Source organism: Malaclemys terrapin, chromosome 8 (assembly GCF_027887155.1).
Source record: "Malaclemys terrapin pileata isolate rMalTer1 chromosome 8, rMalTer1.hap1, whole genome shotgun sequence".
NCBI lineage: Eukaryota > Metazoa > Chordata > Testudines > Emydidae > Malaclemys > Malaclemys terrapin.
This window is the reverse complement of record NC_071512.1, coordinates 7,070,454-7,358,811: the sequence shown is the minus strand read 5'-3', so window position 1 is coordinate 7,358,811 and position 288,358 is coordinate 7,070,454. Positions and strand designations below refer to the sequence as shown.

The 288,358-nt window shown below is 45.1% G+C and overlaps 5 protein-coding genes across 13 annotated transcripts; 1 reads left to right on the top strand and 4 right to left on the bottom strand.

Moving 5' to 3' along the window:
* The first annotated feature begins 8,927 nt into the window (after positions 1-8,927).
* Positions 8,928-17,433, top strand: SQSTM1 (sequestosome 1). The gene is made up of 8 exons (XM_054036900.1): positions 8,928-9,197; positions 11,927-12,022; positions 13,972-14,201; positions 14,375-14,531; positions 14,789-14,872; positions 15,515-15,759; positions 16,069-16,276; positions 17,132-17,433. The coding sequence occupies exons 1-8, from the start codon at positions 9,017-9,019 to the stop codon at positions 17,287-17,289; spliced, it is 1,359 nt and encodes a 452-aa protein (XP_053892875.1). The 5' UTR covers positions 8,928-9,016; the 3' UTR covers positions 17,290-17,433.
* Positions 17,434-18,167: 734 nt separating this feature from the next.
* Positions 18,168-26,526, bottom strand: MRNIP (MRN complex interacting protein). Its single transcript, XM_054036901.1, has 7 exons — positions 26,383-26,526; positions 23,247-23,306; positions 23,052-23,149; positions 22,204-22,276; positions 21,667-21,806; positions 21,324-21,426; positions 18,168-19,497 (listed from the first exon to the last, which is right to left on the bottom strand). The coding sequence occupies exons 1-7, from the start codon at positions 26,440-26,442 to the stop codon at positions 18,853-18,855; spliced, it is 1,179 nt and encodes a 392-aa protein (XP_053892876.1). The 5' UTR covers positions 26,443-26,526; the 3' UTR covers positions 18,168-18,852.
* A 4,368-nt stretch (positions 26,527-30,894) lies between these two features.
* On the bottom strand, positions 30,895-66,495 carry TBC1D9B (TBC1 domain family member 9B). Of its 4 annotated transcripts, none has more exons than XM_054037277.1 (22): positions 66,261-66,495; positions 60,697-60,807; positions 56,429-56,547; positions 53,832-54,060; positions 52,862-53,120; positions 51,770-51,977; positions 49,398-49,610; positions 47,936-48,097; positions 46,938-47,088; positions 46,216-46,430; positions 45,291-45,408; positions 44,135-44,420; positions 42,415-42,544; positions 41,039-41,137; positions 40,072-40,140; positions 39,005-39,245; positions 38,616-38,681; positions 38,143-38,214; positions 37,676-37,726; positions 35,108-35,161; positions 33,161-33,267; positions 30,895-32,558 (listed from the first exon to the last, which is right to left on the bottom strand). In XM_054037277.1, the coding sequence occupies exons 1-22, from the start codon at positions 66,376-66,378 to the stop codon at positions 31,860-31,862; spliced, it is 3,777 nt and encodes a 1,258-aa protein (XP_053893252.1). In that variant the 5' UTR covers positions 66,379-66,495; the 3' UTR covers positions 30,895-31,859. The 4 variants fall into 4 exon arrangements, with proteins under 4 accessions (XP_053893252.1, XP_053893255.1, XP_053893254.1 ...); XM_054037280.1 differs by lacking the exon at positions 66,261-66,495 and adding an exon at positions 65,993-66,009; XM_054037279.1 differs by lacking the exon at positions 66,261-66,495 and adding an exon at positions 65,619-65,697.
* Positions 66,496-82,971: 16,476 nt separating this feature from the next.
* Positions 82,972-171,753, bottom strand: RNF130 (ring finger protein 130). 2 transcript variants are annotated; one of them, XM_054037463.1, is made up of 9 exons: positions 171,391-171,753; positions 153,470-153,664; positions 129,519-129,769; positions 117,388-117,459; positions 115,335-115,417; positions 103,519-103,615; positions 102,290-102,494; positions 100,011-100,104; positions 97,544-97,731 (listed from the first exon to the last, which is right to left on the bottom strand). In XM_054037463.1, exons 1-9 carry the CDS (start codon positions 171,650-171,652, stop codon positions 97,716-97,718), a joined length of 1,275 nt encoding a protein of 424 aa, XP_053893438.1. In that variant the 5' UTR covers positions 171,653-171,753; the 3' UTR covers positions 97,544-97,715. The 2 variants fall into 2 exon arrangements, with proteins under 2 accessions (XP_053893439.1, XP_053893438.1); XM_054037464.1 differs by lacking the exons at positions 97,544-97,731; positions 100,011-100,104 and adding an exon at positions 82,972-86,372.
* Positions 171,754-181,334: 9,581 nt separating this feature from the next.
* FLT4 (fms related receptor tyrosine kinase 4) lies at positions 181,335-278,455 on the bottom strand. 5 transcript variants are annotated; one of them, XM_054038244.1, is made up of 30 exons: positions 278,256-278,455; positions 243,018-243,114; positions 234,165-234,439; positions 225,468-225,580; positions 224,428-224,590; positions 223,303-223,442; positions 221,848-222,019; positions 220,807-220,924; positions 219,703-219,857; positions 218,247-218,409; positions 209,597-209,738; positions 206,184-206,292; positions 203,867-204,226; positions 203,412-203,558; positions 202,152-202,283; positions 201,616-201,722; positions 200,998-201,133; positions 199,069-199,173; positions 195,043-195,156; positions 194,659-194,747; positions 194,164-194,311; positions 192,895-192,989; positions 192,073-192,195; positions 191,367-191,478; positions 190,892-190,991; positions 190,347-190,452; positions 188,324-188,463; positions 187,250-187,370; positions 186,527-186,612; positions 181,335-185,301 (listed from the first exon to the last, which is right to left on the bottom strand). In XM_054038244.1, exons 1-30 carry the CDS (start codon positions 278,311-278,313, stop codon positions 185,082-185,084), a joined length of 4,146 nt encoding a protein of 1,381 aa, XP_053894219.1. In that variant the 5' UTR covers positions 278,314-278,455; the 3' UTR covers positions 181,335-185,081. The 5 variants fall into 5 exon arrangements, with proteins under 5 accessions (XP_053894219.1, XP_053894220.1, XP_053894221.1 ...); XM_054038245.1 differs by having other exon boundaries at positions 181,335-185,298; XM_054038246.1 differs by lacking the exon at positions 203,412-203,558.
* Positions 278,456-288,358: the final 9,903 nt, after the last annotated feature.

Below are 288,358 nucleotides of genomic sequence, written 5' to 3'. Positions count from 1 at the left end.
CAACCACACACCAGCAGCAGCGTTTTCACCTTCAGAAAATAGTTGAAACCTTAATCCATACCAGGTCCTGTCTCCTGTATTTAAATATACATGTTAAACCTGGTAAACAGGAAGCAATAAATATGTTTAGCTGGGGCTAAGGGGGAAAACTTGAGAAGGAAGCAGGTAAGGTCTGCTCGTGCACATATCACTTGAGATTTTGTTGCCATCTGAGAGTTCAAGAAAAATCACTTAATACTATTTAGTGCATCATATCTAATTTGTTTATTTTTACTTTTGTAAAATTTCACCTATTACCCTGTTCTGTGGGTATATATACAAACATTAGAATAACATTCATAATTTACTAATAGACAAATTAATTAGATTTCAGAGTAGCAGCCGTGTTAGTCTGTATCTGCAAAAAGAACAGGAGTACTTGTGGCACCTTTAGAGACTAACAAATTTATTAGAGCATAAGCTTTCGTGGGCTACTGCCCACTTCTTCAGATGCATAATTAATTAGGGTTTCACCCCAGGATATAGGTCTTTATCATTTCCATAATCACACTTTTCCCTCATAAAGACCTGAATAAGTGGATGGGATTTATACCATACAGTACAGCTCAACAACACTTAGCCTGTCAAAAAAACAGGGGGAGTAAAGCAGTGTTGCCAACTCTCGCAATTTTATCATCAGTCTTGCAATATTTGGTGTTTTTCTTAAAGCCCTTTCCCCTCATGCTCCTGAAGTCATGTGATTATATGAGACAATCAGCTTTCATTTTTCTTAAAAGAAAGATTCTAACTCTTGCGAATTAAGAGAAAAGCTTGAAAATATGAACTGCAAAGACTCAAACTCCTAAAGGTAAATAAAAATAATATTAAAAAAAAAACAGCATGATTTTTAAGCCAGTCTCATGATTTTTGAACACTTGGGGTTGGCAACAGAGAATAAATTTCAGACCCGAGCCTGCAACTGAAAACACCTTGTCAGCTAGGGTTGCCAGGCGTCCAGTTTTCGACCAGAACGCCCAGTCGAAAAGGGACCCTGGTGTGCACTAACCAGGCTGCTAAAACTCTGGTCGGTGGTGCAATGGGGCTAAGGCAGGCTCCCTACCCTGCCTGCCCTGGCTCTGCATGGCTCCTGGAAACAGCCAGCATGTCCGGCTCCTAGGCACAAGGGCTCTGTGCGCTGCCCTTGCCCCAAGCCAGGAACCGCGGCCAATGGGAGTTGTAAGGGCAGCACCTGTGGGGCGGGTGCAGGCAGCATGCAGAGCCCCCTGACCCGCCCCTCCGCCTAAGAGGCAGACATTCCATGAGCCATCTGAGGTAAGCGCCCAATTGGAGCCCACACCCTGAACCCCCTTCCTCATCCCAACTCCCTGCCCCAGCCCTGAACCCCCTCCCACACCTAAACTCCCTCCCAGAGCCTGCACCCCACACCCCCTCCTGAATCCCAACCTCCTGCCCCAGCCCTGAGTCTCCTCCTGCACGCCGAACCCCAGAGACCCCTCCTCCATCCCAAACCACTCATTTCTGGCCCCACCCCAGAGCCCACCTCAACCCCCTGCCCCAGCCCAGTGAAAGTGAGTGAGAATGGGGGAGAGAGCGATGGAGGGAGTGGGGATAGAGTGAGCGGCCTTGGGGCAGGGCAAGGGTGTTCAGTTTTGTGTGATTAGAAAGTTGGCAACCCTATTGTCAGCAGCCAAGAGAGGTTTAAATTTAGAGGCTGTTATAAAGGTATCATACAAATTAGGGATGGAAAAGATCTATTAAATCTAGAGATAGATTTAAGCAGCAATTTATACCCAGAGTTTAACCTCCTCAAACCTCAGAGGCTTTTGGGTCACTCCCTGGTTTTGCTTTGGCCCATCCCCCATTCCAGTTCAGGGCTGTTCCAGCCAGTTTATTTGCTGTTGTATAATTTCCACATGATAAGTGACCTCACTTCCTGTTTATTTTGCATGTCAGTGTGCTTGAGAGGCAGGTTCTACAGTCTGTTTTACCACTGTATAAAGGTTCTTGAATGATCTTTAGAAAAGCAAAAACATTATTGTAAATAAGGCACTTAAAACTAGCCACATTTGAATTCTTTAATTTAAGGAGATGGCCACAGGTAATATTTCCTAAAGAACACACTCTGGTGTATATGTAAAAAAAAAATATTTTTCTCACTCTCTGGTTCTTAAGTTCTTATATTTGTATCACACTAATTGATGCTCCAATTAAAATTGGTGTTGACTGATTAGCTGTCCCATGTAAGAATCCTGACATTTCACAGCTAACCTTCAGGATAGCTTAACCTCAATATGAAAATAAGACTGGCTGCTGCTTTCTCTCCTGCCTGTGACCTTGAGAGAGAAAGAAAATCCCTCTACATCCAGTCTTACATAGAGATTTTTCTGATTCTGGCCATTCACCTGTAGGATCCCAGAAGGCATGCAGAAGCAGGAGATCACTGCATGAGAGCTGACACTGATATGAAGAAAGCAGGAAGGAGAGCTCTGACACAATCCAACCTAACACAGCAATGAGTAAACGTTTCAGATCTAAGCTCCCTGCAATCCCAGCCTGAAATAACAACAAGGAGTCTGGTGGCACCTTAAAGACTAACAGATTTATTTGGGCATAAGTGTTCGTGAGTAAAAACCTCACTTCTTCGGATGCATAGAGTGAAAGTTACAGATGCAGGCATTATAATAATTATATTGTTAGTCTTTAAGGTGCCACCAGACTCCTTGTTGTTTTTGTAGATACAGCTACTCCCGATACTTGACAGCCTGAAATATTCTTTCAGTGACTCTCGGGTTAGGAGAAAGGACTGTCTCCTTCCTCGGGAGGAGCAGAATAATTATTTCTCATAGTCACAGGACCTGAAGAACTCTGACTCGAGCCTGGATTCTGCAGGCTGCAAATCACCCCATACTGACCTGCGCCAATGACGAAGCAAAATGTCTGTGTGTATGTCTGTGGGAGGGGAATGTTAGATCACTGATCCCAAGCATTATCTAATCCCCAGTCTACATCTCCGTCCCCAAGCTGTGGGGAGAAAGGAAAGTGATCATCACGGGACTCAGCTGAGTCACAGCCATCTGACTTAGTTCCTTTAAGTAGTCCAAGAGGGTCCATCAGGGGGGTTCCAGAGGGCCGACATCAAATTGTGGGAAGATTTTATGTGTATATATTTCAAAGTTAGGAAAACTCTAGAAGGAGCATACTGACATAAAAAAGAAAGACAGAGTGACTCAGCCTAGGTAGACCGGGAACCTCCTTTAGTTTTTGGCTTTATGCACAGTCCCTGCTGCAACTCATCTCAACTCTACTTCCAAGCTAACTGCAGTTCCCACATTTGAAGATCCCCCCCATTAAACTAATGTAGGTGGAACTGGTACCCCAAACACTAGCTCAACACCATGCAGAATACATCATGTCGTCATCCTTTTGTCCACATAAACCCTTTGGGGCAGGATTGTTTTGATACAAGAGTCCCTTCTCAGCTGAAAAAGTATTATTATTCCATGAGCATAATCATTCTGCTTAGTGCTTTGCAAAGAAGAGATAGTACCTGAGCCGAGGAGTTTATAGTTTTGTACTATGTATAGTTTGGACACACACAGTACATGGTGAATGAGCCTGTGGTATAGGAATTGCCTGGTCACTTTAAAAAGGGCTTCTGAGTAGAAGGCAGTTTTGAAGAGGGATTTGAGGGAAGAAAAGAGGAAAATTGTAGGAAAGCTGAAATGCTGAGCCCCTTCTCTCCCTTACATAGCTCCAGAATTGTAGGTTTTCATGGAATCAGACAGTGATCTTTTTCGAATGGGAAATCAGTAGTCAGAGCAGTCTTTTACAAAGGCTTCTAAACAAAACAAGTGTATCACAAAATTCTGTCCTATTAACCCCAGTCTTGTACACATACATACAGTACTTTACTCATCATCTGATTGACTGTAACCATTTAAAGACTTTTAAAAGCTCCCTCTGTCTCTTTTATTGTTTTCTGTTAGAGTTAATGCTTGTTCAAAAATGAAAACTGCAGCAATTTTCAGGGCAGGTGTCAACCATATTTAATTACACTTCCTTCCTGGGCTTCCCCACTGAAAGCTTTCATGACAGAAAAGTCAAAAATAGCATACACAAGAAAACATAAGAAAAATGATCAAAGCTCATATGAACCCCAAGATCTCCAGGCCAACTTTAGCCATGGAAACTCAAGGAAAAAATATGTAAGCTGTGAAGCCAGAAATGTAAGGCCAAGGTTAATCATAGAAGCACAGACATAAGATCTTTTCAATTTTGATCATAATTCAGTCTAGTCCCAGTGCAGGATTGTTCCCTACAAAATACCTTCTAAATTAGTTCCCATACTTCAGAGATACAATCAAAAAGTGCACAAACCTTAACATTTTCCTGTCTCTGGCCAAACATGACAAAGACCCTAGAAGGATCACTACTTTAAAAGCTCTTTGGAAGTTATTCAATTAAATAACCATATGAAGTGGACAGGCAGAACAAGACAAATGTGAGATGAAGCCCAGTTTAACTTCCAAAGAGATTTAATCTCTCTCACATCCACCTATTTTTCTGAAACACTCTTTTGTTCTCCAAAAAGATGAGAATAGTCTAGAGGGAGAGAGGACCTTCTATTATAGAGAACATGAGGATTATTCACAGTAATAAGTGAATGTGTCAAACTCAGTTTAGATTCTTAGATGTCATCTTCAGGTAGCTGCGAAGTTCTCCACACATACACTTCTGTTCCTGTGGCAACAATTAAGTGTAGGGAAAGGGGGCTTTAGCTGGATCAGATCCCCTATGAGAAGCTCTGCAGAGGAGGAGAAAGGACTGTGATATGGGACACAGTTGAATTACAGACAGATAAGATAAGCAAATAACAGTACCCTTTATGAGGCCCCAGAGTGCAAATTCCAAATACTTGCCTTTGTTGTTATTTTTCAGATAGGAAACTTCTGGAAGGAGCATGATGTCATAAACAGAAGACCTAACATGACTCAATACACACCAATCAGGACAGGCAAACTTCCTCTGGCTTTTGGCCACCTTTCATATTTGCTAACTGAGTTAAAGTTCACACTAGCCAAATATTAGATCTGCTTCTGTTTTTAATTTGGTGCAGCTCTTGCTTTTTATGGATTTATAAATTAATCTGGGAGACTGGAGCAACAGTATTTAGCACATCTGTGAGAGGGATGGAGAAATCCTTACATCCCAAAAGAACTCTATAGGACAAACATTTGTGGAGGGTGAATAGGAATGGAATACACCTCTCTTGGACTTGTTTAAATACTACCCAAATTTTTAATACCAAAAATTGTTAGTGTTTCTGTGTTTGAGGCCAGGTTAGTGCCAATAGAAAGTCAACTGATGTTCTGAGACCATTTCCTAGTAGGGACAAAGGTCCACCTTCACGAATAACACTAATTGGCACCATTGGCAGTGTCAGCACAGAGACAAAGGACAGAAAGTACATATAGGCCTACAGGTGAGCCTGCCAGGACATGACTGAGGTACACTGGCAAAGACAGCGTGGGGAGGGGCATCTTTGTATTGCTGGTGGACATACTGTTTCTATTTTGTGGATAAACAGAAGACTTCAGTCTCCTGTAATGTCAAGTCCATAACTTTCACCAACATTTTGAAATAATCCCAAATTTAAATTAGATGAAAAAAAGAGAGAGGGCTAGTGGATTATGTCTCTGTTTGACCACAAACCCTTTCATGTTTAGGATCATTAGCCCCATGTACCTGTGTTTACAAACCTAGTAAAATGTTTCATTACAGACACAGCACTATTTATCTGCTCGTGTGTTTAAACAGTTCAAGCCAGATCAATGGCCATAAAACATTATTATCAAGCAACTCAAGTGATTCTTCCTAAGGCAAAAAGAGCAATTCTGTCTACTATAAAAATAAATATACTTGAAATAAAAAACATGTCATAATTAATTTAAAATTTACTTGTGTCTTCAAACATTTAATTGATTAACTGGGAAGGCTGAATATACTGCTGAGTTTAAAATATGTCTTTTTTTAAATTTTTTTTTATTTCTTCATCCTAAAAAAGAAATAAATCTTTCTCTTAACTTGAAAGAGCATTTAATTCATGACAAGGCCACTCAAGATTTCCCATTAGGTTAAGAACTATGTGTCACTAAAAATCGCAGGCCCTTAAGGTGAAATGAAATTAACACCAACTGGGAACCTAATACTCATTGATCCATCTTTAATTATACTTGGAAGATTCAGACAGCTTCTTCTGCCAGCTGGACTCTTATCTGACCTGATTAAGGATCCTGTCAACTGTATCTGATCTGCAAATATTGCTGCCAACAAACTTGGAAAGCCCACAAACATCCTTCTTGATGTCAGCAAGCAGCTATTTTTAGGTCCCAAAAATCCAGATCCAGGACAATTACTTAGCTACACTTACTAAGAGGAGGGCAGGTATATGCTACCTTTTGAATATGAGGCAGATCTTGTTAATTAACACATTTGCCTTCTGATGATCAAAGACTATGGATTTTGGAGCCCCATTCCACCAATCACTCCGTCCTGCCTATCACTGCTCGATAACATTGTAGAAGCAAAACAACCAGTCAGGGCTAAAGGGTCTCAGATGCCATGTCTACCATAGAGAGAGGTACAGTAACACTACTGTGTCCCAGTGCTGAAGGTCCTTGGATATCATACTGTGGCATAGCAGAAGTTATGCAGTCATGTCTCCATACCAGAGGTTCTTGGATGCTGTGTTGTAAAATGACAGAAGCACCAATTTAATTTTCATTCCTCAGTGTTGTAGGTTCTTGAATGAAGCACAGATGTTGTTGTTGTATTTAACTAACCAAGTTTAAAACCACTGACAAGCCTGAGATATCAAAACCAGCTGGCAGCTGCTGGAGGGTGCTGAAGATTTGTTAAATCACTTTCAGATTAACTGAATCATATTTCCATTACACTGAGACCTGGAGACATTAAATATTATCTGTAATCACTCATTCATTTGAAGCTCTTATACAGAGCTTTAGAGTTGTATATTTTGATTAAAAGAACCCAACACCCTCTCGCTTGTCTCCTACACTTGGAACCATTCATTCTTTTGTGCTGGGAGACAGATTTCCTCAGCACATCTATTGCCAAAAGTGGACTAGTTGAAATCTGAAGGTAGCATGGAGTTAAATAGCCCTGTTAAAGCAGAGTCAAATAAAAAGAAACTGCTGGCTTTGTTGAGAAGAGGCAAAAAAGACTGGGGTCTGGAAAGAGTATAAAAGGAAGAAAGATAAGAGAAAACCAGAAAGAGGGGAACACACACGAGGTGTACAAGGATAAAAAGGCACTGGAGGAAGAATAATATGAATACAGTTCTAATGTACAGATTTCTGAATCTTGCAACTTGTCTCACTCCCTGTTGGTATTCAAAACACTTCAGGAAGGGGCAAGAGTCCAATACACAGCAGAATCTGCTGTATTATATTACTTTTTGGGGTGAGCACAGTGGATTAAATAGCAAACACAAACTGTCCATTATAACTGTCTCCTGTTTCATCAACAATAGATTTATGATGGATGGTTAGTAATTTGTACTAGTACAAGTAAAACAATAATATAACATCACAAAAGGTGAACAAATAGTGTAAAGAGTGAGGCGTACCACAGGTGTTTAAAACGCATTTCTTCAGAGCAGTACCATGTCTATATTGTATTTGTACATTACCTAGCACAATGGGGCCCCAGTCCTGACGGGGTTCTTTGAATGCTGCCAGAACACAAATAATTACGTATTAACTCTTGTTATTGATGTTGTAGATAAAAACCATACTTTTCCTAAAATATACTTTTTAATCCAATTGCATCTTTCTAAATTGTGCTTTAGACTCAATGGGCCAAATTCATCCCCAGTATATCTGTATTACCTTCAGTGGTTTTACACTAAGGATGATCTATTGGCCTTAGTGTGAACATCAGTTTAATTCAGTCCCAAGTCCTGTGGTCTTTCTGACCACCTATGGAGCCACTTGCAAGCAACACCTTCTGTGTTACCTTCTGCTCTTGGGGGGGCCTGAACCCCACCCAAAACATCAGGTGGGCGTGGGCAGCTAGTGCCAGGCAGGCCTTCCTCACCGCCATCTCCTCTGACTGGAGCAGAGGGGAAACTGCTGAGTCACGGTTGCCTATGGCTTGGACAAGGCGAGTTCCCTGTGGGCTGTCGCCACCCACTCGGGATCGGGTATCGCTACCTCCCAGTAGCGGGAGCCAAATACCTCCCTCTCCTCAAGCCCCACGCCAGGCTCTAGTCGCCTTTCCTCCCCTACCGTCCTTTCACTCTCCAGACCCCCCCCGTCTCCTCAGGCTCCAGACCCACAGCTCCTCAGTCTAGACCCCCCCGTCTCCTCAGGCTTCAGACCCACAGCTCCTCAGTCTAGACCTCCCCCCCCTCTCCTCAGGCTCCAGACCCACAGCTCCTCAGTCTAGACCCCCGTCTCCTCAGGCTCCAGACCCACAGCTCCTCAGTCTAGACCCCCGTCTCCTCAGGCTCCAGACCCACAGCTCCTCAGGCTAGACCCCCCCGTCTCCTCAGGCTCCAGACCCACAGCTCCTCAGTCTAGACCCCCCCCCCGTCTCCTCAGGCTCCAGACCCACAGCTCCTCAGTCTAGACCCCCGTCTCCTCAGGCTCCAGACCCACAGCTCCTCAGTCTAGACCCCCCCCCGTCTCCTCAGGCTCCAGACCACGCCCCCAAATCTAGATACCCCGCCCCACGGGCGGGCTCCTCAGGTTCAAGCCCTGGAGCCCCCCCCCCCGCGCCCGGGCGCTGAGAAGGTGCCCGAGTCGCGCTGGGTCCCGCCCTGCCTTCCCCCTAGCGGGGCGCCGAGGGGTGGGGACTTTCCCGGCTCAGGCCCGGCCTCCCGCCGCCGGGGTATAAGGCGGCCGGGCGGAGGGAGCTGACGGGTCCCAGCCGCGCTCTCGCCGCCGCTTCTCCAGCCGCCCGCCGCCCATTCCTGCTGCGCCACAGCCCTGCCATGGCCGCGCTGACGGTGAAGGCCTACCTGCTGGGCAAGGAGGAGGTGGTCCGCGAGATCCGCCGCTTCGCCCTCGAGCCGCCCGCCCGCTACCAGGCCGTGCGCGACAAGCTCTGCGAGCTCTTCCCGGGGCTGCTGCGGGCCGGCGCGGCGCCCGGCGCCTTCCAGCTGCATTACAAGGGTGAGCGCCCCGCGGGGCCCGGGGTCTCCGGTGCGGTGACAGGAGGCGACTGAGGGACCCCGGGAGGGTCCGCCGCTGACCGGAGCGGGCTGCTTTCCCCGCTCCAGGCTGGGCCCCCCCCGCTACCCTGACCCGCTGGGGTCACTGATGGGGGCAGAAAAGCCTTTATTCCCCCCCCCCCACCCCCGTTTGAGTTTGGTTGGCCCTTAGCGAGTGCGTGTGGTTGAACCGTTCCCTTGGGGGCCGACCTGACACCCGAAGTCACGCCGCCGAACGTCTACACTCACACAGCTGATGTTAGGCCTGGGCCGTGGGTTGTCAGGCGCTGTTCCTTTCAGCAGAGGTCACACACGCAGTCATGAAACGTCACCGGCTTCTTGATAAATAAGCGGGTTTTTTTTTAACTTCTCATCTACTTCCAATGTCTCGAAGAGGAAGGGCGGACGCCACTGTGTATCGCTAAGAGCTTGATATTTCTCTCGGATAAGAGATGCCCCAGAGCGGACCTGGCTGCTCCCCTGAAGGAAAACAGGCACAGCAAATAGCTCCTGGAACAATGCTTTGGGCCAGTCTTGCCTTAAGAGCTTAACTTCCTTACACAGGGTCCATAAGCTTTCTTTTGTACCTCTGTACATGCTTAAGGCTTGGTAGGGTGACCAGATGTCCCGATTTTGGGATCTTTTTCTTATACAGACTCCTATTCCCCCCCTGGCCTGATTTTTCACACTTGCTGTCTGGTCACCCTAAGGCTTGGTCTACACTACAAACTTAAGTCCGTATAACTACATTGCTCAGGGGTGTGGATTTTCCACCCCGAGTCACTTGGTTATACTGATCTAACACCCCATCCCTCCCCCATACGTGGACTGTTGACATAGCTACCGTCTCTCGGGGAGGTGGATTACTATGCTGATGGGAGTATAGTAGCGTCTTCACTAAAGCGCTGCAATGGCATAGCTGCACTGCTGTAGCACTGTGGGTGAAGACCAGCCTTAGAAGGAAAGTACATAAAGTGAGACTTGTCTTAGCTCAAATTACAGAAAGAAAAGCTCTCGCTGCTATTCTGCCAACCCTTCACTAACATGAACTGAAGTTCAGTTCACACAGTATCCATCTCACACTTTCTTATCAATGTCTTTAGTCTCTAGACCAGCTCTTAGCAAATGGGCAAAGCATTGAGGAGACTTGCCCACTTCTATGGGATGTATCAAACTTCCTTTAAAGTATTATTCATACAGTGCTGATCAAAGAGCAACATATTCCAGTGCCAACTACTTAGTTCTTAAATATCTTACACTCAGAAGCCTGTTTTCTTCAGATGATATTCAACTTGTTTATTGTGAAATGGCTTCCTTCTAAGACTTTTCTCAGTTCCCACCACTGCCAGTTCTTAACAAGAACATGTACAGTTCTGCAACCTAGCTTCTTCCTGGGAGTTGCTGCTGTGGCAACGTAGTACTGCAGACACAGTGAGACTTATTTAAACATAACTATTGCTGCAGCGCATGTGTCTTTAAAACTATACCAGTGCAGTGGGTGTGTAAACAGAAGATACTTCCTTATCAAACGAACTACTCTCAAATAGAGAGGCAAGGAGGGTGAGGTAATACCTTTTATTGGACTAACTTCTGTTGGTGACTGAGAGGAGCTTTTGAAAACTTGTGTCTCTCTCCAACAGAAGTTGGTCCTGATATCCTGGGACTGACTTGGCTACAACTCTGCATAATCAAGTAGGTCAAACTTTGGGTCTAAGTACAGTAAAAGCTGTTTTATTTGTCACTTGATCAACTGGAAAGCTGTATAAACCAGCATTTCTGATCTTCATTGAAAGTCTGGTTTATAGTCCGGTTGGCTCCGTACCTGGCTCGGTGTGGCGCCACAGAACCAGCGACATGTCTCTGCTGTTCCCGGACGGAGGAACGGCCACAAGGGGTTTGGAGTGCGGGAGGGAGCAGAGGCTTTGGGAGGGAGTTTGGGTGCGGGAGGGGGCTTAGGGCAAGGGGTTGGGGCATAGGAGGGGCTTTGGGGTGCTGGATCCAGGCAGCGCTCACCTCGGGCGGCTCCGTGCAAGTGGTGACATGTCCCTGCCGCTCCTAGGCGGAGGTGTGGCTAGGCAGTTCTGAGCACTGCCCCCGCCCTGAGTGCTGGCTCCACAGCGCCCATTAGCTGGGAACCATGGCCAATGAGAGCTGTGGAGGTGGCACCTGTGGGCGGAGGCAGCGCGCAGAGCCGCCTGCCGTGCCTCTGCCTAGGAGCAGCCGGAATAGGTTGCCACTTGTGGGGCGCCCAAGGTGAGTGCAGCCTGGATCCAGCACCCCAAATTCCCTCCTGCACCCCAATCCCCTGCCCCAAGCTTCCTCCTGCATCCAAACTCCCTCCCTCTTCATTAACTGGAATTTTTCATTTACCAGAACCTCCACCCCATTTCCCCCAATAGGCCAGATAACAGTTTTCACTGTAATTGGTTTTACCGTCCTCTTTTGCCTAATCTGGGTTCTGTGAGTAAGAACCAAGTGCCATTTTGAGGCGAGGGTAGATAATCAACACTTTTATTCCCTCTAACAGACAGATTCTAACATTCAAAGCAGTGAGGTGTTGCTTGATTGTTAGTCTCCATTCCTAGCAAAATACTTAAGACTACTGAGCATGTCACTGTATGAAAACAAGGACTTACTTGCATCTCTTCCTGATTCACTTCTATCCAGTTTATTAATCTCTGTCTTCTCCAGATGAAGATGGGGACATGATTGCCTTCTCCAGTGATGAAGAACTCAAGATGGCATTGCCATATGTGAAGGATGGCATTTTTCGTATTTACATCAAAGGTAACCTTTGGTCTTGACAGCCTCTGTACCACCACAAAGAGATGCATGGTTGGCCTTGTGCTTCAGTAATGAGTTACTGAGTATGGCAGAGGTAGTACTCAGAGCTCACCCTTCCTCAGGTACTCTGTATCACACACTGGCTGCTTCCGGAGCAATAGGCAAGGAACCACGCTTGCCTTCCTTTGCTACAAGGATGGCACTGTGATATGGGTCCCTTGAGGGTAGAGTGAACAAAGCATAAAAAGGGTGTTTATGGGCTTGGAGAAACCCTATTCCATTTTGCTGAGCAGGGAATAAACTAGCAAATCCACTGTCCGATTCTACTCTAATACAAAATTCACACCATTGGATAGTTACTTTAAGAAAAAAATAACATGGCTGGACCTTCACTAGTACTATTCACCAATGAGAAGGTGTGTGCAGTTTCATTCTTAATCATGACTCATTCAGTACTCCTCTCTGGTTTTACTAGCATTTTAACATGCTTCATAGTAGCACTCTGATGGTTGGAGTCAGTGCTCACATGTACCTTTTCACTCTCCTCACATAGCTTCAAAGACTGATGCATGCACAGTTTGCAGATTTACAGATCACTGCTCCTTGTCCTTCCCTTCCTATCTGTTAAATCTGCTTGTTTTCTCTTAACTTCCCTGAAAAGTTTATATTGTATTGATGTTTGCATGATGCCTGGAACAATGGGGCACGAACTTGATGGATCTTGGTACTGGCATGATACAAGTTAAGGAATGGAATAGACTGTGGAAGTTATAAGACTGATTAAGTGGGGAAAAAAGTTATCCATTCTCTGCCTTAATGAAATGTAAAAAATTTCTCAAGTGTAGGTTTGGGGGGGTGAAACTACTTCCTTAATGCACAACTTAGTTCTGACCAGTCCTCTAATGATTCTTGCACTGGAGTGATCTGAACAATGTAAAAATCTAACCTGGAAAAGCTGGTCCAAAACACTTGAGGGGCATTGCTGACTTTTGGCTCTGATTTAAAGAGCGGGACACTAGCAATTGCAATATATTCAGCAAGGCAGGCCTCTTTATTTTAGGACTCTTGTGGTGTTGTGGCTTTTTTTTTTTTTTTTTAATACCCATTCACATGAGAACTAGTTAGGAGCTATTGAATAGACTGGTCTCAATATCATACTCTGATCCATATTTATGCTGGCTTCTTCCTGTGTATGACTTTAGTCTAAATCATACAACGAACAGCGTAGTAGAGGCAGTATCTTGACTAATGAAGGAAGAGAAGAATACCAAAAAAAATTCCTCTTGCAGACTAGAGGTTGTGGTATGCAGCAAAAGTTGAGGGCAAGAGCATCTATTCTTGTCTGAGCCAAACCACTAATGCAGTAGTCTAAGATGGAGCTCTAAAAAAGATTTGCCCGACTCCAGAGGGAATCACATAACTTCCTAAAACTAGGACTACACTTAAAATTTAAAAGTGGCACTCTTGCCTGAGTGCAGATAAACTAATGGAAAGATTAAAGTAAATGGAGAACTTTCCACTGCTCTAAAAATAATGGCTTGAAGATTGATGCCTTATACCTCTGAATTAAAATAACTGGGAATGTGCCTCAAACAGATGCTCATCTTTTTCTGAAGAGGTAATCTACTAAAATCCAGTGGTTCCTTTAACCTCCAAACAGTATTGCAAGTAACATCTGTATAAACTAGTGCAGGGATTCTCAACCTATCATAGTGCAGACAGCTCCTTCCATCACCGTCCACTCATATTCCTATTCAATATGAGTCCTATGAATAGTGCATAAGTAGGCAACATGGGCACCTCTATTAGTAGGGCTTCAGTGACAAACTAGTGTGTGCATATTATGTACTACTAAATACATCTATAGAAACTTTCAATGGATCATATTCCTTTAAATACTTAAAATGGAAATCTACCTGTTTCCTTGCACTATAAAGGCATTTTCTTTTTAGAGAAAAAGGAGTGCAGACGTGAGCACCGTTCACAGTGCAACCAGGAGCGTCCCCCCAATGTGGTACACCCCAATGTGATCTGTGATGGCTGTGAAGGACCAGTGGTAGGTGCTCGATTCAAATGCACTATTTGCCCAGACTATGACCTATGCAGCACCTGTGAGGGGAAAGGCATCCACAAGGAGCACAACATGATCATGTTTCAAAGCCCGCTGCTCAATCCATTTGAGGTGAGCAAAACTAACTTCTAGCAGGGGGAAAGACTGGTCTAGAGGGGAGCCTGTAGAGGACCGCTAAATGTAGGATAAACTGTAGATAACAGGCAGCTGTATCTTGTGGCTTATACTTAAAATATTCTGTCTAAATATGTGGACTTACATAACTTTCTTCTCCCCGCCCTCAGTGGTTTCCCAGAGGTCGCTGGCTTCGTAAGATGAGACATGGGGTTCCACCCTTTGCATGGATACATGGCTGGGGGCACCCTGGCCGTGCCCCTCCATGTGAAAACTCTGAGCAGCCACAAGCCAGTGCTGCACCCCAAAATCCAGACCCTGAGCAAGGTAAGGATGGAATGACTTGGTCAATGAAGTATTCAAGGTAAAATAACTGATCACTTTTGCAGAGTAGTAGGGAGTCTTTGGATTAAGTATTTTTAAATGAGATTTGCTGGAATTTAATGATTGAAGGTGTGTGTGAGAGTGAGAGGGATTGGATTGGATTGTCTGGTAGAATTACCAAAACCCCTCTTTGAACTTTGTACTCTTAATTTCTGTTAACATGCAGTAGCTAAATTTTTTTTATTTTTTTATTTTTTAAGAAGCCTTTAACAGCCAGCCACAGGACCAAGTCACCTTTTTAAAGAATGTTGGAGAGAGTGTTGCAGCCATGCTAAGTCCTCTTGGTAAGTGACTATCCCAAATCCAGCATTTTACCATAGCTTGTATCAACAGGAACAGTGGCCTACTTCTGCCTCACAGGAGACCTGAGCCATTTCTGGCCACTCAACTTGGCAACCTCCATGTTTCTCCTTCTCTCACTCCCACTTCACTGAGATGTGGTCTAGTCTCCAGCAAACATACTAGAGACCACTAGGAGCCTCATTCTTCAGACTGAGGCAAAAGATGAGGCATATGCTACTTTATTGTGTAATGTCAGTATTTAACTGGGAACAATTGGTGGTAACTCAAGTGACTCCTGTGATTGTAAATAATTCCCTCCTTCATCCTCTAGTCTAAATTAATGTAGTGAGCAGCGCTCTCTGACAGGAGGAGATGAAGCACGTGTACAACAGTATACATGAAAATGTGCACCAAGCTGGTGCTCCATTTGGCATTGTAAGTGCTAGACTTCTACCTTCAAGTATCCCGGAGGGGATGAGAAGCTGTAGATGGAAAATAGAACAGTCCCCTCTCCTCTCTCTCTCTCCCCCCCCACCCCCCCTCTTAAAATAACTAGGATTAATGTGAGATCACTGAAGGAACTTCCAGGACTGTGCTTTGGAGACAAGTGTACTGACTCTTCTCCCCCTCAACTGTTTTCCTAGGCATTGAAGTAGATATTGATGTGGAACATGGGGGACAAAAAAGCAAAGTGACTCCCCCTTGTCCAAGTTCACAGAGTGATTCTGAGCCTGGAGGCAGTTCCACTAGCCAGACTGGCCAGACCAAACCAGAAGGGAGTAGTAAAGAACCTGTCCCTGAGAAAGAAAATTCTATTACAGAGCAGATGCAGGAGATGGTGATAGAGCCTCCTTCCACACCCATGGAAGTCAGCAATTTCCTGTCGCAGGTACGTGAATTCCTTTACTAGATGACAGACATGACAAGTTCATTTTTGCCGTTAGGCACAGCCATAACTGGTTCTTACTACTATAAACTAAATAGCATCATTGGAATGGATTTTAATAGCACAAATCACAGTGTAGATAGATCTGTGAGTAGCTACTTCTGTTGGTATCTTGGCATTCAATCCCATAAACTCCTCTCGCTAAAGGAAAGGAATGAGCCTGTTTCATGTCGATGGTAGATAATAGCAGAGCCTGCATCCTACTCTGGAGAACTGTGCAAGACATTGGCTCCTTTTTCTTTACACTTACAGGAACAGGATGAATCCAGTAGTTCTGCAGGGGGCGATGAGGACTGGACCCACTTAACTTCAAAAGAAGTGGATCCCTCCACAGGTGAACTGCAGTCTCTCCAAATTCCAGAGACACAGGGTCCCAGCTCTTTAGATCCATTTCAGGTTCCCCCTAGACCAGGACCTACAGGCCTGCGAGAAGCTGCACTCTATCCACATCTCCCACCAGGTGAGTAGCTGTATTTTGGTCAACGACTTGTCCCTTTTCAATTAAGCCTATTGTTTCTTGGGTTGCTAGTAGAAGGACCTTAACACTGTCCATCATATGGGTTGTAAGAACAAAGAGCGGAAAACCTTGTCTATGGCTAAACTACAGCTAAGACTTTGTTGCCATCTCTTGCAACATTTCATTGGAGTGGTGGTAGAAGTTTTTGGTTTTTGTATTGCCCTGGATGACATGTAGGTTGTCACTTTCACCTCACTTCAGTTTGTATGAAAAATTACACTAGACAAACTGACAAATACTGCCAGATGCACTAAATAAAATTGGAAAACACCCAAGATTTATGGGGAAGTAGTAAATACTAGGTGGGGGAAGGGGGGAATTCAGAGACTCTTAATAAGGATATTCCACCAATACCAACTATAAACAGTTAGCTAATTTAAACTATGGTTCATTCAGCCAACCTGAAAAAGGCAGTCAATTAGGAAATGCTGTCCTTGCTTCCTGTGAGGGGCAGCTCATAAGAGTAAGATGGCACTTACCAGGGTGAGCCAGTAATGGAATTCTGGGCCATAATAGCCACCGCATGATCTCTAGCATTCTTACATGAAGAATGGCTGCAGTCAAGTTTGATCATGCATTTACAATAAGGCATGTGCTGTTGAACTATACGGCATCAAGAATTAAGTTCTTTAGGAAACCAGGTCAAAGGATATATCCTTGATAAGTAACTAGCTATACAACATGGTGATAGTTGATCGCTGCTATGTAGGTACAGCACAAGTTCCATCAGCTCCTTGCTTTGTTTGTTTAAACTGTAGGTATAATCCCACTTTGTACTCATAACTTTTGATTTAACAGAAGCAGACCCCCGCCTGATTGAATCTCTGTCCCAGATGCTCTCCATGGGTTTCTCTGATGATGGTGGATGGCTGACCCGTCTCCTACAGGCAAAGAAATATGACATTGGGGCAGCACTGGATACCATCCAGTATTCCAAGCAACCACCTCGCTCCTAATGGCATTTGTGTAAGCGAGAGCACTTTCCTGTGAACTGATGAAAACTGAACAGCAGTTCTACACTGATGCTTGTCTCCCTATCAGAGCGGTTGTTGTCTTTTTCTGTTTCCATGGTGGGGAAAATAAATATTTCCTGTCTTTAATTATTCGTTTGTGAAATATCAGATTACCTGACTGTAAAATCTGTAGGGTAACCTAGCCGCTCCTGGGACAAACTGCAACGCACTAATACATCTTGGCTGGAATTTAGTTTAGGAAGAACATCTAACCAGGGAGAACTCAAGGACTTGAGCAAAGTAAAGAAGTTAATCAACGGTCTCTCACTTTTCTAGAAGCTGTGACTGTTGCTGAGACGGGAACTGCTTCTTATGCTACAGCAAATATTCAAGCACCCAGCACTGTTGTAGGTATAGATCTAATCCTAGATAAAGAGTGGAGGACAAGAGTTCTAGAAGAGAGTAGGATTAACTTCTCTCTAGAGAGATGACAAACAACTGTGGTGGCACCTACTCCAGAACGCACAGCAGCCCTAGATTGACAGAAGCTTACCGTAAGGTGATACATCTCAATGAGATCCCTGGACTACCCAGCTTCAGCTCTCAGGGCTCTCCCAACCCTCTGCCTTAGTATCTGTTACACAAGTATCAGAGGAGGGTTCTTGCCTTATTTTGCTAACAACCCAATAGCATCTGCTAGTCCAGAAGCAAATTCCAAGCCCTTAGAGAGAATAGCTACACTTCCCAGCTCACTTAGTAAATTCCTCACTCCCCCTAGGAGGAATGACTAGCTTAAATCATGTCTGCCCTACTATTAAAACAGTCAATGCAGGAGTGAGGGCTCGTATTTGAGTTGTAGAGAAGTGTAGTAGACGCTCAGGCCTTTTCTGCACACTAATGTTCTTTATTAATTTGTAATGGAAGAAGAGCAATTGGGGTAATGACACAGAAGCACTTAAGTTAATTCCAGAGACAAATGAACTTTCAAAACATTAGATCTCCAATAGAAGAGGGGGAGAAGCACCCAGTCCTCCATGAGTAGGGCCTAGCAGTGCTCTTAGTGAAGTATTGGCTCTCCTAAGGGTCACTACAGCCAGTGACAGTTATGCAGCAGCAGGGCTTTGCCTCTGGAACTATAGGGAAAAGCACAGCTCATGCTTCTGGCCAGGCAAGAGCCCACCTTTCAACTTCCTCCTCAGATACACCCACTAGGAGAGTACAATGCACTACCAGAGGAACCTATTGTATTGCCAACAAAATCTTTTACTCGTGAACAGTAAAACCCCACAATAATTGCTCTGAACAGTCAGATACCTGAAAGGAAAGTCTCAGGTCAGTTTTTCTTCTCCATACAGAAATGTACATCTCCATATAGGAATGTCAGAGAAAGGTTATGGATATTTCCTTTAGGAAATTCATTCCATGTTAATTCAAACTTTGGAAGAAGGTGAGGAAATGAGACTCTGTCCTTAAACTAGGGACCACCAACAGGCATTAAGGGTCATCATGCACCGGGGGGGAGGGAGAGAACAGGCAAGAAAGTTGAAGTGCAGAGCCTGGAACTTTTCAAAGATCATCAAAATCATCTGTGCAAAAGAAGCTGCTACTTGGAGCAGTAAGACACTGAGGCACCCCACTAGAGCTAGCAAAAGGATCTGTAGAAGTAAAGGTCACAGCATCCTTAGATAAACAGTTCGCTGGCATCACAGTGCCTGCCAAGCATTGCCTGCCTTCATTGTTCTCTGCAACACCAGACGCTGCCCTACTCAGGCAGTCCTTATATTTTCCAGAAAGCACATCCCCAATAGCTGCATGACTGATGTCAAAGGCAGTCTGCCCCCTGGCAGCCAGTGTGGTGCTATGAAGCTTTGAGGCATATTTCTGTGCTGTACGCTTATTGTTAGTGAAGCTCTGTTCAGTTTGGGCACCTGTGCCTGGAGATTCAGAATCTTCCTCCTGCTGTGGATATCCATCAGACATTAGAAAGTTTCCTGCAGAGGCCCTCTGTGTCTCTAACTTCCAACTGCTCGTCTGTGCTGCAAGGGTTATGTAACCAGTATTATGGCTGCTAGGAGACGGGAGAAATTTTCCCCACTTGGACACAGTGACATTAGTTGACTCAGGAGCTGGTGTATTCTCAGGTACCACAACGCTGTTACATATATAATCTCTGCAGGCCTGGTCAGCTACAGTTGGTGAATCTTTCCTGCTCTGTAACAAGAAAACAAAATGGGTGTGCTTGCTGGTGCTATAGCCTAACTGCAGTGAGCCTGGTGAACACAGAACTGACAAGACAGATATGCAAGAAGTAATCCTGTTCTTCCAACCAGGCTCACTGTTATTCCTCATCACTTTACTTTCCAGTGAGAGGTGAGATTGGTACAGAGCCAGCTATTCTGACGTATGGTGAAAAAGAACAGTCATGAAGCAGAACCCACTCTGCCCAGGTCAGCTCTACTGTCCAAAGAATAGGAGCTGTTTTGAAATTGTATTTCACTAGAGGTTGAGTATATCCAAATATTTCATTTCACTTACACATCACTTAATTAGTCACCAGCATATAATCCTAAATATGCAGATGAAAGGGGAACCCTGCTGGTTTGCTCTCCTGACCTCTATTGGGCTGTCTATACACTATCTTTCTAGGTACCAATCTTGCCCCATCACTGTAGTGTCTGAGTGCCTCTCAATCTTTAATGTATTTACCCTCACAATACCCCCAGGGTCAGGGCAGTGCTATTATTCCCATTTTACAGATGGAGAACACTAACCCTAAGTGACTTACCCCAAGGTACCACAGGAAGTCTAGCAGAGCAGGACACCGAACCTGGGTCTCCCACGTCCAAGGCTTTAAACCATCCTGCCTCTTTCTCCTCCCCTCAATGAGGGAATAAGCTACACCACTAAGCACCTGTTAAACTGGGGTCCACACTAGCAGTTATACTGATTTCATTATTTTGGTTAAAAAAATTCACATCGCTAACTAAAATATAGTTATACTGGTATAAAATGGTTTACAACCAGCGCTCAGACTGGGAAAGCTCAGGAAACCAGGACATTTGGTGTTTGGGTGTAGCTCAGCAACTCTTCTTTAGTCAGCTGCCCAGGGTGCAGTTTCATCCAATCCCTGGTTTGAAAAAGGAGGCCTGCTTGGAAGAATTATGGGCTGGAGGTTGGCCCGTTATTTACTGAAGTTGTATTTCACTCCTCTCAACCATAGGACAAATGAAACTGAACTAAGAAAGGGGCAGAGTAAAGAATTATTTGTGAAATCTCTTCGCTGACTGCATATTCGGCAAACTCGATACTTGTGACAACCACCCTCTGACTGACTCCTGCACAACAGGGCCAGAGCCACCCACTACACTGTTACTGCTTGATACAACAAGCAGTCACTGCCCAATTGTGGCAAAAGCAAGGAAAGCATGATACCAGGAGCAGCGAGGAAGGCCAGCCAAGTCCAGTGCTAGCCTGGGAACTGGAGATCCAGGTTCAATTCCATGCTCCACCACAGACTTCCTGTGTAACCTTGGGCAAGTCACTTAGTCTCTCAGTGTCTCAGTTCCCCATCTGTAAAATGGGGATGGTTAGCACATCCCCATTCTGAACAAGGGATAAATACATAAGGTTGTGAGGTGCTAGGATACTTACATGACCCCCCTATTACCATACTATATAAGGTCAATAGGGAAAAGTCAGTAGAGTAGCTGGGCTAACAGGAGATTTTGACAGCAGCCCTAAGCTATAGCCAACTTACTGGGGAGGAGCATGCAATCACTGCATGCTGTACTGATGGGAGACTCAGGCAGAGGGGGTTAGTTTACACAGAAACAGCACTATATTTGCCTAACTATAACCTTCAAAGATAAACTACTGTTATGCAGATTTAGTCCTCTTGCCTCCCCGAAACAGATGGTTACATGGAAGGGTGGGGGAAAGGAGGGGAAATGACTTTTATAACAACCTTTGAATGAAGCACACACACAAGGCCAAAGAAAATAATTTAGAGATAGGAAACATTTGCTACAACAAAATACCTCAAAGGTTTTGACTTTCTTGGCTTGGCCAGTGAGCCCATACATTCCCTTTTCCTCAAAGCACTCCAGAGCATCATTGTGGCAGAAGCTGCTCTTGCGTTTCCTGGTGGGGGAGCAGGAGATGGGAATTCATAGAGATGTTAGATTAGCTCAGATGGGAAATTTCATAGATTAAAAAAGTGCAGATCTGCCAAGAGGTGAGGTTTTCATCCCCAAGTACCCAACACTCCTCAGGTCAGTTCGGATTGGTCACTGCAGCCTCAGTGAACATGCCCAAAATACTGCCCAACAAATCCCCACCATCAAGCTAAAATAAGCCTTACGGAAGAAGTTATTTTTGCACCTTTGTTCTTCCACAATGTTCTTTTTATGGGAGTACACCTGCTCTCTGTCTGTATACACCTCCTCCTCCTGATCTTCACTGTCCTTGTCCAGATACTTATTCCACCGGCTGACCAAGGGACTGAATTCCACATCTTCTTCCTACAATGTTGTAGAATGACTCAGAATGACTCCTCCAAGGAGCCCCCACAGGTGGAGTCACCACAGAGATACTAAAAGTCCTAACTTTCATTGGCTTCAATAAGAATTGAGTGTGCTCAGCATTTCATGGGAAGAGATCCCAAACTGAGCTGTATTAGTGGTTATGTTCCAAAACATCATCATGGAGCAGAGCTTCCACACATCCTTTTCCGTTCACACACTGTCCTGGAGCCTCCTCACTCACGGGCTAGTTTCTCCATTTGTTTTATAGCACACAGTCTTCAGAACAATTTAGAGGGAACACTGGCCGCTGCACTACATGGCATCCTCTTTGCTACTTTACAATTGGTTGGTGTTTGATTTAGCTTTGTAGATACCATTTGTCTCAGTGTCTTACCTGCCAGCCCACGTTTTCTTCCTGTGGAACTCCTGTGTTCTCTTTGTTATTATTCACTGGTTCCTCTATACACCTAAAAATAAAAGATTTAGTCTAGGGTTCCTAGGGTATTTGTCTTATATCTATATGCACCTAACCATTAGCACCAGGGACAGAGAACAGGAACAAAAATATGTAGGAAAACAAGTCCACAGAACAGCAGATGTGAATTATAGGATTTACCAGTGGAAATAGTAATGCCCATTTCCCAGATATTTGCAAGTGGACTGGGTGGTTGGCGGAAACAGAAAACCAGTCAGATTTTCCAGCACAGTGGCCATTACACCCATGCTGCTGACAATAACAAACTTCTCAGCACGAGCAGAGGGGAGTGCCCACTGATACTTAATGGAAACTACTTGAATTCCAACACTGCAAACAAGGAGGTGGGGATTTTCATTTAGTCTCCCAACCTGACAGTACTAATCCAACACTGCTTAACAGAGTATGCAATAGGTCACCACTCCCACAGTCAGTCAGGAAGTAAACAAGAAGGGCCAGTTTCAAAGATCATCCACTGCATTTTTGCATGTGAACTATGTAAACGCAATTTGTGCAATTTATCAACTGAACTTATTTGACAGGACTTCTAGTGAAAAAACAAGGTTAGGACAATATGTTCCATGGATAATTTGTCCCTAAGATTTGCTTGACACGACTGTGTTCCACATCTTTGCAACTGTAAGAAATTCACTCCCTCCAGAGATCAGCTTAGGTAGTTTCCATTTAGAGGTCTGATATGTTGAGCACATTAATTGAGACTTGCATATTAAAATAAAGGAACAGATAAGAAATACTCAGTACTCTACCAAGATGTTCCCTCAGCTGCCACCTCCGTCCCAGCCCGCAGCAAGTTTAATTTTTGGACATGGCGTCTACAGTCAGACCCAGAGCCTTGGCCATAGGCCTGAAAAGGAAATTAAGACAGAGATGAGGGCTGAGATGCTGGAGAGGCCTCGCTCTGGCTCTAGCATGACACAAAGAAACAGTCTCCCCACACTCACCTTTAGCAGCATCTGCTTCTCACCACACACTTTGCAGCTCCATTTTTTGCTCTTTTTAACCTAAGAGAATGATTGGAGGAGAGCAGGAAGCACTGAGTCTAATAGCAGGGATGTGCCATTTGCCTTCAGGCCCCAACTGCCCAGCACACAGGGAGACATCACCCACCTGTACTGCTCCAGGCTAACACTGGCTGCTGCGGCTTGTCTCCCTTCACCTGGACAGATCTCTGAGCCCCTGCAGTGCCCTCAACAGACCTCAGCCCTCTGAGGCCAGAGCACCCCTATAGAACCCCCTTGGCCAGAGCCGCTGCAGGACACCCCCAAGACCTCACCCCCTCCCCACCCTAACCCTCTTGGAACCCAAGACCTCACCATCCCCCAGGCCAGAGTCCCATGCAGGACCCCCCTGCCAAGACCTCCCCCAAGCACCAACTTCTGGAGGAATTCTGCGCCACTGCGCACATGCAGAATTCACATTCCCTGCAGATTTTTTTTTCCACTGCAGAAAATACATTATGTTGGAGAGGCGCTGCAGTTAAGCCTTTCGCCCACCAGAGGCTGCTCTGGCACCAGAACAGAGGGCAGCTGGCTTACGGGCCATTGCAGCCAGCAGGCAATAGGGAGACAAGGCTACGTTCCTCACAGCGCCTTGCATGCGGGGCCAGGTCAGGAGGCATGGGATATGGGGTGGGCAGACAGAGCGAGGCACACAGGGCTGCTGGGAAGGTCACATACTAGGGTTCTGATGGGCTAGTGTGGGAGGACAGACTGGAGTGGGGGGCTGAATAGGTGCAGGGCACAAGGGGACGGGGTGCAGGGAGACAAGGGGACGGGGGTGGCTGAGTGGTGCTCAGGGACACAAGGGGCAGCAGATGTTCCTGACTGAAAGAGAGGCTAGGGGTCAGCCAGAGTTTGCATAGGGGAGGCTCCCAACTCCCTAACAATCCCGCACCCAAAAACCCCAACTGTTCTATACTTCTCCCACCCACACCCAACAACTCTCCAGGTTTACTCCTAGGATTCTTCCCAGCAATTACTTCCCTCTCCCTCAGCTCCTCCGTTACCTTGACTTCCCTAAGCCTTTGAACTGCTTCTGAGGGGTGCAGTAAATAAGCTACTGTATTGTAGTTTAAAAGAATTATTACTCAAATTCTGTATTTAATCTACAACCCTAATTATCGCACTTAACTCACGCGATTAACTCAAAAAAATTAAATTGAGATTAATCGCAGTTTTAATCACACTGTTAAATAGAATATCAATTGAAATTTATTAAATTTTTTTAGATGTTTTTCTACATTTTAAAATATATTGATTTCAATTACAACACAGAATACAAAGTGTACAGTGATCACTTTATATTATTATTTTATTACAAAGATTTGCACTATAAAAAAGATAAATGAAGTAGTATTTTTCAATTAATCTCAGACAATATCGTCATGCAATCTCTATCGTCAAAGTGCAACTTACAAATGTAGATTTTTTTTGGTTCGGTAACTGCACTCAAAAACAAAACAATGTAAAACTTTATAGCCTACAAGTCCACTCAGTTCTACTTCTTGTTCGATCAATCACTAAGACAAACAAATTTATTTACATTTACGGAAGATAATGCTGCCGGTTTCTTATTTACAATGGTCACCTGAAAGTGAGAACAGGCCTTCACATGGCATTGTGTAGCCAGCACTGCAAGGTATTTACGTGCCAGATATGCTAAACATTCGTATACCCCTTCAGGCTTCGGCCACCATTCCAGAGGACATGCTTCCATGCTGATGACGCTCGTTAAAAAAATAATGCGTTAATTAAATCTGTGACTGAACTCCTTGGGGGAGAATTGTATTTCTCCAGTTCTATTTTACCCGCATTCTGCCATATATTTCAAGTTATAGTAGTCTTGGATGATGACTCAGCACACATTGTTCATTTTAAGAACACTTTCGCTGCAGATGTGACAAAATGCAAAGAAGGTACCAATCTGAGATTTCTAAAGATTTCTAAAGCACTTGACGCAAGGTTTAAGACTGTGAAGTGCCTTCCAAAAATCTGAGAGAGATGAGGTGTGGACTATGCTTTCAGAAGTCTTAAAAGAGCGGGAACTACAGAACCCGAACCACCAAAAAAGAAAATCAACCTTCTGCTGGTGGCATCTGACTCAGATAATGAAAGTGAACATGTGTCAGTCTGCACTGCTTTAGATCGTTATAGAAACCCCTCATTAGCACGGATGCATGTTCTCTAGAATGGTGGTTAAAGCATAAAGGAACATATGAATCTTTAACGCATCTGGCACATAAATATCTTGCGACGCCGGCTACAACAGTGCCATGAGAACACCTGCTCTTACTTTCAGGTGACACTGTAAACAAGAAGCAGTCAGCATTATCTCCTGACAATGTAAACAAACTTGTTTGTCTGAGTGACTGATTGAACAAGAAGTAGGACTGAGTGGACTTGTAGACTCTAAAGTTTTACATTGTTTTATTTATGAATAGTTATTTTTGTACATAATTGTACATGTGTAAGTTCAACTTTCATGATAAAGAAATTGTATTATGAAAAATACTATTTCTTTTGTTTATAGCACAAATATGTGTAATACAAAATAAATATAAAGTGAGCACTGTACACTTTGTTTTGTAATTGAAATCAATATTTGAAAACATCCAAAAAGTTTAAATCAATGGTATTCTATCATTATTTAACGTGAATACCGCGATTAATTTTTTTTAATCATATGATTAATCACGATTAATTTTTTTAATCGTTTGACAGCCCTAGTATTAATATGCCTAGTCAGGCATCTATTTGTCAAAAACCATCTCTTTTGTTGTCTGTATTGTTACACACACACTTGCTGACAGGTATTTTGAAACAAATGACCAAAGTGACTGAAACTCGTGTGATTATATTGTATAAATTTGACAAATAAAACATGCGGAATTTTAAATGTTTGGTGCAGAATTCCCCCAGGAGTAAGGACCCCCCCCGACCTCAGCCCCCCCCCGGGCCGGGCCAGGCCGGGCCAGCCCCCCCCCAGAACCCGCCCAACAACACCTGCCCCCCCCCGGGCGAGAACCCCCCGCAGGACCCCCCCAAGGCCCCTCCCCCTGAACTCCTCAAGCTGCCCCACCTGGTGGACCTGGAAGGTGCCGCAGGAGCAGCACCTCAGCACCTGGAACCGTTGCCCCATCCCGTGAGCGGCCGCCCTGGGCTGAGCTCCGCCGACCCCTGCAGCGCGCGGGGAACCTCCCCCGGCACCCGCCGTTCGCTCCCGGCTTCCGGTCACACACACACACACTGGCCTCTACTTCCGGTGGAGAGACAGTCCCCCTGCCAGCGGGGCGCTCTGGGGTACCTACTCCTCGCCAGTCCTCCAACCCCGCCCCCTGCCGGAGGGGCTGAGGCTCCTCTTGCGCAGAGCCCCGCCCGGGGAATGGCAAGATGGCGGCAGAGCCCAGCGCGGGGGGCGGCGCGGAGGGAAGGGAGCTCCGCGGGGGGGGGGGGGGGGGGGGTGTGAGCTCGGCCCCCCACGGGTGTTTTGGGTGTACTCGCCGGTCTCGCCGCTTTATGTGCCTGCCGCCCAGTGGCTGCCTGAGGAACTGCAGCTCAACACCAGCCTGAAAGCCCGGGTGGTTTTCCCTGCTCAGGTCTCTGCAATGTGTAAAACCGGCCTCCGGGGGCTTCCACCGCCTTCAGAGCACTGACATGTCAATAAGAGCAGCTGGGTGCTCCCGTCCCCCGTGGCTGTTCACCTCCGCCCCACTCCCGCTGCTCTGCATGCTTTCGCCTTCCTTCCCCCTGCCTTGGCTCTTACCCACTCCCTTGCCATGTCTCTCTGCTCAGCACATCCTCCAAACTGAACTCCACCCTAACGTTTGCCATCACTCTGCTTGCATGTTGCATCCCTTTCTGTCTGTTTACACTGGACACACTGTGGGGGAGGGGTTGTTTATCTAACTTTGTACAGGGCCGAGCATCAACGGGCCCTATTCTAGGTTAGTCCTAAATTCTACCATTCTATAATCAATCAGATACCTTTGGTACCTCACAAGAAGCCTCCCCCAACTCAGACTGATATTTGTCATTACACCTTCAAGGTTCATCCAGCAATTTTCTATCAGTGTTCACAAGCAACCAGATCTTTCATTTGCTTTTGGGTATATAATGTGAGACATTGGGTATCAAGTGCTTGGTTAAATGGATTCCCTCTTCATCCATTTAGTTTGTAATTAGGCAGTATTCCATGCAGTTTAGTGTTGATGGGTCCAATAACCTCTAGATGTTTGGTTTCTTTATGGGATTAAGCAGTACAATTTTCTTCCTTCCCCACTGGTACTAAAACTGCTTTTCTTTACTATTAGCACAGCTCCTTGACTGTTCAAATGCAGTCATCAGTGGTAAAGTAAGTTTATTTGCTATTTTTTATTTTGTACTGCTGCAGCATCTCGGAACCCATCATAGATCAGCCCCCCACTGTGCTAGGTGCTGCACACCAACATTAATTTCCTTCATATCCCAGCTTGTCTCTCCTCCAGGCTGGTTGGTTGGTTGGTGTACATTTTTAAAGAATCCCCAGACCTGTTTTTTTAATCAATTTCCCCCCATAAGCTCTTCCTCCCTCCCAATGTTTTTTGAAGACAACCATTTGTGGGTGTTTCAATGCTATTTCCCCTCCTCGCTACTTAATGACCTCTGTTACTCATGAGCACACTAGCAGTTTAAATGCCCAGAATCTATGTACCCAGAAAGTGTGTTTGTTCCACAGAAGCAGCTGACATTTTAAAGATTTTAATGAGAAAAAAATATTCAGGATTTGAAGCTCTTCTATTCCCCTATTTCAGATCACACAGGAGTACATGCCAAATAACTATAGCTTCCTTGGTCAGTCAAATCCTTAAGTATAGATATAGACAACAAGGAATCTTTCTATATAGTACTTACAAAGAGTTATTACTAGAATTTCCAGTTTTAGGAGAAAACCCAGCAAGAGTGGGCTGGAGGGCATATAAGCCCACGCAGAGTTGCTGGCAGCTTATTCCATGTGACTTTGGAAGATTTTTTTTTTTTTTAATGTAAGGGGGGGGGGGTGTGTAAAATTTTTTATTTCTAAATATCAGCCATACATTTGCCTAAGTACCAAAAAGCAGGAAAGCGTCCAAAAACCTTTCTGCACAGGATCTCTCTGACCTTTTCAAATAGAAAATCAACATAATCTGCCTTGACCTCTCCTCTCTGCCTTTTCTGTCTGTCTTGAGTCAGGCCCTTTCCTTATCCCTCGACTACTGTCATCTACTCCTCTCTGCGCTTGATACCAGTTATATTTTTCCCAAGTCCATTCAAAATGCTGCTGGCTCTTCTTTGACCACATCACTCCTTTCAGTCTTTCCTGGCTTGCAATCTCTACTGTATTAGATATTCTTGCCTTTACCATTTAGCCCCAGCCTATCCGATCTAAAGGACTGAGCTGTCAATTACCACACCTTTGCTCTTGCATTGATGCCGACATCAATTGCCCGTGTATCTTTAAGGCACCTCCATACTTTCTACTACGCCACTAGCTGTGTATTGAAAATCTTCCCATCAAAATGTGAGACCTTTATCCTCTTAAATCCCTCCTTAAAACCTACCTCTGCCCTAAAACATACAAATCACTGCTGGCTGACTTAGGCAAGTGCAAGCTGCAACTTGTGTTTCTGTTGTTGATGTCCTCCCAACCCCACCCCCATCCTATTAGTTTGTTTTGTCCCCTACTGAAGTCTGTCCAAAACCTAGACTTGTGAGCTTTCTGGGGCAGGAACCATCTTTTGTAACTTGCACTGTATTGTGCCAGACACTGTATGGACATCTCTTATACCTGGTGGTGGTTCCTTGGAGTTGTAATATAATCACCCCTAAATTGTATCCTCTGGATTATTAGCCAAAATTCTTGGTGTAAGCTTAACTCAAAAAGCTTGCTTCCATGTGGAAACATGTATAATAATAATAATAATAATATATGGAGATATACCTATCTCATAGAACTGGAAGGGACCCCGAAAGGTCACTGAGTCCAGCCCCCTGCCTTCACTAGCAGGACCAAGTACTGATTTTGCCCCAGATCCCTAAGTGGCCCCCTCAAGGACTGAACTCACAACCATGGGTTTAGCAGGCCAATGCTCAAACCACTGAGTTATCCCTCCCCCCAATATTTCAAAGTCAATAAAAAACAAAACAAATGTTTAAGTTGTTCAGTGCCCCAGGACTGCTGTAGTAGTTGGCAAAGGCTTCTCCCTAGAAGCCGCAGACCTACCTTGATTAAAATAATCATGAAGGTGACCACTGCAATCCAGAGAGAAGGGACATGTTTTTGCATCCCCACAGCGATTAATCTGTGTGCAACTGCAGTCTCCTGGCACTGATATTGTGAGGGAGATGGGATTTGTGTGGAAGGGATAGGGAGAGAAAAGCGAGACCCTGGAGCCTGAGTCAGGTGACATAGGCCAACCATTGGGTCTACTGCCTTAGGCAACAATCACAGACATACAACCTAGCTATGGAGTGAGGAAAAAATCATACGCTCAGACACCTTGAAGGTAAGCAGTGTTCAGCTGATAAAGTGGAAGCCAGTCCAGGGCTGTGTGTGTATTCTGGTTCATTTATTGAGCACATGACAGATCAGACATAGACAATGTAAAATCACATGTATTATCTGTACTTAAAAAAATTACAATAAATTACTGAAGAATTAATAAAAGCAATTTTACTAGAGCTGCTCTCCAGAGGTACATGACAGAGGAGGCAGAGAATTAAGAAATATGCATTGGCTGTGAATACAGAGAGAACACCACAAAAGGAAGTAACACTGAACATCGCATAAAATGGTACCTTTCTTGGGAACATCCATCAGCTGGCTCCAGTCTTTGTCATCCCCATCTGTTCTGAACACCAGCCTGAAGCACCAATGTGGCTCACCCTCAGTACTGGGTCTGCACCAGCCACATGCCAACATTCTCACTCTCTGCCAATGAGGCACATGCCACTGGAACACAGATGCTTTTGTAATGAGATGAATATGTCTGTATGAAAAGAAATTATGTTTCCTGGGAGGCGAGGCCCTCCCACAGGGAGGTTACCATTTCCAAATGGAGCATCTACTTTCCGCTGGTCCACAGTTAATTTGCAGAGGGTAATCTGTGGCACTCCCTCCAGCTATATAAGCTTTTAAACTTGAGGGTGAGCTAGTCTGTTCAGATTTCAGCTATTAGAGTGATGGCTGAGAGGAGAACACCACAACTTTCCTCCCGCATCTGCTTTACTTCTCAGGACTGAGGGGTAAACAGCTCTTTGGACTCCTGTTGTACAGGAGGCCTGGAGATGCACAGGCTCCTGGAAAGCACTGTACTTCAGAGAGGCTACAAAGAACAGTCACAAGTGGCACCAGGTGCTCATGTAAGTTTTCTGCCTCATATAGATCAGATCTGCTGTGGTCCTGTCCACAGTGAGAAACTGATCTGCTAAGTGATACGTTTGCTCTGTGATCATTTAGTGGTTGACATGGGTTCTGTAAACCTGGGTCATACATTGATAGTCGACTGATTTACGACAAATTTACTATGGATCTTATTAAAAATTGGATCCATCATTAGTATGATGAAGTAAATGAAGTAAATAATTTCCTGACAATATAATTACATAGATATTTTTCTTTTAAAAGCTAATGGCTGTGATGACCTAATGTGAGAAACAACACGAGTAAGAAAAACAGATCTGTGTACCGACAGCTTGTAACAACTAGGCTCCAATAAGTTGATTTCCAGTTCAGGACTTGCCTCCATGATCTAACCCCTTGGCAGACCCAATATCTATTACAGCCCTACTGCTTCTTATGCATCAATGCCAAGGAGCTTGTGGCTTCAGACACAATTCAAAACCACCAATTCCTTGCGTCAAAGAGTTAAAAACAGAGGCTTAGAAAACAGTGTTTACATGAAACCTTCTTGTAAAATGTTGAAAAACCACATGCTACTGGGATGGCAAATCACATCCAATAGAAGCCTCCAGATCTGAGAAACTACTGCATTCAAATCTCAGGATCCTGGGATCAATGGGATACAATCGCAATACATCTGCCAAGGTACAGCACAGTATCTAAGAACCTAATAAGACTATTTTATAGGCCAAGGACCTAGAGCACTTAGACATACTGCTTAGATCACAGAGTGGCAGCCAAAGACGTACAGAGTTTCAAGCTGGGCTGCATCTTCTGTACAAAACTACCCAGGAACCTACAGCAAATGAGGGTAGGGCATGGAGTGGCTGTGTTTGAAATAAAACTTCATTTAAAAAAAGATAGCCAGAGGCAGACATGCATAATTTACAGTGGTAATTGCAAGCCTTAGGGGCTATTAGGTTCTAATAGCTTTCATGCTCTTGAGAATGTAATGTAATTCCACCAAGCAGGGTCTCCAGAGAAGTGTATGTTAAACAGCCACTGTGACAAGCCACTTATTCAGCAGAATCTACTGTAGTTGTTGTGTAGTTATTGGTCTCGGTAAAAAACTCCTGCCATCTGCCCAATGTCTATAGCCTCACCCTTTATCACCTGAGACATTACTGCTTTCCTTGAGTTCAGCCTGACACTGAGGAGGAGAGATCATAGTCACTGGATGAGCTGAACTGCCTCTCTACTTTCTTCTGCTCCTTTATCTTCAGGCCAATGTCAACCTTCTTCTCAAAGTAGTTGACCAGGGCTGTCTCTGTAAGCATGGAAGCCAAGACCTGCTCAAAGGAGATAGACCAGTCAGTGTCAATGGTGCTGCCATACCTTGCAGCTGAACTGCTAGCTTCACAACCAACTAGGACTGTGTCATCTGCAATATCTTCACACTGCAGGGAACCCGTGCTGACCATGGAGTAGGAAGACATGGACATATCGTCTTTGGTTTCATCGTCTGACAGGAGCTGTATAGGAGATCCTGGTCCTTCTCCACCATCCCCATCTCCTGGAGTTTGTTTTTCCTGCTGGGTTTTTCCAGCCTGGATATCGCCGGAAGCTCCGTCTCCAGGGTCAGCTTGGGGTTGCTGCTCCACTGCTGAATTTTGACTGTGTTCAGACATTGGTGACTCCTCTTCACTCACAACATCCTGGGTATTATTTGCTTTGCAGTCATCAGTCTTCTTCATGGGTCGGTTGGAGAATTTTTTTCCAACCTCCCCAATTCGTAGGAGGAGGCTGGCTACAGTGGCAATGGCATGGTACAGCTCTTGTTCCACTGGGTCCTCACTGAACATGTTGTAAAGGGTCTTGCATAACTCTATAAACTGCTCCTTTAAAAACAGAAAACGAAACCACAGGTTAGATATGAAACCTCCACTAAATCTACAATGGTGGATGAAACTATGAGCCACCTACTAAGAAGCAATGACTCCTATTAGAGATCATCCTGTATTAGATCATGCCCTCAAGTAGCAGCTTATGTTTTCATTTACTAATATGTAGTCCAATATTTTGCATAGTGCTCCATCTTCTAAAGGTAGTGGAAACCCTAGGCAGTGTGTAATCAGGGGAATGGCACTGAGGGGATGTTTGAAGCACACTGCACTAGAGGGGAGCTTTTGTTTAGAGTTCTAATAGGAGAAGGAGGGTTAAATGCACCTGATTTTCACCACTGGAAATATGTCTTAAGTTTGAAACAAAATTAGTTTAGTCTATAAGTAAAATCTCAAACTAGTCCCCCATCGGATGCACGTCCATATAATAGAACCACTAGAGTTTGACATTATTAGAACTCTAAATATTGAAACAGCAAGTAATGCTGCAAGTAAGGATTAAAGTGTATTGGCAGAACTCTGAGCCTGTTGTATCTTGCCTTACTCCACCTCTGCTGTAAAGTGCTCAACTGGAAACACATTCTCAGTTCACTTCCTACCTGGTTCATTTTGGGGAGATCCTTGATGGTTTCTTTCTTGGAATACTTTTCCTTGGCCCACATTCGCAGGTAGTATCTGTAATCCTGGGGACTGGTACCCTTCTCCTCTGCAAGGCAAGGCCAGATCATTAGAGTCAGGGGTTTAATGGATCGAGATGCCAAACCAACCTAGTTTCCTTCTCTGACAAGGTTACTGACCTAGTGGATGGGGGAGAAGCAGCAGACATGATATACCTTGATTTTAGTAAGGCTTTTGACACTATTCCACATGACATTCTCATAAGCAAACTAAGGAAATGCAGTCTAGATGAAATTACTATAAGGTGGGGGCACAACTGGTTGTAATACTGTACTCAAATAGTAGTTATCAATGATTTCCTGTCAAACTGGCAAGACATATCTAGTTCAGTCCCACAGGTGGGTCCAGTCCTATTCAATATTTTCATGAATGTCTTGGATAATGGAGTGGAGCGTATGCTTATCAAAATTGCTTATGACACCAAGCTTGCAAACACTTTACAGGATAGGATTACAATTCAAAACAAGCTTGACAAATTGGAGAATTGGTCCAAAAATCAACAAGATGAAATTTAAAACAGCCAAGTGCAAAGTACTACACTTAGCAAGGAAAAATAAAGTGTCCAAATACAAAATGGGGAATAACTGAGTAGGTGATAGTCCTGCTGAAAAGCATCTGGGGGACTGCAAATTGAATGAGAGTAAATAATGTGATGCAACTGTGGAAAAGGTGGACACCATTCTTGCGGGCAACAGGAGTGTCATATGTCAGACAGGAGATAACTGTCCCGCTCTACTTGGCCCCGGTAGCCTCACTGGAATACCGTGTCCAATTCTGGGTGCCGCACTTTGAGAAAGATGTGGACAAACTGGAGAGAGGACAAACGATAAAAAGTTTAGAAAACCTGATTTATGAGGAAAGGTTAAAAAAACTGGGCGTTTGAAAAAAGAAGACTGAGTGGGGCCCTGATAACCGTTTTCAAATATGTTAAGGCCTAAAAAGCATTGACCAATTATTCTCCATGTTCATTGAAGGATGGACAAAAAGTAATCAGCTTAATCTGCAGCAAGGGAGATTTAGGTTACAGGTTAGGAAAAATATTCCAATTATAAGGGTAGTTAAGCACTGGAGGTTGTAGAATCACTGGAAGTTTTTAAGAACAGGTTGGATACACACGTGTCAGGCATTGTCTAGGTTTACTTGGTCCTGCCTCAGTGCAGAGGGGCTGATCTAGGTGGCCTCTTGACGTCCCTTCCAGCCCTACATTTCCATGATTCTATGCTGGCAAGAATACTGTTTTAGAGCGTTTCACTGACAGGACTCGGGAGATGAGACCTACAGGGAAGGGCACTCTTTTTTTATAATTAATGGAGATATCCCATCTCCTAGAACTGGAAGGGACCTTGAAAGGTCATCGAGTCGAGCCCCCTGCCTTCACTAGCAGGACCAAGTACTGATTTTGCCCCAAATCCCCAAGTGGCCCCCTCAAGGATTGAACTCGCAACCCTGGGTTTAGCAGGCCACTGCTCAAACCACTGAGCTATCCCTCCACCCACTCCACTTTTAGACAGTTTTTCTGATGTGATGCAGAGGAGCAAAACTAACACTGCTGCAATCAGCTTGGCAGTTATGAAATAAACTCTGCTCTTCTGTAAATTTTGCAGTTCTGAAGTCCATGGCGGGTGAGTTAAGGCCTCCCTAGCACATCAAGACCCTTTCAGGGAGGCTGTTACAATACCAGAATCAGCAAGGCATAAAAATTCCCTTGACCACATTACATTGTGCCTCTTTCCATGAGCGAAGCCTTGAGAGGTTTCCTCTGCTAGGGTAAAGGGGTAGGAGTTAAAAAACTTGACATGACATGAATGACAAAACTGGGAAATGCCAGGGAGGCTACTACTTGTCCATATTAGGGAATAGTTAGTTACCTTTTTCTTTGGAATCCTCATTTCTCCCTCCTCTGTCTTCCTGAGTAGCTGCTTCTAAACAAACATTGATATTAGAAAAGTGACTCAGCGAATATCCTATTTACTGCACAGTGTGCAATGAATACAAGACAACTTACATGTCCAGTATGGTACTCAGACTGAGTATTTTTAATAAAATTAGGGCTAGCTTTCCTACGCCATTCCCCTACAGCAGACAGCAGGACTGAAAGAGCCACAACTTGAAAAATCGACTTGCACACAATAAGTAGGAAGCTTTTCCAGAATGTGAGTTTACATTTTAAGAAGTTCATAAGCCCGATGGTTCCAAAGGTTACTTGTTACTCATATTTGGAAAGTCAAGTCCTTGGGTTGTGTGAGGTGTCTCCTAAATTTCCAAGCCTTATGGTATTGTCTAAAATAGCAGTTTTCTTAATTTTTTCCACTGGTGCAGCTCAACAGGTGGTAGATGTGACGCTGGCACACTAGGTGCCAGTTCATGTCAAGGTCCCTAGGTTTCAACAGAACACTGACAAATACATAACTGGAACCAGTCTGGCTCACCCATTTGTTAGTATTGTTAAAATAGGCCTTAGTTCTAAAAATGTGCTTAGACTTTATGGAATGCTTGTAAACTGCTGCATGCATTAATCTCACTTATAATATCTGTATCCCATGTCATAAGATAATACATATGCAACTGTAAATCACCAGTCGGAGAGAAGCATTACCAAGTGTGAAATACTAGCTTGCCACAAGGAGGTGTTATCTCCTGTCCAACAAAAGAAGGCCCATAAACACTAGACAAACCACTGTGGAACATCAGAGGACAAAAAACTGTTGATTGCTCTCCTCATCCCCAGCTGAAGAGGAGACATGCAACTGAGTTCCTCCCAACAGCTGAACTTGCAACTTGAAACAGAAGGGGGGAAGCAATAAAAGGTGGTAACAAAGAGAAACTGTATCTTTTATGCTGCTTAGACTCTGAGGGAGCAAGTAATAGTAAGCATAAGCAAAAGATCCCCAGTGCTTGGCCTGGGTTAGCCCTAAGGGACATATAGAACTTGCATATTATAGAAGCTTCAATTACCTTTTGAAACAGTGGAACTCATTTGTGTGAACGTTTACCTGCTTTAACCTTGTAAATAACTCTCGTTTCCTTTTCCTAGTTAATAAATCCTTAGATGATTTATTATAGGATTGGCTACAAGTGCTGTCTTTGGTGTGAGATCTTAGGTGCAATTGACCTGGGGTAACTGACTGGTCCTTTGGGACTGGGAATAACCTGAATATTGCTGTAGTACTTGGTGTAAGGGACCATCTTTCACAAAGGTGAGCTTACCTGGGTGGCAAGATAGATCAGATTACCCAAGGGGACTGTCTGTGACTCCAGGTTAAGGCTGTATAGTGCTTGAGGAGTTCACACTCGATAATAGGTTAGTGAAATCTAAGTGCAGAACTCACAACCAATTTGGGATTTGTGCCCTGCTTCGTAACAGTCTGCCCTGAGGTTGTTATTCACATGCTTGAGCCACCACAGGACAGCTTGACATTAGCAATGGTAGAAGTTTAAAGAAAAGTGTTAGCATATACACAGCCTGTGAATGAATAGGAGTGAGCAGGGGCAGGAAAGGAAAGAGGGAGGAGAGATTGATGGGATAAGTGGGCAAAGAGAAATATGGTACAAGGGGATAGGTAAGAAAAGAGCACAATATGGAGAAAGAAGAGAGAGAGAGATAAGGATGAGATGAAATAGACATAGACGTTAACTAAGCCCCATGATCTATTATAGGAAAGAAAAAATGGAATGAGCCACAGAAAGAAAGAAGATACAACAAAAGCAAGAGAAATTAAATACATAAAGATGATGGAACATTATTAGATAAATATATTATTCAAATGTCACCAATGTTATTTGAGTAATTTATTTGACACTGTTATTCAACCAGCTCTTTAGAGTGACACAACTTATTTGGCTAATATATTATTCAATATATATTAGTGAAATTTATCAAATAATAGACTTAATCCTTTTATTCTGCTATTTGATCAGTCATAGTAATAAGTTAATTTTAAGAAGCGTATTAAATAGACAGTTGATTGACAATGCTATAGTACACATTAAATAGTAAGCAAATCTTTCCTTTAAGCTGCCAGGCTCTGGAGAAGCCCTGGTGATGGCACTGCTATCTTTACATTGGCTAGTAGACTTAGTTCTCAGCCTAGTAGGTGTCAAGTAAATTTTTCAATGTCTGGGAATAGCCATTACCAAATTCCGCTGGAGGAACTATAGGCCAAACTTTTTCTCAAGGCCAAAGCCTCTATTTAAAATTAGTCACCTTTGGTTATAACAGAGATGTAACCCAGTAGACAGAACAAACACAGGTACTGAAAGGCATCTAAAACGCACATGAGGCCAACAAACAAAGTGCTAGGGATGTATAGAGGGAGTGCCAGTGGAAAGCAGCAATAAAATAATTTCATGGTATTTTAAATGGAGCTTCAGTGCTGGCAGATTATTTTAGCATAATAACAAAGAGCTCAGTGTGTGCACACACCCTAGAGACTAACCTTGAGACTCACAGTGCAAGAAGAAATCCAGCTCGGAGACAAAAGGAGATACTGGAGCAGCAGAGAGAGGGTTTGAGGGCAGGGTAAATCCCAGGGAAAACAGAGAGAGTGGGCCAGACACAGAGACACACATAAAGGAGGGGGAAAAAAAAACAAAAAAAGAGAGACACAGTGAGACTCCCTGAACTTGGAAACAGGAAAGACGGGCTGGTAAAAGCAGACAGCATCATTAACGTTCCTACTCAGCAGCCTCTGTGAGAGAGTTTCACAGCATGCTGACTTCGCTTCTAGAAAAGCAGAGATTAAACAGCACATCAACTGACTCATCTCCCCCATGCAACAATGAGAAGCAACCCTAAAACACTTCTACTGATCAACCCTGCTTTGGAGGGTCACCATTCAAACGGGACAGACTTGTGCAACACTTGCTGCCTGCATCTCTTAGGTTAGAACAGGTATTATGTTACCTTCTGTCGAGATATCCTCTGTGAAATAACTTGTGGCTTCCAGAGCAGACTCAGCCTCTTCTGAGATCAGAGCTGTACATGCAGAGAAAGGCAGAGAGAGAGAACAAGAGAAGATGATCAGGTTACTGAGGCACCTCCCCCTCCCATCATGTAACATCCCTGTGGAAACTACAGCAATTACTTACATTGATAATTCAGATAGATCATTTTTTTTTAATGTTGTTTAAAATATTTAGCTGTCCTTCAATGCAATTTAGTAGCTGGAAATGAGGCTGGCTATGTAACCAGCTTTCTGCAGATCATCCGCAAATTCTTCATAGATCAGTTTGAGAACCACTAAGGTAGGATATCCACTCATTCCCCTCAGTAGTGGGAATACAAAAAGAAGCTTTATTGAAATATCTAGCAAAACACATAAGGATCCTCCTCAGCCATTGGGTGTCTGAGAGGAGGAGGGAGAAGAGATCACTCACCTGGAGGCAGGTGCAATTTGTAAAGTAGTTTAAGCTTCTCAGTCAGGTCACCATGGTACATCCCACCTGTGTAGGAAAGGGTGAGATAAATAGCCTTTAGTGTTAAGAGTCACTGATAGCTGACAGGATCCATCAAACAGACCGCTAGAGTTCCCATAGAAGCAAGGGGAAGCTGAAAAGATCTGCAACTACAGCCCCTGTACAGAAAGAAATCTGTGCTGCTGCATCCTGCGCAAAGTCTAACTTGTTTAGCAAGAAGGCACTTCTCATTTTGTAATGACATCGTCCTCCCTCCTGGATGAATTCCATTGTCTCTCTATGGTTATGTGCTTGGAACAGTGGAAAACTTTGCTAAAACATTCCACGGCATCTCTAGAAAAGACACTTACTCATCCCTGTAACAAACTCCTTGAAGTTAATGAGAGAGTCCCTGTTCTCATCTAGAAGCCGGAACATTCGTCCTGCCAGCACAGGTGTGTGGAGACCACAGGACCAGAGGGTTAGACTGTCAAACAGCTCTCTGAACTGCTCCAGGTCAATGCGATACTGCTCCAGGTAGGGCAAGCTCTGATCTCGGTGGGCGGCTGCAGTGTGGCTGCTCCCCCAATAACAGCTTGTCAGGTGTTTTGCCTTTGAGGGGAAAGAGTTAATAGGTCAAACCACTAATAGTTACACAAACCTTCATGCTTAGAGATTCAATTATACTCATGGACAAAGACACTGCGTAGCCAGAGAAGAGACTTTTGCTCATACATCTATTTTTCTCCTCCCCTTATTTACTCCGAAGGTCATGTGTGATCATGGCTGAACTCTGAGACATGAAAGAAGAGGATCTGATCAAACTAGAAAAAGACTGATTTCAAGGAAAACAAAAGGCACTATTAGATTTGGATGAAGACTCAGGCAGAGATTTGAGTACACAAGACTTGTCAGAGTGAGAATTAAAGTTTTATGAATAAGTCATACCATCTTACTTTGCTAAGTCTACATCTTGCAACTGAGTATTTCAAGGCATCACAAACATTGAGTCTTATTACTCTCATGAGGTAGGGAACTATCACCCCATTTTTACATATGGGCAAACTGAGGCACAGAAGGGTTAAGCGGCTTGCCTAAGATTACAGAGGAAGTCAGTGGCAGAGCTAGGAATAAAACCAAGGACGTCTGAATCCCAGTCCCCTACTCTAGCCACTAAACATTTCTTTCCAACATTGCCAGCATCTCTCTCTGTGGAATATCATTTAAATGCTGTGAACAGTTTTCCATCATCTTTGTAAAAAAAATCATCAGACATACTGGCACCATGTACCCCAGAGCCCCACTTCTGCTTCTGACAGATCAGATTCTGGATAGAAACACAATGCTATTACTTGCCCATCCACTCAATCTTGAATATCTTTCTGTATATCAGAGGCAGAGTGACTAGGACACATTCTTCCCCATACCAGGTTCCTACCTTGAACACCATATAAAGCTCTTCTAGTTCTTCCATAGAAAAACCAATGTCACCAGATATAGCTCGGACCTAAAGTAAGGAAGAGAAACAGAATGAACATTTATTTATTACTCCTAAACTGTAAAATGTATTCACTTACTATATGAAACAATATTTTATATACCATGAAAAAGGCCAAGAGACTTGACTAAGGTATAAGGGAGGAAGGCGTGTTATAGTGATTTTGAACTGAAGGAAAACAGTCTCACATTTCTGAGTTGCTAGGACAGGAAGATGCCAGCAACTGCTGACACAGAGAACAGCTGTACCTGCCTTGAACAAGGAGGGTAAACAATAAAAAGCTGCTCAAAGTGTTAAACGTGTTTTCTGCTCTGACTGCACTGTAATTGGAAGTGAGAACAAGTAACATATCACCTTTGTTTCACTTTGTGGCTTTCCAATGCACCTATTGTCAGACATCTATAGCGGGTGCTACAGTGAGAGCGGCAAAGGGAACAGGTTTCACAACTGGCACAAACAGAAGAGTAAAGTGGCAGTAAGATGCAGATGCTCCTCCTCTGCCCCAGTCCTCTGTGGGTTCCCAACATCATAGCACATACTCTGGATGGGAAGGACATCAGTATCTGCCATCTTGCAACTCTCAAAGAACCAAGATGAAAAGTAACAAATACAGGCAGCTCTAACCAGTGGAAAGTGTTACAAGGCCTGTTGTGGTTCATACTGGCAATGATTTGCCTATAATTCTACCAGGATCATGTCTTAGCACTTCAACCCAACTTGTTCGACTAGATCAATGAGAGCTAAACGGAAGTTGTTCAAGTCAGCAGATACATTTTCCACATTAACCATCATCCCTTTAGTCACCACATTCTGGGTTTGCTACAGAGCAGATTTTCAGAGGACTCAAAGCAAAATGTGCTGCATTAACATGCCAACTGGTAGCTTATTTAATCAGGGTGTTACATACCACGCTCCTCTTGGCTGTGTCCTCCAGGGATTGGATCACCTTCAATCTTTGCTTAAAGCGCATCTGTTCAATGTCATCTGCCCTCATGTTGCTGAATTTCTATAGTAAGGAAGAAAAGCACATCGGTTTACCCCCATCTATCAATGAGACAAGTCTCACGTTCAGTAACATTGTTCAGCAAATCAGGAATCACCTTAGAAGTGATCTGAAAGGGAAAAAATTTCTTTTTGTCAATAGAGATAGTCTGCTAAGACTCTTCTGTTAATGGTGGGTGGGAAGTATAAGAACATGTGATGAGATGTGCTAGCACTCATTAGGAATCCATGTTCAAATTGAGTGCTGTACCTGTAAGGAGGCTGGGCTTTTTCTCAACAGCACTAATCAGACAAGTAAAATGATTTGGATGATGCTGCTTTAACAAGGAGGGAAAAAGAAGGAATGAACAGTCAGAAAGAGTAGTGCTTTGAAGGACGAGAGTGCAAAGACAGAAACGGGATTTCCTTGAGGAGGAGACAACCAGGCACAAGTTAATGAGAAACCGAGACTAGAAAGGAACGTAAGGTGCATGGGAAGAACAGCATAAGGGTGAGCTGAAGGGAGAGGAAAAGGACAATGACAGAAGACAGAGAGGAAGAGAGCATCAGAGAAAAGAAATCCACCTGAAAAACTAAGTCTTTTCCCAATTTTTCTAATTGCATTGAGAGAGAGGATGTGTCAAGTGGGCACTGATGACTGCCCTGGTAATTAAACATAAAAATAAGCTATTTTCTCCCATGCAAATCTACTGTTGTCATCATCCATGAAGAGTTACTTCTGGAAAAGTGTAGCTGGGAACAGGGAGAACTCCCGCTACTTCTGTAATATGGCCTATTGGATTCATGGCTGCTGCTGCCACCACTCCCAGGTTAGGAGACTTCAGGTCATCCAGCTATCATCACAACGCAGACACCGCAGAATGGGATTCATGGGCATTGAAAAGGTTGGGGACCACTGGTCTACACCATAGGGGAAATTCGATCTAAGCTACACAATTTGAGTTGTGACTAGCATAACTCAAAACAACGTAGCTTAGATCTACTTACTGCAGGGTCCACACTACGTGATGTCGACAGGCGAGCGTCTCCCGTCGACTCCCCCTACTCTTCTCGATCCAGTGGAGTACAGGAGTCAACGGGAGTGCAATCTGTGGTTGATTTAGTGGGTCTTCACTAGACCCGCTAAATCGACCGCCAAGGCATTGATCGCCATAGCGTCAATCCTCCGGTAAGTGTTGACAAGCCCCTAGTAAAGCCAATGAGTCTTGGCTGCACAAGGAATGCAGGACTGGGCCTTAAGCGGCAAAGATCCCTCAAATAAATATTAATCTTGCCTCTGACCTCATAAGATGTTTTGATGAGTTCAAAGATGTCAATTTCAAGTGGTGGCTCATCTCCACTTGTGAGTAAGGCATGCAGGTGTGGAATAGGTGGGGAAATACTTTGTCGATTAATTACATTGTCCAGGTACCTGTGGGGATAAACAAAGAACAAAGGCAGAGCTCCGGGTTAATACAATCTCAAGAATTAACAAAAAAAAAGTAAGATCTTAAACATACTATTTCCACTTCCTTTGGACAGTCAATCTCGTTGGCTAGAATAATTTATTTCTTTCCAGCTAGCCTGCCTAGCTCCATTGACGTCTCTTTCACTCTAGTACAATCATTTTTCATTTCATTCTTCAGAGCACCTGTTTTTAAATGAGGTTTCAGAAAAATAAGGTGCAGGTGGTGGCATATTTGGAATTGATCAACATTTCACTTTGCTACAGGAAGCCTTCTTACATTTGGGTCTTTCTTTGTAGTGTGATGATGTATGATTGAATATGACTATTTATATAACTGATATTGCCACTGTTATACAACTGCAACAAATCTTGTACAAAGTATGTCATGTAAGGTGTCGATGGAAAAGTTATGTTTTGCTAAATATGATTATCCTGTTTACATGCACGTATCATTTTTGTATCTGAAGTTATGAATATTGGCTATGTATTGGCATCATACATATGTGTTGTATTCCTGGGTAACAGCCACCAGGTAAAACTTACATTAAGGCCAAACAACTATGTATTGATGGCCCACCAAGGACATGTAGCTCTCCCAATAGGCCATAGAAGAAACTCACTCTGCCCAGGTAGCTCTTTCGGTGGACACCTCAGCAAGAATACAGACAATGGCTACCCCCTGAGAGTCATCAAGCCATGTAAGGACATATGATGTGCTCATGTGATCCTGGACTCCATCTTAGGCCAGTAACTTTCCACAAACAGAGATAGTAAATTTCCAGGCACATGGCAAAGGATATAAAATACCCCTGAGCTATCTCCATTTTGCCTCTTTCCTGCCTTGATTCTCTGGATTGTGGATTTACAACTAAAAGGAGCATTTTGAACTATGGACTGAAGACCTTCCAATCTTTTGGAAGTTATCAGAGAGATTTTACAAGCCAGCAGTCTATTCCATCACTGCTACAAACCTGATATAAAGACTTTGCAATTATTTGTATGTATATGATCAATTAACATTAACAACTCTCTTCTTTTTCTCTTTTATTATTAAACCTTTAGTTTTAGTTAATAAAGGCATCAGCGTGATTATTGGGTTGAAAGAGCTGAGTTATATATTGACCTGGCTAAATGGCTGATTTCTTGGGATTAGATGAATCCCATATTTGGTTAGATTGGTTTTCAGTAACTACTCATCAGACGGTGTCTAGGTGGGAAGACAAAGGCTGGAATGCCTAAGGAGACTGAATTTTTGACTTCCTGTTAACCAGTGTGGTGAGATAGAAGTTTACTTTTATTACTGGATTGGTATAATCTAATGTTAGAATAACCAGCAGTTTGGGGTGAGTCTGCCTTATTTCTCAGCAGTTTGTCCTGAATTTGGCATCCTCAGCTGTGACCCACTGAGACACAGTGACATCTAGTAAAGACAGTTCGAACTGCTAAGCAATGAAGATTGTGAGAGCATGAAAAATATTAAGGATTTTACACCAGAGTAGAAGGGCGAGTACCACTGCCATTCATTTAATTATAAAGAAGAGTAATAAGGGCTACCTGCCCAGGACAGTCATGGCTTCGCCTTCATCACAGCAGTTTAGCAGCTTCTCCATGTTGGCATCCAGGATGGCCAGAGACACCTGCAAGATAAGCTTGATACCCTCGTAGAAGAAGCAGTCAACAATGACCACAGCACTCTCAAAGGGCATGACGCTGAGGAAGAGGGTGAGGAACCAGGAGAGAGAAATGGTGGAAATCACTCCCAGCTCCTGCATCTTCTCTGACAGTTGTGGAAGGTAGTCTCGCGTGAGCTCCTCAAAAATGCCTTGGTCCACTAATGCACCTGAAAAGACAAGGGGGAAGTGACAATTTGGTATCACGGGACTGAGCACAAAGTAATGTAAATCTATGCTAGTTAGATAAATATTGATTCTAGTCACAAACCAGCCAGTTTTCAACAGAACTGAAATCAAGTAAGGTTTGGCCATATGTATTTCCTGATTCCCTCTTTAATATAACTGAAGAATTCTGCATACACATGTGACTATCATGTGATCTGCTACTGTAGAGCCTGAGTTAGCAAGTCATTAATTGATCTGTATATCCCACCAGACAAAAGAGTGGTGGGGTAAATGATTATTATTCTAAAAATAATGTCACAGAAGCAGAGAGATTAAAATCGAAGAACTGTGTGGGACAATCGCCTACAGCACATACGTTAGTGCTTTATTCAGTCTAATTTTAGAAGTTCCAAGCAATGGGGCTTCCACAACTTCCCTTGGGAGACTATTCTAAAACTGAACTGATCTCACAATGAGGAAGTATTTGATAGGCTATTTTTTTTTCTAATTTCATCCCTCTAGTCATGTACACTTTTAGCTCTTTTAAATCTCTTTCCCTGTAAGCCTAGCCCTCCAGCCCCCTCCCATTTCTGATTCTCTTCTCTCTCTTCCCTCCAATTAATAGTTGTCTGGTCCTGAAGGGTTAAGAACTGAATTATCTCAGGAGGAATAACTGGATATTTAGAATTTGCAGGAAATTCTTTACACATCACTAATGAGGCCAAAGCTTTCATCAGCTAGTGTCCCACACTCTTTCAAATGCACTGTGTTTAATGGTCTGTTAATAAATACGACTGTCCTTCTTTCCTGAGTTCTGCTGATCGTATAGTAGAAGGAAATGCCAGCCCCCATGATGAATTTGACAGACTCACCCACTACCCTGGAATTGTAGTAATCTGGCAGCATCCGCTCACACAAGGCCACTAGGAGCCAGAAAGCCTCTTCCTCATTGCAGTACAGCAACAGTACCGATGTTACAATATTCATGGCCTGGGAGCAGGTAGAGCGACACAAACATGCATGGAGAAGAAAATACAACATTAGCTGAGGATGTTCAGGAAGGTAATGGGACACTATAAATGTGAGATAAATGTGGTTAAAATACTATGCTCCTATGGATAAGGTAGGGGACTGGGAGTCAGAATATCAATGTTCTGTTTCCAGCTAACCACTCTAGGCCTCAGCTCCTGCAGCTGAGGAATGGGGATAACTCCACGCATCCTTGTAAAGCACTTTGATCCATGGAGCAAAGTATTAGTATTATTTAACCAGGTTACTAAAACCTTGAAAATGGTATTTATACGGAAAATGCTGAGACAGTTTTTAATAGAGCAGTGTGAAGGGGGCTGTAAATATCCAAAGGATACACAAAACTATTCAGTTCCTACATACTCTGGATATCCTATATCAGTTTACAAACTAATGAGTTTGATGCAGGCTGTGCACAGTCAATACAGCTGTCTTCATAATCTCAACCAGTTCTCATGCACTACTTAGGAAACTAGAAGGTGCTTTTACTAAGCGAGGGAAAGTTAGCCAGGACACTGGGGGCTCTCCCTAATCTAATAAAATATTCTGTGGCTCACAGTCACTAGAGATAGGCAGAACAAACTGATTTAACATCACATCCAAAGGACATTTACAGTTTTACAACACAGCAGCCCCTGCCTTATTGCTAGAGTACAAGGGCATCATCAAGGAGGATCCCAAATTCAAGTATGAAACTTCTTTAAAATGGGGGTTTGGCTTTCAGTAATGTCCAAAGCGTGGGGTGGCTAATTTATACTCCCCTCTTACCTGACAGTACCCGATTGTGGGGTTTCGGAATGCGTAAGCTGTCAGGACCCTCCGAAGGGCAGCGATCCCCAACTCATTCTGAAAGGCAGGGTGCTCTGGCATGGAACGGTGCAGGTCTCGCTCAATTTCCTCTGTGGCAAGGCTGTATTTCCCCATTGACTTTTCCACCAGCTCTGCATAGTACCCAGGAAACGTCACCATCTCATTCCAGGCCCCTACAATGACAAAGGCACTGCTTCATTCCCTTGTTCTAAAGTTTCAGTGAAGGGGCAGATAGGGGACGGTACACAGACTCAAATGAATACAAGCAGATCTCAAGGTTCAGAAACAAATCTGCAGTTAAATCAAATAATTCCCCAGCTTCTGAATGTCACAATCCTGACAAAGAAGACTATGTAGCTCCTGGGAGAAGAGGGAATTTAGAATATCCTGTCACTGTACTGTCATGCAGCACAAGCAGGCAACAGATCATAATCTCTTCAGAAAGCACCTGCTGGCATATTGCATACAGATTGTGAGAGAAATTGGGTCTCTTTAAAGCTTCATGCAGATGGAGTACACCTGGGAGTAAAGGATTAATTTAGAAATAAATGTGATCCATTTAGATATGAACATTTAACTCTCCCAATCTCGGAAATGTGCAGAAGGCCTGATATTTGCTAACTGCAGAAGGGCTACCCGTTACCTGGGAACTGTCATGAGTGTACAGTAGAGCCTTTTACCTGAGAACAAGAGCCACAACTCTCCACGAAGATTCTCTGGGATCCCTTTTAGTACCAGTTCGCGGGTCTTGGCTGTGCGATACATACACATTCCTCGCCCATACTCAAAGAAATGAATATTCCATGACTCTTCCTTCATCTTCTCCTTTGCCTAAGAGGGAAAAACAAACAGTGCCATTTGGATGGACTAAAGCATTTCCATCAAGTTCACCTATAGAATGGGAGGTTTCTACTCAAGCCTGTACTTGACCAAGGAAATACAGTGCCACATTTAAACTGTTCCTTCTTACTTATTCTATGATGTGCTACATTCACTATGTACATAATTTATGAACAACTGATCATCTGTATCAAGTTTCTAAGTATTCACTGACAAAATGTGCAAGCAAGTAGGTTGAAATGTGACATTGACACAGCTTTTACTTGAATAAAAAGAGGCGCTAGTTGAGGATGTGATGGATGGCACTGTAGTCATGACACATCACCCTTCATCTCAAAGATCTGATTTTAAATAGATCACAAGTGAAATGAGTTTGGTGGCCTCAATCAACATTTTATGTCTCATCTACAACACAAATGTAACCAAGTCAGGGCGTTCTCTTACTACATGGTTAAAATTACCACGTCCCCGTACCCAGGCTAAAGCTCTTGGAAATCTCAAGTGAGAGCGAAACTGACTCAATGGGTACTTGTCAATATCGCAAAAGCACAAGAATTTAGTACAATTGGCAGTCTTCGCTCAAGTAGCCCACGACTGGAAAAATCAAGATAGTGCTTGGGTTACAGCTAAGATGCATTTCCAGAGCTGTATGGGAGCCTATCAATGGAACTGCAGCTGGTGACACAGGTCAGTGGAGAGATGCACTGATGGAGCTTTGGGGTATAGAATGAAGAACGACGAAGCTTTCACTGTGCCTGCCTGTTCTAGTCAGCACTTCACTTTAACACCAAACTCATTGCAATAGTTGTTTTACTTTATATGTAAACAGCTTGCATACCGCTTTGGGTCCTAAGAGCTCCTCGGAGTCTCTCCTGAAGAGTTTGAGTAGCCCCTGGGAGGCTGTTGGCACCTCCCCTGTACAGAAGCTGACCAACTGGTTGTTGAGAGTAGAGGTTGGGCTGACTGCAGGTGGACTAATGGAAGAGAACTCTGGAAACTCCTGAAGAACAAAAATATATAATCTGAAAAAAAGCATAATAAGCTTCTACTGTTTATTTTGCAAGCACATTTTGTGTGGTCAAATACTACACTGAAGACCCCTCTACAAAACATGGTGACTTCTCCCTGCTGCCCAACCAATACAACTCAACCCAGCCCTTGCAGGACCGCTGCCTAGAGTAAAAGGGAGCTCAGGCTCTAAGCCCATTGTATATTTCCCCTTTCTGCCCAGACTAACAAAGGTGCCAGCTGTGATGTGGAGATCTGCCAACAAAGATTAGATGGAGATGGCCAACAGGCTACCGAACAGTAGCAATGCCACTTCTGTCCACTAACCTAAAAGTAAAAACTTCTGTATCTCATTACCAGTCCCCAGAGCTATCCATTACTTAGCTTTAAGAACTATTCTAAGATCTTCACCCATAATCCATGAATGTATTGATTTATTGTCTCATGCATCCTTAGGAGACCTATTGGGCCACATCCTCTGCTGTAACAACGAGGAGTCCGGTGGCACCTTAAAGACTAACAGATCGGTTAGTCTTTAAAGGTGCCACCGGACTCCTCGTTGTTTTTGTGGATACAGACTAACACGGCTACCCCTCTGATCCTCTGCTGTGTCCAGATCTCACTGACTGTAACAAATAAGAGTCACTAGAGGCTGCTCCAAACTGTGCCAGATGGGGATTACCAGAGCATAGTTAGCGCTGGCCACTCCCCTGCTCACCCTGACATGTCCCCCACACCAGGGGTTGTGGAAAGGGAAGCTTTACACTTCCTGGGGACTGTCCCATGCTGAGGGTATCCCTGGCACGGGATTTAGGAGGAGGTTTCTGCTCCCTTTACACTGATTGACTGTGCAGAAGGGCACAGCGGACCAGAGAATCTAGTCTAATATTTCAGCCTCTCTCTCTCTTCCCCTGCCTTTCAAAGCAATAGATGCTGCCTACTTCCTTTCCCCTTGCCAACAGCACTCCCCCAGCATAAACACCATTTTCACTGTGATGCTCAGGCTCACAGGAACTAGCTTTCTTTATCTTGAGAAATTATAATTCAACTCTAACCAATGAAATGGGTAACTTCCCTAATCTGCAGAGAATGGTGACGCAAATGAGAAACTGATGTAAATAGGTCTTATTCCTAGTGTTCCTCATTATAAAGACCTGAAATGTCTGAGCTTAGTCAGCCTCCAGCTTTCAGAGTAGGAGTCTGATAGGAAGATGCCATTTGCTGGAATAGACAATGCAACAAACGTCTCTTTGGAAAGGTGGAAAGCCCCCTCCAGAACAGTGCCCTAGTACCTCACATCCAGTGTCACTGAAGCTCCCCTTCCACTTTCTGCCAGAGCCATCCGATTTCTTTGATGGTGTTCTCTGCAAGAAGTCAGAGATTCTCTGTACCAGGAAATCTTGGTCCTTCAGGTTGGCGAAGAGGAAAGTCATTTTACTTTTGGTGCTGATGGAGAGAGGGCGGGGCAAGACACTGGAGCTGTCTGCTTTCTCAACAACTGCCACCTGGAAGAGACAGTCACAGGCAATTTGGATATAGTAGGACTCCATCATTTCCATTTGATCATTAAAAGGGACTCCGAGATGCATGTCCAAATTTAACTTGCTATAAAACATTTATAACCTGGATTGTCCTCTAGGTATTAATTTTTGCCAGCACATCAACTCCATCATCAAGACATGTAACAAGACACATGCAAGCTGGTCTCAGCCAGCAGCCTCTGCTGTAGCTGATGTGGTTTTTACAGGAATGATAGTGGTGGCTGATGTGGAAAGAAGGGGGAGAAAACTGATGGAGTACCCCCACAAAGAAGAGTTTACTTTGCTTTTTAAACACCTGCTTCCTCATGCCTGCCATGTGCTCTGGTTTATACAGAAAGATCAGAGGGCTTTCCTCAGTTTCCTCAGCTGAAGGACAGACTTTTCACTGCCCCATCAAGATGCTGAGTCCCCTTTTAAATTGAAAGAATAAAAACATACGCAGTGTGAATAAGATTTTGCCTTTTTTCCTATTTACAAAATGGAGTGTATAAACAAAGTAAGAAAATACAAGAGCTTGTTTAAAAAAATGCTACTTTTCTAGAATAGGAGAGAAAATGCCAAGACAGAAAAGTGTGCTCACCTGCACTGTGCACAAACAGCTGTGCCTGATTCTTTAACAGTAGCCCTATCTCCACTACTACAGAACAGAGCAAGACACCCTGAAAGCTTTTTTTTTTTTATAAGAGCTACACAAAAAATTGTGTTGTTGTTTCCCCTTCCTTCTGGTACAGGTAGTTAACAAGTGCTATTGAAGGAGCTGTGCGGATTTCATTAATGATGGCACACAAGCAAAATGCATTTCAGCTTAATTAAAAATAGAAGAAAAAATCTGTTTGCCAAATGGGAACCGAGAAGGTAGCACAGGGGAAAATGCTACTTTCAAGCTGCTAAGAGGTCTATTACAAACAGAAGAGGAAAAACAAAATCTAAACTGTAAAAAAAACAAAAAACAAAACCAAAGCACCAGAAAGCCAACAGTCACAATGTCCTTTGAACAGACTTTGTTAAACACTGAAAGTTTGACTTGTCTCTGGATACTTCCAGAATTGGATAAGAAACAAACTTACTAGTCAGTAGTCTCATGGTTACTGAAGAAAACATTTGTCTGTGTTCTCTACCTTTGCTTCCTTCCCTGTTACTTGGATTTTGGAGACAGATTTCTCTTTCAATAGGAACTGATCTCAGTCTTTTGCTAGAATCATTGCCCATTACGAAAGAATCCCCCAGTACCTAAATAAACTGCCATTTCTTGTGAAACCGTTTGGGAATCATTAGGTAAGGGATAGATGATAAGACAGAAAACATATTGCCTCTCTCTAAATCCATGGTCTTGAATACTGTGTGCAGATCTGGTCACCCCATCTCAAAAAAGATATACTGGAATTGGAAAAGGTACAGAAAAGGGCAACAAAAATTATTAGGGTTATGGAACAGCTTCCATATGAGGAGATTAATAAGAATGGGACTTTTCAGCTTGGAAAAGAGACGACTAAGGGGAGTGGGGGGAGTATGATAGAGGTCTATAAAATCATGACTGGTGTGGAGAAAGTAAATAAGGAAGTGTTATTTACTCCTCATAACACAAGAACCAGGGGTCACCAAATTAAATTTATAGGCAGCAGGTTTAAAACAAACAAAATGAAGTATTTCTTCACAAGTCTCTCGCAGTCGACCTGTGGAACTCTTTGCCAGAGGATGTTGTGAAGGCCAAGACTATAATAGGGTTCAAAAAAGAACTAGTTAAAATCATGGAGGATAGGTTCATCAATGGCTATGAGCCAAGATGAACAGGGATGCAAAACCATGCTCTGAAGTGTCCTTAGCCTCTGTTTGCCAGATGCTGGGAATGAATGACAGAGGATGGATCACTTGATGATTACTTCTTCTGTTCATTCCCTCTGAAGCACCTGTCATTGGCCACTGTCGGAAGACAGGATACTGGGCTAGATGGACTATTGGTCTGACCCAGTATGGCTGTTCTTATGTTCTTAGCCTACGGATTAACCTACTGTGGTCAAGAGCCAGGATTCACAACCTGTAAGCACCAGAAACACCCAAAAGCTAAAGACCAAAAGCTTGTAGTCCTGATGCATAAGTGGCTTTTCATTCTAACAGGTTCCCACCTCCCTGAGTGGAATGATGAGGTGACAGGCCTCCTCTGCCTTGCTGGCAAAACAGATATAATTGTTGGAAACAAACATCTGGCCAGGGATGTGCATCTTGTTAAATGGAGTCCACAAGGTGCAGTCTGTATGTCCATCCAGGCGTTCATCCTTGGGCAGCCGGAAGGTGGCACGGTACCAATCATTTTTGGCTCGAGCATCCAGATCTCTGAGGGGGAGGGGAGAAAAAGAGAGAAAGGTAATCTCCACACTGGGAGGCATGAATGGCCTCACCCTCTATCCTCAAAATCCTAAGAAGGAAACACCACAACCAAAGGTTCATTCCAGTCACAACGTGCAGGAGTGCCTCTTATCTTCTCACTGTTCACTTCTCAAACTGAGATATACCACAACACCCACACATTCTCTGGAGCACAAGTACTTAAAAAATAAAACAAGGTTTCTCTCAGGTGCATCTCATAAACATAAAATATACCTTACTCTTGTAGATAAATACTTTGAGGAAAATCATCACAAGGTTGAAACAGATGGATTTAAACAACTGTGCAACCTTCCATCCCAAAACAGTGGTACTATTAAAATTTGTACAATACTTTGAAAATGTAAAATGCTATAAAGCGTACCATGATTTTTTAAAAGATCCTCACCTTTTAAAAAAAGGAGATCAAAGCAGAGGATTGGGGGGAAATATAGGGATCCTGAAAGCATGCTTCTAAATAGTTGCATGTGGGTAAGGCATGCATTACCGTACCAAAGCAGAAGGCATTGTAGATTAAGTCATCTCCAATAGAAGCAAATTCTGCTTACATGATTATTTTCAGATAGGGATCATTGAAAGTTCAGTCTATGCCGTCATGCACAGGGGGAAAACTGAACTTGTCTAAAAAATAGATGAATTGTACTCAGGACAAAAATGAGCATAGCTACAAGGGGGGAATGTCAGAGATTATGTAGCACCTAAAGTAATCAAGCCTTGATTCAGATTTGGGCCTCAGGTGCTAATCAATATCACCAAATAATGTACACCCATTCTTTGACTCTCCTGCTCCCACCTTCCCCGTCCCCATTTCCACTGCTGGAAGAGACACACACCTTTTGAGTGCAGAGATGTTCTTTAGAGGCTTGCTGGGCTTGGGAAGGGACTTGTCCTCCAGGAAGCCCTCGTTGTCCAATAGCTGTCGCATGGCGATATTAGCCAGCTGTTCCATCAGCTTGAAGGTCTCATTGATGTTGAGGAACATGGAGAAGTAAAGCTCGCTATCCCTGGTACTCACTTTAATGCACTCAGGGAACAGCAGTGTGGCGTTTTTTTCCAGCTGTGTCACGTCCACCCACTGGACTACCAGGGTCACTAAGGAAGCACCCAAAGTAAACCCACCAATTACAACGTGATGCAAAACACACACACAGCCAGTAGGAGAGAAGTTAAAGTAGCAAGCAAGACTTGCTATTTCTTTTCCCATTCTTGGGCAATTTTTTTTTTCTTCCCAAGTGCTTCACCATAAAGGAAGCACCGTCTGAGAATAACTGGCCTCTGAAACAATACTGGACCCCACCTGAATGTTGCTGAATCAGTGCATACTCCTAATTATATCTTCTCAGGTTTTCATATCTCATCCATAGCAAATAACTACGGGCAACAGAGTAACTCCTGAGGCAAATGCCATCAAGATCTGAAAACTCCAATAAAGAACCCCAAACAGGACTACATTAATGCGAACTAGGAACCTTTTAGTTTTCACTCACAGTATCCACATGGGGGAGTTACAGTGCAGCACTTGTATGTGCACTGTTTGCACCCCCCATATTCTGAACTGCAGGGCAGTTCAGACATAGCCACAGGCTTCTAGATCACTTTAGGTGCTTTTGAGAATTCTACCCATAAAGTCATGAGAAAGCTAGATGACAAGTGTAAGTGGGACCTGAAGGCTGTGTGCTGGGGCTAAAAGAGGATTTCCATGGGGAAAAAAAAATTAAAACAGCCAAAAAAGCCCACACCAATGATCAACTAGATCAAGGGGGAAAGTGGCAGATAAGAGCACACAGCAAGCTGATAACTTACCTTCTTTGCCCAGCAGGAAGGAGTAGAAACAGAGGTGATTGACAGTCAGATACAGCCAGCCCTGCCTTGGAACACGCCCTTTCCAATAGCTGCAAGAATAGTAATTGACTAGCTTCTCCACCTCAGGCATTCCAAACTGTTTCCGCATCTTGAGTTCAGCCTCCTTAAATTTACCTGGATCCTCTTCACCCTGGGGCTGCTGATTCTTGTTCTCTTCAGCAATAATGCCCTGAAGGGAGAGGAAAGGATGATGGAAAGTGGAAAAATCAATGCTGCCTTCACTTACAGTGTTAAAGTAGCACAATCTCAGAGATAGAGAGGAAGAACATGGCAAGGGAATCCACACCAGATCCAAGTTAAAGGCAAAACAGAGACGGTTAATAAGAACAACAAACCAGACAGCTTGGAATCCTGTTAAAGGTGAACCTATGCCTGAACACACACTTAAAGCTAGTGTCCATAAATAACATTTCAGTGTCCTTCTCCTGACTGGCCTGGTAACTCAGAGTTAGCACTCTATACTGCCATGCAGGAGACCTGAGGTCAATTCCTGGTACTGCTGAAGAGTGAGCATGCTCCCTAGAGGGCTTGGAGTTCCACAGACAGCACCAATGGGCACTAAAGACAGCTCTGTCCTAATCTGTTTAACCAGAAGGAAAGGACTGACAGTAACCCAAGAGTTGGGGGAAACAGGCAAGGAACCTGACAGAGATACAAAGGAGTCTCAAGAAAACACAATTTTTCACAGTCACAACTAATAACGATGTCTTAATGTTTTGTTTTCTAGATTACAGTAACAAGTCACTCCTACTTTATGGAGATTTTTATCTTCCCTTTCAATACCATCTAAAAAAAGCCTACCATTGACTTACAGTGACACTGTGGGTCTGATTTTCAGAGACAACAAGAAACTACAACTTACATAACTTCAATGGGAGTTGCATGTCCTAAGGACCTCTGAAAAATAGACCCTATCAGCTTGATAGGTTAAAATAGAAAGAGTTCTCCTTGACAATGGTCCACAACTTGCACTTCCTACCCTGAAAATAAAGTATTCCCCCCCCTTTAAAAAATTCAAATTCAGCAGCTAAGATGCTGAAAAAGAAACTGCCTCTGTGTTACCAATATCCAGGAGCATACACCAATTTGTGACTCAAAAATGTGTGCTATTATCATATTTCTATTAGAAGGATTTTTCTGGAACATTCACAGATCTATTTTAAGGATAGGATGACTTTAAAAACAGATCAGTTTCTTAGCTTATCAGTGCCTACAGTGTCCTTTTCAGCAAGCACAGATGCCCTTCTCTGTTAGAGTCAGCCACCTTGATGGCAGAGCCACTGCCTGGGTAGTGCTATTGTTTCCAAGTTGCCCACTTTAGTTATTTCTTGCTCTTATCACCTCCATCTCTCTAGAGGATGGATCATCACATTAGCTCCTAGCATCATTCTCAAATCTACAGTCTAGTTTATAAACAGCTTGATTTTCAATTTTCAGAAATGTGGACACAACTGTATCTATGGCTGCACCTACAACTATGCCTCCATCTACCAAACCAAAGTATGGATAACATATTCCACCCTAGACTTCAGGCAAAGGCCAAAATAAGTCAGGGGAGCTTTGCACTGCTTCCAAAGCTTAACTTTGGGCACTACCAGGACAGCAAAATCCAGAGTTAAAGGCCCTTCACCAAAAATGCCAGCAACCCATTTGGATCTAGGGACTGACAGTGAAGGTACATCAGCCAAGTTCAACTGTTGCTATAAAACACAAGAGAAGAGGAAGTCTCAGAAAATGAGGACCCAGATCATCTAGGGAATTAATAATCTATATCAACATGCTGAGACAAAAGCACTGTTTCTGACATTCTCAGGCTGTCTTTACTACTATAATATTTCTAGTGAGAAACGGTCAAGCATTCAGAGACCTGGTCCATCCACCTCCTTCACGGTCTCTACTAATTGGGCAACAGCTGACTCTACCCTCATCACACCAGGGGGGCAAGATTACTTACTCAGTGTCCCCCAAAAAAATCAAAGGCCCCACCCACTTACAGTTCAGACCGATTCTTTCTTAGTTAACCCCTCAACCAGCAGAGATGCTAGTGTTTGTTTGAAACAGAGCACCGTGGGAATTAGGATATAGTCACCTTACACCAGAGACAGGTTCTGGATAGTCCTAGCAGGGGAAAGTGCACTGTTTACAGGCTAGAATTATCTGGTGACAAACATGGGGGAGGCCAGACAGTGAAATGTGGTCCTCTTGCAATGTGCCAAAGATACAGCTCATTGGGATAATGTCAGACGGGCAGCAGGTTTTAGTGAGTTACTGCACCAGAAGAATTCTCAAAGGTAGATTGCTCTTTGAGATCTGTTCTTGTCACATGATTTCTACTGCAGTATGTATTAATCCTGAGCTATTGCAGCAATAACATAGTACTGATAAAATAGTATAAGTTATATGAAGATCTGAAGCATACCTATGTCCAGAGAAGGTGAAGATGGAAATATCTATAGGGAATTTTTTTTCCCCTCCAAAAGGTAAAAAAATCTCACCACCACCTCCCCATGACCTGCAGGGAAACATGTGCCCCTTACATGTATCTTGCCCTTGACAAAAGTGGTGATGTCGTCCTCATTATCAAAGATGGAGAGAGTCTGCAGCAAGTTATTCTCTAGCCATTCCCAATGCTTTGTGATCTCCTTACGAGATGAGCCTAGCAGGGGGACAAACAGGAAATCGTCAGAACACCATTCTTCTTGCAAGTTCACAGTAGAAAGTCAATAAAAGCATCACCGCAGATAACAGTGGGCAGGGCACCTGTAACCAGTCAACTACACCATGCTATGGAGTCATTTAAAAAAAATATATTGAAAGTCAAACTGCTGTTGCCAATGCCAGGTCCTCCTAGTGGCGACAAGCAGCATTTTCTATTGACAGCCACGCACACTATAGGTCAGCCTGCCTGCAAGTGTACAACAAGTCCTATTTTCCCCTAAATCACACAGCTTGGAAAGGTTTTCTTAATTCTTAATTAGTATTTTACACCCTACAGAATATTAGGAAAACTTTATACAAACTAATTTCAGACAAATAGGACTTGCTGGATGCCTGCAGTTTGACGCTATTCTCCAATGCTGTGCATGACTGCCAGGAGAGAGCAGATGGACCTGAAATAAACAAACAAGGCAAACGTGAAACATTCACATTTGAAATGCTGCTGTGCTGTTTATTTGGGATGTTTGGCACAATTTATTTCTTTCAACAGAAGCTTGTTTGTCAATCACTTTAATGCTACATCAGCAAGTTTCAAGTTTTAAAATCCTCTTTCATGCTGGAGCAAATTAGGAGGGGACATTTCTACAGAAAGGGTAGCTGGCCTGTGGTTTTGTTCCTTTAGCTATTTATTTCAGAAATGTACATTTTAGTAAGAGATTTCTCCCTTTCCACCCAGGCTCAACTTTGCATTCAAGTCAGAACCATGGAGTAATGGAAATGGTTATATCAGGTATTCATTGTTATAACTTCAGAGCAGTATGAAAGCACAGAAGATAGACGGAAGCCTTCACAGAAAAACTAAGAACTTTGGTAGTTAGCAGATAAAGTAAGAAATATAATGAAATGCAAGTGAAAGATGAATCCATTTATGTTTAAGTCTAAAATGTTTGTAAACTTCCTCCTCAATTAAATTCCAGTAAGTTCTAAAATCCTACTTCAACTATATACAGGACTCACTCCAAATTGAAAACAGTATAGAAATGGGATTCCTAAAAATGTGTAGGTGAACATTTCAATGGCTTTAATGACACAGCATCCATCCTACCAAGCAATTTCTATGCAGGCATAGAAGCCCCTGGCACCAGGGCTGATGAAAGAAAGGAGGAGAAGGGGCGACAAGGAAAGATACAAAGCTCCCTGAAGCTCTTACTCTACACAAGGTTTATTTCTTACCTTGTTAAGAGGCAACCTCGGCAACAAATGAGTCACAGCTGAAAGGTCTATAGTTGGACACCTAACAATGAAACTACCCCATCTTGTCTGTGGTTACACAAACCAAAATAACCCCAAGATCTGAAACCAGAAACTAGAATCAGCAATAAATATTTCTGCCTCAGGGGACCATGAATTGTGTCTTCACTAGGTCAATGGAGTATAGACAAATATACACAAAGTCAGGAGGAAAGAAGAAGTTTACCTGTAGCCTAACTTTAGTCATTGATACATGTTTTCAAACTAAAAGGATCACACAATCTTAAAGGACTTATTCTAAAGGTACCTAAGTATCTGCTTGGTGCTTTGGACTTGGAGGAAGCAGAGTGTTTATAGTATGGGAATGAATCTGGAATTCTGTTTTTTCCCCCCTTAATTATTGTTTGAGATCTTTCTATGAAAGACACTAGAGTCATGCAGAGTATTATTGTTCTATATGTACCACTATGTTACAAGAATGTTAGGACTTTACAGTTAATCACTCAATAGTCAAGGAGGACAAAAGCTGAGGTTGCATATACAACTATAACTCTATCCACTCATATTTATACAATATAACACAAGCTGTAAACGCACAATCACATGGTATTTCAATCTCAACTAGAGTACCTTATACATACTATTTTTACAACCTTAAATACACATATGTAATAACATTTTGTAATTTTGTTCATTCTTTTTTCTTACATCAATATAAAAACCCAGTAAATAAAGATAAGTGTTCTCTCTAAAGTATATATTTTAATAATTTTATAAGCAACCAAATACTTGCTATATATTTCCTTTTAGCGCACAAAACTGCATTCCTTAGAGGTACACCTCTACCTCGATATAACACTGTCCTCGGGAGCCAAAAAATCTTACCGCATTATAGGTGAAACCGCGCTATATCAAACTTGCTTTGATCCGCTGGAGCGCGCAGCGCAGCCCCGCCCCTCCAGAGCGCTGCTTTACCGCGTTATATCAGAATTTGTGTTATATCGGGTAGCATTATATCGGAGTAGAGGTGTAATTCAAGGATTAAAGTAGTTAACTAAGAAGCTAATTGTGACCCTGACAGACCAGCTCAGGCCAGAGCCATTGATATTCACGCACAAGTGAATTGGCCTAAGGAGTTAAATGGATTAGTATATATTTAGGCAGAACAGGGCAGAATAACTGAACGAGAAGACTGAGATCCCCAGAATTATTCTGGGTAGCCCTGGAAAAGACTTTTGGGAAACTGGCAGTCTATTACATCACTGCCACCATTTAGAGTTACAAACTATGGTTTACCTGCTCTAAGCTCTCAGTAACTCTAATTCCTTTTCTTAGCTAGTAAACCTTTAGTTAGTTTACTAAAGAATTGGCTGCCAGTGTTGTCTCTGGTGTAAGATCCAGACTACCAATTGATCTGGGGGTAAGTGACTTTGGGACTAGGAGAAACCTGATGTGGTGTGATTTTTGGTTTTAATAACCTTTTATCACAAAGTTCAGTTGCCTGCATGGCGAGATAGGCTGGAGAGGCTAAGGGAATTGACTGTGACTCCATGGTAAGACTGCTACAATGTTCCAGGAGTTCACATTTTTTACAAGCTTGGTGAAATCTAATTCTAGAACACACCACCAGGGTTGGGTGTCTGCCTTTGTTTTCTGACAGTCTGCCCTGAGATAGTCACTCACAGTGGTTAGGCACTCCAGACAGCGTGATACTAATGTTGTTGCCCATGCACTTTACATTCTTCCTTAGGTGCAGGGCTCCATGCATAATGAGATTCTGAGGCTAGTTGCACCATTTACTGTTGTCACATTGCTATATAAATCCCAATTTGCATCATGTACATCCATAAAAATGCTGCTTCCTTCTGCTCTGAGTTTCTCACCCACCATTCTGCTTTCCTGCTTTCTTCCTGTGTCTTCTTCCCCACAAATGGGAGTTGATGGGTTTCTGTGGAGGAACGCAGCAGTTCTAAGCTTCTCCTCTCCTGTAGGCTTTAAGCAGCTCTACAGGAGAGACTGCGTGGCCATCTGGAGGAAGGAGGGGAACAGGGGCAGAAACTGATATTTGTGGGATCAGAGCGAGATTATTTTTAGGCTCACATTTAATTCCCTTCAGCAAAGATTTCCCATCATACACTGGTCAATCTGACCCAAAAGGTTGAATTGAATACAATTTTCTCCTCATCAGTGGGCAGGACCGAAATCCTCTCAATAACCAAACTTCTTTATCAGATATTAAAAGGGCATATTATCCAACTCATACCTGGCCTTGTGCAGTAAGGAATGCTAAGATTCCATACAGCAATGGTGCTTTACAAGTACAAGGGATGCAAATGATATGTGGGGCTGGGGTTCTGATTACATTTTGTTAAAGGAAAAATCACGCAGTAATTAGTCTGGAAAGGACTAAGCCACGACAATATAGCAAAGAGATAATCCTGGGTATTGATCAGCACCCTGAATAACCTTCATTTTCCCATTTTTGTACATGTTCCCATTCTGTGCTTTGCTACCAATGAGTACATCAGAGCACCAACTCTGCCACAGGAGTCCTTAGTAAACCCAGTTAAATTCTCCAAATTATTGCGCCTGCATACATACACGCACACCGCAGAGGAGGGAGAATCCACACAACCCCTGAAGAAACTAAAGCTCTCGCTGAGAGTTCACTGGACCTCAGATTTTGGAGCTCAGCCAGTTTTAGCAACCCGTATAGCTTGGAAGTTTGATTTAAGAGCTGTCAAGGTTCTTAATGAAATTGGTTCACCTATTATCATCACAAAAAAGTTGTGGACACATTAAAAATCCACAACTCCTGTGAGAGTTGTAACATTCAGTCTTGAATGGTGCAATGATATGTATGTAGCCACTTGCCATTAATCACAGTAGTACCTACCACACGCCACTGCCCAATAGATTTGCGAGTCCTGAGTCTGGTGCAGGATCCGGTAAGGGGCGACTCTAGCACTGGAATCCAAAACCACATCAAGGGTTCCCACAAGCAGACCTAGGAAACAAAAGGTTTGAAGATAAACAAAGTGAGCCATTGATAAGAGAGTTGGGATAAGGAGAAATGTAGCCTCAAATGGATGGTGGAAGCAATATGCATGACCCCTTGACATTCCTAGGGGACAGGTGAGCAATGGTGTCTCAGTCTTGGAAGAGGGTGTGGTAAACATCCAGTCATAGGAGCAAACAAACTATCTGTACTGAATAGCTACAGCTCACTGTTAATAACTTCATAGTTAAGGCTGCAACCAGATGTCCATTATAAGCCACAAGGTGACACTCTCCCTTTAAACTTTCTTTGGAAGGAGATGTTCCCTTGAAAGTGTTTGTAATTAACACACAGGAAAGAACTTTTCTGGAGATATTCAAGACTAAGATAAATACTTTTCAAATGACAAGCACTCAAACTATAAGCCCTCTTTGAAAAATATAAATAAAGATTTTAGGGGTAGAGACGAGTTCCCAACACAGAGAATGCTTTTGGGTAGTTCCGGAGCGTTTTCATTGATGTACCTAAAACATTATTAAAAGAACTAAAAGTTATAGACCCTACAGATTTCATATTCTTATAAAATAAGGAGAGATTTTAAGGATGACAAAATCCAAAAATAATACAGCAGAGGATTTTTGTAGGCCACAGCTTTCAGTGCCACCTTTGCAAACAGCAGGTAAGATGATACACTCAACCAGAGTAGAACCAAATAGAGAGAAATATCTGAGCAAATACTAGCAAAAGCTGATGCTCGCAGGTCTCAGTGACATTTCTAAAAGGCAAATTTGATTTAATAACTTCTTAAATTAGCAATTTAGATGGGAGTGGGGTCAGATCGCACAAGCAGAGAAGTCTTTGTTATGAACAGTATGAAACTGTTCTAAAATAAGGAAAGTACTTTTAGAACTAAATATTGATAATACTAGGGATAGCAGCCAGAAAAGGGGGGGGGGCAAAATGAAACCCATTTGGTTGTTTGTTAAACTGATGCTAAATCTAAATGTTAAAGGTGATCCTCTTTCTATCAGAAGATGTTACAGAATTCCCTTGCAGGTTACAGAGGGATCAGGAGCCTAACAACTTCCCTCTCTCCTATCACAAAGAAAGAATGAATCCTCAGGCTGCAAAGCAAAAGAAAACTTCCTTTTCTTGACTTTTCATCCCAAAGGATGCGGAAGGACTTTGCCACAATTCAAAAAAGCTCATAAGCACATGCTTAGTTCCATCCCTATTTAAAACACTTAAGCACATGTTTAAAGTTAAGTTCTTGCTTCTGTGTTGTCCTGAATATGGATGCTTTCCTGAATTGGTGACTTTATGCTGATCAAAAGACATTTTTATGGAGTTTTCACTTCCTCCTAACTTCAGAGTGAAATTTCAAGCCAAAACATTTATCTTCTGGGATATAAAAATCAGCAAATCATTTTTAAAAAAATGATTGAAGAGGATAAAGTGAAACTCTCTGAGAACTTTGGTACTGATTCAAAAGATTGGATAATGGTTAAATTTTATCTCCCTCAATGCTACTAAATATCACTAAACTGGTTTATCACTTATTCTATTACATATAACCAGTACAAGAGGCTTCAGTGTTTATATTTTTATACTATTCATTTTTGATAGCTGTCAGTCTCCCAAGCAATATATACTACAAGAGTACTGAAAGAAATGTAAAAAACCCCCCCAAAAACTAGAGACAAGGATCATTTAAACACAAATTCTAAATTAGCACCTGCAAGCTCTATATTTGGAAACACAGTTAATGGAAATTGTTTTGGGTAATTTTTTAATCTGCTGATCACTAGATACAAATTTGTAGCGCTAACGAGGCCAATGCAATCAAGGTGTACATCGCCCATTTCCAACAGTTGACAAGAAGATTATCAGCAGAGGAAAAATTACTTTTTGTAGTGACCCATCCACTCACAGTCTTTATTCAGGCCTAATTTGATGGTGTCCAGTTTGCAAATTAATTCCAGTTCTGCAGTTTCTCATTGGAGTCTGTTTTTGAAGTTTTTTTGTTGAAGAATTGCCACTTTTTGAGTGTCCAGGGAGACTGAAGTGCTCTCCTACTGGTTTTTGAATGTTACAATTCTTGATGTCTGATTTGTGTCCATTTATTCTTTTGCGTAGAGACTATCCGGTTTGGCAAATGTACATGGCAGTGCATGTACTGGGAGTGGATGGATCACTACAAAAAGTAATTTTCCCTCTGCTGATACTCATACCTTCTTGTCAACTGTTGGAAATGGGCGATGTCCACCTTGATTGCATTGGCCTCGTTAGCACTACAAAAGTAATCAACTGTTGAGAATAGGCCACTTCCACCTCAACTGAATTGGCCTCGTTAGCAATGACCCCCCACTTGGTAAGGCAACTCCCATCTTTTCATATATATACTGCTTCCTGTATTTTTCACTCTGTGCATCTGTTGAAGTGGGTTTTAGCCCACGAAAGCTTATGCCCAAATAAATCTGTTAGTCTCTAAGGTGCCACAAGGACTTTTCGTTGTTTAATCTCTGTCTCAGTTCCCCATCTGTAAAATGTAGATAACAATACTTCCGTTCTCCTACCCTTTGTCTGTCTTGTCTACTGAGGCCCTGATCCTGCAAGTGACAGGAAAGAGTAGACCATTAGGTTCACATATGCTATCAACTGCAATATTAGAACCTTACCCTATAAGCTCTTTGGGGCATGGACAGTTTCTTACAGTGCATACATACAGTACCTAGCACAATGGGTGCCTGATTTTGGTGTAGATGCTTTGCACATATTTGTACAAATTGGTTAACAGAATATTAGCTTTTAAAATAAAAACTACTTTCTCTAAATACTTGCCATGATTGAGTGCCAAGTGTGTATGATTTACACATGGCATATTGGACTGAAAACATTAAATGCTATTGTGCTCAAACTTTTAAGGGCACAAGTACTTAACTGACTCAGTCATAACCCTATGTTCTTCTACTCCTCCAAAACATTAAGATGCACTGAACAAGGACAGTGCCTATCTGTAGCTTCTAGAGGTCTAGGACTTCAAAGACAGCCACTTTCCTTTTTAGATGTTAAAAAAAGTTTGCACTGGAACCAAATTGGCTTGTAGGTTCAGTCACTTAATTGCTCTAGTTTAAATGTTAAAACTTTCAGGAGATCCACAGCACCAGCGAATCATCTCTTCTTATAGCTTCTTTTTGAAAACAGGAAATTCCAGCATAAAAAAATTATAATTAAGATTATTCAAATAACTGATATACACTACATAAACAGAATACAAAACTCTCGCCTTTAAAAATTGTGGAAAAATGCACAACTACAGCAATTTATGTAAATATTACATCATCTTATATTGAGTACATTTGATTAACAAGTGTTGACATGTAAAAACTGACTATACATTTCACAAACTAGCTTAAATGTGACCTATACATTTTGCAATATTTACATAACTAATTCTGCATTTCACATAATGACAGTTGTATGTATTCTATTAAGAGACGTTTTGAAAGTGTTTGCAAACATTGGTTTTTGATCACAGTTAAACCCTTTATGATCACTTCCCTCACTACACTTTATACCCAAATCTGGCACACACAAATAAAATGAATAATTCTCACTGACCAGCAAACAACTTCAATTTTGCCACTGTAAGAAAATATTCATAACTATAAAGTCTAAACCAACTGCATCCATCACAAAACACTCTCTCATACGTGCACATTAAAACTATAATACCTTTCTCGTACTCATATAAAGGTTGCCAATCATACAAATCCACAAAAAGGAAGATACACCTCTACCCCGATATATCGCTGTCCTCGGGAGCCAAAAAATCTTATAGCTGAAACCGTGTTATATCGAACTTGCTTTGATCCGCTGGAGTGCGCAGCCCCGCCCCCCGGAGCGCTGCTTTACCGCATTATATCCGAATTCGTGTTATATCGGGTCACGTTATATCGGGGTAGAGGTGTACTTTAGCAAGACAAGACTATATGAATATCATTCAAACAACTATCTTTTCCCATGCAGAAAAAAATAATTCCATCTACTTCTATTATTGTTATTTATATTGTGGTAGCTTGTAGAATCCCCAGTCATGACCCCATTGCAGTAAGGCTGTGTACAAACAGAACAAAAGGATGGTCCCTGCCCCAGAGAGCTTCTAATCTAAGTATAAGAGACAATGCACGGATACAGACAGAGCAGCACAAGGAAACAATGAGACAATATTGGTCAGCATGGCTGGCAGTGGTCACAGCAAACCAATGGCCTAACCTTTATCATGATTTTTGTAGGTGTTACTGCAAAGGACAGTTTTAAGGAGGAAGGAGGGCAATGAAATGGCTTTGTAGATCTTTACAGGGATCTGCTCCCAAGCGTTATCGCCATCACAACATATAGCAGTGACACATTCCTAACTGTCAGGGTGGTTAAACACTGGAATAAATTGCCTAGGGAGGTTGTGGAATCTCCATCTCTGGAGATATTTAAGAGTAGGTTAGATAAATGTCTATCAGGGATGGTCTAGACAGTATTTGGTCCTGCCATGCGGGCAGGGGACTGGACTTGATGACCTCTCGAGGTCCCTTCCAGTCCTAGAATCTATGAATCTATGGCAACTTATCAAAAAGATATGCAAAAGTTGGATGCATTTAATCACAAATGTCTGAGAAGAATATTGGGAATAACATATAGAGATAGGAAGACGAATGAAGAAGTCAGAAAAATTACTGGACAAGGTACCCTCTCTCATAAATAATCTACAAAAGAAGACATCAGGGGCTGGGACGTGCGCTGAGAATGGAAAAAAGAACCCTTACCAAATGGAATGGAAGCCAGAAAACGCAAGAAGAAAGAGAGGAAGATGGCGAGTAACATGGAAACGAACGGTTCTGAACGACATCGAGCACCTGAACATGAAATGGGAAAATGTAGAGAGAAGGGAGGTTGACAGGCAAGGATGGCAAACGTGGGTAGCCCAATGTGCAGCAAAGCAGGGGATGGACTAGGGTCAGGTCTCCCCAGCCTGAGGCAGGGCAGCAAAAAAGTGCCTGTTTAGTAACAACCCTACACCCATGCACCTTGGCCTACCTGCCCTAGCGAACTGGGGATGGGGACCAGCCCTACATGCACACTGGGGATCCCTGCTGAGCGCAGGTCATGTCACTATTTGCACGTCAGCCTTGTCACGCACCTTCCACGCGAGGGGAGCCAGACCTGGGATCCTTATGGCCACGAATAAGGCAGAGGGATCTCGCCCCAGGGGGACCCCGATAACCCTCGCCCTGCCTAGGAGCCTTATGGGCAGGAAGGGGGCGGAGACGGGATCCCTGCCCCCGGCCTGGCGCCCCTCACCCCGTCTGGGTTCCCCTCGCCTGTCAGGCCAGCCCAGGCCCGGCTCCCGCCCCACCCCCTCAGCTGCAAGCAACCGTAGGAGCACCCGGGTCCCGCCGGCCCCTCACCCGTCAGGCCGCCGCCCTTGCCGTGGCCCCGCCGCCGCTGCAGCAGGAAGAAGGGGTTGGCCCGCTCGGTGACCCAGAGCGCGTTGGCCAGCAGCACCTCCTCGGGGCCCAGCCACATGGTGCCGGCTCGGCTCGGCTCGGCTCCGCTCCGCGCTGGGCCAGGCCGCCGGCTTCGGGCAGGGGGAGCGAGCTGGGCCGGGCCGCGCACTGGCGAGTCACGGGGGCCGCGCGCGGGGCCCGAGCTGAGGAGACGGCCCGAGCCGGCTCAGCTCAGCCCGGGCAACCGAGGGGGCGGCGCCCTCTGGCGGCCCGGCCGGCTCACGGCAGCGGCCGCCACCACGTCTCCGCCGGGGGCGGGAAGGGAGTTGCCCCCCTCAGAGCCGCCTCCATCCCCGAGCCCTGGGGAACAGCTCCTCTGCCCCGTGCCGCAGAGACTCTCCCCCCCGGGGAACGGACCCCCCCCGTGCCGCAGAGACTCTCCCCCCCGGGGAACGGACCCCCCCCCCCGTGCCGCAGAGACTCTCCCCCCCGGGGAACGGACCCCCCCGTGCCGCAGAGACCCTTCCCCCCGCCCCCGGGGAACGGACCCCCCCGTGCCGCAGAGACTCTCCCCCCCGGGGAACGGACCCCCCCCGTGCCGCAGAGACTCTCCCCCCCGGGGAACGGACCCCCCCGTGCCGCAGAGACTCTTCCCCCCGGGGAACGGCCCCCCCGTGCCGCAGAGACCCTTCCCCCCGCCCCCGGGGAACGGACCCCCCCGTGCCGCAGGACCCCCCCCACCCCATTGCCACAGAGACCCTCCTGCGGGGAACAGTCCTTCTGCCCTGTGACACAGACACCATCCTCCCACCCCTGGGGGGGAATGGCCCCTGTCCCTAATGCCAAGACAGAGATCACCCCCAAGGGAATAGCCCCCAAAGTGCCACACAGAGTTTACCCCCTCCTGCCTCCATCCCCTTATAGGGGAATAGCCCTTCCCCCAGTGCCTCAACAGAGGTCACCTATGGTTGTGTCAGCTCCACCCCACCCCAGAGAATAGGGAGTCTCCCCCCACACACACACACACAGCCTCCAGCTCCTAAGCCCTTTCCTTCCTCCCCTGATTAATGTTGTCTAAGCACTCAACAATTATGATTTAGCCCCACTCACCCACCCACCCCAAAAAATCATGAAGGTTGTTCATAAAATAATCAGGGTCCTTTATACAGTATTTGCATTCTGGTGCACTTAGGTCATGTTTTCAGGCTTTTCTCCCGAACCATGAGGGTTAATAACTTACTTTCTGTGAAACAAAAGCTGAGATTCCCATTGCAATCACAACTCCTGGAGCTGGGGCTTCAAGCAAAACACCCAATATTGTAAGACTCGTGACATCATCATGATAGTTGGCACCAGTGGAATAGGACACACCCTCCTTCCCAGTGCTCCCTCCACTCCCCCTGCCAGAGAGCAGGGAGAGCCTTTCCCTCCTCCTGGGGAAATGGGAGTATGCTCTGCACCAAATATAACCCTACTCCCTCTGGGAATGGGGGTAATGCTCCCTACCACAGACAAGGAGCATCACTTTTGTGCCACCTGCAGCCTCTGGGCAACAAGAAGCAGCTCCCATGTCCCAGCCCTCTTTGGTAAAGGAACCCCTGAGAACGTAGCTTGGAAGGGAACCCTCTGCATTCCACCTACCCCTACAAAGGGATTAGGGAGGGCTCCTCCTCATGCTGCCTTCACCCAGATGGGCCACAAAAAGTGTGCTTCCCCCCAAAACAAACAAGTGTCTCATCTTCCTGTGGGGACAGGTTGTGATGTTCCTTCCAGCATTTGCCAGATGATGGGGAGTATGCATCTTCCCCCATATCATCCATGCCCAGGCCCTTAGGAACATGAAACAGTATTTGCCCAAACATCTCCTGTGCCCCTGAGAAAACAGCTCTCCCCTGTCCCCCCTAGGGAGGTTGTGGAATCTCCATCATTGGAGATTTGTAAGAGCAGGTTAGACAAACACCTGTCAGGAATGGTCTAGATAATACTTAGTCCTGCCACAAGTGCACGGGACTGGACTAGATGACCTCTCAAGGTCCCTTCCAGTGCTATGATTCTATTTTAGACTTCTGTTCTCAGGCTAATGGCTCATGAGGGTAGTCTGAGGACCATGCATATAGAGGCGGCTTTGAGAGGCACAAAGATGCTGATAACTCCTTATGTGCATTTGAAGGAAGGGGGCAAAGAGGAGATGGCCAAACAGGTTGTGTGGGATAGGAGGGAGCAGCCCAAAACTGGCTTGAGATGATTTAACTGAGTGCCTGGAAGGAGGCCTAGGATTGATAAAGCACAGTTACCATGGACTAGAGGGACAACTTGGTGTGTGGAGACCAAAAGGCTGACATCTTCTGCTGAGGGAGAGACAAGAGGGACGGAGGGAAGGTTTTTCATCACTCAGTGTTCCTGGTTCCTGGCCTCCTTCCCCTCACATACAGTAGCTAGAAGAACAGGGATAGGACCAATAAGCCCTTCAGCCCCGAGGAACAGGAATCATTCCCTAATTTTTCTCTCCAATCATCATGTCTCCCCTGGAGGAACCAGGATCAGCCTCTTTGCTCTGCTAACCCCAAAGCTATCAGCTACAGCCCTCCAGGAAGGAGCCAACAACAGCTTCATAGCTAGAGCGAGGTTATTTTATATTCATATTTTGGCAAGTTAATTCTGAAAACATGGGTGCCCTTCCCCCCTCAGTCTTGTTCCTTTCATTTATGGAGTCAGCCTACACAATGTGGTTGCAGCAAGTTACTTTACAAAAGGCATTTGCTGAGCTCGTGCCGATTTCCTCTTTTGCACTTGAACGTCCTTTCCAGCAGAACTATAATTTGCCAGAGTAGTGCACTTCTATAGTAAAATTTCAGGCCGCCCCCTTGGGGTCCACTGAAGCGGACATTAGCTACCACTGGTTTAAATGCTCTTTTCCGCTGTCTGCACTGCTACTTAATGGCAGGGAACGTCAAAAGCAGTGTTGTAAGGGGCAAAGGCCTTCTTGTCAAACTCCCACTCCCAGCATTTATTCTGGTCCCTTCTCGTGTTTTCATAGAGCAGCTTCAGTCCCTAGTAAACAGGAGCATGTTCAATTTCTTCTTGGCTGTGTGGAATGGGCTCAGAGCCACTGCAAAACCTGGACTCTAGGGCAGCCGGCTTTCCCACTGCAATATGTAACCCAGACACTCAGTGTTCCCATGGTGTGGGCCTTTCTTAGAATTTATTATACAGGTCTAGATTATTCCTGTACCAGCCTTTATCTGCCCCGCTGAGCATTTAGGAAGATATTTTATACTTCTATCTGAAAAGTGCACATACCACCTCCACTCTAGTACCGCCCTTCAACTTTGAAACGCCAGCCTTTTTAGAACTGTTACGCACCTGGTCAGGCCTGTGGCGCTTTCATCCTAACTCCAAAAATGTTCATGTGTTAAGGCATTTCTGGCAACAACATTGTGAAGGACAATCTTTGTTTCAAAGCAGGAAAGGTGATTAGTAGGATATACTGATATTTCCCCTCTGTTATCTGCAGAGAACTTTCATGCTCAGTTGAGTTTCCCTTCATATTTTTATAACCGTTACTTGAGAGAATTTTTTCAGATTCCAAAAGTGGCTTGAAGGAAAAACACTGGCAATCACTTTCTCACATTCTCACTAGCAAAACTCACAGGAAGAAGGCAGTGGCATATCTTCTTTAGGCAGTGGCACATCTTCAAGGCAGGGATCATTTATTTTCTGTGTTCATATAGCTACCCATGACAAAAAATATTCATTAATATTAGAAACAAGCTAGCCTAAGCCTAGATCCTAGTATTGCACTGGAACAGAATGAAGAGGATTCTGGATGTTGGCATGTGCATGAGTACATTAAGTAATCTGTTTTGCCTCAATTCCTGTATTTTTGGGTGAAAGGTGCCAAATCGATGGAGCTGGAAACCAAAATCCTCCATTCACAGCACCAGTACTGCATGCACAAGATCAGTGCAGGCTTCTCCCGCCCTGCCCCACCAAACTGCTTCAACCCTGACCTAGAAGGATAAGCTCTTGGGTTAATACCGATGCAGCTCCACCAGCGCAAGCAACGGTGGGATGGGTAGTCTTGCAGCCAGCATTTAACCACCACGTCCTCTAACCCTGCTTACTGATAACACTTCTAACCACCTGCTCTGGCACCTTGTCTACACTAGTGCTCTCACTGCTGCTGTTACTAACAGAGCTGTACCTGTGATAGCAATAGAGGGAAATTTCTGGCCAAAAAAGTAGATAAAGTCTTAGTGTGAATGGAGGGTTCATGCTCTCATTTAGTCCTTAGCCTCTACCAAAAATGTCAGCAATTCGTGACAAATGAAATGGCTTTGTGAAGTGGCTAGGGATTAGCAGCCTGTTTCACAGTCAACCCCATAGAGATTTTTGTACTGGAGCAGGATTTACAGAAGCCATGAAAGGATTAAAATAAAATACAAGCTAACAGGCAGTTCAGGAGAGCCCTTCTAAAGGAAACATTCTGTTGACATTTAAACAAAAACAAGATTTAAGGTCCCAAACACCTAGCAGAACATGTGTGGATTTTGCAAGTTGGGGCCACTCGGTGCTTCATAGGAGAAGTTTAGTGCCTTGCCCCACTGCCCAGAGAGATTGAGATTTCACCGGCCCTTAAAGCAGGTGATTTTGGTTAGGCCATGTTTCACTGCTATTAAACTGTTCTGATACTAAAAGATTATATATTTAGGTACATGATATATTAAATATATTTTAAAAACCCACTTTGCCTGTAAGTCTTAGAAAAATTTGGACTATAAGGTCTTGATCCAAAGCCCATGCAAGTCAGTGGGAGTCTTTCCATTGTCTTGTGTTGGCTTTGGATCAGAACTGCCAAAAATGTGGTCAAACACGAGACTGTAAAGGTTTGATTTACTTTTAAAGTTGCTCGAAGTAACCTGCTCCCCCTTTTCCCCGAAACGAAAAAGGACCTCCATTTATAATGAATGTTTGCTTTTCTTGGAACATTGCATTGTAATCCACTTTTTGTGCTGGATAGCCAGTGGAAATGGTTAATGACAGCTGTATTCACTGGCAGAATATATATAAGCAGGATTTACAGAATCCCTAACTGATCTAGAACCAGTAGTGCCAATTTCATACTCTGCCATTTAGCTACAGAGAACAGTCAGGAAGATGCTTTTTAAAATGACACACTTCAAGCTGCTATGCAGTGGAGACTGCTAGTTTTAGGAGCTCTGGCACCTGAGAGTGCAGGAAGCACCATCAGTAAGAGTTATGTTCCTTTTAAAAATGGGGAAATACACAAATGACTATGCTGATTCAACTGTACTGTTAAACCTCCAACATGCAAATGAGAGGTTTTGAAAGCAAGAAATAATTCCCCTTCCCTCCTTGTTACAGGTACCCCTTGATTCGTATCTCAATCACCGGTAGTGATCCCCACCTCAAACCTCCACCAAGTAAAGAATGGAGAAATAAATGGGGTGTAAACAACAGTAGGATTTATTAGAACGACTCGGTAGTTAACACAAATTCGGCATGAAGCCAGGGCCCCAAACTATAAGTGGATTAAAAAGATGTACACTTTTACCTGTTTATTGCCATGTTCACAAAGACACAAGGGAACAGACACACCAATAGGACTGGGATCATGACTGGACCAGGAGCAGGAGAAGACACTGATCGTGAATGCCACGGACTGGATTACGAGGATCAGGAACAACCAGGAACAGAATCAGGACCACACTCAGGAACAGATAAGTCGATTTTCTTCTTAATGGTATGGCAGGCACTGGGCTTCCACTGGGGCAGATAGCAATCTTCACAGGGCCCGCAGGGATTTTATACTCCCGTTACTAGGCAGACTATTCCTAAGTCACATGACACAATTTTCCCGCTCTAACTGAAAAAGGGAACCAATTGATGAACAAGAATGGGGGGAGGGGGAGAAACAACAACAATGCAGACAAAATGGTGCAAGCCCTACAGTAGCAGATGTGCCAGGGTTTTTAACTTGGTTCACAGGGACCTAGTAAAATTTACTAGAAAAAATGAGAAACCGTCAATCGTTTGACAGTGACATTTTATTACCTTCACAGCACCTATTGCCTTGGCAGCCAAGTGCTGGGATACAGACTATTAAAATCATACAAATAACACAGTGCTGCCCACAACGGGAAGAGAAACTTTCCTTGCACTCTGGATCAGCTAATTCAATCACAGAGCAATTTTGTGCAGGGGTTCTACGTGGTCTGATAATGACTAGACAAGTGGTGAGCTGTGATTACTGGTACTGATTGGCTTAAAATTGCATGCACAGCTAGTCTGTGCTAAAACATCCCATATTTGTTACTTTCAGCTTTCCCCCTCACTGCCTGCGTATTTGTCTCATCAACCTGTAATGTCTAGTCTTTTAGACTGTAAACTCTTTGGGGATAGGGACTACCATTTCTATATATTCATACATCACTTAGACCGGTGGAGGTTGAGACTTATAGCACAATCACAATATAACAAAACAATCATTTCCTATATAGAGGATAAAACCAGTTCTGCCTGTGGATCTTCAACAAAGATGTGCCAGACTGTCCCATAAACTTCTTCTGGGACTCCTGTCCAAGGGTAACGATCTCATCCTCCCAACCTGCATATGTACACACCTTTCTGAAAGACACTAAGCAGACACCATTTGTATTTTAAATAGCTTTTTATTGAAATGTATCACATTAGCAAATCCTAAATTATAGGTATACACTATTAACATATTGGCCTATACCACATAGCTACAATACGGTATTATATTTGCATCAAAATATGTAGACCAAAAGGTTTTGCTGCTGTTGAGGTACAATTTCACAAGGGCTTGAAGGATCTGATTGTCAAGAGGCTAACGTACCACCTCATCATGCCAAGGTTCTAAACAAGGCCATCGTCCATTTCACTTTGCAAAACCTGTGGTAGTTTGCCTGCAGTTTTACAATATATATCCATACAGGTACAGACCACTCTGTGGCAAACAAACTGAAATGCATAGAACCCACCTTTTTATTTTACACATACACAAATCATTAGATTTTTTTTCTTACTACTTTCAGTCCCCAGATCCAAAGAGAGTTTTTCTCTCTGTTATTACAATGAAATTCCCACTCAGCTGGTTCTGTGCATAGTTAGCCATGGCCTATAACAGGTGATCCCGATAGAGATGGGGACACAAAAGTTTTTTTTATTAATTCTTTTTTATTATTTTACTTCTAACTGCTGCAGGTTCGACTAGACAATCAGATTAGAAATCATTTCACTTCACTTGTGTACACGGCTAACATGACGGGTCTCATCACCATCGTGACTTACGTATAAATGCATAAGATAATCACCAGGTGGGATGTTTCTGTTTTGGTTGTGACATTTCTCTTTTGGCATCCAAGCATGGGCTTTCCACATGTTCCTTCCGGTGTGCATATACGCAAGGATCTGGATCATTTGTCGGGAAAGGATGGGGAGAGCACTTCTTCCACTGGCCATTATCATCTAGCCAGCCATCTCTGAGGCAGATGCTATCATAGTACTCCAAGAATCTGCACATATCAAGCCTCTCTTTCCCAGAACTGCAGGGATGCTGTTCCCCATATGTACTGTGCTTTGTGCCTTTACTGGCCTTGGAAGCAAGCGAGCCAAGGTCATTGCCAAGCCTCACTTTCCAGTGCTGGAGTATGAAGCAGTTGCCAAGACCCTCAACTGGCTAAGCGGAGGCTAAATTCCCTAACACAGTGCAACCTCATTAATTCACATGCTGGTCATTTGTAAACTTGATAGTCTGCAATGACTCTGGATCAATGCACCATTTACTTTCGGACACATCCTCGCATTGTCCCTGGTTCATCCTCAGGATACAGAAGAGGATTTTTTTTTTTTTAGCAATCAATTAATTAATTACATTCAGCATCATTCAACTGTTGACAAAGTTCAGTAATTAACAAATAGACTTCCGGTCTTTAGTGAGGTTCTACTGCGTCCAGTGTTCTGAATATTCCAAAAGAGTTAGTCTAGAACAACCAGAACCAAGCAACAAAAGTGACAGAACACTCAGAAAGCAAAGAAAGGCAAACTTTACATCAGAGTAAACAGATCAAACAGATCACAAGTCATAGCTAAAATTGATCACAGCTCCTGAGTGGCCAAAGTGTAAAGTAGGCTGAGGACAGATGGAAAAAGATAAGCAAATAGGTTGTGACCTGCTCCACCAAGCACAAATGGAAAATAAATGTATGCACTTATACAGCACCTTCCATGCAAGGAGTTCAATGCACTTTACAGATATTACTGAAATAAGCCTCACACCGTCCCGTGAGGTAGCTATCACCCCCATTTTACAGATAGGGAAACAGAGACAGAATCTGATTTGTCCCCAAAGTCTGAGAGAGAGTCAGGAATCTCTGCTTACACAACTCTTGGCTTCTAGGCTGATGCTCTAATCATAGGACTATCTACTTGTGTCTCATTGATAAAAAGAATCTAGGCCCTTGCCATACCTCACACCTTACAACTGGACTGGTATACTGCAGGGCAATGTGCCAATACAAATCGTGCCAACATTAGCAGTCTCAGTACACAGGGAGTTCTATTCCAGGTGGATTATTATTAAACTTCGGTTTGAGGAGGCTTTTTTTTTTAGTTGCAAGGTTCCAGATGCTATCTGAGGTTTCACTACAGAGCCCTCAACTGTGCTTGCCGCTAGGGAAAGTTTCTGCACAAGAGCCATGCCTACTCGATGTAGATTGTAATCGTCTGGGAGCAGGGACTCTCTTGTACTACATGTGTGTCTAGTGCCTAGCACAATAGAGCCCCAGTCACAGCTGGGCACTATTCTGGATACAACAATTCTACAAATAATAAAATATTAACTCAGCTATGCAACAAAACCCCTCTGCAGTCTCTAAACAGTCACAATTGAATACATCAAAATGAACAGTTCATTATTACTTTGTAAGCTCCTTGGGGCAGAGACTATCTTTCTGCTCTGTGTTTGTACAGTGGCTAGCAAAATAGAGTGCTGCTCCAGGAGTAGGGCTGGCAGGTACTACCACAATACAAACAATAAAGATTGAAAAATGTTTTCATCTTAAACTTCAAATCCCATTCCATTGTGGGATTAGTTTTGGGTTCCTCTAAGATCAGAAGGAAAAGTGAAAGGGTGACAAAGTAATAATTTGCATAAATGAGTGTCTTGCAAAACTGGGTCACATTATCCATTTAATAATGTAACTGAGAATGACAAGGGATCACTCTACCTTCCACTGGCACCAGGATTGCTGTTTCCACTTGGAGGGTTAATTTTCTTTAGAGAGAGCAGGCAGTGTGGGGAAGGGAGTCAGCAGGGGATAAGCCAGGCTGAGAGAGATCTGACAAAGCTTGTTAGATAAAATAGCTGATTCGGAGGAATGCATATGGATTGTTTCACTAAATACCCAATGTCAGACATAGCTAAATCTGTCTGTCAGATCTGAACAGTCCTGGCATCAGACTGACAGAGAACTGAGTGAATGGTGCCTCTATTGTCCTAACAAGCAGGGGGAAATATAAATAAATAAAAAGACAATAGAGACGCTTCTTATCTGACCTTGGGAGCTGACCCACTCTCTCCTCCCCACTAGATGTCACTGCATGCAACTGAAAATTCAGCGCAGCTTCATTTGGTGAGCCAGACCCCACAGGTCAGGGAGAGGCTGCAATTGTCTTCTCTCTCCTTTGGAATCATCCTGCAGGCTGCTCACCGTTTCCCTCAGATGGCAGTAAAAGAAAGCAGGCTTGCTGACAGTAAAGGGTTTCTCAGAATGACGATGGGAAGCTCAGCTATCCAGACCTAGTAGCCTTTGTTACTGCAGCCATGGCAGAAGTAACATGCTTGTCCAGTCACTGACAATGAAATGCTCCAGGAGCAGCAAGCACAGGCTCCAGGAGGCAGATCCAGACCCACTTTCAGCTGCCAAATAGGCAGTACATGTTCTGAGCACAAGAAGTGGCTCGGTCATCAGAAAGTCATTGAGCATCAGAGACTGTAGTAGCTGACAGATGTCCAAAAGGAGGCAGAATGATCCTCTCATCTGTCAGAGAGGTCAGGTTTCCTCTCCAGACCTCCATCTTGGATGTCACTATTTCCCCACTCTATTAATTGTCTCTTTAGTTTGGGGTTATTTTTAGTTGGTATTAGGTTTTATTTCCTTCTGACAAAACACAATGAAACAGCAGCCACTGGAATCAGTTGATATTGACCACTGCCATGTGATGGGGTATTCATCTTTTGTAACCTTAACCCATGACAGATGACGGGGGCCAGGAAGTGAAGTCCAGTCCCTTACTAGTTCTTCTACGTGTCACAGCTTCATTACAGACTTCTCCATTTTGCAGGAGAAAAGAGACTATGGGTAACATTTTCAAAAGTGCATAAGGAGGCTTAAGCCCCATTGAAAGTCTAGTCTCTTTGGCACTTTTTAAAAACTTTACCAATTTCTCTGAAGAGCCGGAGGAGGAAGCAAGTGGCAACTGACAGAGGTTATGCATTCTTGATTCTTCCCATGGACACACAGCGGCAGAGCTAAGGACAAATCCAGTCCCTGGCCCCTCATCTAGCCACTAGTAAACATGAGAGGAGTTGGATACTTTGTTTTCTCTTGATTTTACAAGACATATTGACTCTGCATCACACTCACTCCCCACCCTAAAAACTTTTTCCTTTATAATCTGACATTTTCTGCATTTATTCAATAGGAGCATTATACATATGCACAAAGCTTAATCTTTTATATTCCTCTTTAAAAGACTTGCAATGAAAAAATAACACACCTGTTGTATGGCGATCAAAGCCAATGGGGCCAAGGTTTTACCCTGAATGTATTTAAACGCTGTACTTCCTCAATCCCCTCTCATACAATAGTAGTCCCCGCTTTACTAAACCCAGCACTGAAGAAAAAAGGCAAGGTTATTTTAAAAAATACATGTGTGTGTAAATTCTCTTTTCAGATAACACTGATTCTTCTGTACTAATAGGTTGGAAATTAAGATACACAACGGAGTTATAACAGAGAGGGTAAAAACCTACAGTTAAAGCTTCACCTGCGATGTTTAATTTCCATTTTACCAGGACGTGTAGTTCAGAGGAACACATTGTTTATTTACTCAAGTTCTAAGGCTACACACTGCCCCGCAATCTGATAGACTATATGAATAAGTAACATCTAAGGCAAGTTTTGACAGAACACATTCCCACTCCACTTTTCTGCGGGAAAGTAGTTTTCTTGCCTCCCTAGTTCTAAATGCTTTCCTCTCTTTCTGTAAACACATCAGCAGGGGCAGAGAACCCCACCCACAGTGGATTAGAGCAGTGAGCACCTGCTGCCTAGCATATACATTCATTATTTGGCACCGAATGACTTGGTTTCTGAGATGCCACATGACTTCTTTGGTTTTAAAAGCACACAAAGTACTCTCTAAGCAAAAAATTCACAATTCCCACTCACCAGCAAGCAGATTGCACAGAGCTGCCTTAGAGAAACTCCAGCTAGATTTCTCTGCCCTTGCACCCCAACTCCATCCTCAGGCACAGAGTGGTGATATAGCCTCAAACACAGATTGTGGCTAAGGGCATACCAGAGCATTAACTTTGCCCCTGGAGCACTCTTGCTGCAGCATATTAGAATAGCTGTCCCTGTGTCTAACTTTGTGGTTAAAGACATTTGTTCTCCCACGCTTTTGAAATGGTTTAAATGAGCACTGCTGTTTTGATCAACTCATTTTATCAGATGCTTCTTGCAGAAGTGTAGGTTACATCCATTTTTTATAAAGCACATGGGGATGCTCAGACAGCCAGTCAGATCACTTAGCTAAGTCTTCGGTATTGAAGAGAGATGTTGACTTGTCCAATGGAATGGGTCAGACTACTCCAGTGTTGTTTAAACAAGGAAGAAAACACAAGTGTTTCATAATATATTCATAAGCACAGCGGGCATTTCTTTCACTATTACACAATTGTTTCAGTTTCCATTTAGCCAAGGCAGTGCAGTCTTCTGACATTACAGAATCATAGAAATCTAGGTCTGGAAGGGACTTTGAAAGGTCATCTAGTCCAGCCTCATGCCCTGAGGAAGGACCAAGTAAACCTAGACCATCCTTGACAGGTGTTTGTTCAACCTGTTCTTAGAAACCTCCGGTGGGGGGGATTCCACAACCTCCCTTGGAAGCCTGTTCCAGAGCTGAACTCCCCTTATAGTTCTGAAGTTTTTCCTAATATCTCACCTAAATCTCCCTTGCTGCAGATTAAGACCATTACTTCTTGTCCTACCCTTTGGTGGATGTGCAGAACAATCACTCACCATTCTCTTTGTAACAGCCCTTAACATATCTGAAGACTGTTGTCAGTCGTCTTCTCTCAAGACTAAATCTGCCCAGTTTTTAATTTTTCCTCATAGTACATGTTTTCTAAACCTTTTATAATTTTTGTTGCTGTCCTCTGGAGACTCCTAAATTTATCTACAGTTTTTTAAAAGTATGGTGCCCAAACTGGACACAATACTGGCCTCACACCAGTGCCAAGTAGAGCAGGACAATTAGCTCCCTGGTCTTATATATAACACTCCTGTTAATGCATCCCATGGTATTAGCCTTTTTTGTAAATGCAGCACCCAGGTGACTCATGCTCAATTTGTGATCCACTATAACCCTCAGATCCTTTTCAGCAGTACGGCCATATAGCCAGTTATTCCCCATTTTGTAACTGTGCATTTGATTTTTCCTTCCTAAATGTAGTACTTTGCACTTGGCTTTAGTGAATTTCATCTTGTTGATTTCAAACCAATTCTCCAATGTGTCAAGATCGTTTTAAATTCTAATCCTGTTCTCCACAGTGCTTGCAACCCCTCCCAACTTGGTGTCATCTGCAAATTTTATAAGCATACTCTCCACTGCACTATCCAAGTCGTTAACGGAAATATTGAGTACTACCAAACCCAGGATAGACCCCTGCAGGATCCCAGATAAATTCCCCCCCGATGGACAGAGATCCATTGATAACTACAGTAACTCCTCACTTAACGTTGTAGTTATGTTCCTGAAAAATGAAACTAAGTGAAATGATGTTAAATTAATCCAATTTTCCCATAAGATTTAATGTAAATGTGGGGGGTTAGGTTCCAAGGAAATTTTTGGGGGGCAGACAAAAGGTATTGTGTACTGTACAGTGGTCGGGAGGTGCCCCTGGCTTACCCCACACAGTCACAGCCCACTGCAGGTAAGGATGCTAGGAAGCAACTTGCACAGCAGCAGCGGCAGCCTCCCCCCAGAAGAACAGGTGCCGACTTTGCCGGGGGATGCTCCAGGCCTGCCTCTTCCTGTTCCCTGCTCCACTCCAGGCCCACCTCTTCCCCCCCCCGCCACTCCACCTTCTCTCTGGAGCATGCTGCATCCCTGCTCCTCCCCCTCCTTCCCAGCGCTTCCCTGCTGCCAAACAGCTGTTTGGCGGCGCTTAGGACTTTCTGGGAGGGAGGGGGAGGAGTGGAGACATGGTGCTTCCCCGTTCCTCCCCCTCCCTCCCAGAAAGTCCTAAGCACCGCCAAACAGCTGTTTGGCGTCAGGAAAGCACTATGAGGGAGGGGGAGGAGGCGGAGAAGAGGAACTTGTGCAATGCTCCCTTGTAAAGTTGCTGCTCTTCCACAGAATCCTACAAGCAGTGGACAGAGCAGGCAGCCAAACGACGTTATAAGGGAGCATTGCACAACTTTAAACGAGCATGTTCCCTAATGGAGCAGCGACGTAACTTTGAAACAACCTCAAGCAGGACGACGTTAAGTGAGGAGCTACTGTAATCCCTGAGTATAGTCTTTCAACCAATTTTGCACCCACCTTACAGTAATTTAATTTAGCCCAATTTCCCTAATTTGCTTATGAGAAAGTAATGTGGTACTCTGCCAAAAGCCTTATTAAAAATCAAGATATATCACATCTACAGCCTCCCCTATCCACTAGGCTAGTAAAAAAAAAGACGGCAATTAAGTTGGTTTGGCATTATTTTCTCTTGACAAACCATGCTGGATATTCCTTAATAACGCAATTATCTTATAGTTGCTTACTAACTGATTATCTGATAATTGGTTCCAGTATCTTTCCAGCTATCGAAATTAGGCTGACCCATCTCTAATTCCTCAGTTCCTCCCTCCTCCTCTTTTTAAAGATAGGTACTATGTTTGCCCTTCTCCAGTCCCCTGGGACCTCACCTGTTCTCCATGAGTAATCAAAGGTAATTGCTAATGGTTGCGAGATTGCTTCAGCTAGTTTCTTAAGTACCCTAGGGTGAATTTCATCAGGCCCCACTGCCTTGAATACATCTAACTTATCTAAATATTAAGGCTGTCGATTAATTGCAGTTAACTCATGTGATTAAAAAAATTGCACTCCAGTACTAGTATGAGGTGAATTGAAAAATACTGTTTGTTTTGTTTTTTTACCGTGCAAATACTTGTAATAAAAAATAAATATAAAGTGAGCACTGTACACTTTTTATTCTGTTGTAATTGAAATCAGTATATTTGAAAATGTAGAAAACATTCAAAAATATTTAAATAAATGGTATTCTATTAACAGTGCAATTAATCATGCGATTCATCGCGATTAGCTTTTTAATCGCTTGACAGCCTTACTAAATATTTTTAACCTTTTCTTTCCCTATTTTGACTTGTGATTCTTTTACTTGGTTTTTAATATTAATTGTGTTAAGTAGCTGGTCACAATTAACCCAGAGATATTATACTAACACCATGACACTCCTCTTTAAAAGCAAGAAACATTGTGAGGGCAGATATTGAAAGGCCCTTTTTTTCCCCTCACGACAGGTTTTATGCATACAAATCCTAGTCTGGTAACCTCATATTCCCTTATCACTGAGACTCTAAAAGTCTTGGTGGGGAAGGGCCACAACCATGGAGTGTATTTACTGATGATCAGTAATGCATTAGCTTGCTTCATCTGGAATATTCACTTCTTGGCACTTGTGCAGCTTTGCACTGAAAGTCTGCAAAAGTGTTGTTGAAAAGGCTTCTGATCATTGCATTTCTCTTACAATGATAATAAAACTATGAAATATTTTACCTACTATAATTCTACCCTGAAGTGGTAAAATGTACCCTCTCCTAGGGTCTGATCCTATGAGGTGCTTAGCACCCTTTTATTACCACTCACTCAGTGTATTCAATCAATTTTAGGCTCCAGTCAGAACGCGCTGCATAAGCATTTCCTACTTGTCTTTTCTACCCCAGCCCTGCTGCTGCATTAAAGTGATTGAATACTCTACGGGGGAGAATTTGAGGGGCATATTCTCAATTGTATAGACCACGACACAGCCACAAAGCTCTCCTTAGCAAGAGTAACAAATGGTTGCCTGAAGGGAAAGAACACACCATCAAGTTGTTCTGTTTACCTGGTGTCTTATTTTATAGTCTCTCTTTAGCAAGGGTTGATATTTTCCATATACAGAATCTTGTACATGAAGAATTTGATTCCTGCCACTTATCCTTTGAAAGAATGTTTGTACTTATTTCATAGGCTTACTGATTATATTTTTATAAGAGTGACATTGTCCAGTAATTTGGGCCTAAAATTCAGGATTTGTTTTTTAATACACATTTATAAAACCCATTATTTTAATGATTTCTTTTCAGTTTTCTATTTGAATGTAAACATTGTAACACTATGCCAGAAGGGGAGGTAAAAGTGAAACTGACAAATCAGCTCTTTAGGGCAGGAACGGTCATATATTGTGTTCATAAAGTGCCTAACATAGTATGACCCAACCTGATTGTGGCTTTTAGGTGCTACCACAATATAAATGTTAAAGTTTTCATTGTCCAAGCTTAATGAAGCAAATAAACATGGATATTGCAAAGTACATTAGATTGTAAGATGTTTTCAGTTGTAATAATCTATTTTATTGTTGGTAACATAGGTAAGAAACATGCTGAGAGGTTGTTTTTAACTTGAGAATATCCCTTGGAGAACACAAGTAAATCCTAATTTTACAAACATCTTGGGGGATGCAAAACTTCCATATAATTGGAAGTTGGGTAAAAATTGAGGGGAATACTATAGCCTAACTGGGGAGATGTAGGATTTGGGATAAAAAGGATTTTAATAAACTTCATAAAATTGGTGGAGTAGCTATCAAGCCTTTATTTGCTTTAAAAATATTACTTCAAGTAACTGGCACTCACAGTGCATACATTTTACTTCTGCAAAGTGACAACCACCTGCAGTGTCACTACAGTAGAAAAAGGACAATGATGCTAGCATCTAGTTCCTTTTAATATTAAAAAGGAAACCCTAAAACTAAGAATGCTTGTCTGAAAAAATCAGCCATGTTCCCTACACTGTCTCTTTCACATCCTTAATATGACCAAGCACAAGGACTGCCAATACCACATGTCAGAGCATGCATTCATGGATCAGTTTGAACTGACATGTAGCTTTCCTCACAGCACTGAGTTTCCAAATGAGGGAGTGTCATTTACAAGTGTTAAACTCCAACACATCCCTCGACTCACTTATTTAAGAATCTACTGGTGCTGTAGCTAGTAATAGTAGTATTGCCATCCCCAAGTTTTCAAAAATCATGAACCAGGCCCCCCAAAAATCAAGAGATTTAGTAATATAATTTTTAAAATTGTACTGAAGTTTTTATTTGCCCCCTGAGCCTTTAGGATTTATTTTTGCCAGATTTTCTCCACAACCATGAGGCTTAGAAACATTAGAAGCAGATCCTTGGCTGGTGTAAACAGTCATAGCTGGAGCAAAGGATCTACTTCCTTCATTTAAAAAAGAGTAAGCTGAGATTTTTTCCCACATACTCACATGACTCCAGCAGCTGGAGCTTTAAGAAAAAGCAGCAAATATCCCAAGAGTTGGCGACATTGTCAAATTTATCCAAAACATAAAAGTTAGTGCAAGTTTTAATTAATCTATGGAATCGGAGCAAAGAAACTGACTTAGCAGAAGGAAAGATAGCACTGATTGGAATTCAGAATTCGTGACTGGGCTCAGAGGATCAATATTACTTTGAAAAAGTCTGTTCCTGTGAGTGCTGATGTATTTGCCTCTTCCTTTATAGTTCACTGGGGCACTGGGTTTTAAAAGCTAGAATTGGAAATAGAATTGTTTTCAAACCTAAGGACTTGTTACCTCTCTCGAGTGCTGCTCAGGCTGCCTTGTCTACACAGGAAATTTGCCCCCGTTACAGCTGTCAGTGACCAGCTCTGATACAGCTGCACTGAGGCAACCCCTAGAGCAAGACAGGCAAAGATGCTATATAAACTAGGATGTGCACAGTGGATTTTAATCCTGCTTAAAATCAGAGTAAATTGCACCAGTGCAAATAATAGTTCATAGCAGCTTTGCCTGCCTACGTTTTGTACTGCTGCAGCTACACTGGTGGCTGGACTCTCCTGCATAGTAAAGACCTTAGATGCAGATAAAGAATATTACAGCTTGGGAGAGTGCCTAGTTAGAGCCAATTGTAACCTGCCTGCCCTGCCTTGCTATTACAAGCCCTGCTAAAAGCCACTCTGCCCGTGAAAGATAGGAATTTTATTTCTTTGTCTGGTTTGGGAAGGTCGCCGTTTTTACAGATCTGCATGTAATGATCACTCAGCTACAATGATGAAAACTGGGATTACCCCATCAGCCCTTCTCGCTCCACTGTGCCTGAACTCAGTCAGACTTGAAAGAGTCTTGGGGCTGGACTACACTGGGGGGGTGGGGGGAAGGAGAAGAAATCGATCTAACTTATGCAACTTCAGCTACATGAATAACGAAGCAGAAGTCGACATACTTAGACCTACTCACCGCGGTGAGTCAACTGCTGCCGCTCCCCCGTGGACTCTGCCTGCGCCTCTCATGGCACTGGAGTATAGGAGTCAATGGGAGAGCGTTCGGGGGTCGATTTATCGTGACAGAACTAGACGCGATAAATTGACCCCTGCTGGATCGATCGCTACCCACCGATCTGGGGGGCAGTGTAGACATACCCTTAGTTCAGGGAGTTTGGGGCTTGGGTGATCAGCTTCAGGACTGTTCACACACTAAATATCTGCTCTACTTCTCAGATTGAAAAGAGGAACAAATGCTGATTTGGGGCCTCTTTTACTTGAGTAACAGTGCTGACATTGTCCACCAACCTTCAGTTTCATATCCTCAATGCTGTGTGTGTGTTAAAACTGTGCTTCTTAAAAAGTTTTTTAAAAATGTTTCTAAAGTTAGCTGACTACAGTAAAATTTGTCAAATATAAACAAAGTGCTGTAAAAGGTAAAACACTTTAAACTCTGCACCACCCAGTCTAGAATTATCAGATTAAATACGATTCAGCAACAGCCAAAGTTTGCTCTGCTAGAAGCTCACTTCCTCACTTTAGAGTTCTTTTTTGTTTTAACATCTGCGTTAATGTCGCGGCTGCACACACTTCAAGTCAGAGTACATGCCAAGACGACGGATTGCTTTATAAAAAGAAGGCAAGTTTCCCCATCTACAGCAGACGCTGTTTAGATTCAAAGTTAGCAGGACATTTCTTATGTTTCTTTTCAGTTTGCCATTTGTTCTAAATCACGATTTCTATATAGAGTGAAGATTTTGTTCACATTACAAAAGGACACAAATGCATTTCTACATCTACAGTTACTCAGACTGCAATGGAGAAAATATTGACATTTGTTAAACTTAAACAATTACACAGCATTCAGTAGGAAAAGGTGCATTAGACACACTGACTTACTCTCCAGAGCTGCTTTTTAAAGAAACACCATTGAGTCCTAAAAAAAAAAAAAAAATCTTGTTTTCTATTTCGGCATTACCCTTTTAGAAGCTTTAGGACAATATTCATTTTGTGGCCACTTTTTGTCACAAAAACCTGATTTTCCTCCAAGTGTCAAAGCGTGGGTGCTTTCCTTAATTCTTCTGCTTTCTGCATTCACATTACTGATGGCAGCAGGAAAGGGCACAGCACTGAGAAAGTATTTGTTACTTAACTGTTGCAGGTCTCATTGGGAGAACAGGGTAGGAAATTTACATTTTGTTCTGTGTACAATACCAACATGTTGGCTTCTCAAAAATCTCGGTGAAAAAAAACTGGTGGATTTTTTTAAAAATCAAAAGAAGATAGCTATCTAGATACCTGCACATTTCTCAAGAAGATCAAATGGTGGGCCCATGAACATCAGCAGCATCCCTGTTGTCAAGAGATTCACTTGGCAGGAGGGCTAGGAATGGCTGAAGTTGCATTCTGTACAGGAAACCTTTGTCCAACTTCAGTGGAAACTGAAAAATTGAAGTATTGGGTTACTTGAAACCTTTCATGGATACTCCAGACACAGCTCCTGTCTGTAGCTCTAATGCCAACCTGTTTTGCCATTACCCAGAGTTAAATGGGCAATAGGAAAGTCAATGCATTTCTACAGGTTCCCCTCAGAAAGGGAACATATCACAAACTCATGGGGAGACAGAAAAAAAATGGTGTTCCTTTACACCATTGGAACTTAGAATCGCCTCTACCACCAGGTATCTGGTCTGATAGTCCAGCAAACATGTGCATGATTAAACAATGGAAAGATCATGTGCTTATTTAAGACACACCTTTTCAATACAAAAGTACTCTGGATCAGGGCAAGCCCTTTTTTTTGTACAGACTTGGCTGGATTGACAAACCTAACTTGCACTCCAATTCTGCAATTAACAGCAGCCCATTTTGTGTATGCACATTGTTGTCCCAGAGATGATGGCCTTGGAGACAACCATAGTTGAGCTTCATCTTCGTCACTTGGAAGCCAGGTTTGTATTCTGGGAAAAGCAGTTCTTCTTTAGACAAAAGGACACCCATGGAAGGAGTACACAACAACAGGAATGAGAAACAAAAAAAAAAAAAGGAAGAAACCAACACCACAACACACATTCCTTTCAGGTTTTGTTCTCATCGTACATGTCCAAGGCAGGTTGGATTGTTGAGAATTCACTTTCATAGACCAGGCTCCGAGGAGACAAAGAATTGCGATGAAAGAAGTGACCACCTAAAAGAGGCAGAAGAAACAACCCTGTTAGTAATTTGTACATATGACTATAAAATACCACAGGGATTGAGCATGCAAGATCTTGTTTGTGGTTACCTATTCTCTTGCACCTGCCCCAATTCTAAATCAAGAACATATATACTCCTAAAGAATAACTTCCTTTTAAAGTAAATCTGTAACAGTTTGTAGTATGAAGTGGCAGAGGAGACAAGTGTGAGGAAACCTAACCTTTGCTGCATCATCATTATTTTAGGGATGCATGTGGACAGGGAGGGAAATATTTATACCTCAGGTGTCAGAGCTGCAGGTGTGGTCCTCTTGTAATTCAAGTGTTCTCATGCTACTTTCCTTCTGCTCAGGACCATGGTCTATGCTGTGTGTAAGAAGGTAAACAGCTGTCCATTGAGGATTGGCCTATGGCCAAACTAATTTTCTCCTTTAGGAGATAACAGACCAAACAGGCTTCTTAAAAGTCCCCCCCCCCCTCCTTTTGGTATTAAAAAGAAAAAGCTAGTTTTGCAAACTCATCTGGGAAGACATTTTCTGTAAGAGCTGAAATGAGGAAGGATTGTGTGCTTATCAAAATGAAGGCCTAATAACAGTATTGGCTGGAGCCAGAAATAACGTGGACCGGCGCCATGTGAGCTTCCTCTTGCATAGCTCTGACAATACACCACAATCCTGATCTGCAGCAGCCTTGCTAGTTCTAGTCCTGAGCCGAGTGTGCGAATGGTGCTGAACTGCTCTGTGGTTTTGTGACAAAGAAACATCTACTAAGGAATACAGCAGATGGAGACTGCCAAACATTCCCCTCCACTTCTGACTTAAATCACAGTCAATCCCAGGTCTTCACTTGCTAGTATACTAACCCATTCAATTCTCATTTGAAGGTGAATGCTCCTGATAAAGGGGGGGAAAGTGTTTGTGAATAATCTAATAACTCAATCTGCTGCAGTGTGGAAAACTGTTAAATTCCACAGGGTCAAGTTGCTGACTCTGCCAATAAAGCTTATATCTACACACACACAACGCCCCCCCCCCCCCCCCCCCCAGTGCTGGAATAGGGACAGACCAGTCAATATGATTATTGAATTATTAGTGCTCAGTTTGTGGATTTGAATCCTATCCCAGACTTAAGCTTTCTGGAACTGTGCAATGCTGTAGTAAAAAGACAGATGTATTTATCTACATGGATCTGCATAGGCTTACAACTCCCAAAGAGATCACTCTCCAAACAAACCCCAACTCCACTATGAAATGCCTACTTAGGAACCACTAGGGATAAATTTGATATCAGAAGTCTCCTGCATTATGTGCCTGGCCCAATGTCACTATGCATCAGGTGCATTTAGATCTTGAGAAGGCTGCATCTCATGTTACCCTGGTGCTGAAATGAGCAATGAGTAATGAATGCTTCATTTCCTCTCTCCTCCCACTGAAGTGTTACATATTGTACAAGCAATGCAGAAGCAACACAAAGGGACTCTAAAGACTGAATGCTGCTCCTATTTGTTTTTATTGTACCAAATCAAACAGGGGATTAGGAAGCAGACACCTAAGCAATCAGTGTGCGAGAGAGAGAGAACAAACCTTTTCAATACAAAATTTGATGGAGAAATTTTAATCAACAGGCATAAGGCCATACACGTTTCACCTAACAGATTTCTTTTTTAATTACCGGTAATCTGAAAGCAGACACTGCATTCAGCATCTCAAATTCTTTGTTGCTTTCTGTGTTTCCTTGCTTCTTGACAAGACATTGAACCTGCCCTCCTCCAAAGAAGTGGTGTGTTTATAAACAGGTACAGCTGACTGGTCAGCTTCAATAGCACTCTTGGAACTCATCATTCATTCTCTTTCTAATGCTTCCTAGTCAAACATCAGCGACACCAAACAGTGTTTTTCAAATTCTTCCCTGCTCAGCAGAATTGCTTGTTCACCAGATACAGCCCCTAAGGCTATTGTTGTTTTGAAAGACAAAATATTGCCAACTCTCTCCCCCAGATGCACACAACTAGATGGGAGCTCCCTTCTTCCTCTTTTCACCAGTCCCTTAAGCTGGAAGTTGTTGCTGTTTACCACAATTTCACAACTCCCCCCAGAAAATAGCACACCAGTCAAATCTCATGGTTAATCTTGTCTCAGAACTGAAGTCTGTGTTTCCACATAGCACTATGCAGCATTCCACCTGGACAGACGAGCCTAAGGCATGTTCAAGAGAGTACACATAAAAAGAGTGACTCTGAACTAAGTCATATATCAGAGGAGATACTCAAAAAATCTTACATCACCCAGCTCTCATATAGTGCTTTCATCAGTAGGTCTGAAAGTGCTTTACAAGAAGGTGGTCAGTATCATTATCTCCATTTTCCAGATGGGGAACTGAAGCATAGAGAGGTGAAGTGACTTGCCCAGGTTCCCCAGCAGGCTAGTAACAGAGCCAGAAAGAGAACCCCAGCCTTCTGAGTGCCAGTCCAGTCTCTGTCCACTCTGCCGCAATGCATCTTCTTCCAGTCAGAAGCTATTTTGGAGGCTTCAATTTGACAAGCTATGTTTACATATTGTAAGGATATCAGAGCTTGAAAAGCAAAGCTCAGGCTTGTTTTGGTTTGTACGAATACTTAGTTGTGTTAGAGGTTTAAAAGAATTACCGGCACCTTGACCGACGTGTTTTTTCCCTCCAATGCAGAAAACTGCCAGCTTTGTTTACAACTGTGGCATAAACACTCTTTGTAAATCCATTGCCATGTCAGACATGAATATGTCTTGGCAGCAAGCAGCAACATGCAGTCACACACACACACACACACACACACACACACACTGAAAACTTATGAGCTTGCTCTCCCTATTCTGCAGCTACTGATGAAATCAGGGAAATGGGCTGAAATGAGGTTTCTGCACTTTCAATTTGGAAAGCAAACTGGAGAGACACTTCAGGTTTAACAGGTCAAAAATACATATACAAGTCATACTTGCCATTATTTTTCATTATTTCATTATACTAAACCACTCTACTAACCTATTTATATTAAACTAGGACATAAACCTCAGCCTGAAGTCTAAAATATCCCCACCATTATGGGTATGCTGCAGGAATGGGTACAGTACAAAACAGTCAATTGAAAAGTCTCTGCATTGCTTTGACATACTAGTTGCACAAACAACAAGTGCTACCCTGCAGTCCCTTTTTATTTAATATTTATACTACTATAGTAGCACTCGGCGATACTAATCAGTGCTTCATTGTGCTGGGTGCTGTGCAAACACACACGGATACATGGTCTCTGCTCTGAAGAGCCTATTCTACAATCCCTTCAGAGACTTTTCTCTTGACATTGAGCTAAGGTCAGGGTACTCCCTAGGCGGTTTCCACTGTGTAATCCATTTGGAGACTGGGACGGTGTAAAGCAGTAGGAGAGTCAAATCTCATCTGGAAAGATTTCCTCTCTCTGGCTTAGACCTCAGAGTTTTATATAGCATAGCGGAGGAACAAACCCCACTCTAAATAGTGAGATTATTTCATAAAGGGTCCTTTACACAAAGTGAGCTGTTTAACACCGCGTTGTTGCTCCCATCTGAGCAGTACAGTATTACAGCATTATGTCTCCCAGTCGCTGCGGCAACATTTGGAAAAAAGGAAAACAGGCTATTGAAGGGCGTGCTTCTTTATTTACTTGTGCACAGTCCCAACAATGAAATTAGCTGATATGCTCTTGCTCCAAACACTTACACCGGAAAAGACGGCGAACAACTCTGGAATTTGCTTCTGTTTGTTCAGAGTAAACAAATGTGTCGATCTTCACGAGATGGTGTAAAGTCCATTTGAGGGGATAATAGTAGGATAGTTATATCTTTAGTTTCAGCTTGGGGCTGACGCCCCTTTAATTTCTGATTGACATCTGTCAACTAGTTTCTCTATTTTTGTGAGCATGTAATGGATGCAATTGTTAAAAGACACAAAAACAATGCAAAGTGTGGAGGAAACTGGACCCTGGGTGGCCAAAGTTCCCAACAGAGGGGCAGGAAGTAGAAACGGCTCCTGGTAACAGTTAAAAGGTTACTTTTCACCACTGTGCTGATGCTCTGTATAAGAGACATGAAACAGACCTGTTTTGGGGAAAAAAGGTTACTCACCTTCTCGTAACTGTTGTTCTTCGAGATGTGTTGTTCACGTCCATTCCAATCAGGTGTCCGTGCGCAGTGTGCATGGTCGTTGGAAAATTTTTCCCTTAGCAGCTCCCGTTGGGTTGTCTGGGGATGCCCGTGGAGTGGCGCTCAATATATGACCCAGCTGACCCCACCCCTCTTCAGTTCCTTCTTGCTGGCTACTCCGACAGAGGGTGGGTATTGGACTGGATGTGAACACATCTCGAAGAACAGTTAGTTATGAGAAGGTGAGTAACCGTTATTTCAAGTGCTTGTTCACGTCGATTCCAATCAGGTGACTCCCAAGCTCTCCCCCAGAGGTGGGGTCCGAGTTAAGGAATCACTGACTGGAGAACCACTCTGCTGAAAGCTGCATCCTCTCTAGCATGCTGGGTGATGGCATAGTGAGTGGTAAACATGTGCACGGAAGACCAGGTTGCCAGTCTGCAGATCTCCTGGATAGGCACCTGGGCCAGGAAGGTTGCTGATGAGGCTTGAGCTCTCATTGAGTGGGCCATAATAGCTGGGGCTGGGACCTTGGCCAGCTCGTAGCAGGTATGGATGCAGGCCGTGATCCAGGAAGAAATGCATTGTGAGGAGACAGGAAGCCCTTTCACCTGGTCTGCGACTGATACAAACAGTTGGTTCAATTTCCAAGCCCTTCAGGAAATGCCTTACCATGGGGTTGGCAAATACAGAGCGTCCCAACTCTCCCGGGTGAAACGCTGAGATGGCCGCAAGGTATATCCTGATGGATGATCCTGCCATACCCTGTTGCTTCATATGCAGTAGATACTCCAGGATGAGCGGAATAGATGCCTGGAGTGGAGGAGCATGCCGCTGCTTACACCAGCACAAGAACCTTTTCCACTTAGCTAGGTAAGTGGCCCGGCTGGAAGATTTCCTGCTACCAAGCAGCACCTCCCTCACCGAATCTGAGCACTGGAGCTCCATTTGTTTTAACCATGAAGCTTCCAAGCCATGAGATAGAGGGCCTTGAGGTCTGGGTGAAGGAGGCGACCGTGGTCCCATGTGATCAGATCGGGGTATAGTGGCAGTGTGATCGGGGTGTCCACCGACAACTCCAGAAGCGGGGTGTACAAATGTTGGAATGGCCCTGAATTACCTCCGCTTTGTCTCTGCAGTTCTTGAGCAGCACCTTGTGGATGAGTGGGACCAGTGGGAAAGCATACATGAGGTGGTCTCCCCAGGGTAGCATAAACGCATCTGAGACGGAGCCCGGACTGTATTTTTGGAAAGAGCAGAACGTTGGATACTTCCTATTGCTCCTGGTGGCGAATAGATCTACCTGGGAAAACCTCCACCTTTGGAAGATGGAATGTATGACATCTGGACAGATGGACCACTTCTGGTTGGGAAACGACCTGGTAAGATGGTCTGCCAGCTCATTCCGAACTCCTGGGAGATGAGTTGCATCCATGCACTGGCTCTGCATTCTGCACTGGAAGGTCTGGCAGGTTAATCACAAAGCTCTGAGCTCCTTGATGTTGATAGGGAGCGAGAGCTCGGCCTGTGACCACCGACCCTGCATTTGTAGGTCTCCTAGTTGGGCCTTCCCACCCAGAGCGACGTGTCCATTACTAGGATCATAGAGGGTTGAGGGGTGCTGAATGGGACTCCTTGGTGGAGCATGCGAGGGTCTAGCCACCAGTGGAGGGATTCTAGAACTCGCTCCAGCAGTGTCACTACCGAGTCCAAGCTGTCTCGACCTGGGTGATAAGTTGAGGCGAGCCATGCTTAGAGTGGCCTGAGCCTCAGTCTGGCATGGCTGACGATGCAGGTGCAGGCTGCTATGTGTCCCAGGTGGCTCAGGCATCCCCTTACTTTTGTGGTGGGGTATCGCCCGAGCGTCTGGATATCTGTCATTACTTGGAATCTGGACTCCGGCAGGAATGCTCTCGTCTGTACCGAGTCCAGCACCACCCCAATGAATTCTGTTCTTTGGGTCGGGGACAGCATCAACTTGTTAACGTTGAGGAGGAGTCCTAGTCTCTCAAAGGTGGCTCTGACCAACCGGACCTGGGACTCCACCTACTCCCTGGAGCGCCCCCACATCAGCCAGTTGTCAAGGTAGGGATACAACTGTACCTTCCTCTTGCAGAGAAAAGCTGCAACAACCGACATGCACTTGGTGAACACTCAGGGGGCTGTCGATAGACTGAATGGGAGCACTGTGAACTGATAGTGTTTGTTGTCGACCACAATTCTAAGGAAACGTCTGTGGGCTGGACGAATGGCTATGTTGAAGTACATGTCTTTCACGTCGAGGGCGGTGTAACTGTGTCCTGGATCCGAGGAAGGTATGATCGTGCTCAGGGAGACCATGCGGAACTTCACCATGAACTGGTTGAGTCCTCTTAGGTCTAGAATGGGTCTGAGATCCGCCCCCCCTTTGCCTTGGGGATAAGGAAGTATCTGGAGTAGAATCCCTTGCCCCATAGCTCCTGAGGAACCTCCTCCACTGCCCCTATGGTGAGGAGCGATTGCACCTCCTGTATAAGGAGTTGCTTGTGAGAAGGGTCCCTGGAGATGCACGGGGCAGGAGGGAGGGGAGGAGCAGAGAATATCCCACTTCTACCGTGCGAAACATCCAGCAGTCTGATGTTATTTGTGACCAAGCACAGTAGAAGTGGGACAGATGGTTCAGGAAGCACGGGGAAGAATTTGGGATACTGGCAGGTACACCGTCCTTGGGCGTCCCTTCAAAAGCCTGGTTTGGAGCCCAATGGTGGCTTGGTCGGGCCCTGTCCCTGCCCTGAAGGCGGGGTTGAAGGCCCGCACCAGTTATTTCTGTTCCTACAGCGGTAAGAGTCCTGCCTTGGGCAGGGCTGGTACTGCTGCGGTTGAGACTTGAAATGCTTGCACTGGGTAGCCATCGTGTGCATCCCCAGCGACTTCATCGTTGCCCTTGAGTCTTTCAGGTTGTGCAGCCTAGAGTCAGTCTGGTCCGAGAACATCCCTGCACCTTCGAAGGTCTGCTGAACGTCCAGTGGTAACCCAGAGTATTGGAAGTTCTCCTCATGACCACCCCTGAGGAGATGGTATGGGCCGCTGAAATCAGCCAAGTCGAGGGAGGCCTTTAGGGAGGTCCTCGCTACCCGCCTTCCCTTCCTCAACCATGGCGGAAAATTCCGCCCTTGAGTCTGCGGGGAGCAACTCCTTGTCCTTGGACACAGAGTCCCAAGAATTAGAGTTACACCTGCTGAGGATAGCCTGCTGGTTGGCTATCCTCAGCTGGAGGCCTTCTGCAGCATAGATTTTCCTGCCATGTGTTTGGCCTCCTTAGCCTTAGGGGCTGTTGCCTGTTGCCCCGGCGTTCCTTTTCATTCACTGCTGAGACCACCAGGGAGCAAGGGTGTGGGTGAGAGAATAAGTACTCATATCCCTGAGACGGGACAAAAGTACTTCCTCTCCATGCCCCCGGTGGTGGGCAGATTGGAGGCTGGAGTCTGCCACAGGGTTTTATTATTTTGTATGGTCTTTATTAGTGGTGGTACCACCTGGGAAGGACCTTCTGGGGCAAGAATGTCTACCATTGGGTCCTCCACCTGTAGGCCCATGTTGCAGGCAATGCGGCGGAGCAGGGCATGATGCATCCTGTGGTCGATGGGCGCGGGTCCTGAAACTGACACTCCTGCCACCTCCTCATCGGGGAAGGATGATGTGGCAAGTGGAGGTACAGGGTCCTCACGGCCCTCTAGCTGCCCAGGTTGCTCCTGGGCTGAACTAGGCTCCTCTACTGGCTCAGCAGGGCCGGATGTCTCCTGGGTTACGGACAGGTCCCGGGCTGGTTCCGTTGACACCTCTGTAGTCTGAGAGGGTGGTCTGGAGAGGGCAGCTTCCGCTCCCGGAGGGGCAGGTCTACCTTTAGGTGACCAGGAAAAAATGGCATCCTGAGGTCACAGACCTAGAAGCCCTAGAATGGGTACCCTGGGCCTGATGGCCCTTTTGGAACCCCTGGGCTTACCATTGTGTGTGTAGTGGCCACTGTGGCTACCAGTCTGTCCACACATCCCTTCAGCACCTACCAGACCTATGCTGACTGCGCCTTGAATAGTATGAGTCTGCATCAGACTCCGAGGATCCCGAGGGCGATGACCACAGCAGTGCCGAAGACGCCTGTGCTGGTGCTCAGTGCTGTGTAGAGGAGGTAGGGGACCGGTGTCATGGATCAGTGCAGCTATCTCGTGACAGAGACCGGTGCCGTAGGTCCTGTGCCAGTCCTGTGACGGTATTATGGAACAGTGCCGACCCCTCGTTGCCGGGGAGATAGATTGCCATGCCCCTGGTGCCGTGCACGTTCTCACTGAAGCCAGTGCCAGGGAATGGTGGTGTGGCGATGGGGACCTGGAGCGGTGCCGGTCCGGCAACTGGGAGCTCTGCATCATGGCGGGCTTGCCTCTGGACGGTACCAGTCTTGACGGTGTGGAGGTTTGTCTCTAATGGCCGGGGGCTGAGCTGCAGTCATCTCAATGAGATTTCTTGCAGCCTCAGAAGTGTCTGGAGTGGAGGGTGGCTCCAACACCACCACCTGACACTGCCCTGATGGACAGTCGCTGTGAGCCGGACTCAACAGCACGGACTCTTGTTGCCTGGGAGCTGGGTCCTTCCTCTGGTGTAGCAAGGCATCCCCTGGCAGTCCCACAGCTCTCTGAGGAGAGTGCCCTCTGTCAGCCCTTTTGTGTTCATGGGGCACCGGTGACGTAGAGCAGTGCCAGGCCACTACTCCTTGTTGCGGTGCTGGGGATCGCCAGTGCCGAGGATCTCTTGCACTAGAGTCCTTCCTTGGCACCGATTCGCGGACCGATGCAGGAGCGCTCTGGGCCTTGGCGGTCACAGGCCGCTGGATGGAGTGCAGCTTCCATGAGCAGCTGCTTTAAATGGAAATCCTTTTTAGTCCCGGGCTTGAAAGCCCTGCAGATCTTGCAGCACTCGGACTGATATGCCTTCCCCAGACACCTGAAGCAAGAGTCCTGGGGGTTGCTATTTGGCATGGGATTGTGGCATACACTGCATGACATAAAGCCTTGGGTTTGCAGCATGCCCCGGAGCTCAAAAAAGGGTGAGGGGATAGGGACGATCCCGCTCACCAACATCTATGCTAACTATACTAAACTACACTAACAACAACTACTATACAAGAAACAAAGAGAACTAGATAACTAAGCTAAGGGAGCACTTGCAAGGCAAACGAGATGCAGTTTCAACGGAAAGAACTGAAGGGGGGGGTCGGGTGGGCAGGGTCCTATACTGAGCGCCATGAAGGCGCCACTCCAGGGAGCTCCCCAGCCGACCCAATGGGAGCTGCTAACGGAAAACGTTTCTGACGACTGTGCACGCGGTGCGCACATACCTGATTGGAATCGACGTGAACAAGCACTCAAAGAAGAATCTGCTTTCTAGAGCCACACAGGTTTTCCCCAACTAGCTCTCCACAGTATCTTTAAAAATAAGTTTAAGACCATGATCCCAGCAGGTATGGGTGTTATTTGATTTAAAGCCATTTCAGTTGCCTTATGCTTTTAGGAAGTTGGTGAAAAATGTAATCCCCTTACTGTATAGTCTGTGTTTTACATCATACTGCACATCATTCATCCATCTTGGCAGCAACATTCAGCTGATAAACACAGATTCTAAAACGAGCCAATCCTGGAGCACAACACGTAGGAGTTTTTTCCTCCACAAACCCATCCAACAAGGTTTCCCAGATTTTTCAAAACAGATTCACTGCTCTCATTTCATTGACTGCATTCATGTTTTTCAAAATTTCACAAAGACACTTTAAAAAAACCCGCTATTAACATTATTGAAACTATCATACATACATTTCATTTCTAAAAACTGCCTTCTCCTTGACAGCTACAAATTAAGTAAGTATTTTAATGCAGATTTTGGCTGCCTTCCTGAATTCCAGAAGTGCCTATACCTAAAAAAATTCCCTACTCCAAGTACATTTGAAAATCTAAATCCTATCACAGTTTAATAAAATGGCTCTCTTTGATAGCTGGAAATAACTGGTATATTTTAATTATAGTTAGATTTCGGATGTCAGTTAAATCTTGATAACAGAGAAAACCCACAACAAGTTCTAACTCCGATCAGCTTATGACTTCCCCCTCCCCCGCCCCCCCAACTGATCTGCCCACTTCACCAGCCAATCTCATTAACTCTGACATTAGCCTTTGGCTGGGAATCAGAACTTAGCAGCTCTACATCCAATACCAAAGACAGTATGCATTTTTGAAGTAAATGTTCGGTTATTTCTTACTGTCTAGTTGGATAAATAAGCCTGTGTGAAAATGAAAATCCCCAGCAAAGAATGGCAGGAAAGGACACGATCAGAGTTACCATATTACAGTCAAGATCGTTATCAATCTTTCCATCTTGCATAATCACCTATGAGTTGACATGAACCAGCACCATTATTCAGTAAGCTTACTGATCTGTGAGGAGATTCAGCAACGGAAAGAGGAGGGAAAAACCACCTCTTCGTGCAGCATTAGGCAGGAAGAGGTGGTGTAGATTAGCTTCACTTTCTGGTAGTGGGGGAGGGCAAGAAAGATTAATCTTCCGATGCATTATGAAAAAGGAAAACAGAACTGCAAACTTTCTGCGGGGACCGGACTGAAGACAAGAGATCATAGGTAACATGTGTCCCAAGGTAACACAAAAGAGTATTTTAGTTCAAAACAACTCTGTAAAAAGGTCAAGAAAAAAGTCTGATATTTACAAACATTGGGACCAGTTATGTGACTGACTATAACAAACTGGTATGGAGCAGTCTCTAGTAATGCTGTCGCTAATCACCATGCAAGTGGTGGGTGTTATGCTAATTTCTGTCCCAGAGTAAAAAGAGATGCATAAAAATCTAGCAAAGATGAAGCAATTTGTGACAGGAGGTTAGACAATACACACATTGCAATAATATATCACACACAAAACACTAAAGATAGAGTATTCAATGCAGAAGGTTCATGGAAAATAAAATTCAACTACAGAAAAAGTTTTCATAATTAAACTTTATTTCTTCATTTTTTCTTAATACAAAGCTTTGGCATTAGCAAACTTTAATGAAAAATAAATGTACTAATTATAACTGCATATGCTGCATGATCAATAAATGATGCAAAAAATAGGTGTCTCTCCAAGGCAAATCTGTCAGAAAGTGTTTCTTCAATACCATTCTGCTCTGTGGGGTAAGAAAGAGGACAGAATATTTATATTAGTTAAAGTTAATACTGAATGTTTAACTAAAAACTGTCAAAAGTTAGTGTGAAAATTATATAGAGCTAAAAATGGTGAATGCGGTTCCCCACATCATTGCTTACTATAATGAGTGAAGAATATCTGTTACTAGAATTCTTCACAACCCTGCCTTAGGTTTGAGTCTTGCTTCTAAACCACTGGGAAATTATTGCCCAATGCCAGGAGCCTCTGGACTATGAAATGTGGTTGTGCAGTTGCTTTTGGGAGGCCAGTCTCAGGTTATTTCTGGTGATATAGAGCAAAATTTGCCCATTATCTAAATAATTAACAGGCAAGGCAGCAGAGAAGTCAGACAAGTTCCTGGAAGTGTCTCCCCAGCCTGGGAATACCATGAGATGTTTTAAGGCCAAGTGAAAGCAGCCATTTAATGAAGTGCCCCTTACTGTTATTCCCTTCTTATTATTATAAAAATGGTCATAGTTGTCTGGAGCCATTATTTATCTTTTGTACGTGCACATGAACACAGCAACTAATGCCTTAAATCAACCTGTCTGAACAGTGGGGGAGACAGAAGAGGAAGCAAGCAGCAGGGAACGTCCCTTGGAAGGGTTTCACTGACTGAGAAATGCTCTCTGAGAATTCCACCACAGAATGCTTAGCATCGTCCACTTGCTTAGTTTACTACTACTTCTCCTTCCTGCTTGCTTCATCTTCCAAGAGGAAAATGGAATCCCTACCTTCATGTTTAGTTATTGTTCACTGATTGCAGGGGCACTGTCAACATTCATTTTTATAGGGAGAAATGGGAAGTAAAAAGCTTTTCTGCTTTTCCTCCTTTCTTGCATCTATACTAGTGTGGCATTTCATGGAAATCACAACAGAGAGTCATGACGTATCTGGCACATTGACCAACATAGGAGAAACTTTTCACCTGACATACTTTGCACATTAGGCAGCAGTGAAGCAATTAATCAAAAAATAGTGGCATGCATACACAGGGGACAGGCCTAAACCAGGTAGCCTAACTTGGCAGCAGAGTCAGAGGTTGCTTAGACTCCAGTGAAATCCAGTGCGGAAGCCATGGAGGTTGGGAGGCTGCAGCAGGTACTGAAGTTCCATGGAGAGAAAGGGGCAAATTTTTGCCACCCCCCCTTTCTGTACTCTTTCCATCTTCACTAGTCTATTTCACACTCTCTCTTTTTTTAAAAATAGTGTTTTTAATCTACTGACTAAGCTTTCAATTCTACCACTGTTGCTGATAGTTCACATGACAATGATGCAGTCTGCCTGTGTCACTTAAATACTGGCCTGAAGAAATTCCCTGGATGCAGTAGCTCCTTGTGAATAAAAAGAGTTGGTGTGAAATTTAACGCAATACTTCCTGCTGCTTACTAAAAGAAAGAACCGCAACCAACAGAGCATCAACAGGAAGACAAGATGAGGAGCTGAAGGGGAAATGCCAGAAATGTAACTGGCTCTGCTTCTAGGAGTATACACTGACTGAGTTTTCTCTATCCTCTTCCTAATGCACGTGGCAGTGCCCAGAAATGCAGAAATTCCTTTTCACAGGCACATGTACACAACTCCTAACAACTTCCCTCCCCCAGTTTTTCTGGCTATTTTTCACAGCAGCCGACTGTCTTAAGTATGGCAGTCACCATCTCTAATTTTGCCAACTCCCTGATAACTAGCTGCAATTCGATATCTACAAAGCTACAAAGCAAGAAGCAGCAGTGCAAACTTCCCATTACTGCTCTTGAGTCCCAAAATCCTCTGAAAGGAGCTCCCCTAGTGATGTAACATTTATATCCTTCCTCCTCTGTGAAAAGGAATTCCAACAGTGAAAATGGGCTTGCTGAGCTGAAATCTGAGAAACAGACTGAAGCTGCCAGAAAGCCACCAGATGGTAACAACTACTAGTTCCCATCAGGCAGAGTCTGGCCTGGTGGACTAAAGGTATAAGCTTACTATTTAAATGTATCAGCTGATTAAATGCTAATTCAAAAACTACAGGGTCTAACCAGGCTCTATGATACCCCACTCTTTTTTTGCACTTCCCCTTTGTGGGGAGCTATTTTAGGCAAATCTAGCTACATGTGCATTAACAATTCCTAGTAAAGACTTTTACATAGAAAGAGTAGGCACTCACTTTGAAAACCCTAATTTCTCCCATTCTTCCCCTCCTGACACTTCTTCCCAGTGTTGCCTGTGACACAAGCACCAAAAACAAATAGACAGATGCATATCTAAATTTTTACTTACTCGTCAGCATTCAAGCTAGCTGTAGCTTTGATGATCATGTAGCAGAGTGTGAGGGCACTGAGGAGGCCAAAACTGGCAATAATAAACCATTCTTCTGTTGATAAAGGAAAGGGAGGAAATCACTCGGGGGAGAAGGCTTATGTCAAATCGATGTGAACATTTCCCTCAAACGCCACTGGCAGAAGGCTACAGAGTTCTAAGCCAGGACTGGCACCAAGAAGTAAAGCAGAAGGAAGTTAGCCACAGAGTTACTGGTTGGAGAAGGCTAGCAAAGAAGAAGTGGAGAGAAGATGTGGAAAAAAAGCCTGGCACAACAATATCTCCTGGCTGAGCCCCAGGGTTAGCAATAAAGAAGGATCATTTAACAAAGTAAAGTGAAATGCAAGACAAGGAAAAATGTAAATGAAGGCTCTCCTCTCCTCCCAGTTAATATGGATATTGTCAGGGTTGGTTTGGAGAGCTCAAAATGTGACTTCATATACATGTGTACATAGACACATACTTATAAAAAAAATATATATATTTTAAAAGCAAATACTTTAGTGCTATTTTTATTTAAACAAAGTTAGTGCCAGTTGCCAAGCACTAAACCACAACTCTAACCAATTTTCCACATAACGGAAGGATGTGATATTTGGAAAGGAAACAGATTTCAGTTTCAAATGATTATAAAAAATGTACAAATGCTTTAAAATAAGAAATATTTTGCTATGACCTTTTAAAAAAAGCATTCAATATCAAAGGCATTATTAAACAGACACTATGCTCTCTCTCCTCCTGAGAAGTTCTGCATGTGCAAATAGGTTTAATTACAAATATTCTGGTTTAGTAAGATGTATTTTAGGCTTTACTTGAGCGTGCCAGAGAAATGTGTGTTATACAGAAAGTTAAAACCCAAAAAGCTTTTTTAAAGAAACTTTATTTTATAATCACTATCAGAATGAACTGGTTCTTATATTTGTCTTTTCTTTACCACGGTGTTCCATCTTTGAAAGGCAGGTACTACAACAGGGAACAGACAGTCAACATACCTGCCTTCAAGGAAGTTGAGCAGTTAGAAGTTTGCAATTAAACCAGGCTTTCTCCTGGATGGGAAAACTCTGAACATTAAAAATTGTTACCAGGTTTAATCTGTGTTCGGGAGAGCTAAATAAGGGATGGATTAGTAATGACAGATGCTGGACAAAGTGACTTCTTGGTTTTGTGAACAAACTAGATTTGGAGTTTGGATTTGTCCTTCTCAGGCCAGCACACTAATGGATATTGGTAAATTTGGAGGAAAGGTGGGAAAAGTGGAAAAAGGAAAGTCTTCTATCACAAGTTTGCTTTGTTGTAGCATCATAAGAAATGTTCCATAATGCACTGTATTTAAAAGCTTTTTTTAGTAACTCTGCTTATTAACATAGGTAAGAATACAAGCAGTGTCCCCCGAGTTTACGAGATTGGGTGAATAGATATGAATGAAGAAAATATGAGAAAATCAACTGCCTCCATCATGGATTTGAGTTCTGTGATGCAATGAGAAACAAATACTTAACCATACACCAAATCATTACCCCAAAACATTTAGAAAATGATGCAATGCCATGCATACTGTATTCTCAGGGTCTTTGTTTATACACCAGAAACCCCAGGTGGAATCTACTCAGTGGAATTTCCTCCCGTTTTTCATTTGAAGAGAGCCCTGCAAATAGTTTGCTTTCACTGTCCTACAATATCATGATACCACGAAACATCCAGATTATGCTGGGTTCAAAGACCTTCGCATCAAACACAAAAATCGTATGTTATAAAGGCAGACATGACAAATACTAGGGCTAATCTCTTAGATCTCTGCTCCTGGGCCTTAGGGGTTCCAAATGCAACACACTAATTGAGAAAGCGTCTAAGTACCCATGATAATACCTATAACCAACTTAGTAACTACTAACCAGTTCAATAATAGTCTTGCAGTATATTTTTGCTGTGTAAAAATAGTAGACTCCTTTTTGCCAACCACGCTTCCCACATTGGTTACCAAATTAATTTTTTTCTTGAAGTTCACCTAATAATTGTATGCGGTTCTAAATGAATTTACCATTAATAATGAAAGTGTTTGCAACAGTCCCTGAAGTTACAAGTTTCAATAAACAACATGTATATTTCTTACACAGAGAGGTCACCTTTGTCTCTATAGGGAAAGGTTTCACCGCTGCCCTAATGTGCAGAACCACAGCAAAAAACAGACACCACACAACAGGGAAACCATGAAACTATAATAAAAACCAAATAATACTTACTTGTTACAGCAATGTTGATCTCCCCTGTCCTTGGAGTTATTTCCCCGTCCTGTGGAAGCTGTGACATCCCAGAAGTACGTAGGGGCTCCAGACTGAGTGAGTTGTCATTGGCAAAGTCACCAAGTGCTGATCGTCTATTGGCTGGCTGGCCTCTGGTGAGCCTTTCCATATCAAAGGCTACGTTATCTGTACATGGCACACTTGGCTGGAAAAACATTACTTCCATATTAAAATGTTAATTATTCAATACACAGGCAGCCTGCAAAAGTCTCCGTTGCTTAAGTGTTTTTTGTTTTGTTTTTTAAATAAAGACGACACTGAATATGTACAAAAGCCTATCTCTATCATAGAGAGACAAGGCGGGTGAGGTAATATCTTTTATTTAACCAACTTCTGTTGGTGAAAAGAAATGTTTGGCTCCTCAGGTCACTGTGTGTAGCTCAAAAGCTTATGACTTTTACCTCACCCACTCGGTCTCTCTAATATCCTGGGACCAATAAGGCTACAACAACAAGGCTAAAAACCCTTCTGTACATAGGTCAGAAAATATGATTCAGGAGAGGGAGTTGAATATGTTGGTGGCCTATACACAACAGTATATTCTTAAGAGTAAAGAAATTTGTTACCGGGGCCATAAAAGCTGATTTCTTTGTACTCTACATTAATAGTGAGAGATATTGGACAAGGCATGTCAAATTACACTGTTTCCTCCTTTACCAACTCAGGTATGTTAGTTTCAAAAGTAGCTTGCCCACAATGTGTTATCTGCTGTTATTTCTAGAAAGTTTGTGCAGTTTGACACAGCTAGGAATATGGGCCTGATTTCTCCCTTGCTGTGCTTGACCTGATAGCTACTATAGACATGGCATAAGCTTTTCCTTCCCCTTTATATGAAGGACATAATCTGCCTGAGAATCACCAATGCAGCTCCTTTGAGACCATCCTCTAATGTCTCCTTGTGAATTAGCTAGCAGCTGGTATTTGCAGAATGGATTCTCCAAGCACTCAACCTCTCTATATGCATTTGAGGTCCTCTGGCTGAAAAGACAGAGATCAGAGGCCACACTCAAACCACAGGAAGAAGGGCTCCAACACAGCTGAGCAATATGCTCTTGCCAACCCACCATGCCTGCTCTGATGGATTTCTTATTATGAGCTACTTTGTGTGAAGAAGTTACTTGAACTGGCTGTAACAGTTATGTAATAAAGGTCACAAATATGTAACTTACTACAATTCCCAGAGCCTTCAAAATGTTCAGTTTACACATAGGACAGGTACAGTGTTCGCTAAGCCAAGGATCCACACAGGCTTTGTGGAAAACGTGCCTAGAAAAGAATACACAGGGGTACACACAATTTATTAACCTGCACAGTTTCATAGTGTACAGCATGAACAGTCTCACACTCAGATGAGATTTCAGAAATGAAACTTCCAATGAAAACAATTTAGAAGCTTGCAACACAAACTAAAAGACGAAGAAAAGAACATCATGGACCTAACTGCAGAATCCATCTCTGTTAGTGTTCTATGCTGTCTGGACCAAGGAAATCTAAAGTTCTGCTTTCCTTTGCCATCAGTTAATCATGATTCACTTAGGAAAAATAGAATTTAAAGCCCTGGTTCTGCACTTGGGCCTGCACACGCAGACCCTTGGCACCTGCTAAAGCCCCAATAACAGGATCAGTTTATAACGTGGATCTATATAGATCCACAACCTTGTCTTTAATGGGTGTAAAACTGTGACATACTGAATATGTAGGCATTCCACCAAATAACAGTGCTAGTAACTTTACACACACCTGTAGCAATAAATAACCTGTGATGTCTTCTAAGTATACTTCAGATTTTTGCAATATTTATATCTTTTTTATTACTGATAATATATCATTTAGCTAAATATCAGGTATACAAATGAATATCCTAATCCCACAATTGGATCACTGCAGGATTATTTTCTGCATATTAAGTTCAAGTCTTCTGGATGTAACCACAGTACAAACTGCAGAGTAAAATTTACATGCATGTTTTCTTTTAGTATATGGTTCTAGTTAAGATCCTGTATCTGTGTCAGACGATAATCCTTAATTTTAAACATTTTAAAAGGGGATATGTATAACAATTTAGAAAGTACCTATTGCAACAGTATTTAGATACTGACTATCTCAAATAGGGACCTGCCCCATTAAAATTGTTCAAATATGCTAGCTGGGTTATTAAGTAGTCAAAACAGGACAAGAAACATTACAACTGAGAATAACTAATAATGGTGGAAGTTGGGGTGAGTGTGTCCATCTCCTCTACCTTGACATAATAGTGCTAAAATCAACTTTGGTGATTTTGCTGCTGCCTCTCCCTAGCAGGGGGCTAGTCTTTTTAGTGCTTCTGTGCTTGTCATCAAGAGGGAGAGCTGCCACCTCTCTACTTTCCATCAGTTTAAACTGGCTTGTGTGGGCAGTGGCCGACCTGCTGACACGGACACCTTGAGGGAACTTTCTCTTGCAGGTTCAGAAGGTGACAACTTGCAGCAGCATCAGTGTCTTCCCTTTCCTGGTTGAACTACATTGGCTGTCTCCCTCCCCATGCAGTTGTAGCAGCTGGGACACTTTGTGGCTTCTCCATGCTGGATTCTTGGGATAGGGGAGAGACTCCCCTAAATACAGCTGGGTCTCTGAAATACAGCCCTGAGCAGCAGTAGAGCCTCTCTGCAGCAGCTGCTTTCACACAAGTTGCTGCTTTCCTCCTCCTCCTCCCCCCATGTCACTAAGCTCCATCCAGGACTTATTCTCAATTAAGTGGCAAGAGCACAGTCCCATTAGAAGTCAAGTTTGAACTAAAAATCAATTGCCATACTACAATTAAAAGCAAACCAAACCTATTATGGATTAATTCTTGGCAGGCTTTTATAACTGGCAAAGGTATGTCAAAGGAAGGAGAAACACTTAGAAGCTTTACCCTATCATACATATCTTTTGAGAACTGGAAAAACAGGTTAACCATCTTATACAGTAAAAACAAATCTTCTAAAGATGAGAAAGCAAAATGGGCTTCTACTTGCACAGCATGTTAATTTGCATTAGACAAGAGATTTGTATCGCCGCCCGCGTGACTTGCAAAGACATGCTTTCAGACAGATTGATTAATATAGAGGTAATTAACATTGATTTTGATATAAACTTAACAGGAAAGGACTGTACAAGGATAGTAACAACATGCTCAGGCAAAGGAAGATGATAGGCCTTCCTTGACCTGTCACTTTACCTGTAGAACATTTTTGACAATGAGTAGTCGGGGAAGGAAATGGTATCAGTAGATTATCTACTTTAATACAACACAGCCATGTACTAATATACTTAGTCTACATTGAAAAGTTGTATTGGGATAGCTATGCCAGTCGGGATAAAAAAACACACACACACACACACACACACACACACACACCCCGACCAACAGTTATGCCAACAACATCTCCAATGTAGATGCAGCTATGTTGATGGAATAGAGCCTCCGTTGATGTAGCTAACATCGTTCAGGAAGGTGATGGTCCTACATGAGAAGAAAAGCTCCTCTTGGTGCAGGCTGTGTGGCTAGGTGGGCATAGCTAACTGAGAAACAGCTTTGTTCTGACATACCTGAGAGAATGTAAAGTGCACCATCTATTCCAGGCTACAGAGCAACCTACAGCTGGCCATCAGAGCAGCTCAGAATCAGGGAGGTGCAACGGCGCTGTATAGCTGCCTTTACTTCTACCTTCTATTCTGTGCCCCCTGAGATGCTGAGAATGGCATGTGTCTCCGAATTCTAAAATCATAGTAATACTGCTCATTCTTCCTTCTCTACCATACAAGACATTAAAAGCAGAACAGAGGAGGCATGTCACCAGGAAGCTACTAAGTCTCCAGGTTGACTTCCTGGAGAACAGCTCCTGAAAAGGTTTGTTAGTAAAAATGGAAAGAGGTAGTGCATATACAATAATAATTTTATGTCCACAGGTATTAAGCTGGTGGCAATACTCAAGTACATCAATGTAATTATGTTCTAATCAGTAGTACTTGTTCAAACCAACTAAGGGGAGTGGGGATGTACAGGTAGAACTAAGAGTCTACTCTGGTCTGCAGAACCTTTACTACCAGTGATGATGCACAAGGAAAGATTTCAGCTTGACATTAATAACCAAGGTTGAGTTTGCACAGGTGGCAGTTAGGAAAAAATAACTTTACTGGAAATAGGAGTACATCTGATATCTGCAATTTTCCAAAATATTAGATTGTGAACGTGTCTCACTCTAAAAGCCAGATTAGAGTTTTAAAAAGAAATGTAAGAGACGAAAAGCAATAAATTGCCATCCTAAAGCAACACAACATAATTTTATGCACCACTGGATTGGAAGCCATTTAAACATGAAGAGAAATATGGAACTCCACTATGCTGGGGGGAGAGGTAGATACGCTGGAGGGTAGGGATAGGGCCAAAAGAAATCTGATGAGGTTCAACAAGGACAAGTGCAGAGTCCTTCAGTTAGGACAGAAGAATCCCATGCACTGCTACAGGCTGGGGACCGACTGGCTAAGCAGCAATGCTGCAGAAAAGGACCTGGGGATTACAGTGGATGAGAAGCTGGATATGAGTCAGCAGTGTGCCCTTGTTGCCAAGGCGGCTAATGGCATATTGGGCTGCAGTAGTAGGAGCATTGCCAGCAGATCGAGGGAAGTGATTATTCCCTTCTATTCAGCACTAGTGAGGCCACATCTGGAGTATTGCGTCCAGTTTTGGTTCCGTCACTACAGAAAGGATGTGGACAAATTGGAGAGAGTCCAGCGGAGGGCAACGGAAGTGATCATGGGGCTGGAGCACATGATTTACGAGGAGAGGCTGAAGGAACTGGGCTTGTTTAGTCTGCAGAAGAGAAGAGTGGGGGGGATTTGATAGCAGCCTTCAACTACCTGAAGGGGGGTTCCAAAGAGGATGGAGCTCGGCTGTTCTCAATGGTGGCAGATGACAGAACAAGGAGCAATGGTCTCAAGTTGCAGCGAGGGAGGTCTCAGTTGGCTATTAGGAAACACTATTTCACTAGGTGAAGCACTGGAATGGGTTACCTATGGAGGTGGTGGAATCTCCTTCCTTAGAGGTTTTTAAGGCCCGGCTTGACAAAGCCCTGGCTGGGGTGATTTAGTTGGTGTTGGTCCTGCTTTGAGCAAGGGGTTGGACTAGACTCCTGAGGTCTCTTCCAACCCTGATATTCTAGGATTCTATGATCATATTTTTAGTCACTTTCGACATCAGAACTATACTCTCCTGCATTCGTGGGCTGGTTTGACATGGTATGGTATGGTATGGTACGGCACGGCACAGCTATCTAGCATGGAGAGCTGTATTAACCAAGCTACAAATGTACTGCTGAATATGCTGGATTGTTTAATCAAGAAAATTTAAGAATCTCCACTAACCAGCCTGCTGATGTCCTTACTTCATTCTAAAATCTTTATTAAGGCAATGAATGTGGGACAAACATAAGTGTGAAAAATGGGATAGGTACTCTGCTCATCCTTCCTGAGCAACTATACAAAAAACGGTCCTCCACTCCCTCTTTCCTTATTTCTGCTGTCAATAGTTATTAACTTTTTATTTGTATCACTCATGAGAGCACAGAAAAGATTATTCAGCTGTCCTTTGAGGTAGAAGTGAGCTTGCAATCCCATGGTACATATAATTACGTTACTGTGTTGTGTTACACATTTTAATGCTTTTAGTCACTTGTATTTTTTTTTTTTTTTAAACTCCATAGTCTGGATTTTAGAGTGGGACATGCATTTACAACAATCTAATATTTTGTGAAACAGCAGACATCAAGACTCCACGTAAGTATGAAAACAACTTTAATATGCTGTTATCAGCTAATCAGTGCTCAGTGCTATAAAACCACTCCGATCAAATCAGACACTGAATGATATGGATTCCAATGTGTACCTAGTAAATATTATGAGATTATTTTAAAGAGATATTAACAGTCTGATAAGGTGTTTCTGTGCATTTAAAACCTAACTACTTTTCTGATATTTTCATTCTTTGCTATTGGTTCTTAAACCTCTTGAACTCTGGGAAACTTTATAAATGTTTTCCAATCCCCCCCTCCCCAGTTTTAATTTTAATCAACATATTTTTGCCTATTTCTCCCTCCCCTAAATATCCTGCTGGCCTTGATATGGGGGCTCTTGATCAGTCCAGGTTTTTTGGTATTTCCAGGGGTTGAACAGCAGTTACAAACTGATAAGACAATAATGCACAAGTATGAGTAATTTATAAAGTTGAGCTTGAAAGAGGAAGTCCTTGTATCCACACCAGAGACCTTTTCCTCCCCCCAAAATACATGTGAATTAGTCCAATACGGAGCATTCCAAAGGGACAAACCTGAGTAGTTCTGAGGGAGCTGCTCTAACTCACATTAGCTTACTATGGTCTCCTAGAAACCTTATACCAGCAGGGGATAACTGGGTGCAGTGTGCTCCGGCCCTGTTCCTCCTCCTGTGCTGGGTGCTGCAGGAAAGGAGGCACAGAAGTCAGCTCTGTGGCAGCAAAGGACACCCCCATGCTGGCAGAATTTCCAGCAAGTGACTTTTAATTAGTTTTGTTTTCCTTAGAATGCCTGAGCCAATCAGCCTCTGCATGTGGGTATGTAAACAGTGACCGGATTCTGCTGTACAACGTGACCTCTTTGGGTGGCAAGCCAGCCTCACAGCTTCGGTTGAGAGATTCAGGCTAGTGGGGCTGAAGTTAGCAGTCTAAAAACAGCATTCGAAGCTGCGCTTCGGGCTGGAGTTCAGGCTCTGAAGCCCTAGGCTCCAGGCTGAGCTGTAACTTCAAAGGACTGTACTGTTGACCTGGGCTGGGAGGCTTGCTGCCACAGGCTGTATAGACATACCCTTTATGCCATTCCAGAAAGAGGGAAGTAGGCCTAAACGTCCCCCACAAAATAGCCCCATAATAGGGAGATTCTTTGGCTGGTGTAATTGTTCCCTACCATTCCCTAGTAAAGGGAGGTTGGGTGCAATGCATTATACTCCAAAGAATGTTGCTCCAGCATAACAATCCATAGATGGTTGGTACAAGCCATCTCAATTTATAGTAGCACCAGAATAAGGCAGGGATAGATATGGCTAGTCATCTTTGTCACCTTCTCCATTCCTGCACCTAGCACAAAGGAAAATTAAGAAGCTGGCCCAAAACGTGTATGTACTGTATTTTACTTATCAATTTGGCATTCAACCTTATAAGAATATATTTTAAAAATTTGCTGTGTTGCTTTTGTTCTTCCTTTCCTTCCTCTTTTCGCTCTTCTGTTTCTCAGTATCCGTCCCCCCCCTCCCTCTGTCCACTCTTTTTCTTTCTCTGCCTCTGGTGTCTCCCTCCTTTCCCTCTTCCTGACTCATTTTCTATTCCCATCTTCCTTTCTTATTTTCTTTTCCAATCTGATTTCCCCAAACTCCTCTCTCCTCATTTCTAAAACCATCTCCTTAGCTTCTCCTTCCTTTCTTTCCACACCACTCATTACACCGACAACTCGCTACCTCCTCATCACCCCATCCCCACTCTGGTCTCCCTCCTTTTTCCTAGCCTCAATGCTGTGATGGAAAAGTGAAGTGGAATCTGAGTGGAAAAGTTATTTAAGAGATTTGTCTTTTGTTAGTGTCTTTGTGACGTATTTGTTTCATTACTTGTTTTAAAAACTTATATAATAAGATAATACAATAGAAAAATTTTAAATAAATGCTCACAAGTCTAAAAATGATGTCACCCTGTGTTGAGGGAGGCTGGGTAGAAATGGAGGCTCTTATGTCCTCTTACCACAAAGTTCCAGCAGCCATGTTTACAGGCTCGGAGTGTTGAAAAGATTTCAGCTTCTGGAGCACAGAGGTGGCTGTGTAAGAGACATTGCCTTTAACTACAATATGCACAAGTAATACTATGTTGTTTATATTAGTCTTTTTCATATGTAATTAAAGAGGAGAATTTTACTGAATGTACTTGCATCTGCCACAAAACTCAACACCTATGTGCACCAGAAAACTAGAGTCTTGCCACAGAATTTAGGTCCAACTTGCTATGGAGCACACAGGGCTTTGCTTACATTGTACATTGGGCCACACCAGATTTCATTGTACCAATGCATAAGAGTGTCAGACCAGGACTTTAAACAGGAGAGCACAATTCTAGCAGCTAGCAAAAGGAAATGCTAGGTTCACAATGGGCTATAAGAAGTAAACTAGATTGGTGTCACATGTCATTGAAACCCACTGTCCAATGATTACAGCTTCCTTAAAAGACAGAGGCTAATGCTTTCATTTGGTGCTTCTTGGTCAACATACAGCTCTATCCATTTTTCTAAACATTCTCTTGCAAGACATTTCTTCATGTCTGGCTTATTGACTGTACTGTTTTTATTGCTTTATAACTGACTACAAATATGGTACCAAAATTAGAAGGTGGAGTGGCAGGGAGAAAAGAGTGGAAAGAGAGAGATTAAGATCTTATAAAAGTATTTATTAGTACACCCAGTTCCTTACCTGTTCATATCAAACAAGTCTAGAAAAGCCCATTATCTAAAGAATTCTGTTTTTGTAGTTTAATACATATTTTTGAACATACTAAGTAAAGTATGTGCAATCTTGTTAGTGATATGAGGGGGAAAATGCAAGCAAAACTGCACCCTAATAATATTACTATGCCATGGACATACCATTCTTTGTAATGCTTTCTTTTTTCAGAGGTCAGTAAATTTTTTTTGTTATTACATGTAGCTGATTCATATGAGATCAATCTTTTACTATAACAATGTTCCACCAGGAAAAAATTAAATATGAGCCAATCAAGATGCTTAAGTGATCAGAGAGATGCACAAGCAAGATTTAAAGCTAAGGCCAGAAGGGACCATTATGGTCGTTTAGTCTGACCTCCAAAGATAACCACTTAATTGCAGGGAATCTTAATTGTGTTTGGCTGATCAGCAGGCAATTTTATACTCTATATACAAAATATTCCCAGGCAAAAAATTAGAAACATTCAGTCTAATTTTTGTATCTATTATTACATCTATATTAGTGTAGCTGAAAAGGGTAATGAAACATTCTTTCAGATTGCTTTGTGTATTTGACAGCAGTTTCATAGTATCATTTGTGTGGATTTAAGGTTTTCACATAGCTCCAGGGAAGAAAAATGTTTAAAAATAGAAGCTAGGGTTGCAAAACAACAAAAATTTGTAGGGGGACCAGTGGTAGGTGAGGTAAACTAATAGTTTTTTTAAGTTGATATGATTCTAATTAAAAGAGTCACTACCAAATGCCCATAATACATTATATATTTACTCTCCATTGTTGAATGTTGTCTTAGAAGCTCGGAAATAAATTTTTCCATGCTCGTTTTTTCTTCTGCCATCTGGTAAACATGAGTTATCTTTTTGTTAGTGCCTCAGAGGCCAACATGGTAACCAATGATTTACTTCGGTCTGTGCACTAGGATTTTATGCTGACCTGTAGCTGTTTTAACACTTTAGAAGCTATTTTGAGGGAGTTTCACTCAGCATGTGCATGCGTGTGCAGTGTTCTGCTGAAAAGGAGGGTACGTTTCTGGCAGGGATGCAGAACTAGTTTGGGACTCCTTAAAGAGGCAGTCCAAACTGGTGAAAGACAGTTCAGCTTGTCTGGTCTTTCTTCTGCCTACTACTATAATCCTTGATACACACAGTTAGGTTGGGACCCAGAAGTAGGAAAACATGCATTATGAGAGATCATCAATCTGGGAGGAACTGGCATGGAGCCAGCAGAAGCTCTATCAGGCTTTTGGGGCACGATACTGCTTTATTGTTTAGGGATGGGAAGGACTAAGGAGGCTGGGAAGGACTTAGTTCGAGATGCAGAGCAAAGTTGAGGGAAAGCAGTCTATTTTACTTTGTTCTGGTCCCTCCAACTAAGTCCAATTTACTTTTCTTTAGGGCTCTAAGTGTTAATATCAGCAGGGATCGTTCTGGGAATTGAACCTGCACAGTATCAAACAACTGCCATCCACGTCATTCATTGTATCCCTTCTGCAGCAAGATGAAATACATTATTGATTCGTTAGTTGCTTAAGGTGAATAATAATGTGGATACCTTTTTATTTCTCTCTGGGACCAAAGCAGATTTAGGAAATTTATCGACAATTTATCACCATTTAAGAGGTCAGGTGTTAAGCCTAAATTGGTTGATATTCATTTTAATATATTAGCACTTATTTAAATTTACAGACCCTATATTTTGAAACCCAATAAATAAAGCCAAGTTCTTCTCAGAATTAGGTGTACTCCTTTTTCCCTTCAGGTGCCCTTTACTTTCCAGGTGTTGAAGTCTGTTGGTTTTCAAGACTAGAAACAAGTCTCAGAAAAGCACACCTCAAATAAAATCCCTGCTTCTACAGTGAAATAAGAGAACACATTTCATGGACAGATCATCTGACACCATTTGGCTCTCAGTATTAAGCCATAATCTAATTATTGCAAAATGATATAAAAGAAAGCTGAAAATACTTGTACTCAAAAACTTTGATGACTTTAGATCAAGGTAATTACACATGAAAAATTGTTAGAACACACACTTTCTAGGATAATGGCATCCACATGAAGATGCGCATGAATCACTCAAAGAACAGCTAAACAAAAGTTTTAATGACAGGAGGGAAAGAAGTGGGAGAGTCTGGAGTCTCTAGATAATCTTCTCTAACCTGGACCCACAATTAGTGTTAATATGATGTAATTGAAGGTTCTTGAACTACACCCTGGAATTATGGAGAATCAAATAGTGTCTGAAATTTCTATCCAGCAGCTAATAATAATTTGTAGGGCCCTTGAGGACAGAATATTGTTGCATAAGAGTACATAAAAACTAGTGCATTTTTAAAAGTATAATTCAAATTTGGGTAAAAAATTTAGACTTTGTAAAAACAAACTTTTACAACATCAAAGACCAAGAAAAATGCTCCCAAGTGGTGTTTTTTTAAACACCACATTTCAATGGAAATAGTTTCTAAACAAACATGTCTCTGCAGTGTTTGTTACCCAAGCACTGCAGCACTGAAAACCTGAAAATCAGTGAAATGTCTCATTTTTATTGTCCAAGACACACACAAAAAAGCAAGTAAATGAAGAATACAGGTAAAGTGAATTGACTTATAAAATCTTCCTGCCCCAGTAAACAAAGGCATTAACAGATTCATCCATGGTAAAGACATTTTTATTTACTATATACAATTATAATTTGAGATTGTTTCTTTAATATCTTATAACAGCAAAAATTCATTATGCATTAGAAGAAAAAATTTCCAGCTATCTAGGACAGCTTGCAGGAGGATTTAGAAGACTGATAATGAGCTGCAATATGCCCCTCAGGGACATGGGACTGATGCCTGGTTCCGACACTGTGACTTAGTTGTTTCTTAGTGTATCATGCATATAGCTATTTATATACCAAACATAGGCCAAGTTGCTGGATCTTGGCTGCATGTATGCATAGTAATGTACGTATTTCTCTTTTGGAGGGGGGAAGAGGAGAAGAAAAATGTGTTATAAAATGAAAGGGAAAGATATCCTTGGTAACAGTCAAAGCTCCCACAAATTATTAGATAATTCTTCCAAAAATATTCACCACGCACAAAAAGCAGTTAAACTGAAAATCTGCTACAGAGATAATGTCACATAGCTCTAAATCGAGATCTTTGGGATGGAAGGGAAATGAGAAGACTGAGGCAAGAGCACCAGGATAGAGTTTGGTTGCTACACTTTAAGTGCCAGTACTGGATAGCCGAAACGATTTTCTTAAATAGTCCTTGATGTCAACACTAAGGTAGAGATGGGGGATGGCAGCATTTCTAGTAACTGGGAAATGCTTGAGCAAGCTGGAATTGCTTAGACCTCTGGTTCTCACCTTTTGGTCTCAGGACAGCCTATCACAACCCAAATACCCAAAACACAAAATACCTTTAGTAAAAGAAACATCTGGCTTACTAAAGATTTCTGACCCACATAATATACACACTTACATAATAAGTACTAAATAAGTATACCAGGAGTACCATAATGGCAGGTCCTGCAGCTTCTGTCCCACAGTGCTGTCTGGGCTCAGCTCCATGCTCTGGGAGTTGTGATCTCTGGGGTTGCAGTGCTGCTCATGTTTGGTAGAGGCCAGGCAGGTCAAATTTGTGACAGTGGTGTTGTATCCTGGTGCATGCTGTCACTGAGCCACTCAAATTTGGCCTGTCTGACCCCTCATCATCATGATGGAGAGGTGGCTGGGCCAAATCTAAGCAGTGCTGTGACCCTGTACTTCATGTTGCAACACCTGGAGCAGAGAGCCGAGCCCAGCCAACCTCATGGGACTGGAGCCACAGAATGCAGGGTGGGCTCTGCAACCCCTGCCAGCCTCCCTTACCTCATTGGGCAGAATCCCTCCTGCCCTACCCCACAGGTCTCCCATCTAACCCTTTGACACATTCTGGCAGCATAATTTTGGGTTGGGACCCACATGCATAGCAGGATACCAGGTTGCAGTATCCACTGTGTGGAATTTTGCATCTATACTTTAGTTTACTATAATTAATGCAAGTACTGGGTCTGCCCAATCTTCAATCCTTAAAGCTCTCTTTGTCTCACTCACTCTCTCCCAATTTTGTGCCTTTTTCATGGTCTTCACTTCCCTTAAAAATCACTTCCTACTTCCCATAGGCCAATCACCTGCCATTCCTCTAGACTCTCTTCTTCTTGCATAGTCTCCATTGTCAATAACTCTGCCAGCTCCCACCTTCTCACCTAATTGTACTGTATTAACCTTATTTAGATTGCATGCTCCTAGGACAAGGAACCTGTCTAAACTAGGTATGTGTAAAATATTAAGCACACCTATGTTGGTATATACTAGGAAAGAGCAAATGCTAGATAAAATGAAACAAAGGGATGTAAACAAGAATCAGCATAAACATTTCTTAGGAATAAATCCATTAACAAGAGAAGAGAAATTGCTAGCTTACTTGCATGGCAGAATACGGACAACATCGTTCTGCTTGTAACACTCGATACAGACAGCACAATGATCAAAGTCTGGGTCGGTTTCCTAAAATGAATAGCATGAAAACTCAAGTCAAGAGTTAAGACTACATTAAAGGTAAAGTAGACATGATTAGTAAACAGGAATTCTACTGTGGCAGTGAGGATCAAATATGCAAAGTGGCTATGAACAGGAAGAGGCAGAAAAGGGTGAAAATATGCCTCACAAAGAAGATACAACACACACTTTACATGCATATCAAAGTCACCATCTCATTTAAAACTAGCATTTGTGTATATCTTAAATTTAAACTAGAATAAGACAGCTATAATTCATTTGTATAAATAGTACTTTTCATATTGACTCAAAAGATATTATTTCCACAGGACTTTATTTCAGTTAAGATCTAGTCTACATCATTACTTCATAAAATATAATTTATATAATATTAAAGCAGATTTTTTTCATCTCTTCCTATAATCAGAGCTAAAAAACTGCTTTATTTCATACTTCAGAAAGTCCAGTGTTTCCTACTCCTCAGACCCAAGAATTACTGATGTCATTCCTATACAGACATGCCGCTCAGGATCACTTGCTGGCTATACTTTGTTATAAAGGTTACGGTTTCTAAATGGATAAAAAATAACTTCACATATTTTAAGTTTCCCTTTGGAGAAAGGCAGATTTCATATAGATAAAGCCATAGCATTGGTGGTATACACTAAAATCTGTGGGCTACACAGACACACAGGCTGTGCTTTCTTCCAAAATCATACAATTCTTTTCAGTACTGAGTACTGAGACAAGGACATCAAAAACCACAGCAAGACAAAATTAACAACTCCACTGTTGGAAACAAGCAGTCAATATTTCATGCAGAGAACCCTGATGGGCTGCACTGATGAATGGCAGATTTATTCCTGTATTCCTTTCAACTACATACACGTCTCCTGCTGCCTGTTCTGCAACCTCCATATCACTTAACAATCTTGCCTCTATGTTGTCAGGGAGGCAGCATCTTCCCTTGTAGTATTAATAAGTTCTAAATATACACACATCAGCAAAGATCTACTGCAGAAGATTCTTGTAACCAAATTGCCTAGAAACAAAAAAAAAAAACCAAAGGCTTGGGAAAAGCATTTTTCTCATATTTCTCTTCAGAGAAACAAATTCAGGTGGCTTCTCGTATTTCTGTTGTGTTGGTAGGAAAGATGATGAGAGGGAGTCAGTAGAAGCACCAAAGGGAAACAGTTTTCTTTTTAAAAAGAAAAATCATAATCAGAACACCATTTAATTATAATCAGGTCTGTGCATTTTGCAAAAGGAAAGGGAAAAGTGAGCAAGGCTATAAATAAATGTTACAGTGCTGATCAAGAACTGATGAGTACTTGTAGCTTTTTAATTCACAGTTCATGATCAATTATTCTCTGACAGCCAAATACAGTTCCCCATAGCTCAAGACTTCAGACTCAGGTATTTCAACTCAAATGAAATACCTCTCCCCTAACCCAAGAGACTAATTTATAAAAAAGTGAATTCTCACAAGAACTCTTCCTCTTAGCCCCTCTATTTTTATTTTGCACAACATATATGTGCAACATTCCAAGTTTACAGTGTTCCACATAACTAACACTAACCTTGCCTTTCTCTAGTAATGACAATTTATACAGAGTTATTAGGAGCATAGCAAATGAAATGTTGTCATGATGGCTCAATACAAAGCCTTCTGCACTCCTGCCTGCAGAAATACTCAGCCAGCTAGCACAGAACAGCACTCATAATCACAGTTACCAGATGGAGCTCAACTAGTCCCTAAGCAAGAGAAATGCTCCTTCGGGGGGAGCAAAGGCTACAGTATACAGAAAAGCTCTAGATGTCACACTGAAATACGGTAGCAAAAGATGAACTCCTCAGCAAGTAAACCAGCATTAAAGATGAGAGGAGAAAGAAAAACAAATCAGATAAAGTGAATTGTTTTTACTACCAAAATAAACCATGAGATTCAAGTATATTTTGCTGAAGTCTTATTACTATACCTTATCACCCTTCTTTACTGTCCTGGTTGTCAATTTGCTGATGGCTTTCTTCGCAGCATCTCCAAGACGACGCTATTAAATGTACAGAGAAAAGAATGCAAGGATTAATGCTTAGAGTGTAACAATTTTTCTTTTAAAATGACTTAGTTTGACTAAATATTAATGCTACAATACTCTGCTATAATTGGCTAATATTCAAAGTACAGAGGATATAGCAACGACAATCCGATAACCTGCACATAAGATCAGAGAGAAAATTCAACTGCAGACCATGTACATGCAGTCAAGGTAATCATCTACTGTGGCAGAAGTCTCATAGGCTGTTCGAGCTGTTTTTTTTAAAGCCATATCTACGAGCCATCAAAACACATACACTGGGATATAAATAGAGGCTCATGCCCTTCCACTAATTCCCACTGTACTACACTCTAATTACTTTTTATTCAATGAGCTGTATAATATCACTTGCCTTCTTCCTAAGTTTTCTATTTGGGGTTTCCTTGAGTAGGGAATAAACCTGAAATTACCTCTAAAGGCAGACAATTCACACCTGAGCCTAATATTTATCTCAATACAACATAAAACCAACCAGTATCTTCACATGCCAGAAAATAATTTAATGGCCATAAAAATCAAAATTCAGTCAATACAGGCTATACTTGAATAAAGCTCACATGAATACTGATTCCAAGACAAACCTATTTGGTTGCAAAGGGTCAAGTTGTTTTTAATGGGCATCAGTGTTAGTTGGAAACGGTCATTTCTATGCTTAAAGTGCTGATTCCAACTGCAATGCTCTGATTCAAGCCAATTAAGAATGGCAAGTTGCCAGTTAGTTCACAGATTTCAGGGCCAGGTCACTTTGAGCTGAACAAAGCTCATGTTTCCTTGTTTCAATAACCACAACGCCCCACAGAAACAGGATGAGGTTTACATTGATGGAGAGAAACAAAGTTAGTTTATTTTTTCCCTTTAAAAACTTCTATAGGCACACATACAATTACTGTGAATATTCTACCGTTACCACTTGTAAGGACAACTTGTAAGGAAAGATTTTATTTTCAAGTTTTCCTTTACTACTGGGGTTGGGGATGTGTCTTAAGCCACCCCCATGAAAATCCACACGAATTTGGCCAGTTTATAAGCCTTAGAAAAACTGCTGTTTGCACATGCTCCGGAGAGACTTGTTTACAGTTGAATCTTCAGCAAAAGTAGTTGTTAAATATGTACTGAGCATGCTCCTGCCAGGGGTAGGGTCTGAGCAGGACTTTACTGCAGCTGTTTCTCCTGGTTGCTGCTCTGACACTGAATAGAGAGAACTCCACCATTTTCAATGCTTCCCCCTTGCTGGAAACCAGGCAGGGAAGAGGAGGAGAAAGTAACCTGACTGGAATGCAGAGGGGTTAGAAATGGTGGGGGTAGGATCTGGGGTGAGGATTGACCCAGAAGGGGCAGGAGGCAGGCTGTGGCAGACAGAAGCACAGGGAAATAGGGGCAGAAGGGTCTGACCTCTAGAGCACACTCCCCTTCAGAACCTGGACATGAACCCAGGAGTCCTGGGTCTCTACATTACTCTATCAGCAAATAACTATGAAGCTCACTGGCAGAGTGTGTGTCCCATCTTCCTTCTAGTGACTGGTCAATGTAGAGGATAACAGCCTATGACTTTGATCAGCTCAAGTGGTAGAGCTTGTGCTGTGAATCTAAAGGTCCACTGCCAACTTTATGACCCATGTTTGGTGTTGGAGATCCATATGGTTCTGCATGATAGAATTTTTTATTTTAACTGGGCATTACACCGAAAAATTACATTAAAGGGACATTAAGATTGCAGAGTCAAGCACTCAAAAAAGTTAGGAAGTGCCAGAATTAATATTGCCCTGGAAACATTTGTTCGGTCCCGTTGTGCATGTAACTTTGCATCCTAAATAACTTTCTTGGAATCGATATTTTTTGTATGCAATTATATGTTATGGTATTACTGTGACTAAGCACCCCTGTATTCACACCTTACAAACTACTGTAACCTTTGTATAAAATATGCCTTGTATCATTTGACAGTGAACTCACTGATTAATATTCTTGCATGATGTGTGTACACAGTGTGTATTAAGAGTTATGGATATATGCTGAGGTTATAACTAGAATGTGTTTAAACCAGGCATGTCAAGGGGAATTGGTAAACAGGTCTGCCCTGGACAAAGGAATGTGTTTGCTGCTCTACCCAGCCTGGTCATGAGACAGAGACAAAGAAGGTACGTTTACATATAAGCGTAAACAGGGTTATCACACTACAAGGAGAGAGTAGATTGGAGGAAACAGAATGATTTGCATTTTAGCAAATACCAGCTAGGGATGAAAGAGGGTGGAGTTTCCTTCACCACCAGACTCCATGTCACCTTTCTCAGAGCTTGGAAAAAAAACCTTTGAGAGCTGATCCTGAAAAGAATCAATTTCAAAGAGTTACCAGTCTATAAAGAAGTGGGATGAACCTCAAGTAATAAATAATCAACTGATTGTGTACAATATTACTGTATTATAAAAGTGTACAGAGGGAGGCCTTTTCTGAAAGCTAATGACACTGGTGATTAATATTGTGAAATGTATGTATTAACACAATGAGGAAATATTATGCTTTAAAATCTGTGGCCAATCACGTTTCCTCCCTACAAGGAGAGAAGGCAGCTATGTACCTAACTCTTATGTAAATTAAGCATGGTGAAGTCAAAACAATGGAAGCCCCATTTATATACAGATGGATGGAAAGTCCACAGGAAGGGAAGAAGACCATGAGGTCATCCTATTCTTGAAACAAAAAGTCATTACATTTTGGAGGAAAGAAGCAAGGGCAGAAGACATATTTGGCAACCATCATTGGACAGACAAGAGGCCCGAGCTCTTGCTAGCTGAGAAAGATGGGTCCTTCAACTACGGAAGGGTCTGAAGTCTCTGGAAACTAAATATAGGTGAGAAACCTGCCTACACAAAGATTTTTCACCTAGGAAGACAAAGGAAGCCAGCATCTTGTACTTTTGTAGAAGGTCCTGACAGGGAAAGTCAGCTAGGGCTGGAAAGAATGAATGGTGAAAGAAAACATCTTGAACGAAGCCTGAACCTTACTAGATGAAGTTTTAGACGAGTATTTTCACTTTTATTTGTATTCCCTTTCCAACCCTATTCCTTTTACTTGGCATCACTTAACCTATATTCTGTTAATAAATGTGTTATTTTTACTATAAACCAACTCAGTGCTGTGTTTCCTGGGTAGGGTGTATTTACCCCTGGTAAGTTAATAAACTCGGATGTGCTTTTGTCTCTTTAAAGGAACAAAGAAACCTTATTTTTTCTCTGAACTGTCTAGGAGAGGGCTGGACATTGCAGAGCACACAGTTTTGGGAAACTTCTGGAGTGTGTTGGAGTCACCTTGCCGGTTGTAACCAAGGTTGATGGAAGCCAGAGAGGGGCTGTAGACAGGCTATGGATCAAAGCTGTTGAAACAGGGCTGTCTAGTGCACAGACACTTTGGATGTGACCTGAAGGCTTGTCGGCTGGTGCCAGGTTGTAAGCTTCAACAGTGGGGCATTTCAGGCACCCAGGGTCACAGGTCAGGCAGTGACAACCTCTCACTGATCTGGATTGGACCTTCAAACTGTGTGACAATAACATATAAATATGTGCCTGCGCTGAAAGTTGTAATATAAGAGTTCATTTTCTTTTGGAAACGTTAATATTTAATTTGGACACCTACAAAATTAACAGAGCAAGCTTGATCTTTAACAACATTTCACATTTAACTATCTTGTAACTCTAGTAGCTGTTTGGAGATTATATTAAGTTTCAGGGTTTGTATACTAATGTGAAAATAAGCAGCATAGATGTGCTGCACTAGTGGGACTTACTCCAGTTTGAAACCAGTGTAAACGGTACCAGTGCAGAGTATTTACACTTTTGATTTTCACTCATGTACTTACACTGATGCAAAAATTCCTAATGTAGACAAGCTCTCTGATGAACCAATATCCTGTGTGCCCCAGTCTTGCTATTTGTACCTTAGGTAGATGGAATTTTTGCTTTTAGACTCATGACTGATACTAGCTTAAGGAAAAAAAACTGGCAAACTGAATAACCACAAAAGGTGTTTAATGATTTTGGCCTAGTGGAAGTGCACAAGGTTAACTGTAAGGCACCTGTAATATACAGTTCTACCTATTTTTTTTATTTAAGAAACACAGCATCTGTTTTCAATGATTTCTGTAGAAAGGCTAGTGTGCTTCTACCATAATAGCTTAAAAACTGCACAGTTCAGAAATTAGCTGTTATTGCATCACTAAAAGCTCTGGCTTCTCCTTTACAATATATCTGAGCACTTCAAACTGAGTTCTAGCTGCTGCCACCTCCTTATTAAACTTTAATAAGCTGAGCTTTTTAAACCACATAAAAATTTCATCAAGTTTCTCCTGACCTTTGAAAAAAATCTAAAGAAAGTAAAAAAGGTCATAAGAGCACTTTCCCCACAGAGCCACTGTTTTAAAGCATCTGCACTGGGAAGAAGCCTACAGCAATATATGGGATGCAGGGGGAATAATTTGTCACTCAAGGAATATCCATGGAGTACTAATTATATTTAAACTTTTAACATCCAAAGGGACCATGATGAGTACCAGTTACAGTATGGGCACCTAAATATGACGTATCCCAGGAAAGCTTGCAGGGTCTCCATAGGGCCTACCACACCACAACCATTATTACTGGGAACAACTGAGAAGGAAATCTTTAGTCAGAGTTTGTCTACACTGGCAAGTGAAAGGTCTGGTCTACACTGGGGGGTAGAGGGTGTCAATGTAAGATATGCAACTTCAGCTACGGGAATAGTGTAGCTGAAGTAGACATATCTTAGATCAACTTACCTCCCATCCTCATGGCACGGGATCGATGGCTGCAGCTCCCCCATTGACTCCGCTTCCACCGCTTGCCCTGGTGGAGTTCCAGAGTCGACGGGAGTGTGTTCAGGGATCAATTTATTGCATCTAGACGAGACGCGATATATCGATCCCCAATAGATCGATAGCTACCCGCCGATCCAGCAGGTAGTCTGATGTACCCAAAGACAAACCTTTTGTCGTTCAGAGATGTTAAAAACACCTCACTCCCCGTCCCCCCGAAAGAAAAGTTTTGTTGATGACAAGCGGCGGTGTGAACAGCGCTTTGAGCTCTCCTGCCGACAATGCTAACGCCACTCAGTGGGCGTGGAAGATTTTTGTCAGCAGAGAGCTCTTTCCTGCCGACAAACAGCGGCTACTCCGTGCGCCTTTTAGCGGCATGGCTGTAGTGACACTACCGTGTCCCTAAAAGCTACGTAGTATAGACAGCCTCACTTCTGAAGCTTTAAAAAGCTTTGCATTTGTTAGGCATTGTTCAAGTAGCATTTAGCAGAGCTGGTAGAGCTTCAAAAGGGGCCATAAGGAGTCCTTTTTTTAACGGAACATATCCAAAGGGGCATCACAGAGCAAATCACCACAGATGGGTTTTAATGACTCTTGAAAATGATTACTTAAGCAGTGATTATAGCCAAACAAATCTGAGTTTCAAAACAAACTGAGGACCTACAAAGACAGCAATTCTATCCTCAGCGTGGAGAATAATAGAATGTCAAGAAGAATGCACGCAGGATTTGTTGAGGTTTGTTAATCCTTCCCCATAAAAGAAATGGCACAGTATATGGGAACAGAAGCAGGAAGAGAATGAAGAAAAATTAGCCATTAGGCCCATGTCCATTTAACAAAGCCGTCACTTTCAGAGTCCAATTTATATCTGAGTAAGTGTCATAAGTGACTAAGGAATTTTTTTTTTTTTTTTTTTTTTTTTTTTTAAAAACAGTGGAGCCATATTTAGACAGACAACTATAGACAAAATATTGGTGAAAGAGACAGTAATAGCACAATAAAGTTCAAAGACTGGCTAAGTTGGTTCATGGAGTTTTGTAGTACCAAGAGTCAGAGGCGTTCTGCACAGTTAAATGGCATGAAGTCTACATGAGAATCCTTCTCTGCATTGACATCAGCCAGGTTTAAAATATTTTCCTTGGTTCTTTAGAATCCCCATCACTATAAGGAAGCCCTAACAGACAGCACAATATAGCGGTTAAAGCACAGGACTGGGAGAATCAGGAGGTTTGTGTACTACTTTGTGCTTTCCCAAAGGTCACACAAGAAGTTACTGCAAATCACTTAGTTTCTCTGTGCCTCAGTTTCTTAATCTAGAAAATGGGGATATTTATTTAACTCACAGGAGCATTACAGGATTAATTCCTTCGTGTTTGGAGTGCACTTTGACAATCTATACAGAGTACACTGTAGAAGTGCAGTGCATTATGAAGTTAATCAGTTCTCAGTCCACTAATTAGGATAGTAAATAAGGGCTACTTTTTCTTTAAAATAATGATCTGTTTCAGGATCAGCTTTTTGGAACTATAGAAAATCACTGTCAGGTGCTGAGTACAGGACCCAATGAAGTCAGTAAAAGCTGAAGAGACTCAACTCCCCAGAGGATTGGATCTTTAATGACTCATTTCTTGGTCTGAATGTCCTAAGGCAGCTTTCAGAATGTCAAGCCAGACACTGAGCCTACATAATCACATCTCTCAATGACGTGGGCGTAAATTCTGTTTTTAATTTACCAACTGCCATCATTCTTCAAGTCACTCTGTAGCAATTAATGTAGAAAATTCTTGTCCAGCTGCATCTCTGCCTTCCCACACAAGGGTACTGTACTTTTAAGTCCAGTAGAACTGTGGTCTCAAAACTTTTTCATAAGAAGGATAATGTCTTACAGTGTCTCATGAATTACCGACCATTCTATTTGCAATCTCATAACAGCTCTGTGGCATCACCAGCAATTGCTTACAGGGAAGAATATTAGAAAAGCAATGCCATTTTGCTATTTAAAAAAAAAAAAAGCTATTTAGTAGTTGCAAATGAGGAGAGTGCGCTATGTGACTATCAGGCCTGAAATGACCCTACAATAGCTCAGCAGATGACCAGCAATCTTTAGAACCAAGGAACTTCTTGGGAACTTCTATTTCAGTCAAATGTAGCATATGTGTACTAGACCACCACCCTAACTTGATGAGATGCACTGAAATCAGATGAAATTAGCTAGTGCTCTTGGGGAAGTATCAGGTCTTGATTTTCAATTGAACCTCAACTCATTTTCTGCTTAGGCATGTGTAACGGCAGGTGCACATCCTTGTACATTAACACTTGTACATACCGGATGAGAAAATCCATCCTCTGTATACACAGGTCCTAGTGCACCAGAAGAGCTCAAGCATATATGGAGACTATCTGACGAAAATTAGGCCCTTAGTGTCTTATATTAGATCACATTTCATCCAACTGCATGACGATGTGATCCCACCAGTCTGTGTTGTGGCCCTGTTCCAGAAGTGCTGGTGTACATAGGGGGCATCAGCAGCTAGAGTGTGTCATGAACAGCATCGGACAGTTTGAGTCTACCATGTCTAGGTACGCCTCCTCCTTCTCCATCATAAGGTATGTCAAGTGCGTTTGGTGGGTCAGAAAACACTGCGGAAACGTCCACCAGCATGTCACAGAAGCTCAGCCTGTTTCACGACACAAGGGTGAAAGCTCAATCAAGGGAAAATTCTTCAAGAGGCACCTCCTCTACGTTGCTCGCTATGGTAGCTGGAAGCACACACAGCAAAGTGACTGCTCAGCAGTACGTGTTGGCTAGAGTTACCATACGTCCGGATTTTCCCGGACATGTCCGGCTTTTTGATCCTCAAATCCCCGTCCGGGGGGGGGGGGAGGGGCGGCATTGCCAAAAAGCCGAACATGTCCGGGAAAATACTAGTCCCCTGCTTACCTTAGAGCGGCTCGGGCAGGCTGCGAGCTGCAGGCGGATTCCCCCGCGGCGGCGGCTGCTGCTGTTCCCCCCAGACACCTCAGCTTTGTGTAGCTGAAGATTCGCGCTGCCCGAGCGCTACCGGCTTCACGGTTTGCCGGGCAGCCCCCAGACCCTCTACCCCCGACCGGGCGCTTCCCCTCCCGGGCTCCGGCTGCGCTGGGGAAGCGCCCAGTCGGGGGCGCAGGGTCTGGAAGCTGCCCGGCAAACCGTGAAGCCGGTAGCACTCGGGCAGCTGTTTCGCATGGTTGGGAGGGAGGAGGGGGAATGTGGGGCACTCAGGGGAGGGGGCGGAATTGGGGCGGGGGCAGGAAGGGGTGGGGCCAGGGCCCCGTGGAGTGTCCTCTTTTTTAAATTTTTAAATATGGTAACCCTAGTGTTGGCAGGCTGTTCAAACTTCCTGAAACATGCAGCGTGGGCAGTAAAGTTTTCCACTATGCACCATGGTCAAAGGTGCTAGAATGGCCACATTTCAGGAGAGTGTGTGGGAGTCTGGGATATGCTTGGTTTGACTCAGGTCTGTGTGCTGCTGTGTGGATGCCAGAGTCCCAGGTTCGAGCCCAGGTTAGAAAATTCTGAACACAGCGTTAATAATTAGCAGGTCATATGCTCAAGTCCTGGGTTCTCTAACACAGGTCAGCGGATTCCAGTCCCACTAACCCTGGGCTTACAATGCGAAGTAGACAGATGCAAAGGGAGATTGTGGAATCCCTATCTGTCATAACTATAAAGGGAAGGGTAACAGCTGTCCTGTGTACAGTACTATAAACTCCCTCCTGGCCAGGGACTCCAAAATCCTTTTCCCTGTAAAGGGTTAAGAAGCTCAGGTTACCTGGCTGGCATCTGACCTAAAGGACCAATAAGGGGACAAGATACTTTCAAACCTTGGGGGGGGGGGGGGGGGGAGGAGGGAGGAGGTTTTTGTTTGTGTCTTTTGTTTGGAAGCGTGTTCGCTCTCGGGACTGAGAGGGACCAGACATCAATCAGGTTCTTAAAAAGAAGGCTTTTAATTAAAGAAAAAGGTAAAAATCATCTCTGTAAAATCAGTATGGAAATTAACCTTACAGGGTAATCAAACTTAAAGAGCTCAGAGGACTCCCCTCTAGTATCAGGTTCAAAGTACAGCAAACAAAGAAACACTCTAGTAAAAGGTACATTTACAAGTTGAGAAAACAAAGGAAAACTAAGATGCCTTGCCTGGCTATTTAGTTACAAGTTTGAAATAGGAGAGACTTGTTTAGAAAGATGTGGAGAACCTGGATTGATGTCTGGTCCCTCTCAGTCCCCAGAGTGAACACGCTTCCAAACAAAAGACATAAACAAAAACCTTCCCCCCCCCCAAGATTTGAAAGTATCTTGTCCCCTTATTGGTCCTTTAGGTCAGATGCCAGCCAGGTTACCTGAGCTTCTTAACCCTTTACAGGGAAAAGGATTTTGGAGTCTCTGGCCAGGAGGGAGTTTATAGTACTGTACACAGGACAGCTGTTACCCTTCCCTTTATAGTTATGACACTATCACTGGAAACTTTTAGGAACAGGTTAGACAAACAACTGTCTGGGATGGTCTAGGTATACTTGGTCCTGTCTCAATGCAGGGGACTAGACTTCATGATCTCTCAAGATCCCTTTCAGTCCTATATTTCTTTCTATGATTCTGAGGCCTATTTAGAGCATGCCAAATATTTTTAATTCTCTTTTTGACTGTGACCACGTTATTAGACCATTACTATTGCCACACACTTTCAAGAGGGTGACTCAAATGTAGGGCTGGATGTGGAATGGTGCTGGGTCCTAACCACATCCACTATGATCGAATTGGGAGGTGGGTAGGAGAAGAGAAACTGTCTTTTGCTGGCGCACAATTTTTTTTGTTGGCCTGCTTACATGTTGGCAGGATGGATGTGGGGGTCTGCCATATGATTTTGGCAGGGTCCAAGAGTACCTCATTAAAGGGAGGACTGCTCTGGACAAGACAGAAGAATGTAAGATGTCCAATAGTTTGTGACTCTGTCACCTCCTGTAGTGCCTCTGCCACCCGCTGGGCCAGGTCCTGAAATAGTTTGAAGTCATCTGCCATCGATGGTGGAGGGAACATCACCGTCTCATCTGGTGATGACAATGAGAAATTAGCCTGAGGGGTAACTTCCTCCTTGGTTTCAGCCTCTTGTTCCTCCCTCGTTAGTTCAGGGGGCTCAGATGCCCTCGATGCAGCAGCTGAAGGAGGATGTCTCCTCAGTTGCTGATAGGCCACAGTAGAGCTATGGGAGGCAGCTTTGTCTTTGAGCCTGTCAGGGAGGGGCCAGGTGGTTGGTACCAAGGCTGTCCATACAAGGGAGGCTGTGGATCAGGGGGATGGTATGGTTGTGGTCCATGGTGGAATTGGGCACCATATGGAGAGTGAGAAGAGCAATGGGAGACCAAGTCCTCTTGCTCACTTTCTGACTCAGTGGATGAGAAGGGTAGTGCATGACATGAGGTTGTTGGTGAGACAGGAGCTCTGGGTGAACTCGGTAGCAGGGCCCCAGTACTGACCAGAGGCGAATCCAGCAAACCCGACACCAAGAGGTCCATCGCATAGCAGAAGTCTGGTGGTGCCAAAGGCATCGGTAACCAGTGGTGGTTGTCGGTACCGAGATGCCTGCACCAAAGGAGTCAGTAACGTGGACCTGGTAGTATTGTCTGTCCATGCCTGGCGTGCCACAAGCAGTACGATGTTTATGTCCATACCACAGGCGCCTTCCCCAGGGTGGATTTTCTGTGTTTGTCGCACCAGACAGTACCGATGGTTCCTTGCTTGTGCCCATTGTGTTCTTAGGCAACCCCACATGCTCTGTTGGGGCAGTATCACGAGAGCCCTGGGTACTGTATTTAGAAAGCTTTGGTGCAGTTGGTACAGACAATCGAGCCGGAGACAGTCTTTGCCTCAATCAGGGGTCACTGTGGGGACTCATGGCCCTTTTCTTAGAGCCATCTCTTTGGGCTCACCTCCCTTAGAAGTAGAGGGTTGTGGTGAGGTTTTCCGCCGTCTGGGGTCCTGGTGCAGCTTGGATGATTGAAGGGCTGCCTCTATGAGTAGGAGTTTGAGCCTCAGTTCTCCATCCTTTCTGGATCTGGGCTTCAGTTGCTGGCACAATCCACACTTCTGTGGGATGTGCTCCTCTCCCAGGCAGCAGACGCCCTGAGAGTGTCCATCAGTCACTGGAATAGATTCCTTGCACCTGAGACACTTCTTGAAGTATGGAGAGCCAGAAATACCCTGTCCAAGGGGGGAGGGGGGAGTCCCCCCAGACAGGGGATTAAGGAAAAATGAAGTCTTTGTTTTTAGCAAGGGCCAAATAAAAGATAAATGGAGTAAAGAAAGAAAAGAAGCTTAAAAAAAAGCTAAAGATTAGCAATTCTAAAGAGATTAATGATCCGCTAACGAATAGCTAAAGCTCCATCTCTAGCTGGGGCAGTTGAAAAGGAACTGAGGAGGGTTTGCCTGCACAGTGCTGGTTTGCATCGTGGGGGGGCAGTGCATGCGCAGGCTGAACAGACACTGCTACCAAAGTTCTCCGATCAGCAGTGCAGAGTCGCAGATACAACTACAGTAGAGCACCCATAGGGACACTACTTGAAGATACAGCAGAAAATACTTTATTGCACTGCACAACAGTTTATAACACTGGGTCATTTTTGTTTAGAGTTCCTAAGGAAGGAATTTCTCACTTTAAATAACCCCATATACATTAATGAGCAGATTCAAGAAACTAAAGAATAATCATAAGGAGATACAGTCTTTCTTTAGGATTTTCATTATATCCTATTACACACAGCTCTTGAGCAGTTAACTTTAAACTTCTCAGGCTAAGAGTGATGGATATCTAAAAACCCAGGATCTACTTTCTCAGACTAATAATTTGAAAAAGTCAATCACACTTCAGTTTGTGGCGTAATAATAAAGAACGTGCAATGACAATTAACTAGAATAACTTATAGTATCAAATAGTATTCCTTCCTGTTTTTTGTATGGAGATTTTCTATGACTGTTACTCATCATAGCAAGCATCTGCTAGATAAAATTTTCCTCCATTGGTATACACTCTTTCGGAATACAGGGTTCGTTGTTAATAGCATAGTATAATTACTACATATATGATCTGATAGTTAACTACAGCAATATATAAAAAATAAAAACATCTAAATAGAGAGAAGCAAGGGGCATCTTACCTGGTTCCTGTCACGTGCATTTGTGTACCTGATCTTCTGGATGAAGTAAAATATTAACCATGCTGATGAAATTATCATCAAAACGATGAATGATATTGACACAAAGACTAGAGAGCCACGACTAAAATTCTTTGGAGGAACTCGGGCTCCAACTGCTATTGCCATCAGGACAGAGATGTTCTTTTCCAAGTAATTTAGGATCTCCTTTACCTTGGACTCTGTAATCATGACAGCAACAATGTCTCCAGTTCCTACAAGAGAGACAGATAAAAGAAAAATCCACTCACTTTACATCGAAAATTAACATGGCACACTGTTCATACCAAAGCTTTATTACGCAGATGTTTGATGACTTGTCTTAAAGGATGCACCTAGCCCTCTTCAACACCTTGTGGCTGTTTAGCATTCATGGCTTGTACTGAAGACAGATCTCTGAATTGTGATGTTAGGTTTCCACAGTGCTACCATGTATTTGAATGCTACCAATTTATAGATTGTCAATGGGTGCTGTTTTTTTTTAAACTGTGTGTGTATTGAACTAGTGTAAAAAGGTACATTTCTTATCTACATATGATACCCTGCAAACTTCAGCCATAAGACCAGAGCAGATATTTATTCTCCTGGAACTTAAATACTATTCCACAGAAAACCCACTAGAAATTTTCACTTCTACACAAAATAAATGGCATTTATTAGGGTTTTTGTTTTGTTACAGAACTTCATAGGTATCATCCATGTAAAGTTCAATGTGTTTTAAAGAATAATTACATCTCTTAGGAAGCCAAGTAATTAAGGGAGAAAAAGTTATTCTCAGTTCTCCCCCTCAGGAGGTACCAGAGTGTCAAGTGGGGCAGCAATCTGTTGGTGGCCTATAAAATATCTGAAGAGGGAGGGAAGCAGCACAGGTGTCTACAAAGTACATGCAATTAAACTACCAAGTTGTATCCCTATAAAATTTAAGTAACACAGAGAATATGGTAAACTCCCCCTGCAGTGTCAATGAATCTGATTAAGTGACTGAAGTTGGAAGCTCCCAGCTCAAATGAGCAACAAAATTTCCAGTCAAAGAACTAAATCTAGATATGAAGCTGTTGATCTGTTACCTCATGGGAAAGCCTTTAGTAGGCTACTATAGTTATCAAAAGATAAAGCCTGGAAATTCAAATTTAAGGTCATACTTAATCAACCCAAACATTGTGTATTTTCATATTTTGTAACTGAAATTACTTGGACAACCACAATTCTGCCCCTGTATCTTTATCTACAGAGGAACCAAAAACTAAGAAATCATTCTATCCATGCAAATAAAAAATGCTACTGTAGTAGCTAGTGCGTAAATTCTACCTCACATGGCTACTAATGAAAACATTGGCTCCAATCTCTTCCCAGAATAACCCATTACAGTGATTTTCACAATTAAGCAACCAGGAAGCAGAAGATAAACAATTAGGCAATTCACTACCGCCCATAAAGAGGGCACTGTCGCTTTCTAATCTGACTGAATATTTCTAGACCAGGAAAAGCCATGAGTGAAGAGGAGAAAGACAAATCAAGATTACCAATAAGTAATTTTATCATCATCTGCTTTATCTCTTTCCCATGTTACAGCATCAGGTAGGAAGCCTAGGAAATCAGCCATGACCTTTCAAAACTTCATAATGAGTGGAACAGTTTGGTGATCTGCATAAAAGGGACCTTAGAAGAGGGGTGAGAATCTTCAGGAATGATGGATTATTCTTGGTGTGGTCCATCTGAAGGAGTAGCTAAGGAATAAAGAACTACCCTTCAATGGTCTTGACTGCCTTGAGGTACCAAGTCCTTTTCTCTGTGTGGCCTTTGGAGATAGAGTGGTTCTAAAACTGACTAGTCTAGGGAATCCAGTACTATGAGGCTTCTGTTGACAGCTAAGGAATTCGTCCTGATAGAGATTGCCTTAGTGTACACAGAGTTGAGTGGCAGCTGCTCTGGAAAGATGCAGGGTTCCCTAAAATGGTCTGACTTCCTTGGTGCCGCTAAGTAAGCCACTGCAAGAGGAAGTACAGAGCGCTATGGAAGGCGGGGCTCCACTAGTAAAGTAGCCAAAGTAAGTTTCTGGCCAGGTCACTCTGGAGTAAGGGAAAGCAAGGAATAAGTTTGGATGGAGAGTGGGGGAAGAACAAATGTCAAGATTCAGCAGAAAGCAGAGGATTGAATGCAGGCCTGTCAGCTATACAGTCAGAGCTGCTGGCTCAGATTAGACAGAGCCCCTAGATGTGGTGGAAGCAACTAAAGGAAGAGCAGGAAACAGAGCTCCTATAAAAAGAAAAAAGCCCAGCAGAAAAGGTGGTGGGGGTCAGAGTAAGTAAATTAGGAGGCTCAAAATTGCCTCCCCAACAACAGTCTGGAAAGCTGTGTAAATGATGGAAGAGGCGGGAGAGGGAGGAATGCTACAGAGCCCAGAGGGACAGCATGAGGGAAGTACACTTACTTGTCAAGAACCTCTACAAATTGAGAGAATACGTGGCTCAGATGGAGAGACCAATGTGTTTAAAAGAGAACTAGATAAATTCATGGAGGTTAAGTCCATTAATGGCTATTAGCCAGGATGGGTAAGGAATGGTGTCCTTAGCCTCTGTTTGTCAGAGGGTGGAGATGGATGGCAGGAGAGAGATCACTTGATCATTACCTGTTAGGTTCACTCCCTCTGGGGCCCCTGGCATTGGCCACTGTCGGTAGACAGGATACTGGGCTGGATGGACCTTTGGTCTGACCCAGTATGGCCATTCTTATGTTCCAAACAGCTTCTCCTCACCCTTTCTTCTTGTAGAAAAGGAGAAAAGTGGGGGAACAGTTTTTTACACTAGTATGAAGGAGGAAGAGCTTGCCTTAGATAAGTGCAATCTTTTTACCTCCTGCTTTCTGGCTAGAAGAGAGAACATGTAATGTTTCTCTATAGAATGGAGCACAGCGAACACATTTAACAATTCTCCTAAACCCTGAACTCCCTATTATGAAAATCAGTAATTGAACAGGGAAGTGTAATGATGGCTCATGCTTAGACTCACTATGTACAGCTCTCAAAAGAAATTGTCCTAATGAGCTTCTCAATATCATAAGCATAGTTGACAGAATGGTACCTGCCCCCAGTCTCAGTAGAGAAGAAAAGTCCTACCATGAGAATTGATATACATGGTAATTACTTGAAAACAAATTCCGTAGCCCATCAAGAACAAACAAGAGGGGTTCCCCACCAAAAAAAAATAAAAATAAAAAAGCAAGCAATTAGGTCTTGTGGGTTTGTGAGTTTAACAGTTTATAATATTTTAAATGAGTAGGGTGGAAGGAATGTAATCAAACCATCACATTTAAAAGACCAAGCGTAAAATAGGCAAAATCCAGTGTTTCATTCAGAACCAAGTATTTTTAAAGAAAGGTAGACATAACTCATCTGAAGCGTTAAACAAATAGAAACCAACACAAGTTATAGAAAACGAATTTGAATAGTAGAGCACCAGAGATTCACAGAAGATCCACTGTAGATTGTCGCTGTACAGGCATTCCCTCAATTCTTGGGGAAGATTGAGTGTTTCATTTTCACATGAAAATGTACAAACTATTTGCTGTGATATTTACTAGATGATAGGGGTTGAAGAAATTAAGAGAGCAGAAAGCCCAAACCCTCTATTTCAGTATCTCCATTCTCAGTCAGCACCTTAACTCCTTAATTCTATGAACAGGGCATTAGTTGGCTTCCTACCCTGTACAGGAGTGGCCCAGTCTGTACCTGCAGCTGAGATGAGTACAAGATAAGAGCCATCTGTCCCTTGGCTGAGGAAACCTCTGTTAACACATCAGTGCTGCATATACTAAGTATTTCTGAAACCCTGAACAGTATGGCTCATAGAGGACATGTGATGATCAAGAGCAGACCATTTATTTATGCTCAGTGTTTTCCCTAGAACAGCAAGTCTCATACTTTATTGGCTCGTATACCACCTTCTTAAAGAGTTGTTGTGAAGAGAGTTGATGGAACATTAAACTCATGTACCACAATTTGGGAACCCCTGCCTGAGAACCCTGTCTTGCTATGAGTCCCAATTAGTTACATACAGCCATCCTGGAATCACTCTAGTGCATCAGAATATCAGCCAGCAATAGCCAAACTAGTGTTCCAATACAAACATTATTTATGGAGCCATCGGCAAAGCACAACTGAATAAGATCTCAGTAGTTTAGCCTGTTTCTTTCTCAATCAACTGCAGAAGCCTTTACTTGGTCTTTGCCCCAAAATTATGACAATCTGTCTTGGTCATGTGTTTGTACAATGCTTAGCACAAGGGTCTGGTCCATGACTGGGATTCCTTGCCACTACCGCAATATAATTTACACCTGGAAGGACTGAAAGGTAAACAGACAGAAACCACTTCTACTGCTTCTGATTCTACAAAGTCCAAAAAAGAAAACTAAGGAAAAAAAGGAAAACAGATTGTGTACCTATGAGTGAAAATTTTCTGTATGTTTTAATCAGTGGAAATTGTAAGATGGAAAGTTCTTTAGTATGCTAACACTAACAAAGCCGATTAACCAAATACCCATAGAGAAGGGGAGAAAAAGTCTATCAAATGTGTCACATCTTACACAGCTTCAAAAGAGTGGAAGAAAAACCTCTGAAATACTGAACATAAAATTTTGAAAGTATCTATAGAAATAAGAGTATGTATTAACAGTGAAGTCACATCCCAAAATGCTAATGAGAACCAACATTTCAGTCAGCCAAGAACAAAGCTATTCTCCAGGAAAAAGACAACTGGATTTTCACTAAAACCAGCCACAGGCTGTGAACTAAGGACAGACACTAGATCTAGGATGCAACACTCAAAGATGCCAACATTTAATTTAAATGATTCTCATATTTCATATTAGCGTAGCTTTTCCTATATTAAATACAAGTCAGCTGGCCTGGCTGTAAATGTATGGGGTTAATGCGCCGCTGAATATCATTACACAATTTTTAATTATTATTATTTGATAGAGGGGAAACAAACCAAAAAGTGATAAAAGGAACTAAAGAAAGGGAAGAACCAGAAAGCAATGGGGCCAGGAGGAAGGAGAAAGAGATAAGGATGATAGTGAAGAAATAGTGGAACTCAGACCAAGAATTTTTCTCCCATACTAAATTATGCAAGATTAAGTTTTGTCAACTACCAAAATTTTATATTTTGTTAGCTCCCTGGATTATCACAGAGTGACTGTGTTCACTCCTAGTTAATCTAAACAAGATTAAGAAAACAGGCAGACAGCTATTTCAAAGAAGAATCCTCATTTTCTCTCATATATTCCACTGTCCCATTAGCAGTCTCAGGTTTACTCCTTTCTACTTTTACTGTCTTCTAAGGCTACTGAATCTTCTTTTGAAACTTATTGGATTGGCCACTGCAGGAATCAGGCTACTGTATTAGACAGACCATGGGTAAGATTTAATCCAGTATTGCAATTTCTATGTCCGTATGTTAATGCTAGCAATAACATTAGTGTCCTGGCACCAAAGGAGAGCTAGAAGATGTTTACTGTCTGACAAATTCTCAGCTGACATCCTGGAGTGTCCACAAGCATCTGATTGAACAAGTCAGTGCCTGGTGAGGACATGGTGAGAGGGAGATAAATGTTTTGTGAATATCTGACTCTTGCAAAACCCATTTTAAAAAAAAGAAAAGAAAAAAGAAAGAGTAGGCTGACACCATTTAAGTTTGGTGACAACAGTCCTTCCATGGCAGCAACTTTAATAAAAATAACCTGTAAAGTTAGTGTGTGTTACAATGGATTTTAAAAGGGGAACATTCATCTATTTAGTCTTGTTCTTTGAAATAAGCATTGTACAGTTTTAAAGAGTGGCCATTACTTGCCACCATAACTACCTGGTGGCAATCTGCCATCAGGGCATTTGCACCGAAAACCTCCTGACAAAGCTTCTCTCCACACCTCATCCTACTTATACCACTGTAAGATGGGCACAGTTTATTCCAATTATCAGAGCAGGAAAATATATATAGTGTAGTGAGATGAGGCCCTGAAACAAACCCTTATATCAGAGACCTGGTATGAGGCCTAAGGCCTGAAGTAATGGTCAAGACTTTACTAACATAAAGCAAAGTTAAGCTGTGAGCCAGACGCAGGCCCTGCTCACAGAAGCTGGCAAGGAAAGGGCTGATGCTGCAAAAAGATACATACCTAAGAGGTACTGGACACTAGATAGCAGAACATTTGGATACTTGCACATTCCACACAGATAACAAGGAACAAGCTGACCCATCCTAAAGACAGGGTCAAAAGGGTAATATGATGGATAGAGTTGTTTTGTTTGAACCAACATGTACAAGGTGAGAGGTGACACCTTACTGCGTAGAAGGGTTGTACCTTGCTACGTAGGGGGGTTGCACCTGAATACGTCAGGAGTGATGTGTAACTTATACCTGAGGCGGTCTCTTTGTCTGGCCTAAGGGGCAGTGGAGTATCCCGCCACTGACTGAGCCAATCCATTGTCAGGGCGCACATATTCGTAGTATGTCCTGTACAGTCTGTGGGGAACTAGTACTGTGCTTTGTTTGACAATAAACCTGGCCGGGGGCCTTCGTATCTTCTTAGAGTCTGTAGTCATTGGGGGTTCTCTCAGGGGTCTGCTGTGTCAGCTATCTGCACAGAGCCGGGGCAGCACACAGACGGAACACACGCATGCAGCCGACTTATCAACATTGAACAGAGCAGAGCACCACACCGGTGGCCGTCTGACAACATATAGCAGCAGATGTAATTATCATAATGAAGTTTTCAGTACTAGGAAACAGTGAGTTTTGGAATGAGATGGACAGTCTTTACAGAAGCCAGATTTCTCCATTCTTGTATTACAACAGCAAAAAAATCCCACACTTACATGTCATGTGAGTACTTCTGAAAGCATTTCAATATATATGAAAATAATGAAACACTATGCACTGTCCATGGGAGGATCGATCCTTTTATTGTGAAGGACAGATTTCTGAACTAGAATTATACCACTCAGAACAGAGCAAAAACACAGCTCTTGAGCTGAGGGGGTAGAAAATAAATTTGTTCAAGTAATATGAAAGGCTATTACAGATTTAGCAAGAGCAATCACAGATGCTTTAAACATGCAAAGAAAATCTTATTTGCACAAGCATGAAGGCTTAAAGGGAATTTTTCTGAAGTCCCCTGGCCACACCACCTCCACAGCAAGCAAGACAAATATTCTAATGAAACTATACCATATGCAAGTCTATGGTTAATACGACAGGAGGACAAGTGGATTAAAATGCAGATGTTTAGGAAAACCTGCAGACAAAAGCTCTTCATTTATGTTTACTTGATGGAACAGATGTCAGGTACTGCTGTTACTTTGAAGAAGTTTGCCCCTTTCCCCCTACCAACTACTCAAGTTAGAAAATGTTAATGCAAGTACCCAGAAGTATGCTAGGTGCTTCACGTACATGACAGGTCTCTTCCTGCCCCAGAACTTACAATTTAAGGAGAAAAATGAATAGGATAAAATAAAGGGTAAGAAATGTATTGCATTCAGACTCATTGCATTTTCATTACAACCCAGTCCTCAAACTTTTATCTTCCCAAAAGCTTTTTTGATATCTAGCACCCCCCAATGCTGTTTGCTCTTCAAACTTCATCCACTGCTTTTAACTTTTCATCTATAATTGGATTCTTTTCCCCTCAGGTGAAAGTAACTCCAACACATTAACCACATCATCTCACCCCTAGGTTTATACCCAGTGGCCTCCCACCTTTCTTCACCTCCCTCTGGACAGATGAGCAAATAAGATAATTGGTTCTGTTGGCAGTGATGGGTTCCTGTGGCCATACTCCCCTCACTGCTACTTGTGCTTCAAGCTTCTGTGCATCACATCTTTTCAGAGGATATTGCTGCTTCTGCCTCATGTGGCTGAAGGTGGCTAGAAGCGTAGATGAAGTATACTATACTTTCACTCCATTCTGCCATTTTGGTGACACCAAGATCCCACAGCAACAGACTGTCAAGTTAATTCTGATGAACTGTTTTCAAGGCAACACCTTTAGGCAAAACCATTTATTGTCCCCCTGGCCTCACTAACCTTTTTCTGAAAAGGTCCTGTCATTGCAGCTCCACTGGTGGTAGCAACGGTTCAAGTAATAGTATGCACAAGGCACCAGACAGCGGCCAACATTTTAACCACCATGTTTTTGACATCTGTGCCACGTTAGTTACAGTGGGAACACTTTCTGCAGAAATGGCTAGTGTAGACAGGGCTGGCTCTAGGCACCAGCGCTCCAAGCATGTGCTTGGGGCAGCATTTTCCAAGGGGCAGCACTCCAGCTTTTTTTTTTTTTTTGCCTGGGGCGCAAAAAGCCGGGAGCCGGCCCTGAGCGGAGGGGAGCTGCAGTGGTAGTGCGGGGAGGGCCGCAGGGAGTTACCCTGGGGGTGAGACAGAGGAACCGCTCCCCCCTAAGCTCACCTCCGTTCTACTGCCGCCTGCTCCCCCGAGCGCGCCACCCCTCTGCTTCTCCCCCTCCCTCCCAGGCTTGCCGCGCGAAACAGCTGTTTTGCGGTAAGCCTGGGAGGGAGGGGAGAGAAGCGGAGCGGCTGTGGCGCGCTCAGGGGAGCAGGCGGAGTGGAGGGGAGCTGCGGCGGTGGGGGGGCGCGGGGAGGGCTGCAGGAAGTAACCGGGGGGGGGGGGGGGCAGAGGAACCACTCCCCCCGCCCCCCCCAGCTCACCTCTGCTCCACTGCCGCCTGCTCCCCCGAGCACGCTGCCACTCCGCTTCTCCCCTCTCCCTCCCAGGCTTGCCGCGCAAAACAGCAAGAACAGGCATTGGACAGTATTATGAAAATCTGCCTACAGACTTCACTATACTGGGGTTTAAAGTTCACAATTGCACTGCTAATGTAAATGTCAGCACTTCATTCAGTTCCTGTTATCTTTCTTTCTTTAAGAAGGGAGGGGATGAGATTAAGAGGAACACAAATCCAGAAAGTAGATGCAGCTTTCCAAAGAATGGCACTGGGAAATCACCTTCAAAGTAAGTTAAAGAAATTGTGTTACATTCCAGTTTAACAAGACTGTGACAAATTAAGGCATTTTCACATCCCCTGCAGATTTACTAGCTTTAAACAGGAATACCCTTCTCAACAGAACAGCTTGTGTGTCTGGGTTTTTTAAGCTTCAAGCTTTCAATACAACTTTCACTGGAATATCGGGAGGATAAATTCATGGTGTGCTGAGCTCAGATAAGGTGAGTACCACAGAAAAAGTTATAAATCCTCTTCAGACCTAAAATTATGACAGGGTTGAATTTTGTTAAATGGTAAAGATGGCTTCTCTTTTTCCACCTTCCTCCTATTGCCTTATTCTTAGGGTACGTCTACACTACCCGCCAATCTGGGGTAGTGATCCATATATCGGGGATCGATTTTTATCACGTCTACACTAGACGCGATAAAATCGATCCCCGATCGCTCTGCCGTCGACTCTGGAACTCCACTGCGGCGAGAGGCGGAAGCAGAGTCGACGGGGGAGCGGCAGTGGTTGACTCGCCGCCGTCCTCACAGCCAGGTAAATCGACCTAAGATACGCAACTTCAGCTATGCGAATAGCGTAGCTGAAGTCAGCGTATCTTAGGTTGACCCCCTCCCTTGTGTAGACCTAGCCTTAGATTCAAATAGTTCAAAGATGTGACCAATCATTTTGCTTGTAGTGTGCATCCTCCCTCTAGGTGTAGAGTCTGTTACCTTCTGGAAACAGCATTTACAGCTCATGCTCCCACAGAAAATCTTGTAGTAGCCTCAGGGGCTTTAAGTGATGGAAATGTTATTCAAAAGATGACCTAGCCTTTTCAGCTTTTTAATTCTTTTCACCAAGGCAAAACAATTCTGTAAAACAGGTATAAAGCAGCTGAAGACTGAAATGTGTCTACAGATGTTTGATGTAGTAGTTTCTCCCTCCTTCCCCGAAGTGATGCTTCTTTCTATCTACTTGACCTCGCAAGGCTGGAATGGAAAGGAAAATAGACTTCATTTTGACTTTACCACAGCATGCATCTTACATGGTTGCTCTCTTTCTGAAACATACAGTAGTCTGTTAACATCCGACTTTCAAGTGATGCATTCATTGTCTTTTTAGGTTGTCCTTTTTGAGAACCAGTTTAAGTCAGACAGATCACTTTTACAGTGAATGAGGTCCCTCTGAGAAGAACATACATTTTAAAAAGTTTGAAACAGATCATTGGGGGTGCTCTATGGAAGATGGAGGAGAGTTCTTAGAGGAAGTATTTCTTTTCCTATCTGTTGCTCAAACCTCTTTTGCCTAGGAATTTTGTAGCCCTGGAGATATACTCACTTCCTGTGATCTTCCAAAGTGGATTTTAATATATGTTTATATGAAGGCAGCTAAAGCTGTTTTGACAGCCCTTTCCATGCTTGTTTCCCCCAGTACCACTAACATCCCTATTAACATTTCAAGCATGTCTGAATGATAGCTCTGGTTGCCTCCAGAATAAAAAGGAACTCAAACTCAGGTGTGATCAGAAGAAAATACATCGAGAGAGACAAGGAACTAAAAGATAAGTTTCATAGGAGGACAATGCCATTTAATCATGCAGCTCTCATCAATAAGAGTCACGTCCATGTACTGATTTGAAAGCTTGCCTCCAAGCATTTGCATCTTAGCTAGTAGTCACCTTTTAAGAAAAGTATTTTAAAAACTTTTGCATTGTAGCACACCACGTTTTTTTATCAAGTGAATTAATGTGGCTACCATGACAAAAGTATAAGTTAAAGGAACACTTTCCATTTCTTAACTAAAGCAACTGATAAAGGAAAAGAGGCTAATAAATCTAAAAGAAATGGTTCAGGAGATCTAGTTTGCATGTTTATTTACAAACAAGGCACTACATGAGCCAGCATGAATGATGAGCAGCTGGTTGGCCTTGGGAGAAGCAGCAGCTCTCACTTTGCTCTTATTCAGAGGGAAAAAACTCACGGTAGACAGATCTTTCTACTTTTTTCCCTCCCCCCATTTTGCATCTATATTTACCACCTTTGTTTGCACAAATTTTATTGGATATTTCATAGCAAAAACATTTGGAATGAACTTGCATTAGGACTGAAAATGTAGTTTCTACTGTTGGGAAGTAAGCAAAGCTAATAATCAGGGAATGAAAAATGTTAATGACACAGAAAACCTTGAGCAAATATAAATTTTGATGTCAGAATAGCTTATTAAGAATGAATCCATTTCAGTCAGCTGCAAATGAAAATGGAAAAATGATCAATGCTAAAAATCTACTCTACTTACTACTTAATCCTATTTAAAACCCAACGAAGTAAACTAAATAAAAAAAGTGATGTGCCCTAACTGATTGACATGCAAATCAAAATATTTTGGGATTCAGTGGTCCTGAGGAAAACACTAGTACTCACTCAGGACATTTCTATATAATGCCTTCAAGGAGCAAGGAACCTGCAATAGAAACAAACAGATATTCTTCAAGCTGACCAACACATTCAATGTTGTTTCTAATTATCCAGGTATTTATATCATACAGTATTGTAGGTGAACCAGTTCAGCTCACCAGTCTATCTTCAATGGACAAACAGCTCTCTTCCACTTCCCTAGTGGGGGAAACAGTAGCAATGCCAAAGTTAAGGTTGCAGTCAACCCAACAAGAATTTTATATTTATTTTTAAGAAATGTTGCAAGAATGGCAAAGAAAAATTAAAATTCACAGTTGAATTTTTCATGTTGATTTGGTATGGTATGGTATAGATCGGGTTAATTACACATGGAATAATAAGATGTCAGACGTTGACTACTTAAAAATATTTGAAAGGGAAATCACTTTTTGGCATCCATTTTGGCATCTGGGACCTGATTTTTGCTTCTGTATATGGTGATTAGGGCAATATCGCTTTGAAGTGGGTCCTCATTCTTTTTTGGCAGTGGTTCCTGCAGTTAGGTTACTGCTTATAAATACACCAACATGATGGGAGGGAGGGGAGAGAGAAAGCTATTAATCAAATAGCCTGTATCCTAGAGCAAGTTACACGAGTTGGAAAAGAGGAAACCCTATGTTCGTATCTCGCTTCTAGTGATTACTAGTTATATTTCTAGGCATTTTACCATCTCTACTGATCAAGGCTGGAATCCCCTACCCAAGAAAGCACTCAAGTATGAGCAACCATACTTCCTTTTACACACAAGTTAATGGAAAAATTATAATTAAGGCTACGATTTTGTTATGGACATTTTTAGTAAAAGTCAGGGACAGGTCACGGGCAATGAACAAAAATTCACGGAAGCCACCTGTCCCTGACTTTTACTAAAAACATCCCTGACAAAATGCAGAGGGAGGAGGGTCCTGCACCCTGCCCCACTGCATGCAGCGTCAGGGAGCTGTGGCCCCCCCGCTACCGGTGGGGGCTGGGCTGCTGCAGCGCCCCAATGTCATGGAGATCTCTGGAAGTCACGGATTTCGTGACTTCTGCAACCTCCGTGACATACTCGTAGCCTTAGTTATAATGCTACAACTCCATCTCCTACAGATACTGAAAATAAGCTCCCAATTTCAAACACACACACACACACACACACACACACACACACAATTTTAACCATGACCTCAGCAATGTTAAGGCACAATAATTCACTGAATGCCTAGAATTTGTGCCAGTCAGATATGACAGTCTGTTATTACAAGAGAGTATGAGATCACTTAAGGTTTTGCTTTTAGAGCAAACAGATGGTAGTCTGGATCCACAAGGTTACGGATGCAGAAATGAGCTAACACAAGAGAGAAGACTTCAATTGAAAGGTTATTAGCAAATATTTCAAACAAACAATTTTAAGCTTTGCTTACTTCCCAACAGCAGAAACTACATTTTCAGTCCTAATGCAAGTTCATTCCAAATGTTTTCAGCACAGTAGACCACGACTGGAGAGAAGTTACAATAGCAGGCCATCGCTGCAAGGAACATCTTCAATATTTGCTTTATATGCTCTCTGCAGTTCAGTAGCAACTATAAAAACTCATTTCAAAAGATTCTGAGAATAACCAGTGGGTCTCCTCACACTAGCCCACACACTTCTTCATTTTCTGTTACATTAGCATTACTTCTTGTTCAGCTTTCATTTCTATGACTAACAGCAACATCCCTTGCTGTACATAGTTGAATTTTCCAGCCAACCCAGTGCTCACCAGACAAGAAGTGGAGTGTCGTGTTTATGGCACAAAATCAAATCAGGAGAGCTGGGATCTAGTCCTAGAACTGCCATTGAGTGTGTGGGGCCTTGGACAAGTCATTTAACCAAATATGTTAAAGAAGGATAATACTTGCATACCTGCCAAACAGGAGTAATGCAAGGATTAGTTATAAGATTTGTAAAGTGCTTTATATGTTTAAAGTGCTAAGTGTTGAATATTTACTAGTTCAACAGCATTTTCTGGATGTCTTCCAATAGTGATTTCATTATTGTGCTTATCACAACCTACATTCTTACCTAATGTAGCTTATTTCTTACCTGGGGTAGAATATAATGAACACAGAAAGTAAGGCATGGGGGAGAAAAACAGATCTTAAAAATAAAACCACAATGAATACTTCCATTTTGTTTCTTAATAATCCCCACTTCTGTGTCGCAAAAGTTTACCAGTCTTTAAAGAAATGCCAAAGGGCAGGAAGAGTGATTCAACAAGGTTAAGTAGACAAACTTTTTAAATGTACCATGAAACTCTAAAGACTGGATTTGTGTTCAGACATAGGGTAGTACAAAGTGTTAAGATCTTTAGTTTTGAACCAAGAAGGAAGATAACCTTGTCATTGGGCAGAATAAGGAAGCTAAATAAGGTAGCTATCACTATCAATTAGACTCATGCCTCTGCCCTCAACAACTAACTTCAATATTTTATGTGAAATATTTTCTTATTTCATAGAAAGTTCATATTCATATTTTAAAGCTTGTTGGGGGGGGGGGGTAGAATTGTCAATAGAACAGTGTCCAAAAGTTATAGCCTTGGGGCCTGTGATTATTTTTACATCCAAAATCTGCTTTAAAAAATCTGCAATCTTGATAAATCAAAGTATTAACTTAATGCAGGCCATATGAGAACAGATTCTTATCAAGATGTTTTTAGTTTGATAACCAAATATTTAATTTCATTCATCCCATAACAGTGAGGTGATGCTGGCAGGCAGCTCCATCTTTGCTATTTCTGGATAGCGGGTTCAATTTGCTCCAAATGATTATGGAGCCAGAAAATAATGGATGCCTATTGAAGAGATTTGTTTGCTTGTAGGCAATATATCCCCACAGAGAAACTTTAATCTAAGAGTCCCCTCAAATAAGTATAGCTAAGTCTACAATAGGAATGGCAAGAGAACAACCTTATCTGAATCTGAAATTGCTACAAACCCATGTGACAAACCCACGGAACTAGGGGGCACTGTATTGCTGGAGGTTTAGTCTGTGGATAAGAAACAATTCCTGATTGTTTATGGTCATTAACAATCTCCTGGGCCTTTTCACAACGGTAAGAGGATGTAACTTCTCCATCTTCTGAAAACAAGCCACTTCTACCAGTGGCTACAGGTATTTCAGTGTTGGTTGAAATACACACCACATGAAAAGCACCTTGGTAGTGTCACAGATTGCTCTCCCAGTCTCCTTAATACTATGGAACAGATTCTCGCTTGTCTTAGAAAGAGACAATAGCTTCCTTATGCTCCAAGGTGTGTGCTTCAAACACACTCCTGTTTGGGACCCATTATCTGGTCAGACAACTCCACCTACTGCATGATAGACTTTGATTATGTGTCTCCTAGAGATACAGTGAGAAGACTGCTTTAAATATGCTGCAGTTGATGTGTGTTACCAAAATGGTTTTTATTATCAGAATCACACAACATATAAAATGTTAAACACTATATATAAGATGTGTTCCTACAACTAGAAAAGTTTGTTTTTATCTCAGTTTATTGATCTTAAAGCCTAATCTCATTCTTCAAATTCCACTGGAGGCCTGAAAAGCCAGCCACACCTCTGACCTGTCATCCTGCATCATTTAAGAGACAAGAGTATATAATGAAAGTCAGACCGACCGCATGGCCTTAAAATCATGTTATCTAACTTCAACAAGTAAAACACAAGTGGAGAAACAAGTTGATGCGAGATAAATTTTAAGATGACACTATCTGAACCACTAGGTTTTTGTTTGATTTTTGCATAAGCCTGGCAGACTAGAGTAAAATTCACTCTGAGTTTGGGAATGAATGGGTGGAATTCTCACTGATCCATGGGGGAAAAGAAGGCTTTGGTCTGAGTCAGTGGACTGTTTATGCTCAAGAGGGTTTAATGGGCATCAGCAACCCCCAAACTTATTTTTCTTGTGGATCTGCCATTATTCTACTGGCTTTGGATACTCCAGATCTACAATAAGATAAATCTGAGTGCTTAAAACCTATGCAGCTTTTTACCAACATGTTTGCACATCCTTTTAAGAATACATTTTGATGCCTGATTGGAATAATAAACTATAGTATAGCAAGAACAGATATTTGGTTCAAGCTTCTCTTCATTGTTTCACCAATATCCCAGAATCCTGACCTGAAATCACCACTTTTTTGGAGAGAGGATAGTTCTGCTTCTATATCCATTCCCCTTCTTGATGTCCAAGGCTAGGTCTACACTACCCACCTGAATCAGTGGGTAGAAATCGATCTCTCGGGGATCGAATTATCACGTCTCGTCGGGATGCGACAATCAATCCCCGAATCGATGCTCTTACTCCACCAGGAGAGGTGGGAGTAAGCGCCGTCGACATAGAGCCACGGAGGTCGATTTTGCCACGGTCCTCACAGCGGGGTAAATCGGCTCCAATAGGTCGAATTCAGCTACGCTAATTGCGTAGCTGAATTTGCGTATATTAAATTGACCCCCCACCCCCATAGTGAAGACCTGCCCCAAGTGTCTGCCAACAAGCATTACCATGGCAACTGCGGTGGCAGCATGAACTTTAGAGACCTGTCAACTCTGAACTTGACCGAGATCCCTAAACAGCCATTAGTGACCTGAAGTAATTGTCATCCACTGCCCGTTTTGCCTTTGAACCAGTAACCAAGAACAGACCCATCTTCTCTGATCACATTTCAAAACAAGCATGAATTCTCCTCCATCAACCATTATTCTTTTATCAGAGAATATAATCTGATTTTTATATTTTCCCCTTGAGCTGTAATTTACACTTTCCTGGTTTGGGAGGGATAGGGTGGGGTGTAAGATTCATCCTCTAAAAAGCTACAGTCTTAATTCTAAAAGCAGAATGAAAAGAGTCAATCGTACATCATTGAATGGATTTTCTCTCTCTCAAAAAGGGATGCATTATTTATCCAAGTATGCAATGAAGCAATAAGCTTGTTCTGATTACTTTAAAGGCTTAATCCAAGTCTACATTGGATGTAAAGATGCAATGCTAGATGTAGTGTTAAGACTTAAGGAGAAAATTTCTGTAACTTTGGCAACACTGAATCAGTAATCAATGGAATTTAATAATTTTATTTTGGTGCTTTAGTTCTCATTTAAATAAATTTTATTTTAAGACGCAAAACAGTAAGAGCCACGATGCAGGTAGCCCTCATCACGAAAAAGCTGATGGAGCATCAACTGAGAAGGCTGGGTCGTATGAAACAATGATACGTGGGAGGTGGTAGTCAGAGTACACGACCGAGACCATGAGAGAGACCCAGAAAAATGTGCTTCAAGGTGCTGAAGGAGGACATGAAGAATGTCGATGTCAGCTTGGAAGAAACACTTGATCTTCAAGAGTTCCTGTCAAGACAAAGAGCCAGCGACCCCAACTAACAACAAGGTGAAGAAGATAATGTAGAAGAAAAGGACAGAAGCTGTGCTAATCTCAAATGTAAAATTACAGCACTTTTACATAGATTTAAAATTATAAAACACTTCAAGATTTACCTGAATTTGAGAATTAATCAGTAATTTAGTAACACTTAAATTTAAGTCTCTACTACACAAGCACATTTTTAAAAAATTAATATTAACACTTATTTTACCTGCATTTCCTTCCTATTCCCATGACTGACTATAAAGAGACAGCTACTAAATATTTGCCCCTGCCACATCTTCTCTCTGTGCATTAGATATTATTTGTTCGGCTTGAATAAAAGCAGCAAGCAAAACCACTGATAAAGCTGCCTTCCTGCCAGTAATGTCCCAGCCCTTCTAATATAAACTGCTTTGGGAAAGATGTCCTTCATCTACCCAAGAAAGGTCATTTACCAGGATACGTGGAGATATATATATAAAAATATTACTATAGGGATATAGATAGGGAAGAGTCAACAAAAACACCTGTTGTAACTAAGCTTAGCAGTTTTTTGTTTGTGGATACAAGCTCACTGAGGTCAATACCTCTTTCGCTAGTTGGCCCTGGGAGACAGTGCAGCATTAAAACCTGAACGTCAGAGACTTAATATACTACCAGAGCACATAAAATCAAACAGCTTTTGCTATAAAAGATGCCAATTGTTTTTATTTAATATGATGAAAATATTGATTGGAGAGTGACAACTGATATCTGGCCATCAAAAAGAATTTGTACTCTGCTGGAGAAGTATATTGAGAAAGTGCATATACATGTGTTTCCATAGATTTCAAATGTTTAAATCTATATTCAGCTAGGAAATGGAAAGAATGAGTTGGATGAAATATTTTTCACCATGCCAAAAGAAACTGACCTGAGGGAGGATTGTTTGCTGAAATCCACAAGGGGATAGGGACCCTTCAAAAAGCACCAAAACGTTCAAGGTAAATCTTTATGGACTCTGTTTTTATGTGCAAGATTTGTGTATCCAAGCCTCAAATGTTTTGGTTCCCAGGTACCCGAGAAACTACCTCTCCCCACAAGATACCACAGTAGTTGAGATAATCTGAGGTGGGAAATATAAAGGGTCCCCTGGCTGCTATGGAATTTGTTTCAGCAACTGGATGTGGTGATTTTCAGTACATGCTATTAGACCTACACATTTGTCAAGGCTTTGCTTTGCAAAGACAGTTGATAGGGAGATGCTAACGATTGAGGCTACAGGGCAAATGGGACTCAGAGTTGCCATTCTGAGTTAGAAAGATACAGGTCTGTGGGCCTAGTTGGAGAATCAGGGGTGCCATTTAGGTCAAGTGAGCTGCCCCATGACATATATGCTCCTTTGCAAAGGATCCCTGTTTCTTTGCAAACAACTCTGACCTCAGACTGACAAATTCACTACACCAAACACATCTTACAGGATATTTAGCTATAAGGAGTAACATGTAAAATATCTACAGAAAGCTTGTAACTTTTCAAGATTTATAATTGTTGCAAGATGAATGTATGGGTAATATTTAAGGAATAATATATTTATATTGAAAGTTTGCTTTATGGACTTGGAATAGAAACTAGTCACTAGGTGACGTGACACAATGCAAGGCTCCGTTGTATAGTTTTGTGCAATACTAAGACTTTCAGTGGAAAGCCATGAGTAGCAACTGCAAACAACTGAACTTAAAGGTAAAAAAACAAACAAAAAAACCCACCATTACAACAAGACGGGTTCACCCTGTCAGTGTATAGAACCAAAGGATTGTCAATGTAACAGAGGAGTGAGGTCCTGTGGATCCCTTCACTCAGGAGACACCTGGAGGAACCCAGTGTTCTCATGAAAAACTAGATCCTGGTGCTTGTGAAGCCAGCCAGCTCTGCAACTGCCAGACCTTGGGGCAGGGGAAGGGGATGTACTTTATGAGATAGGGAAGGTAACTATTAAGTGTAGACAGCGTTTTGCATTTTATGATTTTGTTTTGTATTGTAACTATTTGTTACCACCACTCTCATTTCCAGTTAAATCTTTAGTCTTTCTTAAATAAATCTACTTTTGTTTTATTATAAGGGCTCACCAGTGCTGTGTGATTTACAGCAGTGGTTCTCAACCTTTCCAAACTACTGTACCCCGTTCAGGAGTCTGATTTGTCTTGCATACCCCCAAGTTACACCTCACTTAGGCTTGGTCTACACTCACCCCCCCCCCCAAATCGAACTAAGATACGCAACTTCAGCTACATGAATAACGTAGCTGAAGTTCGAAGTACCTTAGTTCGATCTTACCTCGGTCCACATGCGGCAGGCAGGCTCCCCCGTCGACTCCGCGGTACTCCTCTCGTCTAGCTGGAGTACCGCAGTCGATGGCGAGCATTTCCGGGTTCAACTTATCGCGTCCAGACAAGACGCGATAAGTCGAACCCAGAACTTCGATTGCCAGCCGCCGAACTAGCGGCTGGGTGTAGACATACCCTTAAAAACTACTTGCTTACAAAAACAGTCATAGAAATACAGATGTGTCGCACCACACTATTACTGAAAAATTGCTTACTCTCTCATTTTTACCATATAATTATTTATATTCCAATTGATTTATTTTATACTGTACATGCATTTCAGTGTATAGTACAAAGAGCAGCATAAACAAGTCATTGTCTGTATGAAATTTTAGTTTGTACTGACTTCACTAGTGCATTTTATGTACCCTGTTGTAAAACTACGCAAATATCTAGATGAGTTGATGTACCCCCCTCCCCCCCGGAAGACCTCTGCGTACCCCTAGTTGAGAACCACTGGTTTACAGGAGTGGTGGTTTAAGGTAAAACTAGTAAACTGGGGCACACTGCTCTTCCAGGGGCAGAGGATCTGGAATTTCTGTAAGTTGCCAATTAAAGGGGCTAGATATCTCAGTGGAACACTTCAAAGGGATTAGGGAGAGGGGTGCATCTATTGCTAGCCTGCAAGGTGAAAACAGGGCTGGTCTCGCCTAGAGGAGACTGTCCGAGCAAGAGCCTGAGAAAGACTGGTAGTGTTAAGGAGCTGACACCCAACCAGGCATAGGCAAGACTCCCTCTCATGATGGAGGCAGGGGGTAATGACGTGATTCACAGTCCTGGGTGCCCCAAGAATCATCTTGATTTTTTAGTACAGCTTTTGATATCTCACATCTACTGGTTCCTTCCCTGAAAATCCAGTAGGACAGTATTCCTGTCAAAGAAGGAAATTAGTTTGGTTTGACATAATTTGTTTTTGCAAATCCATACTGGATATTCCTTATAACCCTATTTCCTCGAAGTGCTTACAAACTGATTGTTTAATAATCTGTTCCACTATCTTTCCAGGTATTGAAGTTAAGCTGACTGGACTATTGTTCCCTGGGTTTCCTTTGTTCCCCTTTTTAACTATAGGTACTGTGTTTGCCTTTTTCCAGTCCTTTGAGACCTTACCCAACTTCAATGAGTTCTCAAAAATAACTGCTAACAGTTGCGAGATTGCTTCAGTTAGTTCTTCAAGTACCCTAGAATGAATTTCATCAGGTCCTGCTGAAGTGCATACATCTAAATATTCTTTAAACCTGTTTTCCCTATTTTGGCTTGCATTCCTTCCTCCTTGTTATTACTATTAATTGAGTTGAGTATCTAGTCACCATTAACCTTTCTAGTAAACCTGAAACAAAATAGGCATTAACCACCACAGCCTTCTTCAGGTCACCAATTATTAGCTCTCCTTCCCTGCTAAGTAGAGGACCTATACTTTCCTTTGTCTGTCTCTTGTTCTTAATGTATTTAAAGAACCTCTTATTACCGTTTATGGTCCCTGATACATTTAACTCATTTTATGCCTTAGTCTTTCTGATTTTGCCCTTACACGCTATTCTTTTGCTCTTCTTTTGTACTCCTTAGCAATTTGTCCAAGTTTGCTCCATAATAGCAATGTATCATACTGTATGCCTGCACTGCTACCTGTAAAAGGCTAAAGATTTATATATCAAGGCTGTGGGATCAGTAATATTTTACTGTATTTCTCTTGGGTGTTCTGAGCTTTGCTTTAGAGACTTGAAAATTAGGTTTTATTTGGTACTGGGTTTGCATGCAAAGGTGCTTCGCTTAGCTTTAAAAGTTGCCTATTTGCCCTATGTTGGTAATTTTGTTGTAATAAATCTATATGTATTGTTAAAAATACAGGAACTAATCAAAACAAATGCTCCAAAAATAGACATTTTATCTTTCAAAAAAATCCAAGTGGTTCCACCCCCAGTTGGAAGTTATCTCCTCACCCCAGAATCTGAAGTGGCACCCCTGTGGGAAATGGGACAACATTTTAATAAAGTTACATAACTACATACACGATGCCTACAACCTGAGATATACAGCATGAATAAACCTACACTTTTTATTTTGATCCAAACCCTGTATTTTTGGCACAAGCATTCCCAGGTTGGTGTTGGGACCCACACCAGGCTGAGATCATGCATATGGCCCACAGGAGCACTGCATCCTGGGCAGCTGCTGTTTTCCTTGCTGTGCTTCCCTGGCAAAACAGTATATGCTGCTACCTGGTAAGCAATAGGAACAAGACCCAATGATCCATATTAACATGTGGAATTGGGACAACATTGGTGTGTAGCATCTATTTTGCCAAATATGTCAAACAACTATTTGATTAAGGCACTTATAACTTGTCATCCCACTAAGAGTCTACAAAACTGTCAGACACATGAAAAGAATTCAACTACTACTGACCTTAAGGAAGGGGAAAGCTGGAAGAGTGAAGGAATGGAGTTTAAATATCCAATTAGTGCAGAGATTTCCATCCGCTCCCAAAAGATGGAGCAAGGAATATGACCGTTGACAGTGTAGGCAAGGGAAGAGTTAAGAGATTTGAGATCACATTTGGTTACAAAGAGACAGGTCTAAAAGACCTCAAGATTCAGAGATAAGATAGCTCAAGCAAAAAGCTATCTTAAATCTTCCTACCCTCTGAGAGAGTCTGGCTATATTAGTCTTCTTGCCTCTCCTCTCTGTTTTAGTCACAACAAACAGAAATCTTACTATCTCGTTACAAGTATCCCACTTCACTAGGGCCACTAGAAGTCAGAAATCATTTGCATCATCTGGAAGTAAATACTTCGGGCTTGGCAACTGTTACAAACCTCACATCAACTTTGGTCTCTGCCTTTGGAGCTTAAGTCTTTAAGAGAACTGCATGAGCAGAGAAGTGGTGATGGCTCACAAAAGAAAACAAAGGTAAAAAAAGTTTTGCTGGAACAAAGCAAAAGACATTTACAATCAACAAAAGTAATGAACACATGAGTTGGGTAATTTCCTTTGTATAAGGTTCTGCTCCACTCACAAAATGAGATGTTCAGGTGACTGTATGGCTCCCTCAGGAAAGCCTTTTTTTTTTTTTTTAAACTACACCTCTACCCCGATAGAACGCGACGCGACCCGATATAACATGAATTCGGACATAACACGGTAAAGCAGCAGGGAGCCCTGGGCCCTTTAAAGCGCCACCCGAGCCCCGCTGCTTTACCGCGTTATATCCGAACTCGTGTTGAGCCGCGGGCCCTTTAAATCAGGCTTTGGCAGATGGGCCTCTGGCCCTTTAAATCACTGCCCGAGCCCTGGCCGCTGTGGGGAGCCCCAGACCTTTTAAATCCCCACCCAAGCCTCGCTGCCAGAGCTCTCGCGGGGATTTAAAGGGCCCAGGGCTCCCCACAGCAGCTGGAGCACTGGGTCCTTTAAGTGACCACCGGGGAAGCCGGTCCAGTCCGGCACAGCATACTGGCTCTTGCTGGTACGCCGTACCAGACCGAACCAGATATAACGCGGGCTCACCTATAAGGTGGTGAGATTTTTTGGCTCCCGAGGACCGTGTTGTATCGGGGTAGAGGTGCATATTCAGTTCCCTAGAATATCAATTCTATTCACACTGAGGTTGGTAAGATACAAAATGATAATTTGGAAACTCCAAATTCCACAAGCATTCCCCCAGTATGTTCAAAAAAACCATAGTGGAACAATTTTTAGGGGAAGTTTTCAAAGGAGATGCAACTATCGAAAGTGGCCTTTTTGGGGTGAGCTGAAGGATGAAGAATCCCAAGTGAATAGACATTCTTTTGGGAAAATGCAGGTAAACACAAAGTTTGTCTAACTGTAAAATTTGCTAAAGGGATTCTTTCAGCAAGGGAAAAAACCTAAGGGTAAAAGCTCCAGTGATCCTAAAATAATTTTCTAGCAATGCCAAATTTTTACATGTGATCTGCCCTAGAAATGTGCAAGTCTTCAGAGATCCAGACCATTAATATATCAAATAGTGAAAGAATTCCAGATTATGTTTACAAAGACAACTCCTCCTCGAAACAGTAGGTATGTCCTGTTTAGTCTTGCATCGCAATGGTGTGGTGGCCTTATTAGTCTGTACCACCAGGAATGGTGAAGTCCTCGTAAGATGTCACTAAAAGAAGCCTGTAGGCTGGGATTTTGGAGTTTAACTCTCTTAGGCTCGTTTGAAAACCCCAGCCTTCAAAATTCCACTATAAGTTCCATTACTATAAAAATTCTTCACTCTCAGATGTTTTCTATAAAGTTACAGCTCTTCTCTTATACATGGTTTTGTTTTCTGCCTCTCCACTAAGCAATAGCACTAAGATTTGAAACAAAAATGATAGCTCTAAGATCCCAAAAAAGGGAAAGAAAATAAAGTTACTCAGTGGATAAGAGTATTCCTCTGGAGTTAAAAAAACCAAAAACAGTTCCAGATGTATTCATTGTATTTCACTATATTGTGTACTTGCTCATATTTGCAAAGAACAAAGGGTACAAACACTTAAGAAGTAGCTGTATACTGTCAACAGCAGGGCTTTGGAGCGGAGCCCGGAGCAGCTCCAGAGCAGTGGAGCTTCAGGTTTTAGCCTGGAGCTGGAGCGGAGCCGGAGCACAGCCCCAAAGCCCTGGTCAACAGTGCCTTAAAAATAGTTTATATGGCAGAAAAATATCTAGAGGGCAAAGGGGACAAAAAGGAAACAAACTTCATACTATTTACCTTGATGAGTCATAGTGACAGGTTCCTCACTGGATATATTGTTGTAAATTACCACAGCTGTGGCATTATGTGAAGCTGCTCGCAATATTTTCTCTCTAAATGTACAGTTTCCTCGTTGCAGCAAGGCAATCCACTGCTTGGTATTCGGAGGAACATGGAAACGTGTTCGAGGATCACAGCCCAGACGATCCACCACTAAAAAAGGAGAAATTTATACATCAGGGATTTGTTCAAACTGGCAAAAAGGTTAGAAGGAAAACAAAGAAATATTTGCCAAAGAATTCAGTTGTCTTATACTTGATAGTTATTACTCTCTGGCAACCAAAGCCTAAAACAAGTTGCATGCTTAAAGAGAAAGTCCCCTTCAAAAAATATTTTTAAAACCTCATACTCATTAGGAGCTGTGAATACATACGCCTGAGAATTAATTTAGTGACCACAAAGATATTTAACTCCACAATGAAATAATATTTGAATCAATATTTGCTCAGGGGGAAAGACAACATTAAAATATGGTTTGTGTGCCATAGGCGTTACCAAGCATCTGTTTCTCAGCCACACAGGGTTTTCTCCCTTTTATTCCAGTTATAAATATCATTCCAGTGTGAAGTATGGCTAAACAAAGGAGGATGTGAAAACAAGCTTTTAAACTAGTTCTGTCAAGTACAGACTAGTGCTAATAATTGTCACTGGTCTATCTTAAGAATATTTTGGTGCAACTAATTAACCAACTTAACAGGTTTCTACTACAGTATTAATATATTGTCAGAATAAAAAATTATCAGTTATACTTCTTAATTTCAACACCCAGGGCCGGCGCTTCCATTTAGGCAACCTAGGCGGTCGCCTAGGGCACTAGGATTTGGGGGGGGGGGGGGCGGCATTTTGCCGCCCTCGGCGGCGGGGGGTCCTTCCACGCTCCAGGTCTTCGGCGGCAATTCTACGGCGGGGCCTTCACTCGCTCCGGGACCCGCTGCTGCCAAAGTGCCCCGAAGACCAGGTTCGCAGAAGGACACCCCCCCCCGCCACAGAATTGCCGACGATGACCAGGAGCGCGGAAGGACCCCCGCCTAGGGCGCCAAAAACCCTGGTGCCGCTCCTGTCAACACCTCTGTCAGAGCCTTCCTGTAGTACCCCTCACCCATCCTATAGTGAAAGTGCAAGTGTCATACAATTTCTCCTGGGACACTGAGAAACCAACCCACCAAACAAAAGGGACAAAAATCAAGGTACAATACATCACTTGTGGTACAATAGCTGACACCAATGAAAGATGGTTCTGTTTTCATGTGGCTGGAAACTTACTGCTTAGACAGAGAACCTAATGCTTGCGTCATTCAAGAAATTGTAGCATTATTAAATAGTAACTTACAAGAGAGCAAAGTGGTAACATCTATAGTATTTAAAAAAGATTCAATGTTACGCCGTTCAACTGCCAAAAAGTAAAAATATCACTAGCTACCAATAAGGTTAAAACCAATAGTAGTTTTGTGTAAACACAGTAAGGCTTCTGAAAGCTTTTCAGATAACACTTTATAAAAAAAAATTAAGTCAAGTATGCTATAACTTTGTGCTCTTTAAAAAAGTAATAAAATGTGCTTCTCCATGGCAACCTGCATTTTCTGGACAAGCCTATTTGTGACATTTACTACAACACCATCCAGCCTACTACATGTAACAAAGAATCCAAACGGAAGGCCTTTGTAAGCATTGTCCGGCTATGCTGGAAGGACAGCAGACACTGGATACGCTTTAATTACGCTGAAACTTTATTTCTACATGACTAGGAGAATCTGGCAGATTAAATTGTTCAGTGCAGGTAATTCCATACTCATCTACATATACCCAGGGGGCTACTGGCAGCCCTCCTCCTTACCCATCCTGGGCCCAGCCAACTCACTACTGGGACCTCATTATCCCCTCAAATGAGGGTTAAGAGGGTAAAGAAGGGGGGCTGACTCCCTGCCATGCCAGTCATAAGAGCCCCAACCCCTCCCCCCACACACACTTCCACTCCTTTAAAGAATACCTCCTTTAAATCCTTTCCCAATCCATTTTATCTGATCACCATATCCATTCCCTATGAAGTACCTGTATTGGACATCCGCCCCAAGCTTACACAATCACAGCCTAACTCCTGTCCTTTTTGTTCTTTGTCCCCCATTAAGCCCTCAACCTGCTATGGGGAAGGCAAACAAATCCACCTTGTCTTGGCCAATCTGGTGGTAAGGGAAAAGATCCTTCCTAGCCCCCCAAGAAAGGGGAGACTAGCATAATGCTCACAGCTGATCATGATGAAACCTGGCATTTCAACTACTTCCATGGGTGGGGAAGTGGGTGCTGCTTAGCCTGGTCCAGGTGAAAAGAAGGCTTTTACTGCATAGACGTGGGCATAAACAGTTCCCTTCTCTTCTGGTCACCTAGCGTCCCCACACTGACCTGGTATGAAGCTGTCTCCACACAGCAGGTAACTCTCTAGCTGCCATTAAAGGGGCAACACAACCTTCAACAAGCCAGACAAAGGTCCCCGTTGTTTAACATGCAGTGAGGTGACATTCTCCAAGAGCAGGAGAATGTGACAAATGGGGCTTTCAAATGGTTAAAAGATCTCTTCTGAAATTTTAAAGATCACGACCCATCCTCATTTCATTTGGGTGGATGAACCTGTATTAGGGACATCTTTACAAAAAATTGTTTTATCACTTGCCTGGGACAAGTAATTTGACAGGAAATTAAGTTTTTCCATCAACATTGTAAGAATTAGTTAAGTAAGTTATATACATCTTCATGGTGGTTCTGCAATGTTAGATTAGAATACTTCAGGAATTGTTATAAAAGCTCCTTAGCAGAATTCTTAAATCTGATTTCATTTCTTTTCTAAACTCTGTATGTAACAAAACTCTGAAATCTAGAAGTTTGAAACTGGAATCTCTTGCTTTAAAATCAGGTGTTTTCTTCCATTACATTGACACACAACCCCTCTATTTTAAGATTTATGGTAACCATTAATCACTGACACTGAGTCACAAAAAAGTATTTTAGGAGCACTGATATTGTATCAAGTTACCGATAACCATAAGAATACTTTGTGTATTTCGTGTGTTTTTATTTAGAAGTACAATAAACCGGTTACAAAAGCGAAAGTAGCACATGTATTTGTTTTAAAAATCCCTCAAATTACATTGCACTCTGCAAAAGGGACAAAAGTATGTCAAGCTTTGGACATAACAACCTTGACTATCTCCATTTAGATAAAGCTGTTTGCTATTTAATAAATACTTCCCACTTGTTCAGAGCAGTAGTCTAAGAACTGGAAAAAACAGAATATCATGAGCAGGGCAATAAAACATTCAAATTCCCAGGGCCAAAGGCATATATATTTTTCTTCAGCAAAATCAGATTCCAATAACTGTGGCATAGCATACACGCATGCAAAGATGAAGCTCAATGTAAAACCAGAATTTCACACAAACTCACAGGATACTTTACTCTCTCTAATTTCCTATTTTTAACTTAACTACTGCAGCTCAAAGCAGAAGCTATATCCAATATTATTAAGTTTGCATTTTCTTTTAAAAGCAAATGCATGCAAATTTTATCCTGGGATAATAGTTTAATCAGATTATGAGATTACTTTTTTCATTGCAATCATTATCAAGGCTAAGAAGTGGTGTGGTCAAAGACACCCACGCAATGATTTTAGTTCAAAGACTCAAGCCTGAGGCCAGTTTATTGACATACATACCAGTGCACTGGGGTGCAGTCCGAAGACTGACACACCGAGGACTGCTCGCAGGCAGGTTTTTATTTCATTAAACCGCAAGCAAAGTACAAACAATACGTCATGAGTTAAGAAATTAGGGTCGGGGTCATTCCCCTCCCCTCCCACCCATGGTACCTTCCTCATTATTTTCCGAGAATTGGGTGTTTATTTGGGTAGAGGGGCGCTTGGTGATTTTTCCCCAGGGGTGGTACTTGGCACCAGTTTGGGTACATTCCTCAAGACATGTTATTTTCTGGAGGGGTTTTGGTTAAAGATTGGGGGGGAGTTTTCATGGGACACCTAAAGAAGATCTATGATTGGCTAATTTAGCAGATAGCTGGAATCACGGAGTGGGTCACAGATCACCCAAAGGAGAAGCTGCATGAGTTAAGAAATTGCATTTAGCTAAAGTTACCTATTGCTTCACACAAGTGGTTATTATATTTCATCAGCCATGAACATATTTCATTAGTGCTGCTGCTGGGGCTTTTTATTCTTTCCCTCCTTGCCCTCCCCCCCCCCACCCCTGGTCATGACCCTTGACCGAGTTTGGCAGGGAATTGTGCAGTTTAGTCTAGTTCAGGCCCTGGCCTGTACTGCTTTCTGTTTAAGGGCAGTCAGCATAACAGATCTCTGTTGGAGGGTTTATTTCAGGGCCTTCGGATTCACAGCTCTGGCTATTAAAAAGAAGGCCCCCCTGCTCTATTTCCCCACAGAAGTATTGGGAGCAAAGATGGGCAATAGGCAAGAGGCAAGACAAAGTAATTATGACAGGAAACAAAGACATCAGAAGATTAACATTAAATAGGTGGGGTAAGAAAGTTTGACAGTTGCTCCATCTTTAATACATCCCATTGTAACTAGATACTGTAGTAGCTAGGATGTTAAGATCTCCCAGTGCTGCCAGGCCCACTGAACTTCCAGAATGGAAGCCTAAAAGTTTTCTTACTACAATAAGTTTCATAGTTAGACCCTCATTCCAGAATTTTGAAACTGTGTGAAAATTGTAGCCATACATCTTTTACATTAAGTCAAATCCCTATCCCTTCACACCTCACTCAAATTTAGCAAAAAAGGTATTATAAACCTTAAACTATTTTATAATGGAGTAGAACTAGTACCTACAGCAATAGAAAATACTATTTGTTGTTAGTTACCACTTCAGGGCTAGTTTTATCTTTTGTTGTTTTATTTTTTTGTTAAGAAAAAAAGTCACAAAACCGTTTGATTTGTACGTCGCTTTATTAATGGTTTGATGGGATCACTGTATTTCGTTATTCCCTCGGTAATTATAGAACAGTCAGAAAGGAAATTCAGCCACCATATGAGCAACTTAGCTTTGCGGTGCCCCCCCGTGGTGCAGGGCCCCGGGCAGTTGCCCTGCTGGATACCCTTAGTGCCGGCCCTGGCTTTCAGATGCAGAAAACCAGCTGTTGTGGCACAGGTGGGCTGTGGAGTTTTTATAGCATGTTGGGGGAGGGGAAGGGGGGTTCAGAAGGGAAAAGGTTGAGAACCCCTGGTTTAAATGAATTATCACTCAAAGTTGTGCATTAATATGCCTAGTAAGGAATCTATTTGTCAAAAAATATGTCCTGAATCTCTTTATTGTTACAAACTCGCTGACAGGTATTTTAAAATACGCAGAATTTATAATTTTTTGGTGCATAATTCCCCCAGGAGTAAGTCATGCAGCATACTGGAGCTATGTAAAAGAGAAAGAAAAGGATCTCTCTGACACACTAGAAGTTTCTGACTAAGCCTTATGAAGAGAGGGACTACTGGGACTTGTTTGAGAGAAAAATATTCCCCAAACATTTTAGTTTTGTTTTAAAGTACTACATTGAAAGAATTAGAATGACTAACTCATATTAAGTGATAAGGTTATCTTTGTTAAACTTCCTAAAGAGCAAAAGGAAACATGGAGTATGCAGTAATGTTTGGTCTCAAATCAGAATGAAAACTGAAATGGACACAGATTTAGTCACATTGATGACATGTTCAAATAAGAGCAAAGGTTAGTGCACATTTCCATCATCATCCTCTTCCAGCTGCAGAAAGTTTTAATGGGATGTAGCATAAAATACATCATCCACTGTAACTAACACAAAAAGTCTTTCTACAGTAAGAAATGCAAGTATACTAATCCAGTAAAGATATGTTTGTCAGCATGCTTAATAGATATGGCTACAATTATTTCACGGAGGTCACTGAAGTCACAGAATCCGTGACTTCTGGAGACCTCTGACATTTTCTGCCCTGGAGCTGGAGTTGTCAGCAGGCAGCCCTGCAGCTCTCAGATGCTGCTGGCAGGTCCCCACCATCTCCTAGCAGCAGGGGGACCCCAGAGCTCCCACTTAGCTGTGGACAGCAGGACTCCCCGCAACAGCCCAGCCGCGGCAGGTGGCAAACCCCTCCCCGCAGCAGCGCACCCGTGGCAGACGGCGGGGATCCCCTGGAGCTCCCACACTCCACAGGGCTCCCTGCAGCAGCCCAGTAACAGCGGGCGGATCCCTTGTGGCAGCCCAGCTACAGCCGTAGCGGGGACCTCAGAGCTCCCCACCACTGCGGGGGGTGAGGGGACCCCAAACCTCCCAGCCACTGGGAAGCTGGACCCTATCCCCTCCCCATTTTGTCAGGTATGATTTTTACTAAAAATCATGAACAGGTCACAGACTTCCGTGAATTTTTGTTTATTGCCATGACCTGTCCATGATTTTTACTGAAAATATCTGACAAAAATCTGAGCCTTATTAATAGGTCATGATTTCACGTATACAACATAAAAAATTCACTTTTCAAAGTAGTTCTCTAATTTAGAGAGTGGTCCGATGCCTTCGAGCACTTAAGGCAAAATAAAATAGAAATTAAGAGCTAAAAATTGAGTAATTAGAATAATAAAAAGGTCTGGCATTATGGTGGAGTTAAGAACTATCCCAGTTTCATAAAAAGGAAATTATGAAGGCGTTTCAATATGTTTGTATCACTTACAATTTTTAAACAATGTTTAGTTACAACAGGAGTAGGCAACCTATGGCATGCGTGCCAAAGGTGGCACGCAAGCTGATTTTCAGTGACACTCGTACTGCCCAGGTCCTGGCCACTGGTCCAGGGGGCTCTGCATTTTAATTTAATTTTAAATGAAGTTTCTTATACATTTTAAAAACCTTCTTTACTTTACATACAACAACAGTTTAGTTATATATATTATAGACTTATAGAAAGAGACCCTCTAAAAATGTTAAAATACATTACTGGCACACGAAACCTTAAATTAGAGTGAATAAATGAAGACTCGGCACACCACTTCTGAAAGGTTGCTGACCCCTGAGCTACGATCACTAGCAGTGAAAGACGACTATATAGTTTGCTGTTCACGTACAGAACAAAAAGATTTTCTAGATTTTTCCCTATTTTCACACTGAATAGGAAATGGGAGGCAGCTGTGTGTTCATTCACAAATGAGCCAAACTATAAGCAAGGTCTTGAATTCATCTAAAGGCAGTACTGATTTATTTAATGTCAAACAATATTACGTGGACTTGATGCAGTGTCCTTAAGAAATCTAGACAGCTCTACTTTTTCCAAAAATAAAGAGCATGTTAGAAGCAGAAACCCAATTGCGTAAACCAGTGCTTCTGAGACATTCTAGACTTTGTACTTCAGCAACACAGAAAACTGGAGAAGCAGGGGAAAAATACAAAAGTTTCCAGAACTGAGAACCTAAGGTACGACAGCACAATAAACGCAGCAGTCCATGTGAGGGACAACTAAGTACTACAAAAAGCTGTTGTAGCATTTCTCGCTAGAAGCTTGGAATAAACTGCTGTAACTTATTGATTCAGTTAGGTGGCCTTACTACAGAAGAGGCAACAAGCCTGACAAAAGTTTTTATGGCCAATATTGGAAACATCTAAGTCAGATATCTGAGACGGTACTTCAGGCATGTCAACTGTAATAAATCTGACAAAAGCTCTCATCAGGTAGAGAGGATATAATCATCCACATCAGATCCAGCTGTGTTGGTAAGGACAGTAGATTGAGTGAAAGCCTTTACCAATCCCTACTAAGCAACTGTGGGAAGATTATAGCCAAATTCTCTATTAAAGGGAGCCTGAAGAAAAAGAAGACCTAAAACCAGCAGAAAACAAACTCCACTTGTAGGAGTTTAACCAGAAACTTGATTTGCTTAAACACTACTTATGCCCTGGACAATATAATTAGACAAGTATAATCTCTAGCAGAAAATTAATTTTGAAGTCATGAAACCCAGAGGTACAAAAATATCCAAAATACAAGAGGAGGGGGACAAAATGTAGTATAGCACTCCTGTAAGAAGCACTTAATGACCAAAACCAGAAATTACAAGTGGCAAAAATAAAAAAATAAAATAAAAAACTATACTAAAGTGCACAGTCTCCTGTAGCAGTCAAAACATATTAAGGAATAGTGTTCAAACTGATCATGAGCCGATAGTGTCTGAAAAATTTTAGAAATTAGTGTAATCAAATTTTATTATAGGTATATCCTTGTTTGAGATACCACTAGTCATTATAACATCTTTAAATTTACCATCCTATGTACGTAGCATAAGTTCCATAAAGTCTATTATTGCTGACAACTGCACAGTGTACAGGGAACACTAATAGAGAGTCAGTACTTTTTAGTGTTTTTTTGTTTTATTATAGTTTTTAATACACTCCAGAGGATCTAATTCTTACAGTGAATCACTCCCCCTTCTTATAGAATTTATAAAATATCTACTATACACCAGTGCTGAGCATATCTATCAGCACTGTAAGGGACAGATAACCGAACTAAGTCAGCAAGTTTAATTGTCAATAGTTGTCCATTATCATCCGTCATCTATGCTCAGTTATTCAGATGCCATTTGGAATGTACAATATTTTTCACAAGCCTAGGACTTGAATATATCAGCTGGATGGTCTCCATCACATAATGAAAAGCAATTTAAGAGTAATTTAAATGATTGCTAATACAAATCACTTACATATGAAGAGATCTGATCAGAAGTCATTTATGTCATTTCATTATTGTAGAAAAAAAGTATCAATAAACAGACAGCCATTTTTGTACTTTTCACTATAGATGCAAGTGCAATGATGTGGGCTAACTCAAAGTGATCTGTTACCAGCATACAGGTCCATCTTAGGACTGGCACAATCAGTATTTGGCCCATATCCCCTTCCCTATATTTGCTGCTGTACTGTGAACTTGTTGGGTGATGCAGTTTGGACATCCTTCTCACAGATTATAGCAAAGTCAATTTAGCAAACTACCATTTTCATAACTAATGGAATCTAATGTTTAGCAAAATAAAACATCTCTCCTCTTCTGTTTCAATTAATCTGCATATAACAAGTCTATTGAGTGAAGTGATCAGTAGTCACTGGCACAAAGGGGTGCATCCCTCTCCATAAGCAATTTCCATAGCCAAAAATAAGGATCTTGACTACCTCATTAAGGAAGTAATACTTAGTTCAAGAAAGTAACTATGGGCACTACTGTCTCCTTATGCAGAACATAATAAAAACAAAACTTCCTTCAACATAAAGATCAATTCTGATCCAAGTTCACAACAGAAAATACTCTACCCAAGGAATGGCCAGTCTGAACTTACCTGAAAAGTCCTTTTGTTCAAATAGTAAGTACAGATAAGAAATATTCCTTTTCATCGTCTAAGGTCTACATCGGTTATAATGGTCTTATTAGCAATGTGAACCCAGTTGAAGGCAGATATATTACAATTATGTACACATTTTTACATGCACACAAGGTCACAGTACAGCTCCTCTCAAAAGGAAGATCAGATGACATTTCGATGTCCTAGTTACAGAATTGGAGAATGTGTGAAAAGACAACTACATGGCCACCACCTTCAAGTTCCCCTAACCTTGGCTAATTCTGATGAAATGATGCCTTGATCCTATGATGGGATCCCCAGGGTGCAACCAGGGATTGGGGTACTGCAGAGCCCTTTGTCTCACCAACCTGGGCTCCCTCTCACATTGTGATGCTGTGACAAGCTGCAAACCACTCCAAGTACTGCACTTACACAGCCATCCACAGGCAGGGACACACCCAGCTGAGTTACGTGAATACTTTCACCAGCCACTCATGAATCAACAATAGACAGGCTCCAGCCAATTCCCCACAGCTCCCCGGCCTAGGACCTCAGGGTTGTACTGTCCTGCCCTGGTCAGAAGCCTGACCAGTGTAAGTTTATTACCCAGTCCGCCCCTCCCTCAACGTCGAGAGGGCATGCACCAGTTTTTGTTCCTGAGCAGATTCCTCAAGTACTTCAAGCAAAACACAGTTTTAGACATAAAAATAGGTTTATTAACTACGGAAAGATAGATTTAAAGTGATTATAAGTAATAAGCATGCAGAGCAAAGTTGATTTCCTAAGAAATAAAAGTAAATCTGAGTTCTATAAACTAGACAGGATTTAAATCAAACAGTGTCTCATCCTGATGGTATAATTCCTTAATACACAGGCTGGGAGTCTCCATTTTAGCCTGGAACTACCTCCCCAGTTCACTGTTTGTCCTCCAGATGTGTCTCCAGGTTGTTGAGTTGGGGGGTGGAGGAATACGGCCAAATGATGATGTCACTTCCCCTCCTTTATAGGTTCCTCCAACTTGCTGGAAAGATCTTTTGCTATGACGTGAGTCAAGCAGTCACCATTGTCTATGTGCTTTCTCTGAGAGGTCTCCATCGTATATAGTTCCTGGGTTGGTCCTTGTGTGAATGATTCCCCTTAATGGGCCATTATCAGTGTCTGGCTACAACATTTCTGTACCTGAAAGGCTGGTTTTGGGTGTTTCCAACATCACAACATATCTCAGTAACACACATAGCAAACTTCATAACTTCACATACAATGATAGCACATACAATCCAACAGGATATTAATATTAAACAGATCAAGACTTAAAATGATATCTCACAAGGCATACTTTGTACAAAATATATCAATTATATGGACAGTGGTGAATATGGGGGTGCCAGGGTGTTGCTTTGGGGTACAGAGTGTCACAAATCCCTAAACCACTGCTTGACCACATAATGAAACAAGTCATATTAGATGTCTTCCTTGAGACCAAACACATAGTGACCATATCAGATTATCCTCTTACACTCAATTCTTCTCACATCAGGCAGCTAGTTCAAGCCTCTCTAGCTCTTGGTGCAAGATTGGCCCTTGTGACAACAGGCAGGTCACTTTGTAGTAGAAATATGAGTAGACCTACTTGCCATGTTGAATAGTTCTCCTCAACAAGTAGTGGTGGTGCAAGAGGCATAAGTGTGTTTTCCTTCCAATCTCTTAACCATTTGAGGAGTGGCTGCTGGCCAAGTTCATGAACCTCCTCCTGAAAAGCTAGACACTAGTTAGACAGTGTGTGGTTGCAAGAAAAAGCTAACAGGTCCATTGCCTTGGTGTTGTAGGTCTTTGTTTTTCTTCCTAGTGCCAAGCCTGACTGTGATGGTATTCAGCTTTCCCTTATTATGTATGGTGCATACTGGTAACAGGTTCGCTCTGCCCAAGACACCAACAGTTGTGTCTTTCTGGAAAGATGAAGACGTGATTATACTCCATTTTGTCTACATAGGCCACGGCAGAGATGTGGTCTGTCTTTACAAGACTATGGAAAACACACAGAAGGAATCTATGCTGTGAATCCATACTGGATGGCCCTGACCTCTAGCCAGTTTATGTTGTGCCTCTTCACTTCCTGGGATCAGGTCTCTGATCTTTGTCCTTCAGTGAGTACTCCACTCTCCTAGATTGGCATTGGTCATTACGAACGCTCCGTCTTCCTCACGTACAAGGAATCCTTTTGCAAGTCTGTCCTTCAATCACCAGAAGATGAAAATGGTAGCCAGTTTGGGGAGAGAGAGAGATTCATTACTAAACGAGACAGCAGAGTGTATGGAAAAGACAGAACCTCTGAAGAAGCCTCATGTGGACTCAGGCCCATACTGGCATATCTATGCATGACATTCTTGAGAGAGAGAGACTGAGGTCTCTGAAGTTGTAGACTTCTCATGTGAGTGCCCTTAACTTACCTTGCCTCTCCTATGACACTAACACCTTATAGTGTAGGTGGTGTCTCAATTTTTAATCACAATCAATATTTGGCTCTTTAGATGCAGCATGAAGACACAATCCTCTAGAAACCAGGTTGCATGCTGGGTATTCATTGTTGCTTTGTCTGTAAATGGGACCCTCATTAACAAGTTGTCCAGGAAGGGAGAGATAGGGGTCTTTTGCTGTCTGAGGGCTGCTATTAGGAATGCAAGAACTTTTATGAAAGCTGTAGAAACTGAACCACCTAGAAGAAAAAGGATTTGCTTTGAAGAGAAATACGTAGAGTCCTGCATGGATACACAAATGTGTATCCGCATCCAATCTGCGTGGATTTTCAGGGCTCTACACTGGGGGCTGGATTGAGACTGAGGCACCCCACACCTCTGTAGCCGGTCGGGGAGAGATGCGCTGGCAGTTGTGGGGAGCCATGGTGGACCCTCCACTTGCCCTGGGCAGGGTGCCCAAGCAGCCCACGGCCCCTGTCCCTGCCCAGTGTCCCTGTCCCTGTCCCTGCCCAGTGTCCCTGTCCCTTAGCCCGCACACCCAGGGCAGGTGGAGATACAGGCTCCCCACAGCTCCTAGTGCAGCTCTCCCTGACCCGGCTCCAGATGGGGAAAGGGGTGGCTCAGAGCCGCAGCCCAGCTACAGTAGGAGCCAGCGGGAGTCACGGTGGACCCTCCACCTGCCCGGGGCATGGGACCCGAGCAACCCCCAGCTCCTGTCCCTGGCCGTCAGGCTCTCCGCCCAGGGCAGGTGGAGGATCCGCGCCATGGTTCCTCACAGCTGCCCACCCACTCTTACCATCAGAGCCTTGCGTGGATAGAAAATTTTTACCCGTATCCATGCTGGTATCCGCATAAATGGTCCACAGATATCCGCAACCCTGGAAGTGGATATCCGCTGATTTGCAGGGCTACAGAAATATGGATTTGTTAACATGAACAAGATCAAAACACGGGGCCATCGATGCCTGGCAGCTCTTCCAAAAGTTGTCCAACTAAGGATTAGGTAACATTCAAACATGCAGGCTTATGCAGCAAAAATATAATAAGACTTATGCATTAGAATTTAGAGGCTAGAACTCCAGCTGGAAGAATTAATGGCAGAAAAGCAGCAGTCACCTTACCTCTTCCTATTTTAAAGAGGCAGTATCAGTTTTGTCATGCGTTTTTAAAACTGTTGACTAGGTCAGTCTTTTAAAAAGCAGTGCTTGTATAAAATCTATCAGAGAGTTTACATAAAAGCATTTTAGCTACAAAAGGTAGTATTTTGGATTTAACTAAATTGATTAGGAGAAGCACTTTGAAATGAGAATTAATCTGGTTTCAAAGGACTCATTAGTTCATATGGAAAGAAAGGAAAATCACTGCAGTTTATGCAACTTTTTTGTAATACTTAATTTTTTTTCTTGGTGGCTCAATAGAAAAATTTAATTACCACTCAACTGTAAACCCCAGTACAGTTTTAGTCTAGCTATATCTCCTAATCCCTATTGTCTGACATGATTTAGGCTATATGCATCCATATCCATCTCTGCCACAACACTTTCCTCACAATGCTCTCCCTGCTCTTGTTTGTTGGTTTAGTCAGTCACATATTGTCTAAATCTCAAGATTGTGAACAATCTGGGGCAGGCATTGTGTTTTATTTGTACACTTCTAGTGCAGTGGAGGCCCAAACAGGCTCCATAGGTGCTGGAGTAATAAAAAATAATAAAAACAGTACTATGCAGTGGTTGACTGGGATTTGCAAAAATAGCATATTCAACCCCTAGAAAAGGACATGCCTTATTTTGCTCAATAGTTTCTTTTTCACACAATTAAGGAACAAGTGTTCAGAAAAGTCTCACTTGTCTGCCTCCAATAGAAAATGGCTGAAAAGGTGTTCACATATTAAGTCAAGGAAATTGCAGGATGGGAGTACACCATTTCTAACACTGATGCTAAGCATCGCTGGGAAAAACAAGTTACAAAAGCCAAATTCCTATGGTTTAGTTTCCTTAGTTTATTTTATAAGTGTTTAAAATCCCTGGATTGTACACATACACAAGTGATCATGGGTTAATATTGACCACAGCAAGCTCCCAATTCCCAAGATTTTTCACTGTGAAAAAAAATATACTCCATAAACTACTTAGTTCCTTTTTAAAAAACATTTTCCAGAGAAAATTTCAAAGATAGAGCAAGCAATAAGAAGCCACTCTAAACACAGTAATGATCACTGGAATAATTACAAAAAGATCCATTAGAAAACTACATTGTCAGAGTCTTACAGATATTGAAATAAGTCAATTTTGCTGATTTAAAGTGACAGAATAATCTTTAAAATCGTATCTATAGTCCTAGAGAAGCTGGTAACAGACCTATAAAAGAATTCTTTCATCATAATTATTCAGCGCACAGATTACTTTATGACATCAGGTTTCCTCATCAGTACTTTTTTTATGATCATCTCTATATTTAGAAAGTACATATTCTCATGATAAAAATTAAGTATTTGGTTTTGAGTAATTAAAAAAACCTATAGTTTTTGGGGTAACCATAAAAGGACCCAAAAAACATGTAAGTGGAAAACACAAGAACAGATGAGCTATTCAGCCTTTATATTATCATACTTACAAAGGTATACATATATTTATGCTGTATTTCCATTTTAGGGTAACTGTGATATAGCCATACCATTCAAGTTACACTAGCAATTTACATTCACAGAATCACTTGTGACTTACCATCTAAATCAAGTAAAGTTTCTTTAGGTGGAATACAGCTTTTGAAACAAAATATCAAATTCACACAAGTTTTAGCAAGGCATAGGGAAATCAAATTGTCTTAATGTGCATACTAACAGGACAGAGTAATAAACTGGAAGTATTTCAGCTACATATGTGGACAGGAGAGAAGGGAAAAATGCACAAGTGTAAAAAAATTGCAGCATGATGCAATCACATCTTTAACATCTGGGAAGACCACCACATAATTGCAGGGGACTAAAGCATCTTAAAAATTTGTTTTAATAGCATATAAAAATATTGAATAAACAAAGAGCCAAGTCATGAAAACTACCTAGTACCAGGAGGAGTCCCATTATGGCAGTTAAGTATCTTCAGGACTGGTCCTAATGCCACTATGTGTGAAAGTAATTTACTTCTCTATATGCAAAGAACAAGAGACTACAGTGCACTGAAGTAACATTTGCACACAAAGAGGGGCATTTCAGGTCCTCAACACAGAGATGCTCTCAGTATATGCATAGCAAAGTCATTATGCTGAGCACCCAGGTTCACGAAAATTCCATGCAAGACAGTGATTGAGTGGGCTGCTACCAAGCCCTAACGTCACTATCAGTAAATCTGCATATATAATATCACAAATACAAGGTCTTTTCTGCTCAGCCTAAGTGACAGGTAAAGAGTCGATGTATAGACAAGATTACAGTCCTAGTTCAGCAAAGGACTGCACTAGTTATTCTGGTTTAAGAGTTGTTATTATTATCTTCTAAAACTCTTGCAGCAAGTTAAAAAGACAAGGATAAAGGTATTAGGGCAACTGCTAGTAGCAGGATGGCATTAAGGCTCACTTATCAAATACAGCAATACAACCAACATAAAACAAAAAACCCTTTAAGACTATTTATAAGTGTGCAAACAGGTATGTTAGTTATAGCTTGTGAAATAAATATTTCAATTTTCTCTACACTAAATGAATTGTGCGATACTATTATTTTTACCTGTGGGAAAATGTGTCTTTGCACAAATAAAGCAAAATATGCAAGGTTTTAACAGAGCAGTATAAAGCACTTCATAAAAGAGATTAAAGGACAAGTGGAAGACAGTTAGGTCTACCTTTATAAGCTTCTCTTGACAAGCTGAAGGACAGAACTGAACTTGTTCAGCAAGTGATGACATATCAAACATCAATGATTACAGCATATCAAAACCGCAATAATTCAGGTCTGCAATTTCATGATTCACCATGCTACCTAGCTGAAATTATTTGTCATGTGATACTTTTAAGGCTGTTCATAGACTTGCTAAGGTTTTATTTCGCTTTTCTCTTGTTATTCCAGTGAAAATACTATCATCCTTTGACGAATGCTTTCATTAACTCTTTGGAGATGACTATCAGAATAGAATGGAAAACACTGCTAGAATAGAATTAAGGATTGTTTCCTCAATAATTTTTATTGATCAAAGATGCAGCACTTCGCAGTAAAGGAAACCCAGATGTTAGACTCTTTCATATACTAAAAACAATATGTTAAAAAGATGCAAAACAATGTCTTATAGATGGTATTGTATCTCCTGCCACTTCACCAAGATAGCATCTTAATTTCATGTCAAGTTTTTTTTTTTTTTTTTGGGTGGGGGGGGGGAGGAAGGGGTGAAGTGGGAGAGAATAGAGACTCAAAAAAGAGGTCAGCTACCACTGGAGGGCCTTTATTTGAATTCCAAATCCATCCATCCCAAGTGCCCTTCGGGAACAATCATTCTATGGTTTTATTTTGACTATGATAAAAAAAAGTGTTTTTCACAATGTGTTATTCTAGCATGTTCGAAGTAACACTTCTAAAAACCTCTAGTGAAGCTCAAGGCTTCAACCAGACCAGCTAGCATGTGCTAAAATACAACTTGCCTTGACACTACAATAGACTTTTAAAACATATTACCACATTCCCCCCCCCCAAAAAAAATCCACTCATATTTTAGCCTAGTCAAGGCAAACCCTATAAGTGGCCTTCAGCATCAAAACAGAATATTGTGATGTTAGGATTTGTGACAGGTAATTATGACAATTCAAAAGATTTTTTCAATTCTTTAAAAAAAAAATATACATTTTGGGTTCCCCCCCAAAAAATACTATATATTAGTTTCTGGGTTTACATTACAAGCAGTAGAAGATAAATTTTATATTCCTCTCTCTCTCTCTGCAGAAGTACAGCATCCAGAAAACATGCTAGGAGCCAGATATGATCCATTAAGTAAGCCCATTATCCAAGAAAGGTAGCAGCCTCCAAACCCTGTGATACATCATTTAATTCAAGAAATACCATTTAAAATTTTTACTATTTTGACTTGCTTAAGTACTCCTAGTTAATGGCTTTAATTCCAGCCCTGACAAGATTAGTATCATTAAAAGAACATGAATAGGTTAATATTCTCTCTAAGAATCTCACATTTTATTTATCAGAATGCAACCAACAAAAAGGTTAAAGCTATTACATTCACATTTTATTTAAAATGCTAATATCACACTAGTTACAAAAATAATGCACACGTTAATAAAAGATGAAATCTGGGTAAGGTGTAATTACACAGAGCCACATATGTGGTGTATTGTTTGTATCAGATGCAAGCATACTGTGGGTGTCTGAGACTCACCAGGATGCAAGCTTAGTGACTTCAACCATCCTGTAACTGCAAATACATAGAAATAAGGTTAAGTGTATAACTGACTATGCTATCAAGTAGTTTCATGCAGTTAGACACATCAAATTCTCCTGATAAATACCTAGTATGGAAGTTCTGAGAAGAGACAGTTTAGTAATTTTGACATTGGGGATAATGTATTAAACAAAGTAATGTATCAAAAATACCTAATATCTAAACAGCGCCATTAATTCAGAAAGAATGCATGAGTCTCGACATGACTAACACTTGCTGAACCCTGTACAACTGCTCAGTACTAGCACACTCAGAAACAGATTATGAATATTCTAGCAAGGGAAAGTCCTCCTTCCTCTTCTTTGCCAGAGATAACAATGAAAGTCAGCAAGCCTGACACACAGCTATCTTGTTGACAGAGCAGCTACCAGATAGCAAGTGAATGATTTACTCTGAGATCAGATTAGATAGTTTACTAGTCTCCACAGCACAGGACAGCATCGGCCAAGTTTATTTTGTTATTAGCTGTGTTTATTTTGTGTGTGCTACCCAACATAATCTTATTCAATAATCAAGCATACCATCCAAAACCCAGATCTAGGATACTTTCAAGGCACAGCCTCTCCCTTCACAATAAAGGAAAAGAGGTGGTCGTCAATGATATTTACCTCCGTTGATAGGCACTGGTGCCAGCAGCAGGCCTTTGACCTCCACTTTGGGGGAATCCTGCCCGTAGCGTCCACGATCGATCCTTAGTAACGTGGGGCTGACTCGGTCGGGGTTCAACACAGTCACATTGATGAGGGCTGTGTAATATGCCTGACTGGCATTATCCGCGCGAGCCAGCAAGACACAACAGTTAACCAGGACCAAGACTGGCAAGGAAGAGAGACGGTCCCAATACTGTGAAGTCCACGTCGCGAGCATCATCTTCACCCGAAGTGGCACGAGCACAGAGGGAGCTGGAAAGTGTCTTCACAGGTCCCGGCGCCTCCGACAGCACCGCGCGGGGGTCGATTCCCCCGCACGCAGCAAGGGGCCGCGGACTCGCAGCAAGGCAGCCCCCGGGCAGTCCATCCACGGAGAGCGCGCGGCAGCCAGAGCCCGCAGCCGCCTGCCGGGCCGGGGGGAGGCGGCGGCGGCTGGCGGCCCCCCGCGGCGTGTCACCGGGCGGGGCGCGCAGCGGGCGCCGGCCGGCGCGAGGGGCCCCCGCCGGGGCTGCAGGTCGCCTCCCCCCGCGCGCTTCGGAGTCCGTCGGGAGCTCGCCGCCCCTCCCCCCCGGCTTCAGGCTCCCCCTCAGACTCGCAGCCTCCCCCGCGGGCAGGGATCCGCTCGGCGCCGCGGGGGCTGCCCCGCCTGCCCGACCGCTCCCGCTGACGGCTACCGCGCCATGGCCGGCTCCGGGCCCGTCCCCGCAGCGCCTTCCCCGGGCCGGGGCTCCTGCAGACGCCGACCCGATCCGATCCGATCCGTTCCGTTCCTCAGGCAAAGCCCGCGCTCAGCGCACCGAGCCCGACAGCAGCCAGCTCCTGCTTCCCCGCCTGCTGCGCAGGCGCACTAGGCCCCACCCCCGCCCAGCGCCATGAGGGGGCTCTGGAGAGTCACGCCCACTTGGGGGCGTGGTTAACGCGGGGAGAGGGCGGTTCTGCAGGGAGTCACACCCACCCGGGGGCGAGGTGACCTAGAAAGGGGATGGCTATTACGCTGAGGGGAGGTGCCTGGAGGGGTGGGGCGGGGCTAGTCAGGGAAAGGTGGGGCGCTAGCAGCAGTCTGCTGCACCCTATGCTTGAGGGAGTGGAGGAGCTGGGGAGAAGGGGTGTTTCCTACTAGGATCCTAGCTACTTCCTGTGAGGGGTTGCATTGGCTCCTTCCCAGCTGGGAAGTGATGGGAGCTGCACCTTCTGATGGGGATGGAAGGGCTGAACCCACAGATTTGGCTGCCCCAGGGGAGCAGGGGTGACAAAGCTGAACAAGGCCTAAGGGAGGGAGGTGTAATGGGTCTCTTTGTCAATGGGCCTGGGAGAGAGTAGGTTTGAGGAGAGAACTGCTCTTTACCCCTAGAGATAGGTCTCTTCTGGTTGGGACCACATGGGGATGGTCTCTGGACAACAGGATCAGATTCTGCTCTCAGTTACTTCAGTGACTCACCAGAGTCAGTCAGGATTCATGGTGTCATATGTATGAGCAGGATATGGTCCCTCTGTCTCCAAGACTGCCATCACCTCTGCCTTAAATGTACTGAAAGGAAAATCAGAAGGACATAACAATGCCCTCAGGTTGGACTCTCAAGACTTTGATCTGAAGCGGCATCTGATCTTTGACAGGCTCAATTTTCTTAACAAAAGAATTTGCAAAACACAACTACTGCCATTCTTCCTCGGAAGCCCTGTCAGTGCCTCTAGGACATAAACTAGAATTCAATAGACTATTAAGAGCCCTAAATACAATGGTTGGGCCATTTTAGATACTTTACAGTTATTATATTGAAGAAATACTTGGCTTACTAACTCCGTTTTCTGATTCAGGGATTTAGACAAGGACAAACACTGTGCCTAGGGGGTTCCATTATTCTTTTAGCTTTTTAACCTCTAACATCCAGAGTTCTGCTGAGTACCAAGCAGATCAGTGAGCATGATTAAAAGCACATGTCTATAATGGAAAAATGTGTGTTGTATGCATGGGAGGAAGGAGGGGTTATGTGGGAAAGTAAAAAATAATTTAGCCAATTGAAACTAGAGCGAGAATTTAAGTAGGTATGGACTACGGTGTAACAACCTGATTTGGAATTTGGCCAGGACATTTGGCCATTGCTGCATGAGTTGGCCTTTGTTTTCTGAAGTAAAATGAAAAAATGTTAATCCTATGAATACTGTAATATCATGGTTTGAATATCTTCAGTTAAATAACATCATAGAAGTTCCAAGGATCTGGGTCTGTGCATGGCTATAGGAATAATCAAAAATAAAACACCAAAAAAACCCTTCCAGGCCTCACATAGGCAAAGTATCTGAAACTTATTTATGGGAAGGAAAACTAGTAATCCAGTATTTCAGTCTTCACAGGGCCTTTGTTGAGAATACTTTCTGAATTCCTGAGCAAATAATTGTGCTGATGTTCTTTTGAGACATGCACTCCCTGATGACTTTACCAACAGCTGTGGAAGGCCTCAAGATAAGGGTAGTGATTAACCTTAAATATTGTGGTTAAACTGCTCGACTCTATAACAGTTGCAGCTTATTCTGTTGTGATGCACCTGGTCACAGATGCATATGAGCTAGCAAGGAGAAAGAACTTCCTGTATTTTCTTTTACCTGTAACCAGGCGGTTAAATTCTGTCCTTGGAAATGTCCGTGTAATTTCCAACGAAGGTAGTGGGAATCAGATGTGTGCCTCTGAGAGCACAAACTGGCCCACGAGGCCCACTAAAGGCATGTAACTTGTGGAGCTGTAAAATCCTCTGAGATGCTGCTTATGAAAAGCTCTATAGAAATGTCAATACAATGCAGGAAATGTCTTTGAAGCAGCAATGGAATGTTCTGCTTTCGCATCATTCCCCCTCCCCCCCCCCCCCCCCCCCCCCGCCTGCTTGGGAAATGCTGGGTGAAGAACCACAATGATTTCACTAATGGCCTCTAAGCATTTTACAAAACCTTTCATCCTGTATACAAGGGGGAGGAACCACAAGGCAACGGTAATGACAAATGCTCATATTTCAATAATGCCTTCAGAGGTAATGTTCCAGAACCCTGTCTCATCACGCTTGGAATACAGATGGCAGTTTAATTTTATGGACCAGCAGCTCTGTGGTGTTTAAAGCAAACTCAGAGCTAGCACTTTTACTGTTGAAATACCGCTTTTCCCAGAGCAGTCCTCATAAACAGCTGGATTCATCTTGGCACTGGTGCAGGCACCAGCCCCAGGACAGAGGAGAGGCAGTTTACTCCTCCCCTGTTCAGTGGCAGCAGGGGCTGGGGTGGCCCACAGTGCAAGTTAAGTATCAGGGGGTAGCCGTGTTAGTCTGTATCTACAAAAACAACAAGGAGTCTGGTGGCACCTTAAAGACTAACAGATTTATTTGGGCATAAGCTTTCGTGAGTAAAAACCTCACTTCTTCGGATGCATAGAGTGAAAGTTACAGATGCAGACATTATATACTGACACATGGAGAGCAGGGAGTTACTTCACAAGTGGAGAACCAGTGTTGACAGGGCCAATTCAATCAGGGTGGATGTAGTCCACTCCCAATAATAGATGAGGAGGTGTCAATTCCAGGAGAGGAAAAGCTGCTTCTGTAGTGAGCCAGCCACTCCCAGTCCCTATTCAAGCCCAGATTAATGGTGTTGAATTTGCAAATGAATTTTAGTTCTGCTGTTTCTCTTTGAAGTCTGTTTCTGAAGTTTTTTTGTTCAATGATAGTGACTTTTAAATCTGTATTAGAATGACCAGGGAGATTGAAGTGTTCACTTACTGGCTTATGTATGTTACCATTCCTGATGTCCGATTTGTGTCCATTTATTCTTTTGCGGAGGGACTGTCCGGTTTGGCCAATGTACATGGCAGAGGGGCATTGCTGGCACATGATGGCATATATGACATTAGTGGATGTGCAGGTGAATGAGCCCCTGATGGTGTGGCTGATGTGGTTGGGTCCTCTGATGCTGTTGCCAGAGTAGATATGGGGACAGAGTAGGCAACGCGGTTTGCTACAGGGATAGGTTCCTGGGTTGGTGTTTCTGTGGTGTGGTGTGTAGTTGCTGGTGAGTATTTGCTTCAGGTTGGGGGGTTGCCTGTAAGCGAGGACTGGCCTGCCTCCCAAGGTCTGTGAGAGTGAGGGATCATTTTCCAGGATAGGTTGTAGATCGTGGATAATGCGCTGGAGAGGTTTTAGCTGGGGGCTGTATGTGATGGCCAGTGGTGTTCTGTTATTGTCCTTGTTGGGCCTGTCCTGTAGTAGGTGATTTCTGGGTACCCGTCTTGCTTTGTCAATCTGTTTCCTCACTTCCCCAGGTGGGTATTGTAGTTTTATGAATGCTTGATAAAGATCTTGTAGGTGTTTGTCTCTGTCTGAGGGGTTGGAGCAAATTCGGTTGTATCTTAGGGCTTGGCTGTAGACAATGGATCGTGTGATGTGTCTTGGATGGAAGCTGGAGGCATGTAGGTACGTATAGCGGTCAGTAGGTTTCCGGTATAGGGTGGTGTTTATGTGACCATCAATTATTTGTACTGTAGTGTCCAGGAAGTGGATCTCTTGTGTGGACTGGTCCAGGCTGAGGTTGATGGTGGGGTGGAAATTGTTGAAGTCCAGATGGAATTCTTCAAGGGCCTCCTTTCCGTGGGTCCATATGATGAAGATGTCATCAATGTGGCGCAAGTAGAGGAGGGGCATTAGGGGACGAGAGCTGAGGAAGCGTTGTTCTAAGTCAGCCATAAAAATGTTGGCATACTGTGGGGCTATGCGAGTACCCATAGCAGTGCCACTGACTTGAAGGTATAAATTGTCCCCAAATCTGAAGTGGTTGTGGGTGAGGACAAAGTCACAAAGCTCAGCCACCAGGCTTGCTGTGGCCTCATCAGGGATACTGTTCCTGACAGCTTGTAGTCCATCCTCATGTGGAATATTGGTATAAAGTGCTTCTACATCCATGGTGGCCAGGATGGTGTTTTCAGGAAGAACATCAATGCATTGTAGTTTCCTCAGGAAGTTGGTGGTGCCTACTCTGTCCCCATATCTACTCTGGCAACAGCATCAGAGGACCCAACCACATCAGCCAGACCATCAGGGGCTCATTCACCTGCACATCCACTAATGTCATATATGCCATCGTGTGCCAGCAATGCCCCTCTGCCATGTACATTGGCCAAACCGGACAGTCCCTCCGCAAAAGAATAAATGGACACAAATCGGACATCAGGAATGGTAACATACATAAGCCAGTAAGTGAACACTTCAATCTCCCTGGTCATTCTATCACAGATTTAAAAGTCACTGTCATTGAACAAAAAAACTTCAGAAACAGACTTCAAAGAGAAACAGCAGAACTAAAATTCATTTGCAAATTCAACACCATTAATCTGGGCTTGAATAGGGACTGGGAGTGGCTGGCTCACTACAGAAGCAGCTTTTCCTCTCCTGGAATTGACACCTCCTCATCTATTATTGGGAGTGGACTACATCCACCCTGATTGAATTGGCCCTGTCAACACTGGTTCTCCACTTGTGAAGTAACTCCCTGCTCTCCATGTGTCAGTATATAATGTCTGCATCTGTAACTTTCACTCTATGCATCCGAAGAAGTGAGGTTTTTACAGTGCAAGTTAGGGCAGCTTGCCAGGCTGTGCTAATTTGTGTCCCTGCTTCAATGGTCCCTATACGGCTTTGTAGAGGCACAGAATTCCTGGGGTGTAAAAATGCCCCACCACACACACTTGCCCCCAGTCTGCCTCCTCCAGTCCATCCTTGCCCCAGAATGCCCCCTAGCCCAAGGCCTGTTGTGAAGGCAGCATGGTGCTGGTGGAATTGCCTGTGCTGGAGGCATTTCTAGGTGGTCCCTGACACCTGCTCTGTAGCGCCTTTGTGCCAACCAGAAGGAGCTGCAAGGCAAGGATGAATGGGGTAAAGCATGTAATAGCAGCTTTTTGCATTTCTATAGAGAGCATGGTCTGGAGGTGTGTGCACAGTGATGGACCTCAGGAGATGCTGATTTCTCACCCTGGGTCTTGATGTGTGATGCTGGGACATTCACTTCCCTTCTGTATTTCAGTTTCCTCAACTGTAAAGTGGGGATAATAATAGCAACCCCACAGGGATGTTGTGAGGATTATTTGGTTAATGTATGATCCAGCCCTTTGAGGGTATAAGTATTAGTTGTTAATACTATGCTTCCATTCTTCCAAAGATCTCAAAGCACTTCATAAGCATCAATTATTCCTCACAACTCTCCTGGGAATGAAATAAGAATAATCTCTATTTTACAGCTAGGTAAACCAAGTCACTGGGACATAAACTGACCAGGGTCACACAGCAAGTATCAGAGCTGGGAATAGAACATGGGCATCCTAACTCCCAGTCCCCTGCTCTAACCACACTAGACTATACTGCCTCTACATTTCACTTGAGAATTTCTGCCTTCTTCCTCTGCCCCTTTTCTCTGTGTTACTTTTTTCCCCATTTAGTACTTCCCAATTCATGAATCTCCTTGTGGGTGCAACATTCCATCATCTCTTCCATATCTCCTGCATATTGTGGGCCTCATTCTTGAGCACTTTCACCTTGCATCTTATATTGTCAGTAGCACCTGTGAAAAGTAGGTGTACAACACCACCAAATCAGAATGGTAGATCACTTTGCACAGGTGTAAATGACTGCACAAGGGACCACCTTTTCTCTTGTGTTTCAACCCTTTTACACCAGTCCAGCAGACCTGGCCACTGGAGAATTTCCCTAGGTAGGGCAAATCTCTAGGTAGCATACGGCTGGCATAATGCCTCTCTGCCACACCCCCTCACAGCATTGAGGGCCTGGTTAAGAAAAATGGGGCATGACCTTATGGCTCTAGGTAGTCAAATGTAAAATAGAGCAGTCTGAAGGCTCTAATTACAAAGGGGACTGAGCAGGCCCCTGGCCAAAAAGGTAGTTTAAAGCCATATTTGTTCTCCTACACCCTGTTTTTGTACCAAGGATAGCACAGCTGCAACGAAGCATTAAACCCAAGAGGCAAGGCAATTGTGAACTGTACCCTTCTATGCCTGGAGAGTCAGCACTGGTGTGTGTACTTTCCCTCTCACTCCCCATGAGATGCAGAGAGTTTTGCTGAACTGGGCTGTTACAACATCATCTTTATCTGCTGTCCAGCATCTGAGGGTTTGTCTACGCTGCAGTAAAAGACCTGCAGCATGGCCATGGCTGATCTGGGTCAGCTGACTCTCATGGGGCTTGGTTTGTGGGACTACAAACTGCAGTGTAGACATTCTGGTTTAGGCTGAAAGGGGTGGGGTCTCAGAGCCTGGGCTCCAGCCTGATTTCGAACGTCTACATTGTTATTTTTAGCCCCACAGTGCAAGCCAGAGTCAGACTGTCAGACTTCATGCGGCAGGGTTTTTTGTTTGTTTGTTTGTTTTTTGCAGTGTAGACGTACCCTGAGGGCCTGTTTTTTTCCAGAGATTCAGAGATTGAACTATACTGCCTCTAAATTTCTCCTGAGGTCCCTTCCAACCCTGATAGTCTATGATTCTATGATTTCGCAAACTCACCCTATTGTGGTTAAACAGAGGAGGCTGCCAGGGTTTGGCTGGCATTAAAGTTTGTGTATTTTCAGGAAACGTTCATACTTTTTCTTAACTGCACAAGTTTCCCCAGTGAAAGAGCTGCTGAAAATTTCCGTAAAAGCACATCCTTCCTCTACCCCAGCGCAAGAGGCTTAAATTTCATCCCGGTCTTTACTTTTTATGGTACAAATGTTCGTTGTCAAAAGTTTCCTCCACCTCCTCCCCTTTCTCTCTCTGTCTCCTGTGCATCCCTCCACAAAACCGGCTTCCAACCTGCAGAGCTGTGCCTCACCTGCCCCTGAGCCATTTCCCATCCTGTAGAAGAAACTGTTAGAGCTACAGCACCACCTAGGGGAGTATTGGAGAAGAAAAAAAATTCTCACCTACTTCTGAGGGCAGCTAAGTGGAGCTCAGACAACAGGCAGCAGCGCGCAGCGGAAAGGGGTGACAGTGGATGGGATTCACAGGGAGCAAAAATGGATCTGGAGAGGTCTTGAGACTCTTGATCATGAGGTCAGGAGAGGTTGTCTACAGTAGGGTGTTTCTGACAGGGTGCTTTGGGGCTCGCTTTGACTTTTGCCAGCCAATCTCAGAGCATCACCATATTTGGAGGAGGCCATTCGTACATCCTTCTAGCTCAGCACAAGGGCGCCAGAGCCTTCCCAAAAGTGGTGGCTCCCTCCGAGGCCACAACCCCTTCCCGCCTGTGGTGGGGCCAAAAGCAGCACCCTGCCTGCCCCCTGAATCCCCTGCTCAAGGCAGGTGGAGGGACCCAGGTTCCAGCCCGGGGTGTGTGTGTGTATGTGCGCCTCGGAGCCACGGCCTGGCTATGATAAGAGCTGGGCGGGCAGCTGTGGGTAGTTACGGTGCAGACCCTCCACCTGCCCTGGGCGGAGGGCCTGGGGGGCAGGGACATGGGCTGGGGGCTGCTCAGGCCCCCCGACCAGGGCAGGTGGAGGGTCCGTACCACAGCTGCTCAGGCTCCCCAGCTGGGCTCCCCGGCTGGGCTCCACACTGGCCTGACTGGGGGGTGGGGCGAGGAGGAGGGGAAGGGGCAGGGTCCACCCCTGTGAAAAGTGGACAGACTGGGCCAACCCACTTTCAAAAAGTGGGAGGGCCCTGGCACCCCCGGATCCAGTGCCACTGGCTCAGCGGTTCATTCACCGCAACCCCCTTCTGACAATAAAAATTACTACATGACCCCAGGAAGGGGGACTGAAGCTTGAGCCTGCCCAAACCCTGCAGCTCCAGGGTGGGGGGGCCAAAGCTGAAGCCTGATGGGAGGTCTGTAACTGGAGCCCGGCCGCCCAGGGCTGAATCCGTAGCATGAGGCCTTGGGTTTCTGCTTCGGCCTCTGGTGGTGGGGCTCAGGCTTTGGCTTCGGTCCAATCCCCAGCAAGTCCAATGACACTATTAAAATGGAGTTGCAACTCACTTTGGGGTCCCAACCCACAGTTTGAGAAATGCTATAAAATTAGCTGGATAACATGTGCAAGAAACAGCCATCGGAGGAGCGGCAACATTAAAGAGGGTAAATTAGAAAGTGTGTCCCATTTGGGTAGACTTTGGCTAGACAATAAAACATTAATGAAACCCCAAAGTATCTGGTCAGTATTTTAAGGGTCTTGCTGAGTGAAGATCTTAGTTTTCAGGTCACTGGTTCAGATAAACATACTTATCCAAAGTGTATCCGGCTTTATCCAAGGATCTCATGAGAAAAGACTAACTTTCATCCTGGAAATGCCACAAGAACAGCTGTTTCCTGCCTGAAAGGAGGAAATGCAAAGAGACACAAACGTGAAATAATAAAACCAAAACATGTTAATTGATCTGAGTTGGATTTCAAACAAGGTTTGGATTCAAGCTTGAGTTTTATGTGAAGATCACAGTCATTGCGACTTAGCAAGGACCAGTGTCTCTGTAGCTGCTAAAGCTATGTAACTTCAGAAATCATAGAATCATAGACTGTCAGGGGTGGAAGAAACCTTAGGAGGTCATCTAGTCCAACCCCCTGCTCAAAGTAGGACCAATCCCCCGACACGTTTTTGCCCCAGATCCCTAAGTGACCCCCTCAAGGATTGAACTCACAACCCTGGGTTTAGCAGGCCAATGTTCAAACCACTGAGAAATGACAGAAAGCAGGCGAAAGTTATGACTTTATTTAATTTCACATTTAGATATTACAACAAAACTCTTAATGACAAAGTTTAACAAGTACTATAGGAGGAGAGGGGGAAAAAGCAGTGTTCTAACTGGTTTGATATATAACTGTGAACTGTCAGAGACAGGACTCAAATAAAGTGATTTTAAAAAACCCATAAACACTCCTGTGTAACACACACACACACACACACACTCTCTCTCTCCCCCCTCCTCCCCCCCCCCCCATGTGCATCAAAGGCCACTTCACCAAAACGTTCAATGCTGCTGTGGCAACAATTGGTACCAGCTTAAAATATTGGCATGTAAAGGAAGCATTACTTGATTCACATGTATGCCAATGGCTTTGATTGGGGGTGTGCATACGTACAAGCAAGTAGAGAATACATGCCAGTGCTCTGTGACAAACACTTTATTTTCATGAGAGAGGAATGATCTGTAATAACTAATGAGTGGTAAAGAAAATGAAACCAGCAGTATATTGGTCTTTTTTAAGGCATAATAACAAATCTCTTCGCCTCAAAAATTAGGTTCAGTTAAAAATAAAAGGAGTGAGGGTGTTGCTAAACCTAATAGGTACAGAAATTAAACTAGGGGTTTTAAAAGTTGAAATTGTCTACTGTAATTGTGGAAGCCCAAACATTGCAGCATGGGGCTAGTGCCTCAGAACTGAAAATGAAACAGATCAACCTCATTTCATTGCTCAACCTAAGTAGCAGAATGTAAAAAATGGCAGAAATGATGAAAACACTGATTTTTAAAACTGTCAATTTTAATAATCATGGATGGTGGCAATAACATAGGAAAGAATGTCAACTTTTACCACTATCATTTTAATCTTGATAGTGTGCTTTTAAATGACTGAAAATACAAGTGTCTATACAACTGTGCATGGTCACACATTACATTGATACTACATCAGAGGGAGTGTCTGCAGAGTAGACAGGTTTACTCATATTATGGGTATGTTACGCATGTATTAATGTTGTTGCAAATATAATAGGATTTGATTCCCCCACCCCTCCTGCCCCTCCACCCTAAAGAGGGTACAAAATATAGGAAGCAAAGCAAATCTCTGCTGAAATACGTCATTCCAGCTCCTTGCTCTTGACCTGCAGATGGACTCACCCAGGCTGCCTTTAAACAATGGATTTTAGTGCAATAACTTTTCCATAGACTGATGCTTGTGCACACGTATATGGAATGCCCATCCACGCTGTATTCTGAATACAGAAGCACAGACAGCAGTGTGGTTCATTGCTTGTGATGATAACCAGGCTATTTCAAAAAGCCCTGGACACACTGCTCTGGGAAACTGTGCTGGGACCCTGTTAAATGTGGGGTTTGCTGGTACATTTTCAATCATCGGATTGAGAAGGCCTTTTGGCTCCTTTGTACGGTGGCATTTTATTTGTTGTTTTATTGGTAAATATTTTTAGGGCTTTTTTGCAGTGAAGTGTATTTCCAGGTGAACTCTTTTCTATGGAACATTGAAGGCTGGCAGATGTGATGAGTATAGTCAGGACAAAAAAGGCCTGGTCTAAAGGATGCATCAAGAGAGTGGGCTAAATTCAGCCTGGGTTTATGCCAGCTTCTGCCACAGTGAGCCAGGAACAGAATCAACCTCCCCAGAGCGAAGGGGCTGCTGCAGCTGAAAAATGGGTGATAGCACAGGGCATGGCCTAGGCACCTAGAGGATGCACTGATTCAGTGTCTCTCCTAGCAGCCTCCATCAGTAGGGTTCCTTACTTGAGTCATGACTGCACTTAAACCTACTCTAGCAGCTGACAACTGTGGGTTGAATTCCCACGGGGTGCAGTGGGATTAGCAGGCACAGGGAGGTCTGAGTTTTGGGGAATCTCCTCCAGCTCTCTGATATGCACATCATACTATAATTCCACTGACACAAAAGGGAAGAACAATATTTTGGTGGACTGATTTTGTGCCTTGCGGATGTCTATATGTAATTTTAAAAACAAAACCACCTACATTCCCATTCATCAAGTAAACTCATAGCCCCACACTTGTGCAGAGAATTGTAATCAAACAGACAAGACATTGAGTGCAGCCACGACATACAACTCAATGTGGGAAAGGTACAGACAACGGTAGTGCCAGCTTTATAAATGCACAAAACCCTCTTATGGAGGAAAAATAGAATCTGAAAAAATATATCTGATACAAAAAAAAAAAAAAAAAAAAGTCAAAACAAAACCCCTTAGTTCTATACATAGAAGCCTGGCCTGCAAGCAGAATTCCTCTGGTGCTGAGACGCCAAAGGTATAGAGAGCGTCCGCCTCTGAAAGGTGTGTGGGATGAGATGCTAAAAGGAAACTCACAAGCTGCTCAAATGAGCCTTGTCACAAAGATTCCTCTGACGCTTTTGTGAAGATACTCTGTGGCAGGGAGAGGAAAAGGAGGTGGGGAATGGCAGGGAATCAGAACCGAAATGTGTTCAGATGAGCTGCACACAGAGTCCCCAGAGCTTCTGAGCTCATGTGATTTCACATAAAAAAGCCACTGAAGCTGCTTCTGTAGAAACCAATACTTCTTGATCCCACAGCTAAGAAAGCCCATTGGAATGAAAGACAGGTTCACTGTGCTGCAGACTCTGGCAAAGTGCTGTGATAGATGCTGAAGAGGAGTCTGTCTGAGGTGTGGTCTCCCCTTTGGAGATCCTGCTGGGGCAATGGTTCACTGGCTGCTGAAAGTGGATGCAAACGTATGTGAAGCCAATATAGTCTATCCAAGTTAACAGCACTTACCAGACCCACAACGCAGGGTTCTCTCTTCCACTGCAGTGATGCCAGCAAAGTGATGCAATTAAAGGGACCTTATCTTTGTGCTTTGTATTCTCTGTTGTTTGTAAAACCCTTACAGCTCATTGCAAATAAATATATCACATCCGACCTCTTTGATCTTTTCCTTTCATCAAACACTGATTTTCCCTCTATGTTTATAATCCAGCTGAAATTAACATGACTTTGTTTTGTTTACTTTTTAATTGGAGCAACAAACTGTAGCAGGGCTCTGGGGAGAGGGATGGTTAGTTACCTGCTGCCAGCACAGCGTGTATAAAACTTGACTTTTTCACAGGTCTACAAAACCAGTGGATGTTTCCCTATCTCACTGGGGTGACTTTAGCTATTAGCTGATAACCGTTTCAGGGCTTGTTGCTTAAAATGGCAAAAATTATCATCTGATTAGATATAAAGGCAGGTCTCCATTGCTAGGGATGCTAAATGCCTGGGGATAATTCACAAAGGAATATTGGTGGGACTGGATGAAGTGGTTTTGAGGGGCCAGGAGTGCTTTCATGCCTAGTGGGTTACACACACATTGGTATGTTTACGGGGAATATCTGAATCCACTGGGATCCTCCCAGCCACCGCTCGGAAACGTCCTGCTCTTGTTGCTGGTACCACTTCGTAAGTCTTCCCTTTGGTTCTGTCTCTCTCCTCAGTGGCTGAAGTCATGAAGACTCAAAGCGTATTAAAAACAATCCAAGGAAAAATATTTGAAGCTGCACATTAGGAAGAGCCTTGACTCAGACAGATCTATTTATATCTGACCTGAAATGGGGCGTATTGAGTGGAAACCTATCTGAATAGAGGCTGGATGTGGAGAGGCAGTTGCAGCACTCAGCACAGATGCACACTAACCAGTGGCATGAGTCCGTCTTACCCGTACAAATAAAACAAAACATCCCAATCAATGATGTGCTCTCTCCGGTGCCTGAGTGGATCAGAAGCTGCATCCTGAGTCATCAGTCTGTAATTCTGAGGTGTTCTCGCTCCCTTTCTCCATCTGTTTTGTGGGGATTTCCTGCTGTGGTTTGTTCTAGGTTGGAGGGGAAGCTCCATATGGCAGTGGCAATGCAGCATGAAGGGTGGAAGGTGGTGTCTTGGCATGGTGTCTCTGCAGCCTGTTCCTGTTAATACTGCTCTGAGAAGAAGGACGCATGGACAGCGGAGGGACTGGCCCCCTCTCCGGGTGGGGTGTAGCTGCCATCCTCTGAGTGTTCTGACAGTTCCCCATATTCACTGTTGTAAAAAGTCTGGCCTCCGACCTGGGACTGATACAACGGTCGACACCTGCCTCTCAGGTCCGACTGTTCCACTGCCAACTCTGCATTTCGACTGGGCCCTTTACTGCTGTTAGCAAAGAGAGATGCAGAGAATCAGTTCAGAGCAGTACTAGAGAAACCCAACACCTCTCAGAGAGGCTTCCCAGCATCAGAAATAACCCCATTAAAGAGCTGGTAAAGCATGGAGGCAAGGCAGGCATTCAGGGGGACAAACTCTGCATGCTAACAAACAGCCAATAAGCTAATAGCCAGTGCTCTGATGCCCAGCGCTCTAACATCCGGGGCACCCACCACACTGATATGCAGCACACTCAGGCCCCGGGCCTGAGACTGGGCAGGTGTGCATGTGTTAGAATCTTCCCACGCAGGCTGCTCTCTGGAAGCTATTTCAACGCAATGACTGAACTAGTCTTTGTGGGGCCCTTATGTCCAGAAGAGGATCCCCAGGTCCCACTCCCTGACCTGCCGCTGGCTCTGCTGCGAAGTAGCTTTTTGCAGCTGCATGATTATTATGACATTGTTTTAGGCTTGCAGCTGGGAACCCCAATCAAGTTTCAGGACCCCATTGTGTCAGGCACTGTGGAGACAAGTAACAATGAAGACAGATCCTGCCCCAGGCAAGTCCAAGTTTTGGTGTCAGACAGGATGCAACAGGTGGCAGAACAAACCAGGTGGGGGAGTGCAGGAGGACAAGGTAACAACAGGAACAGAGTTCAGCAGAAAAGCAGACATCTCAACTTACCACCTGCCTAACACCACTGGGCAATGATTTGTAGGCATTATGACAGAGGAAAGATGTAAGGAAGGATTTTAATAGATGTGGTGGCTTTATAAAATTTGCTGGGGAGATTTTCCCAGGTGCAGTGAGTGGTGTGGGAAAAAAGCGTGGAGGTGCCTGAAGGAGAAGTGGACAAGTACTTCCGTGTGCCTTGTTATTTCAACAGAGCCATTACTCCTTTGCCGTGTGGAATGTGTTTTGGGCTGTCAACAAGGGGTGGTTTTTATTGAACAACAACTCTCACAGGTCGATGTGCTGAGGTATTTTACCACTTGTTAAAAGTTTATACGTTTCACTCAGCTGACTGAGCCCAACTTCACCATGCAAAAGCCATAAGACCAATCAAGCCCTTTATTGCAGAGGGCTCTAGGAATGCTGCTTCCAGTAGCAGATTCTGTGGGTAGGCAGCTGCAGATACTTCAGTGATCTCAGTGCATTTTTGCCTCAGGGTGCCTCACAGCAAGCACTGCTGTGGACAACAAGAGTGGTTCACGGGAGCGAGTTAAGGAGGTACCTGAATCCACCTTCTTTTCTGTGTCTGTTTTCTATCCTCTCAAATTCCTCTGATGCCAGGACCATCCCACTGTCCGTTTGATTGTCCTGGGAGGAAACAAGGAAGCAACATGCATTATGAGTACCATCCCTGCCAAGAGATCCATTCGCTCATCAAGCGCAGACTCAATCCTTCATTAAATCAAATACAGGAGGTAGCTGGGAAGAGTGAGAAAGTAGCCCTGAGGGGATCGTGGGACAATTTTATCTGTAAGTGCCATAGTTTCACTGGGGCCACTTTTCAAATGTAGCCTCCTAAAAATGGCATGTGCAAATGCAGAGTTTGCGTGTGGCTGCCTGGGGAGCATTCCCAGGTGTTATACAATGCAGACCAGGGATTGTTAAAGTCTGGCACAAGGTTATTAGCATATGACTGGTCCTGTCATGGATTTCAGTGTGCTTGATCTACTGGCCTTGTACTTACAAACCTGGGAAGGGTGAAGAGCCGAATCCTCTCTGGACCTCGCTGGCAGATCTAATTTACTTGTTCAACACTCAGCTGATACAGTGATCGGCGCTATAGAAAATCCTTACATGATAGATAGATGAGTGTGCATGGGATGGGATGAGATCGTGTTGGGATGGACAGATAGAAAACCGTCCTTCCTCCATCACTAGTAAATGGGCTAGAAAACAAACAACCCCCTCATCCCTCCCTGCCCATCTCCACCCAGACGCTACTCACCGGGTGTGTTTTATACATTGTGTGTGTCATGGGAAACTCTTCAAATGTCTTTATTCTGGATGGACACCTTATCTGATTTCCTCCAGTCAAACACCCGGGGAATGACACACAGTTATAGTATCTGGCGAGAGAAGCATACAGCACGCAGTAAACTGAATAAGCCAAATATCTGGATCGGTGCTCCACAACAGGTCACTTGCCCTATGCTACCCTCTCAATACAGAGCTTACTCTGGGGAGCAGGCAAGCACAATGGGGCATTTAAGGGGGCTGGAGGAATTCATACACCTCAAGACTGCGGTGCTGTGAGGTAGCCTCCCGTTCTTACACGCATGGAGTGGAATATTGTGTTCCCTGTCCCTCCTGCAGCAGAAAGCACACTTTAGTGAGGGTGGCAGCAAGGCAGACTTTCCAATTTAGCCCCAGTCCACCAAAGGTTTCCACCTACCCAAACAGAGGAGCTGTTCACCTGAGCAGGGGTAGGGTTACAGTGCTTAGCAGCAGGGGTAGCTGCTGATGTATTGCTATAGGGGACAAGGTGAGAGGGACAGAGCCAGTTACACTGAACGGAGACATGATGAAATCCTCAACATGCAGATGTCCTCATGTCCCAACATTAGATTGTGGAACGGCCTCCCAAAGAAAGAGGCGCAGGCCTGTCACTTGCATCATTTAGAAAGGGACAAGATAAAGCACAGCTGGGATCAACCTGCATTGGAAGAGAGAGAGACTGGACAGTCTAACAGGTCTCTTCCCTTGCTAATGCACAGGACCCTGAAATCTATAGCCATGGTCTTGGAAGTGTGACTACCCTGTTAGTGTAGCTGGAGGTAGGTGGAGGAGGCAGGTCGTATGCTCAGACACCAAGGTCTCTCCCCAGTCACTGAAGAGAACATGAACAAAACCCAGATGCAAGATCTCTAAGTGTTGGAGTCAGTTCTGCTTAGAATGTGACCTCCCAACCTAGCACTACTGGGGTCTTAGCGCTTCCAAAGGGCATCCTTAGAAGTCTGGATCCCTGCTTGGCTCTCTCTTTTCCTCTCACAGTGTTTCCCAGAGGACAACAGGGACTCACCTTGCTGCTAAACTGTGGCAGCGTAGCCTCATGTCAAATTCCTCTTCATCAGAGTTCTGCTGGGCAGAGGACGGCACTTGGGAGAAGCCGTCGTCTTCAGAGCTCTGAGAGTCATTCAGTGGGATGTAATCCTTCCCCTCCTGAAGGGAAGGAAAGCGAATGTGCTTACAGAGAGAAGAGGACTCTGCAAACAGGAGAGAACTTTGTACATAGACACCCTCGATACTGGGAGGGAGTGTTCCCATTGTATGCAGTGTTCTTGTAGCCGTGTTGGTCCCAGGATATTAGAAAGACAAGGTGGATGAGGTAATCTCTTATATGGGACCAACTTCTGTTGGTGAGAGAGACAAGCTCTGTGTAAGCTCAAAAGAACAGAAGCCGGTCCAATAAAATATATTACCACACCCACTTTGTTTCTCTAATATCCTGGGACCAACACGGCTACAACTACACTGCATAAAATGGAAATATTCCTTCCCATGATTACTTCACCCACCTTGTCTCTCTATTCCCATTTTAGGTCTTTTGCTTTTCTGGAACACAACAACCCCCTGGAGATTTCCATGTCCTTTGAGTACAGTGAGTTAAGTGTCTGTGTGCATACAGGTGTGTACAGTGTGTGCTGATGTGTATGTATGGGGGGAATAGGGAAATAATAGGTGAACTCTAATTCCATAGCTTGATAATGTATACAGTTCCTTAGGCTTTCCTCTTCTTGAGGTGTTTATAACAGGTATGTACAGTACTTGTTCTGCTGACCTCCATCCCTAGGCTCTCTGTTAGCCACTTAACTGCCTTTGGGCCATCCTGTATGTACAATACAGAATAAACACTACATCAGGTGATGCCTTGGGTATAGTACTTCCCTCTAACTGACTTATCAACTACTGAGCAGCACCTGCAGTGTGTTGCACGTCACACACCTGTTATGTGATGTACCAACGAATTGTCAGTGTTCCAAAGGCACACAGCTGCAGACAAGACAGGTCTGCATTTATAAAATGGTTAATTTTTGTTTATAATTGAGAAGGTTAGTCATATTTAAGCATCCAGCTATCTTCAGCTAAAATAGTGTGCAAAGGAGAAATTAAAACCACAGTGGCATGCTCACACCAGATAAAAGTGCAGATAAGCTACTGTGTAGTAACAGTTAGTAACACGGTAAGGTAAATCTGTATGGCACTGTTTGCATGTGTTTGTGTAAAAGAATAACTATTTCATTCAAATGTCCTCGACACTCAGATCCGAGGAGTTTCAAGAATTCCTCGTGTTTGTTAATTATGCTTGACAGAGGCAGGAGCCTGCCAGGAGTTTGAATCAGTTTAAAAATGAACAAGTCATAATTTACAGATAAGGATAAAAATATTAAAAAGACAACCGAGGAATAATGAAAAAGATCTGTCCAATAGCTAGACCAGGGGTCGGCAACCTTTCAGAAGTGGTGTGCCGAGTCTTCATTTATACACTCTAATTTAAGGTTGCGCGTGCCAGTAATACATTTTAACGTTTTTAGAAGGTCTCTCTTTCTATAAGTCTATAATATAGAACTAAACTATTGTTGTATGTAAAGTAAATAAGGTTTTTAAAATGTTTAAGAAGCTTCATTTAAAATTAAATTAAAATGCAAAGCCCCCCGGACTGGTGTCCAGGACCCGGGCAGTGTGAGTGCCACTGAAAATCAACTCGCGTGCCACCTTTGGCACACATGCCATTGGTTGCCTACCCCTGAGCTAGACAATAGTGATATGTTTGATACTGTGAAGTATACATTTTACAAAGGGAAACTTACACTAATTTATACCAGCCAACATATATATTGTATCTCCAATGGTGGAACGCTGATTTGCACCAATGTAGGCTCTGAGCCCTGTGCCTGCACACACATGCACAAACACAAACGGAGTCAGATGTGGGCATAGCTGGCCAGCAGGATGGCCAGCAATGAAATGAAGAACAAGCTGTTTGAAGAAAACTGACCCAGCGCAGTTTGGTGCTGGATTATGACAGTGCATGAAAACCTCACCTGCTGGACATTTTCCTGAAGAAGGTCCCCCAGGATCTCCACCAGGTCTGAGAAAGTCGGTCTCTCCTTGGGGTCCCCATGCCAGCAGCTCAGCATTATACGATAACTGCCAAGAGGAAACAACACGCACTATTCATCAAGTTCATCCTTCTTGTTCAAGCTGCAACTCCCAATTGAACACAAGGACTACTGTGACACCCCTGTGATGGAGGGGAATGTGATCCCCCATGTCACCACCTGGCCTCCTACAGCACCATCCCAGTTAGGTTACCCTGTACAGAAGGAAGTTTAAAGTTGAATTATTTTAAATAGCTCTGAAACATCCCTCTAGTTCTTGTGATTATTCTTATTTGTTTCAGGCTCCTTCCTGGAGACTTGGTAGCAGGCTAAAGAGTGGTTGGGCCTGCCTACCACACACTGGTTGAAAGAGAGAGTCTATCCATCCTGCCTGGGGGACTTTCCCTTGGCCTCCTTGGCCCCATGTTTTCTTGTGTTTTCTATAGTATTTCCTTGGCGGGGGTTCAGGTCTGAAATTTCCAACTCACATTTCTGCAGTTGCATATTCTGGAGCTCTCATCCTGGTACCATCTTTCAGTCTCTGGCAGAACTCCTCATTGATCTGCACACCAGGGTAGGGTGAGGCACCTAGGAGAAAAATCCAAAAGTGGTCCAGGGGTTGGAAAATGAAGTCCATAGGACAACAATCAAACTTTCTCCTCATTCTACCTTTCCTCTCAAACCAATCTGAGAGATGCAGTCACTATTCTGTTCCACTCCCATTCATGAAATGGATCTTTCTTCTGAGCCAGAAACCCTCACATTAGGAGGAGGCTGTCTCCAGACTTCTAGTCCTGCCTACCACCTTTATCTTGCACTGGGAGGAAGTGATCACCAGACTGCCCCACATTGGGAGGAGGTGTCATTTTCTTCCCACTTCTCCCTCAGACATACTGCAGAAGAGAACATTCTTCCTGCACAGCAAAGCATGGTGACATCATCATCATGACCACTACCACTTACCTAGTGAAAATATCTCCCAGAGGAGGACTCCAAAGGACCAGACATCACTCTGGGTGGTGTAGACCTTGTCAAAGATGCTTTCTGGAGCCATCCACTTCAGAGGAAGGCGAGCCTGTGGGACAGAAGCATGCTGTTGAAATTCAGTCACCATCACAGCCTGGAACAAGGCAATGGATACCAACAGGAAAGCAAAGCCAGGCATCCTGCAACTGCTCTTTGCTGGCCAATTTTATAGACAGATGAAGATGTAAATGTGCAGTCAGGCAGTTCTTCAGTCAAAAGTAGGGAAACATTGAGGTCTGGTAGATATAGAAGGGGGTTATGGATAAACAGGCAGGGAAGAGAGGAGGAATAAGGAAAGTTAAGAAGATAAGAAAGGAGAGAAACGGATGGACTGATGGGCAGGAGGGAGAAGGATTGATGTCTGGGAAAGGAAGAGAGATGTACACAAATCTGCCATGCTCTGTTTAGAGCTCATTAGTGATTATAGCAGTATATGCACACTCCAGATAAGTAAATATCACATTGCTGACTAAATCCAGCGAGGGGTTACAGTCTGAATGTTCTCCTGTCACAGATGGTGTTAGACCACTCGCTCATTCCTGTTTCCTTGGTCTTTCCCTGCATACGCCAGCCACAGGATTGTTTTTATACTTCCAGTCCCAGTCTTAATCCAGATGTGAGTTAGCTGAGATTCTATACTCACACTGCCCTTCCTGACATAGTCAGGATCTTTGTAGATGTCTCGGGCCAGTCCAAAGTCACAGATCTTCACCACATTGTTCTCTGACAGCAAGATGTTCCGAGCTGCCAGATCTCTGTGGATACACTAAGGGGAAAAACAATGGCAAAATCACAAAGAGTGGGACTAGTGGGGGATCAGAAGGGGTAGAGAAGGAAACTGAAGTGCCTCTCTTTCAGTTCCCTTGTAGCAATTAAAATAGGAACCCAGCACTTAGGTGCACTAGCCTTCCACCTCTGGAGACCTGGGGTCAAATCCCATTAGCTCACAAAGAATAAATAACAACCACACAAATAACTGTCTCACAGAGTGTTGGGTGCTGGAAACAGAAACAGAATAAAACGAGTCACATTTTGCTTCCTTATGGGAGCCGGTACCTTTTTTTTATTCTTTTGAAAGAGGCTGAAGTTAAAAATTAGAAGGAAACTTGGTGTTGTGGCTAAGGGCCTGCACTGGGACTCAGGCGATCTGAGTTCTATTTGCACCTCTGCCTCAGACATTTTGAGACCTAGTGGCTCAATCTCTCTGTGTTTCAGTTGCCTATCTGTAACAAGGGAACTAAGAATAGGTTCCTATCTTCCAGGGGTGTTCGGTGGATAAATTGATATCCCCCCCACCCACCTCATTGCCTTTTTACAGATGGGGAACTCAGACACAGAGATTAAGTATATGTGTACATATACATAATAAACACACCTACATATGAGGCACTCAGTAACTATGATGGTGGGCACCATGTAAGGTTATTCATAGACAGACAGATGTAAAATAGTAAGGCAAGCTCACCTTTCTAGATGCCAGGAACTCCATTCCACGTGCCACCTGGAAGCTATAGCAGATTAGGTCTTCCATAGTCAATGGACTTTGCCACAAATCATCCACTGTCCAGAGAGGAAAGAAAAATTGTTATCTCACCTAGCTAGTGGAATTTACCCTCCCCCGCCCGCAGCCTACCTCCACAACTGCTGGACCAGGTCAGCATTGAGGCAAACTACAGGGATGTTTAATGAAGCCTGTTTCCTAAAAGTACCAGATCCACCGTAGAGTTTCCCTGTGACCATTGCAGGTGATAAAATATTCAATCAAGGCACCTGTGCAAGTTTGAGGAAGAAAATTCCTGCAGCTAATGCTCTTCAATTAGGACAGTCACAGAGAAATCCCAGACCTACGGAATCTGTGCCAATTGCAGAACCAGGCAAGTAGAGGATGCTTCCAGATGAACCATATTCACCACTATTAATATTTATTATTTATATTGTGGTAGAGACTAAAGGCCCTAAGGTATCAGGGCCCATTACCCTAGATACTACACACGTACAGAGTGAGAAGCTGGTCCTGGACCCAGAGAATTTACAGTCTAAGTTTATTACAAAAGACAAGAGATGGATGGGGGGAACCACAAGGCAACAGCGAAGTGATTAGATTAATTAATAGTCTGCCTCAGCATCAGAGGGGAAGAGGTTCCCTCTTTCCCCCCTCAGGGATCTCCCTTTATCTGTCCTCACATAAAGAGGAAGATGCATGTCCTACATCAAACGGGAAGAGAAACTCACTGTGTAGCCCGACTAGCCTTCCATGTGACTTAATCAACCCATCTGGAAAACTGAATAAAACATCTAGTCAGGAGACCAGGGTTCTACCCCCACCTCCGCCAAAAACTTGCGCTGTGCCCTAAGGCAAGGCATTTAACCAGTCTGTGTCTCAGTTCCCCCATCTGTAAAATGGGGTGATACTTACCTGCTTCTGTGAAGCTTTTTGAGACTCCAGACTAAAAGCTCTTTGTAAGAGCTAAGATCTGTTATAAACTGCTAGTGTTCTCCATAGACAATATTAATCTTCATCATACTGGCTTATATAACCGAAGATCACGTAATATCACATGATTCCAACTAATGCAAGACAATTTGACGAATAGCCTATTTGTCCCGGTGAGTCAGAGTTCCCTACTGTACATTGTCAGATGCCCTAATTATTCAATGTTAATTAAGTTTGGCACTAGTTTAACGGGATGAAGTGAGGAGCTGCTGGTGAAAACCATGGCAGCATGATCATTACCTTCCTGTATACGCTGTGCTGTCTGGCTCTTGTTCATCAGAAGCCTGTTGAAGATTGCGCTGTCGCTGGTACCAGAGCGACTCCTTCTGTCTGCTCTCACTGCTTCTACTAAGGACCGGACCTGGATGCGCAGTCTGGGTGATTTCTCCTGGGAAGCAGGCCACACCCAAAAGGTAATCATGGGACACATCGTCTAACTACTGCAGCAGTAATTCAGTTGACACATTTATTGTATCCTAGGCTTCTGAACTCTGGTCCACCAATGGAGCCCAAACCTGGCCTAGAAGCACCAATCTCCCATTGGACAGAAAGAAATTTACTCTGCATTCACACATCAAACACACTGTTACATGGAACTGACACATTTCTAGGCACATGATGTCTTTGTATCTTATTGTCAGGGTTAAACTCATTCCAAGCCAGAGATATTCGTCTTCGTTCACTAATCATGGGAAAGGCCCTTAAAGATGACACAAGATGAAGGAGGCGACATACCCTGTAAGGACTGAATCCTTCCCGTTTGGTCCGCAGGTAGTTGGAGAGGTTTCCATATTTACAGAACTCAACAATAACCATGAGTGGGCCTGGAAGAAAAGAAACAAAGGAGTTCCTGGAGCAGAGTTAAGGACATGGGGCTAAAATCTGTCTTGATGTACACAACATGCAATCCCATTGTGTTCAGTACATACACACACACACACACACACACACACACACACATAAATACAAACAGTTGCATCCTTACGCTAACACACACCTACACAGTCACACACACAACAGAGGAAATGGCAGAGTGAGGCAGAGGGAATGATGCCCAGCATGGAGGTGAAAGAGCTTTTCACTTCACGGCCACCTGCCTTGGTGGTCTTGGATATTTACCATTGGGCTTGGTGCAGGCACCCAGCAAGTTAACGACATTGAGGTGATTTCCAATGTGAATGAGGATCTTCAGCTCCGACATCAGTGCCTTGTGCTCACTTGCAGTAGCTCCCTCTGGAAACAAATAAACCGAATTATGGTTCCCCCTTAATTACAGCCCCTTCCTCCTCCCTTCTTTTTACTGAGGCTTTATCCCCAATAGCCTCCAAACCATGGCAGCATGATCCATAACTGAGTTAAAACAGGTCTTGTCAACATGGTTACGGCACTAGTATAGATATGGCTTTAGGACTTTTGAATATTAGCTTATAAAGTGATAACCTCAGCCCTGCAGAATCACTGTTTGAAGGCGAGGAGGGTTGGACTATTAATGTAGAGCACTGAAGTAAAAGCGAACACAGGTTGGGTCTGACACACTTAGGCCAGAGGTAGTTGGAAGTGGTTTATATCCAGGGATAAATGACCACACAAGGGTTATAGACACAAAGGCAGATGGACCCAGACATAGACACACACACACTTGTAACTTGGCCTTTTGACTTCTTGAGCTGATGTGATGAGCCACAAACCCATTTCTGGGAAACAAAAGGAATTTGGGGTTTTCTGATCCTGACTGAAGATAGGAACATACAGGTTCAGAGTCCCCAGCTCGATTTTAACCCAGAAGTTCATTTTCTAGTCCATTTACTATTCTAAACACCCAAAGGTACTCTTTGAACAGCTCATTCTACATGGCATTTTCCCCAGAGAACACAAACAGCATCAGGCATTGTGTCTTGGTAGTAATTTAGGCAGCGAGATACTTTGTTATTGCTCCATGACTCAATTTCACTCTCAATTTGTATCCTCCTTTATCATGAGTATTTTCTCTGCTACGTTCCTCCATCCTAATCTCACCACCTCCGGGATTTGCAATTTTTGGCTGCTTCACTGTGGAGATTCCCTAACTTGTGTGGAAGGAGCTCCTTCTTAAACAAAATCTGCCCGGCCTCAAAGTCAGAAAACAACAGCACCTAAAGGGGATCTGCAAAACTTGTGGAAAAAGGTAGTCACAAACAGCCACGTTTTCAAACAGGCTTCTGAAATTGTTCCCACAGATTTTACATGTGCATCCATATGCACAAATGAGCACTGAGATGAACAGTTACTTGTAGGGCTGTCGATTAATCGCAGTTAACTCATGCAATTAACTCAAAAATTAATCTCAATTAAAAAAATTAATCACAATTAATTGCACTGTTAAATAGAATACCAATTGAAATTTATTTCATATTTTTGGATGTTTTTCTACATTTTCAAATATATTGATTTCAATTACAACACAGAATACGAAGTGCTCAGTACTCACTTTATATTATTTTTTATTACAAATATTTGCACTATAAAAATGATAAAAGAAATAGTATTTTTCAATTCACCTCATACAAGTACTGCAGTGCAACTTCTTTACGTGAAAGTGTAATTTACAAATGTAGATTCTTTTGTTACATAATTGCACTCAAAAACAAAACAATGTAAAACTTTAGAGCCTACAAGTCCACTCAGTCCTACTTCTTGTTCAGCCAATCACTAAGACAAACAAGTTTGTTTACATTTACGGGAGTTACTGCTGCCTGCTTCTTATTTACAATGTCACCTGAAATTAAGAACAGACGTTCGCATGGCACTTTTGTAGCTGGTGTTGCAAGGTATTTACATGCCAGATATGCTAAACATTTGGATGCCCCTTCATGCTTCGGCCACCATTCCAGAGGACATGCTTCCATGCTGATGATGCTCGTTAAAAAAATAATGCATTAATTAAATTTGTGACTGAACTACTTGGGGGAGAATTGTATGTCTCCTGTTCTGTTTTACCTGCATTCTGCCATATATTTCCTGTTACTGCAGTCTCGGATGATGACCCAGCACATGTTCGTTTTAAGAACACTTTCAAAGCAGATTTGACAAAATGCAAAGAAGGTACCAATGTGAGATTTCTAAAAATAGCTACAGCACTTGACCCAAAGTTTGAGAACCTGAAGTGCCATCCAAAATCTGAGAGGGACAAGGTGTGGAGCATGTGTTCAGAAGTCTTAAAAGAGCAACACCCCGATGTGGAAACTACAGAACCGAACCACCAAAAAAGAAAATCAACCTTCTGCTAGTGGCAGCTGACTCAGATGATGAAAATGAACATGTGTCGGTCCGCACTGTTTTGGATTGTTATCGAGCAGAACCCGTCATCAGCATGGACGCATGTCCCCTGGAATGGTGGTTGAGGCATGAAGGAACATATGAATCTTTAGCGCATCTGGCATGTAAATATCTTGCAACGCCGGCTACAACAGTGCCATGTGAATGCCTGTTCTTGCTTTCAGGTGACATTATAAACAAGAAGTGGGCAGTATTATCTCCTGCAAATTGTAACCAAATTTGTTTGTCTGAGCGATTGGCTGAAGTAGGACTGAGTAGAGTTGTAGGCTTTAAAGGTTTACACTGTTTTATTTTTGAATGCAGTAATTTTTTGTACATAATTCTACATTTGTAAGTTCAACTTTAATGACAAAGAGATTGCACTACAGTACTTGTATTAGGTGAATTGAATAATAATATTTCTTTTGTTTTTGACAATGCAAATATTTGTAATAAAAAATAAATATAAAGTGAGCACTGTACACTTTGTATTCAGTGTTGTAATTGAAATCAGTATATCTGAAAATGTAGAAAACATCCAAAAATATTTAAATAAATGGTATTCTATTATTGTTTAACAGCACGGTTAATCATGTGATTAATCATGATTAATCGTGATTAATTTTTTTAATCACTTGACAGCTCTAGTTACTTGGTTTCCACATGCAAATAGTCCTCTCTATGTGCTTTCCTCTTTTGCTTACATGTCAGGAAGTTGCATATATGCCTGGTAACCAATATGTGCAAACAAAAGTGATTTTTTTTACCCAAATGGGCAACATGCAGAATAGGAGGGTGCCATTTTAGGGGCCTGCTTGAAAACGTGGCCACATAAGTTTAAGATCTTAAATCTGTAGCATGCAATCTTACTCCAGCTCTGAAACTGGCCCTAAGGCAGGTTCAACACTTCTGACTTCAACTGAGTTGTGATCTGAATGTGGCCCTTAAACATGAATTACAATCACATTTGAAAAGCAAATGATTTGAAAAGCAGCTCCTCCTATACTGACCAGCCAAGAGTGGGGTTCAGGATTCTGTATCTCTCCTTTAAGAGTCACTGATATCACCCAAGCTCTTGAAATGAAGCAGGAAAGGAGTGTTTTCCTGCTCTATGCACAGCTTCTTAGGTGTCTAATATTGGCGTTAACTCCAGCAGAACCCTGAACTTGAGTCTTGGCAGCTATATGAAAGAACCGATTTTTAAATATTTTGATTCCCAATGTTATTGTACTTTGTGTCAGACGTGCAATGATCTAGAGACTATGTTACCAATTTGGGACCTTAAACAGTTCTATACAATTAGGGTCAGGTTTTCAAAAGTATGTAGGTGCCTAAAGATGCAGATGGGTGCCTGGTGGGATTTTCAAAAGTGTTTAAGCAGGTCAGGTGCGGCAGAACCAGAGCTGATTCCAATGGGAGTGAGGTGCCTGACCTTCCTGGGCACTTTTGAAAATCCTGTTAGGCACCTAAATACCTTTGAAAACATGGCTCTTTGTCCTTCCTTCCCCTGTCTGCTCTGCCAGGCTCCTTCCAATGGACCTGCATGGGGACAGGACATCGCTTATCAGAGGTCAACAGGGTCAAAGGCCATGGAGCTAAACGTTAAAAAGGAAGGTTGTTCCTTTAGGGCATAATCCAACCCCCATTCACCTCACCAAGGGCTGGATCGGGCCCTTGGACTCTTTAACGCCATGAGCACAGGTATGCACTCTAGCGATGACAAGGGATTAGTTTAAATCACTCAAGATGTTTCTGTGAAAGACAGATATTAACCAGATGGACGTTCCCAGGCAGATGACTCATCCCCTGCTGTCCACAAAAGCCATTCATCCTGCCTCCCCATCTTCGTACCTTTCAGCATTTTAACTGCCACAGTTTCACAGCTGTTACTCTTATTAATCCCAAAGGCAGAGGCTTCCACCACCTTCCCGAAAGCGCCATGGCCCAGGACTTTACCTGCCAAGGAGGGAAACACAGGGTAAAAGGGAGCGTCATGGAGAACTGGTGTGGGGCCTGGGGAATGGGACAAAAACAAAACAGGAAACGGCGAGAAGGAGAAAATGAGTGACAAAGGAAGAGGAAGAAGTGCAGTGTGCGCCCTTCCCAGGTGGCTGCCTGCTCAGACGGTTATAGTGAGAGAAAGGACAACGGGGGGAACTGAGACAGACCCAGCATTGACAAAGTAGAGGAAGGAAACAGCTTGCGGAGGTGAGGTGCCATTTGTTGCCCTGGAGCGGAGTGCGTGGGAAAGGTGTGCGTGACACCTTGGAGCAGAATGGCCAGGGCTGATGTCATTATTCCGGTCCTTGGCGTTCTCATTCACAGCGCTCCGTGTAACCCTTTGTAGGCTACATAAGGAGTGGAGTGGTGTTGTGTGTGTGTGTTTGTGTGTGCACATGGCTCAGGGTGGTGGACGCATTCCTGGGGCTGGTTTTTAAACCGGAGCACTGATGTGCCCTCAGGCTGGCATAGCTCTGCCCATGCAGCTGCATGTTCCCTCAGGACAGCTGAAAGGAGATGCATGCCCCGGACAAGCCAGAAGTCCCAGGCTTGAAGTGCATTGGCTGCTCTTCTGTTAGCCCTTCTGAGTTGCAAGCCATGTCCAACAGAGGGGTACTCCTGAGTGGGAGATGGACCCTAGCAATGGGGTGGCAGAGTTATGAGCTCTGTGGTTTCCCTGGATCAAGGTGATGAATGGAGTGAAGGAGTGTGATCAATTCCAGACCAGGAAGTCTTTCATAAAGCAACCACCACATCAGACAGGACACGTATAGTAACACAGCTCTGCGATAGTAAACTCCCTCCCTGGGTCCCAAATACTAATTAGCTCTTAATCACACCCCTGCCTGGTACATTAGTATTATTATACCTATTTTACAGAAGGAGGCACAAAGAGATTAAGGGCCAGGTTCTCATGCCCGTGCTCCTGCACAATAGCACCTTACTCCACAAGTAGCCACTCTGAAATCAATGGGGCTACTAGTCCAGTAAGATAATACACAGGGTGAGTTGGGGTTGCAAATCTGGCCCCAAGTGACTAGCCAAAGGTCACAGAGTGGGGTTAGAACCCAGGCATCCTGACTGTAATGGCAAAATGACATTCCTGACCCTATGCAGTGTTGTTGTAGCCACGTGGGTCCCAGGATACTAGAGGGACAAGGTGGGTGAGCTAATATCTTTTATTGGACCAACTTCTGACCCTAGCTGAAAGACGGAGCACTGGGAGACTCAGCAGCATTGGTGGTGGCCTTCCAAAGTATTATCAGAGCCATCACTGGGGAATGATTTCATATGAGTTGTCCAAGCTCCTACTCCTCCTCCTAACTCATCACCCAGTGTGGACAGGAGCAGGGCCTCACAGGGAGAGCTACATAGCTCTGAAAGCTTTCACACTGAGATACAGGAGCTTCCAGAGAAAGGATAGCACATATTGTTCATAGAGAGAGAGCAGGGTTCTATAAGGGCCTGGATTTGGGGACCTGGCCACAACAAAAGAGTGACTCCTGAATCCCAGTAAAACAGGGGCCACAGAAAGCAAGGGAATACAATCCAGAAATCCACAGTAGGTCCCAGGATGGTGGCCAAGGAGAGACAAAGAAATCTGCCAAGCATAGCTGAGCCAGGAAACATTTAAAGGTAGAAGGCAGTGGTCCTGAAGCCAAGGAGGTAGTGGACACAGAGAAGGAAAGAGCGAGAAAGCTGGAACCCAACCATCAGACGCAGCCAAGAGGCTCGCATAGCAAGGCCCTGTCTGTCCTGTGGCCAGCAAAGAGCTCTCACCTAGCCGGAGTCGCTCCCGTGGGAATTCCCACTTGCTGGAGTCATAGGGCAGGTATTCACACTGCTCCTCCAAGGGAACCTCTCCGGGGTCCATGATGATGGACAGGTAACCGGTTTTGATGTCAGCGTGGGCAGGCTGCAGGAATCAGCAAAGAGGGGGTGTGACTAGGCAGTTCCGCACTAGTTCCAGTGGGGAGACGCTTACACGGCTCCGGTTCTGTCCTACCCCCTTGTGCTGTGACCTGACTCCCTTGTTTTCTGGCACCACAGAGTAGGTTTAATCATTCTGAACAGGGGCTTTGGGGATCCCCGCCATTTTCCCTCACCCCCTTTGTTCTGGGTCCTCTTCTCCAATGCCAAACACCATTCTGCCTCCTTCTTTGTGGCTGCTGTGAGCCCTGTACTTGGAAGGGAGCCAGTCCAGAGCACCATTCAGTGATCGTCCTGCCAGCAATGCTAGAACTAGGGACATGCTGCAGTGGTTTTGCGGATCACCTTTGCAGCTACGCCTCCCACCCGGAGAAGCAAGAGCCATGTGAACTCACATCTCCATCTCCTCTCTGCTCTCCACCCTCCCTCCCTGGTGCCACACTGCGGGGGCAAAAGCAGACAATGTACCCTTTTGATGTTGCAGAAGATGAGGATGAGGAGGATCCAGAAGAAGACAGCGATGACCCCGGTCCCAATGAGGATCACGATCTCCACGTTGGTCCGGTCATCGGAGCCTGCAGAACAGGAAGGGAAATTGCCGAGTCAGAGAGATGCTCATTCTCCACCTCCTGTTCCAGCCTGCCCCATCCTCATCATGCACCCCAGAGTGTACTGTGAGGCAGGTGTTGGAGAAGGTGCGTCTGTGCCTTCCCTCTCGCACAGGGCTGAGCACAGGAGAGTAGCAGACGCTGTTGTGAGAGCCCTGTTCCCTCTCTGGGAGGAGGGCTGCGCTGCCCTGCGGGTACCCAAGCTTGGCCTAGAGCTGCCCTTGGACTCCTCGGACTGGCACCTTCACTCCAGCAAGATGGAGGGGCCTTCACTCACATCTCCGCATCGGCTGTCTCAGAGCACACAGAAGCAGAGAGGGGCCTTGCTCCTCCTGCTTTGTCTGCACTCCCAGAGTCTGAGGGGATTGTTCCCTGGGCTTGGGATGCTGGCGGTACCTTCCACAGAGACGCTGGCTGAGGAGTTCACGCAGCCCTTGGCGTTGCAGACACTGCACAGGTAGAGCCCAGCGTCCTCTTCTCTCACCCTCTGGATGCTCAGCCTCTGGTTCGAATCCGCCAGGTCAATCCCTGAAAGGTACAGAGGCTAATGGTATCAGTGTGAGCTGGTGCAGTCTCCGGAGGGAGGGGATTCTCATGCCAGACAAATTCAGACTTGAAGTAAAATGCAGCCTTTTAACAGTCAGGGTGATTAGCCTAGGCTCCCCACTGCACATGCCCTCAACTAGCTAGCAAGGTTTTAAACATGGCCGGCCCAGTCGGCAGTAGGTGCAGGATCTGGTCTAACAGCCCATTAGTTAAAAGATGTTATCTAACACGTCACAGAACATGGCCTCTTTTCCTCGTCCACACGTGGCCTCCAACTAGGCTATAAAAAGCCCCTCAGGGCCTGTCTAAGGAAGTGGTTCTAAGCACCCACGGGAACACGCAGGACTCAGAGCACAAGGAACCATTGCAGGGAAAGCGGGGAACGCTCCCATTACTGGCTCCAGTTTCATAGAGCCCTCACCATGTGCACAGCACCATCTATGAAGCCATCCCATTTGGAGCGTGCCCTCTCCCTTGGGTCCTTCTGCACCCTGGCCGAACACAGGCCGGCAAACGTTACTGTTGCTAGCAGGGCTCCTGCGAGTTTCCCTAGAGTGGTGTGAACAAGGAATTTTTTTTTTTGCCATAGAGCTGTGCAGCTAAACCATGCCACAGACTAGCCTCCTCGGTAACCTGCAACATGGCTTCATTACATGACTAAACTGGTCTTCTCAAACCAAAACCTCCAAGCTGTTCAGGGAAAATAAGCCAGAGGCGCCTAGCAGCACCAGTATTTAACTGCCCTAGTATCTAGTTACCCATGCAGCCTGCAGTTTCAGATGGAACACGGACAGAGTCTAACTTGGCTACACCTTGTAATAGTTCAGCAACTCCTGTCTGCACAAGTCTCTGAATAAAGCTTACCAGCTGTGTGTAAGCATGGCATAAATGCAGCTGCACCAGAGCCAGGTCCTAATGCGGTCTGGCTGGCCAATGAGGACACAGTCAAATTGTGGCAGAACCTGGTTAAAAAACATATTCCAGCCCAACGATCTAGTAGCCGCCTTTAAACCAGGGCATGGCAGGGCCAGGATTCAAATCTAGTTTGCCTGACTGTCCTTTGGAAGAAGATTCCCTGACCTCAACTCCACCCTCTTGAACCAACCGTACCTGAAACCTCTTCCACCAGCTTCTCGTCTTTATACCAGCTGATGTCAGGAATGTGAGCGCCATCCACCTTACAACGCATCTCTATCGAGTCGCTGACGTTCACCCATATGTCTGTCAGGTTCTGCTTCAGTCTGGGGACCTCGAGGGCTAAAGGAGCAGCAGCATCCAGACAAAGAGGAGATTAAAGACAAGCAGGAGATTGTTTGCTTTGAAGACCATCTCGGCCCATACAGTACTGGGGAAAGAATTCTAGGGGGTCCTAATATACTGTAAATTTTGAGTATCTAGCCCCTTCTGGGGGAGGCTGAGACAGGCAGTGTTGAGAACTCTCTCATAGCCAGCACCCCTTGCTGCTCAGGCCCTGTGCACCCTTTCCCTGTGCTTCCTTGTGTGCTCCTTGCCCTGCATCGCGCCCACCATCACAGAGTCACTCTGCCTGCTCCCACGCTCCTCACCCTGTACAGAGATGTATTTTTTCTGGCAGTGTTTCTCTCTGGTCTTTCGGTTCTGCACCTCACACACATAGTCTCCCTCCTCCCCCAGGGAGATGTTTGGGATAGTGAGCAGCAGGGCAGCGTCGTTGGAGTCGGGTTCGAAGCGCAGCTCCCCTTGCATCTTGGTCGCATAGTGGTGGACGTTCTTGCAGTCCAGGACGAGGGGGTTGCCTTCCTCATCGTGCAGCTTCGAGAGGTTCAGACGGTACCACTGCAGGTTCTCATAGGTGTAGTTATCCGCATTGCAGCTCATCCTCAGGTCCTGTCCCTCAATGGGCTCCTCCGAGGGCTGGGATTCAATCTCAAATCCATCCGGAATGGCTGCCAGGAAGGCAAGGGAAGGAAACGGATGCGTGACTGAGATTTTAAGGCTCCATGGTGCATCACTGCCTTACAGGGTGGAATCGTCTCCCTGTGCTTAGCACTCTGAGTCCATCTTGTATATAGACACGGATAAAAAAATCCCTCCCCAAAGCACAGTGATAACCTGCATGATGCTGCTAAGAAAATGCTAAAACAAAGAGGAGTCAGAGGCGGTGCACTGAAGGCCTAGGCTCAAATTAAGATTGGGTCACAAATGAAATAAGGTTGCAGGGTCTGAATTTAAGCTTTTGGTGGTTACTTCCCTGGTCCGATATTAAAACCCAGGGTTCTAAACCGCTTCTGCAAAAATGGGTTTGGACCCCACCACTTGCAGGGCCGGCTCCAGGCACCAGCCGAGTAAGCTGGTGCTTGGAGCAGCAAATTGTTCAAGGTGGCATTCTGCCCAATCCTAGGGCGGCACGGCCGCTTTTTGTTTTGTTTTTGTTTTTTTTCTGCTCCGGCCGCCCTGTAGGGGGTGGTGGCGCGGAGGACGGGAGCGCCCTGCAGCAAGCCCGCGTCCTTCCCTCCCAGCCGACCGAAGTGGTGTGGAGCCCTCCCGGCAGGGGGCACGGCGGGAGGGGCCGCGTGGTAGCGCCCCGCTGAAGCCCTGGCCGCCCCCCTTCTCTCTCTCTCCCCCCGCTTCCTCCCTCTCCCCCCGCTAGCCAGGGCACATCTGCAGCGCAGGGAGTCCCCCTGCACCCTGGCTCTGGCCGCGACACGGGTTTTTTTTTTTTGCTTTGCCGTTCTGGCCACCCCGTTTTTTGTTTTTGTTTTTTTGTTTTTTGCTTGGGGCGGCCAAAAAGCCAGAGCTGGCCCTGACCACTTGCACATGCAAACAGGCATTTGTGCATACAAGCTAGGCAAGTGCACACACAGAAGATTACTTGGGATGCAATTACCCAATTTGCCTATGCAAATACATATCTGCATACACAAATACTGGCTGTGTGCGCGCGCAGTGTTGTTATTAATTATTCGGATAGAAACCAACAGTGTGCTGGGCTCTTTGGAGGCAGGCTCAACCCCCAAACAGCATATAACCCACACAGCCCTCAGGCACAAAATCACCATGAAATCCTGTCCAACTCCCAATTTCTACATAGCAGGGACATGGGCCTGTAACAGCATGGGGACTGTGCAAAGGAAGTTTACACAGCATTTCACTGCACGATCCCTAGCTTTAGCCAATACTGTCAGTCTCCAGCTTTTAAAAACTCAACTAGATCAAATTCATCTCTGCCCTGCACCCTCAGAATTCCCCAAGGCTCCTGCCAAGTGTCTCAGGACCCGAACGCAAACCAGGAAGGGTGAAGTTACCCTATAGAGCACTAGAGGGTGTTGTTGCATCAGACACACCTGAGAGTTGCAGGCTCTGACTTTTACGATTATTAAAGAATAAGGTTGTGAATTCTCCACTCCAAAGTAGGCAGGATAGTGTAAGGAAAGAGGATTCACAATCAGTGACTAACATACAGAGTCCCAGAAGATGCTGACATAGGCACCGTTTTTCAGTATTGAATTAAAAAAAAGATAACCTGCAGCAGTGACCAAGCTGGTTTCTCCCCATCTATGCCTGCCTAAAAGATAATGACATTTTACTTTAAATGCTAAGTTTGCTACCAGGATCTGTGCCTTTGCCAGCTGGATATTAGCCTTCTTCAGGACTCTTTGTGTGGGATTACATCTCCATTTAACATGGAAGCCGAAGCTAGTGCAGAATGCAACTGGCTTGCTGAGATGAATTTCTGATTCTGAGCACATGGCACCAGTTCTCTGGGCTCTGCACTGGCTGCCTCAGGGTTTCCAGGTGGAGTTTGAGGTTTTGACCTATAAAGCCCTAAGTGGCTTTGGGAACTGCCTATTGGAGGGACACAAGATAGACAGACAGACCTCCCTGGCATCTGGTGGTACTCACTGGTCACATAGAAGTAGATGAGCCGTTCATCTCTACCCACTTTGTTGGAGGCAACGCACTTGTACATGACGGAAACATTGGCTTCCTGGATCACCAGTTTGCTGACCGTCTGATAAAGGAAGTGAATGTCAGAATGAATGATGGTGAGGGGAGAGACAGGATCTTCATGGCTCTCAGGCCGACAATGGGACAGGCAGCAAAACACAAACAGCAAAATCCTCCCTCCTTCCCCCCCCAAAACCTTAAAGTGCTGTTCTACTCTGAACAGTGATTGTGCCCCTTCCTATTCCGCGTACTGCTGTTGACTCTTGTGACAGTACTACCTTTTTGCTGATTTCCACTCCTGTTAGCACTGCAAAGCCTCCGTGGCTAACAGAGAGTGAGCAGGATTCTCTTGTGCATCAGACACTAAACTCCAATCAGTCATACAGGGAGCAAGCCCACGGAGGGCTATGGAGACAATGGGACAAGCAGGTGTCCCTGAGCGCCCAATACGGCCTGCCAAACCTTTATTCCGGGTGACAAAGAGTGAGAAGGAAAGAGCTCGGTTTGATTCCCAGATCCCAGGTTTAGTTTGCAGGACTTGCAGTTGGGAAGAAAAAATCTTTTTATTTGTAAATTGAGCACATCTGAACATGACACACCTCCGTATCATTTTACGGCTGCGTCTCAGAGCAGAACAGTACTTTGGCCCTCATTCAAGAAAGCATCCCTCTAAAGGAAAGCCAGAAAGCATGTGCTTAAAGTCCCGCTGAAGACAATGGGACTTGAGAATATGCTTAAAGTGTTTTCCTGAAGAGGGTTCGTTACTATCAGGAGAAAATCAGGGGTATGAAAACATTGTGCATCAATCATTTTAGAGCCTGCTGTAATTTTTTCTCCATTCTGTAAATTCCAAGCTTTCATTTAAAATTCTTCTTCCTTTCCCCATTGCCAAGGTACAGCCAATGCAAAGTAAGCAGATGTGCTGCTGTTCTGTTAGTTCAAACTTAAAGTCATAGAGTTTAAGGCCAGAAGGGACCAACAGATCATCTGGCTGACCTCCTGTACATCACAGGCCACCAACACCGGCACCTACACACTAAGCCAGCAACTGAAATTAGACCCAAAAATTACAGCCCACAGGAGATTAGACTATTATGTGCCACCGGCAGAGAATAGGAGGGAGAGAGGTGCACCAGTGGCTGAGGCCCCTGTAACGGCAGGGAAATGTCTCCGGGAAGACAACAGCAAGTAACACAAAAGGTTGGAATTCACTCTTTCTCCACCCTATTCACCTCATTCAGGTGTGAACTTCAAAGCTGCGTGTTATGAAGTGCTTCCCATTCAAAAGACATTGCAGCATGAAGCCTGGGCAATTTCCTTCCCCCCATTCTTTATTTGAAAACAACACGATAATTAAATGCAAAAAACTACGATGCAATGTCTAAAATGAGGATGAAAATGCAAAAATTAAAATGCTGACAACAAAAATAATTTGCCCACACTATGCATCCTGTACATTTTATAATATTCATTTTGTGATCTAAATAATAATATACTAAGCTAGGTAATTAATCAGAATAAACAGGTATAGAAAATACTATACGTCTGCAACATGACCGAGTTAACATTATTGGAACCTTATGTGTTGCATTTTCTGACATCTTGTGTTTTTTGCTCTGCAGCCATAATTTTGCATGAATGTAGGGATTTTTGCATTTCTTCTACGTCTTTCTGTATAGACTGGATTATCCTATGCTGAACACATCATTGCACATATTGGCCTTTTTAGCCAATTTTTACACCACCACCTATGACCTGATAACTGAAATCTGACTGGAGGTTCTCAAACTGTGACCTGTGGACCACCCTGGACTTGAGAGTCCTTCCTGAAGAATGAAGAGTGAATCCAGCAGTCAGAGTTAGGCGGTTCAGAAGGGAGGTGGGTCCCTCACAACACCTCTCTCTTAGGGCCCCGCAGAATAACTTGTAGGAGACAACTTTGGGGACACAACTTCCCACCACAAGCAGCAAAATTCTCTCCTCCCAGAGTTTTGGTAACTCCTATGGGGCTTCACTGTCTGACTTAGAACTTTGGAATATTTACATTTAAAGTTATATCTAACTAGCTGGGGAGTGGGGAGGAAGAGGTGAAGAATGCAAGGGATAGAGGAGGAAAGAAGAAGGGGAAAGAAGGAAAGGAGGAGGAGGAGAAGAGCAGAGGAATGAAGGACCTAGATGGTATAAGAAAAGATGAAAACTATGCTAAGAGGCTCCAGGCTCCATGACCATCTCCCGATACACCTGTTGGTCACCAGTTCACGCTCCTGTTTCTGGTGTGAACACTCAACCATTAACTCTGACTCAGAACTGCTCTGAGCAGATGCATAGGCAGCATCTTCCCGTCCACCGCCCTTTCAGTCGCAGTGACGGATTCCTGGCTGGGGCCTTGGAACAGGAAGTGACTTTGGAGGTGTGTATGAAAACAGGAAGTGACTTTAGGAAGTTGGGAGCCATTTGTTTGTTCTCGAGCCTGCATTGCTCTGTGTGTGTTTGGTGTCGAACACTCTAGCCTTGAACAGGAAGTTAGTCATGAAGGAGTGCACAGATCACTGACACTTATGGCTACCGGGGGATGGAAAGAAACGGCTATTGAATGCTGGCCATGCTTTTATAGGGCAACACATCAGAAAGAGGGAGAGATGTCCCTTCGAGAGAGGAAATGCGCTGCGAGAGCCAATGGAATTTCTTGGACTCCCAGGGGCACCTCCTGCACAAACACATTTTCATTCACAAAGCAGCAATGGACTCAGGCCAGGATTTCTACACAACCTTTGTTCCCTGGCTCTTCCCACAACCCACACAAGCAAGTGACATGCACCACTGAAGGCAAGCATTTTCCTGGGATGTTCAGAAGTTTCCCCATCAGCCCTGACCCCCATTCCCTCTTTCTCGGGGGGCTTGGTGACTAGTCAGCAGAATTTGGCTGATTCCCCCCCCAAATTAACTGATTTGTTCCCACTTTTATATCAGCATTCTGCTTCTAAGAAGCAATGTCCGTGTGTGGGATTGAAGGGAGGGGAGTTCGAGGCACAGAGTGAGGTAGGAGAGAGGCCTGTCTCTGGGGCTCAGTCCAAGTCCAAGGGAAACCATTCTCTCTCCAGCTTGGTTTGGCAGAGACAAGCTGGAACTGCATGTCAGGCAACCAGGAACTACCCCAGCCATTTGACGATACTGCCTGCATCTCTCTGTTTCTCAGTCCCCTCTCTCCTGGTCATTGACAGGGCTGGTACTTTTATCTCACAGCTTAATTCTTAGCAGACACATGGGCATGGCTTCTCATTATTCTGTGATCACTAGCCAACCTGATGCTGTTAGAGTGCTCCCACATGACGAGCCCAGGCCATGGGGATACAGAGAAACAACCTCACCTTATTTCTTCCTTCCACAGACTCTGTCCAGGTGTCGATGCTCTCAATGGGGTTCTTGGCATCCTGCGGGGACACGTCCTCCCAGTCCTTGCACTCGGGCATTCGGTCCCGCTGATGGCGCCTTGCTGCCCGATGCTTGCTACTGCTCACCCGACAGCCATGCGAGAGAAGAGGGGAGGGGAGAGAGGGTGCTCGCTGAGAATGAGGCCAAACGGTGGCACTCCTCTCTGCAGGGTGGGGACTGAGAGCTTGCATGCTCCTTTCGTTGGAACCAATAGGATTTCCCGGGACGAGGAAAGCTCTCCCGGCAGCAATACTTCACACGTCCATGGCGCTTTGCACCTGAAGGCCAATGGCACTCCCGTGAGCTAGTAAGTGGATAGTTCCTCCTTAGATGGAGAAACTGAGGCAGAGAGAGAGAGAGGATGCGACTCTTAGGCTCCTGGCTCCCAGGCCACTGCCTTCACCACAAAATCATCCTTCCCCCCTAATGATGGAGGAGAGGGTGTAACAAGGTGGCTTGCCCTTGAACTGGGGCACCTGGGACTCAGCCAGCCCTGATTACAGGAAAAGTAACATTTGAGTCAGCAGCAAGCAACAGAGGGTCCTGTGGCACCTTTGAGACTAACAGAAGTATTGGGAGCATAAGCTTTCGTGGGTAAGAACCTCACTTCTTCAGATGCAAATTCCCTAAGAAGAGCAGCAGGTGGGTGCAGTAAGGGCGAGGGTGCTCAGGAAGGCGAGACCTGAGAACACGTAGCAGCTGCTGCAAGGAACAAGACTGGCGCCTGCAGAGACTTTGAACTGTGCCTGGCTCTGGGAAAGAGGGCTGGGGACCCCCAACAAAGGAAGAGAGACATTGAACTGGTGTTGGGGCATGGAGGGACAGTGTATACTGAAAGGGACTAAGTGAGACCAGGATAGGTTTTAATTTCTTGGTTAAGGGACCCCATGAAGGAGACAATGGGTCGGAGTCAGGGCCGGCGCTTTCATTTAGGTGACCTAGGCGGTCGCCTAGGGAGTCAGGATTTGGGGGGGCCGCATTTTGCTGCCCTTGGCGGTAATTCAGCGGCGGGGGGTCCTTCCGCGCTCCGGGTCTTCTGCGGCAATTCTGTGGCGGGTCCTTCACTCACTCCAGGACCCGCCGCTGAAGTGCCCCGAAGACCGGGGGCGCGGAAGGACCCCCCGCCTTGGGCAGCAAAAACCCTTGCGCCGCTCCTGGTCGGAGTGCTGCAGAGCGACCTCTAACCACGAGGGACGCAGCCAGCCCTGCTACGGTGGGAACAAAGGCCAGTCATTTGTGCCATGCTCAGTTTCTGGCTCTGTTCCGGTTTACTTTGCTCTGTCGCGAGGCCTAGATCCATAGTGTTTCTTCTGAGCCTGATTCACAGCACTGAGGGTGTAAAAGTCACCACATGGCTTGGGTAATGTTAGTAGATCTTCCAGCCCTGCAGGGAGTGCACCTGGTTAACCCAGGGGAAATGTCTCAAACATTTAGGCAGCTAAAAGAAACAGGACTGAGAGATTCACCTTGGCACCAGAGCCTCCAGGTTATTACCACTGATGCCAGGGGTACAGGGAAGGGAAGGGAGAGTTCGGTCTTTGATCCTCCAGGAGTGCAGAATCCAGTCCTCATACGGAACCTGAATACAAACTGCAGTGTGTGTTTCAGAAATGCATGTGCACTAGGGCATGCGGTGAGGAGGTCAGGAAGTGGAGTGGAGCGTGTGTTGGGAGCCAAAGTGGGGGATGGAGGATCCAGGGCCATCCATGGGGTTAGGCACAGGGATGTCTGCTCGCTGCCTGCAGGAGCGGGCGCTGCACTGAGAGTGAGCAGTGGGAGTCGGGGGTGCCAGGAATGAGGAGCAGGGAGTATCCACTGTCCATGCAAGGGACGGGGTTCTGCCCTGTCTGCTGGTAGCACAGGGCAGAGTGCCCTGCAGTGTGAGTGCCCCAAGGAATCAGGGACAGGGGGCGTCTGCTGGTAGCACAGGGCAGAGTGCCCTGCAGTGTGAGTGCCCCGGGGGCAACATCAGGAATCTGTGTAAACAACAGGAAGTCAGGAAGAAGCCTCCTGCATCCTCTGGAGCTGCACTAAGCAGAAACATTGCGGCCTTGGGAGACAGTGCTCATAATTCATCAGCCCCTCTGCTTCCTGACAGGGCCACCGAGTGCTCACATGCTATTGGAAATACACTGGTTTCCTCACCAGTGACAGCAGAACCTTTGTGGCCTAGGTGTCTGTGTCGACGCCCCATTTCCTCCATGCTCAGTGACTCTGCCTCGCTCATGTTCTGTTCTGTTGGCTCCTTTCTCCGTGTGTCTCGCTAGACGCATCTCCACTAAGTCGATTCCCCTCAAATGTTCTCCTAGTGCAGTTCCACTGGTGGAAGCAACAGCAGGCGCACTGAGGTCAAAAAGGCAGCTGGGGCCCCTGGCTGTTTAACCACCATGTCATCTGCTCTGAACAGGGTTAGATAGGGGTAAACATACCTGGGCCCTGTCTACAGTAGTGCACCCACCACTGCTCTCACTAGGATACCTTTAACTCTACCGGGAAACTTTGCAGAAGAAAGTCTAACGTAGACAGGCCCGCTCACTGATTCTTGACCTTTACAACCCATCCCGTGGAGGTCCTGTATTCTAGAGACCTTTCTTCAGCCAAGCAAGGCTGAGATTCTCCTCAGAACCTCACATAGCTCCTACTTCGGCCAGTGGGTCAATGCCACAGTGGAGGCACTCTTATGCCCCGCAACCTGAGCACGTGGCTTCTGCAGGGTTCCCAGCCCCTACCGCTCTGGTTGCAGAGTCCATACATGGCAGGCTGCTTCTGGAGGAGCACATTTCCTGCATGTAATGACCCACGGTGCTGTATGACTCTGCGCTACAAAGTGCCATCCAGATGTGGCCATTCACACAACAGCCACAGTTGGTCTGTTTGGTTCAGTACAGTTTTCTAACCAACTTTCTGTGGCCTTCTCCTCCCGGCTTTCCAGGCAGAGTGAGCTCAGGTGGGGAGAGCTGGCAGATGGAGAAGGGAGACAGAGCCTCAGAGACATCTCTTCCTACCTACTCTGTGCCAGCTGAGAAAACTCTCTGCACTTAAACACTGGAAAGCCACAGAGATTTGGCATTCTCTCCAGAAGTCAGTAGTCCTTTGTCCTTTGTGAGTAAAATGTCACCACCCAGTGCATATCCAGGGAATAGCGTCTGCGCTGCTCATTAGCAGTGTGTGGCTTCAGAAAAAAAGACAGGTGGGTATATTGTGTGGTTTAGGTGAAAGGCCGAGATTACTTTGAGGGTGAATTTTCTGTGTTGTCTCAACGAACTCTTAGCCTTATAGATAATTGTGTAAGGTGGATCAGTCATAAGGTGGATCTTGCCTGCATCGTCACTGCGCTTAACGGCTGGAGGAGATTGAGGTCGTCCTGGTATCAGCACCTTCAGAAGCAAACTTCCTTCATGTAAAGAGAGATCACTTACCGCCTTGTACAGGAACTGAAGTTCTTTGAGATGTGTGGTCCCTACCTGTATTTTACTGTGGGGTACATATGAGATGAGGAAGTTTTTTTTGCGGGGGAGGGAGGGAGGGAGGGAGGGAGGTGACTCAATGGTGTAGCCAAAATGGATGATGCAGAGAACCATTTGTCTGCTATCATTCACCAAGTCTGGGAAAATTGGGCTAGGTGGCCATCAAATTGGATGTCTAGGTAGGTAGGAGATGGCATCCGAGTTGGTTTGCAGCTCTCAAGGGTCTCATCAAAAGTATCTCTTATTGGGAGGTTGTGGTTGGAAGGAGGAGTATTGTGTTTGGTTCTCTGCATCCTCTGCTGCTTCTGTGGTGGTTCATATCTGCGTTGGTAGTAGAAGGCTTGTGGTAGTGATTTAGGCTTGTAAGGCTGTCTATCATACTTGCTCTTCAGTGCTGACCTATGTATATACCTGGGGAAAGAAGGGTTGCCCTTGAGTCTTTCAAGACTCATTAGTCTTTCCGGTAAATAAGTTATACCCATAACAGGGTGAATCCTCCACAGTGGATTGAACTTCCCTGGGGAAACCTGAGGAGAGCAGTCAAGATTTGTGACACATAATGATAGCAGTCGCCATTGACCTTGAAGCTGTCTCAGCTGAATCAACAGCAGCCCGTAGAGATGTTCTAGCCACCAATCTACTCTCCTCAAGAGATAATGGCCTGAAATTGCGCCCTGTTCTCCTGAGGAAGCTTGTCTTTGAATTCCGACAGCTTTGAAGAGTTAGCAAAGACATACTGTCCTGTGACAGCAAGGCCTGGTTCAGAACTGCAGGCTGGTGGATGCAAACTCCTTCCCTCTGAGGCAGTCCAAACGTCTGGCCTCTTTCCCTGAGGGGTACTGTTTCCTACTCTTTTCAATGACAGCCTGAACCACCAAAAGAGTTTGAGGCAGGATGAGTGAACTAAAACTCTGCTCCCTTGGCTGTACTTCTTGTCTGCCCTCTTAGGAGGAGGTGCACATATTGCTGGAATATGCCACACGACTTTGGCAGACTCTAGGATGGCTTGATTAACAAGGAGCACTACTTCATTAGGTCCCACGGTCCGTAAATATCTGCAGCCTGTGAGGTAGCCTCTGGATTTCCTCCAGAGGAATCTGGAGAGAGTCCATAACTCTCTTCAACAGATCTTGACACTGTGGTCATCTGGTGGAGGCGACGAGGCCATGGCAACCACCTCATCAGGAGATGATAATGGTACTCCTATTGGGACCATCAGTACTGCTGGATCCAGCTCTTCCTTCTCCTCTCCATGGGTTCCTGAGGGAGGTCTGGTTGATCTCTGGAGGGGGAGGGATGGTGTGATTCACGCAGAGACCACTCTGATTCAGAATATTGCATTTATGAGTCTCATGGTCCCGAGTACAGCCAATGAGAGGGATCCAACATAGGTTGAGGAGGTCCCCAAGGTATAGGGTATCATGGTCAGGGTGTGGGGGCACCCCATCTTACAAGGTCATTGCAGGTCCAGGTGATTCTGGATCCTCTATCTGGGCTCACTTCTCTCACTGGAGGTGATGTCAGTCCTTCCCCCATGTCAGATTCCCCCAAAGAGGAAAATGCGGCCTCCTCCAATGGTGGTGCTATCGGTACCATTGATATGGAAATACCTCGCCTGTTAGAAGGAATCGGGGATTGACCTGTCTTGTAGAGTTCGTGGAGAGATGGTGTCAGAATCTCCCTTGTAAGGACTGGGTCCGATAGGAGGGAAGATTCTGGATCTGGAAGGATTATGATATCGTGTGGAGTAGTGCACCTATCACCAGTCATCGGGGTGTGAAGAGTCTTCTCTCTGTGCACCTTTAGAGCTGGCATAGAACGGCCCTTGGAAGCCAGCATTTCCTTAGGTGAGCGTGTCAGTACCGACGGTGCATGGGCTTTGTGATGCTGGCAGACCAGACGCCAGCTCATGCCAAGGTCCAGGTTCTCACTGAACACTGATAAATGCACAGCTGGAAACCAGTCTGGTTTATCTGTGGGTTAGTATAGTTAAAATGGATATTAGCTTAATAAGAATGTGTTAGTGTTTAGACTTTATGGAATGCTCATAGGATACTGCTTATAATCTCTGTATCCCATGGTAAAAAGTTATATTGAGGGTTTGCACTGTAATCCTCTGTAATTGTGTAACTCACCAAACAGGAAAAAGAAGCATTAATTAAGGTAAAGTGCTTGTTTTGCACACAAGATGGCTCATTGACGGCAAACAAGGCATTGTGTAACAAAGGACAGAGACCTTGTTGATTGCATTCCTAACTCTCTCCAGGAAGGGGAAACATGAACTCATCCCATCATCTTGGAATCTGGGGACTAAAACGTCCCTGACAAGGAGAAACTTGGTCTCTTTATGCTGTCTAGACTCTGAGGGTCAAAGATTCCTAAATGTAAGCAAGAGATCCCCATGCTACCTGGCATGGGTCAGTCCTGAAGGACGCTTAGACCTGCTTATTATAGACGTGTCTATAACTTTTATAAATCGAAAACTGTAACTCATTTGTGTGCGTGTTTTTCCCGTTTTAACCTCGTACATAATTCTTTTATTTCTGTTCTCACTTAAGAAATGTTTAGTTAGTTTATTACAGGATTGGCTACCGGTGTGTCTTTGGTTTGAGATCTGAGTACAAATGACCTGGGGTAAGTGACTGGTACTTTGGGACTGGGAGTAAACTGAATATTGGTGTGATTTTTGGTGTAAAGTGACCACCTATCACATAGTGCAGCTTGCCTGGGTGGCAAAATAGCCTGGAATGGCCAAAGGGACTGGCTGTGAAACTAGGGTAAGACTGTCACACTGCTTTAGGAGTTCACACTTGATACTGGGTTGGTGAAACCTAATTATAGAATATACAACCACTTTTTGATTTCTGCCCTGCTTTTTGACAATCTGCCCCGAGGCTGGCACACATACTCGTGAGCCACTCCACACAGCATGACAAGGTTCTTAGTGTTTGATCTTGTCAGGTACCGGTGATTGTCCCGTCCTTGACTCATTTCTCTCCTTGCTTGGCACCAATGGTCCCACTCCTGTGGTGGTGAGGTGGAGGGAACCCTTATTCTTCATATCACGACTCCTATGGGTCCTTGAGCCTCCTGGAGCCAGGCATGAAGAATCATCCAACTTAGAAGGCATTGGCGATGCAGCCCGCCTTGTAGAGGTGGGGGATTTCTCTTTAGGCTTTTGAGAGGGCTCCCTGGTCTGGTGGTGAGCCTGAGAAGAGGAGTCTTTGGCTCTGTCTTTGCTCACCCCTCTCTCAGAAGTGGTAGTGCAGGTGGAGTGCTCCTCAATGCCTCTGCCCACTGTACAGGTGGCTCTGCTCGGCCTGGATCAGACTGGGGTCTCATAGCACACTCCATGAGATGTTTCCTAAATCTGAACTCCGGCACTTGCCGGCTTTGGCTGGGAAAGGAGCGGCAGATACGGCACTTAGCTTCTCTGAGGCAACATAGGCACCTCTGACATTGGTTGTCACTGACCAGGCAGGACTGTGGGTAGGACATACAGTTCTTGAAGCCTGGAATCCCAGGCATAATGTGTGTCCTGTACTGGGAGTGTGTGTGTGTGTGTGTGTGTGTGGGGGGAGAATCCTGAATTCTAACTAACTAAACTAACTCTAAAACGAATAGCTAACAACATTTATATTTTACAGTATTTACAGATTCGATGTTAGAGGGTTAGCTCCGGGAACACGGGAGGGTTATGTCTCAGACCATGTGGCGGAAGAAAGGAACTGGAGAGGCGGTCCAGAGCACAAAGAGAGGAAGAGTGCAGGCGGAAACGAACAGACACGGCTAGCAAAAATCTTCCTGTCTCAGGCACCTGGAGCACGCGTGTACCTCACAATGGAATACACATTGGGACCAGCACTCCAAGAGGAATAATGAAATTCTCCTGCTCCCCCTAGCAACATGAATTGAAATGAACACATCCAGCAATGCAGCATCCGGGTCGCTAGGACACAGGTCACCTAAGCAACAGGTGTCTCCTCAATCAGAGCCCCCTCCTTCCAGTACCCAGAGCTCTGCAGTAAGGGTCCAGGGACATTTGGGGCTGCCCTTCCTAGCCCTCACAGAGACAGCAGCTGTTTGACTCCTCTTTAGGATGTTTCTTTTCCCACTTCAGAGGTTAACCACTTAGATGCCAAACTGAAACACCACAGACTTCTGACTTTGACCTTTCTAATAGGAGACATACAGGAAGCCAGATCTGATTCTAGATTCTGCATAAGTCATTGGTCACTAATGCTTATCACCTGTAAGATGCTGTGTTGGTGTTTGCCCCTCAGAGTAGAAATGAAGCAAGAGAAAGCCCTTTGGTTTCCTAGTACTTTGTATTTCGCTGGCCGACTGCAAAAGCAGCATGATCTAGTGGATTTCACCAGACAGTGGCTCTGCCATGGGCTTATGGTGTGGCCTTGAGTGAGTCATTTGGACTCTCTGTCTCAGTTTCCCCGTCTGTAAAATGGGATAATAATACTCACCTGCCTGACAGGGATAATGTGAGGATCAGTTAAGGTTTGTAAATTGTTAGGTCTTATTATGGCAAATGTCGGAGTGTTGACAGGTCCGTGACCGCACCGGAAGCACTGGAAGTAGGTGGATGAGGAGTCAGGAGAAAGTTCCTCAGGCTCTGTGTTAGAGGCTGTCAGGGGTTAGATTTATGACACATCAGGAATGCTCCAAAAGTCTGTTTCAGGTAGGCTCAGCATCTCTTCTGAATGAACAAGCTGAGGAAGCGCCATATCCATCGGATATGCAGATTTCACCTCAGTGCGTCACAGGCAAATGCTGGACTGGAGCGTTGTGCCCAGCAGATGGTGAAACTGAGCCACAGGGAGGTGAAGTGATGTAACCAAAATCACTGAGTGACTTAGTTGGGAATAGAACCCTGACTCCCTATGTTAACCGGCAAACAACACTGCCTTCCCCCAACCAACAAACCACACCCAACACGCGCTACGCACCACTCAAATCTGCAGCCAAATGGCATAGCTTAGTTTTGAGTGGCTACTGGCTCCGTGTATACTGAATAGGCCCAAGGCCTTCTTCTGAGTGATATGACTGGGATCTTGGCACCTAGCACTAGGAAGCCAGGGCCGAGATAGTGAGGAAGAGCACTTACAGGCTACGTCGTGAGAACATCCGGCAAGGACTCCACGGCCTCCACTGCCACTGGATCACTTCTGGTGCTGGGATGCCATAGACTGTGCAGGTGAGGGCCTGGTGGCTCCTACGGGAATAGATGCTTGGGGAAGACGCTTCCTTCTCGTGGATGTGCGGAGGAACTGAAATCAGCAGAATGACAATATTTGTAATCTGGCATCAGCACTGCAGTCCCTTTTGCTGAGTCGCCACACCCAGACAGAACATCCTTCCTGTTCTGGGTTATAAAAAGACAGGTCACCAGAACACCCTGACTTTCAGGGCAACTGGGTCTAGACGCAGTGACCTGCTGGGAGGCTCCAGGTGGTGCGATGAATTAAAGCAACAGTCTTTAATCTGTGGAGCTCTTGGGCCCACTGTAGAGGTGCTGTGCAAGCAGGGGTAAGTTATACTTAGCAACATTTAAAGCAAATTCTTCCTCTACAAGACTTCACTGGTGTGACTGTCCAATTACTGCATGTATCAAAGCAGCTCCTCGCAGTCCTGCACCCCAGTCCATTCGTGCCTGTACCTCTTAAGCCTCACTTTCTCAGTTACAGTGGATGCCAAAAATACTTTAATTAGGGTTAGACCATCCCCACCCCTCACATCCCAGAATTCCATGCTCTGCCATGTTGTTTCCATATTGCAGGGATGCACGAGGGATCACATTCATCCCTGTTGTAACTCCACTGAGGTCCATGGAATTGCATCGGGGTAAATCTGGCACAAGTACCTTGGGGAACATGAATATAAACCCCAGGTATCATGTTTCTATTCTGCCCTGACACAAAGTCCTAGTCGTAATCAGTGTCACTCACCATCCTCCATCAGCTCTTCCAACAGGAGCTTTTCTAAACCAGATCAAAGAGACAGCTGCAAAGGCCAGCACATCAGCATCAGAATTTAGATGTGCATGAAGACAAGGAGGATTGTTCATGGAAAAGAGGTCCCCTTCCTTTTCTATATTTCTCCATGTTCAGTGACAGAGAAATCTTTGATGATAATAATACCTCGCTCTTATCTAGCACTTTTTGTCAGTAGATCTCAAAGCACTTTAGAAAGGGGATCAGCATTTTAGAGATGGAGGAACTGAGTCACAGAGATGGGAAGTGACTTGCCCAAGGTCACCCAGCAGTGGCAGAGATGGAAATAAAGCCCAGGTCTCCGGAGTTCCACTCCAGTGCTCTGTCCACTAGATCACACTGAAAAGGCCACGTGTCATTATCTAGCTACAATTGGTGGAATGGGGAAAGAGGAGAGGTATAAACTTTGACTGCTACAGAATAGTGACATCCCCTGGTGAATTAAATACAACGGGTTAATGATTTCAGGGGAGTTACTCCAGGAATGGGTTTGGCCCACTGGGTCTAAGAACACCAGGAAGGTCTCTTGGCCAGTTGCCTCCTGCCATTTTCTGCCTTATCCTTCCTTACCATTGACTATTAACTGGAGGCTAATGCGCTCTTCCAGACCAGCCAGCCTGTTCCACAGAACTAAGGTGTAAGTCCCGGAGTTCTGTTCTGACACGTCTTTGATCTGCATCGAATAGGGAGATTGCTTGTTGGGAATTAACTTGCCGTCCTTGTACCTGAGGGGAAATAGAGAGCAAATGCATATACAGAGAGGTACGGTCCTACTGAAATATAGTCAGAGGCCTGCAGGCATTAATGCGGAAGCCCTCTGGCAGCAAAATGTGCTCAGAGGGCTTCGGTCACTAATGCAGGAGCCCTCTCAGAGGGGACTTACCAGGTTTCCCAAGAAAACAAGTTAGGGGGCAGCTCGCTGTCCTAGAGGTAAGAATGCTCCAGGTCAGGATGGGTGTAAAATACCACCACTGGTGTGAGTGGAGAATTCTGGTTGTTAGCCTTTTACACCTGCTTGGCACTGGTGCAATTGGTGACAAGTGGAGAATCAGGCCCTTGGCCTTTCTCTTCCAGGCTGCAGCAGCGACCCCAGCTGGCTGGTCAGGAGAGAGGCAGCACCAACGGAGCTCACAGGGGAGTTTACTTCGGCCCCTCTGCTCAGCGTAGACCGGAATCTTTGCTGTCTACGTGCCAGGTTCCAGGACCTAACCTACCGTCCCCTCTCCCACCGCCCCACTCCCAACCCCAGGAAGGCCTCTGCCCTGTTGTGTGTGAGGGCAGGTGTTGCACAACAGCAGGGAGCGCTGGGCAGCCCTGTGGGTGCGGGTGCGGTGGGAGGAGAAAAGCGAACGATGAGAGAGCAGAATGTAGCCAAAACCAGAAGACTGCATGCGAGGACCAATTAGGAAGGTTTTCTTCCTTGGTTGGCTGCCAGCTGGTTGGGAAAGAGCTAAGGGAGAGCTTTTCCATCAATAGAAATTGCTGGGATCCTCAGGCCAACCGTATTAGCCAGCTCCTTCTGCTGCAGAGTGGCATAGGGATATCTCCCCCCCCGCAAGGAATTTCCGCAAGACCCTTGTTAACCCCAACCCCCCTCCCACCCCTTCCCTATTCCCCCCTCTGTGAAGGATGGGCATGAAGGCTGGGGGACACAGGCTAAGAAAGGTGGCTTACCATTGGAACTCTGGCGGGGGATAGGCGACCACCTTCACTGGCAGTTTCACGACTTCATCTCCTGCTGTGGCTTCTATCACTGGGCCCTTCCTCCACTCCACGTTGATGAAGGGCTTCTCTGTAAAAGCAGGGGCATGCAGACAGGTGATAAGACAAAAAGGGTGTGTGAGGGGAAAGCAGAAAGAGACTTGTCAAGCTGCTGAGCTGTCACAGAGGCAGAGATGTCACTTGCCCAGCAACCTGAGAAGGAGGTTGCACTTTCTGAGACATTCATAAAACTGTACCTAGCTCTTTTTTCACACGTTTCATCAGCAGATCTCCAAGAAGGTTAGAATCATTATCCTCATTTTACAGATGGGGAAACAGTCACAGAGAGGTGAAGTGACCTGCCCAAAGCACCCAGCAGGCTAATAGAAAGCCAGGAATAGAACCCAGGTCTTCTGAGTTCCACCCCAATGCGCTATCCACTACACTACACTACCCTGCCTCTTCCATAATGTGATGTGACTGTGCGTCTCCAAGCACCTTTGTACACGTGTACGCTTGTCTGTGAACGTGTGTGGCTACACGTATACATCTCTGCAGCGTGCATTCGTACGGGGGTGATCCTACCCCCATGATCACATGGGCACTGTGTGGTGATGTGCAGGCGCATAGGCGTACTTGTAATCTATTGCCAAGGACGTCTCAGCTCAAGTGAGTGTTTGCCTTGCAGTGAGGTTCATGCTATTTCACACCCAGCTATCCAGACATGGGCACAGAGCGGTTGAATGACTTACTGCATGGGGGTGAAGGGAGGGTCACATACACTGAGTCTGTAGCTTAGCCGTTACTGGATTCCAAGGGTCCCAGGGTCACGGGGATCCTCTAACCTCTAGATCGCACGCGACAGGCAATGCTTCAAAAATAGCTCTCCGGCGTGTTAGTGAACAAAACACCTCCTGATAATTTTTAGAATTCTCTTCTCCTTGGCTATCTGTTTTTGGTCTCTCTCCCACTGCCCCACCCCTGCTATCTTGACAAAGCAGAAACCCATTGTACCGTGCACAATGACATCGATGCTCTCCTCGAACGTATGCTCCCCATTGCTGGCCATGCACACGTATTTCCCCAAGTCCTGCTGGCTCACGTTTTGGATGATCAGGATGCTGGAGAGCTCAGTGTGGGTCTGCTGGGAGCGCCTCTCGGGCAGCTCAGTGACAGCCCGGTGCATCTGCCAAGAATAGGTGGAAGGGGGTTAAAAGATAAGTCAAGGGAACAGACACAGTTTGGATGGGTTACATGTGAGGCTCCAGGAGCATGCAGTATTCCTCAGTTACTTCTTCCCGAGTCATTGTTTTAAAGATGGGCAGCGCCAAGAACGGCTTCAGCCCTTGAATCATGATAGGGCTGGCAAACAGCCATTCCTATGGGCCTAGAAATACATGTCATAGTCTTGTAACAGGTCCTTTGTTATCACAGGCTCCACTCCAATCTGTAGGCCAGTAGCCTGGGGCAGAGCGTAATCAGTCCGCAGAGCCCCCTCACTACAGTAATTCCTTGAAGCCCACAAGATGATATCACCCTTGAATAACATTCTGCAGAGAGAAATCTGGTTTGTGGCTATTCTTCCTGAAAACCTGCTCCTCTGTAGTTAAAGTTACCACAAGCTAGCAGTGGGCTGCCAGAATTGGTAAGCATCTCAACAGACAAGTGGGTCTCGCATTCCCTGTCCTCCTGCCTCCCATATTTAACCTCCGTGTAAATAATTGATTGGATGTCAAACTGACAAACAGCAAAGCCGCTTTAATGCAATAGGCCTGTTACAGCAAAAACTCAAGAGGAATACGGTGCGGTGCCTTTAAAGAGAACACCTGCTAAAAGAATCCGCTTCCACCAGGAGGGAAAATGCGCTTGATCAAAGGCGGGATTTTGCTCTCAGGTACAGCACTGTAAACCTGGTGTAACTCCATTTAAGTCAGGAATGTTACTCTGGCTTTGCAGACATGAAAATGAGATGATCGTTTGGTCTGACAATGGCTAACACAATAAATACGGTGAAAGGGATTGTTATTTTTTGGGGTGGGAGAGAGGGAGCAAAGGTTCTTTTGTTAACTGGCTTCTGCTGTAGCGTGGCAAAATGGGAACGTTGGTGGATAGCCACCTAGTCACACCATCAAAATGGGATGCCCTGCTTCAGCCAATGATGTCACAGCACAATTGGTATCTAACTCTCACTGACAGCTCTGAAGGAGGAGTTTACTGACTGGCAAACCCCTTCCCAGCTCACAAATTGAGATGGGAACAGGAGGAGCGTTAAGCTTGGGGACCACGCATCCTGCTTATCGGCCACTGATTTCTTTAACGCAGCACAGAAAGAGTAACTGAACTGCCTAGAGAGGCAGGTCTGAGCAGATGTCCTGTAGAAACAGCCAGCACAGATTGTTCCCTAAGGAAAGAGGTTTGGGGGAGAGGGGGGGGGGGAGTATCTGAGGGACAGAGGAAAGTTACATGTACCTGTTTTCCAGGATAATCCCACTGGAAGTTTACTCCAGCGTTAAACTCAGCCCACACTGTGCAGTTGAGAACCAGCTTTTCTCCCACTAGTAGCTCCATGGCCTTCTTCGGAAACAACTGGATGTCATACAGCTCATTCCCTGATATAAAGAAGGTGAGAAAAATACATCTCTAAGCTAAAGAAATGCTATTAACTTTTTGACACTGAGATCTGGAACTCTCCATACAATGCACATCGGCTGCCGGGGCTTGCAGTTCAGCCCAACCCACCCTCCCTTCACCTCCCTGTCCCTGGGTTTCGCTTCATTCTATGGACATCTGCGCCTGAAGGGGGCAGTGATGGGTAAAGCAGCAACACCGAAAGGAAGGACAAAGTGACCTTTCTCCACGTCCAGCGCGGCCTGGTCACTGACTGTTACCAATGCAGACCGTTGTAAGGGGATCATAGAGTGCATGCTACAGCCTGGAGTGCCGCATATACACAGAACAGCTTGAATGCTATAAATCCAACATAATATCAGATAGTACAGACTGCTGGGCAAGGCTAGTGCCATCACACTCTGCCGAGACTCACCTCTAGAACACAGGATTTGAGAACTGCAGCGCCATTAAAACTGCCCCGTTTGCACCTAACCGAATCTCTAAGGGTCAGATTCTGATATCCTTCAATTGAATAATACCTTACTCCATGAGTAGTCCCACTGAATCCAATGGGACAGCTTAAGGAGTAAGGTGCCACTCAGTGTAGTAAAGGTATCGGGATCTGGCCCCTTAAGTGGTCATTGAAAAGACGCCTTTCTGAATTAGAAAAGGAGCCATTCAGATTGCATGAGGAGTTCCTCACTTTCCTAAGCATCAGTGATTCCAGGTTGGGTGGTGTGTTTTGGGTCACCAAGAATTAATTAGCAATGAAATGTTCCCAAGTGGACTCTGAAACCCACCCACATTAAAACGAACGGGAAAGTTCACCACTCTGCTAAGAACTTATCACCGCCTGCCCATTTGCAGCCTCACCAGTACATCCGGTCATTTCTCTCTCCAAGTTATCGAGAGGAGAAAACTTGTTTTCTTTTTCCACTGGGAGCTGAAATTCTAGAGCGACCTGCTGCCCTGCTCCAGCCTCACCTGTGACGTGCACAATGAAATAATTGGACCTGAAGAGTTTCTTGTCAATGATGGTTTCACACTGAACAAACAAGGAGTCCTTGATCAGGTGGGTGGGGACCAGCATCCCCTTCTTGTTGTCCCAGAGAATCCTTCTCCCGTCTGGGTAGATAACGGAGCTTGGCTGCAAAAAGCAACAGTTTGCAAACTGTCTGCAGAAGTAAATGGTGGCATTCCCTCATCAACCCCCTGTTTTCCAAGGCTAACACATTCCATTTTTGTTGGCTGGGCAGAATAAATGCAGCATCACGCCACACTGGACTCCTGCCCTCTCTCCCCCCAACTCTTTTTCCTATAGGAATCCCAGCATCCTCTGCTGTCTGGGAAGTGACCATAAAAGTATCCATGCCGTTAAGCTCACAGTCTGCAGAATGGGACTGGAACTTCCAGGAATGGAAACAGATAGTGATAACTAAGGAAATTGCTGCTGATTCCCCAAACATAAGCCCAAATGGGATGAAGGCTGACCTCATGTGGGGTCCTTCCCGGGCAAGGGAAAGGCCCCTGGCCCCCAAAGTGTCCCAGGAGGCCTTTGCACAATAGTAACACTCATCCTGGAAGGATGTATTAGCATTGTAAAAAAGTCACAAAGCAAGCTGATAATAGAGTTGTTTTTAAACAGCAGTCCCCACAAGTACAGGCGCCCGTCCCTTGGGAACACTGACCACCAAGGGTATTTGAAGACCAAGGAGCTAAAGGTAGCAGAGACAACAAGGAACAGGTATGAATGCTAAACAAAGATTTTACAACTTCCCTGTAGGGGAGCAGATCTAGCAGGAAACCCACAGGCCATGCTGCAGGGAATGCCCAAAGCAGCTGGTCAGCAGAGCTTGGGTCAACACATAAAATGAGGAAGCCGGCGGCTTGCATTTTCCATGGAAAACCCACCCTGTGCATTTCCCAGCTCCTGCAATGTCTATTCTGCTCCTTCTCAGCCAATTAAAATGTATAATAAAGGAGATATTGTCTATACAGGAGCCTCATGCAGGCAGGTCTCTTACCAAGAACAGGGTGATGTTAAGATCTGGGATGGATACCAAGCAGGGCACCCAGGTGTTCCCTTTCTTGTTGATGAGGAGTGTTTCAGGTCTGTTGATAAAGGGTTGCTCGAAATCTGAGAAAGAGAAGTGAAGAAAAGAAAGAATAAACAGAGGCAGGAGAAGAACAGAAGGGGGAGAAACAAGAAAAAGGTGAATTTCAGGCATTTGTTAACCCAGCAAAAGCTTGCCAGAGGTAGCGCTGCTGAGCCAGACACCCTGACTATTCAGGGGCTGGAAAGTTTAAAAGACTCCTTGTAATTGAGACTCGGGTGACTTGCCACTGAACAACCTCTCAGCATCCAGCAGACAAGAAAAGCAACTTGGTAGAGGCAACGGAATCTCTGAAATTCAGGCCTGGCCTGCAATTCATCTTCTGATATCACCATGAGCCTCCTCGTTATAGGAGACCGCACCCTTCATCCAGCCAGTCAGGGTTGTCCATGTTGGGTGTCTCCGCTCAGCCCAATTGCCACGGCAGTGGAGTGGTTTTTTTTTAATTTTTGTAAATTTAGGACGTTACCTCCCCACCCCCCGCTCTCTACAGGTTTCTCTTTCTGGGCCCTTGGTTCAAATCTACCTCAGGGGACTTTGTGAAACAGGCTCTTCTTCGCCTCAGTTCAGTCCCTGGCCGGCTCTTCCCCTAACACCTAAATGGCTCTGTGTCACTGGGCAGAGCTAGCCGGGATGTGCAGGCCCAGAGTAAAGGCAGCCAGCACGACCTTCCGGCCCGAGGAGGAGGTGATCTGCAGCCCAATGGCATGCAGATGTCATCCTGTGGAGATCCCGCCCGGTAGATAAACAAATGAGCTGAGATTTCCAGGGCTTCCACCCAACTGCCTCTCAACTTTCACAAGCACAAATATTGACAGGAAGAGCAAAAACACCAAGTACACAGAATTAATGTTTGAAGCTGTTTAATAAATGCAGTTTCTTAGGCAAAGCCCGTCAGAGCCACACAGGATCCTAGTGAGGGCCTCCAAAGGAACATCCAACAAACAAGCACCCCATGGAGGGACTGCTCTCCCTGTTCTGCTCAGCATCCTGCCTGCATCAAATGAGAGAAGGTCCAAAATGTCAGGGACACATCTAACCACTAGCACATACAGTGCTTCCAATGACATGTGGGGGGTCCATTTCTGTAGCACGGATAATGTTTTCTATAAACACCGTTTCATGACTCAGCATTTCTGATGTCACTCCAAACAGTGGGACTGGATAACTGGATGATCAAGCAGACTGGGAATGGGCTACAGAGACTTTCACCTCTAAATCATCAATTCAAATCCAGCCAAGGGCCACAGTGAGAGAGAGCTGACAGCAGCTGATGCCTGTTTGCTGGCATTATTTGGTTGCCATTATTATTTGGATTGTGGTAGCACCAGTCATGGACCAGGCCCCCTTTATGCTAGGCGCTGTATAAACATAGAACAAACAGATGATCCTGGCCCCAAAGAGCTTACAATCTAAGTAAAAAGATAGAGATTCCCAACAGTGTCTAAGATGTGTTATTTGCTCTTCCCTCCACCCATATTTAGAATAGGAAATAACAGATGTAACCGTGCGGTATCCATTGGCGAATGTTGACTTTTAAATGGCAACCACTGTACTATGTGTGCAATAAGTTCTAGTGGACATGGGATCACATAATAAAATCCATTACCACAATTAGGCCTCTTTTGAGCAGTCTCAATCATAACAAAGTCAATGTAACTCACACAAACACCATGTGGCCACTGTCCTCCTCGAGCAGCTAGTCCACATACACAGATGCTACAACTTTTGTCTCGCAGAACCCGTGTTTTATAGTTTGGGCAGTAGGGACTTGTGCTTTTAAGTCCCAGGGTCAATCCCAGGATACCTTAACAAGAATTGAAGAGGCCTAGAGACCAAACTCTCTTCTCATCCCTAATAGGTGTTCTCCTACAGGACTCACCGGCAGGGGCAAGGTGGGAAGTTTGCACTGCTACTGCTCATGCACTGAAGCACAGGATTTTTCTGTTGCCCTTACCAATACAAGAACTTTGCAGTGTTTTTCTCCCATGAATTTCTTTGTTGTTAAATGCTCCTGCCAAAAGGTTCCATTTTAGGGGTTACTTCATCGTTGTGGCTTTATATAATAGTGCCTTCAGGAAACACATGAAGAATAGCCACTGATGTTCATATGAAGGACTAAGGCAAGATTAGAATAGGAGACAACTAATATTTGGGATGGGAATTCCTGCCAAGTCTCTTCTGCTGCTGGCTATTGTTGTTTTGAGTTTGTTATGGAAGGATTTGTTCTGAAATATCAGCACCAGCTGCCCAGCTGGGTATTCGGTGCTCTGCAAACACCAGCCGCACACGCTTAATTGGCCACTCTAAATCTAGCCCAGATCCTACGTATCCCGTGTCTAGAATCTAAACTGACCCCAGCGTCACTCCAAAGTGAAGGCAATATCCTTTGAAATGTCTGTGTTGTATCTGATCTTGTCTGGCTTCACTTGTGCAATCTGCCCATTTGGACTATGGGAATATTTCTTACTTAGGGTTGTGGTGGATCTTCAAAAAGACCTGGGTTTGGTGCATGAATTGCTGGGTGAACTGAATTGCTGGGTCAGACTAGATTATCACAATGGTCCCTTCTGGCCTTAAAATCTATTACTCTGTTTACCTGGGTCCCTACAGAGACTATAACCATAACTTCCAAGGGAGGTGAGATTCCCCTTGGCATAGCACCAGTAGTGTAGCTAGGGGAGGAGCAGGGGGAGCGGCCGCTCCCACACTGAGCACAAGTGGCGCCTTTTTAATTTTTACTCTGAACAGGGGGGTCGGACATAAAAAAAGGTACCACCTGCTGCGTCCGCTTGTACTCACCAGGCGGTGCTCCGGGTCTTTGGCAGCACTTCGGCGGCGGGTCCTTCGCTCGCTCCGGGTCTTCGGCGGCGGGTCCTTCGCTCGCTCCGGGTCTTCGGCGGCATTTTGGCGGCGGGTCCTTCACTCTCTCCGGGTCTTCGGCGGTATTTCAGCGGTGGGTCCTTCAGTGCCACCGAAGACCTGGAGTGAGTGAAGGACCTGCCGCCAAAGTGCCGCCGAAGACCCGGAGCGCCGCCCGGTGAATACAAGCGCCACAATGGGTGGCACCTTTTTTTATGTCCGCCCCCCCCCCCCCCCGTTCGCTCCACGTGGCTACGCCACTGCATAGCACCTTATGTAGGCCATGTGTTAAGATGCCTGTGACCCTTTTTCCTCATTACCCAACCACTAGAGCGGTCTTTTTAAAACAGAAGTGCCCAAATATTGCCCAACTGAGAGCCACACGTGCAACTTGCCAGGAGCCTGAGACCTGCACCAGTGTCTGAGTGGACCCAGCCAGAATAAGCCCATTCCATTGGCTGCCGCTGGTATAATATGTGACAACGATTGCCATTGAAAGGTGGGCGTTGGCCAGCACTCAGTGCACAGTGGTATCAGATATACCGTGGTCTTTCACTCCACTTCGAAAGAGGGAATAGCTGCAGGTGCTGCAGACACTGTGGCGTGGCAACTCAACATCAAAGACGAAGGTTGCCACGGCCCCCAATTTAGGATCATGCGGCTCAGACTTAGGGATACTCTGTTTTAAAATTCAATTTGCATGGAGAACCTATTGGTTCATTTTCACGGGCTCTTTGCCCTACAAGTCTGCTGTCTCCGTGCTCAGGGCTGCAGATTTGTTTGTGAATTTCAACACAGCCCTGATTCCTGTCACTGGCCCTTTGCAGAGTTTTGGAGAAGGGGTAGGGAATAACTATCGCAGGTGAGACACCATGAGATCTCCTCTGAGCTCACAGATGGCAGCAAAGAACTCAGTTACTAGGTGGATCACTGCCAAGGAGACTGTGATTCATGTTCTCATTTTCTTGTCTGACCACATCACGTGTTGTCTATAAGTCTGTCATAATGGGTGGGCTGGGACCCATTTAGCATCTTCTTCAGCCATAGATACTAAGCCCTCTGAGACAGGGGCTGCATCCTGTTCTGTTTGTTATAGGCACTCTGTATGTTTACAGCACTGACTAAAAAAGTGTAATAATAAAATAATAATAACAACACACACACACACGTGGGGAGAGAGAAGACCTGTAGAGTGTTAATTTTAGTGCTGAGTGCAGATGGTCAGATCAAAGCAATAGAAGGTCTCACTGTTCTATTACAGCCCAGACATCCTCCCGTCAATTCTACAGAGAGCTCTAATGTGAAAATTTATGTTGAGTGATAAATTAGTGGTTTGATCACCGTCTCTCTGGACTTCTCCAACAAATAAATCAGCCCTCCCTAGCTCTTGGGATGGATCTACAGAACACAGAACAACTCAGCTGGAGAAGAGCAGAACTTTATCTGGAAATCCTACAATTGGCAACTCGCCAGTGGGGATGTTGAGGGGAGGGGGGAAACATTCTCTGATCACACGTCAAATTCCAAGTATCCTCTAGGGTTTAAAAATTATAGGCCAAAGTCAAAATCCATATGCAAAAAAGGCTCTTGCAAATGCACACAATTTACTTTACACATGTAAGTCAGGTATAAATTATGCACATTGTTAGCTAGACACCCAACCAGCCATATAGCTAGGTACTTATACAATCCTCACTATTGTTATCTGAGCCGCCATCCCACATTTATGCATTAGCCTCCCAGCACACCTGTGACATGGGAAAATATCACATTTTACAGACAGGGAACTGAGCCACAGAAAGGTCAAGCAATTCACCTTTGGGCACATGTGTCAAAGCCAGGAACTGAACCTCCGTTTCTAGAATCCCATCTAGTGCCTTAACCATAAGACCATCCGTCCTCACTGTCAGCTGTATAGATTAATCTGATTTGCCACTGCAGTAACTGTGCGCTCAGACGCAGCCAGAATTGTGCGTGCCAGTTTTTGGCACTGATCTGGGCCTTTTGAAAATTTTGTCTCTCATTATCATGATTCCTGTCTTATGACAATGGCACTGGCTAAAAGAGGGAGAAATAACTGTACAGCTGAACTAAGCCAATGGTTTCCAGTGGACAGACCTTTATCTTAACAGCATCCATTTTAAGCCTTGCCGCAGGGGAGTGTGGGAGGAACTTGGCGGGATGCAGAGAGTTTGTGCATCAGCCTTTCACCTCTGCAGACCTTCAGATTTGAATTAGGTCTCCTGTTTGAATGGGACAGTCTCGATTTCATCCCGGGCGGACAGTCTGCCTCTCCATAAAACACCCCCGAATTCTGCGGGACGAGCAGGCTGTCTCTGCTCAGAGGAGGTCAAGACTGGAGGAGACGAGAGGGCTGCATATCAAGACCGATAGAACTGGCAGAGGTTTTGGGGGATCCTGAACCGGGACTGACATAGAAAGAGGTGTTACATGTCAGGGCTGAAATACACTGGCAGAGCATTGTATGGCTGGGTTGCACAGCATCTGACTGCACTGTGTCCTGCTCTCCTCAGTCTGTCGGTCCAGCACAATATTGAGCATTTCAGTTAGTTTGGCTCTGTTTCTGTTTCTTTGACAGCCCCCCAGTAGAGCAGAGGCTAATTGTTTTATTTATTTATTTATTTTACAGATCGCGCTTCTCCAAGGCCCAGTGATCTGCTCCTAGGGCACGGCAGAGCTGAAAATTCCTGCATTCCAGTCCGACTGGAACAATCACCCCAGGCACCGATGTAATTGAATCCTGGCCGGAGCAGAGCTTCAGCAATCCCCCAGAAGTGGACGGATATTGATTTGCTCTCAGCATGAGGAGATGGCCCTCCGCCCCACTTTCCAAGCCCTCTGGATTCCAACAGCCTTTTGCAGACAAGGGGATGAGCATGTTTATGGAGGAGCCTTTCAAGAGAGGAGGTGTGAACTCAGTTCTTTTCCAGCTGCTGCTGGAAGACATGTTGCTGCCTGAAAGCAAGGTTGGACTTTTTTCATATTTCTGTCATCGTTATCAAGCTTTCCTTGAATTTCTGTCTTTATCCCCCACTCAGTCAGACTGACAGCAGCGCTGCCCTCACTACTGTCTGTGTCTTGTGATTAATCCAGGGCTGTCGATTAATTGCAGTTGACTCAAGCGATTAACTCAAAACAATTAATCGCAATTACGAAAATTAATCACGATTAATTGCACTGTTAAACAATAGAATGCCAACTGAAGTTTGTTAAATATTTTTGGATGTTTTTCTACATTTTCAAATGTATTGATTTCTATTACAACACTGAATACAAAGCGTACAGTGCTTACTTTATATTATTATTTTGTATTACAAATATTTGCACTGTAAAAATGATAAACAGAAAAAATTGTATTTTTCAATTCACCTCACACAAGTACTGTAGTGCAATCTCTTTATCGTGAAAGTGTAACTTACAAATATAGATTTTTTTTGTTACATGACTGCACTCAAAAACAAAACACTATAAAACTTTAGAGCTTAGAAGTCCACTCAGTCCTCCCTCTTGTTCAGCCAATCGCTAAGAGAAACAAGTTTGTTTACATTTACTGGAGATACTGTTGCCTGCTTCTTATTTACAGTGTCACCTGAAATTAAGAACAGGCGTTTGCATGGCACTTTTGTAGTTGATTTTGCAAGGTATTTACATGTCAGATATGCTAAACATTTGGATGCCTTCATGCTTCGGCCGCCATTCCAGAGGACATGCTTCCATGCTGATGATGCTTGTTAAAAAAACAATGCGTGAATTAAATTTGTGACTGAACTCTTTGGGGGAGAATTGAATGTCTCTTGCTCTGTTTTACCCGCATTCTACCATATATTTCATGTTATAGCAGTCTCGGATGATGACCCAGCACATGTTCGTTTTAAGAACATTTTAACCGCAGATTTGACAAAACGCAAAGACGGTACCAATGTGAGATTTCTAAAAATAGCTACAGCACTTGACCCAAAGTTTAAGAACCTGAAGTGCCATCCAAAATCTGAGAGGGACAAGGTGTGGAGCATGCGTTCAGAAGTCTTAAAAGAGCATCACTCTGATGCGGAAACTACATAACCCGAACCACCAAAAAAGAAAACCAATCTTCTGCTGGTGGCATCTGACTCAGATGAAGAAAATGAACATGCGTCGGTCCGCTCTGCTTTTGATTGTTATCGAGCAGAACCCGTCATCAGCATGGACACACGTCCTCTGAAATGGTGGTTAAAGCATGAAGGGACATATGGATCTTTAGTGCATATGGCACGTAAATATCTTGTGATGCTGGCTACAACAGTGCCATGCAAACGCTGTTCTCACTTCCAAGTGACATTATAAACAAGAAGTGGGCAGCATTATCTCCTGCAAATTGTAACCAAATTTGTTTGTCTGAGCAATTGGCTGAAGTAGGACTGAGTGGACTTGCAGGCTCTAAAGTTTTACATTGTTTATTTCTGAATGCAGTTTTTTTATACATAATTCTACATTTGTAAGTTCAACTTTCATGATACGTACTTGTACGAGGTGAACTGAAAAATACAATTTCTTTTTTTTTTTCCAGTGCAAATATTTGTAATCAAAAATAAATATAGAGCGAGCACTGTACGCTTTGTATTCTGTGTTGTAATTGAAATGAATACATTTGAAAATGTAGAAAACATCAAAAAATACGTAAATAAATGGTATTCTATTATTAACAGTGCGATTAATCTCACAATTAATTTTTTAATCACGCGATTAAGCATGATTGCTTTTTTTAACTGCTTGACAGCCCTAGATTAATCACAGCCAGAATTTGAAAGCCCTGATGCAAGTAGGCAAACACGATTGCTCCTCTTCACCCAGATGACCAGGGATGCCACCAACCAATAGTGATCTTTCATACCGAGAGTCATTTTTTACCACTCACCCCATCCATCCCAGCTTGTACATATTCCTGTAGCCAGGCAAACTCGAACACCACAGACCTTTCTCAGGTCCAGTAATGCTGCCACATCCCTGTATTATTCACAGAGCTATGTAATCTTAACCGCGTCTGCACAGCAAATGCAGTGTGGACAGGCATACCAGTGCTTGCTTTAGTCAATTAGCATGGGTAACACTAATAGTGAAGACACGGTGGCTAGGGCTTCACTACAGGATAGCCACCCCAGCACAAGCCCGCCGGGGCCCCAGGTATGTACTGGGGCAGTTGGCTCATGCTGAAGTCTGTGCTGCCACATCTACACTACTACTGTTACCTGTGCTAGCTAGGTTAAAACTAGTGTGGGTATGCCTAGGAGTGTTACATTGGTGGTGCAGCTGTACCCTTAATGTGCCAGCGTGGGGTGCTGCCAGCCTACGCTGGAGAGGCCCTTGGGATTGACCTACCAGGGAGCTCTGCAGAATAGAAGCGAGGTGCCCTGGCAGAGCTGTGCGAGAGGACTAGGAGAGGACTAGCAAGGGTACTTCAGGTCAGGATGGAGGTGAAGTGGTAGAACTGGGGAGTTTATACAGATTCCCATGTTGTCCAGTTCTAAACCAGTGCTTATCAGTCTCCTTTTAGAAGGCAGGTGACCCTTTCCCACGCACACTGAATCGAACCACTCAGTCACTTCTGCTTGGGCCAGTTCTCCCCACCTGCTGCGATAGCTACTTCCCCTGAGGGGTTTTAAGGCTAGCATGTGGGCCAGCCCATGAGCTCACGCAGTCCAGGTCTGGGTTACGGCAGGGGAAGCTGCACAGTCACTGGCTTCTTACCTCTCACGAACACGTAGATGCTGATCGCAGTGGTGCCCTCAATTTTGGCGCTGATGTACTTGTAGTAGCACCGGTAGTAACCGGTGTCATTAGCCTGGGTCCCAGTCAGCACTAAGACCTTGCAGTAGGGCTTTGTGTCGGTGCCCTCGCAGTCCTCCTCCCTGATGGTCCGGCCGCTGCTGAGGTTCACCAATACCACGGTCTCGTTCTCCTTTTCGCCCTGGTCAGGGTCCACTAGGCCCCCAGGCCACGACCACTCCAGGGGGTGCTGCCCTCTTTACAGAAACAAAGGGAAAAGTTAGCCAGTGACCAGGAATGGCAGCACCTGGGGGGCTGTTCATCCTTACTCAGCCTGCCCTTCATTCGCAGAGGAGTGTGGCTACTACCCTCACCTGCTAGGGCCATCTTTTTCCCCCTACTTCTCCTGTGCAGATCGGGAACAGGGGGCCCCAGGCACCAGACCGCTGTCCCTGTTCTCCCCCAGGAGAGCCAAATAAGGTGTGCCCAGCCCATGTCTGCACATGCTTGGAAGTGCAGGCCATGAACGCCACTGGAGGAACCACCTCGCTCCTTATGGGCAGGAAAGGGTGCAGTGCGATGGTGAAAGCATATAACTCCATTAGCCCGGCCAGTGACACACAGGAAGGTGGATATATCCCATTGCCATGGGGTCACCTCCACGGGGAATTTCATGCTGTCAAATATCAGTTCACTTTCAATAGAGAGTCTATCCGTCCCTAGTTCCCATGACTTTATCTCACTGTTACTGATTCCAGGGTGAGGATTAGCCCAGGAGCTAGAGAGAAAGAATCCATTTCTCCAGTATTTCCCATATAGACAACATTTAAGGGCTTGTCTACACTACCACACGGGGTCGATCTAAGATATACAACTTCAGCTACGTGAATAGTGTAGCCGAAGTCGACGTACTTAGATCTACTTACCATGGTATCTTCACTGTGGTAAGTTGATGGCTGACGCTCTCCCATTGACTCCGCTTGTGCTTCTCATTCTGGTGGAGTACCGGAGTCGACGGGAGAGCGATCAATTTATAGACGCGATAAATTGACTCCTGCTGGATCGATCACTGCCTGCCGATCCGGCGGGTAGTGTTGACAAGCCCTTAGACATGACCTATTCTGTCCTTACCCCATGTGGGGCAGCAGCTGACTCAGGCTCTGATGTGATAAATGGAGTGGAGAGGAGAAATGAAAGAGGAATATGGTGTATTGGAAAGAAAAAGGAAGAAAGAAAATGAGGAGAGAGCAAAAGAGATCAAACAAAGGGAAAGCTACAAACTCAAGCTGAACTTCCTTAAATCCAGCCGCTGGGTCTATTTCCCTCCTTTTCATACCAGCTGGGACTCCCTGCAGCCAATCACCCTGGCAGAAGCTCTCACCATGTGTTTTTATTCAAGCAGTCCCTCAATGCTAGTTCCTCTAACCTTTTCTATGTGGGGCTGCCCAACGAGCGCCTTACAGACCAGCTCTGATCTGGTTCACGTTTCTGCTGTTGTGGAGAGCTCTGACTGCAAATGTTCATCAAACCCAAGGAGGACACCAGAGTTTTGCTCTCTATCCTTCAAGGAAAAAGTGCCAGGGAACATGAAGAAAACTCCAGGCATGAAATACAAGTGCGTATTTATACACGGTCTAGGATTTATGGAGCCTGGGATATACACAGACACTCATCTGTGTGTAAAAAGCCACCCCCCAGCTTGACACAACAGCACTCTCTCATTAAAAATAACACTATTGTGTATTCTATGCTGAAGGTTTCGCTCTGCAAAATCAGACCCTGCCTCCGAGAGAGAGTGATTTCCACCAACAGCTGGATTCTTTAAGCAAGGAACTAGGAGGAGGAAGTTAGATAAAGATAAGAAAAGAAATTAGATAAAGAGCCCTCAGAGGGCACAATTCGATATCACCTGACACTAGCCCATGATAGGGTTCCTGTCCCATGGCATTGGAGATGCCTTGCCTTCCTCTTTGTATTTGTCTTTAGCAGAGGATTTCCCTTCCTGAAAGCTCTGTGCTGCAGAGACCTTGCTTGGCAGAGGAAGGCTGGAAGAAATTTATAGTTCCTCTAATTAGCCACAGAGGTCCCTGTTGAATGATGCAAGACCCCTCTCCTACCTCCACAGCGGTCCCGGTCCCTGACAATATAGGGAGCAAGAGAAGTCTCAGGAATTGTACAGATATTAAAATAGTTCATGCTAACAACTCTTTTGGAAGGGATGTTAAACCTCATGCTTCAGGGTGTAAGCCAATCTCTAACTATTAGAGACCAGGATGAGACCTAATGTGGGGGCAGATTATCCTACACCTGCCTACTGTAAGGTTCTTACACCTCCCTCTAAGTCCCTGGTGTTGGCCACTGTCAGAGACAGGCCACTGGGTTAGATGGCCCTTGGTTCTGGTCCAGTCTGGCAGTTCTTGTGTTCCTAGGTGTTTCATGGCATTGTGGCATGCTCACCAAAGGACCAAGGAGCTGGTTGTCTTCTCCACCAATCAGGATCCAGAATTAGATGCTTAATTAGTTACAAAGACTCTTGGTACTTTTTGCCCAGACTCGTTCCCGAGTCTAAGCCAAATGATACCTGTGCAGATGCAGGAGAAAAGCCCAAGCAGCAGGAGGTGCATGAGGAAGGGAGGCTGTTGTGGCCTGTGGCCCCAGGGATGCCCATGGGGGGACAGTGCAGCTTCCAAAGTGGGTGGTGCTGGGAAGAGAGAGTGGCCAAGGGAGCCAGGGACTGTGCTGATTTAACACATCCACTGAGCACCCTGTCCTGATGGATATACCGTGAAACCCTGACCAGTACTTATCGCTTCCCTCCTCTGGGAATCCCCTCCTGGGGTTCAGAGGGATCAGGAGGTGGTGGGAGGTGAAATGTACATGATGCATTTAGCCCCATCTCTCTAACCGAAGGTGCAGACTTGGAGAATTCCAAGTCTCTTTGCTCTAAATGTCCATGGCTTTTGAAAAGGTTTTGTAGGCTTGTCACAGAGTCCTGGGCTCTATTAAAAGGTGGCTCTGTTGTGAAAGGTGGCTCAGGGAGGCATTGTGGAGTTCCGTGTTCATTGTGCCTCATGAATGCACAAGTAGAACAATGTATGTTCTAGCTGCCCATCCTGCAAACTCAGCCTGGGCTGGGAGATCCGAGCTGGGTCCTTTCCTGCTCACATATCACCAATAACCAGAGCTTCAGGCTACATTGTGCCCTCAGTCATATCTGGGCATCCCCATTTTCTTCAAAATTTGCCCTCAATGGCACTTGTGTAACCCCCTTGTCTTCAGTGGGCTCGCACCGGAGTAACTGATGGGAACATTTCTGTTTACTTAATTCTGTTGATTCAGGAAATGGAATTGAAACCGCAATTCACTCAGTCTCACAGAGCTAACAGGAATAAAAATGTCCTTTAAAGGTATTTTTATCACTAAAATGAGCAGACCCGGCATACACAAAAGCACAGGTCCATCGAGCAAGAAGGGGCTATTTTTACAACGGGACCTGAGTAGAGTGGCACTTTAAGTCTCTGATGTAGCGTGAATCTAGTTTCACTAGGACAGAACAAGCCAGAGTTGGGGGAGACACTAGACTAACTTGACTCTTTTCCATAGGCTCTTATTTATATTTTAAAAATATATTTGGATTTTTAAATTGTTTCCATCCAATGCATATACATAAAATCGATCGATTAATCAGACATCAAAACCAGAAACAAATGATAAACCCTCCTCACCTCCTATCCAGAGTCATACATATCATTCCCTACTGAGTCCACCTACTCCCTCTGCACTTAACTTGCTTTTCAAAAGCCTGGGAGACCAGACTCTAGCTGGACGGCAGTGCTTATTGACTAGATCTCAAGATTTTAAGGCAGACAGTATTATGGAGCCTCAAAACCTCTTGCATTTGTTCAGGAATTCTTGGGGCTGCATATGAAGCTTAGTAATTCTACAAGTCTCCAGAGTTTCTGCTTTCTGTTTGTTTACCAACTGGGATTTTCATATGTTGTCCAATCCATTGTTTTATTAACCATCAGGACTAGCAGTAGTTGAGTGATGGATATTTATATAAACATATATCTGAGATGGGCCAATACAAACAGACATGTTGACAGGCCCATGGGTTGTTCTTAATCGAAGCACTCTTGCCTCAAACATTTCTGGTCCAAATTCCATGGTGATGTGTATGGGGGGGTGAGTTACATGTCGGTAAGTGGGCGTGAGTCTAAGTTAGTGTAATTTGTGTGTTAAGTGGGCTAGAAGGAGATGGAAGTTACACTAGCTTAGACTCACTTAGATTCACCCCTGAACCAGGCCGGCTGTGTTTGGAAGAGGTCCAAGTAATGATTTCTGGGCATCTCCCTCTCAGCTATACTTCACCTTCACGGTTTTGTTTCAAAACGGTCTTTGTCACACTGATCCAGCATTGGCCCCTCTGTCAGGTCCTTGACAGCATTCTGCTCCGCTGAGAGTTAGGAGACAGGCAGTGCTGGTGCCAGCTAACAACAGATGCAGGGCAGACTTCTCAACAGCTGTTTTCCCCATTAGCCAAAATACTTTCTGAAAGGATGTTCTTCAAGGGAGATGGAGAGGAACTGACAGCACTCTTCTTACCTGCCCTCTCTGTATCTCCCAAACACAGACTGATGGATACAGAGCAAAAATTGCAGAAGCTTTGTGGTCTAACCTGTTGAAGAGAGATCACCAAACTTCAGGTAGGACTTTTTGGGTCTGTCATGCTGAGCAGCGAATCAAAATGGGAGCAGTTCTGCTTCTTCCAAATGCCCCCATGAAAGCTTCCGTGCAGGACATAGGTTTCTCCTTCCATGCTTCCAGCACCGCAACAGTGCTCACGGACTAGTCATTGTGAGCCAGGTGGGGTCCAGGATCAAACTTCCTTTCTCCCAGAGCAATATTTGTGCACCCACAAGCATCCATTAAACAGCTGTATGCAGTTAATGACAATCCTCCACTCCCCTTTCTAAGGCCTGCTCTACACTTAAAAGTTTTACCAATATAACTATGGCAGTTAGGGATGTGATTTTATGTTCACCAAAACAGTTATACCAGTGATAGCCCTAGTGTGGATGCAGTTACCCTGGTATAATGGGGATTTATACTGGTACAGCTGTCCCTTTTCCTGTACATGAACAGCACAGTTGAGGCACTAACACTTTCTAGCCTAGACCAGGCCTGAATTTCAAAGCCACTTACGCTGACCCAGCACACTGAGTGACTAAAACCTGCAAGAGGATGTAAAGGGCAGGTAGTGAGAGGTGTGATACCAATCTCTTTTTGCATTTCTTTCCTCCTGACGTTTCTGCTGCTGTGCAAGCAGCTCCCATGCGCTCTGCTCCAGTATTCAGGAAATGGAAAGGCACCGTCTCTTCGCTTCCCCTCTGGCAAGTGCGGCCAGGCCATGAACACTGAGATTCATCCCAATATTGTTTTCGCCATTCTTGGGACTTGAACTCATAAAAGTGCTGTATGTGTGGCCCTCGCCCCTTTGTCCCTACTCCATCACATGCTCGGACTCAATGCTGGGACACTCCAAGGGCCCAGAGCTGATGCACCTTTCCGGGAGCAAAAGAGGTTTTTTTACATGGGGCCCGGCACTGTCTGTGCAAGGAAACAAAAGCCAGCTTGAGTGCAGTTCTCTGCCTAAACACTGCTTAGCAGCCTTTTGCTACAGGGATGGGAGGCAGCTACAAAGGATGGTTCCCAGGAGTTACAACGCGGACAAACAAAAGCCAGCTCCACTTTGACTCCCAGCAGGAGGGTCACTGGATACTAATCTGAAAGGACATCATTTTAGTTCAACGATCTCCCCCTGCCCACCCTGGGACTCTCCCCCTTTTCTCTTCTCTGCCCCCGCACCTCTGTGGTCTGCACGCTGCATATTTTTGCTGCCATAACCCTTCAGCTCCCATTAATGTAAGCCATGTCTTTTCAGGGTGGTCCGGGGTCCAGAGGAGACTTGGAGACACAGCTGGGCATAATTAGCGATGTATGAACCAGTGAGGATTTGCTTTTCATTCCAATGAAGGAGCAGTTGGGGGTGAGGATGATAGGGTAACTGCCTTCTCAGCAGTCATCCCCTCGAGAGGTGACAGAAACACCAGCCCTAGAGCTCCACGGGAGGAGGGGGAGCATCTGAACCACGTCGAAGGTGCAGAGCGTGTCTGCAGCGTCTGTGGAGTGTCCCTGTAAAGTGATCATTCTCTGGGTACCATTCTCTGGGTAATGTAGGGCGCACGCCCTACGCTGAGGGGAAGCAGGGCTTCAAGTGGGCAGAGTTTTCATGATCTTGTGGAAGGTGCAGGGATCCCTCCCCTTTAGTGCTGTTTGCAGGCCCACCATACGATCTTTGGCTGGCCCTGTATTCTCCCGAACATCTGGGAGCTCAAGACAGAGTTGTTCCTTTTTTGCCTCTACCATTTCCACCCTGGCCCACAGTTTGGATGTCTTCCGAGCGAGCATGAAAGATGAGCCGAAGTCAGCAGCAGGGAACGGGGGAAGCTGTAAGCTATTTGGGTAGCTTCTTCTGTTTCTCAGATGCTAACTGAGAGCCTGGGTCATTTCGCTTTGGCAAAGGAGGCTTTTCTGCGTAGAGTCCAGACTGGAAATCAGACTCTTTTCTGCTCCCCATGGTTTCCTTTCATGTAAATAGATACATAATAAGGGTATAACTAAAGATACAATGTTAGCATAACTGCTATTTCCTGTCCTGGAGGGGTGGAATTAAAGAGAAGGGCCTCACACAACATATTAAACAGGCAAGTATATGCATACAGGACAGCCAGGGGCACTGACTGGCAGGGGGGATTTTTTATTTACCACCCATTTCTAGCCTGAATACATCCTCCTTGCTTTAGATCAACCAGCAACACAGGACTCTATGCATTTATCCATCACTTCCCTTGCCCTATGTGGTGTAAGGATACCTGCACATCTGTACATCTGGCTTGAGACAGTTTCCTTCCATGGCTGAGCAAGACGGGTCAGGGCTGGTAACTAACCCATCACATGTTGCTCAATGTCCCGTGCAGTGCACATCACAGAGGTAATGGATAACTATACATATGCTTATGTGTGGGGTTCTGCCCTTGCGTGTGTTGCTGCAAATGGGGGCAAAAGGGTGTGGCTTCCTCAGTCTCATGCAAAAGAACAAGATGGGTGAAATCTGAGCTGGCAGCCAGCTTCCCTCCAGAGTGTCCAGGCCAGCAGAAGGAAGCCTTGCCATCAGCGGCCAGCGCTGACTCACAGAAGGTCAGGCATGCACGCTGCACCTGCTCAGAGGTGGAGCAACACGCACCCTGCAATATGTTAGATGCCAGGCAGGACCCTTCCTGCTCAGCCGTGGCAGGAAGTCTTCTCAAGCCAGATTTGCAGGCTGCAGCAGCTTTCCTAGTGTGCCGAATGATGCTGACATGACATCGCTAGGGACTAGAGGCGTATGTATTCAAAGAAAAGGCAGAGCACGGGCACTGGGAGCACGAGCATGTTCCACACTGCCTCTGCAGAAACGCTCCAACCGCTGGCATGCCCGTCCACTCCTGGGCCTCTGCTAAGAAGGGTTCCACTGAGGTGCGGTAGGTTTTGTGATGTGAAGACAGGTCCCCTAAACTGAGACCAATTACACTGTCTCTCTCCTTTACCTACCAAGGTCCAAATGAAGCCACGGGAGAGTGTGGCACCAACACTGCAAAGAGAACTGGGCAGGCAGATCCCTGCGCCCGTGAGGAACTCCACTGACTTCATCTATATTTTCTAGCCTTCCGCTTGCTCCCCAGAACCAGGATAACAAATGACTTGCAAGGTAACAATGGTGCACAGTTACTAGGGGTGTTCAAGAAAAGGCTAGATAAACTTATGTCAAGATGAGTGGATAAGCCTAACGTCCTTACGGAGGGGTTTGAGTGGACGCGCCACTGTAATGCATATTACTGAGGGCTTTCAGTGGCACTGTGGGCTGCATGCCACCACTGGAGACATGCTCTCAAATCCTGGCATCAATCACTGTAAGTTGTTGGGGTGACACTATTGATTCAGCAGCAAAATCCAGTTTGAGCCAGCAAAGTCTCTCTCCCCACAGTTTTATTTTTCCTTAAGGGCTGCAGGGCGGTGTGTACAGCATAAACGGAAAAACACCCCAGCATGGGGCAAACCAGCCCAGTCAGTGTAGAGCTCTGTCTTCTCAAAGGCATCCTCTCCTTCCGATTGCCAAGCTCCTCTTCTAGAGTTACCCATCCCTCCCTGAGAGCTTGTCGGCGGCCTTCCACCCCCAACAGCCTTGCCTTGCCCGTCTGTGTGAGGACTAAGCAAGACATTAAACCCCTGCTTGCCGGAAAAGAAGAAGGGACTCTGGATGCAGTCACAGTCATCGATGAGAATGGCTTTTCCCCCCCAGTCTCTATTTCTCCACAGCATAATGACTGGCACCCTTTGCTCCAGAGAGAAGCCAGAACTAGCCGGAACAGCAGGGAGAGTAATGCCAAAGAGGCTATCACGCAGAAAAGGAAGAGGAGGATGGTAAAGAAAACACCTTATTCTAGAGCCAACAATGGAACCTGTGAGACCATGCAAGCAGCTCCCCATTCTTCTACTAGCTGCTTCCAGCTGGTCCTACATGTAATGGAGCAATGGAGGTTACCACCATCTCAAGGGATTCTTCTTCAACCAGGAATATCTGCCATAGACTTCTAACAAGCCATGTTAAACTGCCCATTTCCAGCTGTCCTGAAGCTAGGGAGCTCCCCTGATGACCTCCTGTTGGACTTTTCTTTGAGCACTTAAGCGCTGGCACAGGCAATCTACCCAAAGACATTTTTATTTGTCTCTTACCTGCAGGTAATAGTCAGTGTATCCTTGGAGTTTATGGTGTGTTCCTCCTCGGTAATGCTGAGAGTGGGTGGGGTCATAGAATAGCCTCTCACCAGATCTGGGGAGAGAAAGAAGAGAAGGAGCAATGTGGAAATGTGATAAATCTGGTCACTCCGCTGTGTGGTAGTTCGGTTTGGTCTCTAAAGCCAGTCTAAATAAATGCAGGAGAGTGACCAGGCCCGCTGAGGGAAAGACCCTGTAACAGAGCAGTGGGATTCTGTTGCCCCCAGTTAATTTACTGCTGACTCACTGGGGAAAGTGAGGTTCATTAGGCTCTAACCATAAGGGAGCAGTTCTCCAGCAAAGGGTCTGGTACAGATCCTGAGGGAAGGAAACACAGGAGCAGATGAGGCCTGGAGAGAGGATTACGGCTGGGTTGAAGGAAATCTAGGAACAGTCCATCCTCAAGAGCTGGTTGAGGCTGCGATTACATGAAGTATTGTTTTGGAATTATCCCTTTTAGTAATAAACCAGTAGTTTTGTCTGAAGTTGGGTGTGTACCCCATCTGCTTACAGACCCCCAATTTCAAAACGCAGAACTCTTGCATATGTACCAATGACGCGGGGAAAACCTTTCAACACAAGGCTCTCAAAAAGCAACAGCATCTTTTCACACTTACACTGAATGTTTTTCTAACCATGGACTCTCTTGGATAAGACTGAGACTGTCTGGGAGGATGTTGTACCTTTTGGGATTTGGGCAGAACCATTTCCATGGCTGGGGGTGTAGAATTCCATGAGATGAATTATGCACCCTTATGCGGAGAGAGTCATTGTTTGGATAGGTGAACACAATATAATTAATTTCTTCTTCAAGTCTTGTGTGGATCCCTCTTCTAGGGCACAAGCCACGCATCTGATACACATGTCCACCATAAGAGGGATCCACACTGAGAAATCATCTTGAAGAACCACAGTTACTGGAAGGTAAATAACCACGGATTTTCATTAACCCAGTGTGGCCAACTCTCCTGATTTTATCGTGAGCCTTGTGATATTTGATGCTTATCTTAAAGCCCCAGCTTCTGAAGGGATGTGATTAGGAAAGTCCCATGGCTTTCATTAAAAAAAAAAAAAAGTTTCTAGCTCTCAAGATTGCAAAAGAAAGTTTAAAATGTGACCCAGGTGCATGCTAAAGGCGAAGGTGGCAAAGCAAAAGAACTAAAGAATGGATTATTAAAAGCCTCCTGGCTTTTAAACCACAAGTCAGGCCTTAAAAGTCATGAGACTGATCTTTGAACTCCTGGGGTTGGCAATCGTGTTAACATCCTGGCGGAGGGAGGGCAGTTAGGTTTTGCTCCTGGGCGGTGAGTTTGGTTTTCTGTTAGATAGCAAGGTGACTGAGGATATGGCCAAGGCTAAAGAAAGAAAGCGTCTGGTGAAACGACTGGCTCCCTCTGGGACTGAGCTACAACCTGGAAAAGCAAATGAGAAGCGGCTGTATGGCGACTGGGACAGGCTCCCGCAGTCAGCTGTGAGACGTGCAGAGTAACACCCGCCTTGTGTGGAATGGACCTCCAGTAACAGAGCTCTGCGCAGACAGCCTGGGTTTTTAATTGTTTTCCACTTCCTTCCCGCCTAAAAGTCATTCTGACTGGGGCCACGTGACTGGCTGTGTCTATGGAAACAGGGCTAGCGCTAGCAATCGCCCAGCTCTAGCTCTGATGGATGGACTGTTCTCCCAATCACTCTTTTCCTGTTCCTGTGACACACGATGACTGGGATGGGGTCAGATTTTCCTGGGTTGGCTCTGTGATGAGATGACTGTACTTGTTCATAGCACAGAATCAGGTGATCGGAGTTAAATGAATCCGTGTCCACACTGCCCTTTAAGCACACACACGCGTCCACACTGCCCCCCACCCCGCTCGTTCAAATCCTTCCAAGAGTCTCACTTCTTCCACAAACCCGTAAGCAATGAGTCAACAACATTCGTCACTTACAATGAAATAAGCGGATCCGAGTCAGCCACTCCTCTAGGCTTCCCAGTGGGTCTGGCCTGCTCTAAGTCTGCCTTGTTTGGACTGAAAGCTCTTTGAGGAAGGCACTGCCTGCGTTTTGTTCCCAGGGTCGTGCTGAGCACATTGTCCGCTCCCGGCAAATAATTAATTATAAAAAAATAGCTGGGAGGGGAACAAGCTATAAAGGATTTGAAGAGACAGTGGGAGGGGGTGAAGGACCTGCCAGAGATAGACAGGATGAGAAAAAGGCCCCGAGAGAATTGTGTGCACGAGCGGGACAGACAGACAGACGAGGCGAGCATCTTTTCAAACAGGTCTCTGACCTTGCCCAGGCAACCCGGCTGAAGTGTGCCAACGTGGGGGCCTCGCCTATGCAGTCTGAAACTCCGGCACAGGGTGCGAGTGAGCGAGCGAAAGAGGATAAGGCCATGTGTGGGTGAAAGAAGATGGCAGTGTGGGAGGGAGGGGAGACTGAGAAAGGGAAAGAGTGAAAGACAAGGAGAGAGAGGCATAGACAGAAGGGGTTAAGTGTCCCATCCACCCGAGGCCATCACTTAAACAACTGTTTGTTAAAAAAAAAGACGACGCTAGAAAGAGACTTTGGACAACATACAAAAAAATGTGCCCCATGGTTGTGAAAATAAATGAAAGCATTTTTGATCAAATCCCTGAAAAATATAACAACATTTATTAAAAAAAAAATTCAGCTCCTCTGCTACAAGCCTGGTCTGAATGCAAATCGGCCTTTCCTATTACTCCTGGACATGTCTATCCCTGGGCAGACCCTGCTCTCCACATGGCCAGGGAGCACCGGGTCTGTCTGGCAGAGACTAGTCACTGCCCTGCAGGACCTGCCCAGTGAATGGATCCTAGCACATGAATGGAGAAAACAAACCACGCTCTACAGGTGCCATTCCATTGTGGCCCACCCATGAAATAAAACACCCGTTAGACACGGGGTGCTATGATTTACCCTCCAAGAAGCTTCCGCTTTTTGTCTGTTTGGGGGCATTTTCCCGTCCTCTCAGAGTGAACGCAGTGGGGTAGCAGCTCTGCAGTGCGCCAGGTATGGCGCGGGTGCGAGGATCTGACCCTACAAACAATGTGCTCCCAGGAGGAGTCCCAGTGGAGTCAGTGGGCATCTGGGAGTGAGCAGTGTCAGTGGGGCTCGCTCTAGCTTTACAAATAGCTGGGTAGATATTACTTTGACCCACCCCACCCCCAGGCCAAGCTCCTGCCTGAGCCGCAGTGTCTACACAAAAAGAACAGGAGTACTTGTGGCACCTTAGAGACTAACAAATTTGTTAGTCTCTAAGGTGCCACAAGTACTCCTGTTCTTTTTGCGGATACAGACTAACACGGCTGCTACTCTGAAAAGTGTCTACACAGCTGTTTTCAGAGCGCTAGCATGAGCCCCGCTGGGACAAGGCAGTGGGCTTCAGGCCAGGAGAGTTGCTCCCAGATGCAGTGTATGCCTGCCTGATGGGACGACTCACATGCTCGAAGATAAGCACATGGGTAAGTATCTGCATGGTCAGAGCCTAAGCTTCTCCTATGCACCTCCATCACTGTACCTCGGGCTCAACCCGCAGCACTGCCTGAACATCCCCCCCAGCTCTACCAAGTCCAGACCTTTAGCCCCTTCTGATACTCCTCCCCTTGGTCCCAGCACTGCTCCAAGAATGCAGATCAATCCAGACTTACAATCCCTTTGTTAGTCCAGTTCTGGGTGCCCACACAGCTATGCAATGCTCCCCAGTCCTGCATGGGCTCCTGGCTGGTCCAGGCCTCCCCATAGCAGAGCTCCACTAAGATCTAGGCTGAGATCGCCAAACTCATTTCTACATCTGGCTGGAGTTTTTGTGTCAACAGAAATGTTCATAGAAATCTTTCATTTGGGACATTTTTTCCCCCAGTTTTTTAGATGAAAAACCAGACACCAGCAACTGAAATGGTCAGAGCTTTGCTAAAAAAATATTCAATTGCAGGTTTTCAAAACTGAAAATTGTTACCGAAAATGGTTTTCAACAACTAAAAATGCTTTGGGCTTTGGTTACAGTTTTTCATTGAAAACACAAAACAGAACAAAACAAACAAGTTTGAAAAAAAATATTTTTTTAAAAAATTCCCTGCAAAATATAAAAGGCATTTTTTGACTGGTTCCACCCAGTTTGTTTGTGACCGGGGCAATGTATCAACCCAGTTCTTTGGAGTAGAAAGGTGAGTGCATTCATCCACTTGACCAGCTTGAAGCTCCAGATGTCAGCATCAGGAGGTAGGCGTGTTAGTCTGTAGCCACAAAAACAACAAGGAGTCCGGGGTGGCACCTTAAAGACTAAGATTTATTTGGACATAAGCTTTCGTTGGTAAAAAACCTCACTTCTTCGGATGCGTGGAGTGAAAATTACAGATGCAGGCATTATATAATGACATGTGTCATTATATAATGCCTGCAACTGTAATTTTCACTCCATGCAGCTGAAGAAGTGAGATGTCAGCAGTGGCCTGAAAATAAATCAGTTCCCTTATCTGGTGAGTTTAACTGACAGCAAATTAAATAATCCTAATAATTAATTAGCTAGGAAAGATTCGGAAACTGATTTGCAGGTCCCAGCTCCCTGCTTTTATTGGGGAAATGTTGAGGAAGGCTTCAACTGCAATACAGATCTGTCTCTGCAAGGGCCTGGTTTTCAGAGGCACTGAGCACCGAAGCCCCAGCTGGAGTCAGGGGGAGCTGTGGGGCTCACTGCCATTAACAATCAGCTGTGAGTTGCTAAGACTTTCACCCCTCTCCACCCCTTGCATTTATGGCTATATGTATTATTATGATGTATATTATGGTAGTGCCTAGAGGCTCAAGTACAGTAGGTGCTGTACATAAATGTCATGAGAGAAAGCCCCTGCCCCAAATTGCTCACAAACTACATAGACAAGACAGACAAAGGGGGGGAGGGAACATCAGAGGCACCGAGGTGAAGTGACTTGCCCAAGGATGCACAGTAGGTGAGTGGCGGAGCCAGGAATAGACCCAAGGACTCCTGACTCCACCAAGTCCCACGCCCATGCTGCCTCCCTAGGAAAAGTGAGGCGTGTTAGCAGCAGCTGATTGAGACTGGTGCTCTGGGTTGTTTCCCTACGGGGGAGGTGCAGTCAGCCTGGGTACCTCCAGGAGGCTCAAGGCAGAGCACCTCCTCCAACGTGGACCCAGGTGAAGACCCAATGGAGCACCCACAGCCACAAAACCAAAACCCTCGCTCCCTTTATGTGCAACTTTATGACCTGTTAGAAAACAGCACCGGGGGGCGGAGGGAAGGCTGGGGAAGAAAGAAAAAGTACAAGCTGTGCAGGTTTGGGTTCTGGGATTCCTGCAGATGCATCCTGTCCATGGCTGTCCACAAGTACAACAGGAAAAGGAACAAATGCTCCATCAAAATGCGCCGTGGCCTGAGCTCATCGCGGTGAGCAAGGGACCAGCCAGCCTAGAGCCGGCCCTCCCATCAATCCATCCCACCTCGCTCAGCCCCCTTTATCTTCCCCATAGCTCCCAACCTTTCATAACAGCAAGTGGGAGTTTCCCAGGCTCCCTGATCCCTAGATACAGCTTCTTGAATTGAACTAGAAAAGCACCTGTGACCCTTAGGCCCCGAGCTGTGATTCAACAATTGGGAAGCATGGGGGCTGGAGTTAAGTAAGTAGCTTGGGTAACTAGGCGGATTCATGGGCAGGAGGATACATGTCACCGGTGGTCTCTGATGGGGTACTGACCTCCAAGACTTCAGCACAGGCATCCGACACTCTACAGTTTGAATCAGAACTCCTCCCCACGCCGTCCCCCGGCCCCATCCTGCTCCTTCACCAACCCCCGCCCCCAACACATTCTGCATGGATCCCTTGCCTGCACTGATGTGGCAAAGTTTCCCGAGGTAATGCACCCTGTGCTGGAATTCTCCCCAGTGCTCGCACACCACAACCTGACTCTCTTGACAGTTGATCTTGGCACGGGCTTTTGCTATTAAACGTCAGCTGACTGACATACAGATGGTTCATGTCCCTGGCAAATCCCAGAGTGTGAGGGAGATGTCTCATGCGAATACAATGCTCCCTCATCCCCCAGGAGAGTCTCCACATTATCACTCAGCCACTTCGTCTCATGGGGGGAGCCCAAGGGAACCCAACTCTCACATGTACAGTGAAGTGCAATTTTTGTGCATGTCTGTGTGCAGTGAAAGGGGATGATATCTGAAATCACACACACACTTCGGTGGAGAAGGAATTAATGTAATTAAAAAGGCATGCGGCAGCCCCAGCCATCTTTGTTTTTTCAAGATGGTTTCCAAGTGAGTTGGCAGCAGGACATTAAAATAAACAGTGCTGGATTGATGGGACATAGAGAGAGGAAGCAGGATTCCACAGCCACTCACACCTTGTCTATTTCGGGAAAAGTGCGTTTCCCATCGGTTTTCCTATCCTTGATCTTTCAGCACACGGCTCTTAAAGGGGCAGGCTGCAGACCAACGACCTTATCCTTACTGGATTTATTGTCTGTGATTCCTTAATCTCCTTGAAACCCCCCTCTTCTGCTCTCTGAAATCACTATCCCAATGTGGAACTCTCTCAGAATAAGGGCAAGTCTCTGACATGGAATGGCTGGTCCTCCCTCTCTGCCACCCCCCCTCTCTGCCACCTGACCCTTCTGTCCCACTGTTGGACTCACAAGGTGGTTGAGGGGGTATCTTTTATTGGGCCGACTTCTATTGTTGAGAGAGAGGAGCTTCCGAGCTTGTCTGACTGTTGGACTGCCAGGGAAGGAAGGCTAATCTCCCTAAATCAGTTGCCAACCAATGGTGTATATGCTAGAGCCTCCAACCAACTCTTGCTCCACTTCTCCAGCGTTCAGTCTTTTGTCCCACCAGGTAATAATTCCGTAGTATTAGATTAAAGCAAAGACGAGGCGGGTGCTGGAAGCACATTGAGACGGTACCGCCAGGGAGCCTGATTCCCTTCTCCCTTGACTGATTTTACACCAACCAGGCTGACTTCAATGGAGTTACTCCCGATTTACACCAGCATCTGAGAGAGGACAGTTAGGCCCAGTGTGTGTGAATTCATTCTCGGCCCTTTCCTCTTGCCGCTGGACCATTAGCGAGGACTCGGGGGCTGGCCTGACGTGCTGTGGAGCTCTGCAGCCACGGTCAGACATGGAGTAACACAGAGCCTTTGCCTGGGACGGGGAAAGCTGAGCCGTTCACGGTGCTGATGTGAGTGTGCTGCGGTCAGTGCCATTCAGAAAGGTGAGTGCCTGTGAGCTCCCATCCCGCTCAGGCCAGCAGGAAGCCCTGTTGGGATCCTCTCTGAGCCCTCTCAAGCCACTTCAGCACTTCTCCGTTTCCCTCCCTCTCGGAGGAGTCCGACCTGTTGATTAACACAGTTCCTCTCTGGAGAGGGATTTAGTTCACACTCTGTCCCTCTTGCTGACTTCCTTTCCTGTCCAATGCCGGACTGAAACACGCCGGCTGCAGTCACCCCTAAGTATCGTGCAGCCCCAGCCGGGCCCCACGACAGATATCCCCTCGCGCTGCAAAGCCGCTTAATAAATGGACTTTTCAAAGGCTGTTTGTTTTATCGCCAGTGGCCCCAGTAAGTATTTCCAGAGTTGGAGCCGCAAGCATTTAGCAAAGGGTTCATTAACCCTAGGCCCATTGCTCTCTATTCCCACCCCCATCCTAGTGCCACAGACTCTTTCCCCTTCTCCTCTCCCCTCATCTCCTCTCCCCTTCTCCCTGGCCCTCCCCGTCCCCATCTGAGCCCACATATAGTCTTCCTCTCAGCTCCTCTTCCCACTCTTGTCCTCCATATCCTCTCTCCCTTCCTTGACCATCTTTCTGTTTCATGGCTCACCTCCACACCGCCCATGTTCTAAACCACCCCTGGATTGGAAATTCACTTGGCTCGTCACTGGGGCTGTAGCTAGTCTACACTGGGGGAGCCGCATTGGGCTAATTGGCCCTTCTTGTCTCTCTGCTCAGACAGGGCCGACTGACCTCTGAGGGGATAACGCAGAGCAGTACTGGTAAAGGTGACCCGCAAAAGCTGCAAGAGAGAGTGCGTTTCAAATCCGAGCGGCTCCTCGCTGGGGAGAGGTGCAGGGAACCAAGTTGAGCAAGAGGAATGAAATCAACCTATTTTGTTCTAACAAGGGAATTGACATTTCCCTCCCCAAGCCCCCCTCTCTGCCTTGTTTGCCTTCAAGTTGAGCTCTGAGCAATTCCAGATATTAGCCGAGAAGCTGGCAGCCAAATGAATGTCTAGACGGCCTTTTGGGTGAGTTCCTTGTGTCAACAACAGCAGAGGTTACTGCTGATGGGGGATGTCAGCACCAGAAATGTCAGGACAAGGCCATAGATTTCCACTCCCCTTCCCCTTCCCCCCACCTGCCCCATGGCTGGGGGCACATTGGACAGCGTGGTCCTTCACTTCCCTGATACAGCTCTGAACCTGAGATTCATTACCAGCCTGGCACACACTTAATTGTTACACAGGCAAAGCTAAAAAGAAACATAACGTGCCTCCTTCTCCCCCACCCAGCAAAGGGACACATCCTGACACACTCATCTTATTCAGGCAAAACTGCCCGGCAATGGGAGTTCGTAACAACCAAGGAAAGGCCCCAGACTTTGGACCACTAAGTTTATGAAGGGCATCTCCACCCAGGCAAACATCTGGTAACCAGTTCCCACATCACGGTTCAGGGCTCCTTCCCCAACAGTTTACAGTCCTCTCCCAGGTGGTCTTATACAAGACGGGGCAGTATAGTGGGCTGAGCAGGGCACCGTGTGTCAGGAGGATCCCTTGGGTTCTAAGCCTAGCTCTGACCCGGAGTCGTCACGTGGGTGTCACTCAACTCCTCAGCAGCTTGGCTTTCCTGTCTGTAAATGCCAACGCGGACCTGCCTTGTGGGTGCTGAGAGGAGTCATTATGCAACGTCTGTAAAGAGCTTTGAAGATTTCAAGCACTCTAAGGGTTAACTCCACTCTCAGCTACAGCGTGCAAATTGGGAGAAACTTGACAGTAGATGTCGGTGTACCTGGGATCAGACTGTGGCCTTAGTATTACATCCTGGAGAGCCTTCTGAAGCCAAGGAGGATTGGACCAAGTGACATACTCTTCAGAGTCCACCAAGACCATTCCAAAGCTGATCTGAGGTGCAGAACAAAGTGAAGCACTCCCTACCCAGGGGGCTGAACGTATGACATCTACGATGAACCTAGCCTCCTGCAATCAGAGACTGGAGCTGGGAATCCAGATCGTCTCTCTTCAGCAGTACCACAGAGCCACCAGGACAGCACAACATGGCGTCTCCTTTAAAGTGTCTTCAGTTTCCTTTGGCTTTTGTGTCATGAATTTGTGAGCCTGAACTCCTGGCTGGTGGGAGCTGTTGCATTTCAGAGGCAGTCTGCGCTCCCTGAACTTCTCCAGACTACTCCCTTATCGATCTCCCTTCGTGTTGAGTCTACTGAGCCCTAGCAGGCTCCCATTCCACTTGCTGGGGAGTGGTAATTCCTGCTCCTTTCCCCCAACATTTTTATAAGAATAATATCTGCAGCTGTGAGATACTTTCGTTTTTTAATCTGTTTGCAAGCCCCAGGAGAAAGACCCTTCACTTCATCCCTTCCTGGGTTCCCTGGAGTTGGGAAAAATGACAGAACTGCCTTTTGTGTGTTTGCACCTTAGAAATTTATCTTCTTGTCCCGAACTACTCCTGATGCCTTGAAAAGTGAAATGGACTCTCCAGACAGCAAGGACCCTAGATGTAAAAGGAGCTCCGTCCCAAGAAAATACTAGGAAGGAACCCTTCTCTGTTTCTTAGCTTTGTTTTTCACGGCAGAGAGAAACAGGTGAGGGGCACTTGCAGGAGCGCCGCCAACTTTTCTGCTGCCCTAGGCGGCGGAAGGTCCCGCCCCGAATGCCGCCGCGGTCGCCGCCCCCCAAATTGTAGTGCCTAGGCGACTGCCTAGGTTGCCTAATGGGTTGCGCCAGCCCTGGGCACTTGCTACCTATCCAAACCACATGAGACATATGTAGCAGAGACAGGATGGCTGGGATCATGAAAGCTTATTTAGTCCAGATGGGAGGGAGCTGTATGTATTGTTTGATGGTTATTTGGTGGCTCAGATGAAATGGGTTGGTGGTCAAGTTCTATTGGACTAGTTCCTAGGAGACAGAGCACAAGAGTCACTATCAACGAAAACAACTGACACCCTCCAGCAGAAAGGCCAAGGACTAGACAGGGTGTGGAGACAGAAGACTTCCCAGTCTGGGCTGTCAGAACTAGCACCTTTCCCCAGCATTAAATCCACCTAACTCTGTATTTCTGGAACCTGATTCCCCATTGCCCTGCACCTTGTGCAGTAATTTACACCAGTGCAAAGCAGGTGCAAATCATTACCATTCTGAACGTGTAGCATTTTAGACCCACTTTGCACTGGTATCAACAATTGCACAAGAACAACAGGGAATCTGGCCCCTGGTGTCTTTATCCACCTTGCATAAGCATAGGAAATGCATGTGACTGGCCCCATTTCCCACCTACTGGGAGTGGAGTTCCCAGAAAAGAATGACTCTTCCTCTCTTCTCCAGGATAACTGTGTAGAGTCACACGTGAAAAACAAAGTATGGTTGTCACATAATGAACCTGGGAGCTGGCAGGTCTACAAGGGGAATTTGAGTGCACAGCTGTCACCTCCTCCTCCTCATGGTCACGCATGTCAGGAGAGAGGATGAGGAAGGAGCGAGGAAGGCTCGTTTGCGGAGGAGTGAGATATCACAGAAGGCTGAAAAATGAATAAAGCTGCTCTCGCAGCTCTAGCCACAGCTGGGATAAACCACCACAAAGAGGCCCCAGGTGATTTCTCTCCAGCCTGTCAGCTGGGATGGCCAATCCCAAAGGCTGGGTGGAATTCACTCTGGGAGAATGGAACAGTCTCTTACCACCAGCCTGTGCCAGGCGAGGCACAAGAGCAGTGATAAGATGAGTCACGGCTCAATGCTGGGTTTGAATAGCTCTGATCCTCTTTCTTTTTAAAAAGAAGAACAGGAGTACTTGTGGCACCTTAGAGACTAACAAATTTATTAGAGCATAAGCTTTCGTGGACTACAGCCCACTTCTTCGGATGCATCCGAAGAAGTGGGCTGTAGTCCACGAAAGCTTATGCTCTAATAAATTTGTTAGTCTCTAAGGTGCCACAAGTACTCCTGTTCTTCTTTTTGCGGATACAGACTAACACGGCTGTTACTCTGAAACTTTTCTTTTTAAAGGGTCCCTGCAGGCAGGAGAGGGGCTAGGACACTGCCACCTTACAAATAATAAAGAAGAAGAAAGCAGGAAATGCCCCAAAGCAGCGTGTTCACACGAGGGACAAGGAACTGGGTCCCTTTCTTGTGCTTCTCTTAAGGGGCTAATTAGAGCTGATTCCAACGTGCTCTCCCCTGTTCCACAAGAAGTTACAGTAGAACCTCAAAGTTCCGCACACCAGAGTTACAGACTGATTGGTCAACCAGACACCATGTGAAACCGGGAGTAACCTATCGGGCAGCAGCAGAGACAAAATAAACGAACAAAAAAGCAGCAAATACTGTACTGTGCCTGTATTGCATCTTAAAGGCACATCTGGGCTGCCTGTTCTCTCCTTCCTCCCCCCCATGCCCACTGCCTGCAAACTCATGCAGGGGCTGAGTAGGTGCTCCGCCGCTGCTGAAACCTAGCCTGGATTCTCAGTTGGTGGATCTGGAGCCAGAACTGTGCTTTGTTCAGAGTTACGAACATTTCAGAGTTCAGGACACTCTCCATTCGAGGTGTCCGTAACGCGGAGGGTCTCTATAATCACTGCAGTGAGTCAGTCAGTGTCCCGGCTTTGCTCCATAGGACATTAATTGCAGCTCTTCACTTAGCAGCTTGTTCCTGGTCCCACAAAGAGTTAACTACAGGGGCTCAGCGAGTGCTTTCTCACTACCAGATGCAGGGCCAATCGCAGCTGTAGGTGTCTTGTCCATGACCACCAATGCCTTCATTATAAGAGGCCAGTGTCTTTGTCCCACACACAGTTATCCCCATTAGAGAATTAATCATAATCCCATTCCTAAATAAATTAGGAGTTACTTAATGTCCTCCCTCTGTCACGCCACACGTGGTGTTAATTACAGGGTGACGTGCCCTGTCCTACCCAGAGTTCATTCAGCTCATAGGTCAGCATCCTCCTATCCTCGCCCCCTGGGCTTGCTTATAATAAATGATGCTTACTATACTATATCTAGCTGCTTTATCGTGCCTTTCATCCAGGAATCTCAAAGTACTGCATATCTACACATTAGCGAATTAATTAAATTGCAGAACGTCTGTGAGAGGTCGGGGTTCTCTCTACTGACTAGGAAATTATGGCAGAGAGGCCATAAGTCATCTCTGTACCAGTAGAGAGACCAGCGTGGGGACTGAAGATGGTTCTTGATTTCTCGGAGGGGCTATCCTAGAAATTCATCATGCACCATCTCCCTGTCGGGAGGGGCCTACCCTGATAATGGGCTGTCAGAGGCTGTGGAGAAAGATGTGTGGTCTAATGGACAGAGTACTCAACTAGGACTCAGGAGGCCGAGGCTCTATTGGTAGCATTGCCACTTGCATGTGAGGTGACTAAGGGCAGGTCATGGCACCGCTCTGTGCCTCAGTTTCCCTATCTGCAAAATGGGGATAATGATACTGACCTTCCTTGCAAAGTGCTTTGAGATCTGCTGATGCAAAGTGCAATGTAAGAGCTGGGCATTGTTATTAAGGCAGTGGTGCCAATGGGGAAGCTGGTTGATGCCAGAAGAAGACCCTGAGAAGACACAGGAGCCTGGAGGGAATCTTGATGGGGCTGCAAGCATAGGAGATCTTTTGGGACCATTTTAACCTTGCAAAAAGCTCCGGTTAAAATTGGGGCTTGTCCTTTGAAATAAGAGACAGGAAACAATCCCAACCCAGCTGGAGGAGAAGAGTGGCCTAAAAGAACCTGGTCCTCTAAGCTCCTAGGCTCAGATTTTACAAGGTATTTAAATGCATAATCCCATTGCTTTCAATGGTAGTTAGGTGCCTGAATACCTTTAAATATCTGGTACTTGCTGCAAGAGAAGAGCTCCCAGAACCATGCAGGGGGAGGATAGCACGGAGGGGCCACGTATAGGCCTATAGAGGAGGAGCAGGCAATCCAGGTTGTGAAATGACGCGCAGAGAGAGTCGTACTAAAATTTTCCACTAATTTTGGGTGCCTCCACTTTTGGCTGCCCATCTTGAGACCTCAAAACCAGACGCACTCAAGAGAGTGGCACCTTTTGAAAATGTGGCCCTTCGAGAATTGTCCTGGGTTGCACAGGACATCGGGCCGTGGCAGAGCCAGCAACTGAACCCAACCGAAGAGGCTCCCAGTAGGTGGGCTGGGGATGTCCAGAATTCCTCAGGAAGGCACAAAATGCAAGAGAGAGGCCTGAAGGGGCATCCTGAGTATGTGATCTGGCCATCTTGAAGGGCAAGGTTGCTCTTGGCTGCTCTTTGGGGCTTTTGAGAAGGAATGTAAATGGATCTGTTTTTCTGACCAGCTATAACACTACGTTGTGACCCAGCTATTTGGAGGAAGGGATGCAGCAAGACCTGTGCTGAAGCCTGGACTTGCTCTGAGACCTTAGGCCTCTCTGTGCCTCATGTGAAAATGGGAATGGTATTTACCTATCTCATAGAGGGGGGAAGGGTAGGTGCTTCTGGGGATAACATTGCATTATTAGCACCAGCCCTATTAAAGATTCCTGTCTATCTGGGGGCATGTGTGTGTCAGGGAACCACCAAGCATTAGGGCCTATAGGACCTTGCCCTTGATCATGCAGTGCCCTTGGCAGGCTGCCAGGTATTTTAGAGTTTGGACTTGCCTTCATGGGCTTGCCATGTCTGCAGGGCCTTGGCCCTGGATTTGTTTCCGGGAGAGAGGAGACGGGGTGCAGGGAGGGGAGCCCTACATGGTAAGCTGCCAAAGTTCAGTCAACTCCAGGACTTCCAGCATCCTTACTTTGCTCAGGGAACAGCATCAGTTCCTCCGGTCACTGACTGTCTGAGTGTTTATCTGTCTGTCTCTCTCCCACTCCCGCTGCAGGAAGCTCAATCTCACCATCCCCCTGGCTTACTCCAGCCTGATTTCCTGCCCTCTCCTGCCAGGTTTACCCTGCTTTTTCCTCCCCCACCCCCACGCTATGGCTGACAGGCCATGTTTGCATTTCTGTCTCCCCCAGCCTTTCCTCTCGCTTCCCTCAACCCCCCCTCCCTTTCCCCATTCGCTCTCTGTTCCATCCTCCCAGAGAGGAGATGTCCTGAGCCAAAGTTAGTCTCTGTCAGGTAGCCACATGTCCGGCCTAGAGCAGTGGGTCAGCCGAGGCCACCCTGCAGACCTCCTCTCAGATCTGTGCTGTCAGCAGCCTCTCCGGCCCCCAGGGGAGCTGGATGTTTGCCGCTCTTGGTCAGGGAGGGATGCTCTCTGCACATCTGAGAGCGTGCGTTTCCCTTCAGGCCAGCCAGCCAATTGCTGCTGGCCCACCCTTCTCTTATTGGCAAGGGGCTGGCCAGACACCTCTTTGTTTGGTCCCTGATTCTCTGAATTGCTTTGGGATTGTTGGCTTCCCACTCCTAGCCGGCGAATCTTTTTCCTGTCTTTGAGATAGAGGATGCTCCAACCATCTGTGTGTTTTATTTCCTCCTAGAAACTAAAATGCCCAGGACTACTTCCTCTGCCTGAGCAACGCTCGGGCTTTCAGTGGGACGCAGGCCAGGAAGACGAGGGAGGAAGCAGAGGAAGAACAAGCCCCTTCAGACACAAGTCAAGTTGGACCTGCTTTGATCACCAGGTTCATTCTTAAAGGGCCAGAAAGGAGCGCTTCAAAATCTGACAGGCTTCAACAAGGTGTCTGCAGTGACTTCCTGAGTTGTGCTGTAGCCATCAAAATCAGAGACAGGCTCAAGGACTTCTTAGTAGTAGGGAGCAGAGGTTTTCTCCCCATGGTCGCATGGTTAGATCCTTGCAAATTAACTAAAAATTACCCGTCCGCATCTTAGAGCCCATCAGTTTTCCTCCCTGTCTCTTGTCATTTCTCTCTCTCACAGCCTGGCAACGATACCATTTTACATGTCAGTAAGTTCTGATTAATTCTAAAAAGCATGGGGCCCAGATGATTAAGTGGATTGGTAATGGAAAACAGCACATTTTGCTTGCAGCTTGCTAGCCATAGTGATCCAGCGTATATTGGGCATGACCAATAGATCAGATAGACCAATAATTAATTCACACAGGTCATCAGTCAGCTAAGTCCGGCTCCTAGCAGACAAGTGTCTGTGTCACCAAAAGACACGATCACAATTGGCACTACTTGGCCTTCTCAGCAGAGACCAAGATTTGAATGGGCCAGGAAGGTTGAACTCTGCTGTAGTCGTAGTGGTGATCCCTCCCGGTCAAGGTTGAAGGCAAATGGTTCTGCAAGCTGGGGGGGGCACGCTGGTGGGCTGGCTTGGGGGAAGCCTGCATGGTCCTTGCCCATGGGGACTCTATTCTGTGACTAAACGGAAGACTGGACAGACCTGTGCCTTTCACTAGCATTCTATTTAAAGAGAAAACCAGACGTGATCCAGCGTGGTAGGAATAGGATATTTCAGGACTGAGGGGTCAATCAAGGAGGTCACATTCTGCCCTTAGCTACAGAGATTCAACTCTCAGTGACTTCACTGGGGTGAATGCAGTCAAGGATACGCAGCAGTGGTAAAGAAGTGGGTGGGTATCTGGGATGGGTGTGAGGGTGTTTAGAAGGGATCGGAAAGACTTGGATAATGGAGGGGAGGATGGTCCAGCGATTAGGGTGATAGCCTTGGACTTGGAAAACCTTGGTTCAATTCCCTGCTGTGTCTGGGTAACCCTGGACAAGTCATTTAGCCTCCAGGCCTCAGTGTGCCCAATGGGGATAACAGCAATGTCCTGCTTCACAGGGGTGTGGGAGGATAAAAGATTGTGAGACGCTCAGATACGTTAGCAATGGTGGTCATATAAGTAGATTAGATAGAATGGGAGAACTTTTTATGGAGAGGACAGTTTGAAAGCAGATGAGAGAGGAGACCCTGGAGGGGGAGAAAAAAATCAAACGAGGAAGGAAGAATCCTTGCAGCTCACAAGGAAAGGTAAGAAAGGGCAGAGTAAAGGGGTTTGTTACAGAGACCACCTGATGTGAAGGAGCTAGGGGAGGTGGTGACGATGCCAAGAAGCAAGGAGAGTTTTCCAAAGAACAAGCTGACAGCAATAGGAGCCTTTAATTTCCTTGGATCTCAAGGGCAGGTTTTTCAAAACACGAGATATAATCTGTGTAAATAAAACTATAGGGGATTGTGTGCAGATGCATGTCAAATCAGACATTCATAGACATTCTTAGGCAAGGTGCTGATATACACACCCCCCCCCCAGCATGACTTGTTCTGTCCACCCAAAAGTGTGTGGGGAGTGAGCAGAACCAGGAATATTAGTCACACAAGGGCAATCTGCAAAAAGCAATCAATACTGTGAGCGGCATCGGGTAGATGAAAACCTCAAATACAAGAGGCTAGGGTCCATGTACAAATGGAAGTGGCAGCTGGAATGCCTCTAATCACTCATTTGAGCAATGGGGACTCCTGTGTTTGAATTAGAAGTACCGTTAGCAGGACCAAGTGATAGATTCCAGGAGTATGAAACGTAAGAATGGCGACACTGGGTCAGACCAATGGTCCATCTAGCCCAGTGTGCTGTCTTCCAACGGTGGCCAATTCCAGATAGTTCAGGGGGAATGAACAGAACAGGGCAATTATCGGGTCATCCATCTCCTGTCGTCCAGTCCCAGCATCTGGCAGCCAGAGGCTTTGCCCTCTGGGCTAATAGCCATTGATGGACCTGTCCTCCAAGGATTTATCTAATCTGATATGCAGCACTATAGGAATCAAAAAGGAATTCCAACCCCCATGGAAAACATTGCACAATTGGCTTCTTGCCATCTTCCAAAGCATCCGGCATTGACCAAATCAGGACCACTGGTCTAATGTGCTAATGCAGATCTAATTGACTATCGCCCCTTCTGGATCTCACAGAGGAATAAGTTTTAAATGAGTAAATGGCAGGGAACTCATACCACACACGGTATGGAAAAGAGCCCTGGTTTACTGTAATGAGTTAAATCATCTTTTCGATTCCCTATTATTAAGAACTTTTAATACACAGATGCTGTTGTAAGAACAATTAGCCATATTTGGGACCAAACTGGCAGCTTTTAATTTACTCCGGTGAGTAGACCCCTTGACTTCAAGGAGAATAGTGAAGGTTGCAGAATCACACACACACTATTTCTTTTCCTCTTGGTGTACAGCTGTGACAGCCAGCCATGCGTGATTTTATTAAGCCATGATATTATCATCAGCTCTGAGCGCGACAGATTGAATGATAGTGTGGCAGTAGCACAGCTATAGGTACGGATGAAGATACTGTTTAACAGCTGTACAGGTATCTCTGTTGACATCCAAACAATACATTCCGTGCAGATATTAAACTCATTTAATTCCTTTCAAAAGAAAAGATTTGGCTAGCACAGCAGGGTTCCTACGATCCAACACCGAGCGTGAACTGCATCATCGTACTGAGAAGCTAGTTGAAGACAAACAAGCTAAAGACATGGTTGTTAACTAGCTTACAAAAGGTTTGCAGAATGATGTAAATATCCAAATGACTTTATTTATTCACACCGGTTGATTGCTGTTTCCATATTTAAGGTTAGTTCCCTTACAAAGAAATTCGATCCAGGGAGCACACATCCAAACAACAGAAAGGAAGTGTTTACATATGCTAATGACTTCCATTTAAGGAGCATAATTAATAGTGGAGAGATTGCCTACAGAAACAGCATGCTAAGAGGCTTTGGAAACCACAAGAAGAACCAGCTGGTTACCTATGCCACCTTGGATAATTGCAGCATAACCGTGTAGGCAAAAATACATGGGGATATGACAAAGCTCGGTTTACCCTGGTCGCAATCTTTGAAGGCAAAACAATAAATAGACACAAGCATACAACTGCGCACGCTGCCTGCTCAAACCCATTTCCCAGAAACGCTTTTAAACTTCCCTGAATCATCAAAAGTCTAACCCAGCTGATCGGAGCTGCCAAGCTTTGTGCCCCTCTGTGTGTGACATTTCACTGATTTCCCCTTTCCTTCCCTGAGCGGAGAAGGCACAAATCCACCCCCAAACACCTCCATACGCACAACCGGGACCCCGATCTCCAAGCAAAGGGTGCTTAGGGAAGCTGGGTGGGTGGTTGGCAGGGTGCCCGGGGTTGGCGCTAGGATAGCCAGAGGGATAAAATGGTGCCGGGGCCCTTGGGTGGGGGGCACTGGGGGCAGTGAGTGGGGAGTATTGGGGTGGTGGTGGAGAGTACTGGGGGCAGTGAGTGGGGAGTATTGGGGTGGGGGGGCGCTGGGGGCAGTGAGTGGGGAGTATTGGGGTGGTGGTGGGGAGTATTGGGGGCAATGAGTGGAGGCACAGGGGCGGGGCTGGCTGGGAAGTCCCAGCGGGGGGCAGTGCTTTCTCCCTGCCCACCCCGCTCCCCCCATCGGCCCGGGTCAGGGGAGCAGCAAGAGACGAGGCAGAGGAACCACCTGCCTCATCCCTGCTCATCGAAAGCCACAGCAGCCTCGGGCAGGTGGGAGGATCGTCTGCAGGGCTATCCGGTTGCCAGCCTGTGCACGCAGGTGGGCTGCAGGCCCACCTGTCAGGTGAGAGGCCGGGCTCTAGCAGCTCTGGCCAATGCGGATTGTCATAAAACATATTTGCTAAGAGCAAGGCCGCTGTGGGTGCACGTGCAGGATGCCGCTGGTGCAGAGGAGTGCCGAGTCAGCCCCATGGATGCCCACAGGGACGATCATGCCCCGTAAATCGAATAGATTTCTTTTGCAAAGACGTGATTAAGGCCTGGGGACCTCCTGGCTCAGAAGAGACATAAAGGGGTCTGGCTCATTACACCTCTACCTCCCTGTTTCTAATCGGAAAGTCATTACCATCTGATGGTGGAGTGGTGGCCTCAATGAAATCACAAGTCTGGTTGCAATTCAGTTCCTGGTGGAAAAATATCCACATCACAAACTACTCCTCTAAGAACAGACGCAGATTGCCTCGACAACTGAGAGGGGAGAAAAAAATCTAAGGTGACATCCTGGCCCCATTGAAGAGACCAGCAAAACCACTGATGTCAATGGGGCCAGGATTTCACCCCTAGACTCCAAATCCAAATCAAATTTCTGGATGTCTTACATCTTTCAGCAGAGTACCCATTTTGGGCAAACAATTCGCCACCTGCTTTTGTCCACCCCTGTATGCTTGCAAGCCCTTCCTCTCCTGCAGAATTCCCTGCTCCACCCACGTGGCGTTAGAAGATCAGTTTGAAGATAGTCCAGCAGTCCAGCTGCCTTTGTGCGGGGCTTCGCAAGTGGCAAATTTCACACCTGCCGGATCTATTCACCACAAAGTGCATCTCAGAGCATCGCAAGCGTGAAAGATGCGGAAGGGGGCGCAGAACAAAGGCAAGCAGCTCAGAAGGAATTCTTAAATGTAGTGGGGAGAAGTGGGGACGTGGGTAGCCATCAGAGCAGAGCGAGGGTTGTCTGGGGTCACAGAAAGGTTATTTCTGATTGCTTATAATAAGCTTGTATTAGAATGTACCATTGAGCTCTGTTTTATTTGTCTGTCTTAATTTGTATCTCATCGCCATCCCAAAGAGCAGGCTTGCAGTCTCAGCAGTGGGGGCCAGGGCTGAGTGCGTGTGGACAGAGAAGCAGCCTCTCTGGGGGAGAGGATAGAGATCTTCCCTTCAGGTCAGGGTTGAGATGCGTTTCGGGGCTGGAGTAAGCCTGTGCTGTACCTAGTCTGTGCATAAGAAGAGGATTTCTGACCCCAGGGCTGTCAGCCCATCACCTCTCACCTCTACTAGAGTCACCTCAAAAATATTTTTTTCAAGGTATCAGGGTGGTGGCTGAGAACAGGAGACGCTGCAAACCTCCTTCACTAGGATCTCAGCAAAGCCTTGGTTGCAATACCATGGAAAAGTTCAATAAGCATCAGGGACACAGTGAAGAAGTGGCTTGGACTCTGAAGGGAGGAGAAGCGAGTTGGTCTGGTGAGAGATGGCAAGGGGAGTGATTTCACTATTGAGGTATTGAGAGGCTAAAAGCAGGAACTGTAACTCTCCCTAGAAGAACATTGCCTGCTCCAGCTCCCACCTGGTAGGTCTGATTGCAGACGTGTCTTTCTACACTTGCGCAGGTCTCGAGAGTTCACACAGGGCCGTGTTTATTATTGCGTTTTATCTACTAGTGTGTTAAAAAGTGTTTTCTTTCGGTGAGGGTGACTGACAGGTGAGGGCTGGTGGAATCTTCTGCCTTCCATTCACAGCAATAATCGCTAAGCAGCAGCTCCGGCCTAGCCAGTGGCCCTAATCTACATTATAGGCAGGCTTGTACTTTTCCCCGCATATAAAAAAATAGTTTCTGATGCTCCCCCTTTCCCAGTCCTCTCCCACTGATAGATTCTTTGAAATACCACCCAGCTCTTGTTATTGCTACAGAGGCCAGAGAGCTGAGGATTAAATGCCTTCAGTCAGCATTATACTTTATTTGTCTAAGCAGCTGGGGGCGAGGAGGGGCTGCGAATATTGTAAAAAGCCAAATTCTGTGAGCACAGACCTGGTGCCATTGAAGTGCAAAGCCAGGAGCAAGCCATTTGCAAGTCACTAGCACTTTGCAATGTTCATTGAAAGCCAAGTCCCATAATGGGCCCGATTCTAAAATGATTGGGGGAGGGAGGGGGAAAGAGAATGGAGCTGACAGAGTTGTCTGTCCCTCTATGGAGATTTGGATGATACCACGAGGAATTGTTCCTGCTTTGTTCAAACCTGCTCTTGCTTGGGCTTGAATATGGAGGGACCAACATGACGAACTGTGAGGTCAGTGGATCCTGGAGTGGATCACGTTAGTCCATAGGACTGGGTCATAAAATTCCTTATTCAGGCTGTGTGGGTGTGTGCACGTGTGTAAACAAAGGGCTGGCATGACAGACCGTTTTCTGAATTGGTAAAGGACTGATTATTTTCCATGAATGAAATGGGTCACATGACACCCCCCCCCCCCCCCCCCAGCACAGGACGTGAATTCCAGTCCAGGAGTTACCCTTGCAAAGAAATCTGTCACTGAATGACCAGACAGGTTAAAGTGTTCTCCCACTGGTTTTTGAGTATTTAGATTCCTGATGTCAGATTTGTGTCAATGTGAGAGAACACTTTAACCTGTCTGGTCATTCAGTGACAGACCTGCGGGTGGCTATATTACAACAGAAAAACTTCAAAAACAGACTCCAAAGAGAGACTGCAGAGCTAGAATTGATATGCAAACTAGACACAATCAACTCCGGTTTGAATAAGGACTGGGAATGGCTGAGCCATTACAAACGTTGACTCTATCTCCCCTTGTAAGTACTCTCACACTTCTTATCACACTGTCTGTACTCGGCTAGCTTGATTATCACTTCAAAAGTTTTTTTTCTCTTAATTAATTGGCCTCTCAGAGTTGGTAAGACAACTCCCACCTGTTTATGCTCTCTGTATGTGTGTATATATATCTCCTCATTATATGTTCCATTCTATATGCATCCGAAGAAGTGGGCTGTAGCCCACGAAAGCTTATGCTCTAATAAATTTGTTAGTCTCTAAGGTGCCACAAGTACTCCTGTTCTTCTTTTTGCGGATACAGACTAACACGGCTGTTACTCTGAAACTTGTTATTAATTATACAGCACCATGCGTGTGCATGGTACGTAACAGACAACTAAATCAGACATCTATCCACACATCCATTTTTGCTGGGGCAAGTTTGTGGGTAGGCAAAGCCTCTTCTTCCCATATGTCTTTTATATGAATATGATGCCACTGCATTTCTATAACCACGTTCCATCCAAGGATATCAAAGCTTTTCACAAACATGAATGGAGCTGCAGCTCCTAGCACTCCTGGGAGGTAGGTATTACTGTGCACACAAGAGAAACATCCTACCTCATGACTGGCTGAGAACTTTCTCAAAGCGAATCGTTAAGTTTCTGTTATTTACCTCCTGAGAGATGAATACTAAGGTGTGAAGGAATGTTGACCAATCAGATCACATATGCAAATGATGCACCCTGATAGACTCTGCTGAATATAACTCGTGTTCCAGTAAGTGCATAATAGATTTTTCTGTGCATCTGACTTCCTTTCCCCTATATAATCTTATTTTTAAATGGGGGGAAAAAAACGATTGTCAGTTTATTCAGTTACATGGAATTACAGACTGGCTGTTTTGAACAAGTGAATGTAAATTACAATTCATATATTGACTTCTTGTTTTGGTGAATATCAAGATTTATTGTCCTTCAAGAAAACTATCAACTTAAGCTTCACTTTGACCAATAGTTACTTTTCAGGTCAATACATCCTGAAGTCAATATGTTACAGACGTCACAGAAAGACTAAGTAACAAAGGTCACAGACGGCCTGGTCCCCACTAAGTCCCCACTTCGGACTAAGATACGCAAATTCAGCTACGTTAATAATGTAGCTGAATTCGAAGTACCTTAGTCCGAACTTACCACGGGTCCAGACGCGGCAGGGAGGCTCCCCCGTCAATGCCGCGTACTCCTCTCGGCGAGCTGGAGTACCGGCGTCGACGGCGAGCAATTCCGGGATCGATCCCAGAACATCGATTGCCTGCCGCCGGACACTCCGGTAAGTGAAGACGTACCCTTAGTAACAGAGCCAGGAACAGAACCCAGGAGTCCTGACTGCCAATCCCACACTTACACTAGTAGAACCATACCCTTGTGGGGGCTTCAAAGTGTAGTATGCACACCTTCTACATTGGGTGATCATATTGCGGCTATCTACATTTCACATGCTGGGAACCTTTTACAGATCCTGGTGCCCAAACTACAGCTACATACCTTCTACAGGCTGTCTGGGGGCTATAAGGCCTTTGACAGACCTCATTTGACCCATGTAGAGCTTATGTGTCTTGTACAAACTTGCGAAGGCCAGTGAACACTTGACAGACCTTCAAGGGCCTTTGGGGACTTATGAATCTCTTGATATGCCTCTTACACGCCATCTGATTCACAGCATGACTCTATGCACCCATCATAGGCCCTGCAGGGTCCACAGGAGAAGAGCATCATGCCTTTCAGAAGGACATCCAGTAGCAACGTCATTGATTGATTAGATCACTATTATCAGTGTTAATCCACCCGTGAAATAAACACATATCACCTTTAAAAAAAGTGATACTGACACTGTTTGGAGGCCTCGCATCTGGTGTATGTATCTGAACTGCACTCTCTGGCTAACTTAGGACATAAGCTTCTTGTGAAAGACACCATATGCTTGTGGATGCATTATGCAATAAATAATTCTACTAACAAAGGGCAAGTCCCGAAGTCCTTACTCCAGCTTTACTTAGGCAAAACTCTCACTGAAATCATTAAAGCTTTAGCCTGAGTAAAGATGAAGGACTTCAGGATTTGGTCAGATAATAAAGACTTTCTTCCTCCATGTAGTGCTCACGCTGCATGACACTGCTAAGCCCTATTCTCTACTGTCCATGTCTCTGGAGACCTGGGCCACCAGTTATTTTGGTTATGTTGCTCTTTGTCGTTGTACCATCTGCTGGATGAGATGCCCATCCCTTCCTGCAGCTGCTAGCTGCCACGTGGAAGTGAGGCAAGCTTTTGACCCATCAGCAAGGAAAAGGGTGTGGACCAGATGGGCACTCCTACCCTGCTGGAATGTGGAAGGTTGGGTCGTGCGGATTGTTCACATGAGGTGTGTAAATGTAGATAGGTGGGAATTAAACCATCCCAGTGGAAAGACGACTACGCATAGTTATAATGAGCAGCACGGGCCTGCCTCTCTAGAGGAAGTGACAGTATAAGCAGTGCATGAATAATTTGAAACCAGAAATTTACTCAATGCTTTGTGCTTATTTGTCTGCTCTCAGAATATCCACAAAATGTGTGGTTTCCCAGGTGTTGTTATTATTTGAATGTATCTGATGGGTTCAAAACATTGTTCGGTGGAATGACCACAGTCCTCCGCGAGAACTCGATTCTTGAGCACCGACATTTCAGATGTTTAGGTGGAATTGGCAAGGGAAGTCACATGGTATTGTTTCTAGTTCCCATTGGATGAGTATGCCTGTGACTTTGAAATTTACTTTACATGAACCTGCGTGTCAGTGACACCTGAATGCACAAATGTTCATGGAAAGTGAATACGAAAAGCATAAGCACACATGTGTCTGACGAAGTGGGTATTCACCCATGAAAGCTTATGCTCCAATACTTCTGTTAGTCTATAAGGTGCCACAGGACTTTTGGTCGCTTTTTACAGATCCAGACTAACACGGCTACCCCTCTGATACAAAAAGCATCTGAACCTAGCTGAAGTGAATTCATTTAAAAATCCAAGAATACGTGCACAGAAGATGGTTAGGTAACCCAAGGCCATGGCATTGAGTGCAGTATGATGGTAGCCTAGGTCCTGATCCTTCAGAGACTTTTGTACATGCTTAACTAGATGCACTGGTGATATTTCTACACTGCAACTGGGAGGTGTGATCGCAGTATCAAAGCTAGATCAAAGCTAGCTCAGGTATGTCTACACATACTGCAGTCACACCTCCTGATTGCAGTGTAACCATAACATGGGAGTAACCCCACTGAAGCCAATGGGACCACCCAGTGCATGAAGTTAAGCATGACTGGAAGTCTGCCCTAGATAGATTTATGCAGTGTTGTAGCAGTGTCAATCCCAGGATAGTCAAGAGACAAGGTGGGTGAGGTAATATCTTCTATTGGATCAACTTCTGTTGGTGAGAGAGACAAGCTTTCGAGTCTGGGAAAGGTACCGAGAGTGTCACAGCTAAATACAAGATTGAACAGTTCGTTCGATCTTAGCACTACTTATGCTAAACTATCTGTTTGCTCTTGTATTTAGCTGTGACGCCCCTAGGACCTTTCCCAGACCGGAGGAAGAGCTCCGTGTAGCTCGAAAGCTTGTCTCTCTCACCAACAGAAGTAGCTCCAGTAAAAGATATTGCCTCACCCACCTCATCTCTCTAGATAGCTTTGTAATATTTGCCCAGCTCACATTAGAATAGATTGTTTGCAACCATTACAAGTAGTGTGCTAGTCCCCTGGATTCTACCTCCACTGCACAGCATATGAAATCAAAGTTGTCTAAATTACACCACTCTGTGGAAACTGTCGTGCCATCCCACTGTGCAATGCAGAACAGGCCATCCGGCGCAGCGGCTGTGCCCAAGCCTTGCCCAGCTCCACGGAAGCGTGCGTGACCAAGAAGGTAAAGCCACGTGGACTATGGGAAAGCTCCCCAGGGCCTAGTGGCGGAGAAGAGCATCCAAAACCAGTAGGAAAATCACTTCACAGTTTTCTATTGCATCACCTGCTGGTCCTGATTCTGACACCAGTTATACCAGTATGAATCCAGAGTCTTCCACTGACTTAAATGTAGTGGAACTGAGAGCATTAATCTTGTCAGTGTTATTAGGCCATTTATATGGCTTGGTGTTTGCCCTTCAAAAAAACCTCTCTTCCCATTGTTTCTCTTTGTAATATAGCAATTACGATGAAAAAAGGATAAATTTCTCCTTGGTATGAGAGGATCTTAATGGTATCCCCAAATGCAGGCTAAAAAGCAATGGGTAGGATGTTTTCACCCTACTTTGGGGCACTTTGATGTTTATGGGATGATTCACATAAGCACATACATTGTAGGGGGATATAATACGAATAGTTCGTTAGTCTCTGAGCCAGTGAGATTCATCTTTCACCAGGAGAGGATGGGGAAGAGATGAGACACATGGTGGATGCTCCCCTAGATATGGTTCTCTGCTTGACTGGCTGCTCTTTGTGTATATAAGGCACATCTGTGTCTAGGGGTGGGGGGTTGGTATGTGCACTGAGCGAGGGAAGCGTAGAGAGTACACCTGCAGGTGTGTGTGTTGTTTCATAGCTCCCTGGTGCACAGACCTGCCCTTCCACCCCTCTCTCTCCACCCAGCCAACACGCCCCGTGTTACCACGCCACACCACTGTTATCATTGGCCTTGCTGTCACATCATCACCATTAGCAATTGGAAAGGTCTGCCCAGCCCTGGACCCCAGCCAGGAGGCTTTACTCCAGGATCTCCCCTCTCCCCCCCGCAGTCTCCTATCCATCAGCGAGCTTGGATGCCTGCATCAGTGCTCCACAGAAAGACGTCATCGCTTCTCGCCCTTGATTGCCTTGTAAACAGAATCTGGTGTGGTTCAGGCACAAAGCAGCATGAGTGCAAAGGGAGGGGCTGAAAATGCCCTCTCCCCCCCCACCCCGCCCAGAGGCGGCGTTTATAAAATAGCCAATGAAAACATGGTGCAAGGGGGCAGCCCAAGTTGCCCTCTTCGCCCATGAAAGCTGCCTGTTCCCCGTGTGCTGCCCATCATAAAGGGGTCCCTGAGCTGTTATCAGGCAGTGACAGTTTCCGCCATCAGATTCCTCCTGTCCGTCAGGAAAGCTAAATAAGGAACATCGTTCAGGCGGCTGCAGGAAGAGGGGAAATGCAGGACATCCGGCCCAGCTGCCAATTTTTCCTTTCCCATGAACCACTGCTGACCTCCACCAGCAAGAACCTGGACACCAAGCGTGGCATCAGGACCACTCATCTTCACTTAACCCTTGGGAGGTTAGCCACGCTGGCCAATCCAAGCGCCATGGGCATCCCAGACTTGCTGCCACGTTCCTTGGCTTAACCCCGGGAGGGATGGCATGGTTGTGTGCAAGACACTACGTCACTTGGTTTAGCACCGCCATGGGAACTGGAAACCAATGCAGCTTGATTCCAACACACCAGCTGACCTTCACTCAGTGAACTGGAATCTCACCGTGCAAAAATTTAACCCTTCAGCACCTGCAAGCTGTGGATTTGCGCAGCTAGAAATCAGAACAGCGTCTTCTACACCTGTGCAAGTCTTTAGCTACTTTAACTCTTTAAAGGCAGCTTTGCCACTTCTTATTTGCATTAAGATTGCACACGAATCCCGTGATACTAGTTGAGTCTACTCCATTTTGAAGCTACCGGGACCAGACTATGTCTTTCCAGAAGCTGATCTGAGTTCTCACCAGCGTGAGGGTTGCTGCTATAGGAAGGCAAAACCCACCCCCTGCAGTTACTGCTCTACCAACGCTTCAGCGTAAAGCCCAGGAGGTTCGGATGTGTCTATGATACAGTTTCTGTCTAGCCTTTCTCATGATCACCACCACGGGGGTTATAGCTTTTGACCAATCAATCAGACTGCACATTTTCATCACAAAATCGGCAATTAGTTCACAATGCAGAGGGAGAGGAGAATGAAGATTAATTGTATTATTATTACCATAACACAGAAGGGGGAACAGAGCGAGAGCCAGAATCAGAGGTGATTTTAAGTGTCTACGTCTGGTCTGATCCAGGCCTTTTCGTGTTGCCCTCGTCTGTATGTTCCACCAACTTGGATTCATTCTAGACTCCCTTAGAGTCATGTCCATTTAGCCACATGCGACTTGCATCCTACCTCACACATCGCTTCTGAACTGGGCCTGCCGAGCCTAGGCGCATACATGGGAGTCTGAGCTGGGGTAAGTCACCCCCCAGGGGTTACGGGAGAGGAGTGCTGCAAGAAAAGCAACTAAGCTGGGAGTAAGAAGGTGTACATGATAGGATGGTCAGCTGCTATAATTTACTTTAGGTTCTTCAGCATGTAGATTTCTTCAGTTTAGACTCCCTGGATGAAATCATGGGCCCACTGAAGCCAATGGGAGTTTTGCCATGGACGTTAGCAGGGCCAGGATTTCACCTACTTCTATATCACCATATGCATCACCTCTGAATTTAGCACTGAGCATTAAGTGACTTGCCCAAGGCCACAGTGCAAATGTGTGGCGGAGCCAGGCTCTGATCTCAGGAGTTCCTGCCTCCCAGCCCCCTTGATCTCTTGGATTCCCATTTCCAGTAAGGTTTGTTATGTTGCTTTAACAATGAGACGCTGCAAATGGGCAACAACACTTTACGCTGAAAACATCATAACAGTTCTGACCACAGAGGAAACACACTCCTGGGACTAATCTAACCCTCTACATTAACAACTTGAAATAAGCAACAAAGGTCTGGGAGAGCCAGAGGCAATAAAACCCTGGGATTAATTTAACCAGTCGCTAGATGCCAGTGCAGCTGCATTTCTTTGCTCATAAAGGAGATATTATGATTCCAGATAAGAGCCCAGGGAAAACGTAGGCTCTCGTCCCAATGAGCAGACAGTGCTGTGAAGCTTGCAACACCACGTGTACGGTTGTCTTCTGCTAAAAACTACGACAGATGCTACCGTCCCTGGGAGTTTGTCTGAAGGAACTGCTGCAGCTGGTACCTTCTGCATGGCCTGTGTGCTACTCCCATCAAAACAGGTCTTTGGACTGGATCCTCCCACCCCTCTGGTGACATAGGTGGACATTTTTGAAAGAGGCCTAGGAGCTGGGCATTGGGCAGCTAGATCTCCTAGGCAGCTTTTGAAAATCTCACCCAAAAAAGTCGGAGACGAAATGAAATGAGGTGCAGAAATCTCCTCTGCAGTAGCATCAAGATGTAAGAGCAACCTCATATCTACTGGCCTGGGCTGTCAGGTTCTCCCCGCCCACAGACTCCTATTGTTGATCATAGTGGACACCCCATGTTGGGTCACCCCAGTAAGTGAGCTCAAACTGTGCTACTCCCTTATCATTGGGTTGTTACTGTCAGGTTTCTCATGCTGTAGGAGTACCCCATCAGCTGGCTCACTCTGTAGGGTTCCCCCCTCATCAGTGGGCTGTTGTCGTAGGATTCCCTCAGTCATGGGTTCTTGTTGGGTTTCCCCATCATTGGGATTTAACGTAGGATTCCTCCAGTAGTGGGGACATGCTGTAGGGTTCCTGTCATTGCCCTGTGACTGTAGAGTCCCCCAGCAATGGGTGCTGTCTCCAGTCACAGAGAAGACCCCAAACTCTTAAACAACTGAAAGAGGGATGGCAGGTAAAACAGGGGTTCTCAACCTTTTTCTTTCTGAGGACCCCCCAACATGCTATAAAAACTCCACGACCCATTTCTGCCACAACGGTTTTTCTGCATATAAAAGCCAGGACCAGCGTTAAGGGGTAGCAAGCAGGAAATCTGCCCAGGCCCCACACCACAGGGAGCCCCATGAAGCTAAGTTGCTCAGGCTTCAGCTTCAGCCCTGGGGCTCAGGACCCCGGGTGTCAGCCTCATGAAGTGGGACTTTGGCTTTCTGCCCTGGGCCCCAGGAAGTCTAATGCCAGCCTTGCTTGGCGGACCCCCTGAAACCTGCTCACGGCCCCCCAGAGGGCCCCAGACTCCTGGTTGAGAACCACTGTCGTAAAACACCCATTTGGAAGCTTCCCCTCTGAACTGTGTCTGGGTGAGACGCCTAGGGAGTGGACACTGCACTTGCAATGGCTGTATTCCCCCAAGTCACAGTGAACAAAGAGAGCAGGATGGGCCTTTGAGAAAAGCCCTGTCCTCAGCCCCTAGAGGCAGAGCTGTGATCCCAGGGTTAGGAGAAGTCTGCATGGGGTCCTTCACCCAGAAACAGCATTGCAAAGGAACACTTCATTCTGAGCATGATCCTTCTCCCGGATCCCTGCAAAGCATCCTCTGGAGAAACAAACGCTGGGTAAGGCTGCATTCCCCTTCTTGATGCCCGTCCACAGCCCGCACCAGACTCTCTGTAAAGTTCCTTCTGCACTGGGCTCTTAGCTCCAGTCAGTCAGCTTCATTAGGATGACACCTCTTGTTGTGGTTCCCATGGAAGTCAATTCTCCCTTTTCTTCTGCAAGAAATTCCCGCAGGGAGCTGTAAAACCACAAGCTTTCTTCCCCGTCACTTCTGTTAAAACAGGGACACCTGTATCTTCCCATGCCAAGGAGGTCAGAAGTGGAAAATGTAAAACTAACAGGGAGATATTCTAACCCCCTGAGCTGTGATCTCATGCCCTAAGCGGAGCCAAGCTTGGTCAGCATGCGGATGGGAGAACTCCAAGAAAAAACTAAGTGGTGCTGGTGACCCCCTAGGTAGCTCTTCCCTATGAGTTGGTATTGTCCCACACTAGTAGGGGGGCACCCTGCTGCAGGAGGTGTGGCCTTCAGATGAGATGTACAAATCAAGGTCCACAAGCATTTAAAATCTTGTGGCGGTTTTTGCAGGAATGCAGGTGTTTGCTCTGGTATTCTGGCCACATCCCAGCTAGGTAATGCCATTTGCTCATCAGAAATGCTCTCCCGTTTTGAAATGAATTATGTAGTGTTGGAGTGCACTGTCCCCTTCCCCTCCACAGGGGGCTGCACTGTAGTGAGAGGTGATGTGATCTCTGTATCATTGTCAAGGCCCAAGGCACAGCTCTACCCCTATGTCCTCTACTACTGCGCTCATACTTCTCCTCTCCACCTAGTCTGGTCTCCTTAGTGCTCCCTTTGTAGCCTTCTTCCCTGCCTCCCTTAAGCTTGGAATGCCTTCCTTCATCTTGAGCACACTGCTGGCACTCACCACATAGTTAATTAAAGTAGAGTTAATAAATCCGTGTCTAAACGTTGCACTTTAGGTTGCACGTTCTTGGCTCTTTGCATGAAGGACATTACAGAAATGGCTGGTATTATTACTAACAACAAATAAGTCTGGATGTAGCTGCTTCATGCACAAGATGCTAGTGGTGCAACCATCTCTCCGCCATACTCATGCCAAGCCTGGAGCCGTCACAGCTGTATTGCCACTGCATGCAAACAGAGGGATGACTGAATGCTCTTGGAAGCTGGGTCAGGGACTTTGGTCAAAGTGAATAACTCCGTTCCTGCACATGGATCCTGGCCATCAGTGGGATGGTTGGATGCTTACATCCTAATGATAAGAAGATAATCCCTAAAATTCAATGAGCTGGCCAGACTGTCCTGTCCAGGAACTCCCCTCCTACAACTCAAGTGGCTGGTCAGGTAGACCTTCCCGGCAGCAGTCAGTAGGATAGTCAAGCTTTCAAACATTCCACTCCCATGGAGCTTATTACACTGGCCAGACTCACTCAGAATGGTGGGATGACAGTCCTATGCAATTCCAGCCATGCAATATCCATTGCACTGACCCTGATGCTCTCTTTTGTGGCAGTTTAGATCGGTCAGTGTCGGATTTACCGCCTTATAACACTCAACCTGGCTTCTGAGCCAAGAGAATGTTGCAGTGAGAAAGGAGGGTCTAGAAATCCTAATCCATGAACTCTGATAGTCATATACCCCCACCCCAGATACCTACTGCATTTACCAGATCATGTCAGTCAATCAGATAATTGGTCATGAGTGTGGGATATCAACCAGGATAGAACAGAATAGCTCTTGCAGACGTCCAAAGTGAGTGGGGCGCCCTCTTTAGGGTACACTCCAGTTTCTAGGAGGATAAACCTCTGCATTTGCCCACAATTAGGAAGATGATTATATTTGTCTAATGGGGGCTAATGTGGTGAGGAGCTTGTGGACACTTCACATTGTTGTGCTCCACTCCAGGATACCCTTGATCATAGGTAGACTGAAATATAAGTCTTGGTAGAGTCCCATGTTTCATATGCAGATTTCCCTGCTTAGCAATAATATTTAGCCTTTATATAGCACCTGTTAGGTTCAAAATGCTGTACAAACAGTTCGTTAAACCCGCACATCACATTGGTCTTCACTGGCCCAGAAACTCATCTTACCAAAGCCTTCATCACTAGGACAAGAGGAAAGAACTTAAGGAACAGCCGTAAGATGCTTTACAAGAAGCCACCAAAAGAGCTTGGCTGGAGCTCCAGCAGCAGTGACACAAACGTCTGCTGACATATTGCCGCTGGGACACTCCATTCCAGCGGCAACAGCCCAATGTGGTTCTATGCCGCAATACCATCAACCTGATGTGCTCTAACCCAGCAACATTAGGCCCAGTACAAGCTTTCCTGGGAGCACATCCCAGCGCAGGGTGCTCCCTGCATTGGTGTGGCACATTCCCTTCTACACGTCTTTCCTGCCTCTGGGCAAGTCAGCCCCATAAGCCTGCCGTTAGCGCTAATGATGAGTCATGAAGCTGAGGTTATTAAAAAAGGTTATTTATGATCCAGAAATGGATCCTCTCTCGTTTGAAGCTTCCTGCGCTATTATTTACCTTGTGGTCTCGCTCTGATGTTACACTGCACATTTGAGATGTAGCAATTTGTGGAGCAAAAGCACTGGCCCAGCACCTGCTCCACTATGGCAGGGCCAGCCCAGAGCCTGCTCCAGCCCAGCTGCCCTGTCCCAGGGCTCACTCCATCCTGACACCACCAGCCCAGAGCCTGCTCTGTCTGGCCTCCTGATACCTGCTCAGTCCCTGAAGTGCTGGCCCAGCACCACTCCATATTGGCAGCAGAGGCCCAGCATGTTTTGTTCCTAGATACACCCAACAATCGAGTGGGCCTTGCCCAGCACTCGGATATGGCTATGCTGGCCCAGAGCACTTCGCTGCTGGATGCACCCACCGGGCTCACCACCACCACTCCAGCATCTACTCCATTCTGGCTATGTGAGCTCAGCGGGCTTTGTTCCTACATGCACCCATAGGACCAGTCACACTGCCTGGGAGCCTCCTCGGGGACAAGCAACCCAAAGCACTGTGACGGGCTGTGCAGCCCTGGGTCTCTCTGTAGGTCGTGTATCAATCTGACCTCGTACTCTGGCCACGGGACCAGAGAGGGACTCAACTCTCTGCCCAAACCACCCCTGTTGCCCCCCCCCCCCCCCCCCCCAGAGTGCTGTTAGAGAGAGAAGTGATTCACAGCCCACCAAGCTGGGGGCCTTGCAAATTAGTGCCCAGTTGGTGGGAGGCAAGCTCTGGCCCCCTGGGGAGGCCACACTGGAAGGGGGCTCATAATGCGCTTACAGAGCACTTTTCCTCTGCAGAGCGCAGCGCAGACATTAACTAATTAATGAATGATGTTAGGAAAAGTAAATAAACAAGCCATCAAACTGCTCCTCCCTCCCAATTCCCAGCCCCAGAGCTGGAGGTGGACAGAAGACTCCTTTGCAAATGGGACCGGGGCTGTCCCCCGTGATACAGCATGCCACGTTCCCATGCCGATCACGGACACGGGTACAGATTAGCCACTGCCCCATAGCGCTCGCCACATGCCTGCCGGAGGTGGGGGCGAGGTAGAATGGGGCATAACATTTGAAAAGACCAGTGAAGTGAGAGACCCGCATCCCACAAGGGGGACCAGCGCAGGACCCCAGGGGTCAGCCATGGGAAAGGCCTAGCAGGTCCCACCCAGTCCATCAGCCTGGGGGGCAGTGCAAGTGTGTTCCTCCCGCTCCTAGTGCTCCAGGCTGGGGGGACATACCCCACGCAGCTGACCCATGGCTGGGTGCAGCCTGGCGTGGGGGACAGCCTTCATGTAGGAGCGCCCTCTGCTGACAGGCCGAGGGACAGATTCAGTCCCTCTTTGACTGGGTTTGTATCAATTATCAAAAGGGGACCAGCTAAAAGCAAAAGGTGGCCTGGGGTGGGGGGGCAGATTGCAGGAGGTGATGGGGAGTCGGGGGGGTAGCAGACACCAGGGGGTGATGGGGAGTGGGGGGGCCAGACAAGAGGGTGGGCTGGGGCAGGACAGAGCACTGGGGGTGATGGGGTGACAATAGACTGCCAGGGGTGTGATGGGGAGAAGGGGGACAGACGCTGGAGGGTAATGAGGAGTGGGGCTGGGTTCCGGGGGGAAGTGGAGGGGAGCGGGGGTAGCAGACGCGGGGGGGATGATGGGGATGGGGGGTAGCGGACGCCAGACGGGGGTGATGGGGAGTGTGATGGGGAGCGGGGGGATAGCGGATGCTGGAGGAGAGTGATGGGGGGCAGGGGGGTAACAGACACGAGGGGGTGAAGAGGAGCGGGGGGTAGCAGATGCCGGAGCGGGGGTGATGGGGAGCAAGGGAGTGATGGGGGGGTAGCGGACGTTGGAGGGGCTGATGGGGAGCAGGGGGTAGTAGACCGCCGGCGTGGGGTGATGGGACGTGGTGGGGGTTGATGGGGAGCGGGGGGGTAACAGACGCGGGGGGGTGATGGGGAGCGGGGGGCGGGTAGCGGACACCGGAGGGGGTTGATGGGGAGCGGGAGGTAGAAGGCGCCAGTGTGTGTGATGGGAAGCGGTGGTGGGTGATGGGGAGCAGGGGGGGTAGAAGGCGCTGGGGGGGGGGTGATGGGGAGTAGGGGGGTAGAAGGCGCCGGGGGGGGGTGATGGGGAGCAGGGGGGGTAGAAGGCGCCGGGGGGGGTGATGGGGAGCAGGGGGGGTAGAAGGCGCCGGGGGGGGGTGATGGGGAGCAGGGGGGTAGAAGGCGCCGGGGGGGGGGTGATGGGGAGCAGGGGGGTAGAAGGCGCCGGGGGGGGTGATGGGGAGCAGGGGGGGTAGAAGGCGCCGGGGGGGGGGTGATGGGGAGCGGGGGGTAGAAGGCGCCAGTGTGTGTGATGGGAAGCGGTGGGGGGTGATGGGGAGCAGGGGGGTAGAAGGCGCCGGGGGGGGGTGATGGGGAGCAGGGGGGGTAGAAGGCGCCGGGGGGGTGATGGGGAGCAGGGGGGGTAGAAGGCGCCGGGGGGGGTGATGGGGAGCAGGGGGGGGTAGAAGGCGCCGGGGGGGGTGATGGGGAGCAGGGGGGGGTAGAAGGCGCGGGGGGGGGGTGATGGGGAGCAGGGGGGGTAGAAGGCGCCGGGGGGGGGTGATGGGGAGCAGGGGGGTAGAAGGCGCCGAGGGGCTGGGCTCACGGCTCACGCCCATTTACAGAGGAGCTGGGCTCCCCGCGCCGGCAGCAGCGCCCCAGGGGCGAAGTCCCGCGCCGGGCAGAAGTGCGGGGAGAGGCTGGGCGCTGGGTGCTGGGCTGCGGGGAGTCCCGGCGCCGGCACCCCCCGTCTGCCCTGCCCAGCCCGGAGCCCCCGAGTCCCCGCAGGGCCCCGCCACCGCCCCGGGGCTGCCCTGGCGCCTCACCTGCCTCCGAGACGATCCCGATCCAGAGCCAGAGGGACAAAGTGCAAACTCTCTTCATTTCCAGCGCTCCGTGCCGGGGGGGCGTCGGGAAAAGGCCGGGGCTGGAGGCGAGCCGGGAGCCGGGTCCCCTCTCCCCTGGCCCGGGCAGGTCCGCGCTGGCGGCGGGTTCAGGCGCAGAGCCCCGCGCTGAGCTGTGCAGCCGCCGGCTCGCAGCGCACAGGAGACGCTGGCCCCGTGCGCAGGGAGGCTCGGGCCCCGCTTCCTTTTCCTTCCTCCGCTCCTGCCAGCGAGCCCCGCGCACTCCCACTGCTCCGCTCCGCTCCGCTCCGTCCGCCAGCAGCCGGCGGCGTGTGCACGGGGCGGGGAGGGGGTCCTAGGGCAGGAGAGGGGAGGGGCAGGGTGGGGTGATGGGCAGAAGGGAGGGGAAGGAAGGGGCAGGGTGGGGTGATGGGCAGAAGAGAGAGGGGGGTCAGAGGGGAGGGGCAGGGTGGGGGTGATAGGCACAAGGGAGAGTGGGTCAGAGGGGAGGAAGGATGGGGGTGATGGGAAGAAGGGAGGGGAGGGAAAGGGCAGGGTGGGGGCAATGGGCAGAAGCGAGGGGAAGGAAGGGGCAGGGTGGGGGTGATGGGCAGAAGGGAGAGGGAGTCGGGGAGGGGAAGGATGGGGGTGATGGGCAGAAGGGAGGGGAGGGAAAGGGCAGGGTGGGGGTGATGGGCAGAAGGGAGAGGGGGTCAGAGGGGAGGGGCAGGGTGGGGTGATGGGCAGAATAGAAAGGGGGTCATGGGGGAGGGGAGGGACAGGGAAGGGAAGGAGCAGGAGGGACCCACTGATTTGTTTTCAATATTTTTGCATCCATTCCTTCAAGGGCTGGCCTGGGTGGGCATGATCCATTAGTGTCTCTGCTGTGGGATACTTGCTGAGGCTTGCAACCAGGGCACACCTGCTATGCCCACACACACATACCCATGGGCACACACAAGCCCACTGCCGCCTACGCGCACAAACAGGAACACATGGAGGCGCACACACACGATGCTTACGCGGCGAACACCTCATGCAGGCATCTATGTACGTGTATGCACCCAGACACAAATCTACATGTACGCATACCAGTGTACTACACCTCCCTCCCACCCAAAGGAACACACACGCACAATCGCGCACGTCGTATAGGGCACTAAACGCATGGGAGTCATTGAATGCAGCTCTCTCAACATCTGCAACAAGCCCACCCTTGGGGCCCAGGAGTGCTGATTACTGGATGCTATTTCCTCCTCCAGCTGTTTGTTGATTTGTTTCCTTTCCTTTCCTTTGCTAGCCACATTAGGAAACCTAGAACTAATCCTTCAAAGAATTTCTAGGCCGCAGGCAGAGTGTGCCAGGGGAATTTACAAGCATGCTGGTTTAGTGTGGGTGCTAGGGACGACACTGCCACCAGTGTAGAGTGGGCCACGGTTCTCCGCACTAGTCAGCTGTGTTATAGGATGCAGCCATCTTGTTTCGAGCTGGCAGGAGCGGCCAGGGCATGCCATCGGGTATGCTCAGTCAGCTAGCAAGGGAGCACGGATTCCTTGTGGTCTCAGAGGTGTGGACAGCCTGCGATGTACTGGCTTTGTGGGGGTATGAATGAGTGAGAGATGATATCCTCTAGTGACTGACCTGCAGAGAGGATAAAGAGCCTACTACAGGTCCTTTTACAAACCCCAAAGAGCTGCATGCTGAGGTGTGTGTGTGTCAGTGTGTTTGGTCTGTCACCCTGTGTGTATCCGTGACTGAAGGAGAGTACTGCAATGTACAATATTGGACCTTCCCCTTTACTCATGTAACGGAGAGTTTTGGTTATGTGGACTGTCTAATACATTGGGGCTACTCTCTTCCACCATTCCCCTCCAGCTACAGCCAGGGGGTTCTTAAATTACAGAGGATACAAAAATACCTCTGTGGAGGGGGGGAAAGTCCTCTCCCAAGGAAAGCTGCAAAATAAAATAAATAAATAAATAAAAATCAAAGCAAAACAGCCGTAAAGAAATGCCATAAAATAGCAACTTGTACACGTCAATGACTGTAGAGCCCTTACTAATCACATTCAAGACTTAGCAATCTGGACACCAGTCCTCACGTACGTTGCATATTCCCATAGTGAAAAAAACCCACCAAACAAAACAACAACAACAAAAGTCCCAAGTCTGTACCTTAGAGATTTATCAATTATACAACTTTGCAGACATCACAAAAGAGGCCTGGAATGAGACTCATGTGTTCTGAAGTTTCAAAATGGCATGGAATTCTATTGTGTGTTTAATTGCCTCCCTAAACCTATGGAAAAAATGCACCACACCCTTTTCCCAAAGCCATCAAAGGAAATCTAAGAAGCTACAGGTATTCGAAAAGATTCCCTCCCCCTCCCCCAAAATGAGATACAATTTTGGAGATTCAACCCCCTAAAATGTCTACACATGCACACACATTGTATCCTCAGTATCCATCTTTCAAACCCCCTTTAGAGGTCAGAATTGGCAAAGACTCTCGCATTTTCATCTGAAATTTCCATAAAAAAGCTGCCAAGTTCTCATACCCCAATATTCATCGCTCATGGTTCACAATGTCCATTCATCAGTTCAAGAACTTTCCAAGTAGGAAAAAGATCTGTTAGTTTAATTTAGCCAACAATTATTATGGAAGAACAGTCTACCTGTCAGGCCAATTTTAGATCCCACCATATGCCAGAAATATTCTATGATTCTATGAAATACCATCTGTAAGTCTAGATCAGAATCCGGAGCAGCAACATCCCCAATTATGCAGCAGCCCATGTCCCATTTTAGAGCAACTCTGCAAATTTCTACAGCAGTCCCTTCTGGAACAGTTAAATGGATCATCACTGTATAGTTCTATTCCACTATGACTTAAGAAGCCCCCAGTGAAGGAGCTGGGCCCACTGCGGTAGGTGCATTACATATAAGTAACCAAGGAGGCCCCAGCCCCACAGGGCTAACGGTCTGTATGGACAATGGGGATTGGTGAGACAGAGAACTGAGAAATGTTTTCTTAAAGTGTCTGTAAACATTTCTCCTCCCTGCTCTGCTAACATGATTCAGCCCTAATGGGGAGGGACCATCTAGAATGGCGAGTCTGTGCCCACCCAGTATTGAGACTGCCAATGAGGGTGCCAGCTGCGGGGGCAGTAGGGTTTGGCGATGTGGGAACTGAACAGAGAGAGAACGTGTTGGTTTTCACTAGCGAACGTGAAGATTGTTTTCCTGAGTCTCTGGGATGATTCTCGTAGAACATTTGACAGTATGAGCTTAGGTCTCTGACCCTTTGAAAGGCTATGAGAGGAAAAACATGTTTTTAACTCACAACTATGGAAATCAACGTCAGCGTGGAGACTTTCTGTGAACACCTCTTTTAACTAGGAGAAGCAAAGTCAGACACCTGGGCATGGACCAAGTGACAAAGAGGCAGCTAGCTTCAGAGGGTGACAGATGAATCACATGGCTCGGACAGACAGGTCCAGGAGGAAATATAGAACTGCTCTTTTGGGGGACTGGCTGTTGAACTGATAAGAGAGGACCGCTGGGGTGGAAATGATGAAGCTTGGCTTCTATTTCACCCATTCACAGCTCCCCTGAGGATGCCAGGCTGAGGGGTAGCTAACACAGAACTCAATCAGCAATCGCAGGTGGGGAAGGGTGTGTTTGTCACCAGAACAATAAAAACCGCATGACACAGCTTATGGAACAGCCGGTAATTGGTCACATAGGGGATGTCTCACACTGTGCCCCAAAGGGGTCTGTCACCCAGCCTTTACCACACTGCCATCTAATGGTGGGAAGTGAGGCAAATTTTCCATCACAAACACAGGGTTACTATGTGATTGACGGGGCCTTTCTATTGTTGTATTCTTGGGAAACAAAAGGATCTTATTTTAAAATCTTACTCTTCCCACACCCAAAAAACCCAACAAGTGTAATGAAGTAATCACATTTCTACTCAGCTAAAGCAAGTGATGAGACTTGGTGGCACCTTCCTCTCTCCCATGGTCCGGTCCACTCAAGAGTCAATATCCAAACAAACTCTCATCCAGGGCAGTTACCAACAGCCTTGATTCAGCTAGGATGGCATGGGTTGTAGGCTGCAGTTCCTCTCAGCTAGTGCAAGAGGCCACACTGTTAGTGGACTTGAAAAAAGAAAGGCCTCTTCCTAAGAAATACAATGGATGTGGCTTTGCAGATAGTCAAGGCACTGTCTCCAAAGAACTGCTGGGGCTTTCCGCAGCAGAAGACATTAGGTACTTCCATCCTACAGTACCAGCAGATTCAGAGGTGTGGTGTTCCAGGGTTCATTAATAAGAATTAGCACATGAGGTTTCGTGACATGAAAAACACGATTCATAAACATCTCTCAGTCCCGTGGGGGTCCCCGTGTACAGTGGGTTTCCTGCAGTGGGTTTCCGTAGGAGCAGGTCTCTCAGAATGCTAAGCAGGTGTGGAACAGAGGCCTGTCCCCTTCATGTCACAGTCAGTGATTAAGCATCTCTCATATATGGCCCTACTTAAATAAAGGTTTAAATACTGTGCAGAGTAAACAAAGGCCTGAGGTCTGTTTGAAATGGAGGCCTCAACAAAGAGTCCCCAGCTGCAGCCCATTGGTTTGATCCAAGAACCTGGCCTGGCTTGGGGCTAGCTGCCACCTTCATGCCTTAGGCTTCCCAATAAATTTGAAATTGGTGATCATGGGTCAAGCGGCAGCACTCCTTGGGATATGGGTTTATTAATAAAGTTCACCAGGAAACAAGAACTCCTGAGGGGTGGGTGGGCATGTTTTCCAGGAGTTAAGGTACTGTAGTGAGACTCAGGGGACCTGGGTTCTTTGACACTCCTCTGCTGTGTGATCTTCTGCAAGTCACTTCCCCTTCCCCCCCATGTCTGTCTTGTCTATAGAGAATATAAACTCTTTGGAGCAGGGACTGCCTCTCATGCTGTCTTCGTTTACTGGGTTTAGCGCAATGGAGCTGGAGCCGCTAGCTTCTTCAGCAATACAATTGTGAGAGGTGGTCTGCACACGTTCTGGCAGTTGTTTCAGAACACCATGCTGGAGTTACCTATAGCCTTATACGTTCTTCTTCTTAGTGAGTGAGCAGCATATAGTCTTCCACAACGTGCCATGGTGTATTGTTGTTAGTGTAGTGATGTCATTTCTTCTTCCAGGGGGCTGTTGCAAGCAGCAATAGTATTTGCTCTCAGTCTTAATTCTCTCTACCTAGAGCAGGGGTGGGCAAACTTTTTGGCCCGAGGGCCACATCTGGGAATTGTATGGTGGGTCATGAATGTTCACAAAATTGGGGTTGGGATGCAGGAGGGGGTGAGGGCTCTGGTTGGGGGTGTGGGCTCCAGGACGGGGCCAGAAATGAGGAGTTCAGGGTGTAGAAGGGGCTCTAGGCTGTGGCAAGGGGTTGGGGTGCAGGAAGGGGTGCCGGCTCTGGCTGGGGATGAGAGGTTTGGGGTGCAGGAGAGTGCTCCAGGCTGGGATTGAGGGCAGACGGGGAATCAGGGCTGGGGCAGGGGGTTGGGGCATGGGGAGAGGCTCAGGGGCGCAGGCTCCGAATGGCGCTTACCTCAAGTGGCTCCTGGAAGCAGCAGCATGTCCCTTCTCTGGCTCCTATGCGGAGGCGTGGCCAGGCGCCTCTGCATGCTGGCCATCCCCAGGCACCGCCCCTGCAACTCCCATTGGAGCACTGGAAAGGGTCATTGGAGAGCATAGGAGCCGGAGTGGGGCCATGCCATAGCTTCCGGGAGCCGCATGGAACAGCCCCCAACCCTGTGCCCCGTCTGGAGCGGGGCAAGCCCCAGACCCCACATCCCAGTGGGAGCTCGCAGGCTGGCACCCACCCCTGACCTAGAGTATATTTTTGGCACAGAGTTGCTTCCTGGCATTGGTGCTAGGGTTGAGATTTCTGAAGGTGGTTTGCCCAATGCCATTGTAAATAAACCAGTTATGCTAAATTAATCCCCCAACTCCACTGTGCTGATTTCTCCTCCAATGGAAAACGGCTCCTGCTCAGCAGAGGGTGACAATACTAGAAGCTGGCGTGAGATCCCTGAGGAGACGCAGGTAAATATGTTCTTACTGCCCATAGCGCCTCTCAGTCTCTCTCGTCATCTGCTTGATGATGTTCTTCCACATAACTGCATTGGACCATTTTTTGCTCCTTGCTCACTCTCTTATCATTTGCTTGTTCTTGTTGTGTCTCTGTGTTTTCCCTATTCTGCACTGTTATAATTGATTGATTGCATTTTTCATACAGCCCTGCAGCAGGGGGTGAGAGTTTGCAGTGCTGATTGTAGACAATGCTGTATCAGACAGATTTCAATGGTGCACATGAAGCTATATGAGACGCAGAAGAGCATTTTACATGCTTATAAGAATGTGCTTAATTTACCTGCCACTCTCTGCAGACCACAACAAACACGCACTTCAGAGCGCTCTGCCTGCAGCAGGAGTCTGCCTTTTACACCCACATTGCCGGGAGGATAATATGCCCTGGATTACACTATCACCCGGAAAAGGAGGCCATACCCCTGAATTACGGCATCACCTGGGACAGGCACATCACTATATGGACAGTTACAAATGCTCGGGTCATATCTCCGCCTGTGTCTCATTTCCTGACAGTGACCCTGCAGGGTCTTCAATGTGCTTCCTCCCCTCCTGGCCCCCAGTGCAGGCTGTTGCCATTTCAGGCCCACAAGGGGGTATAGATCAAGGGCATGCTAGCACTCAGAGAGAGACCTTCCTGGGCAATCAGGCGCTCTCTGCAGAGCTGGTGATCACCTTTCAGAGCCTGCTCTTGTCATCCCAGTTCCCCTGGCCTCAGCCTCATGGACAGCGTGAAACCTTTGCCTGGCTTTTCCCTTTTCCAAAGGAAAAACACCCACCCCTTTTAAAAACACAACCAATACTGTAGCATCGTGCAGCTGCTGCCAACTATCATTGTTATAACAAAGAGCAGCTAATTCGGGAGGGTAAGGGGTGCATGTGTATATGGGGAACAGCACTGAGGTTCCTCCCCCAAGTGCAATCTGACAAGGCACGACCCAATGCTGCAGCCTCATTTCAAGCGCAGCATCTTAAAGAGGCAGGTGGGCAGAGGAGCAAGGTTCAGAGAGGGGAAGCAGCAGGGGGAAGCACACTCCCTAGAAAGTGCTGTCTAAAACCAACATACATTTAGAATTAAGGGATTATGCTCTTGGTGACTCAATATTGGCTAGTGTTCCTGGTTTGGGATGGCCTCAGAATCCCCTCCCCGGTGTTACAGCCTGTTATTGCCAGCTGCCAAGATAGCAAACACAGAATGCGGCCCAGCGACGGTAGGGGTGGGCGTCACACTGAGACATGAACATCTCCCCCTGGGAATCCTGATTATTCTCACGGAGAAAGTCAGTTACTCAAGCGGGGCAAGAACTAGCGAGCGCGTGCGCTAAAGCAGTCATTGGAACGCTGGCTAAGGACACGGAGCGCATGACATGCTGTGCTAATGGCAACAGCCACCCCCCAACACCCAAATGAGCTCATTCCCCCAGCACTAACCCGTCACGCCCAGGCTCTACGGCTACCTCGGCCACCTCGGCCAGGGACTGCTGTACCCTTGCCCCTTAACCTGTATGGCTCAGATCCCCCATCTGAAAATGGGGACTGTACTATTGAGCTAGGTCCCTCGCGTGGTGGGAGGTACTCTGAGATTGCAGTTACCAAATACCAGGTAGGATGAGAGGTTCCTAGTGCAACTATTAGATGTGTACCAAGCAGACAGAGCCATGCTCCCGCTGCCTCACTGTAGAGACAGAGCTATGCCTCTTTTCTGACCGGAGTCCCCGTTAGTGGGGGGTATTTAATCCCAGTGCAGTATGGATGGGTCAGCCAGTCTCAGCTACGATTAAACTGTCCTCACCTTGTCTCCTATCCCACATGGCCAAAACATCCCCAGGAACTGAATTTATCCCCCGCAGCAGGAGATTTCAAACAAACAACTCTTTGCTGCTGTTTTTATTTCATCAGTGGCCAGCAGGCGTTGAGGGGGCTAGTTCTGTTCCGGGACTGTCAGGGGGAGGGCAGAGCATGCTGTTTGGGATCAGTGCAGTGCACGCAGCCAGAGCCTAGAAGGTAGATGGGGAGGGAAGGAGGGCAGCCTGTTTCTCAGCACGGCCGTTAACAAGGGAGACATTGATTTTTGGAAGGGGGAAAAACAAGCAAGGCAGCAGCGCATTAAATGCACTCGCCTGCAGCGGTGGGCCCCTTCCTAGAGTACAACTGGTAACTGCCTCTAGGTCCCATCCATCTCAGCCAATGTTTGAGCTGCCCTTCTAGCTGACCAGTCCCTAAAGAAACAGTCGCACTAGGGCCGTGTACCCCATGGAACATCTGCCCCTTCCCACTGCTGAGCCTTTAGTGCCAGGCTGCCAGGTCCCAGAAAGGCCCGTTGTTTTTTAAGTCCATCCCCATGGTAAATCCACAATACTTGGTATCATGGGGGAAGTGGCCCGACAGGCAAAGAACCTTTCCCCATCCTTCAACAAAGAAGAGAAACAGAAGAGGCAGCTGGCAAGGGAAAGACTCTTTGTACCAGGAACTAGATACACCATGGTAGTCGCACCATATCAGCCAGGCTTCCCGAACAACCCATTAGCCTTGGCAGCCCAAGCTACCCACAGCCCTTAATCATGAGCGCACTACACTGAAAAATAGTTGTCAAGGGGCATTTGGGCTTTACAGTAAGCCAAGTTTCTGAGGATCAGGAATCTGTGCTCTTCATCCAGTACCTGGGGCTATATGATCTTATATTGACTCTGGCCTCTGCATTGAGCTCAGAGTGGGATTATGGTGAGATAACCATGACAATCCCACCCACCCTCCATCTCCACAACATCAATTCTCCTCCCTCCCTGACCCTCAGGCCTGCTCACTCTTGCCAATTCAGACACCGCTCTTGCCAGCCTGGCCTGGATCTGCCAGCTTGGCTGCGAGACTCACATCAGAGTCTCCTGCCTCCTTTGGAAATGCTGTTGACAGATGAGAGGTAGTGAGCCAGTCGGGGCTGCAGCCAGTTTCCCAAACGCAAGAGCAGCAGTAGTAAGAATATCCGCAGCTCTCTCTCCGGCGGCCAAAACCATCTTCCGGTTAGCATCACTCCAAACCTGCTCCCAAGAGAGGCACGAGTCGCTATCTGAAGCCAGAAGGACAGGTATCACAACAGCAGCCACTCCAGGAGGTCCTGTCCCTCTTGCTGGAGGCCAGGCAACAGGCAAGAAGGGGGACAACGCGAATACCGGCATTTCTTTTGCTGCCATACAGAATCTCCAAAGGTGGCCAGGCAAGAGACCCCACAAGTAAATCAGTCTTCCTGCAGGAGCCGGGGGTTCTAGCCCTTTATCAGAACAGGACAACTTGACAAAGCAGTGGGTAGGAGCCTCTCAACAGGTGCTATAATGAGGGCAGAATGGTATTTGCTCACTTACCCAATTAACGGGAAATCGGTATATTAAGAAGTGCAGTGTTGGCGAGAGGGTGGGTGCTGCAAAAGCTTCCCCACAGAGTTCTGCTTGGAATGGTCAGTGTTGGGCCCAGTCTGGCCCTCTCGGTTTTGTGATGGGCAGTGTTAGAGGGGTCTCTACTCACCGCTGGGCACCTCCTCGAGGCTATGTCTGAGGAACAGCTCTGCCCAGTCTAACGCCCCCTTCAGGCATGTTCACGCTGACACCCCTTCTCAAGCTTCAGGAGTCACAGTGCTCCCTCTTTGCGGCTCGGCGCTCCAGCCAGGTCACTACAGTTTCCCTTTCTGGGGTAAAGTCTCACCAGACTGCCTGTCCAGGTATTGTTGCTGGCCGTCCTCTACCTCAGAGCTAGACCACTTCCCCGGTGGGCAGTAGGGGAACCTGGGCCCACCCACTACTCCAGTTCCAGCTCAGGGACTCTCAAACCAGCAAAGACAGCACTATCCCGAACCTTGCTGCCATTTCCCTGAGCCTTTTCCTACTCCACCCCATCAGGGTTCTGCTCCACCACCCTTCTGGGTAAACCCCCTTCCTTCAGGGCCAGGATCCCAG

Bases quoted from the DNA above. Each gene is read 5' to 3' on its own strand.
- SQSTM1 (XM_054036900.1), top strand. From the start codon at position 9,017: ATGGCCGCGCTGACGGTGAAGGCCTACCTGCTGGGCAAGGAGGAGGTG. The intron at 14,873-15,514 runs GTAAGTGACTAT...CTGTTTTCCTAG, and splicing joins AGCCATGCTAAGTCCTCTTG to GCATTGAAGTAGATATTGAT. The intron at 16,277-17,131 runs GTGAGTAGCTGT...TTGATTTAACAG, and splicing joins CTATCCACATCTCCCACCAG to AAGCAGACCCCCGCCTGATT.
- MRNIP (XM_054036901.1), bottom strand. From the start codon at position 26,442: ATGGGGCAACGGTTCCAGGTGCTGAGGTGCTGCTCCTGCGGCACCTTC. The intron at 21,807-22,203 runs GTAAGACACTGA...ACAACATTGTAG, and splicing joins AAGAAAACGTGGGCTGGCAG to GAAGAAGATGTGGAATTCAG. The intron at 21,427-21,666 runs GTGCAAAAATAA...CTCCCCCACCAG, and splicing joins AACATTGTGGAAGAACAAAG to GAAACGCAAGAGCAGCTTCT.
- TBC1D9B (XM_054037277.1), bottom strand. From the start codon at position 66,378: ATGTGGCTGGGCCCCGAGGAGGTGCTGCTGGCCAACGCGCTCTGGGTC. The intron at 54,061-56,428 runs GTAAGGGGCACA...CTCTCCCTTCAG, and splicing joins TTGTCAAGGGCAAGATACAT to GGCATTATTGCTGAAGAGAA. The intron at 51,978-52,861 runs GTGTGTGTCTCT...CCTCCCCCTCAG, and splicing joins AACATCTCTGCACTCAAAAG to AGATCTGGATGCTCGAGCCA.
- RNF130 (XM_054037464.1), bottom strand. From the start codon at position 171,652: ATGATGCTCGCGACGTGGACTTCACAGTATTGGGACCGTCTCTCTTCC. The intron at 115,418-117,387 runs GTATAGTAATAA...TATTCATTTTAG, and splicing joins CAGTAAAGAAGGGTGATAAG to GAAACCGACCCAGACTTTGA. The intron at 86,373-102,289 runs GTAAGTATTATT...TGCCTCTTTTAG, and splicing joins GATCAACATTGCTGTAACAA to GTGGTCACTTCTTTCATCGC.
- FLT4 (XM_054038244.1), bottom strand. From the start codon at position 278,313: ATGAAGAGAGTTTGCACTTTGTCCCTCTGGCTCTGGATCGGGATCGTC. The intron at 218,410-219,702 runs GTAAGGAAGGAT...TGCTGATTTCAG, and splicing joins CCTCCAGTTAATAGTCAATG to TTCCTCCGCACATCCACGAG. The intron at 190,992-191,366 runs GTAAGTGGTAGT...TTTTTCTCCTAG, and splicing joins CTGGGAGATATTTTCACTAG to GTGCCTCACCCTACCCTGGT.